Here is a 234,703-nt window from a genome sequence, read left to right on the forward strand (position 1 = left end):
CCGGCATCCCGGTACAGTCAGCTGAGTCCGGCTGACTGTCGGGAGGCGAGTCATTGGCCCCGATGGAGAGGTGCGCAATTTGGGCGTTCTCCTGGATGCACGGCTGTCTTTTGAAGACCATTTGACGGCCGTCTCCAGGAGAGCTTTCCACCAGGTTCGCCTGGTGCGCCAGTTCGCCCTTTCTGAACCGGGATGCCTTGTGCACAGTCACTCACGCCCTTGTGGCGTCTCGTCTGGACTACTGCAATGCTCTCTACATGGGGCTCCCTTGAAGGGCATCCGGAGGCTACAGTTAGTCAGAATGCAGCTGCGCGGGTGATAGAGGGAGCCCCTCGTGGCTCCCGAGTGACACCTATCCTGCGCAGGCTGCACTGGCTACCTGTGGCCTTCCGGGTGCGCTTCAAGGTGTTGGTGAACGTCTTTAAAGCGCTCCATGGCATAGGGCCGGGTTACTTACGGGACCGCCTGCTGCTACCGAATACCTCTCACCGACCCGTGCGCTCTCACAGAGAGGGACTCCTCAGGGTGCCGTCGGCGCGACAGTGTCGTCTGGCGACACCCAGGGGAAGGGCCTTCTCTGTGGGGGCTCCCGCCCTCTGGAACGAACTCCCCCCAGGACTTCGTCAACTTCCGGACCTCCGAACCTTTCGCCGCGAGCTTAAAACTTACTTATTTATCTGCGCTGGACTGGGTTAGTTTTTTAAGTTATGGGTTTTTAATGGGTTTTATCTCCAAATTTTAATTGTGGCCAATTTAATAAGTTTTTTAATTGTATTTTAATTGTATTTATAGTGTATTGTGTGTTTTTACTTGGCTGTGAACCGCCCTGAGTCCTTCGGGAGAAGGGCGGTATACAAATTTAAATAATAAATAAATAATAAATAAATTTTTTCAGCCGAAGAAAAAATGCTTTTAAAAGTAAAAAAACAAAAGGCTCTGATGATCGCGCGGCTCAGCTGGGCATGGGGTAGGGGGCAGGGATTTTTGCTCCCGGTTCTCCGAACCACCCGCCGCTATCGCTACTGGATCAGGTGATCTGGTCCGAACCGGGAGCATTTCATCCCTCATGTATTCCATCCAGACCTATTTGTTAGCTGAACTGGACTATTTTGGTGGCCCTTCATCCCTGAACAATAGGGTCTGAAGAAGGTCATCCCCAATTATTGCAGATGTCCATAGCAATAAGAGTTATGCAAAGCTGGTTCTTCTTCAGCGAGAAACAAAATATCAAAGCCCAGTAGCAGTTGGGGCAGATCCATGGCAGTCACAAAGCAAAGCTGACATCCTGGGCCTTTCCTGAACTGACAATCTGAGCTTGAATATTTAAATCCCTGAGGAAAATAGATGAAATGTAGCCCAATGCCACATTAGCAGTAGTGGGATTCAACAGGTGTAACAACCGCTTCACTGAGCGCGTGCTTCGTGCGAGCATGCTTGCTTCAGTCGCATGTGTGCCCCAAGTGCGTGGTGCATTTGAAAACAGCTCTAAAACTTACCTTCTACTGCAGGCCTGGTGAGTAAAACAGCTGAGGCGAGCCAATCCACTCTACCGTGCCGATCAGCTGGGCTTCAAACAAAGGAAATATAGGTCAGTATAGCGCAGGGCCGGGCGAGCGAGCCCACCTAGTCGTCGGAGCGAACCAGTTCACTCTCAGCTGATCATCGGAGCTACCGGTTCATCCAAACCAGTTCTAATAGGCCGAATCCCACCCCTGCTGTTATGTGGCCAGGTATAAAGGCGTCCCACCTGAAGAGCATGAATGGAGTAAAAGGGAGAAAAAAGCTCCAGAAACTGAATCTGCTAGAAGTTACCGAGATTCAGCATGGAAACCTATTTCATCTGTTACAAATCTTTTCATGTTGCCTTTCTGATGGGATATGCTCTGAAGAATCAATTACTATTCCCTTCGTGCATGCGGGATAGAATCAAGATCACGTGAAGTGTTAGTGCCACTTTATAATGCCTTGGTAAGGCCACACTTGGAATATTGCATCCAGTTTTGGTCGCCACGATGTAAAAAAGATGTTGAGACTCTAGAAAGAGTGCAGAGAAGAGCAACAAAGATGATTAGGGGACTGGAGGATAAAACATATGAAGAACGATTGCAGGAACTGGATATGTCTAGTTTAACAAAAAGAAGGACTAGGGGAGACATGATAGCTGTGTTCCAATATCTTAGGGGCTGCCACAAAGAAGAGGGAGTCAGGCTGTTCACCAAAGCACCTGAGGGTAGAACAAGAAGCAATGGGTGGAAACTGGTCAAAGAAAGAAGCAACTTAGAACTAAGGAGAAATTTCCTGACAGTTAGAACAATTAATAAGTGGAACGACTTGCCTTCAGAAGTTGTGAATGCTCCAACACTGGAAATTTTTAAGAAAATGTTGGATAACCATCTGACTGAAATGGTGTAGGGTTTCCTGCCTGGGCAGGGGGTTGGACTAGAAGGCCTCCAAGGTCCCTTCCAACTCTGATGTTATGTTATGCTTTGCCTCACCTACAGTTCAGCGTGTATGTGTGGGAGACAGCTGGCAAGAATTGAGACTAACCTGTTGAAGGCCTTGAGTTTCCGGTTGCCTGAAGGAGTGAAAGAACTCAAGGAAGTCCCGGTTGTAAAAGTGGCAGTGCATCCAAACCCTTATAAACTGTGTGCTATTCCAACAGAGGCTTAAACTTAAAACACCATAAAAGCATACAACTAAACACAGAACAATTATTCAGTATGACAAATGTTTCATATACTGTATATACCTATTCATTTAACATTGTGTTTTGCTTCTATTTACTCAATACTGAAACTTCTTCAACCTATTGCTGGGTTCACACAACATATGGATATGTTAACAACCGGTTCTCTGCCCTAATGATTTCCTCCAACAACCAGTTCGCCAAACTGCTCAGAAAGTTAACAACCAGTTCTCCCGAAGTGGTGCGAACTGGCTGAATCCCACCACTGGGTATGTTGGTATGGATCATTTTCAGTTGTGCACATAGATTAAGCAGCTTGTATGGGCAGATCATTTTTAGACAGGTATTTCAAAACACCTACAGCTCTCTTCCTATAATTTGATCCTTGCTTGCCCTTTAACAACTGTGCTACCATGGTTTGATCTGATAACATCCTGCTCGCAAAGGACCAATGCTCATTAGAGCATTAAATGACATGTTGCCATTCTCTTCCCATCGGTGAAATAAAGAGCCAGCAGGACAATGATGGCGATGGGGATATTTCTGTTTGTTTTGCTGCTTGCTCTGCTGAGTCTCTTCTTCTTCAAACAACTCTGGTCCCAAAGACATCTGCCTCCTGGTCCTTTGGCTCTACCTCTCATTGGGACCTTGTGGGCTTACGGGTTTTGGCTTCGTGAAGATTATTTCCGTAAGGTATTTCATTCTAAATAATCAGCAAGTCATATACCAAATAATAATCAATTGTTTGCTTTGTACTATAACTATAAACAAATTTATTAATTTAGTAAAATGGATGAGGAATTTAATTAATTAAGTGCTAATGATGATGCTTGATTATTTACGTACCTCATCAAGCCAGAATATTCAAGCTGAGACCTGCTCACTGACATTTCACAGAGCAAGGTGTGAAAGAAACTTCAAAGGGCAGGATTGACATTTTAGAAGGCAGATTCTAGTTCAATCTTACTAAGAAATGTTTGATAATGGAACGAATTCACAAGAGAGAGGAATTGTTTCCCCTTCCCACTGCTCAAATGAGATTAGAGATTCCTCTTTGCAGATGCTTTGTTTTGTGTTCCTGCAGTGGATAACAGGTGGAACTTGATAGCTTAAATGAACCCTTCTAATTCTGCAGTTCCATAATGATTTCAAAAACTATTTCTGGATCTGTGTTCTGAAGAGTAACAGCTGTCTTAGATAATGATTCATACGGTTGGAGAAGGAAGCAATAAAACAGGTTTGTCTGTACAAATATGGCATATGTGCTTGGTATCTGGTATAGTATGACCTAGAAATTGGCGGTGATACAGTCTAATTGAACCATCTCTCTACTTCTGGCACATTTTCCTGCACCAACACACTTTGCTGTGTAAGATACCTAACTTTTTAATATTCAGAAGTAGTTTTCAGGAAACTTTGTGTAATGGGGAGAATCATTTAGTTGGTGGAATTACAATACTCTAGTAATAGTAATATCTAGTAATAGTAATATATGAATAGTAATAATAGTAAGGGACGCGGTGGCTCAGTGGCTAAGATGCTGAGTTTGTCGATCGAAAGGTCGGCAGTTCAGCGGTTCAAATCCCTAGTGCCGTGTAACGGGATGAGCTCCTATTACCTGTCCCAGCTTCTGCCAACCTAGCAGTTCGAAAGCACGTAAAAAATGCAAGTAGAAAAAATAGGGACCACCTTTGGTGGGAAGGTAACAGCGTTCCATGCTTCTTTGGTATTTAGTCATGCCGGCCACATGACCATGGAGACGTCTTCGGACAGTGCTGGCTCTTCGGCTTTGAAATGGAGATGAGCACCGTGCCCTAGAGCAGGGTCTCCAACCTTGGCAACTTTAAGCCTGGAGGACTTCAACTCCCAGAACCCCCCCAGCCAGCAAAGCTGGCTGGGGAATTCTGGGAGTTGAAGTCCTCCAGGCTTAAAATTGCCAAGATTCAAGACCCCTGCCCTAGAGTCAGGAATGACTAGCACATATGTGCGAGGGGAACCTTTATCTTTACCTTTAGTAATATTCCTCCAATAGTCACTAGCAAAATTAGTCATTGTGTGCTAAGTCCAGTTAAAACGACCCTTTTGTCTAGATAACGAAAGCTACATTCTTCTTTCAGGTTCCACTTTTTCATCAAAAAGTCAGAGGGGAAAGAACCATCCAATTCAAGATGTAGGCTACAAAGCCAAAAAAATACAGGAGCAGAGATTGAAGTTGCTGGTGCTGTAGAACTATTTTGGAATGCTAGAGTAATACACAAACCTCACGATTCTATTCTCAGTGAAGGACCAAAAGGGTTTTCTTTAAACCAATGTATCACCAAGAAACAGTTACACAGAGCAGAACAAATGTGTTTGTGTATGTTGGGGGGAATTTATAAGCTGGAAATGTTGTTTATGACTGTCTTCCACCCGAAACATGTGCATTCTTGGAGAAATGTTTCAGCTGGAGAGAGAAAAAAGCTCATTTTCTTTCTCTCCTTGGTCTGAGAAAAGCCAGTGAACTGTTTACCAGATTAGCGATCTGAAAAGTATTGGCAGAACCCTGCTGCAAACCTCACTATCTGCTTGTAGACTTTCTCGGAGGCTCATTTAACCATGCATTTTTTCTTTAGGCCTAAGAGTGGGATCACCCAGGGGGAACTGAAGAAGCTTCTCAAATGAGAAGCAAAATGTCTTTAAGGAAAAAGAAGGTCCAGTTGCCTTTTGAAAAAGCACCTCAAGGACATCCATAACCTGGATGACTGAGAATCTCCATAGACATATGGGAAAAACCCCTCTTTTCCCCTGAATAGATTTTAAAATTTCATCTCGGGAATAATTTCTGTTGCCATTTCAACAGAGATACCCTTAGAGGAGGTTGAAAAAAAACCACCGCAACAGCAATAAACCAGCTATACAGTATCATTTCCGTATGCAGAATATATTTTTTTATTTGATTCATTCATCAAGTTTATACACAGCCCAGTTCATCTAAGTGAATCTGGGCAGTTTACATAAAAGAGGGGATGTGGTGGCTCAGTGGCTAAGATGCTGAGCATGTCGATCGAAAGGTCGGCAGTTCAGCAGTTCGAATCCCTAGTGCCGCGGAACGGGATGAGCTCCCGTGACTTGTCCCAGCTTCTGCCAACCTAGCAATTCGAAAGCAGGTAAAAAATGCAAGTAGAATAATAGGGAAACATTTCATATTAAATATTTCATATTAAATATTTTTAATATTTCACATTAAAATAATGATATTTTAATAGCATTGTATTAAAAAATACAGTATCATTTCTGTATGCGGAATATATATTTTTATTTGATTTGTTTATCAAGTTTATACCCAGCCCAGTTCGTTCTAATTGAAGCTGGGCAGTATACACACAGCCATATAAAAGAGACATAGATACAAATGTTAAAAACAAGAGTAAAATAAATTTAGAACTTGTTATACTTGCAGCCGATTGTCTCCAGCTTTTCTGTCTTTCCCTGGAACCAGAGAAATGGACTAGTGCCACAATCTCTGCTTCCGATTGAACAAAGTGAAGCACTGAGAACAATGCCGGTTCCAGTGAGTGCAATTGTCCTCTGTTGAAGATGAGGTCTTTCCCAAACAGTGCAATAAGGCTCCTTAAAGTGTGAACGGGTGTGACCAGACTCTCTTTGATTTGGGGTGACTGTTGACTAACAAGGCTCTCCCCCACACTCTCTGCATGAGTCATCAATCACAAGGAAGTTTATTTTAACACCTTACCCAATAGATTAGATTAGATTCACAGAGTTGGAAGGGACCTTGTAGGTCATCTACTAGTCCAACCTCCCCGCCCAAGCAGGAGACTCAACACCATTTCTGACAGATGGCAGTCCAGTCTCTTCTTGAAAGCTTCCAGAGATGAAGCTCCCACAACTTCTGAAGGCAACTTCTGTTCCATGGCTTGATTTTTCTCCCTGTCAGAAAATTTCTCCTTATTTCCAGGTTGAATCTCTCCTTGATCAGTTTCCATCCATTGTTCCTTGTCTGGCCTTCTTTGCTTTGGAAAATAGCCTCTTCTCTCTGTGGCAGCCCCTCCAATATTGGAGCACTTCTATCCTGTCTCCCCTGGTCGTTCTCTTCACTAGACTAGCCAGACCCAGTTCCTGCAACCGTTCATTGTATGTTTATATAGTTTGTATATTTGTATAGTTTGTAATAGTTTGTATAGAGATTGTTTTGTCCTTGTGGCCAATCTTAATTCAGGTCGCAACCCGTCTGATGAAGAATGCTAGATTAAGGCACAACAAAGTCTCTAGACTGTCCCGTCAACATAACAATCACTTGGACAGTTCAGGAGTTGATGGCTGAAGAAAACAAAGGACAAAGAGGTTGAGAAAGCCTTTGAAAAGCAAAATGGGCTGCTTAAAAGATATGAGTCCTAGACAAACTGTTTGTCAGGCCTGGAAGCCATCTTGGGCATTGGCTCTGTAGGCCTGCCAAAATTAGTGCTGTGGGAAACTGGGAGAGGGGATTGTATGGAGCTGGGGATATATATAGTCAAGATAACATTCCTTTCTCAGAGAGTCAAGGCCACTCTACCTTGCACCTGGAGGGGTGTGGCTGGGAAGCATCTCCAGTTGGGGCAGTGCATTGATTGGGCAATGTGATGGACATGCGGGTGCTGAGGCAGAAGAGTTGGACTTTCTTTTGTGTGGGAATAACCTGGAAGCTTTCAGATTCGGGTTTTCCCAGATGTGCCAATATGACATCTCTAATAAAATGGGACTTTCAGGAAGACCTAGCCTTGGAGTCTTCTTTCATTGGAGGTGTTACTTGGAACCCTGACACTGTTTCAGACAATTATTGGCTCACATATCTGTCATTCACAGGAGGAGTTGGCAGTAAGAAGACCATCTCACATTCGAGGCAAAGGAGAATGGAGCGAACAGATAGGAGATAGCGGATTTTAGGAAGAAACAAAGAGAAAGGAACATCCCAGGAATATAAAGGAAATGCATACCGAAGTTTTTGGCAGGAATCTTAGAGAGTGAAAACAACAAACAGACAGTTGCGTAGGGTGAAAGGTCTTAGAATTGAGGATTTAGGGAAGACAGTAGGTGGCATATTAGCTGTAAATAATCTATTTTATATGATCATAACATTTCACAACTTTGATTCACTTGACAGCATGTAAAAGAATATGGAAATATATACTCCATGTGGTCTGGACATTACCTTATAGTAGTGCTATCTGGATTCAAAACTGTGAAAGAAGGAATGATGAGCTTCCTAGAAGAATTCTCTTATCGACCAGATGATGCTTTCATGACAGCTGTAGGGAATAGAAGGGGTAAGTAGAAATAATAAGGAATTATATCTAAATAACCATCGCACTGTTACAATTTGTGGGGATAATATGTATAGAATAGAATTTTTTTATTTTTTTTTATTGGCCAAGTGTGATTGGACACACAAGGAATTTGTCTTGGTGCATATGCTCTCAGTGTACATAAAAGAAAAGATACCTTCATCAAGGTACAACATTTACAACACAATTGATGATCAATATATCAATATAAATCATAAGGATTGCCAGCAACAAGTTATAGTCATACAGTCATAAGTGAAAGAAATAGCATGGGGGGAAGAAAATAAGGGATAATAAACCAAATGATTCACAGTTATGAGATAAGCAAAAGAAATATTGCTATAATCCACTTTACACCACATTATTGTGCATCTCCATTGCGTTCCATCTTGTCTGTTACATTGATAAATTGACTCAGACATTGTGTTTCCTTTTTGTAATTATTTGATGTCTCTTTATGTAATACATAAAACCACATATGATTGGGCTCTGGTTTTTTTTTTAAATGAATATGTAAATATATTTTTTTTGCATGGTGGCACACTGGTTAGAGAGCAGTACTGCGGGCTACTTCTGCTGACTGCTGATTGCCAGCAGTTTGGCAGTTCAAGTCCCACTGACTCAGGGTTGACTCAGCCTTCCATCCTTCCGAGGTGGGTAAAATGAGGACCCAGATTGTTGGAGACAATATGCTGACTCTGTAAAGTAAACTCTGTAAATTGGGCTCAGCTCGTTAATTTGAAGTCATTGTCTTTAATGAACTATTGGCCATTTTTTTCCCTATTACATGCTTTAATAGGTCAGATAAAGACGATCACATTCGGGCTCAGAAATAATAAGCTTCGTCACTTTTAACAAAGCTTTTCTTATAAGTGTTTCTTCATTTATAGATGGCTTCCATAAAAGCAGTTTAAAACATCGTACTTAATTATTGGCAGGAAAAACACAATAGAAATTTGATTAAGGGGTCCTTGTTGCTCCAGGAGCTTAATTGTTTTCCTGCAGACATTTCATGACCCAAACTAAATAACATCAACAACACTGGTCACTTGATTAAATCCAGTGAATAAAAAAGCCATTTGCTTATTTTGCTGGTCAGTTCCAATCTTGTAGAAGGAAGTCGCAGACGGATTCTGAGATCCCTGAGAAGATCCTGTCTCTTGTGCCTATGACATATATTCTTGTACATGAACGTTTACATCATCTGAGAAGGTCTTGATGTCCATTGTATAAGATGGAGGCTGGCAAGCAATGCATCTGTGGTCACCATACCACATGCGTGTCCCGGTGTCCATGTGACTCCCAAAAGGAATAAATATTTTTGTAAAAAAAAAAAAAAATTAACATAGCCAGAATCATACAAAATGGCAACATGTCATAAAGGTTTGGTATTCCCATCTGAAATCCAAAGAGATATTTGGCAAAAACTGGGTTTTTTAAAAAAAAACATGAATGTAGTCAGGAATCATTTATCATTGTCTGCTGATGCCTTTAGGAATCATTTTCTCCAATGGTCACATCTGGAAACAGCAGCGACACTTTGGCGTCACTTCTCTGCGGAAGCTGGGCCTGGGGAAGAAAAGCATTGAGCATCAGATAGAAGACGTAGCTCAGACACTGGTGGAGATGTTTAGACAAACAGAAGGTCTGTAATTTGGGGTAATGGCTCTAGTCTGCATCTGCCAAAATCTTTTCTATTCTGAGTATTTTAAAGAAAAAGATTATTATTATTTTTTTAGTTTTGAAACAACTGACAGAGTTCCCAATTTCCTTCCTTCCTTCCTTCCTTCCTTCCTTCCTTCCTTCCTTCCTTCCTTCCTTCCCTCCCTCCTTCCCTCCCTCCCTCCCTCTCTTCTCCTGTTCTTTAATAATTCATTATGAAATATCTTCGCTTAAATATCTTTGTTTGCAGGGCAGCCTTTTGACCCTTCATGTGCAGTAGCAAATGCAGTTTCTAATGTCATATGTGCTTTGAGTTTTGGACATCAGTTTGCTCCTGAAGATGAGAACTTCCAGAAGTTAATTAAATCCCTTGACGTTATTGTGAAATTCTCTGGTTGCTTTTTTCATGTGGTGAGTCATGTTTTCTAATTAAAGCTCCCCCCAAAACTATTTTTCCAATAGTTTTTTTTGTTGTTACTTGCGAAGTCGTGTCCCACCCATCGCGACCCCATGGACAACATTCCTCCAGGCCTTCCTGTCCTCTACCATCCTCTTGAGTCCATTGAAGCTCACGCCTACTGCTTTGGTCACTCCATCCAGCCACCTCATTCTCTGTCGTCCCATTCTTCTTTTGCCCTCAATCTTTCCCGGCGTTAGTTTCCAATAGTATTTTCATGTAATTATGAATGTAAGGCTTGGAAATAATCAGTTGTACTTCTCACACAGTAAGCATCTGCACCCTTGAGTCAGACTCAACTTTTGCCTGAGAAGACCCTCAACAAGCCTTTGCAGTTTTCTTATCAAAATTTCAGAAATGGATTCCCTTTGCCTACTTTGTAGAGCTGAGAGACAGGGACCAGTCCAGGGTCATCCAGTTGATTTAGTGCTTGAGTGGGGACTAGAACTCAAAGAGTATCTAGTTTCTAGGCTGGTGCATTAACCACTAAACCAAAGTGGTTCTCCCCAATTATTTCAGTATCACCACCAGATGGCCCTCCATCTATCCATCCCATGTTTAAGCCACTCAAGCAAAAGATGATTCAACACTGTTTTTTCATGTGGTGAGTCATGTTTTATATTAAAGCTCTCCAAAAACCTACCGTCTTTTTCAGAGTATAAGACGCACCGGAGTATAAGATGCAGCTTAGATTTTGGAGAGGAAAATAGGAAAAAAAAATCTGCCTACCAGGTAGTCATCTGGCTAGCTAGCATCCTTAGTCTGGTCAGCTTCAGCACATTAGTTTGCTGTTTTTTAATCCCCTGCTTGGGGATAAAAACAGCTTCTAAAGCACAGCTGATCTTTGGAGAGAGAAGCAATGAGAAAAGCAGACAAAATACAGAGATCGCTTCACTCGCTAGCGCCTCGTTAGGGCTGAAAAAACTTCGCAGCTGAGAGTCGGAGGGAGCAGGCAAAGCAGGGAAGATCACTTCACTGAATAAAAGCTTAGCACGGAGATCACTTCACTCGCTAGCGCCACTTTAGGGCTGAAAAAAAGCTTCACAGCTGAGAGTTGGGCTGAAAAAAGCTTCACAGCTGAGAGTTGGGCTGAAAAAAAGCTTCACAGCTGAGAGTTGGAGGGAGCAGGCAAAGCAGGGAAGATCACTTCACTGAATAAAGCAGGAGATCGATTCACTCACTAGCACCTCGTTAGGGCTAAAAAAAGTTTCCGAAAAGCTACAGTCGGAATATAAAACACAACCAAATTTTCAGCCTCTTTTAGGAGGGAAAAAAGTGTCTTATGCTCTGAAAAATACAGTATGTTTCCCTCAGTAATTTCATGGAATTATGAATGTAATGTGGGGGGAGCCTTGGAAACCATTTATTGCACTATTATCCCCAGTAGGTGTATCTGTCCTTGAATCAGTCTTGACTCAAGGTGAAAAGACTGGATGAGTCTTTGCAGTTTTCTTGTCAAGAGTTTGCCATCGCCCACTTCCCAGGGCTGAGAGACAAGAACTCTTCCAGTGTCATACAGTTGAGTTAGCGCTCGAGTTGGGACTAGAACTCAGACTATCTAGTTTCTAGGCTGGTGCATTAACAACAACACCAAAGTGGTTCTCCCCATGAAAGAATCCCTCATTTCAGTGATGACCAGCAGATGGCCATCCATGATCCCTTGTTTACATTTATTTTTATTTTATTTATTAGTTTGTCAAACATGTGCAAGATAGCAGGTATAAATATGAACATGGAAGGGGCGTCTGTAAGGGGCGTGCATAAGAGCACTAGTGTGCCTACCATCCCTGTCCTAATGTTCCCTTTAATTGTATTCATTTTATGTATTCAATTCATGCTTATACTTATATATATTATTTAATATATAGTAAAGGTAAAGGTTCCCCTCGCACATACGTGCTAGTCGTTACTGACTCTAGGGGGCGGTGCTCATCTCCGTTTCAAAGCGGAAGAGCCAGCGCTGTCCGAAGACGTCTCCGTGGTCATGTGGCCGGCATGACTCAACGCCAAAGGCGCACGGAACTCTGTTCCCTTCCCACCAAAGGTGGTCCCTATTTTTTCTACTTGAATTTTTATGTGCTTTCAAAACTGCTAGGTTGGCAGCAGCTGGGACAAGTAATGGGAGCTCACCCCGTTACATGGCAGCACTAGGGATTCGAACCGCTGAGCTGCTGACCTTTCGATTGACAAGCTCAGGTGTGCCCCTGAGCCACCGCATCCCTATTAAATATATACTTGACAAAATAAATAAATATAAATAAATAAATAAATAAAGATGATTAGGGGACTGGAGGCTAAAACATATAAAGAAAGGTTGCAGGAACAGAAGCTGCCAAAAAGAAGAGGTGGTTAATCTATTTCCCGAAGTACCTGAAGAAATTGCAATATGCAATGGATGGAAACTAATCAGACAGAGACCTAGAACTAAAGAGAAATTTCCTGACGGTGAGAACAATTAATCAGTGGAATGGCTTGCCTCCAGAAGCTGAGGTTTTTAAGAAAAGATGGGACAGGCATTTGTCAGAGGGTCTCTGGCTTCAGCAGGGGGCTGGACTAGAAGACCTCCAGGGTACCTTCCAACCCTGTTATTCTGTTATTAAAATTAATACACTGAAAATCTGACCTATGTAGTTAATTCATTATTTAGCCTGGCATTTGAATCTAGTTGGTCTAAGTTATTAAATCATGGCTCAGTTAGCCATAGGTATTTAGAAAGGCTCCTGGAGAGAATTTTATAATAGCTTTATTATAAATTATCTGCCTCTAACCTTGTTTTCTACAAGAATTTGGAAATTTCAAGCTTTTCTGGAGAGCTTTTGAGGCCTGATACCAGTGGTGAAATTTGAACCGGTTTACTACTGGTTCACTGGCTGCGAATGTGCGCTGCATGTGTGCATACGCAGTGCGCATCACACACCAAATGTGAGATGTGCACACATGCAGTGCACACCAAAAGGAGGCGTGGTGTAAGAAGAACAGTGCGGTGATCAGCAGTGGCGCGCGATCTTTTTTTTACCTTTTAAAAGCATTTTTTTACAACCTATTCAGGCAGCTCAGCTGTGATTGTCAGAACTTTTTTTTAACCTTTTAAAAGCATTTTTTTAGAATCTATTCAACCAAATAGGTTGTAAAAAAAATGCTTTTAAAAGTAAAAAAAAAGGCTCTGATGATCGCGCAGCTCAGCTGTGATCACCAGAGCCTCTTTTTTTTAACTTTTAAAAGCATTTTTTTAAAAGAAGGGGCAAGCAAGCGACCGGGCAACCGGGCAACCGGGCAACCGCTGCCATTGTTACCGGATCAGCTGATCCGGTCCGAACCGGGAGCATTTCACCCCTGCCTGACACCATGTATTGTTTGCCATGTTTTAATGTGCTTGCAATGTTTTTCTTTGGTTATTAAGTGTTGTCTATTACTGCGAACTGTTGAGAGTCTTTTCTAATTGTGATGGGAAATAAATAAATACATTTTTTTCCCAATTTCCGTTTCTATTAGATGCTTTTTGTGTTCCCACGATTAATGAGCTACCTTCCCGGCCCTCACAAAGAGGCCTCTGCTTCGGTAGAAGTGATCACTTCCTTTGCAAAGCAGGAAATAGAGAAACACAAGGAATACAGTTCTCTCCATGAGCCGCAAGATTTCATTGATTACTATCTTCTACAGATGGAGAAGGTATGGGTTTACTGTGGTTCAATACATGGGCAAGGAATTATTACTTTCCTCGCTATAAGGAAACCGGAGGATCTACTGAAATTGTCTTTATTGGATTTTTTTTTTCTTTTTCATCTCGCTTCTCTTCTGAATTTAATCCATGTTAATTCAGATTGCTTCCAAATAAGAGCTATATCGTACCTTTGCAATCTTGAACCCTCCTTAGACAAGGGAGTGTAGGAAGTTAGCACCCACCCTCAGAGGTGAAATCTACTTACCTTTCTTACCGGTTTGGAAGTGCATTTCTGCGCATGCGCAAAACCTTCTGCGCATGCGCAGAAGGTAAAAAACACATTACTTCCTGGAGGTGATAACCGGAATGGCGGTTGATACCCCCAGACTTATGGTTATGGGGGATTTCAATCTGCCATCAGTTGGTGAATCATCAACGGCAGCTCGGGAGTTCATGGCTTCCATGACAGCCTTGGACCTGACCCAGTTAGTGGAGGGTCCCACTCACATCGGGGGAAACACACTGGATCTGGTTTTTGTCTCTGGGCAGTGGTTGACTGATCTAGAATTAGGGGATTTAATCATCAAACCCCTATCACGGTCGGATCATTCGCTCCTTCGACTTGACTTTCGAACTGCCAACTCCCGCCGCAGGGAGACAGGGCTGACCCATTGGTTCCATCCCAGGCACCTGATGAACCTGGAGAGGTTCCTGACGGAGCTTGGGCCATTTCCTGAGGATCTAGCTCACGGCTCGTCTGAAGAACTAGTGGCCGCCTGGGAAAGGACGGTGGCTGGGGCTTTGGATCATGTCGTGCCTTTGCGGCTTCTGACCCGGCGCCAGTCTCGACCGGCTCCTTGGTATTCTGAGGAGCTGAGAGAGATGAAGCGCCAGAAAAGATGCCTAGAGAGTGGTTGGAGAGCCAGCCGTTCTGAATCTGATCGAACACTAGTAAGGTCTCATATTCAGACCTATCTAGTGGCGATAAAAACAGCAAAACGGGAGTATTTTTCTGCTCTTATCGCATCGGCAGATAATCGTCCAGCCGCCCTGTTTAGGGTGACCCGCTCCCTCCTTTTGCAGGGAGCACGGGATGACCCCTTGCAAGGGCGTGCTGAGGACTTTGGACAATATCTGCATGATAAAATCGCTCAGATCTGGGATGGTCTAGACGCGGATTGGGCAGATGCGGGCAGGATGACGGAGGTAGATCTTGGTGATGTTATTTGGGAAGAGTTTGATGCTGTGGCTCCCGAGGACATGGACAGGATACTGGTGAGGCTGAAGCAACCACATGTGTATTGGACCCGTGTCCCTCCTGGCTGGTACTGGCCACCCGGGAGGTTACGCGAGGCTGGCTCCAGGGAATTGTCAACGTGTCTTTGATGGAGGGTGTCTTCCCCACTGCCTTAAAAGAGGCGGTGGTGAGGCCCCTCCTCAAGAAGCCCTCCCTGGACCCAGCTGCTTTAGAGAATTATTGTCCTGTCTCCAACCTTCGTTTTGTGGCGAAGGTTGTTGAGAGTGTGGTGGTTCAACAGCTCCCCCAGCACCTGGATGAAACTGTCTATCTGGACCCGTTCCAGTTCGGCATTGGTCGCGTTGGTAGATGATCTCTGGAGGGCTCGGGACAGGGGTTGTTCCTCTGCCCTGGTCCTATTAGATCTTTCAGCGGCTTTTGATACCATCGACCATGGTATCTTGCTGCGAAGGCTGGAGGGGCTGGGAGTGGGAGGCACCGTCTTTCAGTGGTTCTCCTCCTACCTTTCTGACCAGTCGCAGATGGTGTTGACAGGGGGGGGCAGAGTTCAATCGCGAGGCGCCTCATATGTGGGGTGCCTCAGGGGTCAGTTCTCTCACCTCTCCTGTTTAACATCTACATGAAACCGCTAGGTGAGATCATCCGTGGTTTTGGGGTGTGATGTCATCTGTACGCTGATGATACATAGCTGTACATTTCCACCCCTAACCACCCCAACGAAGCCATTGAAGTGATGTCTCGGTGTCTGGAGACCCTACGGGTCTGGAAACAGGCTTCGACTCAACCCTTCCAAGACCGAGTGGCTGTGGATGCCGGCATCCCGTTACAGTCAGCTGACTCCTTCGCTGACTGTAGGGGGCGAGGCATTGGCCCCCGTGGAAAGGGTTCACAATATAGGCGTCCTCCTGGATGTACGGCTGTCTTTAGAAGATCATATGACGGCCGTCACCAGGGGAGCTTTCTATCAGGTTCGCCTGATACGCCAGTTGCGTCCCTTCCTAGACTGGGATTCCCTATGCATGGTCACTCATGCCCTCGTCACTTCCCGCCTAGACTACTGCAACGCTCTCTACATGGGGCTCCCCTTGAAGAGCACTCAGACGCTCCAACTGGTCTAGAATGAGGCTGCGTGGGTAGTAGAGGGAGCAACTTGAGGCTCCCATGTAACACCTCTCCTGCGCAAGCTGCACTGGTTGCCGGTGGTCTTCCGGGTGCAATTCAAGGTATTGGTTACCATCTTTAAAGCGCTCCATGGCATAGGACCAGGTTACTTACGAGACCACCTGCTGCTTCCAAATGCCTCCCATCGACCAGTGCGCTCCCATAGGGAGGGCCTCCTCCGGGTGCCGTCAGCCAGACAATGTTGACTGACGACCCCCAGGGGGAGGGCCTTCTCTGTGGGGGCTTCTGCCCTCTGGAACGAGCTACCTCCAGGGTTACCTCAACTCCCTGACCTCTGGACCTTTCGACGCGAGCTAAAGACTTTCTTGTTTCATTGCGCAGGGCTGGCCTAATAGTTTTTAATGGGGGCTTTTAATTGAGTTTTAGTTTTTATTGAATTTTAGTTGTTAGCCAAATTGAATGAGTCTTTTAATAATGTTTTTAATTTTTATATTTTTGTTTTATTTGGCTGTAAACCACCCTGAGTCCTTTGGGAGAAGGGCACTATATAAATCAAAATAATAAATAAATAATAAATAAATAAAACCAGGATGTAATGACACCCGGGCAGGTGGGCGGAGCTTTGCTCCGCAATCACTACCAGATCGCCGAACCAGCGGCCACAATAACTACCGGATTCAGTCCGAATTGGGAGCATTTTACCCCGCCTATCCCTCTCCTAGGAAAATGGAATATTTCCAAAAATATTAAAAGGGCAGAATATTTCCCCTAAAAGGGAGGCAGAAACTCAGCCCCCCCCCCCCCACACACACACACTTTTTGTCAATGGGCCATTAAGGCCTGGGCCAGTTTATTATTATTCCACATAACAAAGATCTACCTCCTTCAGGCAGAGCCCTAGTAGGAATTGCCCAAAGCCCTTTCATTACATCATCACCCGGCAAGAGTCAACCAAGCTCAAAAGACAACCTACAAAGTTACCCCTGCATGGCCCCATGGGCATCTGACTACCAATCAGAATACAAGCTCAAATTCAAAGCTGAACAGCGGAGATATATATATATATATATATCCCTCTCTTTCTCTCTCTCCCTCTCTCTCTCTCCCTCCCTCCCTCTCTCCCTCTCCCTCCCTCCCTCTCTCTCTCTCTCTCTCCCATGTGCTTTTTGCCCAGTACCGCAAACCATGTGGTTCTACCCACCATTAAAAACCATATTTCCAACCAGCCACCATGTTTCCAGTGTCTTTCTCCCCACTTGGAACTGAACCTAGATGGACATTTCTTTCAACAGGAAATTCTTTGTGGGGAAAGTTAGAATTATTTTCATTTGTCTCATGTTTGCCTATTATCTCTTCCCCCTTTTTTTCCCTAAAGAAATTCCATTATGGAGGAAAAGAATTAACAGGGTTTTTTAAAATTAATTCATACCTAAATGAGTACTTTCCCCGAAATGTTCGGTAAAAGACAGATGCTGTTAACAATATTGAATTTAGTACAAGGGTACGACAGGCCAGAACACACAGCTGTAGTTGATTAGAATAGAATAGAATAGAATAGAATAGAATAGAATAGAATAGAATAGAATAGAATAGAATTTTTTTATTGCCAAGTGTGATTGGACACACAAGTAATTTGTCTTGGTGCATATGCTCTCAGTGTACATAAAAGAAAAGATACCTTCCTCAAGGTACAACATTTGCAACACAGATGATGGTCAATATATCAATATAAATCATAAGGTTTACCAGTAACAAGGTGACAGTCATACAGTCATAAGTGGAAAGAGATTGGTGATGGGAACGATGAGACGATTAATAGTAGTGCAGATTTAATCAATAGTTGGACAGTGTTGAGGGAATTATTTGTTTAGCAGAGTGATGGCCTTCGGGGAAAAACTGTTCTTGTGTCTAGTTGTTCTGGTGTGCAGTGCTCTGTAGCATCGTTTTGAGGGTAGGAGTTGAAACAGTTTATGTCCAGGATATGAGGGATCTGTAAATATTTTCACGGCCCTCTTCTTGATTTGTGCAGTATAGTTAGTTAGTCTCCATGAACCACAAGATTTCCTGGGTCACTGTCTTCTTCAGATGGAGAAGGGATGGATTTATTGTAGTTTAATACATAAATAATTAGAATAAATAAATAAATAAATAAATAAATAAATAAATAAATAAATAAATAAATAAATAAATAAATAAATATTGTCAGGGTTCCAAGTAACACCCCAATGAAAGAAGACTCCGAGGCTTGAAGTTCCTCAAAGTTCCATTTCATTAGAGATGTCATATTGGCACATCTGGGAAAACCCGAATCTGAAAACGTCCAGGTTTTCCCCACCCTAAGAAAAGTCCAAGTCCCTGCCCAGCATCCACACATCCATCCCATGGCCATCTGAACCACCGAGATTCCTCCCAGTTCCCACCCTCCAGGTGCGGGGCAAGATGTCCTTGACTCCCTGAGAAAGGAATGTTATGATGACTATATATTACTCATGCTCCATACAATCCCTCCTCCCAGTTTCCCCACAGTAGTAAGCGTGGCAGGCCTGAAGGCCCAATGCAAAAGGTGGCTTTCAGGCCTGACAAATAGTTTAGCTATAACTAAACAAGAGGAGGTATTGGAGCTTCCTTCTTTGGAGGTATTTTTTTAAAAAATCAATTCCCATTCTGAATTTAGCCAGTGATAAATTCCGGTTGCTTCTAAATAAGAGCTATAATTCAACTTTGCAACATTAGACAAGAAATAATCAAGGAAAGAAGCAACCTGGAATTAAGGAGAAACTTCCTAACAGTGAGAACAATTAACCAGTGGAACAGAAGTGGGCCTCTGTGGCTCAGACTGGTAAGACAGTCTGTTATTAACAGCACAGTCACTTATCTGAAATAGTATAGGTTCTCCTGCTTCAGCAGGGGGCTGGGCTAGAAGACCTCTAAGGCCCCTTCCAGCTCTATTCTATTCTAATTCTAAACTCTAGTTAGACACGGGGCGTTCTTTGTGGGGGAGGTTAGAAATGTTTCCCCTTGTCATCCTGTCTTCTTCCTGTCTATCAAACTCAGGGCCTGAAGGCCGGATTTGGCCCATGGGGTGCTTATATCTGGTCCACGGGGCCACCCTGGAAGCAGTGAAGGACTGGCCTGCAGTGTGCCTCTGCCAACAAAAACGGAGCCCAGGATGGACACATGCAGCCCTGCTGACCTTCCTTTTCTCTGGCAGAGAGTTGCAGCCGAAAACGGAGCCTGCGAGGGCCACATGCGGCCCTCCCGAGCTCCGTTTTTGTTGACAGACGGTTGGAGGAGGCCGTTGCAGCTGAAAATGGAGCCTGCGAGGGCTGTGAACCAGCGGTGGGTTGCCCCCGGTTCGCACCGGTTCTATAGAACTGATAGTAAAACCAGGGGGAGGCTCTGCCCACTGACCCGAACATCTTCAAAAGTAATCTGTGCATGCACACGGGCATGATGCAAACCAGTAGTAAATGTAAGTAAAGGTATGTAGAACCCACCCTGCTGTACACGGCCCTCCCAAGCTCTGTTTTCACTGGCAGAGGGCTGCAGGAGGCCGTCACAGCCGAAAACGGAGCTCGGGAGCCTGTTTTCTCTAGCAGAGCACTCGGGCCACCCCAGGTGCCCCCAGCATGAGTGATGTCAAACTAGCCATGCCCACCCTGGCCACACCCAACCGGACTACACGGTTTGACATCCATGGGAGAGAGAGAGATTTATACCCTCTCTTGGGCCCTGCCCTGGAGCTTCCTGATCCTGTGAAAGAAATGTATTCTGATTGATTGTCAGACTCCCATGGGGCCATGCAGGAGTAACTTTGTAGGTTGTCTTGAGCCCCAAGCTTGGTTGAGCCTTGCTGGGTGATGCAATCTCCCCAGGTGCCATGTGGTGCATTCTATTGCTAGATGGGCAGAGGGCTAATCCTACCATGTCCTGAGGGCCATGTCTTTATCCCATCACCCTGGAGCTGAAGGGGTCGGGGGAGAGAGCTGCTTTGTCTTTAAAACATGTTTCTCCTTTTCTCACCCAGGGAAATATAATATTCTGCCTTTTTAATATTTCCTAAAATATTTCATTCCTCTAGGAGGGGTGTGGGTGTTAACTTTTTCAATATTTTCACAGCCCTCTTTCTGTCTTGTGCAGTATACAGGTCCTCAAGATAGTATCTTACTGTGAATCTACCACTTTAATTATTGATCTCCTGCATTGACCGGTGGCACACAAACAAAAGCAATTACAAAAAAGCTGCATAGAATTCATTGTAATTTTCATTTTCTATTTTAAACAGAGCAGAAAAGACCCCAACTCTACCTACAATGAAAAGAACCTAGTTCAGTGTATTTTTGATTTTTTTGGTGCTGGAATCGACACAACCTTCGGTACTCTGATGTGGGCATTGCTTCTCTTGACCAATCGTCCCAACACCCAAGGTGAGACAGGCATGGCTAACGGAACGAGAGTCACTCTCAGGTTTTAAAATACTCAGAAATTATTTGAAATCTATTCTTCGTAATAATTTTCCTATGTAGATTCTTGATTCTATAAGCAGGAGAATGAACTTAGCAGGACTAAAGGAAAGCAAAGAATGTACATACAGAAATCCTGCCATATGCTAAATACATAAGCAGAGAGCCTCCTTTGAATCCTCAAGAAAATATTCAGTGAGGAACTAAAAACTGGAAATCAGTACAAATCTGAAACATTTAACAATTTCAATGTAGACATCTCCCATGGTTTTCAGATTTCTTATTTGTTTCAGGCCTAAATTTAAATTGCCTGAACATAGAAATCAAAATGGCGGGCGCGAGCAGATACACGATGCAAGCTTCCCTGCCACGAAGAGAAGAGATGGAATAATTCAGGGGTGAAATGCTACCGGTTTGCACCGGTTTGGGAGAACCGGTAGTGATAAAAACAGCTACCAGTTTGGGTGAATCGGTAATTTAAAAAAGCTACCGTTTTGTTTGAACTGGTATTTCTGATGATCAGCTGTGCCGCGCAGTTTATATTCGCTTTCTAACGAAGCTAAATTGTGCGGCACAACTGTTCCCTCCTCGCTGTTCTACTTATCTTCCAAAGTCTCCTTTTTCCTCATGATGTGCACATTTGGCACGCAAAGCACATGCGCATGCACAAGCGCATGTTTGGTGCGCACCACACATGTGTGGGCAGTGAACCAGTGACAATCTGCGGAGGATTTCACCACTGGGATTATTGTGTATGTGTGTGGGGGGTAGAATTCTTGCCACTCACAGCACCAAATGAACCCCCCCCCCAATCTTCTCCTTAACCCTACCTTCTTCCTGCTCTGTTACTGCCTGGCCTGCTACTTGACTGGAGACTTGGAAGTTGAAGAGACTGAGCTGGGATGGCATGGTGAAGGCAGGATTAGGCCAGAATTCGGAGCCAGCTGAGGCTTGCATTTTTTTTTTACCTTGCCAACCAGTGCAGAATCCTGGGTACAGATTTGGGGTGGAGAGGGCACAGCCAGCCTACAGTGGTTCTCTGTAGCATTGAGGGACATGACCAGGACAAGAGACTGAGGGGAGGTGGAGATCTTGCCATGAGTCTGACCCACTGCCAATCTGAAGGAGTTGCATGATTGGAGGCCATGGCAGAGAGTGTATACTCAGGGTGGAAGGCTACTGGAAGCATAATGAAGATCCAGCTTTGAGCCAGAGCTGGAGGCAGCCAAGAAGAATGACAAGCTGGTGGGGGCTGGAAACAAAAACCAGCCCAGAGAGTCAACATGGGCCTTGGTAGTGACATATGTGATCAGAGATCAGTGACTGGAGATGGATTTAGAGCCCTCTGGTAATATGGGCTGGGGACAGTTTTTACAGATTACAGATTAATAGAGTTGGAAGGGACCTTGTAGGTCATCTAGTCTAACCCCCCCACACACCCATGCAGGAGATCCTACGCCATTATTCCACCAGTTGTGGAATAACAATCAATGAGCTGGTGACTGGAGTTGAAGGCCTGGCTGGGTCTTCGAACGTGGGAATCCCAATAATTATGGAGCCCAGAAGCAGATAATGATTAAACAGATTAACAGAGTTAGAAGGGACCTTATAGGTCATCTAGTCCAACCCCCCCCAAGCAGGAGACCCCATACCATTTCTGACAAATGTCAGTCCAATCTTTTCTTGAAAATCTCAAGTGATGAAGCTCCCACAACTTCCGAAGGCAACTTCTGTTCCATTGGTTGATTGGTCTCACTGTCAGAAAGTTCTTCCTCATTTCTAGGTTGAATCTCTCCTTGGTCAGTTTCCATCCATTATTCCTTGTCTGGCCTTCGGGTGCTTTGGAAAACAGCTTGACCCACTCCTCTTTGTGGCAGCCCCTCAAGTATTGGAAGACGGCTATCATGTCTTCCCTGGTCCTTCTCTTCACTAGACTAGCCAGGCCCAGTTCCTGCAACCGTTCTTCATATGTTTTAGCCTCCAGTTCCCTAATCATCCTGGTTGCTCTTCTCGGCACTTTTTCTAGAGTCTCAACATCTTTTTTTATAGTGTGGTGACCAAAACTGAATGCAATACTCTAGGAGAAGGCCAGATCCCCTGAAGAACATCGGTGGCCTGAATAAATAAAATGAAGCTTCCATTTCCATCATTTCTTTTCTAGAGAAAATCCAGAAGGAAATTGAAGATGTGTTTGGCTTCTCTGGGTTGATTTCCTATCAGGATCGGAAGAAACTGCCCTATACCAATGCTGTGATTCATGAAATGCAGCGTTTAAAAAGCGTCTTGCTAGTTGGGCTTCCCAGACAAAGTACAAAGGATGTAAAGCTGAGGGGTTACCACATTCCTAAGGTGAGAAACGTGTTTAGGCTGCATTCCAGTAGCCCAACATGGAAGGAAGAGCAGTATATGGAACTTGGATAGGAGCTCTCTGTTTAGGAGCTGCCAATGTAATCATGTAAAATTGAATAAGCAAGAAGAGTTTTCATTGGGATGGATTATGGTTTTAAATCCAAATGCCTTTCAGATTCCAAAGAACCATAAACATATTCTATTTATTCTAGGATGATAATAGATATGGGGCTGAACTTCAGTTCAGAATTGTAGTCATATCTGGACATGTTCCTTTGTCGATTTCTTGGCGCAATCTGATGTGATAAATATGCACCCAGTTTTAATAGAAGGGATGGAAGAAAGAAAGCTATACTTGTTGTGCCTCGTCCTCCCTCCTCTCCTCAGCCAGGCCCCTCCCATCTCCTGCCGGGCCTGCTATCAGATTCAGAATCTGATAATGAAGAGGAACGGCCTGGCATGCCTCCAGCCCCCAGCCCTGGCCCCATGCCTGGAGGGGATGTCAGGAATGAACAAACAAACCTCACTCACACGCAGCCATCAGAGGAAGTCAGCCACGGATTGGAATTGCCCGGGCCTGCTCCTTCTGACCCCTCCCTTTCTCAAACAGCAGAAGACAATCTAAAGTGGGAGGATCCTCACTTCCGGAGATCTGAGAGGCGACGTCAGCAGAAGGAAGGGAGGGGCAGGCCTGGATAATTGCTGCAGAGGCTTCGTGGCCACGCTTGATACAGACTTCCCAGACCCGGTCGTCGGAGGGGGAGGGGGACACGACAAAACTGTTAAGCAGCTACTGCTGTCTGAAATCGCTCTGGAAATGAACAAATGTGGGTCCGTAAAGGAAACTTAAAACCAAATGCTTCATCAATATTGTTGGCACTTTTTTACCTGTTGAAATTATGAAACTCTTCTGTTTAATCATCTCTTCGTTTACAGGGGACCATTATTATCGCAGACCTGCGCTCCGTTCTTCTTGATCCTGAACAATGGGAGACACCTGAAGAATTCAACCCAAATCACTTTTTAGATAAGGATGGGAAGTTCCTTGATCGAGAAGAATTTCTCTCGTTTGGAATAGGTACGTCCAGGATTCCAAAGCAGGTTATAACTTGTAGATTCCCAAAACCGCCTTCCTTGAGGTCATCATAGTTTGAATAGTTTGAATCCTTATTCCTTCTGGTTTCAAAACTAAGAGAGTCTGAAGTTCCCTCTGGGCTATAAACTTTGATGTGCAACAGAATAGCAATCTTACAGTGGTACTTTGTAAGATATGCACAAGATTGCACAGCTATCTCTGGTATTTGTTGTTGTTGTTGTTGTTGTTATTTGTGAAGTCGTGTCTGACCCATCACGACCCCTTGGACAACATCCCTCCAGGCCTTCCTGTCCTCTACCATCCTCTGGAGTCCATTTAAGCTCACGCCTACTGCTCCAGTGACTCCATCCAGCCACCTCATTCTCTGCCGTCCCCTTCTTCTTTTGCCCTCAGTAGGCTCTTCTCCAGGGAGTCCTTCCTTCTCATTAGGTGGCCAAAATATTTGAGTTTCCTCTTCAGGATCTGGCCTTCTAAAGAGCAGTCAGGGTTGATCTCCTCTAGGACTGACTTGTTTGTTCGCCTTGCAGTCCAAGGGACTCGCAGGAGTCTTCTCCAGCACCAGAGTTCAAAGGCCTCAATTCTTTGTTGATCAGCCTTCCTTATAGTCCAACTTTCACAGGCATGAATTCTAATTGGGAAAAATCTGGTATTTAGGAGAGAATTATTAGCTAAATTCAAAGAAAAGTAGTCTAGTTGAAACTTCTTACTGATTAACATAATAGAGCTTAATACATTTAGAAACATAAGCCTGTCATCCAGATCCACAGGCTTATGTTTCTAAATGTACTAAGCTCTATTATGAGGCTTGGGTTTCATTCACCTTTACTACTGGTTCACAACAGGAGCGCATGTGGAGAACCGGTAGTAAAAAAATGCTAAAAAGGTAAAAAAAAGTTCAGACAATCGCACGTTGCTTAGCTGATCTTTGGAACTGGTTTTTTTACATTTTTACTACCGGTTCGGTGAACTGGTAGCATTTTTTACTACCGGTTCTGGAGAACCGGCCCGAACCGGTAGCATTTCACCCCTGGTACTGCATGTATACCAGTCCTTTGGATCCTTTTCCATTGGTGGTGCTGATAGCAAAGGACACAGTAATAATAGATATGAAAAGCTCTTGTTGCCCCAGAAAGCTCAAGTCCTTTTATCTGGCTTGGAGGCTCAATGAACCACACCAGAGAGGTGTGGAAAGGAAAAGAAAATTTGCAAATAAAAGGTCTACCCAGAAGCAAGTTCCAAATGGGCATACCACTCCTTTTATACAATTTTGAAAAGAGTACATTGCCATGCGCCAATCATGCAAACACAGATCATTATAAAGTAATCCTTAGGAGCAACATCTTGCATATATTCGATGGGTTTTTTAACTTTTATAATTTTATAGGGGTGTAAGTTATTTTAATATTTGGGCTAATTTAATCAGTTTTTTAAGGGTTGTTTTAATTAGTGTGTATATTTGTATTTTATCTGCCTGTTCATCGCCCTGAGTCCTTCGGGAGAAGGGCGATATACAAATTAAATTATTATTATTATTATTATTATTATTATTATTATTATTATTATTATTATTATTATTATTATTATTATTATTATTATTATTATTATATCCTCAGGCAGCCATAGTAATAGAATAATGAAGTTAAAAGGGACCTTGGAGGTCTTCTAGTCCAATCCCTGCTAACAAGCAGGTGTTAGCTTTGAAAGCCATACTAGGCAGCAACATACTAAGCTGACAGCAGGAGACCCTATACCAGGGTGTCAAACTCAATTTCTTTATTGAAAAAGTTTTAACAAACAAAAATATTTTCCCCCTTTTCCCCCCCTCCCCCCCTCAAAACCCCCTTCCCCCCTCCCTTCACACACACACCCCGGCTTCCCGGGTCAATCACAAGGTATTGTTATACATAAACCAAACATAAGAGTAAAATTTTCCCTTCTAATCCAATTAACTGAGTCTTTTCATTTCCTAACCTCCCCCATTACATTCTAAAATAATGCATCCTAATTATTCAAAGGCAATCTGATATCTCTTAATCTGATATCTGTTTTGTAAATAATCAATCCATTTTTTTTCCATTCAATTAAATATCCTGTGTCAAACTCAATTTCATTGAAGGCCACATCAAGGTTGTGTTTGACCTCCGGAGGACTTGGGGGCATGGCCAGGGGGGCGTGGCCACCTTGACTCACTAGGTCGGTGGGGGCGCCTGTGTCCAAGCACTCTGCCAGCGAATATTGACTCCTGAGCTCCGTTTTCGGCTGGGATGGCCTCCTGCAACCCTCTGCCAGTGAAAACGGAGCTCGGGAGGGCTACGCGCAGCCCTCCTGAGCTCTGTTTTCCTGCCAGATGCACCATGGGCTGGTACTTCACTGTTTCCAGGGCCAGATCTAAACATGCTGCAGCCCAGATTCAGCCTGCGGACCTTGAATTTGACACCTCTGCCCCCAGGGGTGGGTTCTACTTACCTTTACTAGCAACGCTGACATCCTGGGCGACTCCTGAACTCACCACCAGAGCAGCATGAATATTTAAATCCCTGAGGAAAAGAAATCAAATACAGTCCAACGCCACAGTAGCAATTACTCTGAGGAGGACATGAAGAAGGGCTGTTTTGCAGACTGTTAGCCCGACTTTTATCCGGACAGACAGATGTAGCAAACAAAGAATAACAAGAACAGGTGTTTGGTTTGTGAAAAGGTGTCATGTCCCACTCCTCCGCTGACGGCCGGGTCAGGGAAATCCGAATCAGGCGTGCCTCTGCAGCTCTGCCAAAGTCCTAGCAAAGTCCTCAAGGCAGGCAGGAGACCAGAAAGTGACTTCAGCAAGATATGTTCGACTTTGCCTGACTCAGAGACTGCCAGAAAGCAGATCCTTTATATAGGCCATGGGGTGTGGCTCCATGACTCAGCACTTATCCAGGCCTGCCCCTCCCTTCCTTCTGGCGCCGCCTATCAATTCTTCTGAAGCGAGGGTCACTCCAGTCGGCAGCTGTTGGTAATTGACCTCCCTCAGGCTCACATGCTGTGGGGGAGGGGGAGGAGTCTAGTTGCTCCGTTTGCCTGGGCATGGAGCCAGGGCTGGAGCCGGGAGGCATACTAGGACATTCTTCAGCGTTCGGAAGCAGATAAGAAGACCCCGGCTGCGGTGAGAGCGGGCAAGACACAACAAAAGGAATCCCCATAGACTATGTCCATACCTCTTCCCTCTACTTCATCTACATTACTTTTTTGGGGGGTAAAGTTTTTTATTTTTTACACACAAACAACAACATACAATGCATCTTTTATGAACAGAATATCATCCAGGTACATGTTCATACCAAATTTAGATCTTTTCCAACACATCGTACATGCTTTCATCAATATATTTTCTCTCCTTTTTATTTCCTTCTTACATTTCTCTTTATAAATCTAATTTTATCCTTCACCCCCAATTTTAATCTTTTGCAAATTCTCCCTCTTTCCCCCCCGTTTTCTACTCCCATGTATATTAAACCCTTATATTCCCTTTTAATAGTTATATTCTTTTATATCTTCTGCTTATCCAACATCAACATCAGTCATATATTTGCATTTCAATGACAATTCATAGATTATTAACCATAATCAAAAAGAAAAGAAAGAACAAGAAAAAACTCAGTTTTTCTTCATAATATCATTTCTAAAGTATCATTAATAAATCCATAATAACCTTCAAATATTTTTTCACATTTAGATTCCATTCTCAATATTTAAATCATTTAGTATAATACCAACCTTTTATGCTTTGAATTCCAATAGTATTTCAACCAGTATATATTTCAGTCCCTTTTTATTTTCCTCCTCTTTCTCTTCCTCCTCTTTTTTTCTTTTTTTCTCTTAAAATTATCTACTCTCTTTGCTTGTCCTGTATTCCTATCAACACTCCTTTTCCCCTCTTCTCCCGTTTTTATATTTCCTCTATTAATCCCAAAATAATCCTCTATATTTTTTTCTTCCCTTCTTTCTCTCCTTGTCCCTTCCGTCCCTCCTTATATTTGTTTACCCTCCTTGTTTTTATTATTCTTCCATTTACTTTCCTCATTCCCCTTTTAAAGATTTCTCTTTTGTTACTACAAAACCCAATGTAATCTTCTAAATTCTTTGTGCTTTTTCCCTTCTTATTTTCCCGCTTCTTATTAGTCCCTTCTTCTCTCCCCATACAGTCATTTGATATTTCACCATCATTTAATATTTCACAATCAATATTTTCCCTTTATCTTCCAGAGCTCTCTCTCGCTTCATGATTTCTTTGTTTTCTGTCAATTCCCGTGCCACTCTTAATTCTTCTGGTTTCAGTTCTCCATGTGGTCTTGTAATTATTTCTTTTATTTCTCGCTTTAAAGTCATATGCATCTGTTTCATCATTTCAATTATTTCCTGTGCCATTCTGTACTTTCGGGGTTGTATTTATTATTTTATTATCAAGGTTGAACAGCTTGCAGGCATGAAATCCTCCTTTCAAGTTCTCACCAGCCTTATCACTTCAACAAGAAAATTTCCCACTGCAGATGTTAGTTAGTGTAGTTTCCCCTTCTGCCTGAGGGTGTCTCTTTCCAATCCACAGTTCTAATCAACAATTAATGGAGGTATCCATTTTGTTTCTTTTTCTTAAAGCTGCCCTTTATTTTGCTTTTATTTTTTAACTTCTCCAAATTGGTCAATTTAAAGTCTGTGTCCCAATTATATTAAATCCAACTCACCGAGGAAGAAGGAAGTCAGACAGATTTCACCACAATGTCCCCCCGCTTCCTTTTTGTATTCCGAAAAACAAGTGTTAAATATTTCCAAACTTCTCCAGCTTTATTTAAGGGTTTTCTTTTTTTTTTTTCCCTTCTACTTGGGGGTGGGGGAAATTCAATTTAAAAAGCCAAGTTTCTTTTGGGTCTTGGGATAAATAGTTCTGTTTCTCTTATTTAGCTGTGTTTACAATCCTTCTCAGTTTAGCTGCCTTTCCACCACCCAAAAAAAATGTTTTTGTCCATTTCAAATTAAAGTATTTTCTTGTGAGTTGGTGTTCACTTACCCGGCTTCAACGTTCCATTCTAATCACCACTCCTGCTCAAAATCTTGGTCTGGTTGCCCCAGCTTAATGATGGCTGCTATAGCCACTGCCCCCGCCGCCGAGTTGAAGAGCTTTCCCTCTGATCACCGAGGAACTTGCCGGTTCCTCTTGGTCATCTGAGGTGCCTCTCCTTCTTCACTGTCCCTACAGGACAGATCTGGTCCGAAGACCCCTCAATGGCGGTTTGTCAGCTCGGGAATTCCCGGAGCTCGTCGGAGCTCGCTCTTCCCCGACTGTCTCACTGCAGCGCTCCTGGTCGAATCTTACTCCATTTACATTACTGTGGAATAAGTTGGTGACAGAGTGGTGAGAAAGTGATTTCCTTCTTATATAGGCCCATCTCTGGACAAAAATGCTAGATCAGTTTTTTTCATGCATGTATAACTTTGCCTAGTGGCTTAGTGGCTAAGATGCTGAGCTTGTCGATCGAAAGGTCGGCAGTTCAGTGGTTCGAATACCTAGTGCTGCGTAACAGGGTGAGCTCCTGTTACTTGTCCTGGTTTCTGTCAACCTAGCAGTTCGAAAGCACGTAAAAAATGCAAGTAGAAAAATAGGGACAACCTTTGGTAGGAAGGAAACAGCATTCCGTGCGCCTTTGGCATTTAGTCATGCTGGCCACATGACAATGGAGACATCTTTGGACAGCACTGGCTCTTTTGCTTTGAAACGGAGATGAGCACCGCCCCCTAGAGTCAGGAATGACTAGCACATATGTGCAAGGGGAACCTTTACCTTTATAATTTTGCCTTTGAAAGTTTGTACCATCTGGTACAACCTGAATTAAAGGCATCTCTCTGACAAACTAAAATGAAGAAAAAAGCTTTAGGAATTGAATCTGCTAGAAGATACCATGTTTATCATGGACATCTATTTCATCTGTTACAAATATCTTCATATTGCCTTGCAGATGGATTTTAATTCATTTAAATCCCCTTTATGCATGCTTTGTCTCACCTACAGGTCTGCGTTCCTGTGTGGGAGAGCAGCTAGCAAGAATTGAGATCTTCACCTTTCTGACCAGCCTATTGAGGGCCTTCAGCTTCCGGTTGCCTGAAGGAGTGAAAGAACTCAATGAAGAACCTGTCGCAAAAGTGATGATACATCCACATCCTTACAAACTGTGTGCTATTCCCTTACAGTCTTAAGATTAAGCACCCCAAAAAGCATAACATTAGTTACAGAGTGGCTATTCAGTATGATAAATGTTTCCTATATACCTCTTCATTTAATATTGTATTTTGCTTCTATTTACTCAATATTGAAACTTCTTCAACCTATTGCTGGATTCACACAGTGGGGAAATGTAAATTTTTTTACTACCGGTTCTGTGGCATGGCTTGGTATGGGGGGTAATGTGACTGGGTAGGCATGGCCAACTTTTTTTTTTTTTACTTTTAAAAGCATTTTTCTACAACCTCTTAGGCTGAAGAGGTTGTAAAAAAATGCTTTTAAAAAACTCTAACGATCCCAGCTGAGTTGCCTGATCGGCAGAGGCTTTTGTTTTCTTTTAAAAGCATTTTTTTTGCCTTTAAAAGAAAAAAAGGCCTCTGACAATCAGGCAACTCAGCAGGGACTGTCAGAGCCTTTTAAAAGCATTTTTTACAACCTCTTCAGCTGAAGAGTTTGTAAAAAATGCTTTTAAAAGGCTCTGATTATCCCAGCTGAGCCACACGATCATCAGAGACTTTTTTTTTATTTTTAAAAGCATTTTTTTGGCCAAAGAAAAAATGCTTTTAAAAGTTAAAAAAAAACCCTCTGATGATCGCGCGGCTCAGCTGGGCATGTGGGGGCTAGGCAGGGATTTTTGCTACTGGTTCTCCAAACCACCAACCACCATCACTACCGGATCGGTCGATCCAATCCGAACTGGAAGCATTTCACCTCTGGTTCACACAACATACCTAACAAGGTCAACCAAAAACTAGGAGGATGTGGGTGAAAAATGTGCTAAGCTTGTTATGTCCCAAAGGTGGTATTTTTCCAAAAAGCAACTGGACTTTCTTGATTAGCTCAAAAAAATCCAATCCTCAGAGTTTGGATGACTACGAAGAATATAAATCCTTCCATTCCCCACCGGTCAATTAGAACTAAAGAAGCTTCTTGGATGGGAAGCGAAATGTTTTCAAATAAAAAAAACACCACCCAAGAAAGTATTGTTGCCTTTTACAATAAAACACCTCTGAGATAATGATGATCTGGATGATTGCGAATCTCCATAGACGTTAAGATTGCTATATTTCACCTTTGTTTATTTTTGGATGCCAATAAAACATATTGCTTTTCATTTAGTTTTAGTATCTACTCTCATTTTTAATAAACTCCTCCTATGGATCTCTTTTTTAATTCATCACGCTTGAAGCCGAATTCGTGATTCTTCGACTTGCAAGTATACTTTCCATATTTCCGATGATCTTAGGTGACCCCTGGCGACCCACAGGTTGAGAACCGCTGATGTACACAAAGAATATTCTTTCATAGACATTTTTTTGAGTACACTAAAGTTTCTGTTTTCTTTCTTAAGTCCATTAAAGTTAGTCCAATCTTCAAGTATAAACAGTGTTCCATCTTCCAGTGTTTCAGTAACGAAAGTCCAGAAGATGCTTTGTTTTGTATTCCTGCAGTGGCTTAATCGGTAGAACCTGATTAATTAATTGGTAGAACCTTCTAATTCTTCAGTTCTATCATGATTTCAAAAAACTATTTCTGGATTTGAGTTCTGAAGGATGATATCTGTTTTAAATAATGATTCACATGCAGCTGGTTGAAGAAGGAAGCAATACAACAAGTTCGTCTTACAACAAGACAACAAACAGTACAAGAAGACACTTCATAATCTGCTTGGTGTGTCTGACCCAGATTTAGTATGACCTAGATATTGGCAGTTATAAAATCTAATTGATCCACCTCTCTACTTATTTATTTATTTTATTTATTTATTTATTTTGTCACAACAATATATGTAGGAATCATACAAAAGATTATATAGTATATAAACATATATGGGTAAATATAAGGAGGTATAAGCATATATATAGAAAGAAGAAACCGCCTGCTGCTACCGAATACCTCTCACCGACCCGTGCGCTCTCACAGAGAGGGACTCCTCAGGGTGCCGTCAGCCAGGCAGTGCCGTTTGGCGACACCCAGGGGAAGAGCCTTCTCTGTGGGGGCTCCCACCCTCTGGAACGAACTCCCCCCAGGACTCCGTCAACTTCCGGACCTCCGAACCTTTCGCCGCGAGCTTAAAACACATCTATTCATCTGCGCAGGACTGGACTAGATTTTAAATTTATATTGGTTTTAATGGGTTTTATTATATATACTGTTTTTTAATTTGGCTATGTGGAATAAGTTTTTTAATTGATATTTTATTCTGTATTTATATGTACTTTTTTATTTGCCTGTGAACCGCCCTGAGTCCCTAGGGAGATAGGGCGGTATATAAATGTGAAAAATAAATAAAAAAAATAAACAATAGGACAGGAACGGTAGGCACGTTTGTGCGCTTATGCACGCCCCTTATGGTCCTCTTAGGAATGGGGTGAGGTCAATAGTAGAAAGTTTTTGGATAAAGCTTTTAGGATTATGGGAAGAGACCACAGAGTCAGGTAAAGTGTTCCAAGCACTGATGATTCTGTTACAGAAGTCATATTTTCTGCAATCTAGATTAAAGCGGTTGACATTAAGTTTAAATCTATTAGTTGCTCTAGTATTATTGCAATTAAAGCTGAAGTAGTCTTTAACAGGAAGGACATTACAATAGATGATTCTGTGAGTTAAACTTAGGTCTTGTCGAATTGTTCCACGTTTTCTAAGCCTAGGATTTCAAGTCTGGTGGGATAGGGTATTCTATTGTTTTCAGAGGAATGGAGAACTCTTCTTGTAAAATATTTCTGGACACGTTCAATTGTATTGATGTCAGAGATGTGGTGAGGGTTCCAAACAGGCGAGCTGTATTCTAGAATTGGTCTAGCAAATGTTTTATATGCTCTGGTTAGTAGTGTGGTGTTTTTGGAAAAGAAACTACATAAGATTAGGTTTACAACTCTTAGAGCTTTTTGCTATGTAGTTGCAGTGGGCTTTGGCACTTAGATCATTTGACATGAAAACTCCAAGGTCTTTAACGGGATGGGGTCATCTGTAAGGTAATGTCCATCTAGTATGTACTTAGTTTTAGGGTTCTTTTTTCCTATATGTAAGACTGAGCATTTGCTGGTTGAAATTTGGAGCTGCCAATTTTTAGACCAAGCGGTTAGATGATCAAGGTCGTTTTGAATGATAGAAGTATTGTCTGTGATGTTAAATAGTTTGACATCATCAGCAAAGAGAACACAATTACTTGAGATATGGTCACAAAGATCATTAATGTATAGTATAAAGAGTGTTGGTCCAAGAACGCTGCCTTGAGGAACGCCACTCTTGACAGGAACAGGATTTGATAAAGCATTGCCAATTTTGACCACTTGTTGTCTGTTAGACAGAAAAGCAGATATCCATTTGTGGAGGGGTCCTGAGATGCCATAGGATGTTAGTTTTAGGAGAAGTTTATCGTGTACTACTGAGTCAAAAGCTTTGCAGAAGTCTATGTAGATTGCATCTATTGATTTGCCTTGATCAAGATTTGAAGTCCATATGTTTTTGCAGTGGAGAAGTTGTAAGTTACATGATAATTTTTTTCTGAAACCAAATTGTTTGTTGGAGAGTAGGTTGTTTGTTTCTAAGTGTGAGGTAATGGATTGGTTGATGATAGATTCCATGACTTTGCAGGTGACACAGCAAAGGGAGATCGGTCTGTAGTTTTCGACTAAGCTGGGGTCTCCTTTTTTGAAGATAGGGATGACTGTGGCTAGTGACCAAAGTTTGGGAAGAGAACTGGTAGTGAAAGCTTTATCAAAGATAATACTTAGGGGTTCTGCTATATTAATGGAAAGTTTTTTTAAGAAGTATGCACATAGTCCATCGGGTCCAATAGATAGCGATGGTTTTAAGTTGTGAAGAGCTTTTCCAACGTTGTCTTCTGTGAAATCTATATGAGTTAAATCATCATAATCATTGCTGGTACGTTTGTGGAATGTCGGATATGTGTTATCGGAGTTAACAAAAACTGAGCCAAAGAAAATGTTGAAGAGGTTTGCTTTAACTGTTTCGTCATTGCATTCTTTGTTGTTAGAATCTTTTAGTGGTGGGATGGATCTTGAGTCTTTAAGTTTATTGTTAACAAAATTATAAAAGGCACGATTGGAATTTGTGCGCAGAAGATTCTCTTCTTGCTTGGTGTGGTAATTTGTGCATTCAGTTTTATTTGGTTGCATATGTTTCTGTAGCGGTTTTGAAATTTGTAACATAGCCTTTTTGTTTCTTTTCAGAGGATTTTTTTGATTGAAGCTTTTTATTGATATGGGTAGTTTGTTTTTCTTGATCATGGTAGTCATTTGTGGTACATATAGTTTAATGACTCTATTGATTTCAAGTAGGAAGACTCTATAGTGGTCTTCAGCGGTTATGCAGGTTGCAAACAGATTTTGCCAGTCCAGAAATGAAAGATCGTTGTTTATAAGGTCGTAATTGGCTTTTTTGAAGTTGTAGTTGGGAGTACTGTTGTTATGACGATTTAAGTATGGACGTATATTGAGACGAAAATCAATCATGCAGTGGTCACTGTTGGAAAAAGGTTCTTTAATTTGTAGTCCGTAAATTGAGTTTGAATTGTTGCAGAAGATGAGATCAAGGCAGTTGTTGAGTCTTGTATTGTTAGTTACAAGTTGTTCAAGACCTAGGTTTGTAACAGCGTTGTATAGTGTAGTATGGATTGGGTCAGTTGAACATTCATTAGTTGTCCAGTTAATGAGAGGTAGATTTAGGTCACCCAGGAAGATGAGAGGATATGGGCAAGAGGTAGCCTATGTTAGTATTGAGGTTAGCATATTTGCATGGGTAATGTCATAGTCAGGGTTCTGTAGCATAGTAAGAATCGAAGAGTAGTGTCAAGGGATAGGTCGCATACAATAGTTTCAGGAAGAGAGAGTTTATGTGCTACTTGGATATTTTTTAGATTCAGTGACTTTTTGTAAAAGATAGCCACTCCACCACCTCTTCGGTTTTCACGATCTGATCGATAGACTTGATATTCTTTGTTTGAGATAATGGAGTCAGGAAGGGATGAGTTCAGCCATGTTTCACAAACAAAAATGATATCAAATGTGCCACTGTTTAATAAGAGGATAAATTCAGGTAATTTGTTGACTATGCTTCTTGCATTTATCAATTTGCATTTGAGATCTGAAGTGATTGGTGTTGAAGAGGTAAGGGGCGTGCATACCTAGTTTTGGATGTTAGTAGGTTGGGGGTTGTGTACAACAGATGGTTGCATAGATGGTTGGATGGTAGTTTGGTTGTTTGGATGGATGGTTGTTTGGGTGGCTGGTTGGGTGGCTGGTTGGATGGCTGTTTGGATGGCTGATTGGATGGCTGTTTGGATGGCTGGTTGGATTGTTGGTTGAATGGCTGTTTGGATGGCTGGTAAGATGGTTGGTTGAATGGGTGGTAGGGTGATGGGTGCTTGATTGAACACTGGGATGGCTGGTTGATTGTTATGGGTGATGGGTTTGGAGGTGACTTTATGATTGTAGGTTTTATTTTTTATGCAATCGGCACGGTAGTCGATGTATAGGTTGGATTCGCCATTGTCTTGTCTTCTTTTAAGTTCTGTGTGAAGTTCACGAGAATGTATCCGTTGTAGAAAGGATAGATCAGGGCGTGATCTAAGTTTACTGTAGGTAGGGTTGGTTTTAGCAATTGAGTTCATAGTATAAATGAATTTACGTTTACAGTCCTCGTTTATGCATGTGACCCTACAAAATCTTGGTGCTGTTGACCCATCGCTGTTTTTATATTCTGGTCCATCTCTGGAGACAGCAATTATTTCATTTGGGAATATGGTTGGTGCGTTATAATTTCCAATGATGTTGTGAATCTTATTGATATCTGGTTCTTTAGTGTTTTCAAGTCCAAATAATATTGCATTATTTATTTTTTGACCTCTCTCCATTGCATCTCTGATTAGTTGGTTTGTAGTTATTTGTTGCTTAGGTTGTGTTGTATTAATTTGTTGTCTGGGTAGAGTTGAAGGTTGTGCATTAGGTTGTGTATTTTGTGATGATAGATGAGTTTGGAAGAGATTTAGGTCATTTGAGTTTTCATTTTTTAGTGTTGAAATTTGTTTTATCAAGTTTGTGAAGCTTTGTTCAATAACTGTTAAAAAAAAATTTTCTAAGTTTTGTTCAATATTTTGTATTCTTTTTTCTAGATTTTGTTCAATAGCTTGTAATCTTTTATCTAAGTTTTGTTCAATAGTTATTAATCTTGTTTCTAAGATTTTATCAGCGTTGGATTTTCTGGCTGGCATAATGATAATATTTCTTATTCCTTTGTTTTATTTCACACTCTTTCCAATTTTAGTAATGATTAAGTATCTGTCACTTAATCAAGTATCTTTAATTTTATGTCTCTCTCTTTAACTTTAAATGGTAATCAATTTGGCAATTGCTATGGTAATGGGGAGTCACTATGGTAACAGTGAGATTTGGCGGGAAATTTAAAATGGAGAGATTGGGTGGTTGAAGAAACTTCTTTAAGAGTGGCCGTAATGGCGGGAGTTTCAAAAAGTCAGTAGAGGCTGGGAGACTGGAGTCTCCTAGGAACTCACCAGGGTCCTGCAGCAGTCCTATGGGGGATAGGTGGTTTTTAATCCTTTTAATTCTAGTTTTTTGAGTTGATGCAAATGCTGCTGGGCTTACAAAATTAGAAGCAGTGAGGGAGTGCGATGGCGGAGGGCGGCGATGGCAGCGGTGCGACTCACGGCAGTGGCAGCGGCAGTCCTGGGTCTGGCGTGGTGGCTCTGGTGGCAGCGGGCGTTCGAAGCCGCTTTCAATCGGCGGCTCGCATCAGTGGCAGTCTCGGCAGTCTCGGCAGTCGTGCCGCTCACGGCAGCGGCAGCCCCGGGTCTGGCGTGGTGGCTCTGCAGGTAGCAGGCGTTTCCAGCCGCTCTCGATCGGCGGCTCGCAGGAGCGGCAGTCTCGGCAGTCTCGGCAGTCTCGGCAGTCTCGGCAGTCTCGGCAGTCTCGGCAGTCTCGGCAGTCTCGGCAGTCTCGGCAGTCTCGGCAGTCTCGGCAGTCTCGGCAGTCTCGGCAGTCTCGGCAGTCTCGGCAGTCTCGGCAGTCTCGGCAGTCTCGGCAGTCTCGGCAGTCTCGGCAGTCTCGGCAGTCTCGGCAGTCTCGGCAGTCTCGGCAGTCTCGGCAGTCTCGGCAGTCTCGGCAGTCTCGGCAGTCTCGGCAGTCTCGGCAGTCTCGGCAGTCTCGGCAGTCTCGGCAGTCTCGGCAGTCTCGGCAGTCTCGGCAGTCTCGGCAGTCTCGGCAGTCTCGGCAGTCTCGGCAGTCTCGGCAGTCTCGGCAGTCTCGGCAGTCTCGGCAGTCTCGGCAGTCTCGGCAGTCTCGGCAGTCTCGGCAGTCTCGGCAGTCTCGGCAGTCTCGGCAGTCTCGGCAGTCTCGGCAGTCTCGGCAGTCTCGGCAGTCTCGGCAGTCTCGGCAGTCTCGGCAGTCTCGGCAGTCTCGGCAGTCTCGGCAGTCTCGGCAGTCTCGGCAGTCTCGGCAGTCTCGGCAGTCTCGGCAGTCTCGGCAGTCTCGGCAGTCTCGGCAGTCTCGGCAGTCTCGGCAGTCTCGGCAGTCTCGGCAGTCTCGGCAGTCTCGGCAGTCTCGGCAGTCTCGGCAGTCTCGGCAGTCTCGGCAGTCTCGGCAGTCTCGGCAGTCTCGGCAGTCTCGGCAGTCTCGGCAGTCTCGGCAGTCTCGGCAGTCTCGGCAGTCTCGGCAGTCTCGGCAGTCTCGGCAGTCTCGGCAGTCTCGGCAGTCTCGGCAGTCTCGGCAGTCTCGGCAGTCTCGGCAGTCTCGGCAGTCTCGGCAGTCTCGGCAGTCTCGGCAGTCTCGGCAGTCTCGGCAGTCTCGGCAGTCTCGGCAGTCTCGGCAGTCTCGGCAGTCTCGGCAGTCTCGGCAGTCTCGGCAGTCTCGGCAGTCTCGGCAGTCTCGGCAGTCTCGGCAGTCTCGGCAGTCTCGGCAGTCTCGGCAGTCTCGGCAGTCTCGGCAGTCTCGGCAGTCTCGGCAGTCTCGGCAGTCTCGGCAGTCTCGGCAGTCTCGGCAGTCTCGGCAGTCTCGGCAGTCTCGGCAGTCTCGGCAGTCTCGGCAGTCTCGGCAGTCTCGGCAGTCTCGGCAGTCTCGGCAGTCTCGGCAGTCTCGGCAGTCTCGGCAGTCTCGGCAGTCTCGGCAGTCTCGGCAGTCTCGGCAGTCTCGGCAGTCTCGGCAGTCTCGGCAGTCTCGGCAGTCTCGGCAGTCTCGGCAGTCTCGGCAGTCTCGGCAGTCTCGGCAGTCTCGGCAGTCTCGGCAGTCTCGGCAGTCTCGGCAGTCTCGGCAGTCTCGGCAGTCTCGGCAGTCTCGGCAGTCTCGGCAGTCTCGGCAGTCTCGGCAGTCTCGGCAGTCTCGGCAGTCTCGGCAGTCTCGGCAGTCTCGGCAGTCTCGGCAGTCTCGGCAGTCTCGGCAGTCTCGGCAGTCTCGGCAGTCTCGGCAGTCTCGGCAGTCTCGGCAGTCTCGGCAGTCTCGGCAGTCTCGGCAGTCTCGGCAGTCTCGGCAGTCTCGGCAGTCTCGGCAGTCTCGGCAGTCTCGGCAGTCTCGGCAGTCTCGGCAGTCTCGGCAGTCTCGGCAGTCTCGGCAGTCTCGGCAGTCTCGGCAGTCTCGGCAGTCTCGGCAGTCTCGGCAGTCTCGGCAGTCTCGGCAGTCTCGGCAGTCTCGGCAGTCTCGGCAGTCTCGGCAGTCTCGGCAGTCTCGGCAGTCTCGGCAGTCTCGGCAGTCTCGGCAGTCTCGGCAGTCTCGGCAGTCTCGGCAGTCTCGGCAGTCTCGGCAGTCTCGGCAGTCTCGGCAGTCTCGGCAGTCTCGGCAGTCTCGGCAGTCTCGGCAGTCTCGGCAGTCTCGGCAGTCTCGGCAGTCTCGGCAGTCTCGGCAGTCTCGGCAGTCTCGGCAGTCTCGGCAGTCTCGGCAGTCTCGGCAGTCTCGGCAGTCTCGGCAGTCTCGGCAGTCTCGGCAGTCTCGGCAGTCTCGGCAGTCTCGGCAGTCTCGGCAGTCTCGGCAGTCTCGGCAGTCTCGGCAGTCTCGGCAGTCTCGGCAGTCTCGGCAGTCTCGGCAGTCTCGGCAGTCTCGGCAGTCTCGGCAGTCTCGGCAGTCTCGGCAGTCTCGGCAGTCTCGGCAGTCTCGGCAGTCTCGGCAGTCTCGGCAGTCTCGGCAGTCTCGGCAGTCTCGGCAGTCTCGGCAGTCTCGGCAGTCTCGGCAGTCTCGGCAGTCTCGGCAGTCTCGGCAGTCTCGGCAGTCTCGGCAGTCTCGGCAGTCTCGGCAGTCTCGGCAGTCTCGGCAGTCTCGGCAGTCTCGGCAGTCTCGGCAGTCTCGGCAGTCTCGGCAGTCTCGGCAGTCTCGGCAGTCTCGGCAGTCTCGGCAGTCTCGGCAGTCTCGGCAGTCTCGGCAGTCTCGGCAGTCTCGGCAGTCTCGGCAGTCTCGGCAGTCTCGGCAGTCTCGGCAGTCTCGGCAGTCTCGGCAGTCTCGGCAGTCTCGGCAGTCTCGGCAGTCTCGGCAACACATGCACAGTCTTGGGTAAATGATTCAGTTGGAGAGAGAAAAGTTTCATTCCCTTTCTCTTTGGGATAGGAGAGAAACTAGTGAACATATTTGCAATCTGATAAGTGCGTTAGGAATCAGTGAACTAAAATGGACAGGAATGGGTGAATTTAATTCAGATGACCATCAGCAGAGGTGGGTTTCAGCAGGTTCTGACCAGTTCTGGAGAACCGGTAGCGCAAATTTTGAGTAGTTTGGAGAACTGGTAGTAAAAAATCTGACTGGCTCCGCCCCCATCTAGTCTCTGCCTCCCAAGTCCCAGCTGATTAGGAGGAAATGGGGATTTTGCGGTATCCTTCCCCTGCCATGCCCACCAAGCCACACCCACCAAGCCATACCACACCCACCAAGCCACACCCACAGAACCGGTAGTAAAAGAATTTGAAACCCACCACTGACCATCAGGTATACTACTTCAGGCAAGAATCCCTCAGAAGAAATGGAGTAGCCTTCATAATCAATAAAAGAGTAGGAAAAGCAATACTGGGATACAATCCCCAAAATGACAGAACAATCTCAATTCGAATCCAAGGCAAACCATTCAATATCACAGTAATCCAAGTCTATGCCCCAACCACTGGTGCTGAAGAGGATGAAATTGACCGGTTCTATGAAGCCCTACAGCACCTTATAGAATTAACACCAAAAAATGATGTCCTTATCATCATGGGGGATTGGAATGATAAAGTAGGAAGCCAAAAGATAACTGGAATAACAGGCAAGTTTGGCCTTGGAGTACAAAATGAAGCAGGGCACAGGATGATAGAATTCTGTCAAGATAATATGATGGTTACAGCAACCGTTCTTTTCCAACAACCCAAGAGACGACTTTACACATGGACTTCACCAGACCGTCAACACAGAGATCAGATTGACTATGTGCTCTGCAGCCAAAGATGGAGAAGCTCTATACAGTCAGTAAAAACAAGACCAGGACTGACTGTGTCTCAGATTATGAGCTTCTCCTTGCAAAATTTAGGCTTAAATTGAAGAAAGTAGAGAAAAGCCCCAGGCCGCTCAGGTATGAACTAAATGATATCCCTGATGAATATACAGTAGAGGTGACAAATAGATTTAAGGAATCAGATCTGATAGACAGAGTGCCTGAAAAACTATGGACGGAGGTTTGCAACATTGTACAAAAGGTAGCAACTAAAATCATCCCAAAGAAAAAGAAATGCAAGAAAGCAAAATGGCTGTCTGAGGAAGCTCTGCAAATAGCTGAGGAAAGAAGGGAAGCGAAAGGCAAGGGAGAAAGAGAAAGATACACCCAGTTGAATGCAGAATTCCATAGAATAGCTAGAAGAGATAAGAATACATTCTTAAATCAACAGTGCAAAGAAATAGAAGAAAACGATAGAATAGGGAGGACCAGAGATCTCTTCAAGAAAATTGGAGATATGAAGGGAACGTTTCATACAAAGATGGGCAGGATAAAGGACCAAAGTGGCAGGGACCTAACAGAGGCAGAAGAGATTAAAAAGAGGTGGCAAAATTACACAGAAGAACTATACAAGAAAGAGCTTAACATCCCTGACAGCCATGATGGGGTGGTCCCTGACCTTGAGCCAGACATCCTAGAATGTGAAGTCAAATGGGCCTTAGGAAATCTGAGCAACAACAAAGCTGGTGGAAGAGATAGTATTCCAGCTGAGCTATTCACATCTTAAAAGACGATGCAGTAAAAGTGCTACACTCAAATTTGGAAAACTCAGCGGTGGCCACAGGATTGGAAAAGGTCAGTTTACATTACAATTCCAAAGAAAGGCAACGCCAAAGAATGTTCGAACTATTGCACTATTGCACTTATTTCACATGCTAATAAGGTTATGCTTAAAATCCTACAAGCTAGGCTCCAGCAGTATGTGGATCGAGAACTACCAGAAGTACAGGCAGGATTTCGAAGAGGCAGAGGAACTAGAGATCAAATTGCCAACATATGCTGGATCAGGGAGAAAGGTAGGGAGTTTCAGAAAAACATCTACTTCTGCTTCATTGACTATGCTAAAGCCTTTGATTGTGTGGATCACAATAAATTGTGGCAAGTTCTTAAAGAGATGGGTGTACCAGATCATCTTATCTGTCTCTTGAGAAACCTGTATGCCGGTCAGGAAGCAACAGTGAGAACTGGACACGGAATCATTGATTAGTTCAAAATTGGGAAAGGAGTCTGACAAGCCTGTATACTATCGCCCTGCCTATTTAATTTATATGCAGAGCACATCATGAGAAAGGCGGGGCTGGATGAATCAAAAGTTGGAATTAAGATTGCCGGGAGAAATATCAACAACCTCAGATATGCAGATGATACCACTCTAATGGCAGAAAGTGAAGAGGAACTAAAAAGCCTCTTGATACGGGTGAAGGAGGAGAATGCAAACGTTGGCTCTAAACTCAACATTAAGAAAACTAAAATCACGGCATCCAGCCCTCTCAATTCCTAGCAGATAGATGGGGAAGAAATGGAGGTAGTGACAGATTTTATTTTCCTGGGCTCCAAGATCACCGCAGATGGGAACTGCAGCCAAGAAATTAAAAGACGCTTGCTCCTGGGGAGGAAAGCTATGGCAAATCTAGACAGCATATTAAAAAGCAGAGACATCACTCTGCCAATAAAAATGTGTATAGTCAAGGCTCTGGTTTTCCCAGTTGCAATGGATGGCTGTGAAAGTTGGACCATAAGAAAGGCTGAGCGCCAAAGAATGGAGGCCTTTGAACTCTGGTGCTGGAGAAGACTCCTGCGAGTCCCTTGGACTGCAAGACCATCAAACTGGTCAGTCCTAGAGGAGATCAACCCTGACTGCTCCTTAGAAGGCCAGATCCTGAAGATGAAACTGAAATACTTTGGCCACCTAATGAGAAAGGACTCACTGGAGAAGAGCCCAATGCTGGGAAAGATTGAGGGCAAAAGAAGAACAGGAGGACAGAGAATGAGGTGGCTGGATGGAGTCACTGAAGCAGTCGTCGTGAGCTTAAATGGACTCCAGAGGATGGTAGAGGATAGGAAGGCCTGGAGGAACGTTGTCCATGGAGTTGTGATGGGTTGGACACGACTTCACAACTAACAACAACAACGTGTGTTTGGCAACAACATGCTGATACTCAATACTATTATTCAACAGATAATTAGAACTGCAGGAGAAACAATTGCTACCAACCTGCCTTCCATTGAAGACCTGTATACTGCACAACTCAAAAAGAGGGCTGAGAAAATATCTACAGACCCCTCACATCCTGGACAAAAATTGTATCAACTTCTACCCTCAAAAAGACGCTATAGGGAACTGCACACCAGAACAACTAGACACAAGGACAGTTTTTCCCGAATGCCATCATTCTGCTAAACAACTAATTCCCACAACACTGTCAAACTGTATTACTATTATTCTTCTCACCCTTCCTATTACCTCTTTCCTCCCACTTATGACTATAATCATGTTGCTTGTATTTTTACTGTGTTTTTTATTGTTCTGTTTGTTTCCTAGTATGATTTGATTGCTTATTCGTAACCTATGACTATCACTAAGTGTTGTATCTTTGTGAATGTATTTTTCTTTTTCCTTTTATGTACAGTGAGAGCATCTGCACAAAGACAAATTCCTTGTGTGTCCAATCACACTTGGCCAATAAAGAATTCTATTCTATTCTATTCTATTCTATTCTATTCTATTCTATTCTACTCTACTCTACTCTACTCTACTCTACTCTACTCTACTCTACTCTACTCTACTCTACTCTACTCTACTCTCTTCCATTCCATTCCATTCCATTCCATTCATTTAGGAGCTGCTTCTGATAACACTATCATTAAAGGATCTGCTTTCAGACTTACTTTCCTTTCTCTGAGACAAATTTAACCATGTTTTTTTCCCCTTTCTATTTAAGAGTGGGATCATCCAGGGAGAAAACCCTGCCTTTCCACTGAATAGATTTTAAAATTTCTGCTAAGGAATAGTTTCTGTTGCCATTCAACAGAGGTACCTTGAAAGGAGCCTAAAAGCCAGCGAAGCTGGCTGAGGAACTCTGGGAGTTGATGTCTATTAGTCTTAAAGTAGCCAAGGTTAGAGACCCCTGGCCTAGAGCATTTACATGACAGCAAAAGTCTTCTAATTTCCATTTTAATGGATAACCATTCGGCTGCTTGTAGGCTTATCAGAATAAGTTGACAGCAGAGAAGTCAACTTCTTGGTGGCTCAGGAGCTAGGACGTTGAGCTTGTCGATCGAAAGGTCGGCAGCTCAGCGGTTCGAATCCTAGTGCTGCCGTGTAACGGGTGAGCTCCTGTTACTTGTCCCAGCTTCTGCCAACCTAGCAGTTTCAAGCATGTAAAAATGCAAGTAGAAAAATAGGGACCATCTTTGGTGGGAAGGTAACAGTGTTCTGTGCACCTTTGGTGTTGAGTCATGCCGGCTACATGACCATGGAGACGTCTTTGGACAGCGCTGGCTCTTGACTTTGAAGCGGAGATGAGCACCGCCCCTAAAGTCGGCAACAGCTAGCACATATGTGCGAGGAAACCTTTACCTTTAGCTTTTTAGAGAAATGGACGTAAGGATAAAACACTTTCTCTGTTGTCCCAAAGGTGCTTTTTCAAGAGGAAACTGGACTTTCTGGTTTTTCTTTCAAGATGTTTCGCTTCTTATTCAAGAAGCTTCTTCCAGTTGCCTCTTGAAAAAGCACCTATGGGACATCCATGACCTGGATGACTGAGAATCTCCATAGACACTTTCTCTGTTGGTATTCCAATTTCCATGTTAGCTCTATTAAGTGATTGTATAAGGCAACCCAGTTTCAAGGATTTGAGTATTCCAAATTTGCTTCTCCCTCTTCTCATCACATATCGATTGGGGATACTCTTTCCTATCGCTGGTACAATTGCTGCTGTTTTCTTTTGTCTGATGCTTTAGTTTTTCTTCCTGAGTGCTGTACTCCATTGATTGGAAACATGTAGCAGCACATCTATTGATCCTCAGTTTAATTAGTGCTGGTATTTTTGTCAACACGATGTTATCACATGAATTTACATACATCTGATCAAGTGAATAAATGAGCTCTGTGACCTCATCTCAGGTTATTGTGTTCTCTTTGCTGACGATGTCAAACTATTTAATACCACTAATAATGCATCTACCCTTCAAGAAGACCTCGACTTAATTTCCGATTGGTCTAAAACTTGGCAACTCCAAATCTCAACCAGCAAATGCTCAGTCTTACATATTGGAAAATGGAATCCTATCAACAAGTACAAACTTGATGGTCATTACCTTATTGACGACCTCCACCCTGTCAAAGATCTTGGAGTTCTTATATCAAATGACCTTAATGCCAAAGCCCACTGTAACTACATAGCAAAAAAGGCCCTAAGAGTTGTAAACCTAATTTTATGCAGCTTCTTTCCCAAAAACTCTACACTACTAACTAGAGCATACAAAACATTTGCCAGACCAATTCTTGAATACAGCTCATCCGTCTGGAACCCATACCACATCTCTGACATAAATACAATAGAACGCATCCAGAAATATTTTACTAGAAGAGTTCTTCGCTCCTCCGAAAACAACAAAATTCCTTATACCACCAGGCTTGAAATTCTGGGATTAGAAAACTTACAACTCCGTCGACTTCATCATGACCTGTGTTTAACACACAAAATCATCTATTGCAATATCCTTCCTGTAAAAGACTACTTCAGCTTCAATCGCAATATTACAAGAGCAAAAAATAGATTCAAGCTTAATGTCAACCGCTTCAAACTTGATTGCAGAAAATATGACTTCTGTAACAGAGTTGTTAATGCTTGGAACTCATTACCTGACTCCATAGTCTCTACTCAAAATCCCAAAATCTTCAACCAAAAACTGTCTACTATTGACCTCACCCCATTCCTAAGAGGACTATAAGGGGCGTGCATAAGAGCACAAAAGTGCCTACCGTTCCTGTCCTATTGTTCCCTTCATTATATCAAATTAATATAGTTGATGCATATTTTTTTACTTATATATATATATTCTTCTAGACATGTTGATTTATTTATGACAATGTTTGTGTATACTGTTGTGACAAAATGAAATAAAAAAAAAGTGTTGCATGTGAAGTGACCTATCTTTTCTTTTTTAATCAGTGGCAAGATGTGGAGTGGGAGCAAAACCATTTAGGGAAATGTATTATGCACCATAATACTATGATAAGACGTATTAAAAAGCAGAGACATCACCCTGCCAACAAAAGTGCGTATAGTCAAGGCGATGGTTTTCCCGGTTGCAATGTATGGCTGTGAAAGTTGGACCATAAGAAAGGCTGAGCACCAAAGAATTGAGGCCTTTGAACTCTGGTGCGGGAGAAGACTCCTGCGAGTCCCTTGGACTGCAAGGCGAACAAACAAGTCAGTCCTAGAGGAGATCAACCTTGACTGCTCTTTAGAAGGCCAGATCCTGAAGATGAAACTGAAATACTTTGGCCACCTAATGAGAAAGAAGGACTCATTGGAGAAGAGCCCAATGCTGGGAAAGATTGAGGGCAAAAGAAGAACGGGAGGACAGAGAATGAGGTGGCTGGATGGAGTCACTGAAGCAGTCGTCGTGAGCTTAAATGGACTCCAGAGGATGGTAGAGGATAGGAAGGCCTGGAGGAACGTTGTCCATGGAGTTGTGATGGGTTGGACACGACTTCACAACTAACAACAACAACGTGTGTTTGGCAACAACATGCTGATACTCAATACTATTATTCAACAGATAATTAGAACTGCAGGAGAAACAATTGCTACCAACCTGCCTTCCATTGAAGACCTGTATACTGCACAACTCAAAAAGAGGGCTGAGAAAATATCTACAGACCCCTCACATCCTGGACAAAAATTGTATCAACTTCTACCCTCAAAAAGACGCTATAGGGAACTGCACACCAGAACAACTAGACACAAGGACAGTTTTTCCCGAATGCCATCATTCTGCTAAACAACTAATTCCCACAACACTGTCAAACTGTATTACTATTATTCTTCTCACCCTTCCTATTACCTCTTTCCTCCCACTTATGACTATAATCATGTTGCTTGTATTTTTACTGTGTTTTTTATTGTTCTGTTTGTTTCCTAGTATGATTTGATTGCTTATTCGTAACCTATGACTATCACTAAGTGTTGTATCTTTGACGAATGTATTTTTTCTTTTTTTTTCTTTTATGTACAGTGAGAGCATATACACCAAAGACCAATTCCTTGTGTGTCCAATCACACTTGGCCAACAAAGAATTCTATTCTATTCTATTCTATTCTATTCTATTCTATTCTATTCTATTCTATTCTACTCTACTCTACTCTACTCTACTCTACTCTACTCTACTCTACTCTACTCTACTCTACTCTACTCTACTCTACTCTATACTCCACTCCACTCCATTCCATTCCATTCATTTAGGAGCTGCTTCTGATAACACTATCATTAAAGGATCTGCTTTCAGACTTACTTTCCTTTCTCTGAGACAAATTTAACCATGTTTTTTTCCCCTTTCTATTTAAGAGTGGGATCATCCAGGGAGAAAACCCTGCCTTTCCACTGAATAGATTTTAAAATTTCTGCTAAGGAATAGTTTCTGTTGCCATTCAACAGAGGTACCTTGAAAGGAGCCTAAAAGCCAGCGAAGCTGGCTGAGGAACTCTGGGAGTTGATGTCTATTAGTCTTAAAGTTGCCAAGGTTAGAGACCCCTGGCCTAGAGCATTTACATGACAGCAAAAGTCTTCTAATTTCCATTTTAATGGATAACCATTCGGCTGCTTGTAGGCTTATCAGAATAAGTTGATAGCAGAGAAGTCAACTTCTTGGTGGCTCAGGAGCTAGGACGTTGAGCTTGTCGATCGAAAGGTCGGCAGCTCAGCGGTTCGAATCCCTAGTGCTGCCGTGTAACGGGGTGAGCTCCTGTTACTTGTCCCAGCTTCTGCCAACCTAGCAGTTTCGAAAGCATGTAAAAAATGCAAGTAGAAAAAATAGGGACCATCTTTGGTGGGAAGGTAACAGTGTTCTGTGCACCTTTGGTGTTGAGTCATGCCGGCTACATGACCATGGAGACATCTTTGGACAGCGCTGGCTCTTCGGCTTTGAAACGGAGATGAGCACCGCCCCCTAAAGTCGGCAACGGCTAGCACATATGTGCGAGGGAAACCTTTACCTTTAGCTTTTTAGAGAAATGGACGTAAGGATAAAACACTTTCTCTGTTGTCCCAAAGGTGCTTTTTCAAGAGGGAACTGGACTTTCTGGTTTTTCTTTCAAGATGGTTCGCTTCTTATTCAAGAAGCTTCTTCCAGTGCCTCATGAAAAAGCACCTATGGGACATCCATGACCTGGATGACTGAGAATCTCCATAGACACTTTCTCTGTTGGTATTCCAATTTCCCATGTTAGCTCTATTAAGTGATTGTATAAGGCAACCCAGTTTCAAGGATTTGAGTATTCCAAATTTGCCTCTCCCTCTTCTCATCACATATCGATTGGGGATACTCTTTCCTATCGCTGGTACAATTGCTGCTGTTTTCTTTTGTCTGATGCTTTAGTTTTTCTTCCTGAGTGCTGTACTCCATTGATTGGAAACATGTAGCAGCACATCTATTGATCCTCAGTTTAATTAGTGCTGGTATTTTTGTCAACACGATGTTATCACATGAATTTACATACATCTGATCAAGTGAATAAATGAGCTCTGTGACCTCATCTCAGGTTATTGTGTTCTCTTTGCTGACGATGTCAAAATATTTAATACCACTAATAATGCATCTACCCTTCAAGAAGACCTCGACTTAATTTCCGATTGGTCTAAAACTTGGCAACTCCAAATCTCAACCAGCAAATGCTCAGTCTTACATATTGGAAAAAAGAATCCAATCAATAAGTACAAACTTGATGGTCATTACCTTACTGACGACCTCCACCCTGTCAAAGATCTTGGAGTTCTTATATCAAATGACCTTAATGCCAAAGCCCACTGTAACTACATAGCAAAAAAGGCCCTAAGAGTTGTAAACCTAATTTTACGCAGCTTCTTTTCCAAAAACTCTACACTACTAACTAGAGCATACAAAACATTTGCCAGACCAATTCTTGAATACAGCTCATCCGTCTGGAACCCATACCACATCTCTGACATAAATACAATAGAACGCATCCAGAAATATTTTACTAGAAGAGTTCTTCGCTCCTCCGAAAACAACAAAATTCCTTATACCACCAGGCTTGAAATCCTGGGATTAGAAAACTTACAACTCCGTCAACTTTGTCATGACCTGTGTTTAACACACAAAATCATCTATTCCAATATCTTTCCTGTAAAAGACTACTTCAGCTTCAATCGCAATATTACAAGAGTAAAAAATAGATTCAAGCTTAATGTCAACCGCTTCAAACTTGATTGCAGAAAATATGACTTCTGTAACAGAGTTGTTAATGCTTGGAACTCATTACCTGACTCCATAGTCTCTACTCAAAATCCCAAAATCTTCAACCAAAAACTGTCTACTATTGACCTCACCCCATTCCTAAGAGGACTATAAGGGGCGTGCATAAGAGCACAAAAGTGCTTACCGTTCCTGTCCTATTGTTCCCTTCATTATATCAAATTAATATAGTTGATGCATATTTTTTTACATATATATATATATATATATATATATATATATATATATATATATATATATATATATATATATATATATATATATATATATATATATATATATATATATATATATATATTCTTCTAGACATGTTGATTTATTTATGACAATGTTTGTGTATACTGTTGTGACAAAATGAAATAAAAAAAAAGTGTTGCATGTGAAGTGACCTATCTTTTCTTTTTTAATCAGTGGCAAGATGTGGAGTGGGAGCAAAACCATTTAGGGAAATGTATTATGCACCATAATACTATGATAAGACGTATTAAAAAGCAGAGACATCACCCTGCCAACAAAAGTGCGTATAGTCAAGGCGATGGTTTTCCCAGTTGCAATGTATGGCTGTGAAAGTTGGACCATAAGAAAGGCTGAGCACCAAAGAATTGAGGCCTTTGAACTCTGGTGCTGAGAAGACTCCTGAGTCCCTTGGACTGCAAGGCGAACAAACAAGTCAGTCCTAGAGGAGATCAACCCTGAGTGCTCTTTAGAAGGCCAGATCCTGAAGATGAAACTGAAATACTTTGGCCACCTAATGAGAAGGAAGAACTCACTGGAGAAGAGCCCAATGCTGGGAAAGATGGAGGCAAAAGAAGAACGGGAGGACAGAGAATGAGGTGGCTGGATGGAGTCACTGAAGCAGTCGTCGTGAGCTTAAATGGACTCCAGAGGATGGTAGAGGATAGGAAGGCCTGGAGGAACGTTGTCCATGGAGTTGTGATGGGTTGGACACGACTTCACAACTAACAACAACAACGTGTGTTTGGCAACAACATGCTGATACTCAATACTATTATTCAACAGATAATTAGAACTGCAGGAGAAACAATTGCTACCAACCTGCCTTCCATTGAAGACCTGTATACTGCACAACTCAAAAAGAGGGCTGAGAAAATATCTACAGACCCCTCACATCCTGGACAAAATTGTATTAACTTCTACCCTCAAAAGACGCTATAGGGAACTGCACACCAGAACAACTAGACACAAGGACAGTTTTTCCCGAATGCCATCATTCTGCTAAACAACTAATTCCCACAACACTGTCAAACTGTATTACTATTATTCTTCTCACCCTTCCTATTACCTCTTTCCTCCCACTTATGACTATAATCATGTTGCTTGTATTTTTACTGTGTTTTTTATTGTTCTGTTTGTTTCCTAGTATGATTTGATTGCTTATTCGTAACCTATGACTATCACTAAGTATTGTATCTTTGACGAATGTATTTTTTCTTTTTTTCCTTTTATGTACAGTGAGAGCATATACACCAAAGACAAATTCCTTGTGTGTCCAATCACACTTGGCCAACAAAGAATTCTATTCTATTCTATTCTATTCTATTCTATTCTATTCTATTCTATTCTATTCTACTCTACTCTACTCTACTCTACTCTACTCTACTCTACTCTACTCTACTCTACTCTACTCTACTCTGTACTCCACTCCATTCCATTCCATTCCATTCCATTCATTTAGGAGCTGCTTCTGATAACACTATCATTAAAGGATCTGCTTTCAGACTTACTTTCCTTTCTCTGAGACAAATTTAACCATGTTTTTTTCCCCTTTCTATTTAAGAGTGGGATCATCCAGGGAGAAAACCCTGCCTTTCCACTGAATAGATTTTAAAATTTCTGCTAAGGAATAGTTTCTGTTGCCATTCAACAGAGGTACCTTGAAAGGAGCCTAAAAGCCAGCGAAGCTGGCTGAGGAACTCTGGGAGTTGATGTCTATTAGTCTTAAAGTAGCCAAGGTTAGAGACCCCTGGCCTAGAGCATTTACATGACAGCAAAAGTCTTCTAATTTCCATTTTAATGGATAACCATTCGGCTGCTTGTAGGCTTATCAGAATAAGTTGACAGCAGAGAAGTCAACTTCTTGGTGGCTCAGGAGCTAGGACGTTGAGCTTGTCGATCGAAAGGTCGGCAGCTCAGCGGTTCGAATCCCTAGTGCCGCGTAACGGGTGAGTTCCCGTTACTTGTCCCAGCTTCTGCCAACCTAGCAGTTCCAAAGCATGTAAAAAATGCAAGTAGAAAAATAGGGGCCATCTTTGGTGGGAAGGTAACAGTGTTCTGTGCACTGTTTAGTCATGCCGGCCACATGACCACGGAGACATCTTCAGACAGCACTGGCTCTTCGGCTTTGAAACGGAGATGAGCACCACCCCCTAGAGTTGGGAACGACTAGCATATATGTGCAAGGGAAACCTTTACCTTTAGCTTTTAGAGAAATGGACGTAAGGATAAAACACTTTCTCTGTTGTCCCAAAGGTGCTTTTTCAAGAGGAAACTGGACTTTCTGGTTTTTCTTTCAAGATGTTTCGCTTCTTATTCAAGAAGCTTCTTCCAGTTGCCTCTTGAAAAAGCACCTATGGGACATCCATGACCTGGATGACTGAGAATCTCCATAGACACTTTCTCTGTTGGTATTCCAATTTCCCATGTTAGCTCTATTAAGTGATTTTATAAGGCAACCTAGTTTCAAGGATTTGAGTATTCCAAATTTGCCTCTCCCTCTTCTCATCACATATCGATTGGGGATACTCTTTCCTATCGCTGGTACAATTGCTGCTGTTTTCTTTTGTCTGATGCTTTAGTTTTTCTTCCTGAGTGCTGTACTCCATTGATTGGAAACATGTAGCAGCACATCTATTGATCCTCAGTTTAATTAGTGCTGGTATTTTTGTCAACACGATGTTATCACATGAATTTACATACATCTGATCAAGTGAATAAATGAGCTCTGTGACCTCATCTCAGGTTATTGTGTTCTCTTTGCTAACGATGTCAAACTATTTAATACCAATAATAATGCATCTACCCTTTAAGAAGACCTCGACTTAATTTCGGATTGATCTAAAACTTGGCAACTCCAAATCTCAACCAGCAAATGCTCAGTCTTACATATTGGAAAAAAGAATCCAATCAACAAGTACAAACTTGATGGTCATTACCTTACTGACAACCTCCACCCTGTCAAAGATCTTGGAGTTCTTATATCAAATGACCTTAATGCCAAAGCCCACTGCAACTACATAGCAAAAAAGGCCCTAAGAGTTGTAAACCTAATTTTATGCAGCTTCTTTCCCAAAAACTCTACACTACTAACTAGAGCATACAAAACATTTGCCAGACCAATTCTTGAATACAGCTCATCCGTCTGGAACCCATACCACATCTCTGACATAAATACAATAGAACGCATCCAGAAATATTTTACTAGAAGAGTTCTTCGCTCCTCCGAAAACAACAAAATTCCTTATACCACCAGGCTTGAAATTCTGGGATTAGAAAACTTACAACTCCGTCGACTTCATGACCTGTGTTTAACACACAAAATCATCTATTGCAATATCCTTCCTGTAAAAGACTACTTCAGCTTCAATCACAATATTACAAGAGCAAAAAATAGATTCAAGCTTAATGTCAACCGCTTCAAACTTGATTGCAGAAAATATGATTTCTGTAACAGAGTTGTTAATGCTTGGAACTCATTACCTGACTCCATAGTCTCTACTCAAAATCCCAAAATCTTCAACCAAAAACTGTCTACTATTGACCTCACCCCATTCCTAAGAGGACTATAAGGGGCGTGCATAAGAGCACAAAAGTGCTTACCGTTCCTGTCCTATTGTTCCCTTCATTATATCAAATTAATATAGTTGATGCATATTTTTTTACTTATATATATATATATATTTTCTTCTAGATATGTTGATTTATTTATGACAATGTTTGTGTATACTGTTGTGACAAAATGAAATAAAAAAAAAGTGTTGCATGTGAAGTGACCTATCTTTTCTTTTTTAATCAGTGGCAAGATGTGGAGTGGGAGCAAAACCATTTAGGGAAATGTATTATGCACCATAATACTATGATAAGACGTATTAAAAAGCAGAGACATCACCCTGCCAACAAAAGTGCGTATAGTCAAGGCGATGGTTTTCCCAGTTGCAATGTATGGCTGTGAAAGTTGGACCATAAGAAAGGCTGAGCACCAAAGAATTGAGGCCTTTGAACTCTGGTGCTGGAGAAGACTCCTGCGAGTCCCTTGGACTGCAAGGCGAACAAACAAGTCAGTCCTAGAGGAGATCAACCCTGAGTGCTCTTTAGAAGGCCAGATCCTGAAGATGAAACTGAAATACTTTGGCCACCTAATGAGAAGGAAGAACTCACTGGAGAAGAGCCCAATGCTGGGAAAGATGGAGGGCAAAAGAAGAACAGGAGGACAGAGAATGAGGTGGCTGGATGGAGTCACTGAAGCAGTCGTCGTGAGCTTAAATGGACTCCAGAGGATGGTAGAGGATAGGAAGGCCTGGAGGAACGTTGTCCATGGAGTTGTGATGGGTTGGACACGACTTCACAACTAACAACAACAACGTGTGTTTGGCAACAACATGCTGATACTCAATACTATTATTCAACAGATAATTAGAACTGCAGGAGAAACAATTGCTACCAACCTGCCTTCCATTGAAGACCTGTATACTGCACAACTCAAAAAGAGGGCTGAGAAAATATCTACAGACCCCTCACATCCTGGACAAAAATTGTATTAACTTCTACCCTCAAAAAGACGCTATAGGGAACTGCACACCAGAACAACTAGACACAAGGACAGTTTTTCCCGAATGCCATCATTCTGCTAAACAACTAATTCCCACAACACTGTCAAACTGTATTACTATTATTCTTCTCACCCTTCCTATTACCTCTTTCCTCCCACTTATGACTATAATCATGTTGCTTGTATTTTTACTGTGTTTTTTATTGTTCTGTTTGTTTCCTAGTATGATTTGATTGCTTATTCGTAACCTATGACTATCACTAAGTGTTGTATCTTTGACGAATGTATTTTTTCTTTTTTTCCTTTTATGTACAGTGAGAGCATATACACCAAAGACAAATTCCTTGTGTGTCCAATCACAGTTGGCCAACAAAGAATTCTATTCTATTCTATTCTATTCTATTCTATTCTATTCTACTCTACTCTACTCTACTCTACTCTACTCTACTCTACTCTACTCTACTCTACTCTACTCTACTCTACTCTACTCTACTCTACTCTACTCTATACTCCACTCCACTCCATTCCATTCATTTAGGAGCTGCTTCTGATAACACTATCATTAAAGGATCTGCTTTCAGACTTACTTTCCTTTCTCTGAGACAAATTTAACCATGTTTTTTTCCCCTTTCTATTTAAGAGTGGGATCATCCAGGGAGAAAACCCTGCCTTTCCACTGAATAGATTTTAAAATTTCTGCTAAGGAATAGTTTCTGTTGCCATTCAACAGAGGTACCTTGAAAGGAGCCTAAAAGCCAGCGAAGCTGGCTGAGGAACTCTGGGAGTTGATGTCTATTAGTCTTAAAGTAGCCAAGGTTAGAGACCCCTGGCCTAGAGCATTTACATGACAGCAAAAGTCTTCTAATTTCCATTTTAATGGATAACCATTCGGCTGCTTGTAGGCTTATCAGAATAAGTTGACAGCAGAGAAGTCAACTTCTTGGTGGCTCAGGAGCTAGGACGTTGAGCTTGTCGATCGAAAGGTCGGCAGCTCAGCGGTTCGAATCCCTAGTGCTGCCGTGTAACGGGGTGAGCTCCTGTTACTTGTCCCAGCTTCTGCCAACCTAGCAGTTTCGAAAGCATGTAAAAAATGCAAGTAGAAAAAATAGGGACCATCTTTGGTGGGAAGGTAACAGTGTTCTGTGCACCTTTGGTGTTGAGTCATGCCGGCTACATGACCATGGAGACGTCTTTGGACAGCGCTGGCTCTTCGGCTTTGAAACGGAGATGAGCACCGCCCCCTAAAGTCGGCAACGGCTAGCACATATGTGCGAGGGAAACCTTTACCTTTAGCTTTTTAGAGAAATGGACGTAAGGATAAAACACTTTCTCTGTTGTCCCAAAGGTGCTTTTTCAAGAGGAAACTGGACTTTCTGGTTTTTCTTTCAAGATGTTTCGCTTCTTATTCAAGAAGCTTCTTCCAGTTGCCTCTTGAAAAAGCACCTATGGGACATCCATGACCTGGATGACTGAGAATCTCCATAGACACTTTCTCTGTTGGTATTCCAATTTCCCATGTTAGCTCTATTAAGTGATTTTATAAGGCAACCTAGTTTCAAGGATTTGAGTATTCCAAATTTGCCTCTCCCTCTTCTCATCACATATCGATTGGGGATACTCTTTCCTATCGCTGGTACAATTGCTGCTGTTTTCTTTTGTCTGATGCTTTAGTTTTTCTTCCTGAGTGCTGTACTCCATTGATTGGAAACATGTAGCAGCACATCTATTGATCCTCAGTTTAATTAGTGCTGGTATTTTTGTCAACACGATGTTATCACATGAATTTACATACATCTGATCAAGTGAATAAATGAGCTCTGTGACCTCATCTCAGGTTATTGTGTTCTCTTTGCTAACGATGTCAAACTATTTAATACCAATAATAATGCATCTACCCTTTAAGAAGACCTCGACTTAATTTCGGATTGGTCTAAAACTTGGCAACTCCAAATCTCAACCAGCAAATGCTCAGTCTTACATATTGGAAAAAAGAATCCTATCAACAAGTACAAACTTGATGGTCATTACCTTACTGACAACCTCCACCCTGTCAAAGATCTTGGAGTTCTTATATCAAATGACCTTAATGCCAAAGCCCACTGCAACTACATAGCAAAAAAGGCCCTAAGAGTTGTAAACCTAATTTTATGCAGCTTCTTTCCCAAAAACTCTACACTACTAACTAGAGCATACAAAACATTTGCCAGACCAATTCTTGAATACAGCTCATCCGTCTGGAACCCATACCACATCTCTGACATAAATACAATAGAACGCATCCAGAAATATTTTACTAGAAGAGTTCTTCGCTCCTCCGAAAACAACAAAATTCCTTATACCACCAGGCTTGAAATTCTGGGATTAGAAAACTTACAACTCCGTCGACTTCGTCATGACCTGTGTTTAACACACAAAATCATCTATTGCAATATCCTTCCTGTAAAAGACTACTTCAGCTTCAATCACAATATTACAAGAGCAAAAAATAGATTCAAGCTTAATGTCAACCGCTTCAAACTTGATTGCAGAAAATATGATTTCTGTAACAGAGTTGTTAATGCTTGGAACTCATTACCTGACTCCATAGTCTCTACTCAAAATCCCAAAATCTTCAACCAAAAACTGTCTACTATTGACCTCACCCCATTCCTAAGAGGACTATAAGGGGCGTGCATAAGAGCACAAAAGTGCTTACCGTTCCTGTCCTATTGTTCCCTTCATTATATCAAATTAATATAGTTGATGCATATTTTTTTACTTATATATATATATATATTTTCTTCTAGATATGTTGATTTATTTATGACAATGTTTGTGTATACTGTTGTGACAAAATGAAATAAAAAAAAAGTGTTGCATGTGAAGTGACCTATCTTTTCTTTTTTAATCAGTGGCAAGATGTGGAGTGGGAGCAAAACCATTTAGGGAAATGTATTATGCACCATAATACTATGATAAGACGTATTAAAAAGCAGAGACATCACCCTGCCAACAAAAGTGCGTATAGTCAAGGCGATGGTTTTCCCAGTTGCAATGTATGGCTATGAAAGTTGGACCATAAGGAAGGCTGAGCACCAAAGAATTGAGGCCTTTGAACTCTGGTGCTGGAGAAGACTCCTGCGAGTCCCTTGGACTGCAAGGCGAACAAACAAGTCAGTCCTAGAGGAGATCAACCCTGAGTGCTCTTTAGAAGGCCAGATCCTGAAGATGAAACTGAAATACTTTGGCCACCTAATGAGAAGGAAGAACTCACTGGAGAAGAGCCCAATGCTGGGGAAGATGGAGGCAAAAGAAGAAGGGAGGACAGAGAATGAGGTGGCTGGATGGAGTCACTGAAGCAGTCGTCGTGAGCTTAAATGGACTCCAGAGGATGGTAGAGGATAGGAAGGCCTGGAGGAACGTTGTCCATGGAGTTGTGATGGGTTGGACACGACTTCACAACTAACAACAACAACGTGTGTTTGGCAACAACATGCTGATACTCAATACTATTATTCAACAGATAATTAGAACTGCAGGAGAAACAATTGCTACCAACCTGCCTTCCATTGAAGACCTGTATACTGCACAACTCAAAAAGAGGGCTGAGAAAATATCTACAGACCCCTCACATCCTGGACAAAAATTGTATTAACTTCTACCCTCAAAAAGACGCTATAGGGAACTGCACACCAGAACAACTAGACACAAGGACAGTTTTTCCCGAATGCCATCATTCTGCTAAACAACTAATTCCCACAACACTGTCAAACTGTATTACTATTATTCTTCTCACCCTTCCTATTACCTCTTTCCTCCCACTTATGACTATAATCATGTTGCTTGTATTTTTACTGTGTTTTTTATTGTTCTGTTTGTTTCCTAGTATGATTTGATTGCTTATTCGTAACCTATGACTATCACTAAGTATTGTATCTTTGACGAATGTATTTTTTCTTTTTTTCCTTTTATGTACAGTGAGAGCATATACACCAAAGACAAATTCCTTGTGTGTCCAATCACACTTGGCCAACAAAGAATTCTATTCTATTCTATTCTATTCTATTCTATTCTATTCTATTCTACTCTACTCTACTCTACTCTACTCTACTCTACTCTACTCTACTCTACTCTACTCTACTCTACTCTACTCTGTACTCCACTCCATTCCATTCCATTCCATTCCATTCATTTAGGAGCTGCTTCTGATAACACTATCATTAAAGGATCTGCTTTCAGACTTACTTTCCTTTCTCTGAGACAAATTTAACCATGTTTTTTTCCCCTTTCTATTTAAGAGTGGGATCATCCAGGGAGAAAACCATGCTTTCCACTGAATAGATTTTAAAATTTCTGCTAAGGAATAGTTTCTGTTGCCATTCAACAGAGGTACCTTGAAAGGAGCCTAAAAGCCAGCAAAGCTGGCTGAGGAACTCTGGGAGTTGATGTCTATTAGTCTTAAAGTTGCCAAGGTTAGAGACCCCTGGCCTAGAGCATTTACATGACAGCAAAAGTCTTCTAATTTCCATTTTAATGGATAACCATTCGGATGCTTGTAGGCTTATCAGAATAAGTTGACAGCAGAGAAGTCAACTTCTTGGTGGCTCAGGAGCTAGGACGTTGAGCTTGTCGATCGAAAGGTCGGCAGCTCAGCGGTTCGAATCCCTAGTGCTGCCGTGTAACGGGGTGAGCTCCTGTTACTTGTCCCAGCTTCTGCCAACCTAGCAGTTTCGAAAGCATGTAAAAAATGCAAGTAGAAAAAATAGGGACCATCTTTGGTGGGAAGGTAACAGTGTTCTGTGCACCTTTGGTGTTGAGTCATGCCGGCTACATGACCATGGAGACGTCTTTGGACAGCGCTGGCTCTTCGGCTTTGAAACGGAGATGAGCACCGCCCCCTAAAGTCGGCAACGGCTAGCACATATGTGCGAGGGAAACCTTTACCTTTAGCTTTTTAGAGAAATGGACGTAAGGATAAAACACTTTCTCTGTTGTCCCAAAGGTGCTTTTTCAAGAGGAAACTGGACTTTCTGGTTTTTCTTTCAAGATGTTTCGCTTCTTATTCAAGAAGCTTCTTCCAGTTGCCTCTTGAAAAAGCACCTATGGGACATCCATGACCTGGATGACTGAGAATCTCCATAGACACTTTCTCTGTTGGTATTCCAATTTCCCATGTTAGCTCTATTAAGTGATTGTATAAGGCAACCCAGTTTCAAGGATTTGAGTATTCCAAATTTGCCTCTCCCTCTTCTCATCACATATCGATTGGGGATACTCTTTCCTATCGCTGGTACAATTGCTGCTGTTTTCTTTTGTCTGATGCTTTAGTTTTTCTTCCTGAGTGCTGTACTCCATTGATTGGAAACATGTAGCAGCACATCTATTGATCCTCAGTTTAATTAGTGCTGGTATTTTTGTCAACACGATGTTATCACATGAATTTACATACATCTGATCAAGTGAATAAATGAGCTCTGTGACCTCATCTCAGGTTATTGTGTTCTCTTTGCTAACGATGTCAAACTATTTAATACCAATAATAATGCATCTACCGTTCAAGAAGACCTCGACTTAATTTCGGATTGGTCTAAAACTTGGCAACTCCAAATCTCAACCAGCAAATGCTCAGTCTTACATATTGGAAAAAAGAATCCTATCAACAAGTACAAACTTGATGGTCATTACCTTACTGACAACCTCCACCCTGTCAAAGATCTTGGAGTTCTTATATCAAATGACCTTAATGCCAAAGCCCACTGCAACTACATAGCAAAAAAGGCCCTAAGAGTTGTAAACCTAATTTTACGCAGCTTCTTTTCCAAAAACTCTACACTACTAACTAGAGCATACAAAACATTTGCCAGACCAATTCTTGAATACAGCTCATCCGTCTGGAACCCATACCACATCTCTGACATAAATACAATAGAACGCATCCAGAAATATTTTACTAGAAGAGTTCTTCGCTCCTCCGAAAACAACAAAATTCCTTATACCACCAGGCTTGAAATCCTGGGATTAGAAAACTTACAACTCCGTCAACTTTGTCATGACCTGTGTTTAACACACAAAATCATCTGTTCCAATATCTTTCCTGTAAAAGACTACTTCAGCTTCAATCGCAATATTACAAGAGTAAAAAATAGATTCAAGCTTAATGTCAACCGCTTCAAACTTGATTGCAGAAAATATGACTTCTGTAACAGAGTTGTTAATGCTTGGAACTCATTACCTAACTCCATAGTCTCTACTCAAAATCCCAAAATCTTCAACCAAAAACTGTCTACTATTGACCTCACCCCATTCCTAAGAGGACTATATAAGGCGTGCATAAGAGCACAAAAGTGCTTACCGTTCCTGTCCTATTGTTCCCTTCATTATATCAAATTAATATAGTTGATGCATATTTTTTTACTTATATATATATATATATTTTCTTCTAGATATGTTGATTTATTTATGACAATGTTTGTGTATACTGTTGTGACAAAATGAAATAAAAAAAAAGTGTTGCATGTGAAGTGACCTATCTTTTCTTTTTTAATCAGTGGCAAGATGTGGAGTGGGAGCAAAACCATTTAGGGAAATGTATTATGCACCATAATACTATGATAAGACGTATTAAAAAGCAGAGACATCACCCTGCCAACAAAAGTGCGTATAGTCAAGGCGATGGTTTTCCCAGTTGCAATGTATGGCTGTGAAAGTTGGACCATAAGAAAGGCTGAGCACCAAAGAATTGAGGCCTTTGAACTCTGGTGCTGGAGAAGACTCCTGCGAGTCCCTTGGACTGCAAGGCGAACAAACAAGTCAGTCCTAGAGGAGATCAACCCTGAGTGCTCTTTAGAAGGCCAGATCCTGAAGATGAAACTGAAATACTTTGGCCACCTAATGAGAAGGAAGAACTCACTGGAGAAGAGCCCAATGCTGGGAAAGATGGAGGGCAAAAGAAGAACGGGAGGACAGAGAATGAGGTGGCTGGATGGAGTCACTGAAGCAGTCGTCGTGAGCTTAAATGGACTCCAGAGGATGGTAGAGGATAGGAAGGCCTGGAGGAACGTTGTCCATGGAGTTGTGATGGGTTGGACACGACTTCACAACTAACAACAACAACGTGTGTTTGGCAACAACATGCTGATACTCAATACTATTATTCAACAGATAATTAGAACTGCAGGAGAAACAATTGCTACCAACCTGCCTTCCATTGAAGACCTGTATACTGCACAACTCAAAAAGAGGGCTGAGAAAATATCTACAGACCCCTCACATCCTGGACAAAAATTGTATTAACTTCTACCCTCAAAAAGACGCTATAGGGAACTGCACACCAGAACAACTAGACACAAGGACAGTTTTTCCCGAATGCCATCATTCTGCTAAACAACTAATTCCCACAACACTGTCAAACTGTATTACTATTATTCTTCTCACCCTTCCTATTACCTCTTTCCTCCCACTTATGACTATAATCATGTTGCTTGTATTTTTACTGTGTTTTTTATTGTTCTGTTTGTTTCCTAGTATGATTTGATTGCTTATTCGTAACCTATGACTATCACTAAGTGTTGTATCTTTGACGAATGTATTTTTTCTTTTTTTCCTTTTATGTACAGTGAGAGCATATACACCAAAGACAAATTCCTTGTGTGTCCAATCACAGTTGGCCAACAAAGAATTCTATTCTATTCTATTCTATTCTATTCTATTCTATTCTACTCTACTCTACTCTACTCTACTCTACTCTACTCTACTCTACTCTACTCTACTCTACTCTACTCTATACTCCACTCCACTCCATTCCATTCCATTCATTTAGGAGCTGCTTCTGATAACACTATCATTAAAGGATCTGCTTTCAGACTTACTTTCCTTTCTCTGAGACAAATTTAACCATGTTTTTTTCCCCTTTCTATTTAAGAGTGGGATCATCCAGGGAGAAAACCCTGCCTTTCCACTGAATAGATTTTAAAATTTCTGCTAAGGAATAGTTTCTGTTGCCATTCAACAGAGGTACCTTGAAAGGAGTTTAAAAGCCAGCGAAGCTGGCTGAGGAACTCTGGGAGTTGATGTCTATTAGTCTTAAAGTAGCCAAGGTTAGAGACCCCTGGCCTAGAGCATTTACATGACAGCAAAAGTCTTCTAATTTCCATTTTAATGGATAACCATTCGGATGCTTGTAGGCTTATCAGAATAAGTTGACAGCAGAGAAGTCAACTTCTTGGTGGCTCAGGAGCTAGGACGTTGAGCTTGTCGATCGAAAGGTCGGCAGCTCAGCGGTTCGAATCCCTAGTGCTGCCGTGTAACGGGGTGAGCTCCTGTTACTTGTCCCAGCTTCTGCCAACCTAGCAGTTTCGAAAGCATGTAAAAAAAGCAAGTAGAAAAAATAGGGACCATCTTTGGTGGGAAGGTAACAGTGTTCTGTGCACCTTTGGTGTTGAGTCATGCCGCTACATGACCATGGAGACGTCTTCGGACAGCCCTGGCACTTCGACTTTGAAACGGAGATGAGCACCGCCCCCTAAAGTCGGCAACGGCTAGCACATATGTGCGAGGGAAACCTTTACCTTTAGCTTTTTAGAGAAATGGACGTAAGGATAAAACACTTTCTCTGTTGTCCCAAAGGTGCTTTTTCAAGAGGAAACTGGACTTTCTGGTTTTTCTTTCAAGATGTTTCGCTTCTTATTCAAGAAGCTTCTTCCAGTTGCCTCTTGAAAAAGCACCTATGGGACATCCATGACCTGGATGACTGAGAATCTCCATAGACACTTTCTCTGTTGGTATTCCAATTTCCATGTTAGCTCTATTAAGTGATTTTATAAGGCAACCCAGTTTCAAGGATTTGAGTATTCCAAATTTGCCTCTCCCTCTTCTCATCACATATCGATTGGGGATACTCTTTCCTATCACTGGTACAATTGCTGCTGTTTTCTTTTGTCTGATGCTTTAGTTTTTCTTCCTGAGTGCTGTACTCCATTGATTGGAAACATGTAGCAGCACATCTATTGATCCTCAGTTTAATTAGTGCTGGTATTTTTGTCAACACGATGTTATCACATGAATTTACATACATCTGATCAAGTGAATAAATGAGCTCTGTGACCTCATCTCAGGTTATTGTGTTCTCTTTGCTAACGATGTCAAACTATTTAATACCAATAATAATGCATCTACCCTTTAAGAAGACCTCGACTTAATTTCGGATTGGTCTAAAACTTGGCAACTCCAAATCTCAACCAGCAAATGCTCAGTCTTACATATTGGAAAAAAGAATCCTATCAACAAGTACAAACTTGATGGTCATTACCTTACTGACAACCTCCACCCTGTCAAAGATCTTGGAGTTCTTATATCAAATGACCTTAATGCCAAAGCCCACTGCAACTACATAGCAAAAAAGGCCCTAAGAGTTGTAAACCTAATTTTATGCAGCTTCTTTCCCAAAAACTCTACACTACTAACTAGAGCATACAAAACATTTGCCAGACCAATTCTTGAATACAGCTCATCCGTCTGGAACCCATACCACATCTCTGACATAAATACAATAGAACGCATCCAGAAATATTTTACTAGAAGAGTTCTTCGCTCCTCCGAAAACAACAAAATTCCTTATACCACCAGGCTTGAAATTCTGGGATTAGAAAACTTACAACTCCGTCGACTTCGTCATGACCTGTGTTTAACACACAAAATCATCTATTGCAATATCCTTCCTGTAAAAGACTACTTCAGCTTCAATCACAATATTACAAGAGCAAAAAATAGATTCAAGCTTAATGTCAACCGCTTCAAACTTGATTGCAGAAAATATGATTTCTGTAACAGAGTTGTTAATGCTTGGAACTCATTACCTGACTCCATAGTCTCTACTCAAAATCCCAAAATCTTCAACCAAAAACTGTCTACTATTGACCTCACCCCATTCCTAAGAGGACTATAAGGGGCGTGCATAAGAGCACAAAAGTGCCTACCGTTCCTGTCCTATTGTTCCCTTCATTATATCAAATTAATATAGTTGATGCATATTTTTTTACATATATATATATATTTTCTTCTAGATATGTTGATTTATTTATGACAATGTTTGTGTATACTGTTGTGACAAAATGAAATAAAAAAAAAGTGTTGCATGTGAAGTGACCTATCTTTTCTTTTTTAATCAGTGGCAAGATGTGGAGTGGGAGCAAAACCATTTAGGGAAATGTATTATGTACCATAATACTATGATAAGACGTATTAAAAAGCAGAGACATCACCCTGCCAACAAAAGTGCGTGTAGGCAAGGCGATGGTTTTCCCAGTTGCAATGGATGGCTGTGAAAGTTGGACCATAAGAAAGGCTGAGCGCCAAAGAATTGAGGCCTTTGAACTCTGGTGCGGGAGAAGACTCCTGCGAGTCCCTTGGACTGCAAGGCGAACAAACAGGTCAGTCCTCCAGATCCTGAAGATGAAACTGAAATACTTTGGCCACCTAATGAGAAAGAAGGACTCACTGGAGAAGAGCCCAATGCTGGGAAGGATTGAGAGCAAAAGAAGGGGACGGCAGAGAACGAGGTGGCTGAGGATAGGAAGGCCTGGAGGAATGGCAGAGGATAGGAAGGCCTGAAGGAATGTTGTCCATGGGGTCATGATGGGTCAGACGCGAATTCGCAACCAACAACAACAGCATCATCTAGTATTTTATACCATGTATTGTGTACCATGTAGTGTCATTTTGGTGAATGACACCATTTATACGTGAAGTAAGTAATTAAATTAATAAGAAGCAAGAAGGTGATTCAAGCAGAGAACTGGGGGATTCTTATCCTTGAGGCATGGACGGGGCACCCAGTTATCATAAAGATGATCCTACGAAGGGATAATTGTGGAATGACCCTGGGAACCAAGTGAAATCTCAGTCATTCTGCTATGTGCCCAAAGAGAAAAAGCAAATATGTAGAACTCAAGAACTAGGACAAATGTGAGCTTCAATAAAATCTTTCAACGATTCAGTTTTCAGGCTGTGTTCAGAATGAGACACACCAAGGCAGTAATTGGCGGCAAGCAACAAAAACATAAATAAATAAATAAATAAATAAATAAATAAATAAATAAATAAATAAATAAATAAATAAATAAATAAATAAATAAATAAATAAATAAAAATAATAAATAAATAAATAAAAATAATAAAAATAATAAATAAATAAATAAATAAATAAATAAAATATAAATATAAATAAAATAAAAATAAAAAGAATAAATAAATAAAAAATAAAAATAAAAAATAAAAAATAAAATAAAAATAAATACTAGGGACGCGGTGGCTCAGGGGTTAGGACATCGAGCTTGTCGATCGAAAGGTCGGCAGCTCAGCGGTTCGAATCCCTAGTGCTGCCGTGTAATGGGATGAGCTCCCGTTCCTTGTCCCAGCTTCTGCCAACCTAGCAGTTTCGAAAGCACATAAACATTATTAACACAGCTGCCTGCAATTACTGCAGGTTCTAGTCCCACCAGGCCCAAGGTTGACTCAGCCTTCCATCCTTTATAAGGTAGGTAAAATGAGGACCCAGATTGTTGGGGGCAATAAGTTGACTTTGTATATAAATATACAAATAGGATGAAGACTATTGCTAACATAGTGTAAGCCGCCCTGAGTCTTCGGAGAAGGGCGGGATATAAATGCAAAAAAAAAAAAATGCAAGTAGAAAAAATAGGGACCACCTTTGGTGGGAAGGTAACAGCGTTCCGTGCGCCTTTGGCATTGAGTCATGCCAGCCACATGACCACGGAGACGTCTTCGGACAGCGCTGGCTCTTCGGCTTTGAAACGGAGATGAGCACCACCCCCTAGAGTCGGCAACGACTAGCACGTATGTGCGAGGGGAACCTTTACCTTTACCTTTAATAAAAAGAATAATAAAAGTATTGGATCATAAGACAAAACACTGTCGTGTCCCACTCCTCCGCTGACGGCCGGGTCAGGGAAATCCGAATCAGGCTTGCCTCTGCAGCTCTGCCCAAAGTCCTAGCAAAGTCCTCAGAGCAGGCAGGAGACCAGTAAGTGACTTCAGCAAGATAAGTTCGACTTTGCCTGACTCAGAGACTGCCAGAAAGCAGATACTTTATATAGGCCATGGGGTGTGGCTCCATGACTCAGCACTCATTAAGGCCTGCCCCTCCCTTCCTTCTGTTGCCTCCGCCTATCCAATCTTCTGATGCGAGGGTCACTCCAATCAGCTGTTGTTGGAAATAAACTTTCCTCAGGCTCACATGCTGTGGAGGAGGGGGAGGGGTCTAGCTGCTCCGTTTGCCTGGGCATGGAGCCAGGGCTGGGGCCGGGGGGTGCTCCCTCCTCTGCAGCCTGCTTGGGCATGGAGCCAGGGCTGGGGCCGGGGTGCTCCTCCTCTGCAGCTTGTCTGGGCATGGAGCCAGAACTGGGGCCAGGAGGCATACATTCCTCCGTGTTCGGGAGCAGATAAGCAGACCCCGGCTGCGGTGAGAGCGGACAAGACACAACAAACACAATATCACAAAGGATAATGTAGTGTAGGGTAGTGTAGGGTAGGGTAGTGTAGGGTAGGGTAGTGTAGGGTAGGGTAGAACAGAACAGAACAGAACAGAACAGAACAATACAGAATAGAACAGAACAGAACAGAACAGAGCTGGAAGGTCTTCTAGTCCAGCCATTGCTCTAGAAGGAGAACCAATACCATTTCAGATAAGCATCTTCTTAAAAACCTCCAGTAATGAAACACCCACAATGTCTAAATGCAAGGTGTTCCATTGGTTAAGTGCCCTCACTTTTAGAAAGTTTCTTCTTAATTCCAGTTTGCTTCTCTCTTTAACTAGTTTCCAACCATTGTTTCTTTTTCTCGCTTCTGGTGCTTTAATTTGTATTATCCACTCCACTAGTGGAACATCAATACATGCGCCACCATGGCTCAATAACCCACAAGATGTTCCATTATATTCAGATGAATTTCATGGTGTGTTTTTTTTAAAAAAAAAAAATTCTGGCATAATATGTCGGGGACAAAATAAATTGCCTAGGCCTTGATTTTTTTAGAAATCTCTTATCTTTTATTAAAGTCAAGCACATAGTCAAGTTGATGAGTAGCACTCATTAACTTGAATTAAGGTGATAATAACTTGTGCATAAAGTACCTTCACTAATTAAACAGAGCCTCAAAAGACATGATGTTCCCTTCCCATCAACGGCGTTTGTAACACAGGAAAAAAAGCAGAAAGCATCAGATAAAAGCAGACAACTAGCTCCAGGTCAACCACAAAGGCTCAGAGAGAAAGAACTAGCAGGACAATGATGGCAATAGGGGCAATTTTGTTTGCTTTGCTGCTCGCTCTGCTGTTTGTGTCCTTCCTGAAGCAACTCTGGTCCCGAAGACATTTGCCGCCTGGTCATTTGGCTCTACCTCTCATTGGGACCACATGGATAGATGGGGTTTGGCTTCGTAAAGATTATTTCCAGAAGGTATTTCATTCTAAATAATCAAGCTGCAATATGCAAAATAATTCTCAATTATTCTCTTTGAACCATAACTAAAGACAAAAGTATTAACCTAGTAAAAAATTCTTGCATGATAAGTAATTTAATGAATTTAAATTAATTTAATTTAATTTAATTTAAATTAATTTAATTTAATGAAAAAGGGCCGTGGGTGGCTCAGGCTGAAAGATAGCCTGTTATTTAAAAAAAACACAGCAGCCTGCAATTACTGCAGGTTCGAGTCCCACCAGGCCCAAGGTTGACTCAGCCTTCCATCCTTTATAAGGTAGGTAAAATGAGGACCCAGATTGTTGGGGGGGCAATAAGTTGACTTTGTAAATATACAAATAGAATGAGACTATTGCCTTACACACTGTAAGTCACCCTGAGTCTTCGGAGAAGGGCGGGATATAAATGTAAATAATAATAATAATAATAATAATAATAATAATAATAATAATAATAATAATAACAACAACAACAACAACAACAACAACAACAACAACAACAACAACAACAACTATAACAACAACAACAACAACAATAATAATCAAACAAACCATAGCGATGACACTTGGTTTATGTGCCTTATCATGCCAAAACATTCAAGCCGAGACCAGCTCACCCCTGTTTCATGGGGCAGGAGGTGAAATAATGAGGTTGAATTTTTAGAAGGCAGATTCGAGTTCAACCTTACCAGTCAATGGTAAATTTTTTATTATGGAACCAATTCTTCAGAGGGAGGCTGTTTTCCCCCTTCCTCTCTGCTCAAATGAGCCTAGACATCCTTCTGCTACAATTGCTCTATGTTGTAGTCCTGCGCTGAGAAAGTGGTCAAACTTGATAGCCTAAATCATGGGTAGTCAACCTTTTTACTCCTACCACCCACTTTTGTATCTCTGTTAGTAGTAAAATTTTCTAACCGCCTACCGGTTCCACAGTAATGCGCCATGTATCGTCGTCTGCGCATGCCTCTCACGCATCGTGGATTGGGTTTGGGGCGGGGCACCGGTTACCAGCTCTGCTTGTCTGTTACAGCTGGGTGGTGGTGGGGGAGATGCGCGAGCTATTCTGGGACGGGGCTCTTTTGTTTGCGGTCGCACTATATCGCCATTTAGTTTCACTTATGTAACGTGAACTAAACTTATGCGCGGGCGATACAAATTGTATATTTTCAGAAATTTAAATTGTCACGGGGAATTTTATGAAAACCTAATGAAAATGTTTTTAAAGAATGCTATGAAAAAATTTTTAAAAGTCAATTAAATTAAAAAAAAAAGGAAAGTGCTTCAGTATCGGACAAAACCCCTACCACCCACCATGAAAGCTGGAACGCCCACTAGTGGGCGGTAGGGACCAGGTTGACTACCACTGGCCTAAACAATTGCTTCTAATTCTGCAATTTTATAATGATTTTTAAAAATGTCTAGATCTGAGTTTTGAAGAGAAACCACCTCTGTTTTAGATAGTAAGTCATATGTAGCTGGTTGGAGAAGGAAGCAATAGGATAGATTTGTCTATTCAAAACTTCATATCTCCTTTGTATGTGGTTTAGTATGACCTAGATATTTGTGATTATAAAGTCTATTTTAACTATCTCTCCACTTCTTGCACCAAGCCTCGTAGCACTGTAAGATACCTAACTTCTTAGAATTCAGAAATAGTTTTCAAGAGAAAGATAGAATCATTTGGGCACCTGATCTCTTTCCCCCGAAATAGATTTTAGAATTTCAGGTCAGGAATAGTTTGTGCTGCCATTTCACAAGTGGTATACTGTATATATCCAGCTTTACAGTATAATTGTTGTGGCCCACTAGTGGCCAGCAGATCTGGAAGCAGATCTGGAAGCTGGCAGGAATAGCCAACACTCCAGAAGATAGGCTCAAGTTACAGAAGGATCTTGACAGACTTGCACATTGGGCGCTATCTAACAAAATGAAATTCAACAGTGAAAAAAGTAAGGTTCTACATTTAGGCAAAAAATCCAAAATGCACAGGTACCGTATATGTGGTACCTTGCTCAATAGTAGTACCTGTGAGAGGGATTTTGGAGTCCTAGTGGACAACCAATTAAATTAAACTAATCAAGGAGAGAAGCAACCTAGAACTAAGGAGAAATTTCCTGATAGAACAATTAATCAGTGGAACAACTTGCCTGCAGAAGTTGTAAATGCTCCAACACAGGAAATTTTTAAGAAAATGTTGGATAGCCATTTGTCTGAATTGGTGTAGGGTTTCCTGCCTGGGCAGGGGGTTGGACTAGAAGATCTCCAAGGCCCCTTCCAACTCTGATATTATTATTATTAAATATGAGCCAGCAGTGTGCAGCAGCTGCTAAAAAAGCCAACACAGTTCTGGGCTGCATAAACAGAGGGATAGAATCAAGATCACGTGAAGTGTTAATACCACTTTATAATGCCTTGGTAAGGCCACACTTGGAATATTGCATTCAGTTTTAGTCGCCACGATGTAAAAAAGATGCTGAGACTCTAGGAAGAGTGCAGAGAAGAGCAACAAAGATGTTTAGGAGACTGTAGGCTAAAACATACGAAGAACAGTTGCAGGAACTGGGTATGTCTAGTTTAATAAAAGGAAGGACTAGGGGAGACATGATAGCAGTGTTCCAATATCTCAGGGGTTGCCACAAAGAAGAGGGAGTCGGGCTGTTCTCCAAAGCACCTGAGGGTAGAACAAGAAGCAATGTGTGGAAACTAATAAAGGAAAGAAGCAACTTAGAACTAAGGAGAAATTTCCTGACAGTTAGACCAATTAATCAGTGAAACAACTTGCCTGCAGAAGTTGTAAATGTTCCAACGCTGGAAATTTTTAAGAAAATGTTGGATAACCATCTGTCTGAGATGTTGTAGGGTTTTCTACCTGGGCAGGGGGTTGGACTAGAAGGCCTCCAAGGTCCCTTCCAACTCGTTGTTGTTGTTGTTGTTGTTGTTGTTGTTGTTGTTGTTGTTATTATTATTTGGACAGTGAGGAGGTTGGGGAGGATCATGGGCCAGTCCTGGAGTCTGGGGAGAGCTCTGACGAGTGGTCTGTATCGGAGGCAGAGATGGGGCCAGAGCCATCTGACAGTTGTCAGCTTCGTAGTAGCACATCAGTGGGGCAGAAGGACAGCTGGAGCCTGTTCCCAGTGAGCGCATGTGTAGAGCTGCCAGGAGAAGGGAACAGCTAAAGAACAAGGGTCGACTCGGGAGTAAAGCCACAGGTGGATGGTGAATGGCCCCTCCCATAGGGAATAAAGAGGAGCGAAAGGGGAGGGGAGTTTGCAGGAGACAATTAGTTCAATTCATTAGAATGAAGATCTGTTCCTGACTTCTTGCCAAGTATTGTCTGCTACAGCGTGATGTTTGGAAGATATCGGCCTGGCAGTTTTCCAATTCTGATAAAGGTCTGTAGTTGTGAAATCTCTTGAAAGACTCTTGGCCAGGACTTTGCTGGAGGGGAATTCCCTTTAAACTAAATAAAAGGGATTTCATCGGGATAACGAGTCGGCTTCGTGCTTTTGGGAAGCCTAGGTCAGAACAATAATTTCCGTACGCAGCATATATTTTTATTTTATTTATTTATCGAATTAATAGATCACCCATTTTATCTAGGAGCGTCTGGACGGTTTACAAATAAAAGCCATACATACAGCCACACAGAAGAAACATCCTGTGGATAAAAACAACTTTAAAAACAAGAGTAATACTTAAGTTAAAACTTGTTGTACCTGCAGTCACGTGTCTCAGCTTTTCTGTCTTTCTCTGGAGCCAGCGAAAATGGGTTTGCCATACACTCTGTCTCCTATTAAGCAAATTGGAGATGTTAGCGCAGAGACCAAGGCAGATTTCTCTTCTGTTGAAGATGGCATTAGACTGGAATAGCGTTACTAGGTTCTTTCTGATATCGGGCTACTATTGACTCACATATCTTCCCACACTCCACCTGCATGAGTCATGCCTCAGAAACAAGTTGATCAATGTTTTTTTTTTAATAATTTACCCAACAGTTTGAAAGTTTTCCAAAAACACTACGCTACTAACCAGAGCATATAAAACATTTGCTAGACCAATTCTAGAATAACAGCTCGCCTGTCTGGAACCCTCACCACATTTCTGACATCAATACAATTGAACGTGTCCAGAAATATTTTACAAGAAGAGTTCTCCACTCCTCTGAAAACAACAAAATACCTTATCCCACCAGACTTGAAATCCTAGGCTTAGAAAACTTGGAACTCCGTCGCCTTCGACAAGACCTAAGTTTAACTCATAGAATCATCTATTGTAATGTCCTTCCTGTTAAAGATTACTTCAGCTTTAATTGCAATAATACAAGAGCAACCAATAGATTTAAACTTAATGTCAACCGCTTTAATCTAGATTGCAGAAAATATGACTTCTGTAACAGAATCATCAGTGCTTGGAATACTTTACCTGACTCTGTGGTCTCTTCCCATAATCCCAAAAGCTTTAACCAAAAACTTTCTAATATTGACCTCACCACATTCCTAAGAGGACTATAAGGGGCGTGCATAATAGCACAAATGTGCTTACCATTCCTGTCCTATTGTTTTTCTTTTTCTTCTTCATATATATATATGTGTGTGTGTGTGTGTGTGTGTGTGTGTGTGTGTGTGTGTGTTTTCTGAGGTTTTCATGGGTGTTGGACCAGGGAAGAAGTTGGTTCCTCTTTTTTGACTGAGTTCTTATGTTCTTCAATGCATGCACTTATTCTTCTGTTGGTTTGTCCAATGTATGTGGTGGGGCAGGCGGTGCATGGGATTTCATATACTCCTTGATTTTCTAACTCAATTTTGTCTTTGGGGTTTCTTAGGATGGTAGATATTTTTCGGTTTGTGCAGAATGCTGTCTTGATGTTGTGTTTGTGGAGGATCTTGCTGATTCTGTCTGTGGTGCCTTTTATATATGGGAGGAGGGCTGTGCCGTTTTCTTGTTCTCTTTCTTGGATTTTAGTGGGGGGTTAACACCTTAAAGCCACAGGACACAACATTGACTTTAAAAAGACCAGAACTATCACCAAAACTGAACACTTTAACAACAGAATAATCAGAGAAGCCATCGAGATAGAAAAACGCCCACACAGCATGAACAAACAAGATGATACCTCCCTCCTACCAGCCATTTGGAAACCCGCCCTTATTGACAAATGAGTCCCTAACATGAGGAATGACACCAGACCCACACTCACGAGGTCCACACAGGATGTCACCACCACACATCCACCCAGAAAGCAGACCCAAACCCACACTGATCATGAAGCATGACCAAGGACCAGAAGCCAGACCGCAGCTGCAACATTAGCCATTTCAAACCCCTCCAATCCATACATGCAGCAGACAGACACCCACTACGAAGATGTAGCACGACCACCGACACGAAGCCAAACAGCAGCAATGCAGCTCACCAGCTCAAATCCCCCTGCAACTCAGACTAATCTGAGCACAACCAAGCCCCTACCCAAACAGGACACACCCCCAGCCAATCAGAGCACAAAAAACCCCATCCAATCAGAGCACAGCCAAGCTCCCACCCAATCAGTTCAAACCTCCACTAGCAGTTAAAAAGGAAGAAACAGCTGCAATCACACATTGCTCCCAGAAGCACGAAGCTGAAGCCTGAAGATGACGAGTGAGACTTCATCGAAACGTCGCCAAGACACTTCCAATTTTACACGGGAGAAAACCCGAATAACCAAAGACCTATACATATATATATATATATCTATATATGTTTTCTGAGGTTTTCGCGGGTGTTTGTATGTAGGTCTTTGGTTATTCGGGTTTTCTCCGCGTAAAATTGGAAGTGTCTTGGCGACGTTTAAGTCTCATTCGTCATCTTCAGGCTTCAGCTTCGTGCTTCTGGGAGCAATGTGTGATTGCAGCTGTCTCCTTCCTTCTTCTTACACCCGAGAAAACCCCAATAACCAAAGACGTAGATATATATATATATATATATATATATATATATATATATATATATATATATATATATATATATATATATATATATATATATATATATATATATATATATATGCTTATACCTCCTAATGTTTATATACTATATAATCTTTTTGTATGATACTTATATATATTGTTGTGACAAAATAAATAAATGAATAAATAAATAAAATGTCAACTTGCAAAATGACTTCAGCTGAACCCATTCTCCCTCATGCTTACTCTTTCTTCATTTCTTGGTTGCCATTCACGGGGGTGTGGGGGGAGGAGAGAGGAGAGAGGGACGGGGAAACGTAGGAATGTAGTGCCTCAGCTGCTCCTCAAAAGATCTACCAGCCGGCATGTGAACCAAGGCTATGTCAATGGACACCTGCCGGAGCTGAGCAGCAAACTGTGGCTGATTTGATTGATCCATATGACCTAATAGAGTGCGGAATAGAGTCCTGAGTGCGGAAACTATTTAGATCTTGCTTCACCTTTCTAAAGGCCAACATGATGTACTCAATAAAGAGTTTTTTGAACCTGAGCAACCTGTCAGAGTTCATTATTCGGAAGGATGACATGGAGATTGTATTGCTCCAATCTTAATTCAGGTTGCAAGCGATCAGATGAATATAATTTTTTTTATTGGCCAAGTGTGATTGGACACAAAAGGAATTTGTCTTTTGGTGCATATGCTCTCAGTATACATAAAAGAAAAGATACATTTGTCAAGGTACAACACTTATAACAACACTTAGTCATAGGGTACAAATTTAACACCTAATGATACAACACTTAATGATAGTCATAGGGTACAAATTTAACACCTAATGATACAATACTTAATGATAGTCATAGGGTACAAATTTAACACTTAATGATACAACACTGTAATGATAGTCATAGGGTACAGGAAACTATATCTGTATAGATTGTAAGGATACAAGCAATAAAGTTACAGAACTGCAGAAAAAATAATTGCTACCAACCTGCCTTCCATTGAGGACCTGTATACTGCACGAATCAAGAAGAGGGCCGTGAAAATATTTACAGATCCCTCGCATCCTGGACATTAACTGTTTCAACTCCTACCCTCAAAACGATGCTATAGAGCACTGCACAACAGAACAACTAGACACAAGAACAGTTTTTTCCCGAAGGCCATCACTCTGCTAAACAAATAATTCCCTCAACACTGTCAAACTATTTACTAAATCTGCACTACTATTAATCTTCTCATAGTTCCCATCACCAATCTCTTTCCACTTATGACTGTATGACTGTAACTTGTTGCTGGCAATCCTTATGATTTATATTGATATACTGACCATCAATTGTGTTGTAAATGTTGTACCTTGATGAACGTATCTTTTCTTTTGTGTACACTGAGAGCATATGCACCAAGACAAATTCCTTGTGTGTCCAATCACACTTGGCCAATAAAAAATTCTATTCTATTCTATTCTATTCTATTCTACAGTCATAAGTGGAAGGAGATGGGTGATGGGAACGATGAGAAGATTAATAGTAGTGCAGATTTAGTAAATAGTTTGACAGTGTTGAGGGAATTATTTGTTTAGCAGAGTGATGGCCTTCGGGGAAAAACTGTCCTTGTGTCTAGTTGTTCTGGTGTGCAGTGCTCTATAGCGTCGTTTTGAGGGTGGGAGTTGAAACAGTTTGTGTAGATGCTGAAGAACATTACTTCACACCAGACAAAACTTCCTAAAATGTCCTGTCAATGTAGAGCGGTCAGTTGGAAAGCTGAGGAGTTGGTGGCTTAAAAAAAACAGAGGGTGAAGAGGTTGAGAAAGCCTCTGAAAACCAATGGGGTGCTCAAAAGATGTGATTCATAGACAACCTGTTTCAGACAACCATTGGCTCAAAGATCTGTCAGTCACATGAGGATTTAGAACTAAGAAGAAATTTCCTGACGATTAGAACAATTAATCAGTGAAACAACTTACCTCTGGAGGTTGTGAATGCTCCAACGCTGGGTGTTTTTAAGAAGAGATTGGATAACCATTTGTCTGAAATGTTATCGGGTTTCCTGCCTAAGCAGGGGGTTGGACTAGAAGACCTCCAAGGTCCCTTCCAACTCTGTTATTGTAATTGTAATTCAAATGTGAATGGGCAATAAGAACGCCACCTCTCATCCAAGGCATGGGAGAAGGGCGCAAACAGGAGACAGCAATAGCAGTTAGACTTATATACCACTTTACAGTGCTTTACAGCCCTTTCTAAGCAGTTTACAGAGTCAGCATATTGCCCCCAACAATCTGGATCCTCATTTTACCGACCTCGGAAGGATGGAAGGCTGAGTCAACCTTGAGCCTGGTGAAGAGATTTGAACTGCCAAATTGCAGGCAGCCGGCAGGCAGCAGAAGTAGCCTGTAGTATTGCATTCTAACCACTGCGCCACCGTGGCTCATGATGGTGGATTTCAGACAGAAACAGAGAAAGGAACATCCCAGGAAAAATAAAAGAAAGGGAATGGAGTAGTTCTTGGCAGGAATCTTAGAGAAAATAAGCCTCTAAAAAGTAGAGAATTGCCGGTGGCCTATTGCACAAGTCTGAAAATTGAGGGTTTAGGAAAGACCGTAAATCTGTTCTATTTGTAATGCTTCTCAACTCTGATTCCCTTGGCAGCCTGAAAAACGATATGGAAATATATGCTCCATATGGGTTGGATCTCACCTTCTAGTAGTGCTGTCTGGATTCAAAACTGTAAAAGAAGCAATGACCAGCTTCCCAGAAGAATTCTCGCCTCGCATGGAAGATGCATTCTTGACTGCTATAGGGAAAGGAAAGGGTAAGTGGAAGTAGTAAGGAATTGCATCTAAATAACCGTTATAATGTTATAATTTGTGATGAGGCATATAACATGGATGGGCGGGGGAAGTAAGGGTTGGTAGACGAAATGTTTTAAAGTCCTGAGTGTTGTGGCCCGCCAGCAGAGCTGGCAGCAGGGTCGAATATAGAGAAGGCTAGATAGTCCTGGAGTCTGGGAAAGGCTAGAGGGAGTTCCACGTAGCTCCCACGTAACACCTCTCCTGCGCAGACTGCACTGGCTACCTGTTGCCTTTTGGGTGCATTTCAAGGTTCTGGTTACCACCTTCAAAGCGCTCCATGGCTTGGGGCCTGGGTACTTACGGGACCGCCTGCTGTTACCTCATGCCTCCCACCGTCCCGTACGCTCTCACAGAGAGGGACTTCTCAGGGTGCCGTCCGCCAAACAATGTCGGCTGGCGGCCCCCAGGGGAAGATCATTCTCTGTGGGGGCTCCTACTCTTTGGAATGAACTTCCCCCTGGTTTACGCCAAATACCTCACCTTTGGACCTTTTGCCGTGAATTGAAAACATATTTGTTTATTCGTGCGGGGCTAGCTTAAACTTTTTAAACTGTTTAGTTTTTAAATTTTAAATTCTATTTATGTTTTAAATTGGGGTTTTTAGATTTTAAATATTTTAATTTCTCGGCCAATTGTGTAATAAGTTTCTTAATTCAGTTTTTTAAATTGTATATTGTGTATGTTTTTTAGTCTGGCTGTACACCGCCCTGAGAAGGGTGGTCTAGAAATTCAATAAATAATAATAATAATAATAAGGCTCAGATGCGGGCTCTGAGTTGGAGGCAGAGAAGGAGCCAAGGCCATCTGGTAATTCTTTGCTGCTTCCAGAAGCTCCGGAGTCTGTCATCAGTGAGGCAGAAGAACAATGTGAGCCTGTTCCCAGTGTGTGCATGTGCGCAGAGCTGCTAGATTCCGTTTTGATTCAGTAGTACAAGACAAACTACTTCTAAAACTAAAATCTTATGGCATTTCCGGATCCCTGTATAAGTGGAAAGCTGCTTTCCTGTCAAACAGCCAACAAGTAGTCAAAATAGGGAGTGCCCTATCAAATCCTCCACCTGTTAACAGCGATGTCCCCCGAGGCAGCGTTTTAGGACCCACACTCTTTTATACTTTACATAAATGACCTTTGGGATCATATTATAAGCAACTGCATTCTCTTCGCTGATGATGAGACCACTGACAATGCTGCTGCCCTATAAAGAGACCTTGACTATGTATCAGAACGGTCAAACAATTGGCAACTCCAAATCTCAACCAACAAATGCTCTGTCTTACACACACACACACACACACACACACACACAAATCAGAACATCAAATACAAGCTGGGCAGATACGACCTAGTAGATGACCCTCATTCTGTCAAGGAGCCTTGGAGTACTCATCTCAAATGATCTGTGCCAGAGCTCACTGTAACAGCATTGTCAAAAAGGCATTAAGAGTTGTTAACCTAATCTTGCGAAGCTTCTTCTCGGGTAATATTGTACTGCTAACTAGGATTTATAAAACCTTTGCTAGACCAATTCTCGAATACAGCTCATCTATCTAGAACCCACACTGTATATTGGACATTAACACAATTGAAGGAGTCCAGAGATATTTCATGAGAAGAGTCCTCCACTCCTCTGCTCGCAACAGAAAACCTTATCCCACCAGACTTGAAATTTGGGTCTTAGACAATTTAGAACTATGCCGCCTTCGGTCTGACCTAAGCATAGTACACAAAATTATCTGCTATGATGTCCTATCTGTCAATGACTACTTCAGCTTCAACCGCAATAATACACGAGCACACAATAGATACAAAGTTAAGGTAAACCGCTCCAAACTCGATTGCAGAAAATACAACTTCAGCAACAGAGTGGTCAATGCCTGGAATGCACTACCTGACTCTGTGGTTTCTTCCCCAAACCCCCATAACCTTAACCTTAGACTATCTACTGTTGACCTCACCCCATTCCTAAGAGGTCTGTAAGGGCGTGCATAAGTGCACCAAAGTGCCTACCATCCCTGTCTTACTGTCCCCATTTATTCGTATCCATATCATGTATTATTATAATAATAATAATAACAGAGTTGGAAGGGACCTTGAAGGTCTTCTAGTCCAACCCAAATGGTTGGATAAATTGTTATCTAACATTTTCTTAAAAATTTCCAGTGTTGGAGCATTCACAACTTCTGCAGGCAAGTTGTTACACTCATTAATTGTTCTGACTGTCAGGAAATTTCTCCTTAGTTCTAAGTTGCTTCTTTCCCTGGTCAATTTCCTCCCATTGCTTCTTGTTCTACCCTCAGGTGCTTTGGAGAATAGTTTGAATAGTATTCATAATCATGTTTATACCTATATCTGTTATCTTATACATGTTTGACAAATAAATAAAAAATAAATTATAACTATAGGAATTCAAGTTACTTTTATTTCTATTTATCCTATTCTTGGTTGTTTGGTTGGCCTGTTTCTCTTATCACCTTGCAACTAGTGCCTTTTCTAGGAAGATTCATGTCTTCTTAAGTGCAAGGAGACAATTTTGATTTCTTGAAGAATTAGAATTTTGTCTACATTTTGTAACTAATATATGATTAAGAAGAATTCAAATTTGTGGTGAGTTCCAGATTTAAGCAATTGATTTTTTTAGGGATTAGAACGTGGTCCTTTTTCATAATGAAACTTACTAATATCTTGATAAAACTGCACTTTTACATCCTTCTGATTTATCTCTTCCAATTCACGAACTTTTCTAATATTTTCCCTCAAATGGGCATCAACAAACCTAATATATCCTGGATTTTTCTATTTTGCTGCCTGACTTCATAAACTCTATAAGGGATCTCCTAATAAGGCCCAACAAATAATTATTTTGCCATGTGGCAATGAAACTACCATGTTTTCCCAAAAATAAGACCCACCCAAAAAATAAGCCCTAGGATAATTTTTCATGCTGCTCGCAAAATAAGCCCTACTCCAAAATAAACCCTAGTTAAGAATGATCATCAGCGGGGGTGGGGTGGAGCATGGGAATGGCCAGCACAGGAGGTGGCGAGCACTCAGGCTGCTACAACTTGTATTTTTATTTATTTATTTATTTATTAAATTTTTTATACCGCCCTTCTCCCAAAGGACTCAAGGCGGTGTACAGCCAAAAGATAAAAAACACAAAAATGTACAATTAAAACGACAATTTAAAACCGAGCATATTAGAAAAAATGGCCACATTTAAAAGTTTAAAATTTAAAATTATAAACCATATAATAATAAAACCCCAGTTAAAATTAAAAATATTAAAAATATTAAAAATATTATGCCAGTCCCGCTTGAATAAATAAATGTAGCTTTTATTTGGGGCTATTTGGTCCCTTCCAACTCTGTTGTTATATTATATTATTATTATTTTATAAAATATGGGTCTTATTTTCAGGGAAACATACTCAGCTTTTGCAATCTTTTCTCTGACATCCTTCATTCAAATATTTTTTCCCGTAGATCAGTCAAACATTGTCTAATGCCCAGAAGATTGTTTTCAGGTTTTGTTTTTTTTTAAATTTAAAGATTCTGAACATCTATCAATTTCACAAGGAGCATTAACAATGTCATACATTTGTTTAGACCTTTCCTTAATTTGTCTACACATACTAAAACTATTAATAACAATTAATAAGTGGAACGACTTGCCTGCAGAAGTTGTGAATGCTCCAACACTGGAAATTTTTAAGAAAATGTTGGATAACCATTGTCTGAAATGGTGTAGGGTTTCCTGCCTGGGCAGGGGTTGGACTAGAAGGCCTCCAAGGTCCCTTCCCAGGGAAGGGTTACACTTAGCAGGGGCCCCCAGCTACAGTGAGCTTTCTGTTTGGCCTGCAGCGGCTGTCCCCAGGGAAAGTGGGTGCTGTCTGTTTTCCCATGGTCCATAGCAGGGCTCTATTCAGAGCCAAGTCGATGGCCAGGGCCTGCTCTGCATGGCCCCATCTAAGTGTGGAGAAGCCAGCTCTGCTGTCACCGTTTGGGTGGACCCTGTACCGTCAGTGGCCAAGCGGGGCTGCCTGACCATGCCTGGGCTCCCACATGCCTTGCCCTCTCTTGCTGTGGGCCCCATGGGCAATGGAGAAGTGCACTAGGTGAAGGCTGGCTACTCGCTTTCAACCACCCATGACTTACTTTCAGCAGGTCCATGACCTCCAGGCCGCTGGAACAGATGTTCTTGACCCCAGGTGGCGAGGATAAGGTGGAGGAGGGCAGACCAACAGCAGGCGCTGGCTGGTGCCCTGGGCCTGCAGGAGCAGGTGGCCATGCAACGCATTCCTCCTCCCCCTGCTCCTCTGTCTCTGCCTGCTTCTTGGACAGGTAATCAACTCAGCCAAGGGGCCGATTGGCTGCGGCTACTGATGGACTCTGTTGGCTCCCATGGACTTGCCACTTCTTGTGCATGTACCAGGGGTGGGGCGCCTGGCCTGGCTGATCACCCTGATACTGTATTGCCCTGAAAATAAGCCCTATTGGGTCTTTTGGAGCCCCCCAAAATATAAACAAAACAGTTCTGGACTAGCCCCCCCAAATATAAACAAAACAGTTCTGGGCTGCATAAACAGAAGGATAGAATCAAGATCACGTGAAGTGTTAATACCACTTTATAAGGCCTTGGTAAGGCCACACTTGGAATATTGCATTCAGTTTTGGTCGCCACGATGTAAAAAGGATGTTGAGACTCTAGAAAGAGTGCAGAGAAGAGCAACAAAGATGATAGGGGACTGGAGGCTGAAACATATGAAGAACGGTTGCAGGAACTCAGTATGTCTGGTTTAATAAAAAGAAGGACTAGGGGAGACATGATAGCAGTGTTCCAATATCTCAGGGGTTGCCACAGAGAAGAGGGAGTCAAATTATTCTCCAAAGCACCTGAGGGTAGAACAAGAAGCAATGGGTGGAAGCTAATCAAGGAGAGAAGCAACTTAGAACTAAGGAGAAATTTCCTGACAGTTAGAACAATTAATCAGTGGAACAACTTGCCTGCAGAAGTTGTAAATGCTCCAACACTGGAATTTTTAAAGAAAATGTTGGATAACCATTGTCTGAAATGGTGTAGGGTTTCCTGCCTGGGCAGGGGGTTGTACTAGAAGACCTCCAAGGTGGTGGTGGTGGTTGTTGTTGTTATTATTATTATTATTTTTATAAAATATGGGTCTTATTTTCAGGGAAACATACTCAGCTTTTGCAATCTTTTCTCTGACATCCTTCATTCAAATATTTTTTCCCGTAGATCAGTCAAACATTGTCTAATGCCCAGAAGATTGTTTTCAGGTTTTGTTTTTTTTTAAATTTAAAGATTCTGAACATCTATCAATTTCACAAGGAGCATTAACAATGTCATACATTTGTTTAGACCTTTCCTTAATTTGTCTACACATACTAAAACTATTAATAACAATTAATAAGTTAGATTAATAAATATTTATATTATAAATAATAATTTATAAATAATATAATTTATAATTATAATTTATAATGTATAAATAATAAATAATAATTATTATTTATTATAATTTATTATTATAATAATAAATAATTTATTATAAATAATAAATTTATTAATAATAGATTAATAAATTAATAAGTTAGAACAATTAATAAGTGGAACGACTTGCCTGCAGAAGTTGTGAATGCTCCAACACTGGAAATTTTTAAGAAAATGTTGGATAACCATCTGACTGAGATGGTGTAGGGTTTCCTGCCTGGGCAGGGGGTTGGACTAGAAGGCCTCCAAGGTCCCTTCCAACTCTGTTGTTATATTATATTATTATTACTTTGTTTCAGTGGTGGGTTTCAAATTTTTTTTACTACCGGTTCTGTGCGTGTGGCTTGGTGGGCATGGCTTGGTGGGTGTTGCAGAGGAAGAAAAAAGAAAAATGCTTTTAAAAGGTTCTGACGATCAGGCAACTCAGCTGGGATCGTCAGATCCTTTTAAAAGCATTTTTTTACAACCTCTTCGGCGGAAGAGGTTCTAGAAAAAATGCTTTTAAAAGTAAAAAAAAAAGTTGGTCACGCCCACCCAGTCACATTACCCCTCCCTCACCAAGCCACGCCCACAGAACCGGTAGTAACAAATTTTTACATTTCACCGCTGAACTAAACCTGTTTTTTTTTAACATAGAATAGAATAGAATAGAATAGAATTTTATTGCCCAAGTGTGATTGGACACACAAGGAATTTGTCTTGGTGCATATCAGTGTACATAAAAGAAAAAATACGTTCATCAAGGTACAACATTTACAACACAATTGATGGTCAGTATATCAATATAAATCATAAGGATTGCCAGCAACAAGTTATAGTCATATAGTCATAAGTGGAAAGAGATTGGTGATGGGAACTATGAGACGATTAATAGTAGTGCAGATTCAGTAAATAGTCTGACACTGTTGAGGGAATTATTTGTTTAGCAGAGTGATGGCCTTTGGGAAAAAACTGTTCTTGTGTCTAGTTGTTCTGGTGTGCAGTGCTCTATATCATGCAGTGCTCTATAGTATGCAGTGCTCTATAGCTCTATAGATAACATGAATGTTATCAGGGGTAACTTCTCCTTGTCTGCTGATGCCCACAGGAATTCTTCTTTCCAATGGCCACACCTGGAAAGAGCAGCGACACTTCATCATCACTACTCTGAGGAAGCTGGGCCTGGGGAAGAAAAGCTTTGAGCATCAATTAGAAGACCGAGCTCAAGCGCTGGTGGAGATGTTTAGACAAACAAAAGGTTTGTAATTTGGAGCAATGACTCAAATCCCCGTCTGCAGAACATTTTTTATTTCCATTCTGTGTATTTTGAATAAAAAGTGATTTGATTTTTTTTTTTTAGAAAAAAAAAATTGAAACAAGTCACTGAGTTCCCAATGATTTTCCTTCATCCCCATAGAAGTGCTATGCTTTAATAATTCATTATGAAATATATCTTCATTCGCAGGAGAGCCGTTTGATCCTTCATTTCCAGTCCTAAATGCAATTTCTAACGTCATATTTGCTTTGAGTTTTGGAGGCCAGCTTGCTCCTGAAGATGAAAACTTTAAGAAGTTAGTGCAAGCCATACACGTCATTGTGGATGTCACTGGTGACACTTATCATCTGGTAAGTCACCTTTTCTATGTTTATTTATTTTTATTTATTTATTATTTATTTATTTGAATTTATATCTTCTCCTTCTCCGAAGACTCAGGGCGGCTTACACTATGTCAAGCAATAGTCTTCATTCTATTTGTATATTTATATACAAAGTCAACTTATTGCCCCCAACAATCTGGGTCCTCATTTTACCTACCTTATAAAGGATGGAAGGCTGAGTCAACCTTGGGCCTGGTGGGACTTGAACCTGCAGTAATTGCAAGCAGTTGCTGTTAATTACAGACTGTCTTAGCAGTCTGCGCCACTCAAGGACCTTTAAAATGTTAAAATGGAATAGCGTTCCCTCAACAGAAGAGGAGAGATATGACATCTCCTATCTCCTGTCATAATCCTTTCAGCAGTCTCAAAAAGGACCCACTGACTCTGATTCAGGTGATCCTGAAGATTGATTGATTGATTGATTGATTTGTCAAGTATGTATTAGATAATATATATGAGGATAAGCATGAATTGAGTACATAAAATGAATACAAATAAAAGGAAACATTAGGACAGGGACGGTAGGCACGCTGGTGCTCTTATGCACGTCCCTTACAGACCTCTTAGGAAAGTGGGGGAGGTCAACAGTAGACAATCTTAGGTTAAAGTTTTGGGGTTTTGGGATGAAACCATAGAGTCAGGTAGTGCATTCCAGGCAGAGGTGGCTTTCAGCAGGTTCTGACCAGTTCTGGAGAACCGGTAGCGGAAATTTTGAGTAGTTCAGAGAACCGGTAGTAAAAATGCTGACTGGCCCCACCCCCATCTATTTTCTGCCTCCCAAGTCCCAGCTGATTGGGAGGAAATGGGGATTTTGCAGTAACCTTCCCCTGGAGTGGGGTGGGAATGGAGATTTTACAGTATCCTTCCCCTGCCACGCCCATCAAGCCACACCCACCAAGCCATACCATGCCCATCAAGCCACGCCCACAGAAGCAATAGTAAAAAAATTTGAATTTCACCACTGCTTTGACCCCTTTGCTGCAGCCATCCCAATTTGGTCTCTCCAACCTTCAGTCAAGTAGCAGACAAGGCAGTAGTAGGGCAGGAAGAAGGTACGGTTAAGGAGAAGATGAAGGAGTTCATTTGGTGCCCCAAGTGACAAGGAATATCCCACAATGCTCCCATCCCTTATCTCCTTAGCAGGAAGCCTTGTATCACGCATCTAGTAGTAAAAAAATTTGAAACTCACCACTGATTCCAGGCATTGACCACTCTGTTGCTGAAGTCATATTTTCTTCAGTCGAGTTTGGAGTGGTTCACTTGAGGTTTGTATCTATTGTGTGCTCGTGTATTGTTGTGGTTGAAGCTGAATAGTCATTGACAGGTAGGACATTGTAGCAGATGATTTTATGAGCTATGCTCAGGTCATACCGAAGGTGGCGTAGTTCTAAGTTTTCTAAGCCCAGAATTTCAAGTCTGGTGGCATAAGGTATTTTGTTTATTTATTTTATTTATTTTATTTTATTTTATTAAATTTTTATACCGCCCTTCTCCCGAAGGACTCAGGGCGGTGTACAGCCAGAAATAAAATACAAGATATATACAATTAAAACGAATTAAAATGTAGCAAAATTACAAAAACGGCTGATACTTAAAATTAAATTTAAAAATTTAAAATATTAATAAAACCCCAATTTAAAATCAAACTATTATGCCAGTCCCGCTTGAATAAATAGATATGTTTTTAGCTCACGACGGAAGGTTGCAAGCAGAGGAGTGGAGGACTCTTCTTGTGAAATATTTCTGGACACGTTCAATTGTATCAATGTCCGATATGCAGTGCAGGTTCCAGACAGATACAGATTAAACCTCCACTGATGACTTAATGACTCTCAGAGAGCTAACACTCAGTAGACTGCAAAGAATATAAATCCTTCCATTCCCCATCATTCCGTCAAAATTGAAGAAGCTTCTTAGATGAGAAGTGAAACATTGTCAAGGGAAAAAAACCCAAGAAAACCCAATTCCTGTTTGGAGAAGCACCTTTGGGACAATTAAAGATTACTAAAAGCTAAGCCACCACAGCTCTTCATAGCTTTATAATAATCTATCTGCCTCTTTAACATGTTGGAAGAAATATCCATCTGGGTTCAGTTCCAAGTGGGGACAAAGACACTGGAAAATGGAGGCTGCTTGGAAAGATGGTTTAATGGTGGTCAGGATCACATGGCTTGAGTACCTGAGCAGAAAAGGGCTGAGATCCTGTGTGCTCCCTGGTTTTATGCTTTTTCTGAGCTTTGAACTTTCTGGGGCACAGGAAGAGTATCCTGATTGGTTGTCAAACTCCCAGGTGGTCTAGGGGTCTTAGCTAATGTTGTAGGTTGTCTCTCAAGCTTGCTTGAGCCTTGCCATGTGGTAAGATTCTGGGTAGGGGCTAATCCTATCTTTGTCATGTAGACAATGGACTGGCTCAGGTCTTAATGGCCCATTGACAAAGGTGGGGGGGAGTTGCTTTGTCTTTAAAACATGTTTCTCCATTTCTCATCCAGGGAAATATATTCTGCCTTTTAAATATTTTCTAAAATATTTCATTCTTCTAGGAGGGGGGTGGGTGCTAAATTCCTACAAACATTACTGTTTTCCACAAGAGTTTCTACATGCTTTTCTGGAGGGCTTTTGAGATCTGACACCATGCACGTTTGCCATCTTTTAATGTGTCTGGACTGTTTTTCTTTGGTTGTTAAATCCTGTCTATTACTGTGAGCTGCTGGAAGGCTTTTCTAATTTTTCCTTTTCTATTAGTTGTACAGTTTGGTGCCACAAATACTGAAGTACCTCCCAGGTCCTCACCAGAAGGCCTTGGCTGCCATAGAAACAATTATTTCCTTTGTAGAGCAAGAAATAGAGAAACACAAGGAAACCAGCTCCAGTCATGAGCCACAGGATTTCATTGATCACTATCTTCTTCAGATAGAGAAGGTATGGGTTTACTGTGGTTTCAGTACATGGGCAAGGAGTTATTACATTCCTGGATAGAAGTAAAGAAAAAGGAGATACTGTTTTTGTCTTCATTGGAGTTGTTTGTTTTTCATTCAGCTCCCATTCTGAATTTTGCTTCTAAATAAGAACTATATTGTACACCTGCAATCTTAGACAATTTTAGAGGTTCTTTGTTGAGGGAATTAGAAATATTTCCATTTGTCATCCTCTCATGTTTGCCTATCACTTCTCTCCCCCTTTTCGAAAGGAATTCCCTTAAGAATGAAAATAATTAACGGGAACTTTGGATTGATTCATACTTAAATGAATAAAAGGTAAAGGTAAAAGTTCCCCTCGCACTTATGTGCTAGTTGTTTCCCGACTCTAAGGAACTTAAATGAATACTTCCCCTGAAATGATTGGGAAAAGGACAGATGCTTTCACAGACTTGACCATAAGTAAAAATGTAAAACAGTTTGAAACAAGGAAAAAAAGTCCTCTTCTCCCATGTTTTCAGAAAAAGATTGCGTTTTTAGAAGCAATTTTGATCGATTTGAAGTTACTTTGCACCAGGTAACTTTAGATACCATCCGTTTTGAGTGTACCATTGGTCTGGTCATTACTTTCAAGATATACAGTCTTAATCCTGACCCTCATTCCTAAACCAACAAGGGAGATTTTGCACTTTTATATTAATGACTTGAAGGTTCTTCATGTTTCACCCTTTATCATCAGTTGTTCTGTCCCCCTCGCCTCAGTCCGAGCGATGACTTAATTAGCTGGCACTATCAGCTCTGGCAGCAAACTAGCTAGCGTCTGCCAAGTGTCTCTGTTATCTCCCTCAACGCCGATGAGTCAAACAGTACTTCAGCTCTTAGTTAAGCAGTTAATTTGCCTGCTACGAAGAGGCACAGCAGCTCTTGCTGCCTTTATATCCTGTGGGATGTGGCTCCATGACTCAGCACTTCCTAGGCCTGCCCCACCCCTGCTTCTGTTGTTCCCACCTCTCCTGCCTACAAAACCTAGGGTCCAGCCAGGCCTGATCGCCATCAGCTGGGTTTGGAGACATGGCCTGGGGGGGTGGGAAGTGTCAGGGGACGGAGGCCTCATTATCTCCTCTACCTAGCCTGCCTCTGGCTCCTGGAGCTGAGCCAGGGAAGACGGTGCTTCCGAGGAAAGTCCTGACGTCCCTTCCCCCTCACTTTCCAAGTCACTTTCTGGCAGGGGGCCCGGCTCGGGGGGGTGCAGACACAACATCAGTATGTAATAGCATCTATGGGTATTGTAGGTTTCTGGTTACAGTGTCCATACTAAGTATAAAGAACAATGGTGAGAAGCCAGACCATTTGTGGATGGGAAAAGAAATAGGTCATGCAATACTTGATCAAATGCTTTTTCTAAATTCTAGGCTGTGATATGTATGATGGCGTTGTTTTTTTTCCTCAAATTCCTTCTCCATCAATAGGCAGATGATGCATATTGTATCATTTTTCTTACAATTTTTCATAAACTTGCATTGGTTGGGTGCAGGGTTGATGCACAAGAATCTAGTACAGGTCCTCAATTTACAGTCAGTATTAAGCCCCAACAATTCTTTTGCTAAGCAATGCAATGGTTAAGTGAATTTTGCCCCATTTTACTACCTTTTTGGCCAAATCCAAAAGGAGGCAACTGGACTTTCTTGTTTTTTGTTTTGAAGATGTTTCTCTTCTCATCCAAGAAGCTTCTTCAGCTCTGACAGGATAGTGGGGAATGGAAGGATTTATACTCCTTGTAGATAGCTTGGTCCTTTGCATCCTTTTAGAGGGTCCTTGAAGCACTTGGAGGTTTATCTGTGTCCTCAGGGTCACCTAATAATAATAATAATAATATTTTAATTTGTATACCGCCCTTCTCCCGAAGGACTCAGGGCGGTGCACAGCCAGAATAAAATACAAAGAAAACAATACATATAATATTAAGAACAACCCCTTAAAAAACTTATTCGATTGGCCAAAAATTTTAAAATACAGTAACACCCTATAAAAATTTACAAAAATTTAAAACCCATAAAAGCAAATTAAAAATTTTAAAATCAAGCCAGTCCAGCTAGACGGAATAAATAGGTTTTAAGTTCGCGGCGAAAGGTCCGAAGGTCGGATAGTTGACGAAGTCCAGGGGGAAGTTCGTTCCACAGGGTAGGAGCCCCCACAGAGAAGGCTCTCCCCCTGGGGGCCGCCAGTCGACATTGCTTGGCTGACGGCACCCTAAGAAGTCCCTCTCTGTGAGAACGCATCGATCGCTGGGAGATAGAAGATGGCAGTAGACGGTCCCGTAAATATCCTGGTCCTAAGCCATGGAGCGCTTTAAAGGTAGTCACCAATACCTTGAAGCACACCCGGAAGACAACAGGCAGCCAGTGCAGTCTGTGCAGGATGGGTGTTACATGGGAGCTCCGAACTGCTTCCTCTATCACCCGCACAGCTGCATTCTGGACTAACTGGAGTTTCCAGGTGCTCTTCAAGGGGAGCCCCATGTAGAGAGCATTGCAATAGTCCAAGCGAGAGGTCCATCCCTCACTATCCTGTCAGAGCTGAAGAAGCTTCTTGGATGAGAAGCGAAACGTCTTCAAAGAAAAAAAACAAGAAAGTCCAGTTGCCTCTTGAAAAAAAGCACCTTTGGGACAACACATGACCTGGATGATTGAGAATCTCTACAGAGTTGCAAAGTGAATCGTGTGAACGTTAAGTGAATCTGGCTTCCCTTCATTCATTTTGCTTCTTGGTAGCTGGTTGGGAAGGTTACAAATGGTGATAAAATGACTCTAAGTGTAAGTGTCAGAAATACATTTGCCAAGTGCCCACATCACCATGGGGATCCTGCAGTGATTGCAAATATGAAAATGAGTCATAGCCACTCTTTTCACTGCCGTTGAAATTTTGAACGGTCTCCAAATGAGTGTTTATAAGTCAAGGGCTTAAGTCAATATTCTGAAAATTGCATAAATTGTCATGGCATGGCATAATAGTCATAGTAACCTTTAGTTAGGGCAGACATATGCATTACAGTACCTTGATCAACGTATCTTTTCTTTTATGTACACTGAGAGCATATGCACCAAGACAAATTCCTTGTGTGTCCAATCACACTTGGCCAATAAAAATTCTATTCTATTCTATTCTACTTTGGGCATAGCTTTAAATTAGAATGCATGCGGGTAAAGCTGTTTCTGAAGTTTTGTGATACACTCTAGTACAGGGCTGTCAAATTCGCATCGTCACGTTGTCGTCATGTGATGTATTGTGACTTTTGCCCCCTTCGCTAAACCGGAGGTGGGCGTGACCAGCGCGTGATGCATCTGGCCTGTGGGCTGCGAGTTTGACACCCCTGCTCTAATAGATGTCAGGGTTCCAAGGAACACCCCCAACGAAATAAAGCTGTTCTGTTTCCCTCCCCCAATACTCCCAACAAAGAGTTAGTCAAAGGCCTTCTTTTCTAGTTTATTTACATAGATAAATGTTCTGGCCATGTCTACCCACGGGCCTGCCAAGTTTCTGGAGATAACTAGGAAATTATAGATAAGGCCAGAGTTACTCATGAATATATTCTTCCCTCCATTGATACAGTTTGCCCGCGCAAATTCACTGCTTTGTCCAAGACAAAAAGCCAGGAAGTTCCGCCTCCTGCTTTTATAGCCTCTGTAGATGTCACTGCGTGACTCATCATTCTTTGACTTTGTCCCAGTGCCTCCTCTGCTGCGCGCGCCGGTCACGTCTGCGCAGTCTTGCATCAAGCCAAAATTGTTCTTGGGGTGTTGCCAAATCAGAAGAAGGCCCGGGAGAATCAGGCCTTGCTGGCCCCTCCTCCTCCCTTTGGGTGGGTGCCAGGGAGGGACAGGGCCCAGGAGAAGCAGGCCTTGCCAGGTCTTCTCCCTCACTTTCTGAATCATCCGAGTCCAGGAGTCCGAGTCCAGGAACCTGGGTCACAACAAAAGCTCTGAGGCTTGAGGTTCCTCAAAGTTCCAATTTATTAGAGATGTCATGTTGGTACAGCTGGGAAAACCTGAAACTGAAAGCTTCCAGGTTTTCCACACCCAGTTGACAGTTCACAGCCCTGCCCCACACCCACAAGTTCATCCCATTGTCCACTAACTCTTCATACTCAATTGGATACAATCTTCAGGCAGTCTACATCAGACGCTGGATATCCTTGAATATGGAATGTTGTTATGACCAACTTTCTACCGCTCCAACAACAACCCCCTCGCAACTTTCCCAGCTAAAATATGTGGCAGTTAAGAAGCAAAAAGAAAAAGAAAAAGAAAAAGAAAAAAGAAAGAAAATTTCCTTCCAAAACTGACAATAGATACAGATTAATCACCATTCTACATGCAAATATTTACCGAAGTAATTGATCATAAACTAAACCAAAACACATTAAAGCTTGTCTAAAGCCAAAACTCTCTTTGATCTGGGCTACTTGAAGATAGTGTGCCAGTCGGTGTGAATCTACCACTTTAATTGTTATTCCATATAATGTCCTATAGCCATGATGGCGAACCTTTGATGTTCCTGTGTGCTGGCCTGGCCTGCATGCCAGAAGCGGCATGCAAAACCATCCCGTGAGGTATGCATGGCCCCACTGGCCTTCGCGCGTGCTAGAGCGCCGATACCCAGAAGAGCAGTGGTCCATCGCGTATGCACAAGCCAGCACTCAAACACCCGGATACCAGCATGGAAGCGTGCCTGACGAACAGCTAGCCATCGCACATGCATGCAATGTCAACCCGGAAGGTTGGGTGCCGGCCTGTGCATGTGTGCCGGAACGCTGCTCTTCCGGGCTCCGACACTCCCGCGCATGTGATAGCCAGCTGATCGGCACATGTGTGATCTCAGGAACTGCGGAAGAGGAGCCAGCAAGGCTGCGCATTCTTCGTGGGATGGTTTCGCGTGCCGCTTCTGGCACATGTGCTACAGGTTCGCCGATACTGCCCTATAGTGTCATCCTGAGGGGAGAAGTTGAAACAGTTTATGTGCAGGATGTGAGGGGTCTATAGATATTTTCACAGCCTTCTTTCTGGCTCATGCAGTATACAGGTCCTCAAGGCAGTGTCTTTCTGTGATCCTACCACTTCAATTATTATTCTCCTTCATTGATATTCTTGTTGTGACTTGTGATGCAGAAGCAAAAGTAATTACAGAAAAGCTGCATAGAACTCATTGTAATTTTTATTTTCTATTTTAAACCTCAGAGCAAGAACGATCCCAACTCTACCTATGAGGAAGAGAACCTGGCTCACTGTATTTTAGATTTTTTTGTTGCTGGAATAGACACATCTTTTGCCACTCTGACGTGGAATCTGCTCCTCTTGTCCACTCATCTCCACATCCAAGGTGAGACAGACAATGAGTAGGTAGAACAAGGTCATCCTCAGGTTCTAAAATAGGTATAGGTAAAGGTTCCCGTCGCACATATATGCTAGTCATTCTCGATTCTAGGGGGCGGTGCTCATCTCCGTTTCAAAGCCGAAGAGCCAGCGCTGCCCGAAGATGTCTCTGTGGTCATGTGGCCAGCATGACTCAATGCCAAAGGTGCATGGAACAAAGTTACCTTCCCACGAAAGGCGGTCTCTATTTTTTTACATGCTTTCGAACTGCTAGGTTGGCAGAAGCTGGGACAAATACTGGGAGCTCATCCCGGTTACACAGTACTAAGGCACTACCGACCTTTCGATCGACAAGCTCAGCATCTTAGCCACTGAGCCACCATGTCCCTGCACAGGTTGTAAAATGCAGAGAGATTATTTGAAATATCAAGGGCTGAATGATGAATTGAATTTATTCTTCATCATAATTTTCCTGTGAGGATTGTTGATCTTAATAAGCAGGAGCATGAACTTAGCTGGTTTACAGAAAAGCCAAGACTTTACATGCAGAGAGCTTTCTTTGATATCCTCAGCAAAATATTGAGTTAGGAACTGAAAAAACCTGGAAATCGGTACAGATCTAAAAGTATTTAACACAGGTTAAATGCAGAACTCTACCGAGGTTTACAGATTAATTACTTGTTTCTGGCCTAAATTGTGAATAGAACACCAAATTTCAGTTTGATAACCAACATAGGGGGGAAAAAATCAAGATGACAGGAACAAGCAACAGCTTGCAGCAGCTGCCAAAAAAGCCAACAACAGTTCTAGGCTGCATAAATAGAGGGACAGAATCAAGATCACATGAAGTGTTAATACCACTGCCTTGGTAAGGCCATGGAATATTTGGAATACTGCATCCAGTTTTGGTTGCCACGATGTAAAAAGGATGTTGAGACTCTAGAAAGAGTGCAGAGAAGACCAACAAAGATGATTAGGGGACTGGAGGCTAAAACATATAAAGAACGGTTGCAGGAACTGAGCATGTCTAGTTTAATGAAAAGAAGGACTAGGGGAGACATGATAGCAGGGTTCCAATATCTCAGGGGCTGCCACAAAGAAGAGGGAGTCAAACTATTCTCCAAAGCACCCGAGGGTAGAACAAGAAGCAATGGATGGAAACTGATCAAGGAAAGAAGCAACTTAGAACTAAGGAGAAATTTCCTGACAGTTAAAATAATTAATAAGTGGAACGACTTGCCTGAAGATGTTGTGAATGCTCCAACACTGGAAGTTTTTAAGAAGATGTTGGATAACCAGTTGTCTGAAGTGGTTTGGGGTTTCCTGCCTAAGCAAGGGATTGGACTAGAAGACTTCCAAGATCCCTTCCAACTCTGTTATTCTATTCTATTCTATTCTATTCTATTCTATTCTATTCTATTCTATTCTATTCTATTCTATTCTATTCTATGCAGATGCACAACACAAGGCTCCCTGCCATGAAGAGAAAGTAGCCTGCCCCAGTCCATGCATGCACACAAAAGAGTTTTATTTAACATTTATATAACATTTTATTTGAAATATTGCAAGTCCCTAATGTTGTTTCTTCCGGCCTTCTCTAGCAAAAAACTGCCAACCAATGGCCCTCCGATCAATTGAAGTTCACAAAGTCCTCTCTGTGGTCCTTTTTTTTTTTTTATCAGCTTCATGAATCCCTGGGTGAGATCATCCAACACCATGGGATGATGTATCATCAACTTTCCCATGATACTTAGCTTTGTATCTTTATCTCTGGTGATGCAATTGATGCTATGGGTACCTTTTGGAGGTACCTGGAGGCAGTGGCTCAGACTTCAGTCGAACTGGATTGGAATAGCTTGGACTGGTCTATGGACCCGGACAGACCGATAGCCACTTCTACGTGACTGAGACCTTGTAGAACTAGTCCCCATAGGCATACTATGGAGATTGCCGGCCTGTCTGTTCCTGCTCTGTCATCGCTATCCGGTTCCTGCTCCATCTGTCCTTTTACCAACTGGACTCCCGCTGGAAGATTCACCATTTTATTACTTTGGGATTTTATCATCTTAGCATCCCTCGTCGATTCGCACTTTTTCTATGCGCTACACTGTACATGAACTCTTGCGCCTGCGAGGTGCCCCCGCCTCGCAGGAATGGCCCATATCGCTACCAAGGGCCGGCCTCAATGCGGGGTCTGGGGACCCAGAGAGGGGGCAGGCGAGAAGAAAGAGCCTTTGGGGGTTTTTAGATAGGGTATTTTTAGGGGGTGGGAGGGGTAGGGGGGGGGATGGGGGTAGCCCGCCGGGAGGGAAACCAGTTCCAGCGCATGCTCGTGGCGACTGTCAAATGGGTTCGGAGGTTATGGGGGGGGGAATGTGTTCCTTTGTGTGAGGTGAGTCTATTTGCACGGTAAGTGGGAGGGGCAGATATGGCGGAAGGGGATCGTATCGATACAAGGGGTCACGCGTTCGATGTATGCAGGCGATCGCGTGCCCCGATCCCCCTGACTTCACCCGTTCCCCGGATGGTCAAGACTCTCAGAGCCTGGGGCTTCGGGTGATGTTATGCAACGCACGGGCCGTGGGCAATAAGGCCCCTAATATATGATCTGATTCAGGGGTGCCACGGATATTATAGGCGCACGGAGACCTGGTTGGGTACTGAAGGGGGCGTGCCCCTGGTCGAGATGTGCCCACCGGGTTTCCGTGCATTCCATCAGCCGAGGGCCCAGGGTAGGGGTGGAGGGGTGGCGGTTGTTATTAAAGAGAGTCTAGAGCCGAGGGAGACCACTGTACCTCAGATTGCCGGGTGTGAATCCCTCTTTGTGAGGTGGGGTCGTAGATGTCAGTTGGGCTTGCTGGTCGCGTACCTGGCTCCTTGCTGCGTGACAGCTGCCCTGCCCGAGCTTCTAGAGGTGCTTGCCGGGGTGGCAGTGGAGACCCCCAGACTTTTAGTCATGGGGGACTTTAATCTGCCATCTGCTGGCTCGTCATCGACGGTGGCTCGGGAGTTCTTGGCTTCCATGACGGCCTTGGACCTGACTCAAGTAGTGGATGGCCCCACTCACATCGGGGGAGGCACACTGGACCTGATTTTTGTCTCTGGTCAGTGGTTGAGAGATCTGGACTTAAAGGAAATAGTCATTGAACCTCTGTCATGGTCAGATCACTCTCTCCTTCGCCTGGACTTTCTGACTGCTACCCAACACCGCAGGGAGACGGAACCATTACGTTGGTACCGTCCCAGGTGCCTAATGGACCCAGAGAGGTTTCAGACGGAGCTTGGGCCACTTCCTGAGGGTCTGGCTCACGGCACGGCAGAGGAACTAGCGGCAGCCTGGGAACGGGCTGCGGCTGGGGCTTTAGACCGTGTCGTGCCTTTGCGGCCTCTGACCCGGCGTAGATCCCAACCGGCTCCTTGGTTCTCCGAGGAGCTGAGGGGGATGAAACGCCGGAGAAGACGCCTAGAGAGTTCCTGGAGGTCCAGCCGCTCAGAGGCTGATCGGACACTAGTTAGATCCTATACCAGGACCTACCTAGTGGCATTGAGGGAAGCGAGGCGTTGCTACGCCTCCTCCCTCATTGCGTCGGCAGATAACCGCCCAGCTGCCCTGTTTCGGGTGACCCGCTCCCTCCTTCACCAGGGGGAGTGGGATGACCCGTTGCAGGGACGTGCTGAGGAGTTTAACGGTTATCTATACGATAAAATCGTTCAGCTTAAGGACGGTCTGGACCAAAATTGTGGCGATTCGGATGGGGCGTCTGAGGGCGGTCTTGGTGATGTTGTTTGGGATGAGTTTGACCCTGTGACTCCCGAGGACATGGACAGGTTGCTGGGTAGATTGAATGCCACCACGTGTTTACTGGACCCGTGCCCTCCTGGCTGGTGCTGGCCACTCGGGAGGTGACACGAGGCTGGCTCCAGGGATTACGAGTGCTTCCTTGTTGGAGGGAGTCTTCCGCCGCCTTGAAAGAGGCGGTGGTGAGGCCCTCCTCAAGAAGCCTTCCTGACCCGCTGTTTTAGGTAATTATCGTCGGTCTCCAACCCGCTCGCGCGAAGGTTGTAGAGAGTATGGTGGCATATCAGTTTCCCCTGCACCTGGAGGAAACTGTCTATCTAGACCCGTTCCAGTCCGGCTTCCGGCCGGTTACAGCACTGAGACGGCTTTGGTCGCGTTGGTGGATGATCTCTGGAGGGCCAGGGATAGGGGTTGTTCCTCTGCCCTGGTCCTATTAGACCTCTCAGCGGCTTTCGATACCATCGACCATGGTATCCTGCTGCGCCGGTTGGGGGGATTGGGAGTGGGAGGCACCGCTTATCGGTGGTTCTCCTCCTATCTCTCCGACCGTCGCAGACGGTGTTGACGGGCAGAGGTCACCGCGCGCCTCACTTGTGGGGTGCCGCAGGGCCGATTCTCTCGCCTTCTGTTCAACATCTATATGAAGCCGCTGGGTGAGATCATCAGTGGTTTCGTGTGAGGTACCAGCTGTACGCTGATGACACCCAGCTGTACTTTTCCACACCGGCCACCCCAATGAAGCTATCAAGTGCTGTCCCGGTGTTTGGAAGCCGACGGGTCTGGATGGGGAGAAACAGGCTCAAGCTCAATCCTCCAAGACAGAGTGGCTGTGGATGCCGGCATCTCGCACAGTCAGCTGAGTCCGCGGCTGACTGTCGGAGCGAGTCATTGGCCCCGATGGAGAGGGTGCGCAATTTGGGCGTTCTCCTGGATGAACGGCTGTCTTTTGATGAACACCTGACGGCCGCCTCCAGGAGAGCTTTCCACCAGGTTCGCCTGGTGCGCCAGTTGCGCCTTTCTAGACCGGGATGCCTTGTGCACAGTCACTCACGCCTTGTGACGCCTCGCCTGGATTACTGCAATGCTCTCTACATGGGGCTCCCTTGAGGGGCATCCGAGGCTACAGTTAGTCCAGAATGCAGCTGCGCTGGTGATAGAGGAGCCCTCGTGGCTCCCGAGTGACACCTATCCTGCGCAGGCTGCACTGGCTGCCTGTGGCCTTCCGGTGCGCTTCAAGGTTTTGGTGAACGCCTTTAAAGCGCCCATGGCATAGGGCCGGGTTACTTACGGGACCGCCTGCTGCTACCGAATACCTCTCACCGACCCGTGCGCTCTCACAGAGAGGACTCCTCAGGGTGCCGTCGGCGCGACAGTGTCGTCTGGCGGCGCCCAGGGAAGGGCCTTCTGTGGGGCTCCGCCTCTGGAACGAACTCCCCAGGACTTCGCCAACTTCCGGACCTCCGAACCTTTCGCATGAGCTTAAAACCTACCTATTCATCTGCGCTGGCCTGGGTTAGTTTTTAAATTTATGGGTTTTTAAATGGGTTTTAGTTTTTAAATTTTAATCGTGGCCAATTTTAATAAGTTTTTTAGCTGCATTTTAATTGTATTTATATATTGTCTATTTTACTTGGCTGTGAACCGCCCTGAGTCCTTTGGGAGAAGGGCGGTATACAAATTCAATAAATAAATAAATAAACTCTGGAGTGGCTGGAGGTTCAAGGTGACACTGAATCTTGGATTTATCCTCTTTAGTTCATTTTTTAACTATATAAAACGCAAAAAAGAAAATAAAATAGGAAATTAAGGGAATGGGGGAAAGGGGGTATGAAATTCAAACAAAAAAAAGAAAAGAAAAAGAAAAGGAGGCATTGACTTCCAACTCTTCCTAGCACAGTACAAGATAAACACGCTCCAACCTCAACTTTTTTGCTTTTACCCAGTAATATATAACTAGCCATTTCTATAACAGCAAATCTTTCTAATCAACAAAACCAAGGTCAAAGTTTCATTTTTTTTTTCTTCACAAGCACACATTCCAAAAAGGATATCCGAATAAGAACATATTTTCCTCTGTAAATAAAGTAATCAATTTAAGCATTCCTGTTTGATCTTCCTTGTTATGGAAATAACGTATATTTCTATTTGCACCTAGTAATCTTTGTGAACTGTCGTCATTTTTATTTACAGAATTTATTGTATACTTTCAAATTCTTTGGTCTTACTGAAAAAGGGGGGGGGCTTTTTTTCTCCCTTTCACCCTCCTTTATCCTTCAAAGTACTAAACTTTTTTTTTTAATTTTTTTTTTTTAAAAAATCAAATCTTTCTAATACATCTTATTCTTTGACTTCTTACCGTACAAGCTTTAAACTTCCATATTGCACTTAGCTCCTGATTGAGACCTGATTGTTGCAGTTGGGTGGGTTGAGCTCCTATCCTTTGCTCCAGCTCATGCCAGGATCCTGAAAGGAACCCCACATTGGGTGTTTCTTGGGCATCAATGATGTCACCAGCTAATCCTTTCAATCCTGAAGCACCTCACTATTATGTTATGTTATGTTAACATAACATAATAGCAGAGTTGGAAGGGACCTTGGAGGCCTTCTAGTCCAACCCCCTGCCCAGGCAGGAAACCCTACACCATCTCAGACAAATGGCTATCCAACATTTTCTTAAAAATTTCCAGTGTTGGTGCATTCACAACTTCTGCAGGCAAGTTGTTCCACTTATTGATTGTTCTGACTGTCAGGAAATTTCTCCTTAGTTCTAATTTGCTTCTCTCCTTGATTAGTTTCTACCCATTGCTTCTTGTTCTACCCTCAGGTGCTTTGGAGAATAGTTTGACTTCCTCTTCTTTGTGGCAGCCCCTGTTATAACCCCTGTTATGTTATGTTATGTTATGTTATGTTATGTTATGTTATGTTATGTTATGTTATGTTATGTTATGTTATGTTATGTTATGTTATGTTATGTTATGTTATGTTATGTTATGTTATGTTATGTTATGTTATGTTATGTTATTTTCCATTGCATTGCATTTTATTGTGTGTGTGTGTATGTGTGTATATATGCATGTATGTATACTTGTATGTGTATGTATCTGCCAAAACTCACTGTAAGAGTGATGGGTGATATATAAACTTAATAATTAAAAAATATAAGAAACACAAATAAACATAAGAGGGCTCTGCAAAAATTTGATCCACATTATTTTAAAGAAAGTTATAGAAATATTTTTAACCGAATCAGATCTGCAAACTGTTAGGGCATGAATTCTGAGATTGACTAGACTGAAGAAGATTCAGTAGAATATTTGAACTAAGGCACTAGTTTGCACCAACATTCTGAATCAGTTTGGACTAGATCTAATCAGAACCTAGGAAGCACATTTTTAATCTGCTCTCCTTCGTGATATTTAAAAAGAGGGTAGAACAAGAAGCAATGGGTGGAAACTAATCAAGGAGAGAAGCAAATTAGAACTAAATTTCCTGACAGTTAGAACAATTAATCAGTGGAACGACTTGCCTGCAGAAGTTGTGAATGCTCCAACAATGGAAATTTTTAAGAAAATGTTGGATAACCATCTGTCTGAGATGGTGTAGGGTTTCCTGCCTGGGCAGGGGGTTGGACTAGAAGGCCTCAAGGTCCCTTTCAACTCTGTTGTTGTTGTTGTTGTTGTTGTTGTTATTATTATTGTTATTATTATTGTTGTTGTTGTTGTTGTTGTTGTTGTTGTTATTATTATTATTATTATTATTATTATTATTATTATTATTATTATTATTATTATTATTATAGGATGGGATCACATTTAATGCCCTAAAGGCTGTTCTATGTCCTAAAGTTAAAATTCGGAAACAAATAAATGAAACACAATATTGAGAATGAAGATTCTATTTCCATCATTTCTTTTCTAGAGAAAGTCCAAAAGGAGATTGAAGACGTGTTTGGCCTCTCGGGGTCAATTTCCTATCAGGATCGGAAGAAGCTGCCCTATACCAATGCTGTCATTCATGAAATGCAGCGTGTAAAATATGTCATGCTATTTGGGGCACCCAGGCAAAGTGCAAAGGATGTGAAGTTCAGGGGCTACCTTATTCCAAAGGTGAGAAACAGGCTGCATTCCAGTAACCAGCATGGAAGGAAAAGCAGAATATGGACTAGGACAGACGCTCTCTGTTCAAGAACTGCCAATGCACAATCCAAGGGGCAAGAATAGCAAGCTTTTGTAGGGTATCAATTGCAGGTTTAAATCTAAATACCACTCAGATTTTAAAGCTAGAACCAGTGGTGGGATTCAGCCAGTTTGCACCACTTCGGTGTTGCGTCTTGTCCGCTTTCACCGCAGCCGGGGCCTTCTTATCTGCTTCCGAACGCTGAGGAATGTCCTAGTATGCCTCCCGGCTCCAGCCCTGGCTCCATGCCCAGACAGGCTGAGGAGGAAGAAGTACCTCCAGCCCCCAGCTCTGGCTCCATGCCCAGGCAAACGGAGCAACTAGACCCCTCCCCCTCCCCCACAGCATGTGAGCCTGAGGTAGGTCAATTACCAACAGCTGCAGACTGGAGTGACCCTCGCTTCAGAAGACTTGAAAGGCGGAGGCAACAGAAGGAAGGGAGGGGCAGGCCTGGATAAGTGCTGAGTCATGGAGCCACACCCCATGGCCTATATAAAGGATCTGCTTTCTGGCATTCTCTGAGTCAGGCAAAGTCTAACATATCTTGCTGAAGTCACTTTCTGGTCTCCTGCCTGCCTTGAGAACTTTGCTAGGACTTTGGCAGAGCTGCAGAGGCACGCCTGATTCGGATTTCCCTGACCCGGCCGTCAGCGGAGGAGTGGGACACGACATTCGGGAGAACCGATTGTTAACTTTCTGAGCAGTTTGACAAACTGGTTGTTGGAAGAAATCATTAGGGCAGAGAACCGGTTGTTAAATTACTTGAATCCTACCACTGGCTAGAACATTAAAATATTTTCTATTTATCCTAGGAAGATTATAAGAAATTAAGGGCTGAACGTAAAGTTTAGAACAGAAATCATATGTGGTCATTTTTCTTTGTCCAAATTCAAAGGAAAGGAAGAAAGGAAGCCAAATTTTTGAGCAATTAATGCTCTAACAAACTGCTCTGGAAATTAATAAATAAGGGTCCATAAAAGTAATCTATAAGCAAATGTTTCATCAATATTGTTTAAACATTTTTGCCTGTTTCCTTTATGAAACTGCTATTTTTAGTCATTTCTCTCTTTTTTTTCCCAGGGAAGCATTATTATCGCAGACATGCGTTCTGTTCTCTTTGATCCTGAACTATGGGAGACACCTGAAGAATTCAACCCAAATCACTTTTTAGATAAGGATGGGAAATTCCTTGATCGGAAAGAGTTTCTGCCCTTTGGAATGGGTAAATCCTTGACCCCAAAGCAGTTTATAACTTACAGGAAAGCTAAAGTCCAGAGTGAGCCGAGACTGGCAACTAATGCTAAAATTAACAACAACAGCAAGAACAACAACAACAAAAAAACGTTATTTCAATGTGCAAGGAACAAGAAGAAAGACAAGGAAATGATAGGTCCACTAATGGGAGCAAATGGCAAGTAGGTGATAGGTAGCAGGGAAAAAGCAGAACTGCTTAACGCAGCGGTTCTCAACTTGTGGGTCGGGACCCTGTTGAGGGTCGAATGACGATTTGCCAGGGGTCGCTTAAAACCATCGGAAATATGAGAAGTATACTTGCGAGTCGAAGAATCGTGCTCCAGTGGTTGACTCCACAAGCCAGCTGCAGGCTCTTCAAATCGCTAGCCGAATTCGGCTTCAGGCGCGATGAATTAAAAAAAGAGAGAAATCTTTGCTCTGATGTCTCCCTCTCAAGCCAGCTGCAATCCCTCCCAATCGCTAGCCTAATCTGACTTCAGGCGCGATAAACTTAACAGGGGAGGAGTCTCCGCTTTAATGCCTCCGTCCTCAACGCAATCGCAAGCAGTTCAGATCGCTAGCCAATACGGCTTCAGGCGCGATAAATTTGAAACAAAAATAATTTTACGGTTGGGGGTCACCACATTGTGGGGAATTGTATTAAAGGGATCGCCACATCGTGGGGAATTATATTAAAAGGGTCACAGCACTATAAAGGTTGAGAACCACTGGCTTAACGTCTTCTATGCAACTATTTTTATGCAAAAGGAAGATCCTGCACAAGCAACACTGAAAGCAATAGAGAGAATATCAGTGGTGGGATTCAGCCAGTCCGCACCGCTTCGGGAGAATCGGTTGTTAACTTTCTGAGCAGTTTGGCGAACTGGTTGTTGGAGGAAATCATTAGGGCAGAGAACCGGTTGTTAAATTACTTGAATCCCACCACTGGAGAACAAATCAAAACAGGCACGGAAATGGTAAGAGAATATCTATCCACCCTGGATGAATACAAATCACTTGAACCTCATCTCAGGTTTCTGAAGAAGCTGTCGGATGTAACCATGGGGCCACTGAATGTAATCTTTCAAAGCTCATAAAAGGGAACTACCAGAGCAGTGGGCGTGGCTCGGTGGGCATGGCATGGCTTGGTGGGTGTGGTTTGATGGGCGTGGCATGGCATGGGAAGAATACTGCAAAATCCCCATTTCCTCCCGATCAGCTGGGACTCAGGAGGCAGAGAATAGATGCGGGCGGGGCCAGTCAGAATTTTTGTTACCGGTTCTCCGAATTACTCAGAATTTCCGCTACCGGTTCTCCAGAACTGGTCAGAATCTCCTGAAATCCACCTCCGTACCAGAGGACTGTAAACTGCTGATGCGGTACCAATCTACAAAAAGGGAAAAATGCCTTCAGGAAATTATCGGCCCATAAGCTTGATATTGATACCTGGGGAAAATCCTGGAAAAAGATAATCAAGTGAAGGATAAGTGACCATCCAAAAAATGAAGAAAGTGATCACCGTAAGCCATTATGTGGTTGTTAAAAACAGATTGTGTCACACGAATCTTATTCTTTCGGGCGAAGAGATTGTTTAAAAAATGCTTTTAAAAGTAAAAAAAAGGCTCTGACAATCGCGTGGCTCAGCTGGGCATGTGGGGGGGGGCAGGGATTTTTGCTATCGGTTCTCCGAACCACCTGCCGCCATTTCTACCAGATCGGCCAATCCGGTCCGAACCAGGAGCATTTTACCCCTAGTTTACATCTAGCATAAGTTGTATTAAAGTCACTCCTTAAGGAGTGTTCACAAACAAAGGAAAACTAAGAAAATAATCCTAGGAACTGAATCTGCTAGATGTCAGGCCTGGAACCCATACTAGGCCTTAGGGTTCCAGACACTGCCACATTTTTCCCCTGAAGGGAAGAAGGGGGGTTGAGGGGTATGGTAATATTCTTCAAGCGGTCAAGGTCAGATGGTGTTCACATCTGCAGGAGGAGTGGCGGGAAGATATTTGAATGAACTGGGAGAACGTGGGACCATGTGACCAGCAAAGGGGTTAGGGGGGTGGGACTCTTGGGGTTTGTATAACTGAGAAAAGAATCCGGAAGTTCAGTTTTGGAATTTCACTCATCGTTTCCTTATGCTAGTAAAGAACTCTGAAAGACAATGGCTTCTGAGTTCTTTACTAGCATAAGGAAACTGGCACACGATGAGTGAAATTCCAAAACTGAACTTCCGAATTCTTTTCTCAGTTATACAAACCCCAAGAGTCCCACCCCCCTAACCCCTTTGCTGGTCACATGGTCCCACGTTCTCCCAGTTCATTCAAATATCTTCCCGCCACTCCTCCTGCAGATGTGAACATCATCCGACCTTGACCGCTTGAAGAATGTTACCATACCCCTCAACCCCCCTTCTTCCCCTCAGGGGAAAAATGTGGCAGCATCTGGAACCCTAAGGCCTAGTATGGGTTCCAGGCCTGACACTAGAAGCTACACCATTGTAATTTTTTTCAGATTTCCTTCCTGATGGTGATATACTCTGGAGAACAGATTATTTACCTCTTTATGCATGCTTTGTCTCATCTACAGGTGAACGTGTCTGTGTGGGACAGCAGCTGGCAAGAACTGAGATCTTCATCTTTCTGACCAGCCTGTTGAGGGCCTTCAGCTTCCGGTTGCCTGAAGGAGTGAAAGAACTCAATGAAGAACCTATTGTAAAAGTGACAATGCACCCACGGCCTTACAAACTGTGTGCTATTCCCAAACAGGTTTAAATATATTAAAAAACACCATAAAAAGCATAAAATTAATTCACTATAGTATATGTTTACTTTTGCTATCTTGTATTATTATTATTATTATCCTGTAATAATGAGCTACTCTACACATTGTTTTGCTTCCTTTTATTCTGCATCGTAACTTTTTCAAGCTATTGCTGGGTTCACACAACGTACTGAACCAGGTCAATGAAAGACCAGGAGGTTGTGTATGGAAAAAAAAATGTGCTAAGTAGGTTTGGTGTGTTTTCCCTTTGTCTCCTTTGGGTGAGAATAAAGTCATATCACTTTCTCATTGTCTTTCAGTTTTAATAGATTTCTCCTGTGGGCTTGACTATCCCCAGCCAAAGGAAATTTCAGAGGTAGTCCAAAATGATACCATGCATGAAGGGATGAAATGCTGCTGAAGGAATTAATAGAAGAAGAAAGGATGTGCCACCCATCCACATCCCAGGGCAGAACATCCAATGAGCAACCAATGCATTTTTCATCTCATACTTACACCTGAATGTTGACTGGATCAGGGGTCTCCAACCTTGGTTCCTTTAAGACTTGTGGACTGCAACTTCCAGAGTTCCTCAGCCAGCTTTGCTTATAGGAATTCTGGGAGTTGAAGTCCACAAGTCTTAAAGTGGCCAAGGTTGGATAGCCCTGATCTAGAGCCCTCTCTGGTTACAGTCTAATCACTTTCTAGTCAATTCTTCTCCAAAGGAGGTATTTTTGGCCAATATTACTCCACTTGTCTTTTCTGGCAATTCCTCTCCCAGAATACTTTGATTATTCAAAATCTTTCTCTGAATCAATGTAAAGAAAGAGGCCCTTTAGGGCAGGGGTCTCCAACCCTTGGTCCCTTTAAGACTTGTGGACTTCAACTCCCAGAGTCCCTCAGCCAGCAAAGCTGAGTTTATTTATTTATTTTTATTTTATTTTATTAAATTTTTATACCACTCTTCTCCCGAAGGACTCAGGGCGGTGTACAGTCAGAGATAAAAAAAAATAATATACATACAATTTAAAACCAAAATTTAAAACTAAGCAAATTTCAAAAGGCCAATATTAAAATTTAAAAATTTAAAAACCCTAAGGCAATAAAACCCAATTTAAAATTAATAACACTATTATGCCAGTCGCGCTTGAATAAATAGATGTGTTTTCAGCTCACGGCGAAAGGTCCAAAGATCAGGTACTTGGCGTAAGCCAGGGGGAAGTTCATTCCAGAGCGTCGGGGCTCCAACAGAGAAGGCCCTACTCCTGGGGGCCGCCAGCCGACATTGTTTGGCGGACGGCACCCTGAGAAGACCCTCTCTGTGGGAGCGTACGGGTCGGTGGGAGGCATAAGGTAACAGCAGGCGGTCTCGTAAGTACCCGGGTCCCAAGCCATGGAGCGCTTTAAAGGTGGTGACCAAAATCTTGAAGCGCACCCAAAAGACCACAGGAAGCCAGTGCAAACTGCGTAGTAGCGATGTTACATGGGAGCCACGAGTGGCTCCCATTACTACTCGCGCAGCCGCATTCTGGACTAACTGCAGTCCCCGGGTGCACCTCAATGGCAGCCCCATGTAGAGAGCATTGCAATAATCCAACCGAGACGTAACCAGAGCATGAGTGACCGTGCATAAGGCATCCCGGTCAAGGAAGGGATGCAACTGGCGAACCAAGCGAACTTGTAAAAAGGCCCTCCTGGAGATGGCCGCCAGATGTTCATCAAAGGACAGCCGTCCATCCAGGAGGATGCCCAAGTTGCGTACCACCTCCTTTGGGGCCAATAACTCGCCCCCAACAGTCAGCTGTGGGTGCAGCTTACTGTACCGGGGTGCCGGCATCCACAGCCACTCTGTCTTGGAGGGATTGAGCTTGAGTCTGTTTCTCCCCATCCAGACCCGTACAGCTTCCAAACACCGGGACAGCACTTCGACAGCTTCATTGGGGTGGTCCGGGGTGGAAAAGTACAGCTAAGTATGATCAGCGTACAGATGATAACTCACCCCGAAACCACTGATGACCTCCCCCAGTGGCTTCATATAGATGTTGAACAGGAGAGGTGAGAGAATCGACCCCTGAGGCACCCCACAAGTAAGGCGCCTCGCGGACGACCTCTGCCCCCCTGTCAACACCATCTGCGACCGGTCAGAGAGATAGGAGGAGAACCACCAATAAACGGTGCCCCCCCTCCCAATCCCTCCAACCGGCGCAGCAGGATACTATGGTCGATGGTATCAAAAGCCGCCGAGAGATCTAACAGGACCAAGGCAGAGGAGCAACCCCTATTCCTGGCCCTCCAGAGATCATCTACCAACGCGACCAAAGCCGTCTCTGTGCTATAACTGGGTCGGAAGCCGGACTGGAACGGGTCTAGATAGACAGCTTCCTCCAGATACCGGGGAAGCTGCCATGCAACCACACTCTCTACAACCTTCGCCACAAAGTGAAGGTTGGAGACTGGACGATAATTCCCTAAAATAGCTGGGTCCAGGGAAGGCTTCTTGAGGAGGGGTCTCACCACCGCCTCTTTCAAGGCGGCGGGGAAAACCCCTTCCAACAACGAAGCATTTATAATCCCCTGGAGCCAGCCTCGTGTCACTTCCTGGGTATCCAGCACTAACTAGGAAGGGTCCAGTAAACATGTAGTTGCATGCAACCTCCCCAGCAACCTGTCCACGTCCTCGGGAGCCACAGAATCAAACTCATCCCAAACAACCTCAACAAGACGCGTCTCCGTCATCTCGGTTGGATCATCGCAATTTTGGTCCAAACTATCCCGAAGCTGAACGATTTTATCGTATAGATAACCGTTAAACTGCTCGGCTCGTCCTTGTAAAGGGTCATCCCGTCCCCCCTGATGAAGGAGGGAACGGGTCACCCGAAACAAGGCGGCCGGGCGGTTATCTGCTGATGCAATGAGAGTGGAAACGTACGAACGCTTCGCCTCCCTCATTGCCACTAGGTAGGTCTTAGTAAAAGACCTCACTAGTGTCCGATCAACCTCAGAAGGGCTAGACCTCCAAGTGCTCTCTAAGCGTCTTGAAGTCCACAAGTCTTAAAGGGACCAACGTTGGAGACCCCTGCTTTAGTGTAATGCTGCCTAGTCTCTTTATTATCCCTGTATTCTGGAGTAAATTGTATGAGTTAATTTTGTGAGTGTGACAATGTCCTACATGTCAATGACTACTTCAGCTTCAACCACAACAATACACGAGCACACAATAGATACAAACTTAAGGTAAATCCCACCAAACTCAATTGCAGAAAATACGACTTCAGTAACAGAGTGGTCAATGCCTGGAATGCACTACCTGACTCTGTGGTTTCATCCCCAAATCCCCAAGACTATCTACTGTTGACCTCACCCTGTTCCTAAGAGGTCTTTAAGGGGCGTGCATAAGAGCACCAGCATGCCTACTGTCCCTGTCCTAATGTTTCTTCTATTTCTATCTATTTTATGTATCCAATCCGTGCTTATACTTATTACCTAATACGTTCTTGACAAATAAATAAATAAGTAAAAATAAATAAATATCATTATTAAATGTACGCCTTAATAATAGCAGAGAGACTAAAAAGATTCCTGAACAAATTTATATACCTGGATCAGAATGGTCCCTTACCCAAAAGATAAATCTAAAATACTATGATAATCATCTTGAATACATTGGAATATGATGAAGTACACTCTGAAAAACAGTTAGCACTAATCTTCTTAGACGCACAAAAATCCTTCGATAACCTGCAGAAGTTGTGAATGCTCCAACACTGGAAATTTTTAAGAAAATGTTGGATAGCCATTTGTCTGAAATGGTATAGGGTTTCCTGCCTGGGCAGGGGGTTGGACTAGAAGACCTCCAAGGTCCCTTCCAACTCTGTTATTATTATTTTATTTTTATTTTATTTATTTATTTATTTTGTCACAACAATATATATAAGCATCGTACAAAAGGTTATATAATATATAAACATATATATGAGTAAATATTAGGAGGTATAAGCATATATATATATATATAGGAAGAAGAAAAGAAAAACAATAGGACAGGAACGGTAGGCACGTTTGTGCGCTTATGCATGCCCCTTATGGTCCGCTTAGGAATAATAAAATTATTTTTATTATTATAATAAAATTATTATATTATAAAATATAATATAATAATAATAATAATATATATTATATAATATATTATATATATATAATATTAATATATATATATTATATTAAATTATAATATATTAAAATATATTATTTTATAATAATATAAAATTTTTATAAAATAAAATAATAATAAAATAATAATAAAATAATTATTATTATTATCTAAATTGGCAGTTCATGATACTAAAACTAAAACGTATGGACTTTGGTGAAAAATTTATAAATATGATTAAGGAAATATATTCCAAACAAATGGCGAAAGTGATAGTAAATAGGGATATGGCAGAGAATTTCAACATAAGCATAGATATAACACTTTGGAAGTCTTGATTAGAAAGATCAGATAAGACCCAAGTATAAAAGGTATGGAAATAAAAAGAAAAAAGAAAATTACAAATTCCAGACATTTGTGGATGATCTAGTATTTATCCTAGAAAAACCACTAGAAATGGGATTAATTAATAAAAAATGGGAAATCAATAAAAAAATAGAATATTTTGGTGAAGTAGCAGGATTAAAAATAAACAAAGAAAAGACGAAGATGCTGGTGAAGAATCTTACAAATAAACAGAAAAATGAATTGATTGAAAAGATGGGCATTCAGATAATGGACCTCTGGTGGCACAACAGGCTAATGCAGCCTGTTATTAACAGCAACTGCTTGCAATATTGCAGGTTCAAGTCCCACCAGGCCCAAGGTTGACTCAGCCTTCCATCCTTTATAAGGTAGGTAAAATGAGGACCCAGATTGTTGGGGGGCAATAAGTTGACTTTGTATATAGTATACAAACGGATGAAGACTATTGCTTGACATAGTGTAAGCCGCCCTGAGTCTTCGGAGAAGGGCGGGATATAAATGCAAAAAAAAAAAAGTAAAAAACTAAAATATTTAAGAATCTGGTTAACGGCGAGATATGCAACCATTAAAGAAGATAATTATTTTAAATTAATACAACAAATAAAGATAGACCTGGAAAAATGGAAAAGCCTACATCTGTCAATGGTTGGAAGAATAGCTACAGTAAAAATGAACATTTTGCCGAAGTTATTATTTTTGTTTCAAATAATTCTGATAAAACTACAAAAAGGGTTTTTGGAGGATCCAAACAAATTGATTTTAAAGTTTATTTGGCAAGGAAAAAAGCAAGAATAAAATTTAAAATGGGAAAGAATTAAAGAGAAACATTACCGTATATACTCGAGTATAAGCCGAGTTTTTCAGCACGTTTTTTGTGCTGAAAAACGTCCCCTCGGCTTATACTCGAGTATATACGGCTTATACTCGAGTTTTTTTTTTCTTCTTTTTTTCACATTATACCGGATGGTGCAAACTTGGCGGGCTTTTGCATTAGCGCGGGGAAGCCCTGCCGGTGCAGTGAGAGGGCGGGGCGGGGGAGCCGCCAGCCTTCTCGGCTGAGGGAGGGAGGCTTTCCCTGACCGGTAGCTGCCTCATTTCCCTCCCTCGGCTTATACTCGAGTCCCCAGTTTACCCCAGTTTTTTGGGGTAAAATTGGGGACCTCGGCTTATACTCGGATCGGCTTATATTCGAGTATATACGGTATATGAAAATACCGGTTTGGCTATCCACAATGGAAGCCCTAATACATCCAAATGTTCCTAAACTGGAAAAAATTACAAGATATAAAGATATCCTAAATGAACACAGGGAATTAAAATCGAAACAAGAACTGAAAAATCAAGGACTTGATTTGGCTTAGTGGCCTCTTATGCAAATACAGCCAAGATACAAGAAAGATGCAGAAATGTAGAGATTTTACAAAGAACCTTCAGAACTAGATCAAATATTTTTAGGGACAGATGATAAACTAATAATATATATATAGCTACCTGTTGAATTTTAAAATGGAAGAAGAACAAGTAAAAGAAACCATGATAGTATGGTCCAAAAAAATTTGGATATTCTATTTGTTGTTAGTTGCGAAGTCGTGTCCAACCCATTGCGACCCCATGGACAACGTTCCTCCAGGCCTTCCTGTCCTCTACCATATTCTATAGAATTAGATAAATGGCAAAAACACTGGGAAAGAAACTATAAATTGATGAAGTCAACAGCTTACAAAGAAAATCTCTACAAAATGTTTTATAGGTGGCATGTGCAAGACTGGAAAAGATTTTCCAAAATGTATCTCCCAGATGTTGGAAAAGTAAAAAAAACAAAATGCACCAGTACCGTATATGTGGTACCTTGCTCAATAGTAGTACCTGTGAGAGGGATCTTGGAGTCCTAGTGGATAACCATTTAGATATGAGCCAGCAGTGTGCAGCAGCTGCTAAAAAAGCCAACACAGTTCTGGGCTGCATAAACAGAGGGATAAAATCAAGATCACGTAAAGTGTTAGTGCCACTTTATAATGCCTTGGTAAGGCCACACTTGGAATATTGCATCCAGTTGTGGTCTCCACGATGTAAAAAAGATGTTGAGACTCTAGAAAGAGTGCAGAGAAGAGCAACAAAGATGATCAGAGGACTGGAGGCTAAAACATATGAAGAACGGTTGCAGGAACTGGGTATGTCTAGTTTAATAAAAAGAAGGACTAGGGGAGACATGATAGCTGTGTTCCAATATCTCAGGGGTTGCCACAAAGAAGAGGGAGTCGGGCTGTTCTCCAAAGCACCTGAGGGTAGAACAAGAAGCAATGGGTGGAAACTGATCAAGGAGAGAAGCAACTTAGAACTAAGGAGAAATTTCCTGACAGTTAGAACAATTAATAAGTGGAACGACTTGCCTTCAGAAGTTGTGAATGCTCCAACACTGGAAATTTTTAAGAAAATGTTGGATAACCATCTGACTGAGATGGTGTAGGGTTCCTGCCTAGGCAGGGGGTTGGACTAGAAGGCCTCCAAGGTCCCTTCCAACTCTGTTGTTATGTTATGTTATGTTAAATAGGTACCGGGTTCTTACTATTATATGAGGTGGATTTGTCCTATGGCAAAAAAAATTATTGGTTAAAAATAAAAATGTGGCTAGAAGAAATGATAAAACAACAAATAGACCTAAAAGCAGAGATGTTCTTGTTGAGTATCCTACTGGAGAAATATAACAAAAGAAATACATATTTAATTTTACATGTGGTAACAGCAGCAAGAATTTTGTATGTACAAAACTGGAAAAATGAAAATACACCTATAGAGGAAAATATAATAAAGAAAATACTAGAATGTGCTGAGATGGATAGATTATCATTGAATATTAAGGATAAGGGAGGAAACAATACTTTTTAACTTGGGAATTATTCTATCAATGATTAGAAAAGAGAAGAAGAAGTTAGAAATTTACAGTTAAGGAGGACATGTAAATAAAAATGAAATAAATGTGTAATTAAATAATGAGGATAAGTAAACATTATGATTAATAGATGATAATGGTTACGTGATAATTATATGATGATTATAATACTTGATATTATTAATTAATTATAGACAAAACTGAACAAAGTGTTTAATTAAATAACAGAAAATGTTTAATAAGGAGATGTGAAGATTATGGTGAATAGATTTTGAGAATAATAGTTATAGCTATTGTGTGTATAGGATTTATTATATTTATTTATTATATTTATTATATTTTTTATATTATATTTATTATATTATATTATATATATGTATTTAAAAGAGAGTATACCCAGTCAGCAAACTGCCATTGTGGATATGGAAATTTTATATATAACAAAGAAAATTGCATAATAATAATAATAATAATAATAATAATAATAATAATAATAATAATAATAATAATAATAATAATAATAATAATAATAATGGTTGATACGGGTTGTTGCCAGTGTGATTGATACCTACGATGCTGACAGCAACCTGTATCAACCATTAGCACCAGTGAACAGTATTTGTGATACCATCCTAAACACTTGGGAAGTGTTCGACTAGTAATCTGTGATACGAATCCAGCATAGTTATCTTGTTTGCTGTATATACTGTCATTTTGTGTAAATAAAATAACAACAACAACAACAACAACAACAACAATAATAATAATAATAATATAATGGTTGATACGGGTTGATACCTAGGACGCTGGCAGCAACCCGTATCAACCATCAGCACCAGTCAATGGTATTTGTGATGCATTTTTGAATGTTCAGTTGACTGAGTTTCATGCTTAATGAATAAAGTAAATAATAATAATAATAATAATAATAATAGGAGATAACTGGAGTCTTATCCATGAACTTGAACATGAACATGAACATGGATAAGAACTCTTATCCATGGAGGCACCCAACTAGCATAAAAGTGGTCCTATGAAAGGATAATTGTGGAATGACCCAAGGAACCAAGTGAAACATGAGTTATTCTTAGAATCCTGCTGTGTACCTAAGGAGCTAAGGAAAACATCTTGAACCCAAGAACAATGGCCAATGTGAGCTGTGAGAGTAAAAAAAACCACCAAACCTCTCAGATAAAAAAGGAGGAGACAATGAACAATAAAAAGCAGATTTATTTTAAAGATATATACCAAACGCTTTTGCAAAAGGTTTCTCTGAGCAAAGGGAGATACATGGATACATGGTATAAATAAATTTTCAAACAGTCAGCAAAACAATTAAACACCCCCAGCTATCGGACGTCACGTATGTTGGGGTTTTTTTGGTTGTTTTTTTTTTTTTTTTTGCATTTATATCCCACCTTTCTCCGAAGACTCAGGGCGGCTTACACTATGTTAGCAATAGTCTTCATCCTATTTGTATATTTATATACAAAGTCAACTTATTGCCCCCAACAATCTGGGTCCACATTTTACCTACCTTATAAAGGATGGAAGGCTGAGTCAACTTTGGGCCTGGTGGGACTTGAACCTGCAGTAATTGCAAGCAGCTGTGTTAATAACAGACTGTCTTACCAGTCTGAGCCACAGAGGCCCCTGTTTTCTGGCTACTCCTGTTAAGTTCGGGCAATGAAGAGGCAGGAGACCAGTGAGTGACAACAGCTCTTTAGTTTATTGTGATCCCAGCAAGGACAACCGGCAAAAACCCCTCTTTAAATACTCTTTTGGTTGAGGCTTCAACCAATCAGCAACATACAATTTTCCCGCCCAAAATTCCCTCTCAAAGTTCAAATACATTACACTCCTTCCCTCCCAGAACGCTTTGTACCTCTATTTACATAATATTTGCATGCTATTTCTCTACGTAGTCACGCAGGTAGACAGGGTGTCTCCTAACTCTTTCTGACCTGCGCAGTTCATTCTCTGGGAGAGAGTCGAGCTGGTCGGAGGGACTGTTTGTTCCTCCCAGCTCCTCCTCTAGGCCGTCCGGCCCTGGATTATTGGCTGAGTCTTCCCTGCTGTCTTCAGGAGGAACCGGTTGGCGTCACTGGACTTCATCGGAATCAGATAAGTCCTCCGCTCGCCTCGGGTTTGAGTCAGCAGCAGATTCAAACAATTGGTAGTCAGGGCCTGGTTGTTTGGTTTCTAGTTTGTTTGGTATACGTTTTCTTAACTGGTCTATGTGGCGTTTCCATACCCGGCCGTCCTCCATGTCTCCTACGTATGATTTGGGTCCGGTTATGCCCAGAATTTCCCCCTTTAACCATGTTGGGCCCTCGCTATAGTTGTGTGCCCATACTGGGTCCCCCACTGTCATTTCCCTGGTTTTTCCTTGAATACCCTTGTACCCGTCTGGGGTATAAGTTGGGTTTAGTCGGTCTAGTGGGCACCTGAGTTTCCTGCCCATTAAGAGTTCCGCTGGGCTGCGGCCAGTTGTTACACAAGGGGTCCTATGTTGTACGGCCAGGAAGATGTCTATTTTCGTTTGCCAGTCGCCTGGACTTATCCTAGATAGCGCTTCCTTGGTGCTCCGAACGAAACGTTCTGCAAGTCCGTTCGTCGCCGGGTGGAAAGGCGCCGAGAGGACATGTCTGATGCCCTCTCCCGCTAAATACCCCTCAAACTGGTTTGCCGTGAATTGCGGGCCGTTGTCGGAGACTAGGGTGTCGGGCAGGCCGTGTGTTACGAATAGATGCCTTAGGACTGTGATTACTGCTTCGGCCGTTGTGCTTTTCATGAGGATGATTTCTAACCATTTTGAGTAGGCATCTACTACAATTAAAAAGGTCTGCCCATGGAACAGCCCCGCAAAATCTATGTGAATCCTGGACCATGGCCCCTGGGGTTTCTCCCACTCTCTAACTGGGGCTGTAGGGGGTAGCGGCCTCGACTCTTGGCAGGATTGGCATTTCCCTACCCTGTCACTGATGTCCTTATCCATTAGGGGCCACCATACATAACTCCTCGCTAAACTCTTCATCCTCACAATCCCTGGGTGGCCCACATGCAACAGTTCCAACACATTTTCGCGCAATTTTTCTGGGATAACCACCCTATCCCCCCATAACAGACACCCCCCTTGAACCGACAGTTCTGATCGTTTTTTCGCAAAGTCTTTGAAACGCTCGCCCGGTGCAGCGGGCCAACCCCTTTGCACCCAACCGATTACAGTCCGTATTGTAATGTCCCTGTATGATGCCCTAGCCCAGGGGTGTCCAAAGTTTTTTTGGTGAGGGCCAAATACAGAAAAATAAGCAAAGGCCCGGGCCACACCATTGAACGGGGGGGGGGGGCTATTTTTTTTGGTACCAGTTCTGTGGGCGTGGCTTATTTTGGGGTATGGCTTGGTGGTCATGTGACTGGTGGGCGTGGCTAACTGCTCATGTGACTGAGTGGATGTGGCTATGGGCATAGAAACTACTCAGAGGGCTAAAAAAAGTAATTTTTGACCAGTCCTCACATTTATGACCATCCTCACATTTATGCCCATTGCAGCATTTTTAACAACCATATCACTCATTTCACAACTGCTTCTCTTCACCATGGTTACAAGATAGGGTGCAAAATGTAAAGATAGTTGTAGGTGTGAGGACCAGTCAAAAGTGTGAGGACAGGTCAAAAATAACTTTTTCAGCCCTCTGAGTAGTCCTTATGCACAACACACAATGCTGCAACAGGCATAAATGATGACCGGTCATAAGTGTGAGGACTGGTCAAAAGTGTGAGAACCTGTCAGAAATCACTTTTTTCAGCCGTCTGGGTAGTCCCTATGCACAGTTTAGGCTTAAGTATACGAAAGTTTGGTGGTTGAGACACGAAGGACTTCACAGAGATGGCTATCAGTCATTCTGGATCTCAGTCTGCTTTTGTTCTGATTTAACAGAGAAAATGTTTGTTCACATATGTATGTTGAGCCGAACAGGCTCATCATACTTTTTGCGTGGCGTCTCATCAGAGGAAACTTGGCATGATCCAAATTCTGATAGAAGTCAGGGAGGGAGAGAAGCTGATGTTGACTCTTCAGAGAATCATCACATTGCATTTCAATCAGTTCTAACTGCAGACTCTCCTCCACTTCTTCTGCATCCACCAGGAAGGGGGTCAAGAACAGCTTGATTTGTTTTTCAATGACAGAAAAATCTTGAAAACGCTGGTTGAATTCTGTCACAAGAGATGTAATTACAGAAACATATTTCTCCTTTTTAGCAGAAAGGTCTGCCTTTGGAAAAGCAGACTTGATTTCAGACAGCGCAGGGAAGTGTGCAGCATTAAAGCTTCGTAGTTGTGTCTCAAACAGGCGGAGCTTTACACAGAAGGCTTTCATGTGCGCATACAGGTGTGACACCAGCTGTTCTTTGCCTTGTAGGTTCTTGTTCAGTGTATTCAGATGATGAGTAAGATCAACTAAAAATGCCAGGTCTGCCAGCCACAGAGGGTCACTCAGTTCATGAAGAGGTCGGTCCTTCTCTTTCAAAAACTTGTCAATTTCTGATCTCAGCGAATAAAACCGCTGCAGCACAGAGCCGCAGCTGAGCCAGCGCACATCAGAGTGGTAGAGTACATCCCCATATTCAGCATCCACGTCAGATAAGAAAGCTTGAAATTTCCTGTGGTACAGTCCTCTAGCTCGAATTATGTTGACAGTTTTTACAACAGTGTTCATCACATCGCCCAGCTGGACAGTCTTGGCACACAGTGCTTCTTGGTGGATTATACAGTGCATCCTAACAGCCTCACCTCCGCTCTCTTTTACCTTGACGCACACCATGGATGCCATTCCTTTGCGCTCACCCGTCATGGCCGGAGCTCCATCCGTTGTTACTCCACAGAGCTTGTCCCATTTAAGCCCCATCTTTTCAACTGCCTCTGACACAGCGTCAAAAATATTTCCACCCGTCGTTGTGCCTTTTAGGCTCATCATATCAAGCAGCTCCTCCATTACAGCAAAATTATCATCGACTCCCGCAAAAAATTAAAAGCTGTGCGGTGTCTGTGGCGTCTGTGCTCTCATCGCATGCTATCGAGTAAAAATCAAAAGTACAAGCTTTCTCTCTCAGCTGAAGTTTCAGGTTAGCTGACAAGTCCTCGATTCTCCGCACCACTGTATTTCTGGATAAGGTCACGTTGTTGAAATCCTGCACTTTTTCCAGGCACATTACTTCTGTGACTTTGATGAGGCACTGCTTTATGAAATCACCGTCTGAGAACGGTTTGCCATGCTGGGCAATAAGTTTTGCGACTTCATAGCTTCCTGCTGTGGCGTTTTCCTGTATTTTGTTAGCACGAAATAAAAACTGTTGTTGAGCTTGCAGGCTAGCTGCCATTTGCTTGAATTTCTGTGCTCGTTTGGCACCTGTGTATGATGCGTAGATCTGATGCTTGGTCTCATAGTGCCGACGGACATTATACTCTTTCATCACGGCAACATCTTCATTGCAAATCAAACAGACACACTTTCCGTTGATTTCTTTAAAGAAATATTCATTTTCCCACCGTGTTTGAAATCTTCTACACTCACTTGCTATCTTGCGTTTCTTCGGTGCTGCCATTTCTGGTGACTCGTGGTAAATATTTAGGACTATATCAGAGGCCTGAAAACCTGGGACATTACAATACAGATGGATACAGTCAGTCTACTAAAAAGCAACAATATGTGGATATCATCTTCATTTAAGGGGGGAAAATGTTTCATATTCATTCATCTTGGCCAGGGGTGTCCAAACTTGGTCTCTTTAAGGCTTGTGGGCTTCAACTCCCAGAGTCCTCAGCCAGCAAAGCTGGCTGAGGAACGCTGGGAATTGAAGTCCACAAGTCTTAAAGAGACCAGGTTTGGACATCCCTGATCTTGGCTTTTGTTTTGTATTTGGTATGAACTTGAAACTCCCTTCGTTATTCCCTGCCCAAGGGGTGGAGGCGCGAGGAGCCTCACCAGGCGGCCCGAGGAAGGTGAGGGTAGAACTGCTGGGGTCGGGCACAGCCAGCAGCCTCTTTCTCGCTCGCCGCCTCCTCCGCCCCCTCCCTTCATTATTCCCCGCCCATGGGGAGGAGCCGCGAGCCTCGCAGCGAACCACCGGGCAAGCACTGGGAGGCGGCCGAAAAGGGCCATATTCAGTTATACTTTCAAAATTTGCTGCGGGCCAATAAAAACTGACCCGCGGGCTGCAGTTGGCCCGCGGGCCGTAGTTTGGACACCCCTGCCCTAGCCACTTGCTTGGATGTGACTGGGCCAGAGTCCAAAGAGTCAATTAGCAAGACGGGTGTCCCCGGGGTTGGGTCTTCAATTGTCTCTGGTAAAGGGCATCTGCTCAGAGCGTCCGCATGCCCTAAGTCTTTTCCTGGGCGGTGGAGCAATTTGTAGGAGTATGCCGCTAGGAAAATAGTCCATCGGGTCAGCCTGGGAGAAAGTGCCACGGGTATTGGGCGGTCACCCACTAAGAGTCCTAGAAGGGGTCTGTGGTCCTTGACTATCTCGAAATCTCGCCCGAACAAGTATTCGTGGAATTTCTTAACCCCGGAGACTATGGCCAATGCCTCCCTATCTAGCTGGCTGTAGTTCCTTTCCCCAGAGGACATTGTCCGGGAATAATACGCTATAGGGGCTTCTGTTCCATTCGGTAACCTATGGCTGAGCACAGCCCCCACCCCATATGGTGATGCATCGCAAACTAGTACTAGTGGCAACGTGCCATTGTACTGGATGAGGAGGCTATCGCTGGACAAAAGGTTTTTTACCCCCTCAAATGCCCTAGCCTCTTCTCTGCCCCAGGACCACACAGCTTTCTTTGCTAGCAACTTATGTAGCGGTTCGGCTACTGTTGCTTTATTCTTTAAGAATGCCGCATAGAAATTAACAAGCCCCAAGAATGCCTGTAATTCTGTTTTATTTTTGGGGGCTGGGGCCTTTCTAATGGCCCGTACCTTGCTCTCCGTGGGGTGGATCCCTTCCCTGTCTATTCGGTATCCTAGGAATTCTACAGATTTCACCCCAATGTGGCATTTGTTGAGCTTAACTTTAAGCCCAGCAGACCTAAAAATGCCCAATACCTACCTTAGTTTTAACCCGAGTTCCTCTAAGTTTTCAGTTGATACCAATACATCGTCGAAATATGGTACCACTCCTGGTAGGCCCTGTAATAATCGCTCCATTAGGTTCTGGAAGAGCCCTGGGGCCACGCTAACTCCGAACTGGAGTCGTGTACATTTGAAAGCCCCGCGGTGCGTGACAATTGTCTGCGCCTCGGCTGTGCTGCTATCTACTGGTAGCTGCTGGTAGGCTTGAGCCAAATCAAGTTTGGCGAAGACCTGCCCTTGCCCTAATGAGTGCAGCAAATGTTGCACTACTGGAATGGGGTATGCACTTTTCTGCAATGCTTTGTTAAGCGTTGCTTTGTAGTCAGCGCAAATCCGGACCGATCCGTCCGGTTTAACTGGGGCCACTATGGGTGTCTCCCATTTTGCATGATCGATGGGGACTAGTATTCCCTGGCTTACTAGCTTGTCTAATTCTCGGTCAATTTTGGGCTTTAGGGCGAATGGAACCCTCCTAGCCTTTAACCGGATGGGGGCGACTTGGGGGTCAAGGTTGAAAGAAATAGGGGTCCCCACGTATTTGCCCAGGCAATCCTTGAAGACGTCCTCGAACTCCTTCAGCAGTTCATCTTTGAGGATGACGTCGTTCCTGTGGACCCCGGTCACTCCCATGCCCAAAGCTCGGAACCAGTCCAGCCCTAGCAAGTTCGGTAGAGTTCCATTTACTATGGTGATTGGCAGGGTCTTTTTGAATTGTCCGTATTTGACTTGGACGGAGGTGACTCCTCGAACAGGGATCCGATTCCCTTGGTAGTCTTGCACTCTCAGCTTCTGGGTTTGTAGCTGGCGTTTTGCGATGGCTGGCAAGTCTCTCACGATGGTGTCCCAGGACATAATTGTAATTGACGACCCAGTGTCTACTTCCATTTGGCACTGCACCCCTTCAATGTAGACTTGGGTAAATATTTTCTTCTCTAGTCGTGTCGATGCGTGGCCCACTCTCACAGTGGTCTGGTTTAACTTCGCGCCCTTTTTAAATGGACCAATCCCGGGCCGCTTCACTGCTCCCGCGCTCTGATTGGTCGGTTTGAATTTTTGGCGGGAAGGTTGGGGGGCTCGGCAGGCCCTAGCTATGTGTCCTTTTTTCACACCGACAAACCGTCCTTGAATCTGCAGTTTTGCCGTTGGTGTTAGCCCCCACACCTCACATATTCGTCCCGGTCACCTCTCTCCAGCCTCCCAGTGTGGAACACCTCTTCCTCTTCCTCACCTTCCGATTCGGCCTGGACTTCCTCGCTGTGGACCGGTGTAGTCTTTGTCCCGGCACCCTGCGCGTTTGGCTTTTGCAAGGTCTCCGCCGCCTTGGTGGACATCTCGTGAGCTCTGGCTTCGTCCAGGGCTATCGCTAAAGTCAGGTTGCTTTTAGACAGCAGCCGCCTTTGTAGTCTGATGTCCCTGACCCCACAAATGAGTTGTTCGAGTAAGGAATCCTCCAAATCTCTGTACTCACAGTGGTTTGCGGCTTTCCTCAACGCGGCCATGTACACGCTTATCGATTCGCCCTCTCGCTGTACCCGTTGCCTCAACTCGAACCGTTGGACGAACTTTGAGGGTACCGGTGCGTAGTGCGCTCGAAGTGTTGTTTGTAGTGTTTGCCACGGTACCAATTGTACCGGCGTTGGCCCTGAGAGTGACTCCGCAGTATCGAAGACCTCTGGACCGCAGTGGCTCAGGAAGTACACTCGCTTCCGATTATCCGAGACTCCCTGTAGTTCGTTTGCTTCGAGGAAACACTCGAAACGAGCCATGTACGACCCCTATTTCTCCTTTGCTGGGTCAAATGGCGCTGGTGGCGTGTAGCTGGACATCGCTATTTTCCGCCCTTGAGAACTGGCTGGGTTCGCGAATTCCTGGTTCCTTCAGCTCTTTAACAATCTCACTGCCTCAACATCCCACCTTCGTCGCCAAATGTTAAGTTCGGGCAATGAAAAGGCAGGAGACCAGTGAGTGACAACAGCTCTTTAGTTTATTGTGATCCCAGCAAGGACAACCGGCAAAAACCCCTCTTTAAATACTCTTTTGGTTGAGGCTTCAACCAATCAGCAACGTGCAATTTTCCCGCCCAAAATTCCCTCTCAAAGTTCAAATACATTACAACTCCGCAACAATTTCCCGAAGTAGAAATCGTCATATGTCAGTGGTAGTCAACCTGGTCCCTACTGCCCACTAGTAGGTGCTCCAGCTTTCATGGTGGGCGGTAGGGGTTTTGTCCGATACTGAAGCACTTTCCTTTTTTTTTTAATTTAATTAACTTTAAAAAAAAATTCATAGCATTATTTAAAAACATTTTCATTAGGTTTTCATAAAATTCCCCGTGACAATTTAAATTTCTGAAAATATACTATTTGTATTGCCCGCGCATAAGTTTAGTTCACGTCATGTAAGTGAAAGTAAATGGCGCTATAGTGCGACCGCAAACAAAAGAGCCTTGTCCCACAATAGCTGGCGCATCTCCCCCCACACCACCCAGCTGTAACAGACAAACAGAGCTGGTAGCCGGCGCTCCCCCCCCAAACCCAATCCACGATGTGCGAGAGGCATGTGCAGACAACAATACACAGCGCATTACTGTGGAACTGGTGGGTGGTTAGAAAATTTTACTACTAACAGAGATACAAAAGTGGGCAGTAGGTATAAAAAGGTTGACTACCCCTGTCATATGTCTTCATAACAATACAATTAATCCGAACATGACAGCTTCCTTCCTTCTTTAATATAGCCACGGTCAGCTTGATCTGGCTTAGAATGTACTATTCAAATTTATAGTGCAATTTGTCACAGAAAAGCTCATACATAGATCCTTATCTTAATATCATACCCAGCTGGTTAGCTAAGGTTAGCTGAGGTTATGGGAAATGCAAATATGGAGTCTTATTCTTTACAGGAATAATTCTATTTCTCTCATGAGCTTAGATTTCTTTTTAATGATTCAGCTTTCAGTTTGTTTAGAATAAAATGTATCGAGGCATTAAATTAATTAAAATTAATGGGGAGGAAAGGGGAGGAAAGCTATGGCAAATCTAGATAGCATACTAAAAAGCAGAGACATCACCCTGCCAACAAAAGTGCGTATAGTCAAGGCTATATTTTTCCAAGTTGCAATGTATGGCTGTGAAAGTTGGACCATAAGAAAGGCTGAGCGTGAAAGTATCGAGGCCTTTGAATTCTGGTGCTGGAGAAGACTTCTGTGAGTCCCTTGGACTGCAAGGCGAATAAACAAGTCAGTCCTGGAGGAGATCAACCCTGACTGCTCTTTAGAAGGCCAGATCCTGAAGATGAAACTGAAATACTTTGGCCACCTAATGAGAAGGAAGGACTCACTGCAGAAGAGCCTGATGCTGGGAGAGATTGAGGGCAAAAGAAGAAGGGGACAGCAGAAAACAAGGTGGCTGGATGGAGTCACTGAAGCAGTAGGCATGGGTTTAAATGGACTCCAGAGGATGGTAGAGGACAGAAAGGCCTGAAGGAACCTTGTCCATGGGGTTGCGATGGGTCGGACACAACTTCACAACTAACAACAAGAAGTATCGAGGCAATCAGTAATTTGATTGTAAGGGGGGGGGGGAAGAATAATAAAAGTATTGACCCAGAAGGCAAAAGACAATATCACGTAGGTTTGCTAGGTATTACTCAAGCCACTTGATCAAAATTGGGTTTAATGATATTCCAGAGTTGGGCAATTGTTCTTGGTAAAACTCTAGCATGAATCGTCTCCAGATATGGTCATGGGAGGTAGCTGGATTGATGATCCCATTTTTAATTTGGCATCGCTAAGCATCTATAGCTCACTATCTATACATCAGCGCTTGGATTAAGGACAATAGCTGCAGGATGTTTTCCCAAGAATGAAATATATAAAATAGGAAGAAAAGCAAAAAAGGAGACAATCACCTTCAGATCAACCAGAAAGTCTCAAAGATAAAGTCCCAGCAAGAAAATGACGGTTGTAGGGATATTTTTGTTTATTTTGCTGCTTGCGCTGCTAATTTTTCTCTTCCTGAAACAACTCTGGTCTCGAAGACATCTGCCTCCCGGTCCTTTGGCTCTACCTCTCATCGGGACCTTGTGGGCTGATGGGTTTTCGTTCCGTGAAGATTATTTCCATAAGGTATTTCATTCTAAATAATCATGCTGTAATAGGCAAAATGATTCTCAATGGGAGGTGGGGAGGGGTTTGTACCACAACTGTAAACGAATATAGTAAAACTCAGTAAAACATTCCTGCATGATAAGGAATGTCATTAATCAAATCATAGTGGTGACACTTGTTGAATTCATTTTTTCATTGTGCCAGAATTTTCAAGTCAAGACCTGCTCACCAACATTTCACAGAGCAAGGACGTGAAATTTAGTTTAGTTTATTTAGTTTATTTAGATTTTTATACCTCCCTTCTCCCGAAGGACTCAGGGCGGTGTACAGCCAGAGTAAAACAATAATATACAAAATTAAAATAACAATTAAAATACATATTCAAAAATGGCCGAAAATTAAAACCGTCAAATTGACCTATGCTAAAATACCCCAATCTAAAATTATTAAAAAACCAGAAATTTGAAAATTTAAAAATCAAGCCAGTCCCGCTTGGATGAACAGGTATGTTTTCAATTCATGGCGAAAGGTCCGAAGGTCAGGTAATTGGCGTAAACCGGGGGGAAGTTCATTCCAGAGGGTGGGTGCTCCAACAGAGAAGGCCCTTCCCCTGGGGGCCGCCAGCCGACATTGTTTGGCGGACGGCACCCTGAGAAGATCCTCTCTGTGTGAGCATACGGGTCGGTGGGAGGGATACGGTAACAGCAGGCGGTCCCGTAAGTAGCCGGGCCCTAAGCCATGGAGCGCTTTAAAGGTGGTAGCCAACACCTTGAAGCGCACCCGAAAGACCACAGGTAGCCAGTGCAGACTGCGCAGGAGCGGTGTTACCCGGGAGCAACGTGTGGCTCCCTCAATCACCCGCGCAGCTGCATTCTGGACTAACTGGAGCCTCTGAATGCACTTCAGGGGTAGCCCCATGTAGAGAGCATTGCAGTAATCCAGACGAGAAGTGACAAGAGCATGAGTGACTGTGCATAAGGCATCCCGGTCAAGAAATAATGGGGTTGAATTTTTAAAAGGCAGCTCCTAATTCTATTTTACCAAAAAACCTTTATTAATGGAATGAATTCACTGGAGAGATTTATTTATTTATTTTATTTTATTTTATTTTATTTTTTATTTATTTTTTTATTTTTTTATTTTGTCACAACAATATATATAAACATCACACAAAAAGATTATATAGTATATAAACATATATATGAGGGAATATTAGGAGGTATAAGCATATACATATATATAAGAAGATAAAAAAGAAAAACAATAGGACAGGAACGGTAGGCACGTTTGTGCTCTTATGCACGCCCCTTATGGTCCTCTTAGGAATGTGATGAGGTCAATAGTAGAAAGTTTTTGGTTAAAGCTTTTGGGATTATGGGAAGAGACCACAGAGTCAGGTAAAGTGTTCCAAGCACTGATGATTCTGTTACAGAAGTCATATTTTCTGCAATCTAGATTAAAGCGGTTAACATTAAGTTTAAATCTATTGGTTGCTCTTGTATTATTGCAATTGAAGCTGAAGTAGTCTTTAACAGGAAGGACATTACAATAGATGATTCTATGAGTTACTCTTAGGTCTTGTCGAAGGCGACGGAGTTTAGTTACAAGTTGTTCAAGACCTAGGTTTGTAACAGCGTTGTATGGATTGGATCAGTAGTACATTCATTAGTTATCCAGTTAATAAGAGGTAGATTTAGGACACCCAGGAAGATGAGAGGATATGGGCAAGAGGTAGCCCATGTTAGCAGTGAGGTTAACATATTTGCATGAGTAATGCCGTAGTCAGGGGCTCTGTAGCATAGTAAGAATCGAAGAGTTAAGGGATAGGTCGCATACAGGAAGAGAAAGTTTATGTGCAACTTGAATGTTTTTTAAATTCAGTGACTTTTTGTAAAAGATAGCCACTCTATCACGTCTTCGGTTTTCACGATCTGATCGATAAACTTGATATTCTTTGTTTGAAACAATGGAGTCAGGAAGGGATGAGTTCAGCCCTGTTTCACAAACAAATATGATACGTATCTTTTCTTTTATGTACACTGAGAGCATATGCACCAAGACAAATTCCTTGTGTGTCCAATCACACTTGGCCAATAAAAATTCTATTCTATTCTATTCTATTCTATTCTATTCTATTCTATTCTATTCTGTTCTGTTCTGTTCTGTTCTGTTCTGTTCTGTTCTGTTCTGTTCTGTTCTGTTCTGTTCTATTCTATTCTATCAAATGTACCATTGTTTAACAAGAGGATAAATTCAGGTAATTTGTTAACAATGCTTCTTGCATTTATCAATTTGCATTTGAGATCTGTAGTGATTGGTGTTGAAGAGGTAAGGTGCGTGCATACCTAGTTTAGGATGTTAGTTGGTTGAGGGTTGTGTACAACAGGTGGTTGTATAGGTGGTGGGATGGGTGGGTGGATGTTTTGGGAGGTGAGTGTTTGGATGTTGGTTACTTTGTTTAGATGGGTGGTTCTCCCTTCACCATGCTCAAGTGAGACATTCTTCTGTTGAAGATTCTTTATACCAGGGATCACCAACCTTTCAGATCTCAGGGACCACTAAATTCATAATTTAAAATCCCACGGACCACTAATATGATCTGTGTAATGACCAGCTGGGTGGGGGTGGCTAGGTGGTCACATGACTGGGTGGGCGTGGCCAGCTTGATGTCATTCACATTGAGGGGCACCTTGCCAGCCTCTACTTGCCCCTCCCCTCCCAGCCACTCCTCGCCTGCCTACTCGGGCTCCTTAGGGCCCCAACAGGAAGCAGTTGTTGGAGCTAAGCAGCCACCACGAGAAAGAGTTGGCAAAACAGCTCAGTTCAAATTGGATCTGACTGAGAAGGAGGCTCAGCAGAAGCACCTCACTGAGGACTAGGAGCATAGGCTTTCCAAGCAGAGGGAAGACCTGGAGGAGTGCAAGGCCACTTGGAGGCTCAGCGGGCTGAGATGGTCAGCCAGTTCCAGGCCATGAGGCAGTCCCACTGGAACGAGGCACTCCAGCTCTTCGCCACCAGCAGCACTTCTCTCCAGCCTTCACCCAAAGCCCTGCACCAGGAGGCTGAAGCAAACCCCAAGTCAGAATTTTTGCTCCCCTATGACCCACACAAAAAGACCCAGAAGGGGGAGACTCTCTGCAGCAACACAAATGTTCATTGCATGTATCCGGCCCAGAGGCCATATTTTGAGGACCCTTGATTTAGTGCAATATAAAAAATGCAAAATAATTTTTCTGCGGACCACCAAAATTTTCTCATGGACCACCAGTGGTCCACGGACCACCAGTTGGTGACCGCTGCTTTATACTGTATTCCTGCAATGGACAACTTTCTGGATATGAGTTATGGAGAGTAATACCTGTTAGATTCGGGCAATAACGAGGCAGGAGACCAGGATAGTGACAACAGCTCTTTACTATATGGTGAACCCAGCAACCCGGGCAGGGAAAACCTTCTCTTTATATACAGTTTAGCCAGAGGCTTCATCCAATCAGCAACGTGCTTTTTCGGACTTCTGGTTTGGCACCATAGGTGATGGCGGTGATCTTTACGATCACCAACCTCTGGATTATGTGGAATCGCTAGGACAGCTTAAATCTGCTGTCCAGCGGTTCGGAAAACCCCCTCTTCGGGAGAAGGAGAAGGGGTGAGCTGAGGGCAGAGGTTGAATTTCCCTAAAGCCCCTGAGAAAAAAGGGGTTTGAAGGGTTAAGTTCCCTCCAGTAACCCGAAGTGCTCCAGATCCGAGGATTCTTCTGCTTTGGTGGAACCAATCACCACGACCAAACGCCGAGATTTATTTTGGACAATAAAGGATTATACCGGACAGAACGAAAGTGGGAGAACTTTATGCAAGTAGCTAAGCCGATTCCCCGATACTTTGTAACAAGCTTGAAAACAGCAAGAAAATGGAGGCGAATTGTTAACAAGTTAACGAGTGGAAAGCGAAAGTGATACTTTCGTGTGCCGTCTTCAGTTGGTAATTTGCATGTTACTTGCTGCTTTAACTCTTTGCTGCCTGTTGATAGAATCTAGGGAGATTTTTAAATATTGCTTTAAAAGACTGTGTTTCTCAGAAGTTAAGAAGATTTAAAGTGAATATTAAGTTGGAAATAAATAAATAAATAATTTTATAGAAGATGGCAGCCAAACAATTAAAGTCTACTGTAACAAAGAGCTCGGGAACTTTATCAGCTGGTGCCTCTCCAGCTCATACAGCAGAGACTAGAACATTGAATTTAGAGGTGTTACAAGAGAACTTAAAAGGCTTTATAGAAGAAAAATTTAAAGTAATAACTGATGAGATGTCTGAAATGAAAGAGCAGATATCAGAAATTCAAGCGGGAAATAAAGAAGTTAAAGAAGGATTTGTAATGGCAGTACAAAGTTTGGCAACGAATGTGATTTTATTAGAAGAGGAGGTTGAAGTAATTAAGCAACATAATTTAAAATTAGAAAATAAAATGGATGAATTTCAAAGTAAAATGGAAAAGACAGAGGATGAAATAGTTTTGATACAATACAGAAATATGGAATTTGCTCTTAGAATCCGAGGTTTGAAAGAAAATAAGGAAGAGAATTTAAGGGAAATTTTTTCTGAAGTATTTGCTGAGATATTAGCAGCTCGTCCAGCAGATGTGGCTTATCAAATTGATAAAATATATCGTGTGAATTCTTGGATAGCAAGGCAAAAAAAGTTGCCAAGGGATGTTGTTATTTATTTTACAAACAGAACAGTGAGAAATCAGATTTTGCAAGCTTCATATAAGGGGGAGAAGATTCAGATTGCTGGTCAAGATATTTTGATATTAAAGGAAATTCCACCAAAAATGTTAAGGGCTAGGAAGGAATTTGCCTTCCTGGTGACTGAACTTAAAAAACGTCAGATTGAATATAGATGGGATATTCCAACTGGTATAATAGTATACTATGTAGGGAAAGTACATCGTCTCAATACAGTTGGAAAAGCAAGAGAATTTTATGTTGAGGTATTAAAAGTTGGAAGTCCTCCCCCATTGGAAGCTAGAAGAAGGGAGGTTGAAGTGAAGGAAAGAGAAGTGAAGCAGGTACAAGAACAGATTGTGATGGAAGAAGATTTATTACAAGTGTTGGAAATACCTACGACGGGATTAAATTCAAAAGAACAAAGGTTGACAAGAGCTGCTGCTAAATGCAAGGAACAAGAGATGAAGGCACAACAACAACTGGCAACTACTACAACGGAAACAGTGGGAGGAGCAAGGCCTAAAGTAAAATGTGATCTGCGGCTGGTGTTCCAAAAGTTTCCTTTGGCCGATAATGGCAATTAAACTATTATCTTGGAATGTTAATGGCCTGAATTCACATGAAGAGAAGGAAAGTATTTCATTATTTGAAACAATTTAAAAATGACATTACCTGTTTACAAGAAACACATATTAGATCTTTAGACCAGAAATATTTGATAAACTCAAAACTGGGGGTACATTTTGTTGCCTCCTCTTTGGAAAAAAAAAACGGTTTAGTTATATACATAAAAAAGGACATATCAGCAAAATTAATTGAGGTGGATAAGCAAGGAAGATACATTGCTATTGAACTTTTGTTGGAGGGAAAGAAGGTATTATTAATAGGAGTTTATGCTCCGAATCAACAACAAGAAAATTTTTTCAAGTTTTTACATAAAAGAATAGTGTTTTGGGATTATAAATCATATATATTAATGGGTGATTGGAATGGTGTGTTGGATACTCAAAAAGATAAAAAAAGTTTAAGGAAGATGTCAAGTAGGGCGAAATTACCAAAGGTTTTTTTTGAAATGATGGAGGACTTGGAATTAAGAGATATTTGGAGAGAACATAATACAGAAGAGAGGGATTTTACCTTCTTTTCTGATAGGCATCAATCATTTTCGAGGATTGATTTTATTTTGATTTCTAATGATTTGTATTCTAGAGTGAAGAAGACTAAGATTTGTTCAAGAACTCTATCTGATCATAGTCCGGTTTGGATTGAAATTGATCGGGAAAAGGAGGCTAGGAGATCATGGAGGTTGAATGAGAATTTGTTTAAATATGAACAAAATGTAAATGAATGTAAAAAGCAAATGAAGGAATTTTTTGTTATGAATATAAAAAAAGAAACATCTATAGAGATGATTTGGGACGCTAGCAAGGCCTATATGAGAGGAAATCTTATACAAATGAATATTAAATACAAAAATAAATTGCAGAAAAAGAAAAAGGAATTGGAAGAGGAAATTAAAAAGGAAGAACAGTTATTGATAAATAGCCCAGGAAATAGTAAAATAAAAGAATCAATAAATATATTAAGAGGTCAGTTTAACATGTTGATGGCAGATCAAGTAGCAATTAATTTACAATATGTAAAACATAATACGTTTAATAATGCCAATAAGCCAGGAAGATGGCTTGCCTATTTAATAAGGAAAAAACAGAAATCACGAATGATTGATAAAATAGAATATAGGGGTAAGGAAGTTTATCAAAAGAATTTGATTAAAAAAGCATTTCTAGAGTATTATAGTAAGTTGTATACTAGGGATATGATTGATGATATAGAGATAGAAAGATATTTACAACAACAAAATATTTGTGAGCTTACAGAAAATCAAAGAGAAGAACTGAATCAATTAATTACTTCAGAGGAAATTTTGTTTGCAATTAAGCAACTTAAAATTGGTAAAGCACCAGGTACAGATGGCTTAACAGCTGTTTATTATAAAAATTTACAAAATGAGATGGTTGAACCACTTAAAGAGTTATTTAATAAAATTCAAATGGGAGGAGATGTTCCCCCTTCATGGAGGACAGCCTTTATTTCGTTAATACCGAAGGAAGATCGAGATGGTATTAAAGCAGAGAATTATAGGCCTATATCACTTTTAAATACTGATTATAAGATATTTGCCAAGATACTTGCTAATAGATTAATGCCAGTGATGAATCAAATAATTCATAATGATCAGTCAGGATTTATTAAGGGTAGGCAGATGAGATATAATGTGAGGCAAATTGTAAATTTACTTGAATATTTGGAACGAAACAACCAAATCTCAGCGGCTTTTTTTTTTGGATGCTGAAAAGCTTTTGATAGATTGGACTGGCAGTTTCTGTTTAAAGTAATAGAAAAATGCAATTTGGGGATTATTTTATCCATGCAATTAAAGCAATATATCAAAAGATGGAGGTAGTTACCTATAAAGAACTTCTTTGTATGGATGGGCAAAAACCAAGAATAAAATTAAAAATATGAATATACAACAAAAGAAGAGTTAGAAAGAACTACAGGTTTTGAAATCGTTAAAAGGTTAAATATTTAGGAATATATATTACAGCTTCAAATGTTAAATTATATAAAAATAATTATGAGGTATTGTGGCAGAAGGTATGGAAAGAAATGGAGAGTTGGAAGAAGTTACAACTATCCTTGCTGGGAAGAATAGCGGCTATAAAATGAATGTTTTGCCCAGGTTTCTATTTTTATTTCAAATGATACGGTGCTTAAGAATGATATCAAATTACAGGAATGGCAAAAGGGGTTAATAACTTTGTATGGATGGGCAAAAACCAAGAATAAAATTAAAAATAATATAATTAGAAATGCATTATTGAGGGTTTGGAGGAAATATCAATATAAATTAGATGGAAAGATTCCAATATGGACAATTACAAGCTAGATGGAAATTAGATCAAAAAATAGGCATTAAGCAAACTGAGGATAATTTGTTAAAACAAATGAGAGATCAAGGTCAACAGCATATTAAGAGGTGTATAATGTATTAGTAGAAATAGACTCAGAGACTGAATTGGTTAAGGATTGTATGATTAAGTGGGCACAAAATTTTCAGCAACCAATAATGTTGGAAGCTTGGGAAAGAATTTGGGTGATGAATGTTAAATTTACACAAGCGCAAAATATGAGAGAAATCTTATACAAATGAATATTAAATACAAAAATAAATTGCAGAAAAGAAAAAGGAATTGGAAGAGGAAATTAAAAGAAAGAACAGTTATTGATAAAATAGCCCAGGAAATAGTAAAATAAAAGAATCAATAAATATATTAAGAGGTCAGTTTAACATGATGATGGCAGGTCAAGTAGCAATTAATTTACAATATGTAAAACATAATATGTTTAATAATGCCAATAAGCCAGGAAGATGGCTTGCCTATTTAATAAGGAAAAACAGAAAATCACGAATGATTGATAAAATAGAATATAGGGTAAGGAAGTTTATCAAAAGAATTTGATTAAAAAGCATTTTAGAGTATTATAGTAAGTTATATACTAGGGATATGATTGATGATACAGAGATAGAAAGATATTTACAACAACAAAATATTTGTGAGCTTACAGAAAATCAAAGAGAAGAACTGAATCAATTAATTACTTCAGAGGAAATTTTGTTAGCAATTAAGCAACTTAAAATCGGTAAAGCACCAGGTACAGATGGTTTAACAGCTGTTTATTATAAAAATTTACAAAATGAGATGGTTGAACCACTTAAAGAGTTATTTAATAAAATTCAAATGGGAGGAGATGTTCCCCCTTCATGGAGGACAGCCTTTATTTCGTTAATACCGAAGGAAGATCGAGATGGTATTAAAGCAGAGAATTATAGGCCTATATCACTTTTAAATACTGATTACAAGATATTTGCCAAGATACTTGCTAATAGATTAATGCCAGTGATGAATCAAATAATTCATAATGATCAGTCAGGATTTATTAAGGGTAGGCAGATGAGATATAATGTGAGGCAAATTGTAAATTTACTTGAATATTTGGAACGAAACAACCAAGTCTCAGCGGCTTTTTTTTTTTTTGGATGCTGAAAAAGCTTTTGATAGATTGGACTGGCAGTTTCTGTTTAAAGTAATAGAAAAAATGCAATTTGGGGATTATTTTATCCACGCAATTAAGGCAATATATCAGAAGCAAACAGCACAAATAATAGTAAATGGTGGGCTAACAGAAACTTTTAAAATTGGGAAAGGGACGAGACAGGGATGTCCCCTGTCTCCATTACTTTTTATTTTAACTTTGGAAATTCTTTTGAATAGAATACGTAGCTCCGATCAAATAAAGGGAATTAGAGTTAAACATCAAGATTACAGATTAAGAGCTTTCGCAGATGACTTGGTTGTTACTGTATCTCAGCCAACATACTCAGCTACTGGTCTAAAAGATATAATTGGTCAGTATGGTAAAGTATCTGGATTTAAGGTGAATCAGCAAAAGACAAAGATGATAATTAAAAATATGAATATACAACAAAAAGAAGAGTTAGAAAGAACTACAGGTTTTGAAATCGTTAAAAAGGTTAAATATTTAGGAATATATATTACAGCTTCAAACGTTAAATTATATAAAAATAATTATGAGGTATTGTGGCAGAAGGTATGGAAAGAAATGGAGAGTTGGAAGAAGTTACAACTATCCTTGTTGGGAAGAATAGCGGCTATAAAAATGAATGTTTTGCCCAGGTTTCTATTTTTATTTCAAATGATACCGGTGCTTAAGAATGATATCAAATTACAGGAATGGCAAAAGGGGGTTAATAACTTTGTATGGATGGGCAAAAAACCAAGAATAAAATTAAAAATAATGCAGGATACAAGGGAAAGGGGGGGTCTTAAAATGCCTAACTTGAAATTGTATTATGAAGCAGTTGTTTTATCATTAATTTCTGATTGGATTAATTTAACTGAGGAAAGAGTTTTGAATACAGAAGGGTATGGTTTGTTATATGGGTGGCATGCCTATATATTATATGATAAGAAAGTAGATAAAATATTTAAAAATAATATAATTAGAAATGCATTATTGAGGGTTTGGAGGAAATATCAATATAAATTAGATGGAAAGATTCCAATATGGGCAATCCCGAGACACATGATAGAAAATATAAATATATATCAAAAGATGGAGGTAGTTACCTATAAAGAACTTCTTTGTATGGAAAAGGGGGAATTACAATTAAAATCCAGAGAAAAGATGGGGGAAGAAGGGAAAAATTATACATGGTTCCAATATGGACAATTACAAGCTAGATGGAAATTAGATCAAAAAATAGGTGTTAAGCAAATTGAGGATAATTTGTTAAAACAAATGAGAGATCAAGGCCAACAGCATATTAAGAGGTTGTATAATGTATTAGTAGAAATAGACTCAGAGACTGAATTGGTTAAGGATTGTATGATTAAGTGGGCACAAAATTTTCAGCAACCAATAATGTTGGAAACTTGGGAAAGAATTTGGGTGAGGAATGTTAAATTTACACAAGCGCAAAATATGAGAGAACATTTTATAAGATGTTTTATAGATGGCATTTAGACCCCAAATGTTGTCATGTATGTATCCTAATGTACAGGCTAAATGTTGGAGATGCGATTGTGAAGATGCCACTTATTACCATATATGGTGGACTTGTAAAAAAGTTAAAGCATTTTGGATTAAAGTATGGTGGATCATGCAGAATATTTTGAAAAAGAAGATTAAGTTTACTCCGCAGTTCTTTCTACTAGGAATTATTATGGACTGTACAGCTATAGAGACTAAATTGATTTTGAACTTAATAACAGCCGCAAGACTTTTGATTGCTCAGTATTGGAAGAAAGAAGAATTACCTTCAATTGAAGAATGGACACTCAAAGTATCAAATCTGGCAGAGATGGCAAAAATCTCCGCTTACTTGAAAGACTATACACTAGAAAAATATATTTTAGAATGGAAAATGTGGATTGATTATATTCAAAATAAGTATCAGTTAAAAAAATATCGAATAGCATATGAGTAAATTTAGGAAATATTTTGTATTAGATATATTTTTGAAGGAGAGGGGAATTGAGAGTGTGACTAAGTGTGGTGTCACTAGAGATTACAATTCAGGAATTATTTTAGATTATGATTGTTAGTTTTGATACCCTGCATTTTGTTCTGGGAAGTCGGGGTGGGGGTATGGGGAGGGAATTGGGGGGGTTTGGTAGAGATGGAGTGATGGTTAATGTACAGGGATTATTGAAGATGTATAATTAGTGCAGGGTCGGGTCTGCCCAGTTACCATTTTAGAACGGTGGGGAGGGAGAAAAGAGAGAGTAGGAGGTAGGAAAGAGGAGAAGAGGAAGGAAGAGGGGTAGAAGAGGGAGAAGGAAGGTGTAGGGTGGAGGGAGGAGAGGATGTAGATAAGAGAAGGAGAGGAAGGTCTGGAAAGTAGAAGAAGGTAGAAGAGGGAAGAGTGTTAAAAAGGGGGGTGGTGACTGGGCAAGCCCGACTAATTGTATATAACTGTACATTGGATGAATTATTTGATATGATTGTAAAAATAAAACTTTTTATAGCAAAAGCAACGTGCTTTTTCCCGCTCAGTTTTCCCTCCACAACTCTTAAAGATACATTACACTCCTTCCCTCCCAGAAAGCACTTTACCAATATTTACATATAATTAACATCTTATTTTTCAACGTAATCACGCAAGTAGACTGGGCGTCTCCTGACTCTTTCGGACCTGCGCAATTCATTGTCTGGGAGTGAGTCGAGCTGACCGGAGGGACTGTTTATTCCTCTCAGCTCCTCCTCTAGGCCATCCGGCCCTGGATTATTTGCAGAGTCGTCCCTGCTGTTTTCAGGAGGAACCGGTTGGCGTCGCTGGACCTCCAGGAACTCAGATAAGTCCCGCGTTTGCCCCGGGTTTGAGTCAGCTGTGTATTCAAATGTTTGATCGTCAGGGCCTGTTTCATCTGATTCTGATTTACCGGTTATGCGTTTCCTTATTTGGTCTATGTGGCGCTTCCATACCCGGCCATCCTCTATCTCTACTAGATATGATTTTGGACCGGTTATTTCTAGGATTTTTCCTGCTAACCAGGTCGGGCCCTCGCTGTAGTTGTGTGCCCACACTAGGTCGCCTACTGCCATCCCTCTTGTTTTACCGTGTGCCCCTTTGTAACCGTCTGGTGTGTAGTTTGGGTTTAAACGGTCTAGTGGGCACCTAAGCTTCCGACCCATTAATAGCTCTGCCGGGCTGCGGCCAGTTGCTACACAGGGGGTTCTGTGTTGGACAGATAGGAATGTATCGATTTTTGTTTGCCAATCGCCTGGCTTGATTCTGGACAATGCTTCCTTTGCGCTCCGAACGAAACGTTCTGCAAGGCCGTTCGTCGCAGGGTGGAAAGGCGCCGAGAGGACATGTCGGATGCCCTCCTCTGCCAAGTACCCCTCAAACTGGGTTGCCGTGAATTGCGGGCCGTTATCGGAGACTAAAGTGTCGGGCAACCCATGGGTTACAAATAGGTGCCGTAGGACTGAAATCACGGCCTCGGCTGTCATGGATCTCATGAGAATGATTTCCAGCCATTTGGAGTAGGCATCGACTACTACCAGAAAAGTTTGGCCGTGGAAGGGGCCGGCAAAATCGATATGGATCCTAGACCAAGGGCCCTGGGGTCTTTCCCATTCCCGAATCGGGGCCGTCGGGGGTAGCGGTCTGGACTCCTGGCAGGCCTGGCATTTCCCTACCCTTTCAGCAATTTCCGTGTCCATTAAGGGCCACCACACATAGCTTCTCGCTAGACCCTTCATTCTCACGATCCCTGGGTGGCCCTCGTGAAGGAGCTCCAATACCTTTTCCCTCAATTTCTCCGGGATCACCACTGATCCCCCATAGCAGGCACCCCTTGAGCTGAGAGTTCCCCACGTTTCTTTACAAATTCTTTAAAACGCTCGCCCGGCGCAGCGGGCCAACCTCTTTGTACCCAACCAATTACAGTCCTTATTGTAATGTCCTTGTACGAAGCCCGAGCCACCTCTTTGGATGTGACTGGGCCAGAGTCCAAAGAGTCAATTAGCAGAACTGGTGTCCCCGGAGTGGGGTCTTCGATAGTCTCTGGTAACGGGCATCTGCTCAGGGCGTCTGCATGCCCTAATTCCTTCCCTGGCCGGTGTAGTAGTTTGTAAGAATACGCCGCTAGAAAGATTGTCCATCTGGTCAGTCTGGGCGAAAGTGCCACGGGCGTTGGGCGGTCGCCTGCCAACAAGCCTAGCAAGGGTCTATGGTCCGTGATGATTTCGAAATCACGACCAAATACATATTCGTGGAATTTCTTTACTCCTGAGACTATAGCCAAGGCTTCCTTATCAAGCTGGCTATAATTTCTTTCAGTTGATGACATGGTTCGGGAGTAGTATGCAATAGGGGCTTCTGTGCCATTTGGCAACCTGTGGCTGAGCACAGCCCCCACCCCATAGGGAGATGCATCGCAGCTTAACACTAATGGCAGCGTGCCATTGTATTGGATAAGGAGGCTATCACTCGATAGGAGATTCTTTACCCCTTCGAATGCCCTAGCTTCCGCCTTTCCCCAAGACCATGCAGCCGTCTTTGCTAGTAGTTTATGAAGCGGCTCGGCTACTGTTGCCTTATTCCTTAAGAATACCGCGTAGAAATTGACCAGACCTAAGAATGCCTGCAACTCTGTTTTGTTCTTTGGCACCGGGGCCTTCCTGATGGCCCGTACCTTGCTCTCAGTGGGGTGAATCCCTTTTCTGTCTATCCGGTAGCCTAGGAATTCCACTGATTCAACCCCGATCTGGCATTTGTTCAGTTTAACTGTGAGACCGGCAGACCGGAAAATGCCCAAAACTTTTTGCAGCCTTACCCCTAATTCCTCTAGGTTCTCAGCGGATACCAGTACATCGTCAAAGTATGGTACCACCCCTGGGAGTCCCTGCAGTAGCCGCTCCATTAGGTTCTGAAATAACCCTGGAGCCACACTAACCCCAAACTGTAACCGTGTACACTTAAACGCCCCTCTGTGAGTCACAATTGTCTGCGCTTCGGCTGTGCTGCTATCTACGGGCAGCTGTTGATAGGCTTGGGCCAAGTCTAACTTGGCAAAAACTTGCCCTTGCCCCATTGAGTGCAGTAAGTGCTGTACCACCGGACGGGTAAGCACTCTTTTGCAACGCTTTGTTAAGCGTTGCCTTATAGTCAGCGCAAATCCGGACCGACCCGTCCGGTTTGACTGGGGTGACTATAGGGGTCTCCCACTTAGCATGGTCAACTGGCACTAGAATTCCCTGGTTTACTAGTTTATCCAGTTCCCGGTCAATCCTGGGCTTTAGGGCGAACGGGACCCTCCTAGCCTTTAGACGGATAGGGGCAACTTGGGGGTATAAGTTAAAAGAAATAGGGGTCCCCGTGTACTTGCCCAGGCAGTCTCTGAAAACGTCCCCAAATTCCTTCACGAGTGCGTCTTTGAGGTTGACTTCGTTTCTGAAGACTCTAGTCACTCCCATGCCCAATGCTCGGAACCAATCCAGTCCCAACAAGCTTGGCAGGGTCCCATCGACTATGGTGATGGGCAGAGTTTTCTTGTATTGTCCATACTCGACGTGGACGGATGTTACCCCTCGAACAGGGATGCGATTTCCTTGGTAGTCTTGTACCTTTAATTTCTGTGTTTTCAGCTTGCACTTTGCGATGGCGGGTAAGGCTTTCACGAGGGTGTCCCAGGACATGATCGTGATCGCTGAGCCGGTGTCCACCTCCAATCGGCACGGCACCCCCTCAATCTTTGCTTTCGTAAAGATTTTTTTCTCTAGGCGTGTTGTTGCGTGACCCACTCTCACGACAGTCTGATTCAACTTCGCGCCTTTTTTGAATTGACCAATCACGGGCCGCTTCGCCGTTCCCGCGCTCTAGTTGGTCGGTTTGAATTTTTGGCGGGAAGGTTGGGGTGCTCGACAGACCTGTGCTAGGTGCCCCTTCCTTTCGCACCGCCGACAAGTTGCATCCTTAAATCTGCATTGTTGTCGTTGGTGTTGCCCTCCGCAACTCGCGCAGTCACCCCGGTCTTCTTTCTCCGGCCTCCCGGTTTGGAAGACTCCTTCCTCTTCCTCACCGTCCGACTCAGCCTGGATCTCCTCGTTGTGGACCGGGGTTGATTTCGCACCAGCCGTTGGTGCGAGCGGCTTTTGTAGGGTTTCCGCCGCTTGGGTAGACATCTCGTGAGCCCTGGCTTCATCCAAGGCGTTTGCCAGCGTTAGGTTGCTTTTAGACAGCAGCCGCCTCCGCAAACGGATGTCCCTGACCCCGCGGATGAGTTGCTCCAGCAATGCCTCATCCAAGTCTCGGTACTCGCAATGTTTTGAGGCTTTCCTCAGGGCGGCCATGTATGCGCTGATGGACTCGCCCTCTTGCTGTCTGCGCTCCCCAAATTCGAACCGTTGCACATACTTGGACGGCGTTGGTGCATAATGGGCTTTCAATAAAGTCTGCAGAGTTTGCCACGGTACCGACTGTACGGCGTTGGCTCGCCAGGATCCTGCGGTGTCGAAAACTTCTGGACCGCAGTGGCTCAGGAAATACGCTCGTTTCCTGTTGTCTGAAACTCCTTGAAGTTCGTTCGCCTCGAGGAAACACTCGAAACGAGCCATGTATGACCCCCATTTTTCCTTAGCTGGGTCGAATGGCGCTGGCGGTGTGTAGCCGGACATCGCTGCTTTCCGCCCCTTGTTTGCTGGGTTCGCGTCTTCCTGGTGAGTTCAGCTCTTTTCCTGGCGCTCTTAGCCTCGAGATCCCACCTTCGTCGCCAGAGTTAGATTCGGGCAATAACGAGGCAGGAGACCAGGATAGTGACAACAGCTCTTTACTATATGGTGAACCCAGCAACCCGGGCAGGGAAAACCTTCTCTTTATATACAGTTTAGCCAGAGGCTTCATCCAATCAGCAACGTGCTTTTTCCTGCTCAGTTTTCCCTCCACAACTCTTAAAGATACATTACACTACCTGCTTTAGATAATGTTGCTTGTTCGAGAAGGAAGCAGTAGAACAGATGTCTGTAAAGAGATTTTATATCTGCTTGGTAGATAATTTTACTATTTTTAATACCTCTCCATTTTTGGCACATTCCTCAGCATCAGAGTTCTTAGCAATATAAGGTATGTTATGTCAAGACTCCAACTAACAACTAACAGACTCCAACTAACAACTCCAACTAACAACTAACAGAATCAGAATTCTGACACTTGATTCCTTCTCTATTTTGTTTTTCTTGCCTAACTGTAGAACCTTACTTTTTTCACTATTGAATTTCATTTTGTTAGATAATGCCCAATGTTCATGTCTGTCAAGATCCTTCTATATCTTGAGCCTATCTTCTGGAATGTTGGCTATTCTTGCCAGCTTGGTGCCATCTGCAAATTTGATGAGTTCCCCATCTATCCCCTCGTCCAAGTCATTGATGAAGATGTTGAAGAGTACTGGGCCTAAAACAGAGCTTTGGGGTACTCCACTGCATACTTCCCTCCATGTGGATGTAGTTCCATTGAGGACTACACGTTGAGTGCGGTTGGTCAGCCAGTTACAAATCCATCTGGTGGTGGTGCTGTCTAACCCACATTTTTCTATTTTATCTAGTAGTAGGTTATGGTCTACTTTATTAAATGCTTTACTGAAGTCCAAGTAAATTATATCGATAGCATTCCTCTGGTCTACTAATTTTGTCACTTGTTCCCAAGGTTCCTGTAGCTTCAACTCCTTCTATCATTTCATCTCTGTTAATGAGAATTAAGTCCAATATGACTGATCCCTTTGTTCCCTTCTCTACTTTTTGAGAAACAAAGTTGTCTGCTAGGTTTGTTAGGAACCTGTTGGATCTTCCATTTGGTGCAGAGTTTGTCTCCCAATTGATGTCAGGGTAGTTAAAATCCCCCATTACTATTGTGATGTGCTTCCTATATATCTTAGTTAATTGACTAGCAAAAAGTTCATCTATTTCCTCTGGTTGGTTGGGTGATCTATAGTATAGACCTATGGCAATCCCCCCCCCTTTGATACTGACCCAAATGCATTCAACATAAGTTTTATCATTGTTGTGCTCTATTTCTGTAGAGATGTAGTTATTTCTTATATATAGTGCAACTCCACCTCCTCTTTTATCTGGTCTACTTCTTTTAAATAATTTAAATCCCTCTAGTTGTAGTAATTTGATAATCATATGCTGTGTTTTGCAATATCATGCTGGTAATATTTCTTATTACTCAATATTTATTTTGGCACGATAGAATAACAAACAAACATCAGATGATTCAGTTGGAAAGAGAAAATGCCCATTCCCAGTCTCTTTTTGGAAGGAAAGAGACCAATGAACAGTTCACCATATTAATGACTGGAAAAGTGTTTGCTATGTTTTGCAGAAAAATACTCACTGTCATTTCCTGCCTGGGCAGGGGGTTGGACTAGAAGACCTCCAAGGTCTCTTCGAACTCTGTTGTTATTATTATTATTATTTAGGATCTGCTTCTAGACTCACATTCCTTTGTCAGAGACCAATTTAGCCATTTTTTTTTCCTGAGAGATGAATCATCATGGGGGGATGTTGTGACCCAGACCCAAGTAGGTAGCAACAAACTCACTCCATGGAAAAATAAACCTTATTCGAACAGCTGGGAATTACTTCATTCCCAGCGTCGTTTAACTCAAAGTAAAACAAAAACAAACAGAGATTCAGAAAAGAAGCCCCCAAACAGAGCTTCAGAAAAGAAGCTCCCAAACAGAGCTTCAGAAAAAAGCTCCCAAACAGAGCTTCAGAAAAGAAGCCCCCAAACAGAGCTTCAGAAAAGAAGCCTCCAAACAGAGCTTCAGAAAAGAAGTCCCCAAACAGAGGTTCAGAAAAAAAGTCCCCAAACAGAGCTTTAGAAAAGAAGCCTCCAAACAGAGCTTCAGAAAAGAAGCTCCCAAACAGAGCTTCAGAAAAAAGCTCCCAAACAGAGCTTCAGAAAAGAAGCCCCCAAACAGAGCTTCAGAAAAGAAGCCTCCAAACAGAGCTTCAGAAAAGAAGTCCCCAAACAGAGGTTCAGAAAAAAAGTCCCCAAACAGAGCTTTAGAAAAGAAGCCTCCAAACAGAGCTTCAGAAAAGAAGCCCCCAAACAGAGCTTCAGAAAAGAAGCCCCCAAACAGAGCTTCAGAGGCTTTTTTTTCTGAAGCTGTTTTGGAGGCTTTCAAAGACAGGGGGGAAAAGAAAAAAAAAAGCAAGGCACAGAGCTCACAACCAAAGAAACTGTTGTTAAAATTCACCTCTGGGAACAGCTGATTGGGGGTATTCTGGGAGGCCAATCCACCTACCAATCAGCTTTTTTCTTATTTTCCTCCCCAAAAACTAAGGTGCGTCTTATACTCTGGGGTGTCTTATACTTCGAAAAATATGGTATCTGCATGAATCATATATTACAAGGAAAATAATCAATTTTTACAGATTAATTTGTATGGAGATTGTGCTGATCTTGTGGCCAATCTTCCATTCTGGTTGCAACCCATGCAATGAAGAATATTAGATCAGGACACAACGAAGTCTGTAGACTGTCCCGTCAATATAACATAAACAGTTATACATCCTGGACATAAACTCATAAACTCTTTCAACTCCTACCCTCAAAATGACACTATAAAGCAGTGCATACCAGAACAACTAGACACAAAAACAGAGTAGATTGTAGAAGTTCTTGGCAGGAATCATAGAGGGGAAAAAATTCTAAAGAACAAAGGATTGCATATGGGGAAACGCCTTAGAATTTAGGATTTAGGAAAGACATTTGCTAGACCAATTCTTGAATACAGCTCACCTGTCTGGAACCCACACCACATCTCTGACATTAATACAATTGAATGTGTCCAGAAATATTTTACAAGAAGAGTTCTCCACTCCTCTGAATACAACAAAATACCTTATGCCACCAGACTTGAAATCCTGGGTTTAGAAAATTTAGAACTACGCCGCCTTCGACATGAGTTTAACTCATAGAATCATCTATTGCAATGTCCTTCCTGTCGAAGACTACTTCAGCTTCAATCGCAACAATACACGAGCACACAATAGATTTAAGCTTAATCTGAACCACTCCAATCTTGATTGTAGAAAATATGACTTCAGTAACAGAGTTGTTAATGCCTGGAATGCACTGCCTGACTCTGTGGTCTCTTCCCAAATTCCCCAAAGCTTTAACCAAAGACTATCTACTATTGACCTCACCCCATTCCAAAGAGGTCTGTAAGGGGCGTGCATAAGAGCACCAGCGTGCCTACTGTTCCTGTCCGAATGTTCCCTCTGATTGTATCCAATTCGTATGGTTATTTCATGCTTATACTTATATATACTGTTGTGTTTGACAAATAAATAAATCTAATCTAATCTAACCATAGGTGAGCGTGTCAGCTGTAAATAACCTGTTTTATTTGATTGTGACTTTCCTCAACTTTGATTCACTTGGCAGCATGTAAAACGATATGGAAATATATACTCCATGTGGACTGGACCTCAACTTTTAGTCGTGCTGTCTGGATTCAAAGCTGTGAAAGAAGGAATGACCAGCTTCCCAGAAGAATTCTCTAATCGACTAGAGGAACCTTTCTTCACTGCTTTAGGGAAAGGAAGGGGTAAGTACAAGTAGTAAGAAATTTTATGTAAACTTAGTCACTTTGTCAAAGAAGATTGATTTGGCATGATCTGCTTTTAACAAACTTGTTGTGACCCAGGCCCAAGTAGGTAGTAGAAAACTCAGTCAGCGTAAAAACAAACAAACTTTATTCGAACAGCTGAGAATTACTTCCTTCTCAGAGTAGTTCAACTAAATTAAAGCAAATTCCTCCCAACACAATTCCTCAGCCTCATCACCAACCTTGGTCCAATTAGGCAAACTGCCAAAGGCCTTTCTTGGCAAAGGTTCAAAAGACTCCGATACAAAATAAACGCAACAAGACGAAGCTATCAATGTTGTTTTCCAGCAAAGAGCCCAAATGCCGTTGCTGGTCTTTTAAGCCTCATGGGAGGGGCCAATAATCTCTTGGCCCTACTCCTGAATTGTCCTCTTTGCTTGAGCTGCTCTTGCCTTCTGGCAGCTCTTCTTATGCGTGCATTAGGAACAGGGTCCTCCTGTTCCTCTGCCTCACTACTGTCAGCCTCTGGAGGCTCTGGAGTCCACACTTCACTCCCCGATGGCCCTGGTTCCACTTCAACCTCTGATTCAGAGCCCTCATCCTGGCCTTCCCCAGCCCCCAGGAGTGGCCCACACTCTTCCTCAGCCTCATCGCTGTCTGACTACATTGCCAGCTCCACAGGCTGCTGGCGGACCGCAACAAAACCCATGCTGGTTACTAGTTATAAGTTTATTTGTTTCTAGATGTTCATAGATCTGTTTTTTAATTTTTTTCCCCAGTATCTTATCAGCTGATTTGTCTGTGGTTTCCAAGGTCTGGTTCCTCCCCCCTCCCTTTTTTCTTTTTCTTTTTTTTTTTTTGAAGATGAGGACCACATCAGCTCTTTTCCAACCCTCTGGCAATTTCCCGGTGCTCCAGGATTTTTGAAAGATATGATACAATGGTTGTCCTTTCAAGTTTTTTTATTGTATAACGTATAAAAATTCCAATTTCAATTAAACTGTGTGTTGCCTGGGTACAAGTCGTTTTAGGAAATATCGTGTTTCCCCAAAAATAAGACCAGTTCTTATATTAATTTTTGCTCCGACCAGATTATTTTCTGGTTTTTTATTATTTATTCATTTAATTTAATTTATATTGCCGCCTATGTGCCCATGGTAACTCAAGGCAGCTTACAGAATATAAGACCATATTTAAAACAATAAGAATTATCAAAAAGAATCAAATAAGTTAATATAATACAATATATCAAAATCACCTCCCACCCATTGCCCCGGCGACAGAAGATCACATGAGCCATTTAATGGGCTCCATCCCACTCTGGGTTCCCCAGGCCCGCTGGCAGAACCAGGTCTTCAGTGCCTTCCGGAAGAGTATTAGAGTGGGGGCCGTTCTAATCTCTGGGGGAATGATGTTCCAGAGAGAGAGGAAGCCACCACGAAGAAGGCCCTTCTTCTGGGTCCCACCAGGTGTATCTCCCTCAGGGACGGGACCCACAACATTCCCTGCCTCCCTGCTTCAATGGGTTAAGTAGATGTGACCGGCAAGAGACGGTCCCTCAGATAACCTGGTCCCAAGCCATGAAGGGCTTTAAAGGTGACAACCAGCACCTTAAATTGCATTTGGAAGCAAATCAGCAACCAATGCAGCTCCCACAGGAGAGGTGATACATGTGAACACCAGGGTCTGCACAAATCCATGCATTTTGCACCAACTGGAGTTTCTGTGTGATGACCCAGAGGGTGACACAAAGGCAACACAGCCAGAGAACTGATATGAGTCCCTTTATTATTACCAACTGTGCCCCCAGTGTCCCTTTCAACTCTCCGGCCTGGAGAGAGCTCTTCCACCGACCTGTAATAGTCTTTGGCTGACAATTACTTCAGTCTCAAACATTGTAAGCAGAAAACTTCTAACCAAAAAACCCAAAGGCAAGACAAGGGAATTAATTCAGCAGGGCAAGCAAAATAAAGTAAAGAAGCATGGCAGTATATCAAACCTTGATATACTGGAAGGATGCCAGGAATTCAGATAAACACCAGATAAACAGTGTTCGTTTATGACAACCGCCCCTCCCATTTGCCTTTCCTTTTAAACTCCATCAGCAGCTGTGCCTTGTAAAGAGGATTGGGTCTCTTCCCTCTCTCGTAAGCCACGCAACCCACATTGCTCGCTTCTCCATTTCTCCATGCGCTGCCTAGGATGAAGAGGGAGTAGGCCTTGGTCTTCATCTGAACCCCCTCTCCCCTTGTTCTACCTCTCCCCTGTTCTGCTGAGCCTGACTTTGCACTTCCCCTGTTTCTTCCACAGCCAACAATCCACTTTCTCACTCTCTGCCAGTTGTTCCTCTTCCTCTTTGGATTCAGACTCCAACAAGGACATGACATTCTGCATGCTCTTCAAGGGCAGCACCATGTAGAGCATGTTGCAGTAGTCAAGATGGGAAGTGACTAGGGCATGAGTGACTGTTATGACTTTTAACGTGAATGTTATCAGGACTCACTGATCATTGTCTACTGATGCCCACAGGAATTATACTTTCCAATGGCCACAACTGGAAACAGCAGCGACACATTGGCGTCACTTCTCTGCGGAAGCTGGGCCTGGGGAAGAAAAGCATTGAGCATCAGATAGAAGACATAGCTCAGACACTGGGGGAGATCTTTAGGCAAACAAAAGGTCTGTAATTTGGAGTAACGACAATGGTTCAAGTCTGTCTGAAAAAATATCTTCTATTCTCTACTCTACTCTACTCTACTCTACTCTACTCTACTCTACTCTATTCTCAGTATTTCAAGTAAAAAGAGATACATTTGTATTTGATTTTAAGAAGTTATCCTCTTTATGAAATTCATTATAAAACATCTTCATTCGCAGGACAGCCATTTGACCCTACATTTCAAATACAACATGCAACTTATAACGTCATCTGTTCTTTGACTTATGGATATCATTTTGCTCCTGAAGATGAAAACTTGCAGAAGTTCATTCAAGCCCTTGAAATTATAGTGAAATTCCCTGGCGACTTTTTCCATTTGGTGAGTTATCTTTTCTATTGAAAGAGATAAAGCTCCCCAAACAATGTTTTTCTATCAGCATTTTCATGTCATTCTGAACGTCGGGCATGGAGGGAGCCTTGTGTCGTGTCCCACCCCTCACTCCCACGAACGAGTCAAGGAAGTCGGTGACAAACTTGGCAATGAAGCCTCTGCAGCTTGCCAAGTCCCTTCGAGGGTTATCAGGGCAGGCAGGAGACCAAGTTGTGACTCCAGCAATAGGGTCCGGTATCAGCAAACTCGATAAGACTTTGCTTGACTCAAGGTTGGAATGCCAAAAGCAGGTCCTTTATATAGGCTGTGGGGTGTGGCTCCATGACTCAGCATTTATCCAGGCCTGCCCCTCCCTTCCTTCTGCTGGTGTCGCCTCTCAGATCTCCGGAAGCGAGGATCACCCACCCTGAATTGTCTTCAGCTGGATCTGCTGGCAGTTTCTGGGAAAGGGAGGGGTCAGAGGGAGTAGGGCCAAGTAATTCCAGCACCTGGCTGACGTCCTGCTCTGACGGTTGAGCCAAAGGAACACACGCTATATGAGTAAGGTTTATCGGGCTTGTCCTTTCACTCTTGGAATCCTCTCCGGGCATGGGGCCAGGGCCGGGGGCTGGAGGCATGACAGGCCATTCATCTTCATTATCAGACTCGGAGTCTGATAACAGGCCTGGTTGGAGACAGGAGGGGCCCGGCTGAGGAGAGGACGAGTCACAAACACCTTGATAATCACCTAATGTACTTCTCTCCCCAGTAGGTGTGGGTGCCCTTGAGACAGTCTTGACTCCTGGATAAGTCTTTGCAAGTTTGCCTTTCAATATTTCAGGAGTGGTTTGCCATTGCCCATTTTTAGGGTTGAGAGAGAGAGAGACTGACCCAGTGCCACCAGTTGACTTAGTGCTTGTGTTGGAACTAGAACTCAGAGTATCTCAGCTTCTAGGCTTTTGCATTAACCACTATACCAAAGTGGTTCTCTCCATGAAGGAATCCATCATTTCAGTATCACCAGCGTAGCAAAAAAATAAAATAAATCATTTCTGGCGTAGTCTAAAGATCTCATTACTTAATACACTGTCAAATTATTTACAAAATCTGCACTACTATTAATCTTCTCATCGTTCCCATCACCCATCTCCTCCTGCTTATGACTGTATGACTGTTTGTTTGTTTGTTTGTTTGTTTTGTCACACAGTATATGTAAGCATAAGCATGAAATAACTATACAGTATATAAGCATATATATAAGTATGAGTATGTAATAACTATATTAATTGGATATAATGAAAGGAAACAATAGGACAGGAACGGTAGGCACGTTTGTGCTCTTATGCACGCCCCTTACAGACCTCTTAGGAATGGGGTGAGGTCGATAGTAGACAGTTTTTGGTTGAAGCTTTGGGGATTTTGGGAAGAGACCACAGAGTCAGGTAGTGTATTCCAAGCATTAACAACTCTGTTACTGAAGTCATATTTTCTGCAATCAAGATTGGAGCGGTTAACATTAAGTTTAAATCTATTATGTGCTTGTGTATTGTTGTAATTGAAGCTGAAGTAGTCTTTGACAGGAAGGACATTGTAATAGATGATTCTATGAGTTAAACTCAGGTCATGTCGAAGGCGGCGTAGTTCTAAATTTTCTAAACCCAGGATTTCAAGTCTGGTGGCATAAGGTATTTTGTTGTATTCGGAGGAGTGGAGAACTCTTCTTGTAAAATATTTCTGGACATGTTCTAATGTATTGATGTCAGAAATGTGGTATGGTTTCCAAACAGTCGAGCTGTATTAAAGAATTGGTCTAGCAAATGTTTTATATGCTCTGGTTAGTAGTGTAGTGGTTTTGGAGAAGAAGCTACGCAAGATTAGGTTTACAACTCTGAAGGCCTTTTTTGCGATGTAGTTACAGTGGGCTTTGGCACTAAAATCATTTGATATGAAAACTCCAAGATCTTTAACAGGGTGGGAGTCATCAATAAGGTAATGTCCATCAAGCTTGTACTTAGTGTTTAGGTTCTTTTTTCCAATATGTAAGACTGAGCATTTGCTGGTTGAGATTTGGAGTTGCCAAGTAACCTTGTTGCTTGTATCTTTATGATTTATATTGATATTGATTATTTCCTGATTGCTTATTTGTACCCTATGACTATCATTAAGTGTTGTACCTTAAGATTCTTGATGAACATGTATTTTCTTTTATGTACACTGAGAGTATATGCACCAAGAAAAATTCCTTGTGTGTCCAATCACACTTGGCCAGTAAAAAATTCTCTTCTCTTCTCTTCTCTTCTCTTCTCTTCTCTTCTCTTCTCTTCTCTTCTCTTCTCTTCTCTTCTCTTCTCTTCTCTTCTCTTCTCCTCTCCTCTCCTCTCCTCTCCTCTCCTCTTCTCTGTAGTTAATTTATTAACCTGGCTTGTGAATCCTGTTGATCCAATGTATTAAATCACAGCTCAGTTAGCCATAGATAACACAATAAAAGAATTTTATAATACCTTCCTAATATTTTATCTGCCTCTAACATTATCTGTTTTCTACAAGAATTTGGAAACAGAGCTTTTCTGGAGGATTTTTGAGGTCTGACCCCATGTATTGTGTGCCATATTTTAATGTGTTTGTTAATATTTTTGTTTGGTTGTAAAGTACTGCCTATTATACTGTGAGCCGCCAAGGCTCTTCTCTAATTGTGGTGGGAAATAAATAATAAATAACTTTTCCTCTTCTTTTTCTATTAGATGTATAATGTGTTCCCACGATTAATGAGCTACCTCCCAGGCCCTCACAAGGAGGCCCTGGCTTCTGTGGATTTGGTTGTCCCTTTTGCAAAGCAGGAAATCGAGAAACACAAGGAATCCCGCACTTTGCACGAGCCACAGGATTTCATTGATTACTATCTTCTTCAGATGGAGAAGGTATGGACTTACTATGGTTCAATACAAGAGCAAGGAATTGGTACATCCCTTGCAGGGGTGGGTTATACTTACTTTTACTACTGGTTCACAACGGGAGCACGCGCATTGAAGCTTCTGCGCATGTGCAGGTCATCCATAATGACGTCCGGGCGGGTGGGCGGAGCCTCCCGCCGCTTTTACTTCCGGTTCACAAGAACCGGACCAAACCGTGAGCAACCCACCACTAATTCCTTGCTATAAATAAAGAGGAAGGGCTACTGAGATTGTCTTCATTGGATTTTTCTTCTTTCTTTATGCAACTCCTAATTAGATTTAGCACCTGCTAATTTCAGATTGTTTCTAAATAAATAAGAACTATATTGTACCTCTGCAATCTTAGACTCTCGTTAAAAGGTAAAGGGTAAAGGTTCCCCTTGCACATACGTGCTAGTCATTACCGACTCTAGGGGTCGGTGCTCATCTCCATTTCAAAGCCGAAGAGCCAACGCTATCCGAAGATGTCTCCGTGGTCATGTGGTTGGCATGACTCAACACCAAAGGTGCCCGGAACGCTGTTCCCTTCCCACCAAAGGGGGTCCCTATTTTTCTACTTGCATTTTTTACATGTTTTCAAACTGCTAGGTTGGCAGAAGCTGGGACAAGTAATAGGAGCTCACCCCATTACGCGGCACTAGGGATTTGAACCGCTGAACTACCAACCTTTTGATCGACAAGCTCAGCGTCTTACCCACTAAGCCATCGTGTCCCTTAGACTCTCGTTAGATAGGGATAACAATTTGTGTAGGGAAATAGAAATTCATGTTTGTCATCCTGTCTTGTTTGTCCTCTACTCATTTCCCCTTTTTTTTCCTCCTCCCCAATGTTTCCAGAAAAACATTGATTTGTTTTTTTAGAAGCAATATTTTATCAATTTAAAGTTACTTTAAAGATACCAGGTCGTCTTATTTGCAATTATATGGCATCAATCTTGAGTGTACCATTAGTTTGATCTCCAGATTCAAGGTATACAGGCTTAGTACTGGCCCAGACTTAAAATAAAAGGTAATGAATTCAAGTCCTTCCAAAGCTAAATCTCTCTTTGATCTTGGCTGCTTTAAGATAGTGTCATAGTGTGAACCTATCACTTTAATTGTTACTCTCCTGCAATAATTTTCCTATATAACCACAGGAGTATATTTATTCTAATGACTTGTGGCACACAGGGAAAAATAATCACAAAAAATCTGCAGAGAATTATTGTAATTTTCATTTTCCATTTTAAACATCAGAGCAGGAATGACCCCGACTCTACCTACAGTGAAGAGAACCTGGTTCAGTGTATTCTTGATTTTTTTTCTGCTGGAACAGACACAACCTTGACTACTATGAAGTGGGCACTGCTCCTCTTAACAAATTATCCGGACGTCCAAGGTGAGTAAAATCTAGGCTGTGTGAACAAGGACCTTTCTCAGGTTCTAAAACACAGAGGAATTATTTAAAAATACTCTTCGTAATAATTTTCCTGTGTAGATTCTTGACCTGTGTAGATTCTATAAACAGGAGGATGAACTTAGCAGGTTTAAAAAAAAGCCAAGAATGCACATATAGAGATAGTCATCTTTGGATCCTCAATAAAACATTGAGTGATGAACTGAAAGCTGAACTTCGGTACAGATCTAAAACATTTAACGTACTTTAAATGCGGAAGTCTACCAAGCTGTTACTTGTTTCTGGCCTAAATTGTGTATACAAGACCAAATTCAGTAAGATAATAAACATAGGAAAAAATCAAAATGGTGAGCATGAACAGATGTATGATACAAGGCTCCCTGCTATGGAGATAAGGGATGGGAGCATTGTGGGATATTCCTTGCCACTTGGGGCACCAAATAAACTCCTCCATCTTCTCCTTAACCGTATCTTCTCCCTGCCCTACTACTGCCTTTTCTGCTACTTGACTAAAAGTTGGAGAGACCAAAGTGGGATGGTTGCAGCAAAGGGGTTGAATCAGTGGTGAAATCCAATTTTTTTTTACTACCTGTTCTGTGGGTGTGGCTTGGTGGGCATGGCAGGGGAAGGATACTGCAAAATCTCCATTCCCACTCCGCTCCAGAGGAAGGATACTGCAAAATCCCCATTCCCTCCCCACTCCTGGGGAAGGTATTTGCCGGTTCTCCGAACTACTCAAAATTTCTGCTTCCGGTTGTCCAGAAACTTTCAGAACCCCTGGGTTGAAGGTGTAGTGAAGACGGGAGACCAAAGAAGCTTGGAGCCTACACGAAGGCTACTTTATGTTTCTCAGACCCTCTTGCCCGAGTCAGAGACCAGAAGGATGTGTATGTATATGGTCCCCTCTCTGGTTGTCTGGGAGTATATTAAGTGTGTTTGGGAATTGTGCAGAGTGAGGATTCCCATTTGCACTGAGAGTGACAGCTAGTGCTACAGGAGTATTCTTCCTCCCCCTTATCCATTGAATAGTTGGGTGAGTCTGTATGACTAGCCAGCTTTTGATATGATTGACCATGGGAGCTGTGGGAATTGGGGCTGAGTCAGGATGAAATGCTCCCGGTTCGGACCGGATCGGCTGATCCAGTAACAATAGCGGCAGGTGATTTGGAGAACTGGTAGCAAAAATCCCTGCCCCTCCCCCCCAATGCCCAGCTGAGCCATACGATTGTAAGAGGCTTTTTTTTCTACTTTTAAAAGCATTTTTTAAACAACCTTTTCAGCCGAAGAAGTTGTTAAAAAAATGCTTTTAAAGGGTTAAAACAAGGCTCTGACAATCCCAGCTGAGGCTTTTTTTTTTTACTTTTAAAAGCATTTTTTAAAATAGAATAGAATAGAATAGAATAGAATTTTATTGGCCAAGTGTGATTGGACACACAAGGAATTTGTCTTGGTGCATACACTCTCAGTGTACATAAAAGAAAAGATACGTTCATCAAGGTACAACATTTACAACACAATTGATGATCAATATATCAATATAAATCATAAGGATTGACAGCAACAAGTTATAGTCATACAGTCATAAGTGGAAAGAGATTGGTGATGGGAACTATGAGAAGATTAATAGTAGTGCAGATTCAGTAAATAGTCTGACAGTGTTGAGGGAATTATTTGTTTAGCAGAGTGATGGCCTTCGGGAAAAAACTGTTCTTGTGTCTAGTTGTTCTGGTGTGCAGTGCTCTATAGCGTCGTTTTGAGGGTAGGAATTGAAACAGTTTATGTCCAGGATGCGAGGGATCTGCAAATATTTTCACGGCTCTCTTTTTGACTCGTGCAGTATATGGGTCCTCAATGGAAGGCAGGTTGGTAGCAATTATTTTTTCTGCAGTTCTAATTATCCTCTGAAGTCTGTGTTTTTCTTGTTGGGTTGCAGAACCGAACCAGACAGTTATAGAGGTGCAAATGACAGACTCAATAATTCCTCTGTATTATTGGTAATATATATTACCATTATTGGTAATTAATTATTGGTAATAATTCCTCTGTATTAAAGGTAAAAAAGCTGAAGCCTACTAGGCAAAAAATGGGGGGTGTAGGCAAAAAATGGGGGGGGGAGGTGGAGAGAGAGAGAGAGAGAGCAAGGAAGGAAGGAAGGAAGGAAGGAAGGAAGGAAGGAAGGAAGGAAGGAAGGAAGGAGGGAAGAAAAAGGAGAGGAAGGAAGGACTACAAACCTGGCACCAGACGCAGCTTCAGAGGATAATCCAGAGCTGGAAGGGACCTGGAGGTCATCTAAATAATAAAAATAAAAATCGAAATAAATAAATCTAGTCGAACCCTGCTCCAGCAGGACATTGTTAATGAGTCTTTTGATCCCCCAGTGACATAGCCATGCCCACCCTGTCACATGACCACCACCACCGAGCCACGCCCACCAAGCCACATCCACAGAATCGGTAGGAAAGAAATTTAGTTTTCCCCACTGGGCTTAGTCCACAGTGTTGTGCTGGTTCAGTTCCTTTCTTGAACACCAATCCCAACTAGTGGAGATCAGGAGTAAGAGGTCCAGCCCACGGTTGCCTCTTTGTGTCACAAAGCTCTGCAGCACATCTTTAATCTGCTCTCCTTCATGATACTCAAAAGGAGGAGGAGATTACATTTCATGCCCTAAAGGCTGTCCTATATCCTAAGGATTAAAATTCAGAAATAAACAAATGAATAAATATGGAAGATTCTTTTTTTTATTATTATTATTTTATTTCTAGAGAAAGTCCAGAAAGAGATAGAAGATGTGTTTGGCTTCTCACGGTCAATTTCCTACCAGGATCGGAAGAAGCTGCCCTATACCAATGCTGTGATTCATGAAATGCAGCGTTTCAAATACGCTTTGCTAATTGGGCTTCCCAGACAAAGTACAAAGGATGTGAAGATGAGGGGTTACCACATTCCAAAGGTGAGGAACAATGTTCAGGCTGCATTGCGGTAGTCCAGCACGGAGGGAAAAGCAGAATATGGTGCTTGGACAGAAGCTCTTTATTTAGCAATGGCCAATAGTCAAACTATTGGGCAAAAATAGCAAGCTATTGTGGGGTGACAATTACAGCTTAAAATCAGGGGTGAAATCTAAAAATTTTCCCTACCGGTTCTGTGGGCGTGGCTTAATTGTTGGGTGTGGTTTGGTGGTCAGGTGACTGAATGGGCATGGTCAATAATAACAAATAATAAAAATAATTTTATTTATTTATTTACATTTATATCCCGCCCTTCTCCGAAGACTCAGGGCGGCTTACACTATGTCAAGCAATAGTCTCATCCTATTTGTATATTTATATACAAAGTCAACTTATTGCCCCCAACAATCTGGGTCCTCATTTTACCTACCTTATAAAGGATGGAAGGCTGAGTCAACCTTGGGCCTGGTGGGACTTGAACCTGCAGTAATTACAGGCAGCTGCTGTTAATAACAGACTGCATTAGCAGTCTGAGCCACAGAGGCCCATTTAAATTAAAGTATACAATTAAAGTATACAAAACTTGGGAGGCCCCGATCTACCTTCTTTAAAAACAGACCCCGGTCTACCAATTGCCTTTCACTGACAGACACCGGTCTACCTTCTTTGAAAATAGAGGAACCCCTTGCTGCCTATAGTGCTGATCAGCTGTAGTGCGGCCCTTTGAAGTGCCGTGGCAGTCATTTAAGGCCGTTTGCAGCTGTATCACCACCGAGAGCTTCAGGGACAGAGAAGAGGGACAGCGAGGCGTGGGCAGTGGGAGGGCGGCAGGGATTTTTGCTAACGGTTCTCTGAACTACCTGCTCCCATCACTACTGGATCGCGCGATCCAGTCCGAACCGGGAGCATTTCACCCCTGGTTAAAATCCAAATAGCTCTCAGTTTTAAAGGTAGAACCTTAAACGACTAGCCTTATGGTGCAACCAAAACAATCTGGAACTGAACACACTCAAAACTGTAAAAATGGTGGTAGACTTTAGGAGAAACCCTTCCATACTTCCACCTCTCACAATACTAGACAACACAGTATCAACAGTAGAAACCTTCAAATTTCTAGGTTCTATCATATCACAAGATCTAAAATGGACAGCTAACATCAAAAACATCATTAAAAAAGAATGTTCTTTCTGCGCCAACTCAGTAAGCTCAAATTGCCCAAGGAGCTGCTGATTCAGTTCTACAGAGGAATTATTGAGTCTGTCATTTGCACCTCTATAACTGTCTGGTTCAGTTCTGCAACCCAACAAGAAAAACACAGACTTCAGAGGATCATTAGAACTGCAGAAAAAATAATTGCTACCAACTTGCCTTCCATTGAGGACCTGTATACTGCACGAATCAAGAAGAGGGCCGTGAAAATATTTGCAGACCCCTCACATCCTGGACATAAACTGTTTCAACTCCTACCCTCAAAACGACGCTATAGAGCACTGCACACCAGAACAACTAGACACAAGAACAGTTTTCCCCCGAAGGCCATCACTCTGCTAAACAAATAATTCCATCAACACTGTCAGACTATTTACTGAATCTGCACTACTATTAATCTTCTCATAGTTCCCATCACCAATCTCTTTCCACTTATGACTATAACTTTGTTGCTGGCAATCCTTATGATTTATATTGATATATTGACCATCATTTGTGTTGTAAATGTTGTACCTTGATGAATGTATCTTTTCTTTTATGTACACTGAGAGCATATGCACCAAGACAAATTCCTTGTGTGTCCAATCACACTTGGCCAATAAAAATTCTATTCTATTCTATTCTAAATGTTTTATATTTATCCTAGGAAGATAATAAGAGTCTAAGACTGTGATGGTGAACGTATGACACCCAAGCTCAGCTCCCACCAGAAATTGTCAAATGGGCCGTTTCTGGCCTCCGGAGGGCCTCCGGGGGAGGGAGGTTGTCTTCACCTTCCCCAAACTCCTAGAGAGGCTCCGGAGGCTGGGGACAGCAAAAAACAGGCCTTCTAGTCCCGCTGGAAGTTGGCAAATGGACCGTTTCTGGCCTCCGGAGGGCCTCTGGCAGGTGGGGGTGGGGAAGGTCATTTTTGCCCTCCCCAGACTCCTAGAAAGGCTCTGGAGCCATGTGAGAGAGAAAAACGGACCTATCAGGCCATCACGTGCCAGGAGCAGGGGGGATGCCTATGCATGCACAGGGGCGGGGCGCATAGAATGATGGGTGTGGGCACACGCAACCCCCCCCCAGCCCCACTCCTGGCACGCGATGGCAAAAAGGTTAGCAGTCACTGGTCTAAGGCTGAATTTAAGTTCATAATTAAAGTCATGCCTGGTCATGTTTCTTTGTCCTCTTCTTGGGGCAACCTGGAGTCATAAAGAAATATGCATCCAGATCTCTGTTTTAGTGGATGGAAAGGAAGAAAGGAAGCTAAGCTGTTGAGTAGTTAATGCTACTCTGGAAACAGCTCTGGAAATAAACAAATAGGGGTCCATAAAGGCAAGCTAAAACCATAGGTTTGACCAATATTGTTTGAACTTTTCTGCCTGTTTCCCTTATGAAACTGCTGTATTCTGCAACCCGACAAGACAGACACAGACTTCAGAGGATCATTAGAACTGCAGAAAAAACAATTAATACCAACCTGCCTTCCATTGAGGACCTGTATACTGCACGAGTCAAAAAGAGGGCTGTGAAAATACTTACTCACATCCTGGACTAAATTGTTTCAACTCCTACCCTAAAAATGACACTATAGAGCACTGCATACCAGAACAACGAGACACAAGGACAGTTTCTTCATGAACGCCATCACTCTGCTAAACAAATAATTCCCTCAACACTGTCAAACTATTTACTAAATCTGCACTACTATTAATCTTCTCATCGTTCCCATCATCCATCTCCTCCCACTTATGACTGTATGACTGTAGCTTTGTTGCTGTTGTGGCTCCAGCCCCCGAACCTGGCCCCATGCCCGAAAGTGACTCTGAGAGTGAGGGGGAAGGGCTGGTAAGGCTTACCTCAGGAGCACCGATTCCTTTGGCCTGGCTCCAGGAGCCAGAACCAGGCCAGTCGGAGAACGTAATGAGGCTGACATCCCCTGATTCCTCCCTTTCTCAGGCTACGTCTACAGACGCAGCTGATAACCATACTAATCAAGCCTGGACCAACCCGCGCTTCAGAAGATTAGAGAGGCGGCGTCATCAAAAGGATATATAAGGAGCTTAGGGATTGCTCTCACTTCTATGGGAAGCAAATTAGCTGAACCGTGTCAAAGTGAGCTGAAGTCTTAATCTATTTGAACTTTTTGGCAGGCAGCTGCGTTTTCTCAGCCAGGACTGATAGGAGCCGTGTAACCACTGGCTGTAAGCCAGCTCATTACTCCAAAGTGAGGATGGAGACAGAACAGTTGCTTGTATCCTTATGATTTATATTGATATTGTTTCCTGATCGCTTATTTGTACCCTATGACTATCTTTAAGTGTTGTACCTTATGATTCTTGATGAATCTTTTATTTTATGTACACTGAGAGCCTATGCACCAAAGACAAATTCCTTGTGTGTCCAATCACACTTGGCCAATAAAGAATTCTATTCTATTCTATTCTATTCTATTCTATTCTATTCTATTCTATTCTATTCTATTCTATTCTGTTCTGTTCTGTTCTGTTCTATTCTATTTAATCATCTCTTTTTCTTAACAGGGGACCATTATCGTCCCAGACCTGCGCTCTGTTCTTCTTGATCCTGAACAATGGGAGACACCTGAAGAATTCAACCCAAATCACTTTTTGGATAAGGATGGGAAGTTCCTCAATCGAGAAGAGTTTCTGCCATTCGGACTAGGTACATCCATGAGCCCAAAGCAGATTATAACATATATAATTGAGCTAAGGCCTCTGGTGGCTCAACGGACTAAGTCTGTCTGTTATTAACACAGCTGCTTGCAATTACTGCAAGTTCAAGTCCCACCAGGCCCAAGGTTGACTCAGCCTTCCATCCTTTATAAGGTAGGTAAAATGAGGACCCAGATTGTTGGGGGCAATTAAGTTGACTTGTATATAATATACAAATGGATGAAGACTATTGCTTAACACATTGTAAGCCGCCCTGAGTCTTCGGAGAAGGGCGGGATATAAATTCAAATAATAAAAAAAAAAAGGCCAAGTGAGCCAAGCCTGGCAACTAATGCTAAAATTAACAACAACAACAAAACCATGATTTCAATGTGTAAGGAACTAGAAGAAAATCAAGAAAGTGATAGTTCCACTAATGGGACCAGATGTCAAGAAAGTGACAGGTTCAGGGAGAAAGCCGAACAGCCTAATTTCTTCTATGCATCTGTTTTTATGCAATTGGAGGAAATTGCCCAACCTATCAAAAGCAGCACTGAGGGAGATAGATAGAACCGGTGCACAAATCAAATAGTCAAGGAAATGATAAGACAACACCTATCCACCCTGAAAGGGAACCAATAACCTGGACCAGATGATATTCATCCCAAGGTTCTAAAGGAGCTGGCAGATATAACCTTGGAGTCACAGAATATAGTCCTCTAAAGCAGGGGTCTCCAACCTTGGCAACTTTAACCTGGGAAACTTGAATTCTGGGAGTTGAAGTCCTCCAGGCTTAAAGTTGCCAAGGTTGGAAACCCCTGCTCCAAAGCTCCTGTACCATAAGGTAAAGGTAAATGTAAAGGTTCCCCTCGCACATACGTGCTAGTCGTTTCCAACTCTAGGGGGTGGCGCTTATCTCCGTTTCAAAGCCGAAGAGCCAGCGCTGTCCGAAGACGTCTCCGTGGTCATGTGGCCGGCATGACTCAACGCCAAAGGTGCACGGAATGCTGTTCCCTTCCCACCAAAGGTGGTCCCTATTTTTTTTACTTGCATTTTTACGTGCTTTCGAAACTGCTAGGTTGGCAGAAGCTGGAACAAGTAACGGGAGCTCACCCCGTTACACGGCAGCACTAAGGATTCAAACCGTTGAGCTGCCGACCTTTCAATCGACAAGCTCAACGTCCTAGCCCCTGAGCCACCGCATCCTACCTGTACCATAAAGGAACTACCAAATGAAAGTGGGGGAAATGGATGGCAGAAATGATAGGCTTATCAATACCTGGGGAAATCCTGGAAAAGATCATCAAGTAAGCACCTAGAAATGAAGAAGGTGATCCCTGTATGCCATGATGTGGTTGTTAAAAACAGATTGTGCCGGGCAAGCTGTCTTTCATAAAGTGACTACATTAGTGGACCCGCAAAATGCTGTAAACATAGTATGCTTGGACTTTGTTTCATCTACAGTGCAACGTGCATGCATGGGAGAGCAGCTGACGGTCTACTATTTGTAAGATAATAAAAAATGTAGGATAGATATTGCAATTGGCTGACCAACTATACCCAATGTCTAGTGCTGAATGGTGAGAAGGAGACCGCTCTCTTGTAGGCCCACCTGTGGACAAACATACCATAGTGTAGCCCCGTGATGGCAAACCTATGGCACGTGTGCCACAGATGGCACATGGAGCCATATCGGTGGGCACTTGAACTCAGTATGGGACTGGAAGTTGGCAAATGGGCCGTTTCCGGCCTCCAGAGGGGCTGGGAAAGGCCGTTTTTGCCCTCCTCAGGCTCCTAGAAAGGCTCTGGAGCCTGGGGAGAGCAAAAAAATGGGCCTTCCGGTCCAGTGGTGAAATCCAAATTTTTTTACTGCTGGTTCTGTGGGTGTGGCTTGGTGGGCGTTGTGTGGCTTGGTGGGCGTGGCAGGGGAAGGATACTGCAAAATCTCCATTCCCACCCCACTCCAGGGGAAGAATCCTCAAAATCCCCATTCCCTCCTCATTCCTGGGGGAAGGATATTGCAAACTCTCCATTCCCACCCCACTCTGGGGCAAGCCAGAGGTGGTATTTGCTGGTTCTCCGAACTACTCAAAATTTCCGCTACTGGTTCTCCGAACTGCTCAAAATTTCCGTTACCAGTTCTCCAGAACCTGTCAGAACCTGCTAGATTTCACCCTTGTTCCGGTCCCACCGGAAGTCAGCAAACAGGCCATTTCCAGCCTCTGGAGGGCCTCCAAGGAGGATGGGGAAGGCCGTTTTTGGCCTCCTCGGGTTCCTAGAAAGGCTCTGGAACCTGGGGAGGGTGTAAAAGGGGCCTACTGGGCTCACCGGGCCATAAGCGGGGGAAGCGTGGGGAGATCCACGCGTGCATGTGCGGGGGGGTGCAGGGTGCATAGAATTATGGGTGTGGTCACACACGCATGCAAACCCCCCCCCCCGCTCTTCATGTTTTTGGCACACGATGGCAAAAAGGTTAGCCATCACTGGTGTAGCCTTTGAAATTTTATTTATTTATTTATTTATTTAATTAATTAATTAAACTTTTATACCGCCCTTCTCCCGAAGGACTCAGGGCGGTGTACAGCCTTCATTTAAAACAATTAATATACACACTAAAATAACAATTAAAAAGCTTATTCAATAAAAGGCCGAAATTAAAACCGTCCAATTGACCATATAAAATACCCAATAAAATTACAATTGAAAAATTTAAAATTTAAAATTTAGAGTTTAAAAATCAGGCCAGTCCCGCTTGGATAAATAAATAAGTTTTCAGTTCCCGGCGAAAGGTCCGAAAGTCAGGCAATTGGTGTAAACCAGGTGGAAGTTCGTTCCAGAGGGTAGGTGCTCCCACAGAGAAGGACCTTCCCCTGGGGGCCGCCAGCTGACACTGCTTGGCGGACGGCACCCTGAGAAGACTCTCTCTGTGAGAGCGTACGGGTCGGTGGGAGGCATGTGGAAACAGCAGGCGGTCCCGTAAGTACCCGGGCCCTAAGCCATGGAGCGCTTTGAAGATGGTAACCAAAACCTTGAAGCGCACCCGGAAGACCACAGGTAGCCAGTGCAGACTGCGCAGGAGTGGTGTTTCCCGGGAGCAACGTGGTGCTCCCTCAACCACCCACTGCATTCTGGACTAACTGAAGTCTCCGAGTGCACTTCATGGGTAGCCCCATGTAGAGAGCATTGCAATAATCCAGGCGAGAAGTGACGAGAGCATGAGTGACTGTGCATAAGGCATCCCGGTCAAGAAAGGGGCGCAACTGGCGGACCAGGCAAACCTGGTAAAAAGCTCTCCTGGAGACGGCCGTCAAATGGTGGACTTTTGAGGATAAGCTGTATTAAATTCCTCCCTTAAGGCCTGTTCACGAACAGAGGAAACCGAAAAAAGAACCCGAGGGATTGACCCTGATAGAAGTTACTGGGATTCAATTTGGAAATCTCTTTTCACCGTTACAATTTTTTTCCCCAGATTTCCTTGCTAATGGGTATACTCTGGAGAAGAGATTATTATCGGCTTCATCCGTGCTTTGTCTCATCTACAGGTCTGCGTTCCTGTGTGGGAGAGCAGCTGGCAAGAATCGAGGTCTTCGTCTTTCTGACCAACCTGTTGAGGGCCTTCAGCTTCCGGTTGCCTGAAGGAGTGAAAGAACTCAACGAAGCACCTGTTGCAAAGCTGATAACGCATCCACAGCCTTACAAACTGTGTGCTATTCCCATACAGGCTTAAATGTATAAAAACAACATTTAAAAAAGCATAAAACTAATTACAGAATGGTTATTCGGTGTGGTAAATGTAAATGTTTACTTTGCGCCTACTCACTTTTTTGTTGTTGTTGTTTACATTTATACCCCGCCCTTCTCCGAAGACTCAGGGCGGCTTACAGTGTATAAGGCAATAGTCTCATTCTATTTGTATATTTTTTACAAAGTCAACTTATTGCCCCCAACAATCTGGGTCCTCATTTTACCTACCTTATAAAGGATGGAAGGCTGAGTCAACCTTGGGCCGGGCTTGAACCTGCAGTAATTGCAGGCTTTGTGTTCTTAATAACAGGCCTTACCAGCCTGCGCTATTCACCGGCCCTTAATAACAGGGGTGAAATCCAGCAGGTTTTGATGGAGAACCGGTAGCAGAAATTTTGAGCAGTTTGGCAAACCGGCAAATACAACTTCTGGCTGGCCCCAGAGTATGGTAGGAATGGAAATTTTGCAATATCCTTCCCCCAGGAGTGGGGAGGGAATGGAGATTTTGCAGTATCCTTCCCCTGCCATGCCCACCACCCCATGCCCACCATGCCATGCCCACGGAACCGGTAGTAAAAAAATTTGGATTTCACCACTGCTTAATATGCTGTTTTGCCTCCTTTTATTCTGCATTGCAACTTCTTCAACCTATTAACAATTAACATAAAAAACATCATCAAAAAAGGACAACAAAGACTGTTCTTTCTGCGCCAACTCAGAAAGCTCAAACTGCCCAAAGGAGCTGCTGATCCAGTTCTCTACAGAGGAATTATTGAGTCTGTCATTTGCACCTCTATAACTGTCTGGTTTGGTTCTGCAACCCAACAAGAAAGACACAGACTTCAGAGGATAATTAGAACTGCAGGAAAAATAATTGCTACCAACCTGCCTTCCGTTGAGGACCTGTATACTACGCAAATCAAGAAGAGGGCCGTGAAAATATTTACAGATCCCTCACATCCTGGACATAAACTGTTTCAACTCCTACCATCAAAACGACGCTATAGAACATTGCATACAAGACACAAGAACAGTTTTTTCCCAAAGGCCATCACTCTGCTAAACAAATAATTCCCTCAACACTGTCAAACTATTTACTAAATCTACACAACTATTAATCTTCTCATTGTTTTCATCACCAATCTCTTTCCACTTATGACTGTATGACTATAACTTTTTGTTGCTCTCATTAAGGGTTAAATTGCAACCTATGACCATCATTTGTGTTGTAAATGTTGTACCTTTGATGAAGGTTTTTTTTTCTTTTTCTTTTATGTACACTGAGAGCATATGCACCAAAACAAATTCCTTGTGTGTCCAATCACACTTGGCCAATAAATTCTATTCTATTCTATTCTATTCTATTCTATTCTATTCTATTCTATTCTATTCTATTCTATTCTATATTGCTGGGGTCAGACAATGCACCTAACCAGGTCAATGGAAGACCAGGAGGTCGTGTATGAAAAAAATTGCTAAATTTGTTCTGTTTTCCCTTTGTTTCATTTGAGAAATATGTTGTCGTGTCCCACTCCTCCGCTGACGGCCGGGTCAGGGAAATCCGAATCAGGCGTGTCTCTGCAGCTCTGCCAAAGTCCTAGCAAAGTCCTCAGGGCAGGCAGGAGACCAGAAAGTGACTTCAGCAAGATATGTTTAGACTTTGCCTGACTCAGAGAATGCCAGAAAGCAGGTCCTTTATATAGGCCATGGGGTGTGGCTCTATGACTCAGCACTTATCCAGGCCTGCCCTTCCCTTCCTTCTGTTGCCTCCGTCTATCAAGTCTTCTGACGCGAGGGTCACTCCAGTCTGCAGCTGTTGGCAATTGACCTCCCTCAGGCTCACATGCTGTGGAGGAGGGGGAGGGGTCTAGTTGCTCCATTTGCCTGGGCATGGAGCCAGAGCTGGGGGCTGGAGATACTTCCTCCTCTTCAGCCTGTCTGGGCATGGAGCCAGGGCTGGGGCCGGGAGGCATACTAGGACATTCCTCCGTGTTCGGAAGCAGATAAGAAGGCCCCGGCTGTGGTGAGATCGGACGAGACACAACATATGCCAATAAAATATGCCAATAGCACATATTTCCATTTAGTCTTAGTATCATTTTTCAGTTTTAATAAAGTTGTCTTATGGGCGTCATGTTAATCAGTCAGAGCAAATTTCATAGATAGTCCAAAATGAAACCATGCTTTAAGGTGAAATGCTGCTGACAGAATTAACAGAATCTCAGTACAGAACAACCGCAAGAGCAACCAACACACTTTTCATTCCATACATACAGTCGTGGCCAAAATTGTGGAAACCTTTTGGGAAAAGTGTATTTTCTAAAACTAGCTAATAATGCCACTTTTTTTTTTAGTAGTACCATAAAATTATATATCAATGGAAAGATAATTTAATCAAGACCGTAATGCAATAAGCTTTATGAAGGATTTGCTATTAGAATAGCAGTTACAGTATAAAGAAGAAAAGGGAAACAGGTAGAAAAAAACTAGATATACAAAAATTATCCCAATAGAAAAAATGAGATATACAAAAATTATCACCATGTCAGTGAATACTTAGTTGGGTAACCTTTACCATGAATTGCGTCCTTACAATGTCTTCCTATGGAGCGAACCCAGTCTTTTTGTTCTGGAGCTGTTATCATGTGAAACCAAGATTGAATTATGGCTTCTATCAACTGGGTTTTATTGCTGGGTCGCTTCTGACTAACAAGTTTCTTTAGTCGGCTCCATAGATTTTCAATTGGCTATTTCCAGGCTATTCCAGCAGTGAAATAGGATTATTTTGAAACTCAAAAAAAAAAAAAAAAAGTGGTGTTATTAGCCATCAAACCTCAAAAATACACTTTTCCCAAAAGATTTCCACAATTTTGGCCACTACTGTAGGTTTCAACCTGGACTGGATCCAAATTTATTTATTTATTTATTTATTTATTTATTTATTTGTCAAACACAACAGTATATATAAGTATAAGCATGAAATAACCATATGAATTGGATACAGTCAAAGGAAACATCAGGACAGAAACGGTAGTCACGCGGCTTCCTGCATACCTGCTTCCTCTAAAGCTGGCTGAGGAACTCTGGGAGTTGAAGTCCACAAATCTTAAAGGGACCAAGGTTGGAGACCCCTGCCCTAAAGCCCTCTGTGGATACAGCTTCATCATTTTCTCTACAACCTTCCCCAAATGAGAAGTTTTCCAAGTATTGCTCCAGCTGTATTTTCTGGAAATTCCTCTCCCAAATTCTATAATAATTCAATACCTTCCTCTGAATCAATGCCAAGAATGTGGTCCTTGCAGTGTAATTCTGCCTAGCAGCTTTGTTATCCTTATATCCTGGAGATTGAATAGGTACCTAACTGAAGGATCTACCATACTTCTGTGACGTTCCCCAAATGGCTCCTGGAAACCAGTTGGATCTGAATGATATGATCTAAATAGAGATGTGGGTGATAACAGCAGGTTTTCTGGTATAAGGAAAGTGATCTGACCATAAGTGATATTATTGTCCTTGAGGTTCAGTCACGATAGCTCAGAAAAACCAGAACAAGCATGTGTTGCCCTCAGTGCGAGGATCACGATACCTTTGGTTTTGTCTTGGTGGCCATGAATTTCTGAGTGACTCAGATCCGGCTATGGAGGCTTAGAATGTGACGTTTCTGATTATAATAAGACTGGATGAATTTACCAACATCAGGATAATAGAATAGAATAGAATAGAATAGAATAGAATAGAATAGAATAGAATAGAATAGAATAGAATAGAATAGAATAGAATAGAATTTTTATTGGCCAAGTGTGATTGGACACACAAGGAATTTGTCTTGGTGCATATGCTCTCAGTGTACATAAAAGAAAAGATACATTCATCAAGGTACAACATTTACAACACAATTGATGGTCAATATATCAATATAAATCATAAGGATTGACAGCAACAAGTTATAGTCATACAGTCATAAATGGAAAGAGATTGGTGATGGGAACGATGAGAAGATTAATAATAGTGCAGATTCAGTAAATAGTTTGACAGTGTTGAGGGAATTACTTGTTTAGCAGAGTGATGGCCTTCGGGAAAAAACTGTTCTTGTGTCTAGTTATTCTGGTGTGCAGTGCTCTATAGCGTCGTTTTGAGGGTAGGAGTTGAAACAGTTTATGTCCAGGATGCGAGGGATCTGCAAATATTTTCACGGCCCTCTTCTTGATTCGTGCAATATACATTTCTTCAATGGAAGGCAGGTTGGTAGCAATTATTTTTTCTGCAGTTCTAATTATCCTCTGAAGTCTGTGTTTTTCTTGTTGGGTTGCAGAACTGAACCAGACAGTTATAGAGGTCAAAGTCCTGGATAGTGGGGAACGAATTACAGCAGCAGTACTCACAAAGCTTATACTTGATTCCTTAGTTCTCTGAGATGTTCATTTCCATCTCTCTTCCCCTGTCACGGCTATTATAAGAGCTGAAATCATGGCTGGAGAATCATAAACCATGGCATACCTGATTTTCATGGATCTTCATCCCAGACAAACTAAAAAAAAAACTAGAAGGCTACAGCATTATACTTTCAGAATGCAAGGTTTTATTAATAGACTATAGCTTTACAATAGAATAGAATTAGTTTATGTGTTCATATTTCCTGCCTGGTTTACCTGGTAGAACTGACATGAATCTTACAAGTCTGAAAGTACAAATCTCCTGTCGTTTCCTTTACAAATCAAGGAATTAGGAAGGGCCCTTTCTGAATCTCTTGCCCTGCCTTCTATCCATAGGTGGGTTATGCCCCCTCTTATGTGACTTTTCACTAGGCAACATCTATTTGATCCACCTCTCAAGGTTCTTTCGCACATACAGGGTTGAAATGCTACCGGTTCACTCCGGTTCGGGCGAACATGGTAGTGATAAAAATTACCGGTTCAAGCGAACCGGTAGTTTAAAAAAGCTACCGGTTTGGTTGAACCGGTAGTTTAAAAAGCTACCGGTTCCTCTGAACTGGTATTTCCGATGATCAGCTGTGCCACGGGGTTTAGATTTGCTAGAAAGCAGGAAATCCTAACCCTAACCGGTTCAGATTTCACCATTGCACACATACCATTACACCTATGGCCAATATGATCAGTTGACTTTGCTGAATTACAATCATGATGCATTTTTGCTTTTTATTAAATCTCAGTCTTTTCCTTGTTTTTTGTTTAATTTCTGTACCCATTTATCTATTTGCAGTGTATATCATAAAAACATTAAACAATTTAAACAATACAGAATAAAGGCATATGGTTGCTCAATAAAAGTATTGCCATAGGTGCTAAAGTAGCCAAGAAATGGGGCCCTTACTACGTGATCTCAGGCCTGGGCATATCACCAGGTCATATAAATGGCCAGCAGGGTCAGGGCTATCCTAATCTCTTGTGGGAGAATGTTCCAGAGGATAGGAGCTTCACATGCAGCTACATTACATCACATTTTTTATTTTATTTTTATTTATTTTATTTTGTCACAACAATATATGTAGGTATCATACAAAAAGATTATATAGTAAATAAACACATATATGAGTAAATATAAGGAGGTATAAGCGTATATATAGGAAGAAGAAAAGAAAAACAATAGGACAGGAACGGTAGGCACGTTTGTGCGCTTATGCACGCCCCTTATGGTCCTCTTAGGAATGGGGTGAGGTCAATAGTAGAAAGTTTTTGGATAAAACTTTTAGGATTATGGGAAGAGACCACAGAGTCAGGTAAAGTATTCCAAGCACTGATGATTCTGTTACAGAAGTCATATTTTCTGCAATCTAGATTAAAGCGGTTGACATTAAGTTTAAATCGATTAGTTGCTCTAGTATTATTGCAATTAAAGCTGAAGTAGTCTTTAACAGGAAGGACATTACAATAGATGATTCTATGAGTTAAACTTAGGTCTTGTCGAAGGCGACGGAGTTCCAAGTTTTCTAAGCCTAGGATTTCAAGTCTGGTGGGATAGGGTATTCTATTGTTTTCAGAGGAATGCAGCATGCAGCATCTGATGAAGATGTCACTTAGCCTGGTAATGAAACATTTGGAAACTAACCCACAAGCTCGGAGAACAAACCTTCTCCCTCATCCTACACCCGAGCTACAGATATTTGCCACTATTGCAAAGCTACATTTTACTGCAGTTGAAACTTCCTAATATTTTTTTCTAACTGGGAGGCTGATTTGTGTTGAGCCAGGCTCTTGAAAGGCTTCACATATTTAAGTGTTGCAAAATCGTTATGGCCACTCCCACTATGACTCTTTGTTGGATAGTTTTCTGACTTTGACATTGGGTTGGATTGGGATTTGGATGAACAATCCATATTGTGAGATGACATCTGAAAACTGAAAAAGCCTAATCGCAGAGTATGCTCAGGTATTCTGTCTGGGTCCATGGATAGGGTCTTCAGCCAGTAGTTGAATACTAGGGAAGGACTAGGGGAGACATGATAGCAGTGATCCAATATGTAATATCCAATATCCAATATCCTAGAAGGACTAGGGGAGACATGATAGCAGCCTTCCAGTATCTCAGGAGCTGCCACAAAGAAGAGGAAGTCGGGCTGTTCTCCAAAGCACCTGAGGGTAGAACAAGAAGCAATGGGTGGAAACTGATCAAGGAAAGAAGCAACTTAGAACTAAGGAGAAATTTCCTGACAGTTAGAACAATTAATAAGTGGAACGACTTGCCTGCAGAAGTTGTGAATGTCCAATACTGGAAATTTTTAAGAAAATGTTGGATAACCGAGATGGTGTAGGGTTTCCTGCCTGGGCAGGGGGTTGGACTAGAAGGCCTCCAAGGTCCCTTCCAACTCTGTTGTTATATTATATAATATAATGCTGTTGATATAATTTACTTGGACGTCAGTAAAGCATTTGATAAAGTAGACCATAACCTACTACTAGATAAAGTAGAAAAATGTGGGTTAGACAGCACCACCACCAGATGGATTCGTAACTGGCTGACCAACCGCACTCAACGTGTAGTCCTCAACGGAACTACATCCACATGGAGGGAAGTATGCAGTGGAGTACCCCAAGGCTCTGTTTTAGGCCCAGTACTCTTCAACATCTTCATCAATGACTTGGACGAGGGGATAGATGGGGAACTCATCAAATTTGCAGATGACACCAAGCTGGCAGGAATAACCAACACTCCAGAAGATAGGCTCAAGTTACAGAAAGATCTTGACAGACTTGAACATTGGGCGCTATCTAACAAAATGAAATTCAACAGTGAAAAAAGTAAGGTTCTACATTTAGGCCAAAAAAACAAAATGCACCAGTACCGTATATGTGGTACCTTGCTCAACCGCCAAAGAGGTTGTAGAAAAAATGCTTTTAAAAGCCTCTGACGATCCCAACTGAGCCGCACGATCATCAAAGGCTTTTTTTTAACGTTTAAAAGCATTTTTTGGGCGAAGAAAAAATGCTTTTAAAAGTAAAAAAAAACACCTCTGTAACGGTCTTGTAACCACAGTTACAAGATAGGGCGCAAAACATAAAATGTGAGGACAGTCGTAAGTATGAGGACTGGTCCAAAGTGCAAGGATCCATCAAAAATTACTTTTTCAGTCCTCTGAGTAGTCCCTATACACATAGGGACTACCCAGAGGGCTGAAAAAAGTGATTTCTGACAGGTCCTCGCACTTATGACCAGTCCTCGCACTTATGACCAGTCATCATTTATGCCTGTTGCAGCATTTTTAACAACCATCTCACTCATTTCACAACTGAGGTGCTTCAAGTGACTGGGTGGGCGTGGCCAGGTGGTCATGTGACATCGCTTCTTTGCCCTAACGACATTTTGCTGCAAAGGTCGTAAGTGTGAAAAATGGTCATAAGCCACTTGTTTCAGTGCCATTGTAACTGTTGTAAGTCAAGGATTACCCGCACAAAAATACAAAAAGCTTCTTTGCTTGTCAAAAGCTGCCCTAAATACCAATCATTAGATTAGAAATACCTGCAAACTGGACTTACAAATCAGGCAGGATGCCCTAGCACCTTGAGGAATTAAAATAATTAAAATGCAATGATAACTATCAGCAGCCAACTCTTGCTCATACAGTGAAACCCTTTAGAAGAGAGGTCTCCTTCCCCTTTAAGAAAGTCAAGCAAAAAAAAAAAAAAAACCTCTGAGAAGCTCCGGAACCGGAAGTAACTGCCAAGAATGTAATAAGGGTTAATGGAGAGGCAGTTTCTGTAAGCAGGGCAATAAAGATTAGGCTAGGAAACAAGAATGTTGTAATTCCTTGCAGGATTAACCCTGTAAAGTAGGGGGAAAAAACAAAATGAGATTTCTTCTTATAACAGGTTCTCCAAACTGCTTAACTACTTAACAACCGGTTCTACCGAACTGGTGCGAACTGGTAGAATCCCACCACTGTGGAGTAGGTAATATCTCTGGGATCCACAAGATTCTCCTTTATATTCAGATGGATTTTAGGGATGTATGATACACAATTATTTTAAAATAATTCTGGGATAATATTACGTTAGGGAATAAAATGGATTACAGAGCCCTTATTATTATCATTAATTATTATTTTAAATCTCTGTTATTTGAGTGGCACATGGTCCCAGTTAACCTCATTAACCCGAATTAATATGATGAAATCTTTTTGACAAAGTACCAGGACTAGTCAAACAGAGCGTTAAATGACATGTTGTTATTACTTTCCCATCAACAGAGTCTATAAAACAGAAAGAAAAGCATCAGATAAAAGAATATATCCACCTCCAGATCGACCAGAAAGTCTCAAAGGTTTAAAACACACACACACAGCAGGATAATGATGACAACGGGGACAATTTTTTTTGTTTTGTTGTTTGCTCTGCTGATTCTCTTCTTCCTGAGACAACTTCGGACTCGAAGACATCTGCCTCCCGGTCCTGTGGCTCTACCTCTCGTTGGGACCTTGTGGGCTTTCGGGTTTCAGCTTCGTGAAGATTATTTCCACAAGGTATTTCATTCTAAAGAATCAAAAAGTAGTTCACAATTTTGTCTTTGTACCCTAATTATAGACAAATGGATTAACCTAGTAAAATATTCCATATTTATATATATGTATATTTTATGAATACATCCAAACGATGTGTGAATCATTCCTATTGATCCAATTTACCACAATATTAGTATTCTTTATCACATTTATCAAATTTAAATAATCTGCTTTATATTATTTAAACATACATTAAAAAGAAAATGCCTAGCATCTATAAACCTTTGATCTTTCTATTATTTTTTATTCTATAGCAAAAAAAAAATCCCCTATCTAATTTATTTCTGCTTCTACAATCTACCTTAATATTTAGAAGGCAATTCTTTCTATCCATCATCTCTTGCCCTCTTTAGTGCTTCAATTCTTATCCATTTTTTTACCCGTTTCCCACACTCCTCATCTTTATCTCTATCTTCATCTGTATTTAAACATTTCTCCCAATACATTCTTAAATTGCCACTTCTCCCACATGCCTGCCCATGTCTCAATCTCCTTATGAACGATATCTTCCTGTCTGTACATTTGCTGAGTTATCCGTTTTGTTTTCTTCAATCTTTCTTCCTTTATCAGTCCTGTTTTTTGCTCCAGTCCTTGATTTATTTGTTGATTTGGCCAATTCCTCTTTTTTCCCCAGCTCCTTTTGCTTGCCGTTTATCTGGTCTTTCTCTTCATCGAGCATTTGCTTCATTTGCTCATTTTTCTGATCCATATTTGTTCCTTGTTCATATTCAATTTGCTAGTTTTTTTCCATCTTGTCTTTCTATTGCTTCCACCATTTCAAGGGCGATTTGATCTATATTTATGGTTCTTTGTAAAGAACCATTTTCTCATCTATACCATCCATTAAAACTTTAATGCTTTGGAACATCAAGGTCACCTCATGAAAAAGCCCACTCATGTCCACAGCTGTTCCTTCAACTCCAGTCATAATAGTGGTAAACATTCTACAATAAAGAGTCTCTGTCCAGTTCAAAATAAATCCAAAGTTATAGGAGTACAGTTTATCTTCCAATCATCAAAAGATGGCACTCTCCTCTCAAAATTCAATGCTGCCTTTTTTTCCCAGCAGATATTAATTACAGTCGGAAGCCATTTATTTCAAAACAAACTCAATTATTTCCATGAGTCAAGCCCAGAATTTAAATTAACCAGCAACCAGTTCCAGGAATTAAAATGCCTTTTCAGAATAACACCAAGCCAAGCCAAAATCCAGTATTCAATGCTTAAAAGAAAACACTCTTATTTCTTCCTTATTCCAGTATTTTCCAGGGCTGAATCAATAGTTCAAAGTGCCCATTAGCCACTAAAGTGATTGTTTTGAATGTCTTTTTTTCCCCAAGATCATTTCTTTGGGAATAACTTTCAGGCAGAAATCAAGCTTAATCTCACCTGTTCCTCTACTCACTCCTGTGATGTCTTTGTTGATTCAACTGCCCCAGCTTTGAGGCAGTCATGATGGTCGCTGCTGCTCCTTGCCTTTGGGTTAGAGGGTTTTCCCTGGGTCAAGCAGGAGAGTTGCAGCTCTCCATGACCTCCAAGGTGTCTCTCTGTCCTTTCCCTCCCCCAGGGTTTTGGCTCCTTTCAGACCCCTCTGAGAAGGAGAATTCAGCGTGGGATCGAGGAGCTGCAATTCCTGCTGCTGATGTCACTGTGACGTAAATTGGAAGTCTGATTTTAATTAAGTTTCTTAAAGATTTCCTGCCAGAACATTTCAGGTGAAACCTGCTCAACAACTTTTCACAGAGCAGGATGTTAAATAATGGAGTTGAGGAACCAATACTTCAGAGAGAGAGAGTGTGTATGGTTTCCCCTTCACTCTGCTCAAATGGAGACTAGACATCCCTCTGTTGAAGTTATATTCCTGTGGTGGACAATAAATGAAATTTGATAGCCTAAATGGCCCCTTCTAATTCTGCAATTGCATAATGATTTCAAAAACTTTTCTGGATCTGAGTTCTGAAGAGTAACTTCTATTTTAGATAATGACTCATATGTAGCCGGTTGGAGAAGAAAGGAATAGAACACATTTCTCTGCTTTCTGTGTGGTATAGTATGACCTAGATATTGGTAGTTTATAAAGTCTAATTTAACTACCTCTCCACTTCTGGCATGTTCTCCTGCACGGAGGCTCCTAGCAATATAAGATACCTAACTTTTTAATGCTGATTTCAGCAATACTTTTCAAGAAACTGTGTGTCATGCAGTGTATCACTTTGTTGGGCAACGCTGCTGATGGTATTATCATACACTAATTATATTTCTCCAATAGACGCTACCAAGGGAGGGTTCTACTTACCTTTATTACCAGTTTGCAATGAGACCACGTGTGTACACTTGCTTTGATCACACGCACATGCATTTCTGAGCATGCGCTGAAGCTTCTCCGCATGCGCAGATTATCCTTGATGATAGTCGTGGCAGGTGGGAGGAGCCTCCCGCCCGTTCTACTACCGGTTCTATAAAACCAGACCGGACCGGGAGCAACCCACCACTGGACGCTACCATAATTAGTTATCGTGTGCTAAATCAAGTTGAAACAACATTTTGTACAGATAATGAAAGCTACATTCTTCTTCAGGGTTCCACTATTTCATCAAAAATTCAGAGGTTAAAAAATAATAATAGAAGAACCATCCAACTCAAGATGTCAGTTAAAGAACCGTAACATTCAAGGGATAGTAGCAGATTCTTTTTTAAGTGTCTGAATCCTGTCTACTATAATTTTTAGAATTATAGATGTCAGAGCAACTGGTCTGTAGTTGTTCAGCTCCTTGATGGAGGGTTTCTTGGGCACCGGAATATTAGTAGAGCATTTGAAGCAAGAAGGAACATAATGCATCTCTAATGATTTAGGACGTTGAGCTTGTCCATCGAAAGGTTGGCAGCTCGGCGGTTCGAATCCCTAGTGCTGCCGTGTAATGGGGTGAGCTCCCGTTACTTGTCCCAGCTTCTGCCAACCTAGCAGTTTTGAAAGCACGTAAAAATGCAAGTAGAAGAAATAGGGATCACCTTTGGTGGGAAGGTAACAGCGTTCCTTGCGCCTTTGGCGTTGAGTCATGCCGGCCACATGACCATGGAGACGTCTTCGGACAGCGCTGGCTCTTCGGCTTTGAAACGGAGATGAGCACCGCCCCCTAGAGTTGGGAACGACTAGCACGTATGTGCGAGGGGAACCTTTATCTTTATCTTTAGTGATTTATTTAAGATGTGGGTGTAAATGTGGCCCAGTTGGTCAGCACAGACTTTCAAGAAAAGAGTTACTCTGTGTAATTTTCCAGGCTTTTCTCAGTGAAATAGACCTCACACATATTTTTCTATGATCACCAGTGGTGGTGATGGGCGTCCAGAAGGATGGAGTCAGCTGTAGAAGGCTTGGATGTTGTTTGGTGTATCTGAGATGGAGCGGGTGATGATAATTGACAGTGGTTCCTTAATTCTACATGGAGAAATCAGCAATAAACACCGGACACAAGGAGAGAGAATACGCCCTCTCCTGGCTGCCTTAAATAAACATCTCTTAAAGTGGTAAAGACTTTTGTGGACCTCAGCGTAGTCTACAACCGGCAATACCAATGCTGATTCATCTTTATTGCATCAGCCTTACATTGCATCAACATTACAGCTGATCAGCTCTTAAATCTCAATACCTTAACACAAACCGTTCCACAGATTGAATGTTCTTATTGTCAGGAAATTTCTCCTTAGTTCTAGGTTGCTGCACTCCTTGATTAGTTTCCATCCATTGCTTCTTGTACTGCCTTCAGGTGCTTTGGAGAACAGCTTGACCTCTTCTTTGTGGTAGCCCCTCAAACATTGGAACACTGCTTTCATTTTCACCCCTAGTCCAGGGGTGAAATGCTCCCGTTTCGGACCGGCTCGCCCGATCCGGTAGCGATCACGGCGGGTGGTTTGGAGGACAGGTAGCAAAAATCCTGGCCCCGACCCCTGCCTCTGCTGAGCCGAGCCATGAGGTTTGGTTTTGTTTTTTACTTTTAAAAGAAGTTTTTCTTCAGCCGAAAACATACCTTTAAAAGTAAAAAAAAAAAACATGTTTTCTACAAGCTCTTCAGCCTAAGAGCTTGTAGAAAACTGCCTTTTAAGAGATTCTGGGCTGCGATAAAGCACTTACCTTATTTGCTCCTTTCCCGCTGCGAAAGCCATGCTTTAGATCAATTGCATCAGTAGCAACTGCCAGCCTGAAATCCATTTGCTCAGTCAGCAACTGCTTTGCTGGCTGAGGAACTCTGGGAGTTGAAGTCCACAAACCTTAAAGTTACTAAGGTTGGAGACTCCTGGTCTAAAAAATATAAATAAAATTAAATAAAATAATAAAATAAAATATTTGTGCAGCTTTCTGAGATTTGATGTGTTTCTGTAATGTTTCACTCTAACTACACAAACACACAAAATCTCACAAAGCTGTATGTGGCATTGTGTGTATGTGTATGTGTGTGTCAGTTGTGTTGTGTTGTGTGTGTGTAAAGTGTGAAAGTTGGTTTTTGAGCTTTTTGTGGCTGTGTGAAGTGTGAAGTGCAGCTGCTTTTATATTGTGTGTGAGTCAGTTGTGTTGTGTCTGTAAAGTGTGAAAGTTGGTTTTTGAGCTTTTTGTGGCTGTGTGAAGTGTGAAGTGCAGCTGCTTTTATATTGTGTGTGCGTCAGTTGTGTTGTGTTGTGTTGTGTGTGTGTAAAGTGTGAAAGTTGGTTTTTGGTACCTCTTATTGTTTTTTATACTTTGTTTATTATTTTTATTATTTATTGTTATTGGCCATGCCCACTCAGTCATCTGACCACCAAGCCACGCCCACCAATTAAGCCACGCCCACAGAACCGGTAGGGAAAATGTTTAGATTTCACCCCGCCCTAGTCCTTCTTTTCATTAAGCTAGACATACCCATATTAGACTACGTATTAGCTATAAATAATCTGTTCTATTTGATTGTAACATTTTGAGTCACTTGGCAGCCTGTAAAACGATATGGAAATATATACTCCATGTGGATCGGACCTCAACTTATAGTCGTGCTGTCTGGATTCAAAGCTGTGAAAGAAGGAATGACCAGCTTCCCAGAAGAATTCTCTGATCGACCAGATGATGGTTTCTTCAGTGCTTTGCGGAAAGGAAGAGGTAAGTGCAAATAGTATGGAATTGTACCTCAAAAACCATCACACGATGATAACTTGTGATAATATTATGCATAGCATAGGGGGGAAAGGTAAGGTATAGTAAGTAAATCAATTTAAAGGTATGAGATTAGCAAAACATGCATGCCTACTCCACGTTATACCAAATTATTGCACTTCTCCACAGTTTTCAATCTGGTCCATTACATTCATACATTGGTGTAACGGTCTTTGGAAGGTAAGTGAGAGATTGTGAGGGGCAGACGAGCCCTAAGCAGCTGTAGGGTGAGGAGCATGGAGTATCTTAAGGAGTGGGGGGGAAGCCTTGGGAAGCCTGAGATAGGTGTGCTTTGTGCCCACCTTCGACTCTCCAGGGTCAGCCCTGAGGCACCCAATGCACACTTAAAAACCCATGCATTTGTTTAACAAAAGCTTTGGGGAGAGGAGGTATCAGGATTTGTCAGTAAGGTGGTTCATTTAACATAGATCACAACATTCTGTGAAGAGTTGAAGACGTACCTATTTTTCCGCGCAGGACTGGCATAGAATTTTTAGATGTCATTATTGGTTTTAAATTTCTAATTGGTTTTAAGGTTTTAAATGTATTGTAAATTTGGGCCAAATTTGAATAAGTTTTTTAGTTATGGTTTTATTTGTATTGTGTTTACTGATTGTTGCTTTTATTTGGCTGTTAACCGCCCTGAGTCCTTCGGGAGAAGGGCGGTATATAAATTAAAATATTATTATTATTATCATTATCATTATCATTATCATTATTATTTTTCAACAGTACTCCATTTCTGTCATAAATTGAAGATTATCTGTAGATAGATGATGGATGAATAGATAGATATAGCTAGATAGCTAGATAGTTGGATGGATGGATGGATGGATGGATGGATGGATGATAGATAGATAGGTAGATATTTAGGTAGGTAGGTAGGTAGGTAGGTAGGTAGGTAGGTAGATAGCACTAGCATTAGTACTTAGACTTATATACTGATTCACAGTGCTTTACAGCCCTCTCTAGGCGGTTTACAGAGTCAGCATATTTGTCCCCAACAATCTGGGTCCTTATTTTACCGACCTCGGAAGGATGGAAGGCTGAGACAACCTTGAGCCTGGTGAGATTCCAACTGCCAAATTGCAGTCAGCTGGCAGTCAGCAGAAATTGCCTGCAGTACTGCATTCTAACCACTGTGCCACCACAGCTGATGGTAGGGAGGGAGGGAGGGAGGGAGATAGATAGAAAGATAGCTAGATAGCTAGATAGCTAGCTAGATAGCTAGATAGATAGACAGACAGACAGACAGACAGACAGATATTCTAAAATGAAAATTAGGTCACTTGCTTAAATTCTTATATCACCATCCTTTATAGTTTAAGGCATTGTATTAAAGAGAATAGAAGAACATAATTCTAATTCAGTTATCAGTCTACTTCTTTTTACTCCAGTTCATAAATAGTTTTACTGTAACTTGACAACTATTTAGTCAGCATTTCCCTTATAATTACACAAATTCAAGTTATTTTTATTTCTATTCCTGATTGTTTGCTTGGCTTCTTCTTCCTCTTATCCTCTTGCAACTACAGCCTGTTCTAGGAAGATTCTTAAGTGCAGGTAGACAATTTGCATTTCTGGAGAACAGAAATTTCTTTTTACCTTTTTCTGATTAATATATGATGAATCAAAGAAGAAACCGAATCTGTAGCAAATGCTAAATTTAAGCAATTGGTTCCTTAGGGATTAGAAACTGATCCTTAATGGTATCTTCATAAAACTTCACGTCTATATTTTCTCAAATTTATTTCTTCTAGTTCATGAACGTTTCTAAGAATATTTTCCCTCCTATGAACATTAATAAGCTTAATATATTTGGGTCTTTCTCCTATGTTGCCTAACTGTGTAAACTTATGTGCGATCTCATTGTGATATTAATAAAGCCCAGGAAATAATCATTTAGGTCAGTGATGGCTAACCTTTTTGCCATTGCATGCCAAAAACGGGAGAAGCGCGGGGGGGGGGTCGCGCACACGTGCCCACACCCATAATTCTATGCTACCCCACCGTGCTACCCCTGCTTTTGGCACACAATGGCCTGGTGGGTCCAGTACGGTCGTTTGTCGCTCTCCGCAGGCTCCAGAGCCTTTCTAGGAGTCTCCAGAGCCTTTCTAGGAGTCTGGGGAGGGTGAAAATAGCCTTCCCCAGCCCCAGGAGGCCCTCCGGAGGCTGGAAATGGCCCATTTGGCGACTTCCGTTGGGCCCAAAAGATCCAAAAAATTAGCTGGCCAGTGCGCACTTGCGCACCGGAGATGAGCTCATGTGCCCACCAATATGGCTCTGTGTGCCATCTGTGGCATACGTGCTATAGGTTCGCCATCATGGATTTAGGTTTTGGAATGTTTTTTTCTGCCTCTCGGCAATCAAACATTTCATCCTGAGGATCAGTCATACATGCTCTAACATCCAGAGGATTGTTTAGATTTTAAAAAAAATCTAAATAATAAATTTAAATAAAGCAGGGGTATCAAACTCAATTTCCTTGAGGGCTGCATCAGGGTTGTATTTGGCCTCAGGGAGCCAGATTGGACATGGCTGGGGTGGGTGTGGCCAGCTCAACGTCACTTGTGTCCAGGGTACCTGTGGGGGCTTGAGCGCTCTGCCAGTGCAAATGGGCTTGTGAGCTCCATTTTTGGCTGTGACGGCTTCCTGCAACCCTCTACCAGCGAAAATGGAGGACCATTTGTGCTGGCAGAGGGTTGCAGGAGGCTACCACAGCCGAAAATAGAGCTCACCAGCCCATTTTCTCTAGCAGAGGCACTGCAGGCTGGTCCTTTACTGTTTCTAGGGCAGCCCTGTGGGCCAGATCTAAGCACCTTGTGGGCCAGAACCAGACCCCAGGCCTTGAGATTGACACCCCTGAGATAAAGGTTCTGAACATTTATCAGGTTCGCAAAGAGTGTTGTGATCCAGGTTCCTGGACCTGGACTCCTGGACTCGGATGATTCAGAAAGTGAGGGAGAAGACCTGGCAAGGCCTGCTTCTCTTGGGCCCTCTCCCTCCCTGACACCCACCCAAAGGGAGGAGGAGGGACCGGCAAGGCCTGATTCTCCCGAGCCTTCTTCTGATTTGGCAATGCCCCAAGAACAGTTTTGGAGTGATGCAAGACTGCGCAGATGTGACCAGCGCGCGCAGCAGAGGAAGCGTTGGGACAAAGCCAAAGAATGATGGTCATGCAGTGACATCTGCAGAGACTATAAAAAGGAGGCGGGACTTCCTGGTTTTTTGTCTTGGACAAAGCAGTGAATTTGCATGGGCAAACTCTATCAATGGAGGGAAGAATATATTCGTGAGTAATTCTGGCCTTATCTATAATTTCCTAGTTATCTCCAGAGACTTGGCAGGCCCATGGGTAGACGTGGCCAGGACATTTATCTATGTAAATAAGTTGGAAGAGAAGGCCTTTGACTGACTCTTTGTTGGGAGTATCGGGGAGGGAAACAGAACAAAGAGTATCAACAATGTCATAAACTTGTTTAGAAATTTCCTTAATTCGTTCATGCATACTAAAACTGTTAATTACTTAGCTTGTTCAATTATTTTGTACTCTTCCATCTTGCGATTATCTTTAAAATACGTTGTTCTCCCACTCCTTAATTTGAAGGTTTTTTTAAAATTAAATATTGGTGTATGGGTTTTTTTTTAAAAAAAAACATCCTTAAATACAACTGTCAAGCCTGGAAGCCATCTTTTTCGTTGGATTTTCAGGCCTGCCACATTCAGTGCTGTGGGAAACTGGGAGGAGGGATTGTATGGAGCCAGGGTGATATATAGTCATAATAACATTCCTTTCTCAGAGAGTCAAGGACATATTGCCTTCCACCTGGACGGATGAACCTAGGACGCATCTCCAGTTGGGATGGTGCTTTGACTGGAGCGTGTGATGGACTTGTAGGTGTTGGGCAGGGACTTGGACTTTCCTTTGGGTGGGGAAAACCTGGAAGTTTTCAGATTCAGGTTTTCCCAGATGTGCCAATATAACATCTCTAATAAAATGTAACTTTGAGGAAACTCAAGTCTCGGAGTTTTCTTTCGTTGGGGGTGTTACTTGGAACCCCTGACAACCACTCTATTTAAAGACCACTGATGTAAAGACAAGGATAGAGAAAGCTCGAACAGCATTCTTCAAAATGAAAAATCAGAAATCACCTGAAAATCAGAGAGAGGCCGGTTTAGCTCTGCCTGGTAAGGCCTGTTATTAAGAACACAAAGCCTGCAATTACTGCAGGTTCGAGCCCGGCCCAAGGTTGACTCAGCCTTCCATCCTTTATAAGGTAGGTAAAATGAGGACCCAGATTGTTGGGGGGGCAATAAGTTGACTTTGTAAATATATACAAATAGAATGAGACTATTGCCCTATACATTGTAAGCCGCCCTGAGTCTTCGGAGAAGGGCGGGGTATAAATGTAAAAAAAAAAAAAAAAAAAAAATAAGTAGACCTGTTTTTTAAAAATGAATATTTTACGGAATCATTTATCGTTGTCTGCTGATGCCTTCAGGGATTCTTCTTTCGAATGGCCACATCTGGAAACAGCAGCGACGTATTAGCATCACTTCTCTACGGAAGCTGGGCCTGGGGAAGAAAAGCATTGAGCATCAGATAGAAGAGGTAGCTCAGACACTGGTGGAGACCTTTAAACAAACAAAGGGTATGTAATTTAGGGTAATAACAATAGCTCTAGTCCAGGGGTAGTCAACCTTTTTATACCTACTGCCCACTTTTGTATCTCTGTTAGTAGTAAAATTTTCTAACCGCCCACCGGTTCCACAGTAATGCTCCGTGTATTGTCGTCTGCGCATGCCTCTCGCGCATCGTGGATTGGGTTTGGTGGGGGGCGCCGGGTACCAGCTCTGCTTGTCTGTTACAGCTGGGTGGTGTGGGGGGAGATGCGCGAACTATTCTGGGACGAGGCTCTTTTGTTTCCGGTCACACTATAGCGCCATTTAGTTTCACTTATGTAATGTGAACTAAACTTATGCGCAGGCGATACAAATAGTATATTTTCAGAAATTTAAATTGTCTCGGGGAATTTTATGAAAACCTAATGAAAATGTTTTTTAAAAAGTCAATTAAATTAAAAAAAAAAGGAAAGTGCTTCAGTATCGGACAAAACCCCTACCGCCCACCATGAAAGCTGGAATGCCCACTAGTGGGCGGTAGGGACCAGGTTGACTACCACTGCTCTAGTCCTTTGAGTCTGAAGAAATCTTTTCCATTCTTATTTCAAATAAAAACAGATGTATTTGTTTAATTTTTGAAACAATTGACAGTTCCCAATTCTCTTCATCGTTTTTGAATTCTTAAAAAATTTATTATAAAACCTCTTCATTTGCAGGACGCCCATTTGATCCTTCAATTCCAGTATTAAATGCAGTTTCTAACATCATATGTGCTTTGAGTTTTGGACATCAGTTTGTTCCAGAAGATGAAAACTTCCAGAAGCTAACTGAAGCCCTTAAAATTCTTGTGAATTTCACTGGTAACATTTTCCACATGGTGAGTCATCTTCTCTGTTAAACAGACAAAGCTTCCCAAACCAACTATGTTTTCCACTAGTATTTTGATGGAATCATAGAATGTAAGGCATGAAGGAAGCCTTGGAAATAATCTAAAATACAATTCTTTCCAGTAGGTGCAAAGGTGAAATCTAAAAATTTTCCCTACCGGTTCTGTGGGTGTGGCTTAATTGGTGGGCATGGCTTGGTGGTCAGGTGACCAGGTGGGCGTGGCCAATAACAATAAATAATAAAATAATAAACAAAGTACACAAAACAATAAGAGGTACCAAAAACCAACTTTCACACTTTACACACACACAACACAACTGACTCACACACAATGTAAAAGCAGCTGCACCTCACCCAAAATGGCCCCTGCAACAAGCAGGAACCTCACACAGCCACAGAAAGCTCAAAAACCAACTCTCACACTTTACACACACAGAACACAACACAACTGACTCACACACAATGTATTTTTATTTTATTAATTTAATTTATATACCGCCCTTCTCCCAAAGGACTCAGGGCGGTTCACAGCCAAATAAAAACAGATTACACAAAAATTAAAAACAATTTAAAAATCTAATTCAATTAAGCTGAAACAAAAATTAAAACTATAATAAAACCATAATAAAACCCATGTTAAAATTGCGTTAAGCCAGCCCTGCGCGATAAAACAAAAAGGTCTTTAGTTCACGTTGGAAGGTCCGGAGATCAGGGAGTTGACATATCCCCAGAGGCAGCTCATTCCAGAGGGCAGGTGCCCCCACAGAGAAGGCCCTTCCCCTGGGGGTCGCCAGTCAACATTGTTTGGCTGACGGCACCCTGAGGAGTCCCTCCCTATGGGAGCGCACAGGTCCATGGGAGGCAGTCTGTGGCAGCAGGCGGTCCTGTAAATAACCTGGTCCTATGCCATGGAGCGCTTTAAAGGTGGTAACCAACACCTTGAATTGCACCCGGAAGACCACCGGAAGCCAGTGCAGCCTGCGCAGGAGAGGTGTTGTTGGTTGGTTTTTTTTTTGAATTTATATCCCGCCCTTCTTCGAAGACCCAGGGCGGCTTACAATGTGTTAAGCAATAGTCTTCATCCATTTGTATATTATATACAAAGTCAACTTTTTATTGCCCCCAACAATCTGGGTCCTCATTTTACCTACCTTATAAAGGATGGAAGGCTGAGTCAACCTTGGCCCTGGTGGGACTTGAACTTGCAGTAATTGCAAGCAGCTGTGTTAATAACAGACAGACTTAGTCTGCTGAGCCACCAGAGGCCACCAGAGGTGTTATATGGGAGCCTCAAGTTGCTCCCTCTATTACCCGCGCAGCCGCATTCTGGATCAGTTGGAGCCTTCGGGTGCTCTTCAAGGGGAGCCTCATGTAGAGAGCGCTACAGTAGTCCAGGCGGGAAGTGACGAGGGCATGAGTGACCGTGCATAGGGAATCCCGGTCTAGGAAGGGACGCAACTGGCGTATCAGCTGAGTATCATCAGCGTACAGATGACATTGCACCCCCAAACCACGAATGATCTCAGCTAGTGGCTTCATGTAGATGTTGAACAGAAGAGGCAAGAGAACCGACCCCTATGGCACCCCACACATGTGGTGCCTTGCAGCCGATCTCTGCCCTCCTACCAACATCGTCTGTGACCGGTCAGAAAGATAGGAGGAGAACCACCGAAAAACGGTGCCCCCCACTCCTAAACCCCCTAGCCGTCGCAGCAAGATACCATGGTCAATGGTATCAAAAGCCACTGAGAGATCTAATAGGACCAGGGCAGAGGAATAACCCCTGTCCTAAGCCCTCCAGAGATCATCTACCAAGGCGACCAATGCCGTCTCCGTGCTGTGCCCAGGCCGGAAGCCGGACTGGAATGGGTCAAGATAGACAGTTTCATCCAGGTACTGGGGGAGCTGTCGCACCACCACACTCTCAACAACCTTCGCCACAAAACGAAGGTTGCAGATGGGACGATAGTTCGATAAAACAGCTGGATCCAGGGAGGGCTTCTTGAGGAGGGGTCTCACCACCGCCTCTTTCAAGGCGGTAGGGAAGACACCCTCCGTCAAAGAAGTGTTGACAATTCCCTGAAGCCAGCCTCGTGTAACCTCCTGTGTGGCCAGTACCAGCCAGGAGGGACACAGGTCCAATAAATATGTGGTCGCATTCAGCCTCCCCAGTATCCTGTCCATGTCCTCGAGAGCCACAGTATCGAACTCTTCCCAGATAATATCCTCAAGACCTACCTCCGTCATCCCGTCCAAATCTACCCAGACCAGACCATCCCGGATCTGAGCGATTTTATCGTGCAGATATTGTCCGAAATCCTCAGCACGCCCTTGCAAGGGGTCCTCCCGAGCTCCCTGATGGAGGAGGGAGTGAGTCACCCTAAACAGAGAGGCTGGGCCGTTATCTGCCGATGCAATAAGAGCGGAAAAATATTCTCATTTTGCCGTTCTTATCGCCACTAGGTAGGTCTGAATATAAAACCTTACTAGTGTTCGGTCGGATTCAGAACGGCTGGCCCTCCATCCACTCTCTAGGTGTCTTTTCTGGCGCTTCATCTCTCTCAGCTCCTCAGAATACCAAGGAGCCGGTTGAGATCAGCGCCGGGTCAGAGGCCGCAAAAGCATGACACGGTCCATAGCCCCTGCCACCGCTCTTTCCCAGGCAGTGACTAGTTCTTCAGCCGAGCCGTGAGCTAGATCCTCAGGAAATGGCCCAAGCTCCGTCAGAAACCTCTCTGGGCCCATCAGGCACCTGGGACGGAACCAACGAATTGGCCCCGTCTCCCTGCGGTGTGGGATGGCAGTTCGGAAGTTGAGTCGAAGGAGCGAATGATCAGACCATGACAGGGGTTTGATAACTAAATCCTCTAATTCTAGATCATTCAACCACTGTCCAGAGACAAAAATCAGATCCAGAGTGTTTCCCCCGATGTGAGTGGGGCCATTAACTTCACCCAAAATGGCCCCTGCAACAAGCAGGAACCTCACACAGCCACAAAAAGCCCAAAAAACAATTTACACAATTTACACACAGACAACACAATACAACACAACTGACTCACACACACACAAAATGCCACATATAGCTTGGTGAGATTTTGTGTGTTTGTGTAGTTAGAGTGAAACACTACAGAAACATACCAAATCTCAGAAAGCTGCACAAATATTTTATTTTATTATTTTATTTTATTTTATTTATATTTTTAGATAAAAGCAGCTAAATTTAAAATTTCCTTAACTTTAAATTGCTATGTCTAAAAAAAAAAAAAACTCCTAAAAAAAACCAATTAACTATTTTTTTAAATCTCCCCCCCTTACTTACCCAATTGAAGGGACAAGGCAGGCAGATTGAGTTGCTCACCGATGAGATGGATTGCAGGCAGGCAGATTGAGTTGCTAGCTGATGCAATTGATTGCAGCAGCCGAAGCAAGGTTGGAATAGCGAGCGAGACCGAAAGAAGCAGAAAGCTGCCAAGTAGGCAAGTGAGGACCGGGCGATTGGGGGGGCATGGGGGTGGTCAGGGATTTTTGCTACCGGTTCTCCGAACTACCCGCCCCCCATCGCTACCGGATCATCTGATCAGGTCTGAACTGGGAGCATTTTACCCCTGAGTAGGTGTGTCTGTCCTTGAGCCGGTCATGATTCCAGGTAAGACCCTGGACAAAGAGGCGGGGCTCTTTGGAAGAAATCATTAGAGCAGATAACCGCTTGTTAAATTACTTGAATCCCACCACTGCTTGGGTCCCTTTTTCTTCCGTGCTGGGAAAAGAGCTTAAACAATTAAAATGTAAAAGAGAGCTGCTGGAAAGGAAGTCTTTATTTCTGAAAATAATACAAAATTTGCTTTTCGGACAGCTGAGTCCAGACTGACACATCAGCAAGATTTTAATATCATTTTGAACCCTTTGTGAAGGACATGTGGGTGTGGTGTATGATTTTAAACCTGGAGGGGCTTAGAAGAAATATTTTGCTTCTTTTTACTCTTATCAGCAAAGATAAGAGCCTTCTTTCACCTCTATAACTGTCTGGTTCGGTTCTGCAACCCAACAAGAAAAACACAGACTTCAGAGGATAATTAGAACTGCAGAAAAAATAATTGCTACCAACCTGCCTTCCATTGAGGACCTGTATACTGCACGAATCAAGAAGAGGGCCATGAAAATATTTGCAGATCCCTCACATCCAGGACATAAACTGTTTCAACTCCTACCCTCAAAACGACTCTATAGAGCACTGCACACCAGAACAACTAGACACAAGAACAGTTTTTCCCCGAAGGCCATCACTCTGCTAAACAAATAATTCCATCAACACTGTCAGACTATTTACTGAATCTGCACTACTATTAATCGTTTCATAGTTCCCATCACCAATCTCTTTCCATTTATGACTGTATGACTATAACTTGTTGCTGGCAATCCTTATGATTTATATTGATATATTGACCATCAATTGTGTTGTAAATGTTGTACCTTGATGAACGTATCTTTTCTTTTATGTACACTGAGAGCATATGTACCAAGACAAATTCCTTGTGTGTCCAATCACACTTGGCCAATAAAATTCTATTCTATTCTATTCTATTCTATTCATACAGATAGATCCTCAATGGAAGGCAGGCTGGTTGCAGTAGCTTTTTCTACAGACCTAACTATCCATTGAAGTCTATACCTGTCCTGTTAGATTGGTGTACCAAACCAGGCAGTTATAGAGGTGCAAATGACGGACTCAATAATTCCTCTGTAGAATTGTATCAGCAGATCCTTGGGCAATATCAGCTTCCTGAGTTGTTGCTGTTGTTTTATCGAGTTTTTAATTTTATGTTACATATACATATCAATGGGTGAACAGTGTGACACCTAGGTGCCATACATTATAGTACATATATAATAGTATTATTGATCATAATGATCACATTATGTTACTAGTAGTGATACACATTTATATCAAATTATAATCTTCCATTATTTCATGTTGTTTAAACATACATAATACTACCGCCATTCAGTTTCTAACCTTCCTCTTATCCTGGCACTTGTCTTATTTTATAAAAATGTGTCTACTAATATTCTCCCTTTCTCTTATTTTTGTCTTTATTCTAACTTTTATTCACGTCGCTGCTATATTAATAGACATTCTCTTTGTATTACAATCCTATCCTTCATTATTTCATTGTTCAATATTTAAATATACAATTCTAATACCAATCACAATATTATTTAAACTTGCAAATTAATTCTATTCATAGTCTTTACATTCTTCCAATCTATATGATTCCACTATTAATACACCTGTTTATATTAAAATATGTCCTTTATCATTTTATTATTCATTATTTCATTTTATTATTCCACCGCAAATCATAACATTATTTAAACAAACTCAATGCTACCATTATTTAATCTCAAATTTACCCATTTTTAATACTAAGTTCTTATTCATATTTCCTATATTTCACTCTTCGAATCTATTTATATTTAAATACTATCCTTCATTGTTTCGTTATTCAATGTTTCAATATATATTCTAATGCCAATCACAATATTATTTAAACATACAAAATAACTCTATTCATATTCTTTGCTTTCATCCAATCTATATAATTCTAGTATTAATACACATGTTTATATTAAAATATGTTCTTTTGGTTATTTAATTGCTCACCGTTTACCAATCACAATGTTATTTAAACTTACTTAGTAATTCAATCTCTAATTTTCCCATTTTATTATTACTTTTGTTTCATCATGCAAATGTATATATACAAGTAATCCCTCAATCTCTTATTGAACACATTTGTATCTCTGTTCTAATTTCTCTTCCTGCCACCATTATAAAAAAAGGAAAGAAAAAGAAATAGAAAAAATATTTTTTCTCTCTTCCTTTTCCTATCCGCCTTCTATCCATCGTCTCTTGCCTGCATCAATACTTTAATTCTTATTCTTTTAAGTTGCCTCCCATATTCTTCTCTTCTACCCCTACCCTCTTCTACTGTCTAGCTTTGAAATTATCAGCCCAGACCCCTGTCTCCCCTCCCAAAGTATCTTCCTGCTCCTCCCATTCTCTTTTCAGATCTCTTAGAATGTTTTCCCCCTGGTTTGATTCATCAAACATTATTAATTTTATTGATAACTTCTTGTTATCTTCTTTTCGTTGATTCCTCAATTCTGTTTTTCCCTCTGTTCCTTCTGGTAGCTCCTTCCTTTCCTGGGCATCTTGGTCATTGCTCATTGTCCTTTGTATAATATTTTCCAATTTTTGATCTATGCCATCCATTAATTCCATAATCACATTATGTTCTTTCTATATCATATCCTTTATGTTTTGAAACATCCAGTCCATCTCGTTCAAAGTTCTGCTCGTTTCCTCCTTATGTTGCATCTTATCTTGTTTTAATAAATTCCACTTTTGGCCAATAGCCCAAGAACCATTTGTTCAAACCTGTGATTACTCTTCAAAGTATATACAGTTCTTTATGTTTCATACGTAGTCAGTCAGTTCCATTTACATAGTCCAGGGAGTTATCCAAGCCTCTTTAAGTTACCTTTATAGAGTCAGTCATATAATTTAACATTCAGGGGTCACTTTAATTAAGTGTCTTCCTTGTTCTCACATTTAAATTTCCAGTGGTCACAGGTTAGATGTATATAATCTAGTAAATATTTTCACAGTCCTTTAAATGGGTATTCCAAGGCTTGTATATGGCACTCTCAGGTGGCACTCTCAGCTTAATTTTCAAAAATCTGGTTTTAATTATTTTAAATTGTAATTCAATTATAGAAGCAGTGTTAATTTTTTAAATCCATAATTCCAGCATTTTAAATTGCCTTCCCAATGTCATGTCTTCCCAATTTAAGATTCCAATTTCCTATGTTTTGAAGAAATGTTTTTCTCTCTCTTTAATTCTTTCCTTCTAGTCTGGTAGTTTTCTCAAAGTGTTTGATCACTGCTTTAACAGATAGTTCTGAGTAAATCTTAGATTTCTCTTTTGGGGTTAACTTTCAGGTAAAAAAATCCTCTCACCCAGTTCCACACTGTTCACAAAAATCTGCTCCAGCTCAAACCTTAGGTGGTCATCAGCTGTCCCAGCTTCATGGCAGTCATCTTAAGCTGTATCTTCTCCTCATCATGGCTGAGAGGGAAAATAAGGTCAGGCAGGAGAGCTGCAACTCTCCGAGTCCTCATAGGATGTCCCTCTTTGCCTCACCACCGCTCCAAGGTGGCTTTGGCTCTTTTTGGAGCCCACCAATGGGGAGAACTCAGCAAGGAAACACGGAGACCCACTTTCCGTATCCAATCATGCTGTGATGTCAAATGGAAGTCCTTTCTGAGTTGTCTTAATTGGTTAAGGAAACATTGGATTTTTATTTAATCTAAAAAGAGAGTTTCTCTTTGGAAACTCTCTCAGGTTTTCAATACTTTGTGAAACATTACCAGGATTGGGAATGTTTGAATCTCTCTCAATAGAGATGCCCATTTTTTGATTCAAAAGATTATCCTGGAGTACTAACTCAAACATACTAAGTTCCAAGCTAGCAGACCGTTAACATTCAACCCTAGTTGTTAATTCATTATTTAGCCTGGCAGGTGAAACTGGTTGGTCTAATTTATGACGTTATAGCTTGCTTACCATAGTAAGCACATTTACAATGGCTCAGGGACACAAGGTGAGAATAAGAGAATTTTATAATGCATTAATAATAATCTATCTGCCACCAACATTAACTGTTTTCTACAAACATTTGGAAAAAAAACTTTTCTGGAGGGTTTTAGAGGTCTGACACCATGTATTGTTTAAAGGTAAAGGTAAAAGGTAAAGGTTCCCCTCACACATACGTGCTAGTCGTTCTTGACTCTAGGGGGCGGTACTCATCTCTGTTTCAAAGCCGAAGAGCCAGCACTGTCCAAAGACGTCTCCGTGGTCATGTGGCCGGCATGACTCAACGCCAAAGGCGCACGGAACGCTGTTACCTTCCCACCAAAGGTGGTCCCTATTTTTCTACTTGGATTTTTACGTGCTTTTGAACTGCTCGGTTGGCAGAAGCTGGGTTAAGTAATGGGAGCTCACCCTGTTATGCGGCACTAGGGATTCAAACCGTTGAATTGCCGACCTTTCGATCGACAAGCTCAGCATCTTACCCACTAAGCCACTGCGTCCCTATGTATTGTTTACCATATTTTAATGTTGTAATGTTTTTCCCCTTTGGTTATTAAATGTTGTCCATTATTGTGAGCTGCTGAGGGTCTTCTCTAATTGTGGTGGGAAATAACTAACTTTTCTTCTTCCTTTTCTATTAGGCATATGCTTTGTTACCACAATTAATGAACTACCTCCCAGGCCCTCACAAGAAGGCTCTGGCTTCCATGAATTTAATCCTTGCGTTTGCAAAGCAGGAAATAGAAAAACACAAGGAATCCCACTATTTGCATGAGCCACAAGATTTCATCGATCACTATCTTCTTCAGATAGAGAAGGTATGGAATCATTGCGGTTTAATACATGGGCGAAGATTTATTATCTTCCTCACTATAAATAAACAGAAGGAACTAGTGGTAGTGTCTTCCTTGAAGGTATTTATTTTTTCAGTCAACTGCCATTCTGGATATAGTCCATGCTAAATTGAGGTTGCTTCCAGTGGTGGGTTTCAATTTTTTTTACTACCGGTTCTGTGGGCGTGGCTTGGTGGGCGTGGCATGGCTTGGTGGGCGTGGCAGAAGAAGGATACTGCAAAATCCCCATTTCCTCCCGATCAGCTAGGACTCGGGAGGCAGAGAATAGATGGGTGCTGGGCGAGTCAGAAATTTTACTACCAGTTCTCCAAACTACTCAAAATTTCTGCTACCGGTTCTCCAGAGCTGGTCAGAACCTGCTGAAACCCACATCTGGTTTGGTTGCAATTCACACATTGGTTTTGGAGCCGAGAAGACCTCTGTGCCAGCTAGCTGACATCACATACTCCATCCCGTTGGGGGCACAGCAAAAAAACCTGAAGATGGTCCGTGCAGTAGACCAAGTCGTCGATGCCCATGAAAAATTGAACAATGTGAGCAGTGATGAAATCCAAATTTTTTTTTACTACCGGTTCTGTGGGCGTGGCTTGGTGGGCATAGCAGCGGAAGGATACTGCAAAATCTCCATTCCCACCCCACACTGGGACCAGCCAGGGGTGGCATTTGCCTGTTCTCCGAACTACTCAAAATTTCCGCTATCGGTTCTCCAGAACTGGTCAGAACCTCCTGGAACCCACCTCTGGTTGCTTCTAAAGAAGAGTTATACTGTACCTCTGCAATATTAGACTCTCATTAAACATGGAGGTGCTTTATGGGGATAGCTAGAAATGCTTCTGTTTGTGATCCTGTCATGTTTGACTATCATTTATGTCGCTTTCTCTTTGTCTACTCTTCCTCTCCCCTTCTTCTAAAGAAGTTCCATGAAGGAAAAGAACGAACAGGGTAGGGACTTTTCTTTTTTTTTTTATTTGGATTTATATCCCGCCCTTCTCCGAAGACTCAGGGAGGTTTACACTATGTTAAGCAATAGTCTTCATCCATTTGTATATTATATACAAAGTCAACTTTTATTGCCCCCACAACAATCTGGGTCCTCATTTTAGCTACCTTATAAAGGAGGGAAGGCTGAGTCAACCTTGGGCCTGGTGGGACTTGAACTTGCAGTAATTGCAAGCAGCTGTGTTAATAACAGACAGTCTGCTGAGCCACCAGAGGCCCCTTCATTAATTGATACTTAAATGAATACTTATCTTTAAAGGATTGACAAAGGACAGATATTTCCACAGCCTTCAAAAAATGTAAAACCCTTTGAAACAATTAAAGAAAGGTCCTCCCCTCCAATGATATACAAATACACAGTCTTCTTAATTTGTTGTTTTTAGTTGCGAAGTCATGTCTGACCCATTGCGACCCCATGGACAATGTTCCTTCAGGCCTTCCTGTCCTCTACCATCCTCTGGAGTCCATTTAAATTCATGCCTACTGCTTCAGTGACTCCATCCAGCCACTTCATTCTCCATCGTCCTTTTATTCTTTTGCCCTCCATCTTTCCCATTGTGAATGCTCCAACACTGGAAGTTTTTAAGAAAAGATTAGATCAGCATTAGGCTCTTCTCCAGTGAGTCCTTCTTTCTCATTAGGTGGTCAAAGTATTTCAGTTTCGTCTTCAGGATCTGGCCTTCTAAAGAGCAGCTAGGGTTGATCTCCTCTAGGACTGACTTGTTTGTTCGCCTTGCAGTCCAAGGGACTCGCAGGAGTCTTCTCCAGCACTAGAGTTCAAAGGCCTCAATTCTTTGGTGCTCAGCCTTCCTTATGGTCCAACTTTCACAGCCATACATTGCAACTGAGAAAATCATAGCCTTGACTATACGCACTTTTGTTGGCAGGGTGATGTCTCTGCTTTTTAGTATGCTGTCTAGATTTGCCATAGCTTTCCTCCCCAGGAATTTCTTGTCTGCAGTCCCCAGTCTTCTTAATACTGACCCCGATTCCTAAACCATTAAGGTAGATTTTTCCACCCTTGTGTTAGTGGTTCAAGGCTGCTTCATATTCTGCTCTCTACCGTGATATCATCAGCATATAATAGCATCCCTGGGTGTTGAAATTGAGTTTCTGGTTACAGTGTCCATACAGTGTCCTTACCCCTCTTCTAAAGAAATCCCATTAAGAAGGAAAACTAACAATGTCCTACCTGTCAATGACTACTTCAGCTCAACCACAACAATACATGAGCACACAATAGATACAAACTTAAAATGAACCGCTCCAAACTCGATTGCAGAAAATATGACTTCAGTAACAGAGTTGTTAATGCCTGGAATGCACTACCTGACTCTATGGTTTCATCCCAAAACCCCAAAAAATTAACCTAAGACTGTCTACTGTTGACCTCACCCCATTTCTAAGAGATCTGAAAGGGGTGTGCATAAGAACACCAGTGTGTGCTTCATGTTGTGCTCTCTACTGTGATATCATCAGCATATAATAACATCCATGGGTGTTGTAATTGAAGGTTTCTGGTTACAGGGTCTGTACTGAGAATAAAAAGAAATGGTGAGCGTTGGATCATTCGTCGAAGGGGAAGAAATAAGTCACATGGAACTAAATTCCAATTTCTCTATCTCAGTGACTCCTATATTTAGAATAGAATAGAATAGAATAGAATAGAATAGAATAGAATAGAATAGAATAGAATAGAATAGAATAGAATAGAATGGAATTGTCATGTCCCACTCCCCCGCTGACGGCCGGGTCAGGGAAATCCGAATCAGGCTTGCCTCTGCAGCTCTGCCCAAAGTCCTAGCAAAGTCCTCAGAGCAGGCAGGAGACCAGTAAGTGACTTCAGCAAGATAAGTTTGACTTTTGCCTGACTCAGAGACTGCCAGAAAGCAGATCCTTTATATAGGCCATGGGGTGTGGCTCCATGACTCAGCACTCATTAAGTCCTGCCCCTCCCTTCCTTCTGTTGCCTCCGCCTATCCAGCCTTCTGATGCGAGGGTCACACCAATCAGCAGCTGTTGGGAATAAACCCTCCTCAGGCTCACATGCTGTGGAGGAGGGGGAGGGGTCTAGCTGCTCCGTTTGCCTGGGCATGGAGTCAGGGCTGGGGCCGGGAGATGCTCCTTCTTCTGCAGTTTGTGTGGGCATGGAGCCAGGACTTGGGCCGGGAGGCATACATTCCTCAGTGTTTGGGAGCAGGTAAGAAGGCCCCGGCTGCTCTGAGGGCGGGCAAGACACAACAGGAATGGAATGGAACGGAACGGAACGGAACGGAACGGAACAGAACAGAACAGAACAGAATAGAATAGAATAGAATAGAATAGAATAGAATAGAATAGAATAGAATAGAATAGAATAGAATAACAGAGTTGGAAGGGACCTTGGAGGTCTTCTAGTCCAACCCCCTGCTTAGGCAGGAAACCCTATACCACTTCAGAAAAATGGTTATCTAATCTTTTCTTAAAAACTTCCAGTGTTGGAGCATTCACAACTTCTTGAGGCAATTTGTTCCACTGATTAATTGTTCTAACTGTCAGGAAATTTCTCCTTAGTTCTAAGTTGCTTCTCTCCTTGATTAGTTTCCACCCGTTGCTTCTCGTCCTGCCCTCAGGGGCTTTGAGAAGAGTGGCACAATTTATAGTGGCTTGTTTCTCATGTTGCTTTTCCAGATGGACTGTATTGTGTCATTTGTCCCACAATTCTTCATGAAATTGCACCAGTCAATGAAAGATTGATGATATCTCACCAAAATCTAGCATTCTATGTATTCCATAAATTGACATAGTGTGGCGTAGCAGCCACAAAAGTTTGTAGCTCGAGACATCACTTTGGGCATAATTTAAAATTAGAATGCATGTCAGTAATGCTGCCTGTGAAGTTTTATGTTTCACTCTAATAGGTACAAATTAAGTCATTATTCCTTATGCAAAAATGTACTAAGGTAATTAACCATAAAATAAAAGGAAACATATTCATTTAAAGCTGAACCTCTCTTTGATCTGGGCTATTTATATTCATATTGATATACTGACCATCATTTGTGTTGTAAATGTTGTACCTTGATGAATGTATCTTTTCTTTTATGTATACTGAGAGCATATGCACCAAGACAAATTCCTTGTGTGTCCAATCACACTTGGCCAATAAAAAATTCTATTCTATTCTGTTCTATTCTACTTTAAGATACCATTTTACTCAGCATAAATCTAACACTCTAATTATTACTCTCATGCATTGATTTTCCTATACAAAAAAACCTCCCAGAAATATATTTATTCTCATGATTAGTGACACAGATGCAAAGATAATGACAGAGAATTTGCACAGAATTCATTCTAATTTTTATTTTCCATTTTACACATCAGAGCAGAAATGACCCCAACCCTACCTACGATGAAGAGAATCTGGCTGTGTGTATTATGGATTTTTTCGCTGCTGGAACGGAGTCAACTTTTGCTAGTATGATATGGGCACTGCTCATGTTGACCAATCATCCTGACATCCAAGGTGAGACAGACATGAGTAGTGGGAACAGGTGTCACTCTCAGGTTTTAAAACACAGAACTTATTTCAAATACAAAGGTCTGAAAGATGAACTGAATCTATTTATCATAATAATTTTCCTATGTAGTTTAATACAAAAAAAATTTCCTATGTAGTTTCTTGACCCTAGAAGTCAAAAGTATGAACTTAATAGTTGAAAGAAAAGCCAAGAAAGTACATGCATCAAGTCTTCTTTGAATCCTCAGTAAAATATTAGTCAGGAAGTAAAAACTGGGTATCAATACAATCAATCAATCAATCAGTCAATTTATTACAGTCTTAGACCAGAAACCAGAACAAATAAAAATGCCCAGTAAATAGACAATTAAAAATTCTGATATAAAATAATAAACAACTAAAATCTATAATAAAATCCAATCTGTCAATTATACGTGGTCTAACTATCCTTTGAATCTATTTGAATCGTCAATAAAATATAAGCCAGGAACTAAAAACTGGGAATCAATACGAATCTGAAATGTTTAACGCATTTCGAATGCAGAAGGTTTTCAGATTTGTTACTTATTTTCTGCCTAAATTTTATATAGAAAACCACAATTGAGTATGATAATGAATATAGACCAGGGGTAGTCAACCTTTTTATACCTACCACCCACTTTTGTATCTCTGTTAGTAGTAAAATTTTCTAACTGCCCACCGGTTTCACAGTAATGATGTTTTATAAAGTGTATCTCACGCATCGTGCATTGGGTTTGCGGGGGGGCGCCGGCTACCAGCTCTGCTTGTCTGTTACAGCTGGGTGGTGTGGGGGGAGATGCGTGAGCTATTCAGGGACGAGGCTCTTTTGTTTGTGGTCGCACTATAGCGCCATTTAGTTTCACTTATGTAATGTGAACAAAATTTATGTGCGGGCAATACAAATAGTATATTTTCAGAAATTTAAATTGTCAAGGGGAATTTTATGAAAACCTAATGAAAATGTTTTTAAATAATGCTATGATTTTTTTAAAAAAGTTAATTAAATTTAAAAAAAGGAAAGTGCTTTAGTATCGAACAAAATTCCTATGCCCACCATGAAAGCTGGAACGCCCACTAGTGGGCGGTAGGGACCAGGTTGACTACCACTGACATATGACGAGGGTATTTCCATAGAGGATTTCCACTTCGGGAAATTGTTGCAGAGTAGCCAGAAAACTTATGTAACATCCGATGCCGGGGGGCATTTAATTGTTTTGCTGACTGTTTGAAAGGTTGTTGGAGGTTCCTCACCACTTCGGGCACCAAATGAATCCCTTAGTCTTCTCCTTAATAGCAATAGCACTTAGACTTATATACCGCTTTATAGTGCTTTACAGCCCTCTCTAAGTGGTTTACAGAGTCAGCATATTGCCCACAACAATCTGGATCCTCATTTTACCCACCTCGGAAGGATGGAAGGCTGAGTCAACCTTGTGAGAATCGAACTGTTGAACTGCCTACATCTGCTGACTGCCAGCAGTTAGCAGAAGTAGCTTGCAGTACTGCATTCTAACCACTGCACCACCACGGCTCGTACCCTTAACCGTATCTTCTTCCTGCCCTCAACTGTCCATCCCAGTCGTTCTAGCAGAAGAGGCCTAACTTCCGATCCTATCTGCCAAAGACTTTCAGCTGGCAGTATCTGGGAGAGGATACTGTGGCCCCCACTGTCTAGAATATTCTCCTGCTGTAGGTGAGGTACACCCCTACATGGATGATCTCCCAGAAGAGATGCCCTAAAAGAGGGATGTTACATTGGGGGTGATTGACAGGTTAGAGCAAGAGTGTCAAACTCAATTTCATTGAGAGGCACATCAGGGTTGTGTTTAACCTCGGGGAGGCTGGGGTGAGCATGGCCAAGGTGGGCGTGGCCAGCTCAATGTCACTCGTGTTGGGGGCACCTGTGGTGGCCAAGTGCTAAGGCAAGATTCCCTCAGACCCTCATTCACTCTCATTTATCTCCTTCCTTCCTTCCTTCCTTCCTTCCTTCCTTCCTTCCTTCCTTCCTTCCTTCCTTCCTTCCTTCCTTCCTTCCTTCCTTCCTTCCTTCCTTCCTTCCTTCCTTCCTTCCTTCCTTCCTTCCTTCCTTCCTTCCTTCCTTCCTTCCTTCCTTCCTTCCTTCCTTCCTTCCTTCCTTCCTTCCTTCCTTCCTTTTCTTCTTTTTCCTTCCCTCTCCATTCTTCTTCTTCCTTCCCTCTTTCCTTTCTTCTTTCCTGTCCCTTCTTGGATGCTCAAATGCTAAAACAGAAACATTTCTCCTTTTGTTTTGTTTTTAGTTTGTTTTGCTAGCCCTTTGCCAGTGAAAAAGGAGCTTGGGCGCGGGGGGGGGGGCTGCCTGTGGCTCTCCCAAACTCTGTTTTTGCTGCCAGAGGCACTGCGGACAGTCCTTTCCTGTTTCCAGGGTACCCCACGGGACAGATCTAAGTGTTAAGTTCTGGAAGTAACGAGGCTGGAGACCAGGGTAGTGACAACAGCTCTTTAATATATGGTGAACCCAGCAACAGGCTGGGGAAAAACCTCTCCTTTTATACAGTTCTACTGGCGGCTTCGTCCAATCAGCAACGTGCTGATTTCCCGCCCAAATATTTAAAGGTACATACAAGAATACATAACACTCCTCCCCTCCCAGAAAACACTTTGCCTCTATCTACATATTATTTACATGTTATTTTTCGACGTAGTCACGCAAATAACCTGGGCGTCTCCTAGTTCTTTCAGACCTGCGCGGTTCAGTCCTGGGTGGTGTTTTGAGCTGGTCGGAGGGGCTTTTTTCTCCTCCCAGCTCTTTCTCTAGGCCATCGGGCCCTGGATTATTTGCAGACTCTTTTTCTTGGCCATCCGGCCTTGGATTACTTTTGTAATTTTCCCTGTCGTTTCCCTCGGGAACCTGATGGCGTCGCTGGACCTCCGGGACCTCAGCTAAGTCTTGCGCCTCCCCCGGGTCATGGTCAGCTGTGGGTTCAAATAAGGAGTGGTCATGATTTGTTTCATGTGGCTCGGTTTGTTCAGTTATTCGTCTCCTTATCTGATCTATGTGGCGCCTCCATACTCGGTTGTCTTGTAATTCGACCAAGTATGACTTTGGGCCGGTTGCTTTTATGATTTGCCCTGCGAGCCAACTTGGGCCGTCCCCATAGTTGCGGGCCCACACTCGGTCGCCTATGCCCAATTCCCTTGTTTTGTCTATTTCCCCCTTGTAACCCTCTGGTGTGTAATGGGGATTCAAACGGTCAAGTGGGCACCGGAGTTTCCGTCCCATCAATAATTCGGCTGGGCTTCTGCCAGTAGCAGTGCTTGGGGTTCTGTGCTGAACAGCCAGAAAGAAATCTATCTTTGTTTGCCAGTCACCTGGCTTGAGCCTGGACAATGCCTCCTTAGCGCTCCGGACGGAATGCTCTGCAAGGCCATTCGACGCAGGGTGGAAAGGCGCAGAGAGGGCATGTCGGATGCCCTCCTCTGCCAAGTATTCTTCGAACTGGGCTGCCGTGAATTGCGGGCCGTTGTCTGACACCAGAGTGTCAGGTAACCCATGGGTTGCGAATAGGTGGCGCAGGGCTGCGATTACTGCCTCGGCCATAGTGGATTTCATAAGTATGATCTCCAACCATTTAGAGAATGCGTCGACAACCACTAGGAAAGTTTGGCCATGGAAAGGGCCAGCAAAATCAATGTGGATTCTTGACCAGGGCCCTTGGGGTTTTTCCCATTCCCTGACTGGGGCCGTTGGGGGTAGCGGTCTGGACTCTTGGCAAGCCTGGCACTTCCCTACCCTCTCAGCAATCTCTGAGTCCATGAGTGGCCACCACACATAGCTTCTTGCCAGCCCCTTCATCCTTACGATCCCTGGGTGACCCTCGTGGAGGAGGTCCAGTACCTTTCCCCTTAATTTATCCGGAATTACCACACGATCGCCCCATAACAGGCACCCCCCTTGAGCTGAGAGCTCATCACGTTTTTTAACAAATTCCTTAAAACGTTCGCCCGGCGCAGCGGGCCACCCTCTTTGTACCCAACCGAGTACAGTCCTCAACATAATGTCCCGGTATGATGCCCGAGCCACTTCCTTAGATGTGACTGGGCCAGAGTCCAAAGAGTCAATAAGCAGGATGGGCGTCCCCGGAGTGGGGTCTTCGATTGCCCCTGGTAGTGGGCATCTGCTTAACGCGTCCGCATGCCCCACTTCTTTCCCTGGTCGATGCTGTAGCTTGTAAGAATAAGCGGCTAAGAAAATAGTCCATCGAGTCAATCGTGGCGAAAGTGCCACAGGCGTTGGGCGGTCGCCGGCTAGTATTCCCAACAGCGGTCTGTGGTCAGTCACAATTTCAAAATCCCGCCCAAAAACATATTCGTGGAATTTTTTTACCCCTGACACAATTGCTAGCGCTTCCTTATCTAATTGGCTATAGTTCCTCTCTGGGGAGGACATTGTTCTAGAGTAGAAGGCTATAGGGGCTTCTGTACCGTTTGGAAGTCTGTGGCTGAGTACAGCCCCCACCCCGTAAGGGGAGGCATCGCAAACCAGCACTAGGGGCAATGAGTTATGATATTGGATGAGCAGGCTATCGCTCGAGAGCAGGTTTTTTACTGCTTCGAAAGCCCTGTTCTCCGACTTTCCCCAAGACCAAACAGTATTTTTCCCTAAAAGCCTATGCAGCGGTTCAGCAACGGTCGCTTTGTTTTTTAAAAAGACCGCGTAAAAATTCACTAGCCCCAGGAATGCCTGTAGCTCTGCTTTGTTTTTGGGCGCTGGAGCCTTTCTAATTGCCTTGACCTTGCTCTCAGTGGGGTGAATTCCTTTCTTGTCTATCCGGTAGCCCAAGAATTCGACGGATTCGACCCCTATCTGGCATTTGTTTACCTTGACTTTTAATCCGGCTGTCCGGAAAATGCCCAGAACCTTTCTCAAACGCTCCCCCAATTCCTCTACGTTTTCCGCTGAAATCAAGACATCATCGAAGTAGGGAACTACCCCTGGGAGCCCTTGCAGAAGTCGTTCCATTAAGTTTTGGAACAGCCCTGGTGCCACACTCACCCCAAATTGCAATCGGGTACACTTGAAGGCCCCCCTGTGAGTTACAATCGTTTGGGCTTCGGCTGTGCGGGCGTCTACGGGCAGTTGTTGGTAGGCTTGAGCCAAGTCTAACTTTGCAAAGACTTGCCCTCGCCCCAAAGAGTGCAGCAAGTGTTGCACCACGGGAACCGGGTAAGCGCTTTTCTGTAAGGCTTTGTTTAGCGTCGCCTTGTAGTCAGCGCAAATTCTAATTGACCCGTCTGGTTTTATTGGGGTGACGATTGGCGTCTCCCACTTTGCGTGATCGACTGGCACCAAAATTCCCTGATTTATGAGCTTATCTAGCTCCTTGTCAATTTTTGGTTTAAGGGCAAAAGGGACTCTCCTCGCCTTTAGCCTAATGGGAGCTACCTGGGGGTCTAAGTTGAAGGAAATAGGGGTCCCCTTGTACTTGCCCAGGCAGTCCTTGAAGACATCTTCGAACTCGTTAAAGAGAATGTCTTTCAGGTTACAGTCACTTCTGTAGATGCCAGTCACTCCCATGCCCAGGGCACGAAACCAGTCTAGTCCCAACAGGCTGGGCAGGGTCCCTTCGACGATCGTGATGGGCAGGGTCTTCTTGTGTGGTCCGTACTCGACTCGGACGGAGGTGGTCCCTCGAACAGGGATGCGATTCCCTTGGTAGTCGTGGACTCGTAGCCGTTGTGCTTGCAGGTGGCGCTTCGCGACTGACGGCAGTGACTTCGCCAAAGTGTCCCAGGACATGATGGTGATCGCTGATCCCGTGTCTACTTCGAGCCGGCACCGTACTCCTTCTATTTTGGGTTTGGTGAAGATCTTCTTCTCCACTCGGGTCGAGGCGCGGCCTATGACCACAGTCGTTTGGTTTGAATCCGCGCCTTTTTTGTTTGAGCCAATCGCGGGTCGCCTTGCCGATTCCGCGCTCTGATTGGCCGATTTGAATTTTCGGCGGGAAGGTTGGGCCGCTCGACAAACTTGAGCTAGGTGCCCTTTCTTTCCGCACCGCCGACATGTTGCGTCCTTAAACTTGCAGCGTTGGCGCTGGTGTTGGCCTCCGCAGCTTCCGCATTCGTCTCGGTCCTCTTTGTCGCGTTTCTCGGTTCGGCAGACCCCTTCCTCATCTTCACCGTCGGATTCGGTCTGAACCTCCTCCTGGTGCACTGGAGTTGGCTTTGTGCTCGCCTTTGGTGGGAGAGGCTTTTGCAGTGTCTCTGCCGCTTGGGTGGACATTTCATGTGCTCTGGCTTCGTCCAGAGCGTTGGCCAGCGTTAGGTTGCTCTTTGCTAGCAGCCGTCGCCGCAAACGGATGTCTCTGACCCCTCGGATGAGTTGCTCGAGGAGCACCTCGTCTAGGTCGCGGTATCCGCAGTCCTTGGACGCTTTCCTTAGGGCGGCCATGTAGTCACCGATGGATTCGCCCTCCATCTGCCTTCGCTCTCCGAATTCAAACCGCCGCACGTATTTGGACGGCGTTGGCGCGAAATGGTTTTTTAGTAAGGTCTGCAGAGTTGGCCACGATACCGATTGTATCGGCGTTGGCTCTGCCAGGGCTTCCGCGATATCAATGACCTCCGGACCACAGTGGCTTAAGAAATAAGCCCTTTTGCGGTTATCTGGAACTCCTTGCAGTTCGTTGGCTTCTAGAAAGCTTTCGAAACGGGTCATATACGTTCCCCATTTCTCTTTAGCCGGGTCAAACGGTGCGGGCGGAGTGTAACTGGCCATCTCCGCTTTTCTGCCCTGTGTTTGCTGGGTTCGGGTCTATCGTGCTTCAGCTCGGTTCTGGTTCTCCTTAGCCTCGAGATCCCACCTTCGTCGCCAGTGTTAAGTTCTGGAAGTAACGAGGCTGGAGACCAGGGTAGTGACAACAGCTCTTTAATATATGGTGAACCCAGCAACAGGCTGGGGAAAAACCTCTCCTTTTATACAGTTCTACTGGCGGCTTCGTCCAATCAGCAACGTGCTGATTTCCCGCCCAAATATTTAAAGGTACATACAAGAATACATAACACTAAGCACCCCACAGACTAGATCTGGCCCCTGGGCCTTGAGTTTGGCATCCCTGGGCCAGAGAATAGAGCCCAACACCCATGTTTGCCTTCTTCTTGGTTTTGAGTTTTTTATTTAAACCTCTTTATTCGTTATAGAACAGAATAGAATAGAATTTTTAATTGGCCAAGTGTGATTGGACACACAAGGAATTTGTCTTGGTGCATAGGCTCTCAGTGTACATAAAAGAAAAGATACCTTCATCAAGGTACAACATTTACAACATTTATCATTCTTCTTTATGTTTTTATCACACTGTAAGCAACCCAGAGTCACTGTAACAGCAGCAGCAGATTCAGTGGAATATTTGAACTGAATCAAAAATTTGGATCAATATTTTGAATCAGTTTGCACTGGATATAATCAGAGCCCAGGAAATACACTTTTAATCTGCATTCCTTCATGATTCTATTGTTTTTTTTATTATTCATTATTATTTATTATTTATTTAATATTTATTATTATTATTATTATTTAATAAATTATTATTATGATCCTATTGTTTCCTCTTGTTATATCCAATTAATATAGTTATTACATACTCATACTTTTATATGTGCTTATATATTGTATTGTTATTTCATGCTTATGCTTATATATACTGTGTGACAAAATAAATAAATAAATAAATAAATAAATAAATAAATAAATAAATAAATAAATAAATGATTCTCGATGCCCTAAAGGCAGTGCTGGGATTCAAATAATTTAACAACCAGTTCTCTGTCCTAATGGGTAGGCGTGGCTCAGTGGTCATGTGAGCATGTCGGTGGGACCAACTCAACGTCACTCACATCGATGGGCGCTTCACCTTAGCTGTTACAATGTAGTAAGGGTTAACCACAGAGGCAGTTTCTGTAAGCAGGGCAATAACGATTAGGCTAGAAACAGCACCAGAATGTTTCCTTCCTGCCTTCCTTACAGGATTAGCCCTGTAAAGTGGGAAAAAGCAAAATAAGATGTCTTCCAACAACCGGTTTTCTGAACTTCTTAGAAAGTTAACAACCGGTTCTCCCGAATAGGTGCGAACTGGCTGAATCCCACCCCTGCCTAAAGGCTGTTCTACATCCTAAAGTTCCAGTAAGGATTAAAATTCAGAAATAAATAAATGAAACACAATATTGAAAATGAAGCTTCTATTTCCATCGGTTTTTCTTTTCCTAGAGAAAATCCAGAAAGAAATCGAAGATGTGTTTGGTTTCTCACGGTCCATTTCCTACCAGGATCGGAAGAAGCTGCCTTACACGAATGCCGTGATTCTTGAAATGCAACGTTTAAAATATGCTGTGCTAATTGGGGCTCCCAGGAAAAGTACAAAGGATGTAAAGATGAGGGGCTATTACATTCCAAAGGTGAGAAACGTGTTCAGACTGCATTCCAGTAGCCCAACATGAAAGAAAGAGCAGAATATGGACTTGGATAAAAGCTTTCTATCCAGGAAATGCCAACGTAGTCCTGCAGAATCCAGTGACCAAGAATAGCAAACTTTTGTGAAGGATGGATTATGGGTTTAAATCCAAACACCTCTCGGATTTTAAAGCTAGAACCATAAATGTTTTCTGTGTATTCTATGAAGGTAATCAGAGATTAGGAGCTGAACATAACATGTCTGACCATGTTCCCTTATTTTTATTTATTTATTTATTTTATTTATTATTCGAATTTATATACCGCCCTATCTCCCAAAGGACTCAGGGCGGTTCACAGGCATATAAAACATCAATATACAAATTAAAATAATCATTAAAAAACTTATTCTAATGCCCAATTATTAAAATGGAAATATAAATATTAAAACCAATTTAAAACCCCTATAAATTTAAAATCTAAGCCAGTCCTGCACAAATGAATAAATGTGTCTTGAGCTCGCGACGGAAGGTTCGGAGGTCCGGAAGTTGACGGAGTCCTGGGGGGAGTTCGTTCCAGAGGGCGGGAGCCCCCACAGAGAAGGCCCTTCCCCTGGGCGTCGCCAGACGACACTGCCTAGCTGACGGCACCCTGAGGAGTCCCTCTCTGTGAGAGTGCACGGGTCGGTGAGAGGTATCTGGTCGCAGTAGGCAGTCCCGTAGATAACGGCCCTATGCCATGGAGCGCTTTGAAGGTGGTCACCAAGACCTTGAAGCGCACCCGGAAGGCCACAGGTAGCCAGTGCAGCCTGCGCAGGATGGGTGTTATGCGGGAGCCACGAGGGGCTCCATCTATAACCCACGCAGCCGCATTCTGGACTAACTGCAGCCTCCGGATGCCCTTCAAGGGGAGCCCCATGTAGAGAGCGTTGCAGTAATCCAGGCGAGACGTCACGAGAGCGTGAGTGACCGTGCACAGGGCATCCCGGTCCAGAAAGGGGCGCAACTGGCGCACCAGGTGAACCTGGTAGAACGATCTCCTGGAGACGGCCGTCAAATGATCTTCTAGAGACAGCCGTTCATCCAGGAGGACGCCTAAGTTGCGCACCCTCTCCATCGGGGCCAATGACTCGCCACCGATGGTCAGCCGCGGATTTAGCTGACTGTACCGGGATATCCCTTTCTTGTCAAGCTGGTTGTCAGTTTTGGAAGGCGATTTTCTTTTTGCTTCTTAACTGCCACATATTTTAGCTGGGGAAGTTGGGAGGGGGCTGTTGTTGGAGAGGTAGAAAGTTAGTCATAACAACATTCCGTATTCAAAGACATCCTGCATCTGATGGAGACTGCCTGAAGATTGTATCCAATTGAGTGTGAAGAGTTGATTGGACAATGTGATGAACTTGTGGGTGTGGGGCAAGGCTGTGAACTGTCAACTGTTTTTTTAAATTTGCATTTATACCCCGCCCTTCTCTGAAGATTCAGGGCGGCTTACACTATGTCAAGCAATAGTCTTCATCCATTTGTATATTATATACAAAGTCAACTTATTGCCCCCAACAATCTGGGTCCTCATTTTACCTACCTCATAAAGGATGGAAGGCTGAGTCAACCTTGGGCCTGGTGGGACTTGAACCTGCAGTAATTGCAAGCAGCTGCTGTTAATAACAGACTGTCTTACCAGTCTGAGCCACCAGAGGCTCAGACTGCCCTGAAGCTTTCAGTTTCGAGAAAGCCCTGGAAGCTTTCAGTTTCGAGTTTTCCCAGCTGTGCCAACATGACATCTCTAATAAATTGGAACTTTGAGGAACCTCAAGCCTCAGAGCTTTATTTCATTGGGGGTGTTCCTTGGAACCCTGACACTGGTGTGATACCAGCTTTCTGTTTTAATGGAAAGAGGGCAGGGGGGAAGGAAGCTAAACAGTTGAGAAATTATTGTTCTCAGGATCTGCTTTGGAAATGAACAAATATGGGTTCAGATTGTCAAGTTAAAAACAAATGTTTCATTGATATTGTTTGAACTTTTTCACCTATACATATGCTCTGTTTAATCATCTCTCTCTCTCTCTCTCTCTCTCTCTCTCTCTCTCCCTCCCTCCCTCCCTCCCTCCCTCCCTCCCTCCCTCTCTCTCTCTCTCTCTCTCTCTCTCTCTCTAACAGGGGACTGTTATTGTCCCAGACTTGCTTTCTGTTCTCCATGATCCTGAACAATGGGAGACACCTAAAGAATTCAACCCAAATCACTTTTTGGATAAGGATGGGAAGTTTACTGAACGAGAAGAATTTCTGCCATTTGGAATAGGTATGTCCATGAACCCAAAGCAGCTGATAACGTATAGATTCATTCCCACCACCCTCATCACTGAGTTGCTCTGAAATCAACATGAGCTGAATAGAAAACCAAGAAATCTGTATTCCTTCTAGTTTCAAAACTACGAGAGTCTGAAACGTTGAAGTACAACTACTAACACTAATTATGGTTAAATAATAATCAGTGCGGCTTTGTAAGATAGGTACACAATTGCACAATTTTCTTTGATGTTTCGGACAGAATTGTTAGCTAAATCCAAAGAAGTAAGTCTAGTTGTAGCTTCTTACCAATGAAACTGGACCAAAGATAGTTCTAGTTACTAGAATAGAACAGAATAGAATGGAATGGAATGGAATGGAATAGAATAGAATAGAATAGAATAGAATAGAATAGAATAGAATAGAATAGAATAGAATAGAATAGAATAGAATCCTTTATTGGCCAAGAGTGATTGAACACATAAGGAATTTGTCTTTGGTGCATATGCTTTGCTCCGACTCTCAGCTGTTCTTTAGAAGCTTTTTTTCAGCCCTAACTAAGCGCTAGCCGAGTGAAGCGATCTCCCCGTGCTTTGCCTGTTTTTCTCATTGCTGCTTCCTCTCAGCTGTGCCTTAGAAGCTGTTTTTATCCCTAAGTGGGGGATAAAAACCCAACAAACTAATGTGCTGAAGCTGACCAGACGAAGGATGCTAGCCAGATGAATACCTGGTAGGCAGTTGTTGTTTTTTTCTTATTTCCCTCCCCAAAAACTAAGCTGCGTCTTATACTCTGCTTCATCTTATACTCCGAAAAATACGGTAGTGGTCAATGCCTGGAATGCTCTACCCAACTCCATTGTTACAGCCTCAAACCCTCACAGCTTCAACCTTAAACTGTCTACCGTAGACCTCACCCCATTCCTAAGAGGTCCATAAACAAGGCGTGCATAAGCGCATCAACATGCCTATCATCCCTGTCCTACTGTCCCCATTTATCTGTACTTACTTCCTTTGTTTATATTTATAGCTATATCTGCTATCTTGTACATGTTTGACAAATAAAAACAAACAAACAAACAAACAAACAAACAAACAAACAAACAAACAAACAAGCTGGACCATTCCAAAACTGACAATCTGAGCACGAATATTTAAATCCCAAAGGATTTAAAATGCAGTCCAATGCCACAATTGCAATTATTCGGAAGAGGACAGGAAAAAGGGTTATTTGGCAGACTGTAAACCTGACATTTGTCCAGACAGCCAGATGTAGCAAGCATAGAATAACAAGGTGTTTGTTCAGTGAAAGGGAATTACTAGATTATTATCCATTCCACCTCCCTCCATTTCCCTCCATTCCAGCTGTAGGCTAATGCAATGTGCAATAAGTTGGTGGATTTCCATCGTGGAGTCCCATCTCTGGAAAACATGTTGGACCAGTTTTTCACGGGTGTGTAACTTTCCCTTTGAAAGCAGTGGTGGGTTTCAAATTTTTTTACTATCGGTTCTCTGGGCGTGGCTTAGTGGGCGTAGCATGGCTTGGTGGGCGTGGCAGGGGAAGGTTACTGCAAAATCCCCATTTCCTCCTGATCAGCTGGGACTCGGGAGGCAGAGAATAGATGGGGGCAGGGCCAGTCAGAATTTTTACTACCGGTTCTCCAAACTACTCGAAATTTCCGCTAGCGGTTCTCCAGAACTGGTCAGAACCTGCTGAAACCCACCTCTGTTTGAAAGGATATAGCATTTAGTACAACCTGAATTAAAGGTATCTCTCTGACAGGAGTCAACAAACAAATTAAAAGGAAGAAAATAGCTCTAGGAATTGAATTTGCTCGAAAATAGTAGTGTTCAACATGGACATCTATGTCATCTGTTCCAGATCTTTACAGATTTCTTTGCTGGTATTCTGCAGAATAGATTATTATCTGCTTCATCCATGCTTTGTCTCACCTACAGGTCAACGTGCCTGTGTGGGAGAGCAGTTAGCAAGAATTGAGATCTTCATCTTTCTGACCAGCCTGTTGAGGGCCTTCAGCTTCCAGTTGCCTGAAGGAGTGAAAGAACTCAACGAAGCACCTATTGTAAAGACGTCAATGCATCCACACCCTTATAAACTGTGTGCTATTCCCACACAGACTTAAACATAAAAAGCACAAAACTAAATACAGACTAAATATTCAGTATGATAAATATTTCCCAAGGTGGCTCAGGGGCTAGGACGTTGAGCTTGTCGATCGAAAGATCAGCAGCTCAGCGGTTCGAATCCCTAGTGCTGCCGTGTAATGGGGTGAGCTCCCGTTACTTGTCCCAGCTTCTGCCAACCTAGCAGTTTCAAAAGCACATAAAAATGCAAGTAGAAAAAATAGGGACCACCTTTGGTGGGAAGGTAACAGCGTTCCGTGCGCCTTTGGCGTTGAGTCATGCCGGCCACATGACCACGGAGACGTCTTCGGACAGCGCTGGCTCTTCGGCTTTGAAACGGAGATGAGCACCGCCCCCTAGAGTCGGAAATGACTAGGACGTATGTGTGAGGGGAACCTTTACCTTTACCTAAATATTTCCCATATACCTATTTGCTTAATATTGTGTTTTGCTTCTATTTAATCAATACTGAAACTTAGTCATTATATTGTTGGGTTCACACAACATAACTAATGTGGACAACCAAAGACCAGGAGGTTGTGTATGAAAAATGTGCCAAGTAACCTTTGTTTCCTTTGGATGTCAAAAAAAAAACATATTACTTTCCATTACTATCTTTTTTTATTTTTGATAAATTTTCCCCTCAGAATTCTTTGATTATACAATATATTCCTCTGACTCAATGACAAGAAAGTGGTCTCTGCTGTGTAATCCTGCCGAGGGCCTTTGTTAGCCTTATATTGTGGAGATTGAACCGGTACCTAATTGAAGGACCTGCCAGGCTTCTGGGACATTTTACAAGAAGAGTTCTCCACTCCTCCGAATACAACAAAATACCTTATGCCACCAGACTTGAAATCCTGGGTTTAGAAAATTTAGAACTCCGCCGCCTTCGACATGACCTGAGTTTAACTCATAGAATCATCTATTACAATGTCCTTCCTGTCAAAGACTACTTCAGCTTCAATCACAACCATACACGAGCACACAACAGATTTAAGCTTAATGTTAACCGCTCCAATCTTGATTGTAGAAAATATGACTTCAGTAACAGAGTTGTTAATGCTTGGAATACACTACCTGACTCTGTGGTCTCTTCCCAAAATCCCAAAAGCTTCAATCAAAAACTGTCTACTATTGATCTCACCCCATTCCTAAGAGGTCTGTAAGGGGCGTGCATAAGAGCACAAACATGCCTACCGTTCCTGTCCTATTGTTTTCCTTTGTTATATCCAATTAATATAGTTATTACATACTCATATATATGCTTATGTGTTGTATAGTTGTTTCATGCTTATGCTTATATATACTGTGTGACAAAAATAAATAAATAAAATAAAAAATAAATAAATAAACTGCAATATAATATCAAACTAAGAATACTTTAAAGTTGGAATTTGAGCTTCTCCCTGACAAACACCATATCCAAATATACTTTTTCTCCTTTCATCCAAGCATTTCTCATAGATGAGAAATGCTTGGATGAAAGGAGAAAAAGTATATTTTGATATGGTGTTTGTCAGGGAGAAGCTCAAAACAATTTCTGGAAGCTTCAGCCATCAATAGACACATAGAGATAAACATATTTACATATCATTCAAGAAAAGCAATAAAAAAAGCAAAGAAGGAAATAAAAAGGTCAGAGTACATCCTTCCCAGCAAATAACATCAAAACAAATATTTATTTATTTATTTTATTTATTTATTAGATTTATATACCGCCCTTCTCCTGAAGGACTCAGGGCGGTTTACAGCCAGATAAAAATAAGATTACAAAAGTTAAGAAATAATTTTAAAATCTAAATTCAATTAGGCCGAAAGATAAAAGAGTAATAAAACATATTAAAAACCAAACTTTAAAATACGTTAGGCCAGCCCTGCACGATAAAAAAAAAAGGTTTTCAGCTTGCGTCGAAAGGTCCGGAGGTCGGGGAGTTGGCGTATCCCCGGAGGCAGCTCATTCCAGAGGGCAGGAGCCCCCACGGAGAAGGCCCTCCCCCTGGGCGTCGCCAATCGACATTGTTTGATTGACGGTACCCTGAGAGGGCCTCCCTATGGGAGCGCACAGGTCGTTGGGAGGCTATTGGTGGCAGCAAGGGGTCCCATAAATAACCCGGTCCTATGCCATGGAGCGCTTTAAAGGTGGTAACCAGTACCTTGAATTGCACCCGAAAGATCACCAGAAGCCAGTGCAGCTTGTGCAAGAGAGGTGTTACATGGGAGCTTCGAGTCGCTCCCTCTATTACCCACGCAGCTGCATTCTGGACCAGTTGGAGGGATTAACACAGGATAAACAAGCATAAATAAGCAGAAAACAATACTTAATCAAGATACTGCCAACGAGAAAACCCAATTCCCAATAAAACAGGTAGAGCAAGCCACTATATATAAAAAGGGCAAGCCACTATATATCAAAAGAGAGCAAATTCCAGACTTACATTGTTATCCAGTTGGGTAGTGAAATATTTGCAAGCAAACAGCAAGAATTCTACCCTTCAACCCTGAGCTACAAATATTATCTTCTGTTAGAGGTTGACATACAGAAAAAGAGAAGTGACAACAACTATTAGGCAATTGAGTATAAGAAGAGAATAAGGTTTGGGATAGTGGTGAATAGAGAATAAGGATCCAGATTCTCTAAATCAGGGATCACCAGCCTTTTGGACCTCAGGACCACTAAATTCATAATTTTAAATCCCGCAGACCACTAATATGATCTGCCTAATGACCGGCTGGATGGGTGTGGCTAGATGATCATGTGACTGGGTGGGCGTGGCCAACTCGATGTCACTCATGTTGAGGGGTGCCTTGTCAGCCTCTACTCACCCCTCCCTTCCCAGCCTCTCCTCGCCTGCCCACCTTAGGCTCCTTAGGGCCCCAACAGGAAGCAGTTGTTGGAGCTAAGCAGCCACCATGAGAAAGAGTTGGCAAAACAGCTCTTTGCCACCAGCAGCATTTCCCTCCAGCCTTCACCCAGAGCCCTGCACCAGGAGGCTGAAGCAGACCTCAAGTCGGAATTTCTGTCCCCCTCCAACCCTCACAAAAAGACCCCAAAGGGGGACCCCTGATTTAGTGCAATATAAAAAATGCAAATAATTTTTCGGCGAACCACCAAAATTTTCTCATGGACCACCAGCGGTCCATGGACCACCAGTTGGTGACTGCTGCTCTAAATATATTAGAGAGAATCTAAGAATCAATGAGGAGAAAAGACAGAACGATGGAGATACGGAGATTTTTCAATCTTCTGCTGCTTGTTCTACTGATTCTGCTCTTCCTGAAACACTGGTGGTCCAGAAGACACTTCCCTCCTGGTCCTCTTTAGCTCCCAGTCCTTGAAAATGCATGGGCTCTTGGGATTACAATTCATGAAGATGTTTTTGTAAAAAGTATTTCTTTCTCGGTATCAATTCACTAATGAATTAAACAAATCATTAACAGAAGAAATTTTACTTTATTTTCTTTCTCTTATTGTAAGCATATGGGCTTGCTAGTAAACTATTTTGGTATTATATGCCAAATGACTTAATGTATAATGAGACTGATGTTGTTGAAGGTTAAGGCCTCCTCTTCACCTTTTCAGAGTTGGGTTGGAATGCAAATCCTTATTGTATAAGGAATTTGACAGTAGATTTCAAGATGCGGTAAACCATAGGCTGGACAGCCTTTTTTTTTTTTATTTTGAGATTCCCTTAATTTGGATTTCAGAATTTAGCAAGATGTTCTCCTTAATCATCTCAGTAGCGCCTTCCTGTGGCATATAAATCAACTACAAGGAGCCTGTGGTTAATATTGGTAATTGGGACTGGAATTTCTGTCAGTTGATTGTCAGTTCAATTGGCCTCCTGACCCTCAGCTGTTTCAGGCTGCAGGGGTTGCCATTGCCTATTGCTGCGTAGCCCTCTGCTGCTTGCTGCAAGAAGGTAAATTGCTGGGAGCACGATGCGAACCGGTAATGTTCGCATGGTAGATGCGAACTCTACACTGCTAACCAGAGCATACAAAACATCTGCTAGACCCATTCTTGAATACAGCTCACCTGTCTGGAACCCATACCACATCTCTGACATTAATACAATTGAACGAGTCCAGAAATATTTTACAAGAAGAGTTCTCCACTCCTCTGAAAACAACAAAATACCTTATATCACCAGACTTGAAATCCTGGGATTAGAAAATTTAGAACTCTGCCGACTCCGACAAGACCTATGTTTAACACACAGAGTCATCTATTGCAATGTCCTTCCTGTTAATGTCCTTCCTGTGGTGCAACCAAAACAATCTGGAACTGAACACACTCAAAACCGTAGAAATGGTGGTAGACTTTAGGAGAAACCCTTCCACACTTCCACCTCTCACAATACTTGACAACACAGTATCAACAGTAGAATCCTTCAAATTTCTAGGTTCTACCATATCACAAGATCTAAAATGGACAGCTAACATCAAAAACATCATTAAAAAAGGACAACAAAGAATGTTCTTTCTGCGCCAACTCAGTAAGTTCAAACTGCCCAAGGAGCTGCTGATCCAGTTCTACAGAGGAATTATTGAGTCTGTCATTTGCACCTCTATAACTATCTGGTTCGGTTCTGCAACCCAACAAGAAAAACACAGACTTCAGAGGATAATTAGAACTGCAGAAAAAATAATTGCTACCAACCTGCCTTCCATTGAGGACCTGTATACTGCACGAATCAAGAAGAGGGCTGGGAAAATATTTACAGATCCCTCACATCCTGGACATAAACTGTTTCAACTCCTACCCTCAAAACGATGCTATAGAGCACTGCACACCAGAACAACTAGACACAAGAACAGTTTTTCCCCGAAGGCCATCACTCTGCTAAACAAATAATTCCCTCAACACTGTCAGACTATTTACTGAATCTGCACTACTATTAATCTTCTCATCATTCCCATCACCAATCTCTTTCCACTTATGACTGTATGACTATAACTTGTTGCTGGCAATCCTTATGATTTATATTGATATATTGACCATCAATTGTGTTGTAAATGTTGTACCTTGTTGAACGTATCTTTTCTTTTATGTACACTGAGAGCATATGCACCAAGACAAATTTCTTGTGTGTCCAATCACATTTGGCCAATAAAATTCTATTCTATTCTAAAGACTACTTCAGCTTCAATCACAATAATACAAGAGCAAACAATAGATTTAAACTTAATGTTAACCGTTTAATCTAGATTACAGAAGATATGACTTCTGTAGCAGAGTTGTTAATGCTTGGAATACATTACCTGACTCTGTGGTCTCTTCTCAAAATCCCAAAAGCTTTAACCAAAAACTGTCTACCATTGACCTCACCCCATTCCTAAGAGGACTATAAGGGGCATGCATAAGAGCACAAAACTGCCTACCGTTCCTGTCCTATTGTTTCCTTTCAATGTATGTGCTTATATATAATGTTGTGACAAAATAAATAAATAAAAAATAAAAATCATAAAGGTAAGTAGAACCCACCCTTGCATGACCAGGATGCTACAAGATCAAGGAACAGTCATGCATCTTTTTTTTCAGCACCACTGTAAATTTGAGCAGTTGCTGAATGAGCTACACAGGTCCCTGCAGCCTTCTTCTGTAGATATAGCGCTGTACATTTTCCAGCCAATATGTAGCAGGGCAAGTGAGTATGAGTAAGCATGGAGTTGAGCACATAGTGCTTTTGTAGGGCAACAGAAACTTTCAGTGGGCTATGGGGCCCCTTAAGCATGTCATTACTACATAAGACCCCACACCCCCGTATCTCCATTTTATTTGTTTGTTTGTTTGTTTATCTTTATGGTCATACATCTCTAGGACATTACCTTTGAAAGTATGTAAGTGTATCCAGCTGCAAATTTTCACGCCCGATTGACCCAAATTATGCCTCCTGTCCCCTTTGTGTTGCATTTATAGCAAAGCATAACATAGAACAATGCCTCTTGCCCCAGTCTCACTGATGATAATGGAAAAGGAGGCTATTTATTTAAATGTGATGTACCAAGGTAATTTCACACCGTGGGCCTAATGCCCTTGAATCATGAGATAGGCAGCAAATAAATGCAATAATGAAAAAAAATTAAAAAATATATTATATTATTATATTATATTATATTATATTATATTATATTATATTATATTATACTATACTATACTATACTATACTATACTATACTATACTATACTATACTATACTATACTATACTATACTATACTATACTATACTATACTATATTATATTATATTATATTATATTATATTATATTATATTATTTTATAATGCAATGCAATGCAATGCAATGCAATGCAATGCAATGCAATGCAATGCAATGCAATGCAATGCAATACAATACAATACAATACAATACAATATAATATAATAGGTTTCCCAGCATTTCATGGTTTCCAATTACCAGTGATAGCGAACCTTTTCGGCACCGAGTGCACCACAACCCCAGAAACTCAAAGTCCAGCTGGCATGCACACCGGCCACCTGGTCTTCACATGCACCTGAGCCCTGGAAACCCAAAGACCAGCTCCAACATGCACAAAGATCAGCTGGCTGGCGCACATATGTGCGCCGGAAAACAGAAGAGCAGCTGGTGATAGTGCGCATGCCCACATAGAGGGCTCTGCTTCAGTGATGGGTTCTAACCGGCGTTACCACCGGTTCGCTTCGCACACGCTCTTTGCGCGTGATCGGCACATGTGTGCTAGCATGGCTCGCACATCCGCCAAACTTGCGTTTTGTGCATGCGCATTGAATTGCTGAACAGCTGAAGCATTGCAATCGACTCTGCAATGCCTTTCAGCTGAGCTAAAAATGAAGGAATAAAGGTAGGTAAAGGGCAGGGGTGCGCGGGAGGGGCCAGATGACGGTCGGAGCGAACCGGTTTGCTGTCACATCAACATCTCTGCTACCGGCTCTCCCGAACCGGGGAGAACCGGTAGCAACCCACCACTGCTCTGCTTGCCACCTCTGGCATACATGCCATAGGTTTGCCGCCACAAAACTATACAATTCAATAGCACAGAGGCTCTTAAAAGTTTAACTATTTTGATAGATTGTACTGTTGGCCACAAGAGGGAGCCATCATTTTAGCTATTGTCTATCTATCTACTGCAGCGGTTCTCAACCTGTGGGTCACGACCCCGTTGGGGGTCGAATGACGATTTGCCAGGGGTCGCCTAAGACCATCGGAAATATGGGAAGTATACTTGCGAGTCGAAAAATCGCGCTCCAATGGTTGACTCCACAAGCCAGCTGCAGGCTCTTCAAATCGCTAGCCAAATTCGGCTTCAGGCGTGATGAATTAAAAAAGAGAGAAAACTTTGCTCTGATGTCTCCCTCTCAAGCCAGCTGCAATCACTCCCAATCGCTAGTCTAATCTGGCTTCAGGGGCGATAAACTTAATAGGGGAGTAGTCTCCGCTTTAATGCCTCCGTCTTCAAGGCAATCGCAAGCAGTTCAGATGGCTAGCCAATACGGCTTCAGGCGCGATAAATTCAAAATGAAAATAATTTTACGGTTGGGGTCGCCACATCGTGGAGAATTGTATTAAAGGGGTCGCAGCACTATAAAGGTTGTGAACCAGTGATCTAGCCCCTTAAATCTTCAAAGTCAACATTCTAGTCCCCCATTTATTGTTTTCACACACAAAAAAATAAAGTTTTACTGCAGGATCTGATATGAGTCAGTCCCCAGGACCAAAGGTTTATTGTTCCAAACTTTCGTGTTCATGTTGGAGCCCATCCTCAGGGAACTTCTCTCTCTCTCCAGAATATGCACACTGGGCAATTCCTTGCATTGTATTTATATGGTTTCTGGTTTTGTGTAGTTTTTAGTTGTTAATTAGCGTGGATGGATGGCTATTAAGTTTTCTTGTGGTGCCATGCCCTTGGCTCTTAAGAACCTGATAAACTGGTGGTATATTAACATGCCTGTTGGATCCTGCAATATTATCCTGGGACACATATATTTACCTTCATTCACTAAAGTTTTACTTCTTTAAACTTACAACTGACTTCTTTCAACCGTGGTAGAAGGAGATTCTCCTGCCAAAATTAAACTTGCCATTTGGAAGGTTCTTAACATCTACAAAATCAATAATAAAGAGCATCTGAAAGTAATTAATCTGAAAGTAATTAAGCATCTCTCTATGAAGATGCTGAATTGCGGCTTAGGCAACCATTCCCCCCCCCCCCAGGTCTCACAGCTCTCAAATCTACTGGAGATTGCTTTTTAGTATCTTTTCATTGGAAGATTCTCCATGGAACAAATTTGTGGATGATCCTCTCCTTAATTTGGAAAAGCAGTCCTGAGGAACCAATTCATTCACTGGTTCCTTTTTTCACCACATTTTTTCCACTTCTGCAAAAACTGACCCAAGTTCAGTCTACTATTGCTATCCTCCTGAAATTCTACATATTTTATACACTCAGTTAGTAACGGCTGTTAAGAAGCAAGAGAATATCCTTTATCCGAAACGTTATCTTAGAACTGAGGAATTATTTCAGATATGGGGAAGAGTTCAGATGGAGCTGAAGTAATTTATGATAATTGACTTATGGTCCATGTGAGCTTCTTGTCTTGTAACAGGATTCGCTTCTCTTTCTCGTAGATTTATGAAACATTTCCATTTATCATAAAGTATCTCCCAGGGTCTTACCAGAAAATCCTTCCTGCTATGGAGTTTAATATTACTTTTCCAAAGAAGATCACACAGCGTAAGGAAAATCAAAACCTACATGAGCCACTGGGTTTTGTTGACTTTTATCTATTTCGAATGGAGAAAGTAAGCATTTATTTTGCATTTATTTGTTTTATTAAACAAATGTATATGGCTTACGATATTAAAAAATCCACAACATAAAAACTCTACTCCCTCCCCATGGCAACAGCAACATAATCAGATCAACCACTTGATTGACTCCATCTTTTGATTGACAAAACAACAGAGGCTTTTGGAAAAGAAATGATGTTCAACAGAGAAGGGGCCACTACCGAGAAAGCTCTATTTTGTGGTCCCACCAAATATACATCCCTAATAAATGGGAACCATTGTCTTAACCTGCTGGGGAGAAGTGGGCTTTCAAATAGCCTGGCTCCAAGTCATGTAGGGTTTTAACGGTCAGATCTTGAATTGTACCTGGAAGCAGACTGGCAGCCAGTACAGCTTCCGCAAAAAGAGGAGACACAAATACAAATCTAGGCTTGTGCAAAATTGTGCAGGCCTCTGTGTTCTGACAAGTAACAGGAGCTCACCCTGTTACACGGCAGCACTAGGGATTCGAACCACTGAGTTGCCAACCACTGAGCTGCCAACCACCGGCTTCTGCCAACCTAGCAGTTTCAAAAGCACGTAAAAATGCAAGTAGAAAAAATAGGGACCACCTTTGGTGGGAAGGAAACAGCGTTCCGTGTGCCTTTGGCGTTGAGTCATGCCGGCCACATGACCACGGAGACGTCTTCGGACAGCGCTGGCTCTTCGGCTTTGAAACGGAGATGAGCACCGCCCCCTAGAGTCGGCAACGACTAGCACGTATGTGCGAGGGGAACCTTTACTTTTACCTGTGTTCTGAACCAACGGAAGCTTCTGGATACTCTTCAAGGGTAACCCCATGTACATCACATTACAATGGTTCAGACAGGAAGTGACGAGGGCATAGGTACCCTTTTTCCCCGAAAATAAGACCTCCCTGGATAATAAACCCAATCAGGCTTTTGAGCACGTGTGCTAAAAATAAGCCCTCCCCTGAAAATAAGCCTTCCCCAAAAATATTTAAATGCAAGTGCAGCTGGTCTCCGCCATTTCCCCTGGTTGCTTGCCACACAAACAACGCATGGTGAGGAGGCGAGGCCAGAGGGGTGGAAGAGAGGGGGGAACATGCCCAATGCACCCCATGCACCCTTACCTAATGGCCACTCCCCCAACCCTAGCCACCGCGCCCCTTCTGTCACACTAATGGCTACCGCAAAAGCCATTAGCGAAGAACAGGGAGGTGACAGCGGTCACAGCGGCGTGGCTGGGCCGACGGCATGGTTTAGAGTCCTGGGAAGCATGGCTGGAAGCATCTGCACGGCCTCGGGGTGAACAGCTGACAAGCAGCTGTATCAGTAACAGCCGTGAGGTGAGTACGCTCGTCGCTTCCTGCACCTCAAAAATAATAAGACCTCCCTGAAAATAAGGCCAAGCGTTTATTTTGGGGGGGTCAAAAGAAAGCAAGAACCTGTCTTATTTTTGGGGAAACACGGTAACTGTGAGAAAGTCACTGTCAGCCTCCACTCCAACCTTCACTCTATTTGTGTTTATGTGTGCAATTTGTATTCACTAGTTAGATTGCAATGTCATTACGTTAATGTAAAATAGTTTGTATACTATCCTATTCAGGTTAACAGAAGAGGGCCCTTTAAGAGTGTTGTCTGACATAAAGAAGAAAGGAGGGGGGAGCAAAGGTTTGAAATCAGCATGAATGCCAGATGCGCGGGCTTTCCAACGAACCCTGCATTCCTGAGATGGTAAAACTGCCAGAGACCTTCAGAAGAAGATTACCACGGGGGGGCAAGAAGGAACTGGCATTGGACCAGCCCTGCCTGACCTTTGGTGGGGAGGGGGGACTAACGAGGGGATATGGGATGTTAGCCATATTTTGTCTCAGATTCAACTTTACACGGCTGTAGTCCAGATGTATTTAATAAAAGTACTTTTCTTTATTTCCAAATGAAGTCAAGGTGTTTCCTTTCCTAAATATAATCAGAGACAGTCTAACAGTCACATTGGTCCAGAAATGGCCACAACTAGCACACAACTCAGTACCCTGTTTCCCCAAAACTAAGACATCCCCTGATAATAAGCCCAATTGGGCTTTTGAGCGCATGAGCTAAAATAAGCCTCCCCCCCGAAAATAAGCCCTCACTGAAAATATTTAAATGCAGAGCTGGAAATCAGGCAAGAGGAGCCCCATCTTGCTCCACGGGCCCCAAAATAATAAGACCTCCCCGAAAATAAGGCCAAGCACTTATTTCGGGGTTCAAAAAAATATAAGACAGGGTCTTATTTTCAAGGAAACACGGTATGCATTGTATGGCGATACTGCTTGCAAGAGGAAGGTGAAGCATGTTCTTCTGGCTGTAACTTATTGCTGTGGTTTTGTAACAATTCTTTGTGTTGTTGGAATAGACAGATGAAGCAAGATTGCCACAATTATCCCACCTCCTTTCATAACCACTTGCAGAGATAATATTACGATAATTGATTTAATTGCAACAGGAACAATCAACATAGCGTTCGTTCACAACCAAAAGGGATCAACAGAGTTTCCTATCCTGATCAAAGATATGACTGATGTGTGTCAGCTCCCACTGGGTAGACCAGACCAGAAAGTCACCGCACAGGATGGTCGAAACAATTTGTATTGAGATTTACTATAATAACAAAATTTGTGATTGTAAGTCTGATTGTACTTCCTCTCCCTTGTACTCCAATGAGTGAGGGAGGTGTCTGCCTGAGACACTTTCAAATGTAATCTTGTTTTTCTGATCTTAAAAAAAAAGGGCCTCTGGTGGCTCAGACTGCTAAGACAGTCTGTTATTAACACAGCTGCTTGCAATTACTGCAGGTTTAAGTCCCACCAGGCCCAAGGTTGACTCAGCCTTCCATCCTTTATAAGGTAGGTAAAATGAGGACCCAGATTGTTGGGGGCAATAAGTTGACTTTGTATATAATATATAAATGAATGAAGACTATTGCTTGACATAGTGTAAGCCGCCCTGAGTCTTCGGAGAAGGGCGGGATATAAATGCAAAAAATAAATAAATGTCTGAGCCCCTTTTTTCCTAGGTAACATTTCTTGCATATTTCTATCTTGGCCACTTTCCTGATTTTTTTTTTATCTCCTATGACTGGTCATCATGATCAATTTTCTAATTCTTGTTAAAGTCGCTCTTGCTAACGTGAAGGATGAAGATTGTTTTTAAGAGCAGAACAAACCAGTCCACTGACACACCACAGAGTGCATTGGAAGCATTTTTTTTGTCTTTTGTTCAATTGTGTCAGCTTCTTTGAGACTGTGTAGATAAGCCCTTGCAGTTTTCTGGATAAAGTGGCATTATATCACTTTATAATGCCTTGGTAAGGCCACACTCGGAATACTGCATTCAGTTTTGGTCACCACGATGTAAAAAAGATGTTGAGACTCTAGAAAGAGTGCAGAGAAGAGCAACAAAGATGATTAAGGGAATGGAGGCTAAAACATATGAAGAACGGTTGCAGGAACTGGGTATGTCTAGTTTAATGAAAAGAAGGACTAGGGGAGACATGACAGGAGTGTTCCAATATCTCAGGGGTTGCCACAAAGAAGAGGGAGTCAAACTATTCTCCAAAGCACCTGAGGGTAGAACAAGAAGCAATGGGTGGAAACTGATCAAGGAAAGAAGCAACTTAGAACTAAGGAGAAATTTCCTGACAGTTAGAACAATCAATAAGTGGAACAACTTGCCTGCAGAAGTTGTGAATGCACCAACACTGGAAATTTTTAAGAAAATGTTGGATAACCATTTGTCTGAAATGGTGTAGCATTTCCTGCCTGGGCAGGGGGTTGGACTAGAAGACCGTCACGGTCCCTTCCAACTCTGTTGTTGTTGTTGTTGTTGTTGTTGTTGTTGTTGTTGTTGTTAATATTATTATTATTATTATTACTCCCTGTCCAACCTCCATAGGCCGTTTCGGGCCTACAGAGGGCCTCCTAGGGGGCGGGGAAGGCTGTTTTCGCCCTCCCCAGATGCATAGAGAGGACCAGGAGCCAGGTGAGAAAGAAAAACGGGCCTATCGGGCCATCACGTGCCAGGAGCGGTGGGGAGAGGGGGGTTCCATGCGCACGCACAGGACAGGGCGGGGCGCATAGAATTATGGGTGTGGCCACGCGCATGTGCGAATCTTCCCTCCACCACCACCACCCATCCTGGTACGCGATGGCAACAAGGTTAGCCATCACTGCTATATACTATTAGAGGGAAGCTGTCTTTACCCTCTTTCTCCCACAGATAATGTCTGTATTGAATCACTTCTTTGGAATGCACCCCCTCCCGCCAAGAAATTCCACATCCTTACTACATTCCATCACATCACCAAACTGGTTCTATTTAAAGGTTGGAGATAGGTTAAATACCTCTTAAGTGTTATATTATCCCACTGGAATTTTGGGAAGGGATATCATACTATGGATGCCCCAATGGAGAAAATGGAGATTTGAAAGAAGAGATTGAATAGCCGTTTGTCTGATATGGTCTAGGGTAGGGGTCTGCAAACTTGGCTCTTTTAAGACTTTTTTTATTTTATTTTATTTTGTCACAACAGTATACGCAAACATTGATATAAAACAGCAACACATCATAAAACATATATATAAGCAAAAGTATGCATCAACTATATTAATTTGATATAATGAAAGGGAACAATAGGACAGGAACGGTAGGCACTTTTGTGCTCTTACGCACGCCCCTTATAGTCCTCTTAGGAATGGGGTGAGATCAATAGTAGACAGTTTTTGGTTGAAGTTTTTGGGATTTTGAGAAGAGACCACAGAGTCAGGTAGTGTGTTCCAAGCGTTAACAACTCTGTTACAGAAGTCATATTTATTTTTATTTTATTTTTTTATTTATAATTTAATTTCTATACCGCCCTTCTCCCGAAGGACTCAGGGCAGTTTACAGCCATCTTTAAAAACAATAGAAAATACAAAATATAAATAACAGATTTAAAATTTAAAATGAAATATTTAATAGGCCAATTCACTAAAACGGTCCTAGACCAATAAAACCCTTTAAAATTTAAAATTATAATAAATTAATTAAAATACACTTAGGCTAGTCCCGCACGATTGAATAATAAAGTCTTCAATTCCCACTTGAAGGTTCGGAGGTTGGGGAGTTGGCGTAACCCCGGAGGTAACTCATTCCAAAGGGCCAGTACTGCCACAGAGAAGGCTCTCCCCCTGGGGGCCATCAAGCGATATTGTTTGGATGATGGCACCGGGAGCAGGCCCACTCTATCGGAGCGCACAGGTCGTTGGGAGGCTATCGGTGGCAGAAGGCAATCTCGTAAATAACCTGGTCCTAAGCCATGGAGCGCTTTGAAGATGATCACTAACACCTTGAATTGCACCAGGAAGGCTACCGGCAGCCAGTGCAGGCCACGCAAGATAGGTGTTTATGGGAGCAACGTGGTGCTCCCTCTATTACCCGCGCAGCTGCATTCTGGACTAGCTGGAGCCTCCTAGTGCTCTTCAAAGGGAGCCCCATGTAGAGAGCATTGCAATAGTCCAGGCGAGAAGTGACGAGGGCGTGAGTGACCGTGCGTAAGGAGTCCCGGTCAAGGAAGGGGCGCAACTGGCAAATCAGGCGAACCTGATAAAATGCTCCCCTGGCGACGGCCGTCAGATGTTCTTCTAGGGACAGCCAATCTTCCAGGAGAACGCCCAAGTTGCGCACTCTTCCCCTGGGAGCCAAAACTTCACCCCCAACAGTCAGCGAAGGTGTAAGCTGACTGTACCGGGACGCCAGAACCCACAGCCACTCTGTCTTGGTGGGATTGAATTGGAGCCTGTTCCTCCCCATCCAGACCCGCACGGCCTCAAGACACCGGTCCATCACCTCGATAGCTTCGTTGGGGTGGTTTGGGGTGGAAATGTACAGCTGGGTATCATCAGCGTACAGATGATAATGCACCCCGAAACCACGGATAACCTCACCCAGCGGCTTCATGTAGATATTGAACAGGAGAGGCGAGAGAACCGACCCCTGTGACACCCCACAAGTGAGGCGCCTAGAAGTTGATCTCTGCCCCCCTGCCAACACCGTCTGCAAACGGTCAGAGAGATAGGAGGAGAACCACCGATAAATGGTGCCTCCCACCCCCAATCCCTCCAACCGCCACAGCAGGATACCATGGTCGATGGTATCAAAAGCCGCCGAGAGATCTAAAAGGACCAGCATCCCCTGGCCCTCGCCCTCCAGAGGTCATCCACCAACATGACCAAAGCCATTTCAGTGCTATATCCAGGTGTTGTGACCCAGGTTCCTGGACCCAGATTCCTGGACTCAGATGATTCAGAAAGTGAGGGAGAAGACCTGGCAAGGCCTGCTTCTCTTGGGCCCTCTCCCTCCCTGGCACCCACCCAAAGGGAGGAGGAGGGGCCGGCAAGGCCTGATTCTCCTGAGCCTTCTGATTTGGCAACGTCCCAAGAACAGTTTTGGAGTGATGCAAGACTGCGCAGACGTGACCGGCGCGCGCAGCAGAGGAAGTGTTAGGACAAAGCCAAAGAATGATGGTCATGCAGTGACATCTGCAGAGACTATAAATAGGAGGCGGGACTTCCTGGTTTTTTGTCTTGGACAAAGAATGAATTTGCACGGGCAAACTGTATCAATGGAGGGAAGAATATATTCGTGAGTAATTCTGGCCTTATCTATAATTTCCTCGTTATCTCCAGAGACTTGGCAGGCCCATGGGTAGATGTGGCCAGGACATTTATCTATGTAAATAAATTAGAAGAGAAGGCCTTTGACTGACTCTTTGTTGGGAGTATTGGGGGAGGGAAACAGAACATCAGGCCTGAAGCCAGACTGGAATGGATCTAGAAAGACAGATTCCTCCAGGTATTGGGGTAGCTGATATGCCACCACACTCTCAACAACCTTCGCCAAAAAGCAAAGGTTGGAGACTGGACGATAGTTCGCCAACACAGCTGAGTCCAGGGAAGGCTTCTTGAGGAGGGGCCTCACCACCGCCTCTTTCAAGGCAGTGGGGAAAATGTCCCCCAACAAGGAAGCATTGGTAACTCCGAGGAGCCAGCCTCGTGTCACCTCCCATGTGGCCAGTACCAACCAGGAGGGACACGGGTCCAATAAACATGTTTTCTGCAATCAAGGTTGAAGCGGTTAACATTAAGTTTGAATCTATTGTTTGCTCTTGTATTATTGCGATTGAAGCTGAAGTAGTCTTTTACAGGAAGGTTTTACAGGAAGCTTTGCTGGCTGAGGATCTCTGGGAGTTGAAGTCCACAAGTCTTAAAAGAGCCAAGTTTGCAGACCCCTGGCATAGGGTCTCCTGCTTGAGCTGGGGATTGAACTAGAACAGGGATCCCCAACCTGTGGACTGCAGCCCACTAGTGAGTCGTGAGGAGTTTGCAAACAGGCCGTGGAAACAGCTGACGAGTGAGCACATGCGCATGTATATCCTCACTTGTGCAAGCAGTGGGCAAGCTTGCATGCGCACAGTTCATTTATGTGAGCAGCATGTGTGTGTGCATGCTCCTCATGTAAATGGAGTTACGTGTCTGCTTGCCAGCCACTAGCATGGAACTGTCCCTTCTCCCATCCGCCTGTCCACAAAGCCATAAACGCTGGGGAATTCTGGACTAGAAGACCTCCAAGGTCCCTTCTAATTTTGACATTCTGTTGTATACTCATATATGATTATAAAGATAGAAATTATGATTAATAAAGAGAAGCATCAATTGAAAAGCCACATCCTTTCATCCCAGAGCTCAGTGGCTTGATTGGTTAATTGCTTTCCTGCTTAGACGAGCAAAGGATCTTTCACTCCCCACCAGAAGAGAAAAAGATCACATTATTTTGAAGTAATAAAAGAAATAATAAGTTCTGCATGCAACTTTGAAATAGGGGTGTTTTTTTTCCCCTGCAGTTTTGTACAGTTTTGTCAATTCTTCAGATTGGCAAAAGCTGAGCCAAGATGTCTAAATTATTCCAAATATTTAGTTGGATTGAAGCAGTGGTGAAATCCAATTTTTTTTACTACCAGTTCTGTGGGTGTGGCTTGGTGGGCGTGGCAGGGGAAGGATATTGCAAAATCTCCATTCTCACCTCACTCTGGGGCCAGCCAGAGGTGGTATTTCCCAGTTCTCTGAACTACTCAAAATTTCCGCTACTGGTTCTCCGAACTACTCAAAATTTCTGCTACCAGTTCTCCAGAACCTGTCAGAACCTGCTGGATTTCACCCCTGGACTGAAGTTATATAATTTGTATTTCACAAATATATCCTACTTTTATATTCACTGTTTCTAGCTTTGTTCCATGCTGACGGTTTAGATTACAACTTCAATCTCCATGGAGAAAATGGACCATGAACTAGAAAGGGGGAAGACGTTAGGTTTGGGAAAGAAGTGGTAATAATAGGAAAATGTCTACAAATGACATTTCACCTTTCTCACTGTTAACTATACTGTAGAGCAAGGATAATCCAAATTCCACGTTTGATGACAACAGCTTGACTCATTGTGTTCTTGACCTCACAATTCCTGGGACACAACTGGTAGTGTTTTGCAATGGACATTGCTACTCAGAGCAACTTATCTGGATATCCAAGGTGACAATGACATACAACTTTTGGTTGGGAAGTGCAATTCCTCTATGAAGTAGAGAATACTTCAGATAGAATATTAATAAGTGTATATTCCAAGGATGTATAGATAGTTCTTGATCTGGTTTCAGGATTATATTCAGCCTCAAGAAATGGTTGCCTTGTATGGAAGCAGAGTCAGATGCTGGCAACTTCTCAGCCTAAGACAGTCCTATAATATGGATGATTCTAATGAATATTAGGGGACGCGGTGGCTCAGGGGCTAGGACGTTTAGCTTGTCGATCGAAAGGTCGGCAGCTCAGCGGTTCAAATCCCTAGTGCTACCGTGTAATGGGGTGAGCTCCCATTACTTGTCCCAGCTTCTGCCAACCTAGCAGTTTTAAAAGCACGTAAAAATGCAAGTAGAAAAAATAGGGACCACCTTTGGTGGGAAGGTAATAGCGTTCCGTGTGCCTTTGGTGTTGAGTCATGCCGGCCACATGACCACGGAGACGTCTTCGGACAGCGCTGGCTCTTCGGCTTTGAAACAGAGATGAGCACCGCCCCCTAGAGTCAGCAACGACTAGTACGTATGTGCGAGGGGAACCTTCACCTTTACCTTTTTAATGAATATTACTGGGTAAAAAAAGTAGGAGAAAAATAAGAGAAAACAGTGGCTACATAAATGATTAGAAATAAAGAATTGCAGTAATCATTCCCCATTGATGCCTCCCATTATATCTGGTTTCCATGATTCAAATAGAAGCTTGTACTAGATAAGACTTTGAACTGGTACATTTTTTCATAGGTTTGTTTGCTCATTTCCTGAAATTTACTATAACCACCCACTCCAGCAGACTCTATTATTGTTATTTGACAGGAGTTACTGAGTTAAGGAGGTCTTGCTCCACCAGTTTGAAAAACCATTTTTTGAATGTTGCCAAGTATGGTAAATGATCAATGAGTAGGCAGTAAATGTTACTATTACTATTGTTCTCCTGTTATTTTATTTTCTCTGTAGGTGCTTGGATCTGCTTGGGGAAATTCTTTGTAAGGATTCAGTTCTTCATTGTGTTCAACAAATGCCTGCTGAAGGCATTTGTTCTCATTAAGGTCATTAGTTTTTTAATTGGGATTGGAAATAAACCTATAAAAGTGAGCCTATAAAAGTGAGAAAACATTGACATTGTATTGCTAAAAAAAAAATATAGTGAAAAGGAGCATTGGGTTGCTACTCACACACCGCCCTGAGTCCTTCGGGAGATAGGGCGGTATATAAATTTGATTAAATAAATAAATAAATAAATAAATACTCATCCTTATACTGTATAAATTTGCATTTATGTTATTTTATACATATTTTTTAAAATAAGAAGTTTTAGAAGATCCCAATTCTTTTCTAGCCTTATTAAGGCATCTCATAATTAACTGAAAGAAAATTAATACAGTATTCTTTGGCTTGATGATGTGATATCATGTGAGGGCCAAGCAACATAAGGCTTTCTTTTACTTTTTATATTTTTATCATAATCTTGTAATCTAGAACAGGGGTCTCCAACCTTGGTCCCTTTAAGACTTGTGGACTTCAACTCCCAGAGTTCCTCAGCCAGCTCTGGGAGTTGAAGTCCACAAGTCTTAAAGGGACCAAGGTTGGAGACCCCTGATCTAGAATGAATGCAGAAGTGGTGGCTCTCCGGAATAAAGACAACATTAGGAAGTAACTAGGAAAGCTGACTGACCACCATGACTTGTGAGTGACTTTAGGTAATGATTGCAAGGGAAAACAATTTGAGCAGGTGAAGGATTTTGAGATGCACTGATTAACAAAGTATGTTCTAAGGAGGAGCCAATGAGTCATTGAAAAGCTTATACCTTCAACCAAAGGAATTACCTATTGTGAGCAAAGCAGACTACAGAGTCAGTGTTTAAACAAATCAGATATTGAACCAAAAAGATAGTTTGCTCTGAATCACAGAACTTCCCATGTAGAGTCCTATGCAGTAATTCATACACAAAGTGATTAAGCGATATGGGTAGGACCTCCCAATGCAAGGAAGAGTGCAATTGACATATCAGATAAATCTGTGAAAAAGCCTTCCTGACTACAGCTGGCACATGCTTCTTGAACAGTGCAGTCTCACAAAGAAAAAGTTTAGAAGTTTTTGGAACTGGTTGGTCCATAAACAAAGAGCTGGTCAGTTTTATTAGTGTTAAAAAACGAATAAATATTTGGGGTTCGCTGGCTCAGGGAGAATTGCCACCTTTGGTCTTGGATGGGGTGGCCCTACCCCAAACAGACCCTGTACGTAATTTAGGGGTTTTCCTGGACTCATGATTCCTGCTCATAGAGCAGGTGGCGGTCATGGCCAGGAGGGCCTTTGCAGTGTAGGAAGTTAGCACCCATCCTTCTTCTAGAAGAATGAAATATTTTAGAAAATATTAAAAAGGGCAGAAGATTATATATCCCTGGATAAGAAATGGAGAAACATGTTTTAAAGACAAAGCAGCTTCCTGCCTCCCCGCACCTTTGTCAATGGGCGAGAGGCAGAAACTCATTCTCCCCACCTTTGTCAATGGTACCATCATCTGCAACACAATAGGACCCATCTAGCAACAGAAACTCACCACATGACACCTGGGAAGATTACATCAGCCAGCAAGGATAGCTAAGACCCCCACTCCCTGGGAGTCTGACAACCAATCAGGACACTCTTCCTGTGCCCCGAGAAGTTCAAAGCTCAGAGAAAGCATAAAGCCAGAGAGCGCACAATATCTCATCCCTTTTCTGTTCAGGAACTCAAGCCATGTGATCCTGACCACCATTAATTTATTTTATTAAATTTCTTTTAATTAAATTAAACCATCTTTCTAAGCAGTCTCCATGTTTCCAGTGTCTTTATCCCCACTTGGAACTGAACCCAGATGGATATTTCTTCCGACAGCAGAACTGCAGGTTGTGCTCCAGTTATGCCCTTTCCTGGACCAACAGTCCCTACTCACAGTCACTCATGCCCTAGTCACTTCCCGTAGTTGGAAGAAAACATCCATCTGGGTTCAGTTCCAAGGGGGGGAAAGACACTGGAAACATGGAGGCTGCTTGGAAAGATGATTTAATGGTGGTCAGGATCACATGGCTTGAGTTCCTCAACAGAAAAGAGGTGAGTAGCTGAGCGCTCCCTGGCTTTATGCTTTCTCTGAGCTTTGAACTTCCCGGGGTATAGGAAGAGTGTCCTGATTGGTTGTCAGACTCCCAGGGGGTGGGGGTCTTAGCTAGCCTTGCTGGCTGATGTAAACTTCCCAGGTGTCATGTGGTGAGTTTCTGTTGCTAGATGGGTCCTATTGTCTTGCAGATGATGGTCCCATTGACAAAGGTGGGGAGAATGAGTTTCTGCCTCAGACCCATTGACAAAGGTGGGGAGAATGAGTTTCTGCCTCTGGCCTATTGACAAAGGTGGGGGAATGAGTGAGCTTGGCTGAGGCCTTAACGGTCCATTGACAAAGGTGGTGGGGAGGCAGGAAGCTGCAGGGAGCTGCTTTGTCCTTAAAACATGTTTCTCCATTTCTCATCCAGGGAAATATATTCTGCCTTTTTTAATATTTCCTAAAATATTTCATTCTTCTAGGAGAGGGGTGGGTGCTAACTTCCTACACCATCTTGACTATTGCAATGCGCTCTACATGGAGCTGCCCTTGAAGAGCATCCGGAAGCTCCTGTTGGTGCAAAATGCAGCAGCCCGCATGGTTTTGTGCAGGCCCCGGTGTACACATATATCACCTCTCCTGCGGGAGCTGCATTGGTTGCTGGTTTGCTTCCAGGTTCAATTCAAGGTGCTGGTTGTCACCTTTAAAGCCCTTCATGGCTTGGGACCAGGTTATCTGAGGGACCGTCTCTTGCAGGTCACATCTACCCGACCCATCAGAGTGGGGAGGCAGGGAATGTTGCGGGCCCCATCCCCAAGGGAGATAAATCTGATGGGACCAAGAAGGGCCTTCTCCATGGTGGCTCTCTCTCTCTGGAACATCATTCCCCCAGCGATCAGAACGGCCCCCACTCTAATACTCTTCTGGAAGGCATTGAAGACCTGGTTCTGCCAGCAGGCCCGGGGAACCAAGAGCAGGATGGAGCCCATAAAAGGGCTCGTGTGATCTTCTGTCACCAGGGCGGGAGGTGGGAGGTGGGGGAGGGGTGATTCTATTATATTGTACTATATTAATTTATTTTATTCTTTGTGTTAGTTTTTATAGTTTTAAATGTGGTTTTATAATCTGTAAGCCGCCTTGAGTCGCCGTGGGTGAATACGCAGCAATATAAATTCGATAATTAAATAAACTCCAAACTTATTTTTTTTCCCATCCAACAGCCTCCAGATATCACCTTGTCTACATTGCTTGGTTAACCCCAGGTCCTGTTTATAACTAGATCTCAGCAGCATGCTCATGCTACCTATGTCATCAGATGATCCTATTGTCAGACTGTCTCTGATTATATTTAGGAAAGAAAACACCTTGACTTCATTTGAAAATAAAGAAAAGTACTTTTACTAAATACATCTGGACTACGGCCGTGTAAAGGTGAATCTGAGACAAAATATGGCTATCATCCCATATCCCCTCGTTAGTCCCTCCTCCCCCCAAAAGGTCAGGCAGGACTGGGCCAATGCAAGCTCCCTCTCGCGCGCCCCCCCCCTTAATCTTCTTCTGAAGGTCTCCAGCTGCTTATCATGTCAGGAATGCAGGTTTCATTGAAAAGCCCCGCGCATCTGGCTTCAAGTTGATTTCAAACCCTTCCTCCCTCCCCCCTTCTTCACTTTATGTCAGACGACACTCTTAAAGGGCCCTCTTCCTTTTAACCTGAATAGGATAGTAATACACCTTAAGTCCATGAGCTATTCTACATCAAACATAATAACATTGCAATTTTTTATTTAGAATAGAATAGAATAGAATAGAATAGAATAGAATAGAATAGAATAGAATAGAATAGAATAGAATAGAATAGAATAGAATAGAATTTTTATTGGCCAAGTGTGATTGGACACACAAGGAATTTGTCTTGGTGCATATGCTCTCAGTATACATAAAAGAAAAGATACGTTCATCAAGGTACAACATTTACAACACAATTGATGGTCAATATATCAATATAAATCAAAAGGATTGCCAGCAACAAATAATAGTCATACAGTCATAAATGAAAAGAGATTGGTGATGGGAACTATGAGAAGATTAATAAACAATTAGAGAGCATTTATTTAATTTTGTCATAACAGTATACATAAACATTGTCATAAGTAAAAAAAACATATCATGAAGAAAATATATATAGATATAAGTAAAGAATATGCATTAGCTATATTAATTTGATATAATAAAGGGAACAATAGGACAGGAACGGTAGGCACTTTTGTGCTCTTATGCACGCCCCTTAAATAGTTAAATAGTTTAATAAGTTAAATAGTTAAATAGTTATATTTAACTACTAAATATAAAATGCACATATAGAAGTGAAGATTGGAGTGGAGGCTGACACCTATTCAGTGGCAACCTTGTTACATTATCTGAATTTAAAATAAATAGATGCCTAAAATATTAGCAAAAAACATGAGTACAGAAGATAAAATAATTGAGTGAGAAAACTGGCTTTCAGACTGCATAAAAGTTTAAATATTTGTGTATGATTGTATCTAATATTTGTGATATCATATCATGTTAAAATTAAGAAAGGGTTACTGCCTGGTAGAATCTCTGTGATAAAACTGAATGTATTCTTCCAAACACTACCAGTTTTTTAAAAAATATGCACTATTTATTTTTCATTTGTCAAACAAAAATTACAAATTCAAACAAACAAAATCAGAAAATTAAAATGTGACAGGGAGGATAGTACCCCTACGCATGTCCCCTTAGGGACTTCTTAAATCTGGAGTGAAGTCCAAAGAAGTTAAACTAAATTTAAACTATGAAAGTTAATGGCTGAGACAACTGAATCAGGTAAAATATTCCAGATTTTAACAATTCTGTTACAAAAATTCAATTTTTTACAATTATGTTTAGAGCAGTTTACATTAAATTTAAAGTGGTTGTTCACACACATTACGTTATGATTAAAGCTAAAAGGGCCATAATAGCTCAGGCTGTTAGAAGCCTGTTATTAGAACACAGCAGCCTGCAATTACTGCAGGTTCAAGCCCAGCCCGAGGTTGACTCAGCCTTCCATCCTTTATAAGGTAGGTAAAATGAGGACCCAGATTGTTGGGGGGGCAATAAGTTGACTTTGTAAAATATACAAATAGAATGAGACTATTGCCTTATACACTGTAAGCCGCCCTGAGTCTTTGGAGAAGGGCGGGATATAAATGTAAATAAAAAAAAGAAAAGAAAGTCATTTACAAGCAAAGTGTTACTGTGTACAATTTTATATGCAATACCTAAGTCTGACCGCAAGCATCACAATTCTAAATTATCCATATCAAGAATTTCAAGCCCAGCAACATAAGGTATGCTATTATGGACAGAAGAATGTAAGATTTTTTAAATATTTCATGAGGGAAAATTCACTGGGGAAAGCAATTATTTTGGGAAGAGTTAGTGGTACAAGAAAATCGGACCAAAGAACACAATGGCTGGACACCATCAAAGCTGATAGCAGCCATGATTTTGAATTTAATAACAGCCGCAAGACTCTTGATTGCTCAATATTGGAAGAAAGAAGAATTATCTACAATTGAAGAATGGACACTTTAAGTATCAAATTTGGCAGAAATGGCAAAAATTTCTGCGTATTTGAAAGACTATACACAAGGAAAATATATTTCAGAATGGAAAATGTGGATTGACTATATTCAAAAGGGCCATAATAGCTCAGGCTGTTAGAAGCCTGTTATTAGAACACGGCAGCCTGCAATTACTGCAGGTTCAAGCCCGGCCCGAGGTTGACTCAGTCTTCCATCCTTTATAAGGTAGGTAAAATGAGGACCCAGATTGTTGCGGGGGCAATAAGTTGACTTTGTAAATATACAAATAGAATGAGACTATTGCCTTATACACTGTAAGCCGCCCTGAGTCTTCGGAGAAGGGCGGGATATAAATGTAAATTAAAAAAAAAAAAGTATCCGACAAAAAATATCAAATAGCATATGAGTAAATTTAGGAATTGTTTTGTATTAGATATATGTTTAAAGGAGAGGGGAATTGAGAGTGTGATGACGGGTGGAGTGACTAGAGATTATAATTTAAGATTTATTTTGGATTATGATTGTTAGTTATGATACCCCGCATTTTGTCCTGGGAAGTCTCAGGGGGGGGGTAAGGGGGAGGGTAATAAAGGGGGGGACGAGGGTAGAAAATGGATTGATGGTTAATGTACAGGGATGATTGAAGATGTATAATTAATATAAAGTCGGGGCTGCCCAGCTACTATTTCAGAATGGTGGGAAGGGAGAAAGGAGAAGAGAGAAGGAGGTAAGAAAGAGAAGAGGAGGAAGAGGGGATAAGGAGGAGGAAGGGGAAAGAGGAAAGGAAGAAAGAGGGATAGAAGAGGGAGAAGACAGGAGTAGGGGGGAGGGAGGAGAGGATGTAGATAAGAGAAGGGGAGGAAGGTTGTGGAAAGTAGAAGAAGGTAGAGAAGGGAAGAGAGTCAAAGGAAGGGGGTGGTGACCAGGCAGGCCCGATTAATTATATACAACTGTACATTAAATATGTTATTGGACATGAATGTAAAAATAAAACTTTTTTATATATATAAAAAAAAGCTGATAGCAGCCAGAGTATAGAGCAACACAAGGAAGTAGCACAAGATCAGAAGGTGGGGAGAGACCAGTCCCATGGAATCACCAAGAGTCGGAAACAACTGAATGGATAACATCATCATCAATTAGAGACCCTACTGTTCTGCCTTCCCATGACTGATCATTAGAGCCCCATTGTAAGATTAACACAGCCAATCAAAACAGGAGTAAATCTAGCCAAGAAACTGGTCCTCCTGAATCAATAATCTTACCATGAATAAACCTCACATAGAGGGGAACCAGATTATTCTAAGACAGTGGTTCTCAACCTGTGGGTCGCGACCCCGTTGGGGATCGAATGACGATTTGCCAGGGGTCGCCTAAGACCATCAGAAATATGGGAAGTATACTTGCGAGTCGAAGAATCCCGCTCCAATGGTTGACTCCACAAGCCAGCTGCAGGCTCTTCAAATCGCTAGCCAAATTCGGCTTCAGGCGGGATGAATTAAAAAAGAGAGAAATCTTTACTCTGATGTCTCCCTCTCAAGCCAGCTGCAATCACTCCCAATCGCTAGCCTAATCTGGCTTCAGGCGCCATAAACTTAATAGGGGAGGAGTCTCCGCTTTAATGCCTCCGTCCTCAAGGCAATCGCAAGCAGTTCAGATCGCTAGCCAATATGGCTTCAGGCGTGATAAATTCAAAACGAAAATAATTTTACGGTTGGGGTCGCCACATCATGGGGAATTGTATTAAAGGGATCGCAGCACTATAAAGGTTGAGAACCACTGCTCTAAGAGTATGGGGATTTGAGAATATAACTTTGGAAATTCTTATTCTAATACATCATTAAAAATAGGTATGCTTATATTAACAGATATATTTAGTAAACAACAACAGGATCTAAATAACCTTGCCTCCAATCCTTCTTAACAGAGTCTCGTGATTTAATACTAGAGCTTGCAAATCCTTTGTGTTTTTGTGCAGGTTACCGGTATTTCTTCTTCCAATTTTAAACCATACTCATCTTCTTCCAATAAAGCTTTTCTTAATACATATTCAGCATGTAAGTTGAATGTATAAGAGGAGAGTATATAGCTTTGTCTCCTTTGCTAACCTGGAGTCAGTGAGTTTCACCATATCCTGTCTAACTTGAGTTTCTCTGCATTTCTGGCCTGTATACGAGTTCCTCATGAAGACAATATTTGGGATTCCCATTTTTCCAAACACATTGCACAGCTTGACATAATAATAATAATAGAGTTGGAAGGGACCTTGGAGGTCTTCTAGTCCAACCCCCTGCCCAGCCAGGAAACCCTACACCATTTCAGGCAAATGGTTATCCAATATTTTCTTAAAAATTTCCAGTGTTGGAGCATTCACAACTTCTGCAGGCAAGTTGTTCCACTGATTAATTGTTTTCACTGTCAGGAAATTTCTCCTCAGTTCTAAGTTGCTTCTCTCCTTGATCAGTTTCCACCCATTGCTTCTTGTTCTACCCTCAGGTGCTTTGGAGAATAGTTTGACTTCCTCTTCTTTGTGGCAACCCCTGAGATATTGGAACACTGCTATCATGTCTCCCCTAGTCTTTCTTTTCATTAAACCAGGTATACTGAGTTCCTGCAACCGTTCTTCATATGTTTTAGCCTCCACTCCCCTAATAATCTTTGTTGCTTTTCTCAATACAATTGAAGGCCTTTCTATAATCAGTGAAATACATAATTTTATTTCTGGTATTTCTTTCATGTTCTTAATTATTTATGGTACATCAGCGATGTACATTTGTTTTCTTCGGTCTTTTCTAAAGCCAGCTGGCATCTTTTTTTCCATATAGGGCTGAAATTTGTGTTGAATGATCCTAAGCATTATTTTGCTTCCATGTAAAATAGTTTGTAATTATAGTTTGTACATTCTTTAAGTCACCTCTGTTTGTTATTGGAATGTAGATTGACCTCTTCCAATCTGCTGGGCTCTGTGTCATTCTTCAGATTCATTGGCATAGTATTGTTAGAAATTTGATTTAATACTTGAGATTGTATATGTGTTTGTTTGTGTGTGTGTAATGAATAGATATATATACTGTATGTGTGTGTGTGTGTGTGTGTGTGTTTATGCACAAAGAGAGAGAGAGAGAGATAAATTAAGAATATCTAAAAGGACAGATTGCAGATAGATAATATAGGAAGATGTGGAGAGACCTGGCCCATAGAATCGCCAAGAGTTGGACACTACTGAACAGATAACATCATGGTGGTGGCTCAGGCTGTAAGATAGCCTGTTATTAAAACACAGCAGCCTGCAATTACTGCAGGCTCGAATCCCACCAGGCCCAAGGTTGACTCAGCCTTCCATCCTTTATAAGGTAGGTAAAATGAGGACCCAGATTGTTGGGGGGGTAATAAGTTGACTTTGTAAATATACAAATAGAATGAGACTATTGCCTTACACACTGTAAGCCGCCCTGAGTCTTCGGAGAAGGGCGGGATATAAATGTAAATTTTTTAAAAAATCATTAATCCAGGAGGTCTATCCATGTTGTTGCTAAGAGCTAACTTGATGGCACATAATTATTTAAAATATCTTTTAAGCATTTTTTGCTTAAAAGATATTGATCTTCCCCATCCTCATTAATCAATAGAGATCAATAGGAGAAGCCATCTGACAATCTGGTCTCATCAATATGGTATTGATTGGTATTGGAATATGGTATATGGTATTGGAATCTCTTATTCATCTCAACCCCAGGCTATCTTGGAGAAATACTGAAAATCTTGTCTCAAAGTCCAGAGACTGCAGGGGAGAAACAGGTTAAGTATCAGACCCGGAAGCCATCTTTTACATTTGGGCCTTCAGGCCTGCCACATTTTCTTCTGTGGGAAAATGGGAGTGGGGATTGCATAGAGTATGGGTAATATGTAGTCAAAATAGCATTCCTTTCTCAGAGAGTCAAGGACACCTTGCTCTGGCACCTGGAGACGGATGACTAAGAGATGTCTCCAGTTTGGACGGTGGATGATTGGACCATGTGATGGACATGGTGCTGGGCAGGGACTTGAACTTTCACTTGGGTGGGGAAAACTTGGAAACTTTCAGATTCAGATTTTCCCAGATGTGCCAATAGGACATCTTCAATAAAAAGGAACTTTGAGGAAACTCAAGCCTTGGAGTCTTCTTTCATTGGGGATGTTACTTGGAACCCTGACATTAAGATGTAGTAGGATGGGGTACCTATGGATGTAGAGGTCAGTAGATTCTGAGACAAAACCACCTCTATAAAGGGATGTTCTCCTTAGACTAGCTTTTTAACCAGGATGCATTTGCCATGCCAAATTAATGTCTATCACGTTGAAGAACCATGATAGCCCCAAAGTTGTGAACTGAAAGTTATATCCTGGAATTGTCCAATAGTTTTAGAAGTCAGTCTTGTTTTCAGGAGTGATATCAAACAAGGCTTACAATTGCAAGTATCAATTACATAAATAGAATGATTAGGAAATGGTATATAGTAAACAACCACAGATATTACCCGAAAACTTAAGATATAAAAATCATTTTATAGATAGTTCAGAGTGTCATGATGAACAGTAGAATACACTGGAAATAAAATTCACATATCATATCAATTTCCCATATCCTATAGTTGCACCTAAATAATATGACTGATAATTGATTACCTGCAAGGCCAGAATTGGGTTAGTGTGACCTTTGGTATTAAGCATCTCATCAAATGTTTCTCATGACTCTTTGACAATTAATTTTATCTCAAACATCCACGGAGAATTACATTCCTGGGCTTCTTGATTGAGGTGTCAGAAGGTGTCTTAATAAGTAGGGATATATAAAGGCTGATAATAGCAGAACAACCAAGAGAAAGAAGGAACAATATCTCAAAAGAAACCAAGTAACCAACAGAGAAGAACTTTCTCCTCAAAGGTGTTATAGCAGATATTTCAAACTTAAAGAGTGAGAAGGCAATATAATGTTGCAACAACTATTATTTTGGATCATTATGATTCCATATAGGAGTCTTCGCTTTTTGAAAACATTCTGTTCGTGCAAAAGCAAACCCTATCCACCAGGACCTATTCGACTTCCTTTCATAGGAAGCCTTTGGCGGCTTGGGATTCATTTGTCAGAGGCGACTTTCAGAAAGGTAAGTTTTTCTAAATACTTGCTCCATCAAGAAGCAGAGGAGGTGCAAAGCTTTGGAAAGAAAGAATTGTTCTCATAGATTCCA

The 234,703-nt window shown here is 42.4% G+C and overlaps 5 protein-coding genes and 2 long non-coding RNA genes across 16 annotated transcripts in view; 5 read left to right on the forward strand and 2 right to left on the reverse strand.

Moving 5' to 3' along the window:
- Positions 1-1,994: 1,994 nt before the first annotated feature.
- LOC131200525 (cytochrome P450 2J2-like) lies at positions 1,995-30,761 on the forward strand. Of its 6 annotated transcripts, none has more exons than XM_058187392.1 (9): positions 1,997-3,379; positions 7,827-7,989; positions 9,503-9,652; positions 9,920-10,080; positions 13,619-13,795; positions 20,453-20,594; positions 22,792-22,979; positions 23,916-24,057; positions 30,119-30,759. In XM_058187392.1, exons 1-9 carry the CDS (start codon positions 3,209-3,211, stop codon positions 30,301-30,303), a joined length of 1,479 nt encoding a protein of 492 aa, XP_058043375.1. In that variant the 5' UTR covers positions 1,997-3,208; the 3' UTR covers positions 30,304-30,759. The 6 variants fall into 6 exon arrangements, with proteins under 6 accessions (XP_058043376.1, XP_058043375.1, XP_058043379.1 ...); XM_058187396.1 differs by having other exon boundaries at positions 3,243-3,374; positions 30,119-30,761; XM_058187397.1 differs by lacking the exon at positions 1,997-3,379 and adding an exon at positions 3,405-4,055 and having other exon boundaries at positions 30,119-30,761.
- LOC131200530 (uncharacterized) lies at positions 6,869-71,461 on the reverse strand. Of its 2 annotated transcripts, none has more exons than XR_009155645.1 (4): positions 71,287-71,461; positions 30,113-30,208; positions 7,875-7,971; positions 6,869-7,003 (listed from the first exon to the last, which is right to left on the reverse strand). It is a non-coding gene; the product is annotated as an uncharacterized LOC131200530 (long non-coding RNA). The 2 variants fall into 2 exon arrangements; XR_009155644.1 differs by having other exon boundaries at positions 7,875-9,576.
- LOC131200520 (cytochrome P450 2J5-like) lies at positions 67,191-104,079 on the forward strand. The gene is made up of 9 exons (XM_058187377.1): positions 67,191-67,547; positions 76,168-76,330; positions 82,968-83,117; positions 83,325-83,485; positions 86,261-86,437; positions 91,668-91,809; positions 99,520-99,707; positions 100,858-100,999; positions 103,600-104,079. Exons 1-9 carry the CDS (start codon positions 67,377-67,379, stop codon positions 103,782-103,784), a joined length of 1,479 nt encoding a protein of 492 aa, XP_058043360.1. The 5' UTR covers positions 67,191-67,376; the 3' UTR covers positions 103,785-104,079.
- A 6,452-nt stretch (positions 104,080-110,531) lies between these two features.
- On the reverse strand, positions 110,532-170,433 carry LOC131200529 (uncharacterized). 2 transcript variants are annotated; one of them, XR_009155643.1, is made up of 3 exons: positions 170,186-170,433; positions 167,928-168,767; positions 110,532-110,568 (listed from the first exon to the last, which is right to left on the reverse strand). It is a non-coding gene; the product is annotated as an uncharacterized LOC131200529 (long non-coding RNA). The 2 variants fall into 2 exon arrangements; XR_009155642.1 differs by lacking the exon at positions 110,532-110,568 and adding an exon at positions 165,241-166,373.
- LOC131200522 (cytochrome P450 2J2-like) lies at positions 122,129-159,811 on the forward strand. Of its 3 annotated transcripts, none has more exons than XM_058187382.1 (9): positions 122,129-122,433; positions 141,688-141,850; positions 144,380-144,529; positions 144,728-144,888; positions 147,621-147,797; positions 149,066-149,207; positions 151,988-152,175; positions 155,908-156,049; positions 159,582-159,811. In XM_058187382.1, the coding sequence occupies exons 1-9, from the start codon at positions 122,263-122,265 to the stop codon at positions 159,764-159,766; spliced, it is 1,479 nt and encodes a 492-aa protein (XP_058043365.1). In that variant the 5' UTR covers positions 122,129-122,262; the 3' UTR covers positions 159,767-159,811. The 3 variants fall into 3 exon arrangements, with proteins under 3 accessions (XP_058043365.1, XP_058043367.1, XP_058043366.1); XM_058187383.1 differs by having other exon boundaries at positions 122,261-122,428; XM_058187384.1 differs by lacking the exon at positions 155,908-156,049 and having other exon boundaries at positions 159,582-159,688.
- Positions 170,434-173,264: 2,831 nt separating the features above from the next.
- Positions 173,265-206,683, forward strand: LOC131200528 (cytochrome P450 2J2-like). Its single transcript, XM_058187403.1, has 8 exons — positions 173,265-173,921; positions 178,478-178,627; positions 179,315-179,475; positions 187,786-187,962; positions 192,364-192,505; positions 200,766-200,953; positions 203,105-203,246; positions 205,190-206,683. The coding sequence occupies exons 1-8, from the start codon at positions 173,789-173,791 to the stop codon at positions 205,372-205,374; spliced, it is 1,278 nt and encodes a 425-aa protein (XP_058043386.1). The 5' UTR covers positions 173,265-173,788; the 3' UTR covers positions 205,375-206,683.
- A 27,675-nt stretch (positions 206,684-234,358) lies between these two features.
- The window catches only part of LOC131200726 (cytochrome P450 2J2-like), a 57,471-nt gene continuing 57,126 nt past the window's right edge, over positions 234,359-234,703 (forward strand). The window contains exon 1 of the mRNA XM_058187922.1: positions 234,359-234,619. Coding sequence (XP_058043905.1) covers positions 234,446-234,619 — 174 coding nt within the window. The 5' untranslated portion in view covers positions 234,359-234,445. The remainder of the gene's footprint in view (positions 234,620-234,703) is intronic.

Source organism: Ahaetulla prasina, chromosome 6 (genome assembly GCF_028640845.1).
Source record: "Ahaetulla prasina isolate Xishuangbanna chromosome 6, ASM2864084v1, whole genome shotgun sequence".
Lineage (NCBI taxonomy): Eukaryota > Metazoa > Chordata > Lepidosauria > Squamata > Colubridae > Ahaetulla > Ahaetulla prasina.

Bases quoted from the DNA above. Each gene is read 5' to 3' on its own strand.
- LOC131200525 (XM_058187392.1), top strand. From the start codon at position 3,209: ATGATGGCGATGGGGATATTTCTGTTTGTTTTGCTGCTTGCTCTGCTG. The intron at 9,653-9,919 runs GTCTGTAATTTG...CTTTGTTTGCAG, and splicing joins GATGTTTAGACAAACAGAAG to GGCAGCCTTTTGACCCTTCA. The intron at 10,081-13,618 runs GTGAGTCATGTT...CGTTTCTATTAG, and splicing joins CTGGTTGCTTTTTTCATGTG to ATGCTTTTTGTGTTCCCACG.
- LOC131200520 (XM_058187377.1), top strand. From the start codon at position 67,377: ATGATGGCAATAGGGGCAATTTTGTTTGCTTTGCTGCTCGCTCTGCTG. The intron at 83,486-86,260 runs GTAAGTCACCTT...CTTTTCTATTAG, and splicing joins CTGGTGACACTTATCATCTG to TTGTACAGTTTGGTGCCACA. The intron at 101,000-103,599 runs GTAAATCCTTGA...TCTCATCTACAG, and splicing joins GTTTCTGCCCTTTGGAATGG to GTGAACGTGTCTGTGTGGGA.
- LOC131200522 (XM_058187382.1), top strand. From the start codon at position 122,263: ATGACGGTTGTAGGGATATTTTTGTTTATTTTGCTGCTTGCGCTGCTA. The intron at 144,530-144,727 runs GTCTGTAATTTG...CTTCATTCGCAG, and splicing joins GATCTTTAGGCAAACAAAAG to GACAGCCATTTGACCCTACA. The intron at 156,050-159,581 runs GTACATCCATGA...TCTCATCTACAG, and splicing joins GTTTCTGCCATTCGGACTAG to GTCTGCGTTCCTGTGTGGGA.
- LOC131200528 (XM_058187403.1), top strand. From the start codon at position 173,789: ATGTGGATCGGACCTCAACTTATAGTCGTGCTGTCTGGATTCAAAGCT. The intron at 173,922-178,477 runs GTAAGTGCAAAT...TGATGCCTTCAG, and splicing joins TGCTTTGCGGAAAGGAAGAG to GGATTCTTCTTTCGAATGGC. The intron at 187,963-192,363 runs GTATGGAATCAT...TTTACACATCAG, and splicing joins ATCTTCTTCAGATAGAGAAG to AGCAGAAATGACCCCAACCC.